The 285,511-nt window shown below is 49.0% G+C and overlaps 3 protein-coding genes across 4 annotated transcripts in view; all 3 read left to right on the forward strand.

The window, feature by feature from the left end:
* The first annotated feature begins 675 nt into the window (after positions 1–675).
* Positions 676–202,271, forward strand: SORBS1 (sorbin and SH3 domain containing 1). The gene is made up of 32 exons (XM_036264595.1): positions 676–748; positions 4,192–4,226; positions 26,435–27,024; positions 32,303–32,391; positions 82,353–82,405; positions 85,934–86,002; positions 90,431–90,559; positions 98,383–98,409; positions 98,523–98,635; positions 108,735–108,879; positions 113,378–113,407; positions 118,481–118,653; positions 120,558–120,621; positions 133,006–133,053; positions 133,175–133,304; positions 134,949–135,063; positions 140,594–140,677; positions 144,451–144,516; positions 145,084–145,185; positions 147,353–147,402; positions 156,663–156,835; positions 157,317–158,783; positions 159,424–159,509; positions 162,592–162,759; positions 166,376–166,422; positions 170,181–170,295; positions 170,434–170,559; positions 172,870–173,064; positions 174,407–175,171; positions 192,452–192,510; positions 195,517–195,629; positions 199,316–202,271. The coding sequence occupies exons 5-32, from the start codon at positions 82,396–82,398 to the stop codon at positions 199,381–199,383; spliced, it is 4,737 nt and encodes a 1,578-aa protein (XP_036120488.1). The 5' UTR covers positions 676–748; positions 4,192–4,226; positions 26,435–27,024; positions 32,303–32,391; positions 82,353–82,395; the 3' UTR covers positions 199,384–202,271.
* Positions 202,272–220,953: 18,682 nt separating this feature from the next.
* On the forward strand, positions 220,954–267,220 carry PDLIM1 (PDZ and LIM domain 1). Its single transcript, XM_036265141.1, has 7 exons — positions 220,954–221,158; positions 239,940–240,091; positions 241,905–241,989; positions 247,077–247,276; positions 256,809–256,960; positions 265,883–266,000; positions 266,702–267,220. Exons 1-7 carry the CDS (start codon positions 221,063–221,065, stop codon positions 266,886–266,888), a joined length of 990 nt encoding a protein of 329 aa, XP_036121034.1. The 5' UTR covers positions 220,954–221,062; the 3' UTR covers positions 266,889–267,220.
* A 14,832-nt stretch (positions 267,221–282,052) lies between these two features.
* LOC118632032 (cytochrome P450 2C21-like) overlaps positions 282,053–285,511 on the forward strand; it is a 15,780-nt gene continuing 12,321 nt past the window's right edge. For both annotated transcript variants that reach the window (XM_036264643.1, XM_036264644.1), the window contains exons 1-3: positions 282,053–282,220; positions 283,401–283,563; positions 283,980–284,129. In XM_036264643.1, coding sequence (XP_036120536.1) covers positions 282,053–282,220; positions 283,401–283,563; positions 283,980–284,129 — 481 coding nt within the window. The remainder of the gene's footprint in view (positions 282,221–283,400; positions 283,564–283,979; positions 284,130–285,511) is intronic.

Raw genomic sequence — 285,511 nt, forward strand, 5'->3', positions numbered from 1 at the left:
CCTGCAGCAGGCACGCCAGGTGATTCCTGGACACCTCAGCGTTTGGGGAGCCAGGGCTACAGGATTTCAGCTTAATCCTTTCACCCCTGACGCCCTCAGCCACAGCTATGTGCACAGGAACTGGAAAGTGAAACGTTCGCTTTCGAGATGATTGGTCCTCGCAATGATGCCTTCAGCAAGCTGCCCCACAGCCGAGGGGCCCGACTCGGCGGCCTGTGCTCGGGCTGTTCCGCAGGCCTTGCCACCGGGCACCTGAATGTGACTGTCAGGATCTGTTTAGGAGCTGAATCATTGCAGCATGCACCCATCTCAGCTGTCCAGCTCTGGCTGAGCCGAGGCTGACTGGCTTCCCTGTCCCGGCCCTTCTCCCTGGACCTCCTGCATTCTGGCGAGGTTATCTGTGTCGCTGAACATGAGGCCGACATTTCACTTTGTCTTTCACAAACAGCATCTCCACTCTGGTCCCCCTCAGGCCACCTTCCTGAGGTTAGTCAGGGAGGCCAGCTATTAAAACACTGTTTTAGTAACTGCTGAATGGGTTCTTATGTTTTTGGTTTTGTGTCTGAAAACCGTTTTTAATGCTCAACGTAAGTAAATAAGGGCTTTCTGTAGCTGCCCGGGAGTGGCTCCAGGTTCTTGTCCTTTCCCTCAGAAATCTCCTCGTAGGCCCAAGACCCCACAGTGTTGGCGACTTGGAGAAGCTGTTGCCCGAGAACCACTCTCGGCTGGACCCCTTCCTGTCCTTCAGGTGTGGATGAAATGGTCCTAGGCGGGTACACTGTTCTTTCCCCTCAAAGGTGAAACCTTGGCACCTAGTATCTGAGATCTTAAAAACTGAGACCATTTCTTTGGATCTTGGTTCACTTCTGGTTTTATTATTCTCTATTACGGTTTTCCTTGTTGAAATCAATCTATAAACACAGAATTCTACACTAGTAAATTTTGATGAACCCTTGGACATTACTGAGGTGGCAGAAATCCAGAACTGTCTTTATTTTTGTAACTTTTATTTTTAAAAAATATGTTTTTATTGATTTGAGAGAGAGAGAGAGGAAGGGAAAGAGAGAGAAACATCGATGTGAGAGAGAAGCATCAGTCAGTTGCCTCCTGTACACACCCCAACCAGAACCAAACCCACAACCTGGCATGTGCTCTGACTGGGAATCGAACCAGCGACCTTTTGGTACATAGGATGACGCTCAACTAACAGCCACACTGGACAGGGCCAGAACGGTCTTAAACGATTAAAGTGGTAGATGTTGTTTTGTATACAGGAAGGCAGGTCAAGATTCTTCCCCGTATTTCCCAGTTCTCTATCCATAGTGGGTGCCCAACACGTGGCCTCTGGAAGCATGAGTTTTTAAAAAATGACAGACCAGCCCTGGCCGGTTTGGCTCAGCGGTTAGAGCGTCAGCCTGCGGTCCAGAGAGACCCGGGTTCGGTTCCCGCTAAGGGCATGTACCTCAGTTGCAGTTTGTCTCCGGCCCTGGTTGGGTCGTGCGGGTGGCAGCCACTCGATGTGTCCCTTTCATGTCGATGTTTTCTCTCTCTCTTCCTCTCTCTCCCTCCCGCTCTATCTGAACAAAAAATGAAAAAATGACAGACCAGCAATTAAACTGGTAAAAGCATGGCATTCAGAAATCTGGTCATTGTGAATTTGAATTTGCCCTTGTTCTTCCTTAAGTTTAATTTCATGGAAATATCAATTAGATGCAGGATTGGGCGCAGTGCAGAATGGCAGGGAGGAGAAAGGACAGACGCTGTGTGCATTTTAAGTACTTTGATACATCTGTTAGTTGTTTATTATTTTGCTAGATAATTCCCAGAGATTGATGAACAAACCCTTTCATTTTGTGTTCAGGGAAACTGAGGTACAGGGGTGAAGTAATGAATCTAAGTATACATAATGAAGCTGTCGGCAGGCCAGTTGACCAACAATCAAGAAGGATTTACAGAGTACCTCCTGTCTGCCGGAATACACACGAATTAAAATGTATCTTTGCAAACACTGTTAGAGGGGATGGAAGTCACCTTGGCGTGCATAGTTGCTTTGTGACATTTCTGTCACTTGGCTGTCACTTGGCTGTTTGGCTTTTGCTGGTGTCTCTCCAAGGACAGGGAGCTCACTATTTACAGAGGCAGTTCATTTAATTTAATTTAATTTAATTAATTAATTTATTTATTTAATCTTCATCTGAGAACATTTTTGCATTTATCTTCAGATAGAGTGGGAGGGAGAGAGGAGGAAGAGAGAGAGAGAGAAACATTAATGTGAGAGAGACACATCGACTGGTTGCCACCCACACAACCCCAACTGGGGCTGGGGACAATCTGCAACCGAGGTATGTGCCCTTAGCGGGAACCAAACCCGGGACTCTCTGGTCGGTGGGCCGAAGCTCTTACCGTTGAGCCAAACCAGCCAGGGCAGTTCATTTTATTTTTGAATGCTTCTAATTATTAGAATTCTTTAATATGAGGTATAATCAACCTGTCTTATACTTTTCTTTTTCAGGACCCATGTCTCACTGTATTTATACATAGGGATTGATTGATTCATTCAGGCATGTGTTGAGTACCAACTATGTTTTAATTTAGGATGAATAAGAGAAAACAAGCCCTGGCCGGTTTGGCTCAGCGGTTAGAGCGTCCGCCTGCGGTCCGTAAAGACCCGGGTTCGGTTCCCGCTAAGGGCGCGTACCTCGGTTGCAGTTTGTCCCCGGCCCTGGTTGGTCGTGCGGGTGGCAGCCACTCGATGTGTCCCTTTCACATCGATGTTTCTCTCTCTCTCTTCCTCTTTCTCCCTCCTACTCTGTCTGTACAAAAAATGGAAAAATGTCCTCGGATGAGGATTAAAAAAAAAAAAAAGAGAAAACAAGATAGACAAGGTTCCTGCCTCCTGGAACGTAGACCCTGGTGTTAGTATAGTGGAAAGAACATTGAACTAGATGTCAGAAAACCTGAGTACAAGCTAAAGACATTTATTTAAAAAGAAAGGAAGAAAGAAAAAGGAAATGAAGCCCTGGCCGGTTTGGCACAGCGGTTAGAGCGTCGGCCTGCGGTCCTGAGAGACCCGGGTTCGGTTCCCGCTAAGGGCATGTACCTCGGTTGCAGTTTGTCCCCGGCCCTGGTCGGTTGTGCGGGTGGCAGCCACTCGATGTGTCCCTTTCGCATCGATGTTTCTCTCTCTCTCTCTGCCCCCCCCCCCCCACTCTACCTGAACAAAAAATGGAAAAATGTCCTCGGGTGAGGATAAAAAAAAAAATTAATTAAAAAAAAAAAGGAAATGAAGATTTTTGTACTATTTGCAAACTGTATGAACTTGGCTAAGACACTTGAGTATCTGTTTTCACTTCATTTTATAGAGAACATTATCTCATTGGACCTTCTCATTGGGGTGATGTACCTTGTAAAATGTTAATTGCTGTATATTTCTAAGAGTAGTACTAGCTCTTGCTTCCAGAGCGGAGTTCTCAGAGTGCGGTCCTCAGGTCAGCAGCATCACCTGGGGACTTGGTAGAAAAGCACATTCCTCAGCACCACCCCAGCAGTGCTGACTCGGGAACTCGGGGCTGAGGCCTGGAAATTGTTTGCCCAGGGCTCCAGGTGACTGCTGCCTTCCCTGGTTGGAGAAAGCCTGCTGTGGGTAGACTCGAGCAATAGTTCCCAGTCTTGGCTGCACATTGGAGTCACCTGAGGGGGGCTTTTCAACCTGTGCCTGTTGTGCCCTGACAAGTCAGCTCAGAATCTGAGGGCGGGGCTGTGCAGAAGCCTCCCAGCAATTCTGAGGGCTGGAGGGACCCGGAGGTGCGATAGACAGGAGCTCAGATGGCGGAGTTACCCAGTTTGGTTTGAGTCCTGACTCTGTCCCTACCAGCTCTGTGGAATTTGGCAAGAGTACTCTGGCCTCAGTCTTTATCTGCATAATGGGGATAAAAACGCCCCCCCTCAGGGCTGTCACAGCAGTCAAGTGGGATGATGCAGGTCAGTCTGAGGATGTGTCTGGTGCGGGGTAAGTGAAGGAGGACTGAACTGATTGGTGGTAGCGGAGGGTATTTGAATCTGATGGTGCTCATCTCTCTTCCCAACCCCCTGTTTTGGGAAACTTCATGACTCTCTTTGAAAGGCAGAGTCCCATTTGACAATATCCATCAAAACTACAAATGCATCTGTTTTCTTTCCTTGTAATTTCAGTTCTTGGAATTGGTCCTGCAGCTATGCCTACACAGGTGAGAAATGATGTAGGTTCATTCCTTACACCTGCTGGCGGTCGCAGAGGGCGGGCGCAGAGGGCGGGCGCAGAGGGCGGGCGCAGAGGGCGGGCGCAGAGGGCGGGCGCAGAGGGCGGCCCAGCCTCGGTGTGCAGCAGTCAGCAGCTCCACGCCGCGGGCCTGCGGCTGCGGAACAGTGGCTGCTCCTTGAGAACTGGTGTGGCCTCTGCCAGATCCATTTCTTTTCTTCTTCTTTTTAATCCTCACTCAAGGATACTTTTCCATTTATTTTCAGACAGTGAAGGGAGAGATATAGAGAGAAACATCGATGTGAGAGAGACACATCGATTGGTTGCCTCCCGCATGACCCCAACCAGGGCTGGGGACCGAACTGCAACCGAGGTACGTGCCCTTGACTGGAATCGAACCTGTGACTCTTGGGTCTGCGGGTTGACGCTCTGCTGAGCCAAACCAGCCAGGGCAGGATCCATTTCGCACATGGAACAAGCAGAATGTGGACCTGTGTGAATGGTGTGCTACCATCTGTGCAAAAAGCGAGAGGACGCTGTGTGTTTATTTGCCTGTATCTACATCCAGTACCCGTGGAAGGGTACAAAAGAGACAGGTAATGCTGTCTGCCTTTGAGGAGGAGATTAGGTGGAAAAGGAACTTTTCACTATAAACCACTGAGTGCCTTTTAAATCATCTGATTGTAACCCATTTAAGGAATTCATTTAAAAGAGTATGGTGTCCTGAGCTGAATCCTCCACTTGTGGCCCGGCCGCTGTGAGGTACAGCGGGAGTATTACCGTTTTTCTGGGATTTGGACACTGGCCTACTTTTGCTGCCATTTCAGATTGCATTACTCTGGCCTGTGGGCTCTGATGAACCCTGTGGTCAGTGACAGTACCCAGCTCTGTTTGCCTGAATGGCTGCGGGGCAGGCCTCATGGCCTCGAGGAAGCTCAGGATGGCCCGGCCTGCGCTCTCGCACAGCTAGCTCTGTGTTCGCCCAGAATAGGCTGCTTGGAGCATTTGCATCTTGATGCTGTCATCGGGAGTGTCTCCTCTTCCCAGTCTGGTGCCGGCCGGGGTTTGATGAGCCTGCCTCCTGGTCTCTCCGCAGTCAAGTCATTGTTAAGACACTGGGCAGGGCGTGGCGGGCGAAGAGCTGAACTGGGAAGAACTGTCACGCTGTCAGTTACTTTGTCCGGCTTCTCATCAGGCTACGTCCGGGTGCGCCCGCTAGGTGCCAGGCACTGTGCTGGTGCAGAGGGCACACGGAGGAACAGCACAACCTCTGCCTGGGAAAGGGTAATCATCTGGCGTAGAGGTGAGGGGGCTTTTTCTCTAAAGGGTCAGATCGTATTAAATAGCGTTAGCTTTGTGGGTCGTCTCTCTCGTAATACTCATCTCTGCCCTGCTGCTGTGGCTCTTCCAGTGAAATGTACCAAAAACAGGTGGGGGCTCGATTTCGCCTGTGGGCCGTGGTGTCTGGAAGGAAGACAGACTAGAGCGAAGTCAGGTTCAGTAGGTGCTAGGAGAGGGGTATGTGCAAAGTATTCGTGGCCCAAAGGAGGGAGTGATATATATTCTGTGGGGGTAGTTGTTCAGCCACTGACTCCGTGTCACTAACTTATCTGCAAGTGAATCACTTGCTTTGCTTTGCTGAAATCAAGATGCGTTTTCTCGCTCACATTTCACCTGGTCTTTCTACTTGGCAATCACAACCAGAAACAACTGGTACATTTTTGGCATGACTTGGTCGTCCTGTACCCACATTGCCTTTTCCCAGTGTTCCCATTCTTTTCTAAATGCCCCCTCACCATTTGTTTTCTAAATTTGCCAGGAGTCTCTTAATTTGTAGCTTTCAGGGCTTTTTCATTTGTAGACGTCAGGTTTGCCCACTTTCCTGGCTTAAAGTTGGGACGTGTCTCACCCCTTCTCCTTTGTGTGATCTTGGAGTTGGTCACAGGTCTAAGAAACTTTCATGGTCAGTTTAATATGTAGGAAAGAATTGTATGTTGTCTGAAGAAAATCTGGAACCACATCAAAAAGCAGAAGGAATCGAAAACAAGTCAGTGACGGTGCGCCGCTCCGCCGTGGCCCCTTAACATTTGGGTGTCGTTGCTGCCAACTATGTGAAAAATAATCTAAGTTTACAGTCACTGCTTTGGAAGGACTGTGGTCCAACAGGGGAGCCTGATGTTTAGGCTAATTAGTAAAGTTTCAGAGAGCACGACTCAGGTGTGTTCAGAGGGTAGTGGACGCATAGAGGATGAAAGAGGTCCGTTCCACCTGGCGTGGGGGTGGGGGCTGCATAGAACAGGTGGCCCTTGATAACCAAGCAGAGGTAGTAGTTGGAGGAATAAGAAACAGAGTTGTTTATAAGCTACAGTCACAACTGTGTGCTAAACATATATGAAAAGATGTGCAAGGAAATGTCCCCAAATAATACCATGGTGGGAATGTTGGTGAATGTGGTTTTATTTTCTCTGGTTTTCCAAATGGGAGTATAATGCCTCCTGTTAGTATTTTTCTTACCACCACACACCTGTGCCTCGGTTGGTCAGCATGACTCAGGGCTGCAGAGCTTGGCTGCAGGCTTGCTGCAGAGCCAGGAGCTTGGGGCCAGGCTGGCAGTGCCCATGCACCGCTGGCATTGCATCGCCATCCGTGGTACCTGAGGACAAAGTAGAGAAGCTAATAATGCTCTGATAGCCCAGATGCCTGGGAGTCGTATGGTGTTATCTTTGAAATCTGAAAGTTCTAGACACATCTTGGATGTAACTTGAATAAAACAGTACAGATTTCTTCTTTGCAACTCAGCCTGATCAGGCCAGACCTTACTTCTCTGTGCCGCATTCTTACATAGCCAGAGTCACTTTTTTTTCCCTCACCCGAGGACATTTTTCCATTTTTTGTTCAGATAGAGTGGGAGGGAGAGAGGAAGAGAGAGAGAGAGAGAGAGAGAGAAACATCGACATGAAATGGACACATTGAGTGGCTGCCACCCACACGACCAACCAGGGCCGGGGACATACTGCAACCGAGGTACGTGCCCTCAGTGGGAACCGAACCTGGGTCTCTCCGGACCGTAGGCCGATGCTCCAACTGCTGAACCAAGCCGGCCAGGGCCAGAGTCACTTTCAAAATGTTCAAGTGCAGAAGCTTGAGATACTGCTTTGGGAGGAAAGTGACATTATTGGGTGCATAGAGAAAATATTACATGCAGATTTCTCCCAGCCCCTTTCCATCCTTTAAATAATGAAAAACAAGCTGGTGTCACTGCCACCAGTCCCCCGAATTTCTGGCACAGAGGGGAGCCCTGAATTGGGAAGGGTCTGGCCGCATGTGCTGCGGACAGTGAGTCCTGTCTGACTCACCCCCCGGGAGAGAAGAGTTGGACTGTCCTGAGTCCAGACTGGCTTTTCCTCTTACTTGCTGTGTAACTGCAGGTAAGGTCTTTGAGCTCAGCTTCCCCCCTCCATTAAACTGGGGTGCTGAAATTGACCTCACTTGCAAGGAGTGAACCAGTGAATGTACGGAAGCCCCAGCCTAATGCCCGACCCACGAACAGGCGGCTGTCCTTATTGCTGCTAGACCGATAGTGCCAGCCTTCTAGGTTGGCTCGTGTGTCCCACGCATGAGCGTGGATAACGAGCCCTGGTGTTGCATTTATTATCAGTACTTTGCCCCCGTGATTCTGAATATTGACATGCAGTTGGCAGGGTGTGGGTCATTGTTGGGAGTTCTGGTCCAACCACATAAAATAACATTCGGTGAAATTTCATTTCAGAGATTGTTTTTCACAAAAGTCTTCTACAAGATCCTTGAAGGGCAGACTTGGTGAAATGTCAGGTGCTGTGTCCATTCACGGTGTTGATGAAGGCTCTGCTCAACTAGGAAACACGCCTGTGTTGAGTAAGGCCTCAGCACTGTGCCGGCTGACTAGACACACAGAAGGGGACTAATTAGCAACAGGGCAGGAGAGAGGAGGCCCTCGGGGTTGGGTTTGAGACTGGAAAAGCTTTCTCACCTTCCTGTCTCTAACCGGTAAGCACACTGGGCCCTGGCTCAGCTTCAGGAGGGCCTGGGAAACTTGTCTTCTTGCAGTTGTGGCCTGACTTCGTTCCTGTCTCAGGACAGCTCCCGTTTTCACTTTTCCGCTGCTCCAAGGTCCGCCTGCTGGGCTCCAGACCAGCCTTGTGGTGAAACAAGATAAACTCGGGAGAGAGGTTCTGTCCCCCATCAGGAGGGCCCGCAGGGTGGGAAGGCTGGCTCCGCAGTCCCCAGAGAAGGGATGATGAGAGTTAATCGGTCTTCATTTGTCTGCCCCTTAAGATGAGAAAGTCATCTCCAAATTAGGGCTGACAGACGTGTTGCTGTTACGTGGAGCACCGAGCTCTCTGCTGCTCCCTCTGCCCACTGTTGACTGTCAGCTGAATCTGAAGGCATGGGGTGACCGCCGCCCTCTTTCTCCATTCCTTACCTGTCACAGCTGTGTGGGGGCCAGAAAGGTCAGGCGAAGGGGCACCTGAGCTCTGAGGTCTGGCACACAGTAGGTGTTTCACAAACACTCTGTCTCCTTGTCCAGTGGGGGACCCACCTGTGGTAATTACGTCAAATTCCGGGCATGGAAAGAACTGGAACCATCTTTTGTGTGTGTAGCTTTTTAATATCTGAACAATAGGGTAGGTGGTCTTCAGACAACTCGAGTTAATCTACAAAGACCACTTTAAACATCTTTTTGTAGAAATGTCCATTTTAACACATCTTACAGAGCGGAAATCTGTTGGTCTCTGTTTAGCTGCCTAATCTGTAGACCCATAGGTCTGCAACCCGCAGGTTAGCTCGTCTCAGTCTTGCTGCAGTCTCTTGGGCTCCCAGTATTTATTGCAAAATCCTGACAGTTTCCATGCCTTTCATGCAAGCACAGCATATCTGTTATTTATTTATTTTTAAACTTAAAATTTTTATTTGCTAAAGGTATATTTTATCATCTAATTTGAAAGGGTCTGCTTAAGCACCTTCAGGCACTGAGGAGCTTATTTTCGAAACTAGGAATGTCTTCCAACCCGGTGTCTTCCTTGGTGTGGTGGGTGCACTTGACTTTTGCCAGTTTGCTTTCCTTGTTTTGCAGGAGATTGGGTGCTGACGCAGTACAGTTGGCTTGTTAGCGTTGTTATGTCTTTGATGTTTGGGGTGGAATCTCAGACCTCCCTCCTGAACAGCCCTGGTAAGTAGTAGGGCTGTGGGCTGTGGAGGCAGGGTCGGGGGCGGCTTGACCTCAGGCGTCCTTCTCGACACCGTCTTCCTCTCTTGATGTTTCCTTCTCTTTTCTTGCTCTATTTTCCTTGTTTCTTCCCGCGTTCCTGCCCATTCTTGCTAGACTTAGTGCATCTAGGCTTGTGGGAAAGAAGGGGATGTTTCCTTCTCCACCTCCTCTTCTCCTCGTGGTTCAGGCTTTATTTTACCGAACATTTGGCGAACTGTCTTGGCCGTTTCCCCCGTGCCGTACCACGCGTGCGAAAGTCAGGATGGCTTCCCAGAGCAGCGGCTCAGGCGTCAGCACCCTTTCCCGAGGTGGATGACAACTCTTTGTGACCCCCATTTTGGTGCTGTGGTGACTGTGCTCAGCCTTGGCGGGCCTGGCCGGAGGCGGCCACTGTCATGGGCTGGTGGCAGCACAGGCTGGACCCTGCTGAAGCCTGGCCAGCCCGGCTCCTTGGCTCCTGCTGTGCCCCTGCTGACTGTGCGGTTTGGCCAGTGAGTTTTGGCTTCTGAGGCATCCTTTGTATTGGCCATTTAGTCTGGGCCGTTCCGCAGCCTTTTCATCATAGGAATTCTACAACGTGAACGTTTTTGACCTTGTAAGGCTTTGTAGAAGAGGCTGTAAATTCCTGTCTCTGGACAGCAGTGCAGAGGCCGACGCTAGGGAGAAGCTGTTTCTTGGACGGACAGCCTTGGCCTCGCAGGCTGTTCCTGCAGTTGGTCGTGGGTGGATGTTGAACCCATCCCAGAGGGAGCTGGTGCTGCTTGGGAGACTGCTGGTGGGCATGAGCTCAAGGGGAACTTGGGGGTAGACAGCTGCCTTTTCATAGCATATGATCTTTTTTCAGCTTCCTGCCGCAGGAAGGGAGGTTCGGCCTTAATTAAATGTATGGTCAACAGTCTCATTTCTTGTTTCTTATCCTTGGCTCGTTCCAAGCCTGTTTCGGGGGGTCTAGTAGAAAAGTCAGTGGCTCTTTGGTTCCTTTCTTCCCACCGGGTGGCACCTTCCTCTCTGGGTGAGAGAGAGCTGAGCAGAGCCTAGCGGCCCAGGTGAGGGCCAGGCAGGGGGGATCTCGTGATAGGTCTTGACGGGCAGGCAGTTTCATGTGCTCAGCATGTGGGTCCCTTCTGACAGTCATCTGGTGCACTCTTCCACATGGCTGGCGAGGAGCCTTCCCGGCCCAGGGAAGCGACATGACTTACCCTGGATCACATCGTAGTGGAAAAACCGGGGCTAGAATCCGGTCACCACTGCATTGGCTCATTGAGGCCTGTGCGTCCTTCACCGTCTGGAGAAACTTACACCCTCTGGGAAGAGGTGGTTGAATACAGCCAAGAGCGACACACACTGCAGTCTGACTAATTTGGGCTCCAGTTCTGGCCCTGCTTATGAGCTGTGTAATCATCAGTGTGCTCCTCATTTCCTGAGTCTTTGTGTTCTCGTCTGGAGACTAGGAACCATGCCCACCTCCCTGGGTTTTGAGGGTCGCCCAGACTATTCCGATACAGACAGGCGTTCAGGAAAGCGCTACCAGAGGCATCATTTTCCACGCCTTGCTTCAGGCTGGGCCAGGCTGGAGTCTTCCCTCCTCTTAGCCGAGGCTGAGGCGGGGAGCACTGCCCAGCCCCCTGCACCAGCGTCACTTTCTCCCGCACTGTCCCTGTGAGCCGACAGGCTTTGGGGGATGTGCGCCCATTGGAAGAAGATGCCTGTGAATTTAATAACTTGTGTTTAATAATCAGCCTTTATTGGCCAAGTGCCATGGCCAAGGCAGATTGATTTTACTGGGGCAGAAAGAGTTGCATGCTGGTGTAGGCAACCCTGAGTCATAGACCTCCGACTATGAGTTATCTGCACATATACGCAGCCAGCTGCACACACCTCTTCTTCCCATTACTCATCCTGCCCAGCTGCCCTGGGGTGACTCATTCTTCAATTATTGTCATGCCTACTGTGTTCAGGCACACGGTGAACCAGGGAAAGACACTGGTGAGCGGAAGCAGACCTGGGCCTTGCCTCCGTGGAGCTAACGGGGTTGTGGGAACATAGACTTTAAGCATATAAGGGTTAAAGCACAATCATTGTAAGGCTATGAATAGGAAGTACTTGGGGCCATTGGCACATACACCAAAGAGATCTGACCCAGTCTGGGAGGCCAGGAAGGTCCCCAAAGAATTGAGCTGAGAGCTGGAAGGCCAAGGGGAGGGGACGGGTGACCTCGCCTTTTGTGCCACCCCCTGAGCCTGCCGCCCTCCCTCTTTTTTCTTGGTCTTTGAGAAGGTAGTCGATCCTCCTACAGTCAGTCCATCGTAATTTCAAATGTTTGCTTTGGTAAATTGCCTTGTTTTCAGGACAAAAATATAGCGTGATGGCTACTTTAGGATTAAACAGCAGAAACGGCAACCATTTGTTCAACGTCTACTGTGTGGCAGGCACTATATGGACATTGTCATTCAATCCTCCCAGCAACCCTGCGAGGTATTACAGTTTCCCGGCGGGAAAGCGGAGGGCCAGAGAGGCGGAGGGCCAGAGAGGCGGAGGGCCAGAGAGGCGAAGTGGCTGGGCTTTGTCTCGTGCTGGTTAATGATGGGAAGGCTGGGCGCTGACCCTTCTGGTTCACAGCCAAACTGCCCCTGCCCTTGTGCCGCTCCCTCTCAGACGGGCTGGAGGTGGCTTGATCTGGGGACCTGACCACCGGCTCGTGTCGTGTCCGTGGGAAAGCGATCTGCCTTCCACCCTCTGGCTGACAAGGGCACTGCTGGCACGTGGCCCACTTGGCAGTTGAGGGTCGTTGTCTGTCAGGTCAGCACGGGGTCTAAGTGGATCTGTTTGGCAGTGGTTTTAAAATTACTTTTTCGGTTCAAATCCAGAATTATTGAAGGATGGTCTTAGAAATAGTCATCTGAGGTGAGTAACCATGGGCCAGATACAAATGTCCGTTTTTGCTGCCAACAGTGTCCCCTTGGGCCGTGGAGAGAAGAAATTGGTGTGGCTGATAACTTCATTCCTCAGTCTCAGGGACTGTCCCGTGGCTCGTCAGCGAGGGGCTCTGGGTGGGGTAACGTGTGCCAGTCACGTCCTCTCTGAGCCTCAATCTCCTTACCTGCAAAATGAGATGATAATGCTGCTTTATCTGCCTCAGCACAGCTATGAGATTCAAATGAATGGTAGCACCTTAGGATTAGAAGAGGGTAACCCTAGGATAACATTCACAGTGTTTTATAGGCCTATGTAAACAGATACCTCTTTCGTTGAGTTTACCATTACAGTTCGCCGTATTAATAGTGTTAGCACACTGGTTCTCAAACGTGAGCTGCACCAGGCTGACCTGGAGGGCTTGTGGAGCCGCAGATTGCCGGGCCCTCCTACAGACTCTGAGTCAGGAGCTCTAGAGCAGGCCAGAGAATGTGTGTTTCCAACAAGTCCCCAAGCGATGCTGATGCCGTTGGGCTGGTGACCACGCTTTGGGAGCTGGTACACACCACTTAGACCGGGAGCCACCGCCTCGGGCCTAGAGAGTGACAGGTGAACCCGCTGACCCTTGGGGGAGTGTAGATGCCAGTTCAGGGCCGTGCTGTAGCCAGACAGAGCTAATGGGCATTGGCCACACTGGGTTGGTGGCTGTGATGTCCGGAGTGAGCTGGAAGCAGCTTCACCATTTCCTTGGATCCGTTAGGACGTGGGACGGCCTCTGGTCATCACCATTTCTCAGGGCTGTGGCGTGTGGGGAGAAGGTACCGCTTGCAGGGTGCTCTGGGCCGAACTTGGACAGCCCCACCCACATTGGTGAACACCTCCGTTCTTGAGACTGGCCCAGATCCACCAAAGTCAAGCCGTCTTTGATTCCTGAAAAGAAATCACCTTCTTTCTCATGATTTTCTGAGGCTGGAGTGGAGGCAGGTCTCCCTGTGTGGCTGGGTGGCTCATCACCATGTTGTCTCTCTCACCCTAAGAGATTTCCCAGTAATTGCTCCAGCCACGGCCGGTCTCCATTACCTGTGTGGTTTCTACATAATTCTCTCTTTTTTTTAATCCTCACCCGAGGATACTTTTCAATTTATCTTCAGGTAGAGTGGAAGGACGGGAGGGGTTGCCTCCCGCACGACCCCTGCCAGGTCCGGGGACCGAACTGCAACCAAGGCACGTGCCTTTGACCAGAATTGAACCCGCGACTCTTTGGTTCATGAGCTGACATTCTAACCACTGAGCCAAGCGAGCCAGGGCAGTATAATTCTTTCTTCATTGAACACCCAGCCTTTTCTTTAATTACCCCATTTGAGAAGAGGACAGGCTGGAACAAGCTAGCAGCAATTTTTACACGTTTGGGATCATGCTGAGTGGCTTGTTAAGAACACAGATTCCCTGGCCACACCCTCGAAGATTGATTTCTCGGGTCTGGAGAGATTCCAGGGATTCTGATGCAGGGAACCACACTTAGGGAGAAAATTAAAGAGAATTTGACTTGCTTTTCACTCTGCCAACTTGTGGTGGGTACCACTTTTACTCCAACCACCCAGAAGCTCCTGCTTGGACATCTCCCTAGAGCCGCGGTTCTCAACCTTCCTGACGCCGCGACCCTTTAACACAGTTCCTCATGTTGTGGTCACCCCCAGCCATAACATTATTTTCGTTGCTACTTCATAACTGTAATTTTGCTACTGTTATGTCTTAGGCGACCCCTGTGAAAGGGTCGTTCGACCCCCAGGTTGAGAACTGCTGCTCTGGAGTTTCCCCACCTTCAAGCCTGTAATCCATATTGAGAGACACACAGCTGCGGGGCTGGAGAGGAGGGGTTTGTTCATGGTTGCTCTCTTGGTCGGCCAACAGATGACCTGGCCACTGGTTTCTGTTATGGTCACGAAGGACGTCTTTTACCTGGAGTGTCTTCTATTGTATTCTACTTATACAAACTCTCCTCCTGCCCCAAGGCCCAGTGCAAAGTCAGGGTGACCTTTGTAGCCCACACTTAATTCATTCTCATACCTTCTTGGGACTGAAGATGGGTTTTTTATTTTTATTTTTTGCTTTTGTTTTAGACAGCTGTCTGATTAGCTTTCACTGGGCAGATTTTTTTCTCTGAAATTATATTGTGAGCATCACGGAATTTGTGATGACTATATGGCGTGCTGGACATACTATAGAGAGGTAATCAGTACTAGGATAGGTAGATTCACCAGGATGTTTCTGGGCTGGCTACAGCTGGATCCCTGCCCAGATCTCAGAGCCATGACAATGAGGGTCTAGAACTCGTTCTTCACGGTGCCATTTTTAGTACAGACCCTGGAGGATGACTATCATTAAATAGTACTTCTAAGGAGGGAGCCCCGGGCAAGTCTGAGCCCTATCTGAAGCCCAAGTTTTAACCAAAAATAGACCAGCATCATGAAGGGAGCTGGTCAAACAACTATTCCACTGCATCAGTGCTTGGCAGAGGCTGCCGGCCACGGCGGAGTTAGCTGGGCATCTGCCATGGCAGCGGATTACTCATAAGCCTAGTTGAGTATGTGTATGAGGTTGTGTGTGAGAGAGAAAGAGAGAAAAAGTCCTGACTTCAAATAGCATTCTTCCTGTGTCTCACTAAGATATATTTGTCCTTTTAAATGTTTCTTTTTTCTACATAATAATCAATGTTCGAGATGGTGGGAAAAAAAAAGAAATCAGGAAACAATCCAAGAACCCAGTTTTCAAAAGGGCCTGGGCAAACTCTCAGCATTTTATAAAACGGCTCTTTCTAGCCTGGGTCCTTTCTGTAGCGGCCAGATCCCTCTGGCAAGGCGGCTGGCTGTTCTGCCCACTCCTTGTTCCCAATCTAAAGTAACTTCTTAGTTCACTGTAGTCCTTTTAAATTTTTGTGCTTACTGCACTATATTTAAAGCAAGAACATGGAATCAGTTCAGTACAGCCACAGACCCAAGGACGGTTAGAGTTGTGAGAGCCCCTCCTCGGGGACCCTGGCTGGCTTAGGGAAACGGTGCACCTGCTTGGGGCCAGGGTCCGAAACCCGAGTGTCCCGTGTGTAAACGTAACGTTCCTCTCCCTGCCCCTGCCATCGCAGAGATCCTGGTTCCCTTCTCCTCCATCTGTCCAAACTGAGGTGTGGCCAGTGGAGAAAGGGCTTCCAGGACGGAGGTGGATGGAACCATTTAGGCTCAGGGGGACTGACAAGGAGAGGGTGTTGTTCAGATTGCATTTTAAAATGGGTTGGGAAGAACACTGGCCGTGAAAACATTACCAAAAATCTGCAAAATCAACACTCATTCTTCCCGGTAAACACGAGCGCTCAGCAGCTGCACCTCCCTCTGTGCCTGGCCCACTGCTGTGCAGGACACTGTGCCCCTCGGCGGCGTGGGGAGCTGGCTGAGCCAAAACTGGCGTTTCAGCCCTTTGTGGGCGCAACAGTATCAATGATCTTAAAAGCCGCACTGGTTCAGGTTTTTGTTGAACTTAAACCGAAGCATGTACCCATCCCTCTGGGGTATGTGGACCCTTTGATATGGCTCCGTGTCCCTGGTGAGGTTTTGCAGACTCAAGACCCAGTGGAGGCAGAAGAACTGATCTGATTTCCCAAAGGTGATTTGTGGATGATTTCTTTTCCACTGGGATCTTCACCCTCTTAGTCACCCCATAACCTCTGTTATACAAGAGAATTTTGTTTCAGAGAATCAGCCCACACACAGGTTTGAAGCAAGTCCAAAAGGAACATTTGCCACTGTCTAAAACCTTAACTCGGCTGTGCTCTTGGGTGAGAGCTGGTCCATCCCTTCCGCGCCCCTCCACACCACCTCCCCCAGGTGCCGGCCTCACTTGGAGGAAATTGACTGTTGAGGAATTTCCTGGCTTATTTCTCGGAATTGGAGCGATCGCCTGCTTTTCTTGAGGACATACTTGGGGGAAGCAGAACTACCTTGTTTGTACTTCCATGTCTCTCTCTCTTTTCTTTCTTTTTAAATTTCATATATCTTCACAAGGAGATGGCTCGGAAACAGTTACCAAGAAGACTGCAGGAGTAATTAACCGGTATAAGTTCTGGAGTACGAGCCTGTCATTGGATCGTATTCCCTCTTTGACATGGACTCAGGGATGTGCAGTGGATACAGTACCGTGCGTGCTGACCTCGGGCATCTAACGGGCAGAGTCCCCCGGGAGCCTGTGGGAATGGGCAGTGAGAAGTGGGTGACGGGGCTGCAGGTGGATCCCTGCAGGCTGGATTGCCAGCTGGTGTGCCTGCTCCACGCGGGAGGCCTTTCGTGGCAGACCTGGGGTTGTACCTGGTCAGTTCTTTTATCAGACACGGGAGCTGTGGAAGGCAGCCATGTGCTGTGTGCGGACCTCTTAGGGCTGGGAGAGAGCGCTTTCACTTCAAAGAGTAATCAGGGCCCAGAAAGCTCTTTTAAGATATGCCCAGCATCTCGGTTACAGAAAAATCTTGTATGTGTCGGATGGGGGTGACCTGATTTTAAAAGAAGCTCTTGCGGAAAAAGACTGGCATTTTGGGTGATTAGAAAAAGAGGCAGGTCCTCCTTAGAGGCATGGAGGAGTAGGTGGTTCTTCATCTGGGTCCCCTGATAGTTCCAGGTTTGCCTTCTGGACCAACTCACCCCCCCCCCCCCAGAGGTGGTGCTGGGCTGGGTGTCCCAGGAGCAGAGAAGTCGGCGTTGACATTAGTTCTCCCCCCGGCCTCCCCTCCGGGGAGCTACCCCCTTGCCCACTCGAGGCCTCTCCCTTGTCTCCACTGGCTTCCCCGGCAGGAGTCAGAGTTCTTCTCATTTGGAGGGTTTTCTCCTTTAGGTCCCAGACCCTGGAGCTGGAGCTGCGTTTGTTTAAAAAATAAAAAAGGCAACATGGGCTTTAGAAAAGGCATAAATGGAATGCTTTGTATTCCCAGTTTAAACTTAAAGACAGTTGTATTCTGCAAATGCAAAAAGTAATAAACACGACTTGGGCTCTGCGTAGGTTAAAGGTGGCAGGGACAAGGTGTCGGGGCCTGAGGGGGAGTAAAACAAGACGCAGGGTGCAGTGGGGCGGACAGTCAGCGACCGGGGAGGGCCCGGGGAGAGAGAAGCACAGAGAGACTTGCTCAGGAAGAAACAAACTCAGCAGAGTCAGAAAACAACACAGTGTGAGGTGAAACCAACTGGCAGTAAAGCCTCCACCCATGGCTGTAATTTTATGTCTGGTAATTCTGAGAAAATCACAGAATCGCTGTGCACAAAGGGTTTGTTTTTTTCTTGTAAATGTACCATGAAGCCAGACTATGACCTGACATGCCTAGCCCTATAGAACGAAATCTTGATGTTGACAGATGGCATAAGAAGCAAAGGACCAATTTATTTACTACGCCTCATAATAAAATATTCCTTCCCCCTCAAAATAAAACAAAAACCTTATGGTCATTGGATAAGTCCAAAGAATTAAAGAAAATTCTCAGTGTTTTTATTGATATGCATATACGTAAAAAGAAACTACCTCTTAATCATCTAGTGGTTATCTCTGGATGATGATATTTAAAACTATTTTTCCCTTTCCCCCCTTGTTTGGTGGGGGGTTACTTTACAATTTTTTCAAAAAACAGTGCACAGTATTACTTTAATCAGAAAAAGTTACTAAAAAATATACTCTGTTTGAAAAAGATGGGAAAACAATACCCAAAGTATTATTCATTTTTTATATCTTAAGTTGTAAAATCTATGTATCCCATCTATCCTAGCCCATTTTTCTTTTTCTCCTCTTCTTTTTAAAATATGTAGTGTTTATCACAAATATATATGCATATAGTTTCAAGAATAAAATAGTTCCTCCTGCCCCCTCACCTCCACCCCAACTCCCCAGTGGCAGTCATTTAAAAATATTAGCTAATTCTTTTGGTATTTACTTCCACATTTTTCAATAACTCGCATGGTGTGCTGCTTTTGGGCATTATCTGTTGACTCGTCACCATGTAAGGGAAGGATTTGTCTCTTCCTTCTCCTCCCCATGCACCACCTCCCTTAGTCTTTGGAGAAGAAAAGTCCTGTCTTGCTTCTCCAAAAGTCAAGACATACATTGTCCTAGAGGACAAGGCTTCCTTACATGGAGTAACATGCACATCTTTTGGCCTTTTGTGATCATGCCAGTAAGACTTTAAGTGGCCTTTTGTGATCATGCCAGTAAGACTTTAAGGGCTGTCCAGAATTCTACGTGCTAGGTTTGGGTTGGGCCACGTGTTGTTCCTAGCTCCATGGACCAATCAAAACAAGGGCCCATCAGGATGAGGACCAAATCAGGGCATCTCCTGGAGGATGACTTTTGGCGCAAGTATCAATTTACTTTGTTACCCCTTCTTTAGCATAAAAGTAGAGTGCAGAGAAAATAAAACGTCCTGGTTCATTGTGGCCATTTCTGCTGGGCTCGGTTATCTTGGGGTCCCAGAAGGCACCGGACTGGAGCAGCTTCTGCTTACATTTGACTGCTCCTGTCCAGGGGTTTGTGGGGCAGTGGCAGAGATGCCTGAGTCCTGAGGCCCCAGGGGGATTTGTATCAAGTCCTAAAAGTGCCGTCTTTTCCAGAAAAGCTGCTGCAGTTCAGTCTCAAAGTAGGGGATGTGGACCCTGCTCCGAGTCTTGGTTTCCCAGAGCCACCCACGGACACCACTGAATTCTTTGTCCAAATCTAGAGGTTGTTCCTCTGGGTTTCTCTGGTCCCTCCAGGCTCATGAGTGACTCCCACTGCCTGGCTCTGCCGCTATTTATGGCCCTTCTGAGTTCTGATAGAGGCTTCACTGGAACTCACACAAGTGATCTTCCTCTCTTTCTCATCAGTGAGGAATGAGGGAAGGCAACAGGGCAAGGCCCTCGTGACTTCCACTGTAAGAAGTGAAGACTCTGAATCTTCAAGTTGTAAGCCACATGGTTTGTACAACTCTGCTTGCATACCTCCAGCAGCGAGGAGCTCACTCTCCCAAGAAGCTGCCCTTTTCAGTATTGGGTGGCTCTTCTCAGGAAAGTTCCTCCCCGTGGAGCTGACATCCTTGTCTGGGACTTCTCTCCACTGAACAGATGAGGGTAGCCTTGAAGGTACAGTTTGTTGCAATTAGTCAACAAAAATTGCTCTTCCTGTTACTCTGGCATAAGTGGTATTAAAAATGCTTTTAAGAAGCAACCATAGAAGATGCTGGTAGAAAACTATGCACCAAGTGTGCTGCCAGAGAGGTTGTTTTGTTTTTCTTTTTCATTTTGATTTTGATTTATTCGAGTCTGATAGAACCGTATCAGTGACATGAGGAATAATTATAGTATCTTTTGAAATTCTGTCCTGGAACCCCACCAGGAACTGACCCAGATTTGTGCCAAGGAACACATCATAGGTTTGGGTTTTTTTTTAAAATATGTTTTTAAAAATACTTGTTTGAAATGCTAGACTTTTTGATTCTTAAAGAGCATTGTTTTAGTGGGTGGAATTTTTTTTTAGATCCTTTAAGTTTAAACTTTTTAGTTCAAGGGTGACCACAGTGACCATCCTGCCTGGTAAGTTTAAGCGACCTGTCAGAGGCAAGACCTGCGTGTGCATGCGTATGTATGTGTGCGTGTGCGTGTGTGCATGAGTGTGTGTGTACTTGTCTCCCTTTTGTCAACCAGTTTTAAACTTTTCTGGATTCTTACTGCTTTTACTAATTCTTTATATCTGGCATCTTAGGAAAACTGCGTGATGTGATTCTTGCAATCAAAAGGAATTGCCTTAAAAAACAGAGAAGCTGTCAGCACTAAAATGAACATGTTAACATTGGTGGTTGGATTGTTGTGTTTCCTTTGAGACTTCCTTTGCTTTCCCAGCTTTCTATGATTAACATATATTACTTTTTTTTTTTATCCTCACCCGAGGACATTTTTTGATATTTTGTTCAGATAGAATGGGGGGGGGGGGCGAGAGAGAGAGAGAGAAACATCGGCGTGAAAGGAACACATCGAGTAGTTGCCACCCACACGACCCAACCAGGGCCGGGGACAAACTGCAACTGAGGTACATGCCCTTAGCAGGAACCGAACCCGGGTCTCTCTGGACTGCGGGCTGATGCTCTAACCGCTGAGCCAAACTGGCCAGGGCAACATGTATTACTTTTTAAAAAAATTTTATTTTTGTTACAGATGTTTCTCCTTTTTTACCTGATATATATTACTTTTATGTTAGAGAACATTATTTGGAAAAAAGCATGGTTGCTTTCAACCTCATTCCTAGTCTGCCAAGGGGTAAACAAGGTGAGCTCAGGAGGGATAACAGATTGGAACCTGGGGGTGCTGGGAGCCAGGGCTGCCGTGGGAACGGTCATCCCCAGTCTTTTTGCCATCAAAGACGCCTCTCTTTCATTTTTATACTTACTTTCCTCCTGAATGTCCCTTGCTTTGAAAGGTTCATCTAACCCAACATTGTGTTGATTAAGTAGTAATTCCCCCTAGTTGATCACAGGTAGACTAACCACCTGTTAGAGAATCACCGGGTTACTCTGTGGAGTTGATGTCACTCCAGCGAAGAGGAAAGACGTGTGATGTCGAGCTGGCCCTTCTGGGAGGCGCTGGTCTGCTACCTTCATTGCCCCAAGGGGAGCTTCTGAGCTGAGGACCCCAGGGGTTTCTGCAGTCAGAGTTCTTCTGTGTTTTGCACCCAGGACCCTGCATTTTTTCTAGGATGGTATTTCTCCCCTCACATCTCTGCTGACCTTTGCCTCGTCCCTCCTCCTCCTCATAACCCTGTAATGGTGATAATAGTTGGCATCAGCGAGTGAGCACGGAGGGAGTTGCTGCCAGATATGACGTTAAATGTCTACACAGATCTCGACCTCATAACTCCTCTGTAAAGCCAGCACTGTTAATGAGCACCCCATTTTACTGATGGAGCAACTGAGGTTGAGTTTTTTGTTTTGTCCAAGTTCATGAGACCAAAGAGCAACAAAGTTGGGATTTATGTTGTTTTCCATCTTGTACATCTTTCATACCTTTCTCTTTGTCCTGTCCTCCTCGATCAGCTCTTTCCAGACAGGACCTCAGCTTCTGGTCTTTCTCACATTCCAGCACATCTCGTGTGTCTGCAGTGAGCTGACTCTCTTTGCTGAGTTCCTCAGCGGGAGGTCCAGGAACAGTGGCCAGACTCCTGGAATGAAGGCCACAGTGCCAAAAGCTCCTCTGCCGCACCCCGACAGACCGGGGGGGGGGGGTCATTCCCGAGCGTGTGGGGACTGGAGGCGGGCTTGGTCCTCTCTTTCCTAATTCTCCACTTTTAGATGGGGGCTTTCCCAGCCACAGAAGCGACTGCTCCGTGCCTCTAGCACAGGTCATCAGAGTTCTTTTTCTTATGCCCCTGAGAGTTGGAGGCATAGGAAGCCTCAAATCCCTTTCTTCTGGAAAGGTGACGATGCTGGAGGAGGTACTTCCCTTCCCACAGAATGACCTTAGTTCCATTCGGAGCATGTAGAACAGGGGCTCTTGATTTTTATTGGGTCACAGACCCTTTGAGAATCTGATGAAAGCTTTGGACTCTTTCCCAGAAAAGTCATAGTGATCATATCCAACATTTATGTTGTAGGCATTGTGCTAAGCACTTACATGTAGTACCTCTTTTAATCCTGGTCACAGCCCTTTGAGGTGCACGAACTGTTGTTAACCGTCTTTTACAGATGAGGAACCTGAGACATTGAGATGGTAATGACTTCCTTGGGGATACACATTTAGAAAGTGGTGTATGGTCTTTGCATATATTTCACTTGGACCCCAGGATCTAGAGTACCTCAGTTTTAGAGTACAGGCCATCACCTGCATTGCTTAGAAAGGGAAATTGGTACATGTAAGAGGGTAGCAGGTGGACACCACCCCCCAGAGCTGGTGATCAACCTGCTAGTCAAGGCGGTGGGAGGAAGGACAGGCTGCGCTTGGCTCCTCTTTGCAGAATCCTCCCGCGTCCTCTTGGATCAGTTCTGTGCATCTGCGTGGGGTTTCTGAGTGTCCAAGCTTTGCATGGATCCCACACAGTGATTGAATTGGCATTTAACGGTAGGTGGGGAGTCAGACAATCTGGGCTTCTCTCCTGGGTCAGCCTCTCCAAGCTGTGTGACTCGGGGAGTCACTCACTCTCTAGCCTGTCTGCTCGTCTGCAAACCAGGGCGTGTGAACTCCAGCCTTCGTAGGGCGAGGAGGGTCTCACCACTGTGAGGAAGACTCTGCGTGTCTTCAGTGCAGCTCATACGCCAATGGCCTGCTCCAGGCACACTGTGCACAGTGTTCTGCTTTTAAGATTAATGGGCCCAGAAACTTACCTGTGACCACTTACCACTCTGACAACTGCAGCTTTGGAAGGTACAGCGAGTGTATTCCTAGAGCAACAACCAGGGGTCATAATAAATACGATTTTGGAATAGCGTTTACCCTCCTCTGTCTCTGCCTTTCTCTTGCGCACCTGTTTGTCCATGATCCCCACAGCAGGTGCCCTTAATATCACGGAGCCACGTCAGTGCTGGAAAGGACCCTGCTCCCCTAGGAATGGAAACAGGCTCAGAGAGGTGTAGGAACTTGACCAGGACCCCACAGCTAAGCCGGGGCAGAGCCAGAACTTTGGCTGTGCCGCGTGGCTGTCCCTTATCGCTCCTCTCACTGCCCTTCACAGCCAGGTCCGCTCTCCATCACGTGCTGGTCATTCCCCCCACACTCTCCCTCTTCCTCCTCGCGCCTCCCCCGCCGACTCCAGCGTGCTGGGTGAAGGGGCAAAGCCATCCGTACAGGCAGAGCCACCTGAGCAGTTCTTTCTGGGGCTCGGCAGTTCACACAGTCAGGTCATTGTAACTTCTGTAGTCAGAGACCCACCTGGGAAACACCCCTCTCCACATGCTAGTCTCCCCATTCAAGTAGTGGTGGATATACTCAGCCCGTGTGTGACCGGAAGTTTCTGGAAGCCCAGGTGGTACGGTGTATTACTGCCGGGGTTCTCTCTGCAGCAGAGGTCTAACTTGGATGTAAAGAGCATCTTTTCTGGGTCTGGGTCGGGTGTTCAGGGCGGTGACATTTAGCAACACTGAGCATTAGCTTCGTGCTCACTACAGCTTGCCACTCGCCATTGTGAGTGTCCATGGGCTCTCTCTGTCTGCCAGTTTCGTTGCCTGTTCCTCAGCTTTCCCAGTTACCCTACCTTCTAAGGAAATGTTCTCATGGTAACTCAGTTCCTGGGCATTTTTCATACAGTGTCAGGGCAATGAGGAGAGGCCGAGTTGGGGGACCAGGAGTTGGGGTTGGTCAGCACACGTGCGTGCGTGTGTGTGTGTGTGTGTGTGTGTGTGTAAGGAGGGGCTTTCTTTACACCTGAAAAGGCCCAGGACTTGTGAGAGAAGATGGAAGGGTGGTACCGGAAAGGAAAGCGCATTGATGAGCAGGGGGGTGGGGAGTGGGGAGTGGGGAGATGGAGCGGAGAGGAGAGTTTCTAGAACAGCTGCTGTCTGTGGGGGGTATCGGTGGTGGGAAGGAAGAAGGACTTTAAAGACAGTTCCCATGCATTGAGGGTTTAATTCCCTCCCGCTGGTGTTCAACAAGATCTGCTCTCACTTTGAATTGCTTTTTATTATGTGTGGGCTGGATTGTTTGCTTGCGTGACTACCTGGAGACACAGTTATGTTCATGTTACCGTGTATTCTGTCTGGGAGACGGAGGTGGGTGGGGGTGGAGGAATGAGAAGCAGACTCCGAGGGTGGGTGATGTGGGGGAAACTGCGGTGTGGGGTCCAGAGTCAGAGTGTAGGTTGTGTTACTATACTCTGCACACCCCTGGATCATTTTCCTGCATTAAAAATAAAGATGTCCGAGTTTTCAGGTCAGTGCCTAGTCCCTGTGTGCCCTCTCCAAGGAGATCCGAGGCAGCTCATACTTCGGGAGAATGTAGCGATTCGTTCACATTGTATTTTTTCCCAAAGAGAACAAATTTGCCCTAAGAAGCAGGAAAAGGTTGAGTCTCTTGGCCATATTTTACCAAAATATTGCTGGAGAAGGATATTTATATGTTCTCCGAGAAATTGCTCTGTGGTCCTGCTTTGAGAAGGAACAGCTTAGCACCGAGGGGATTTCAACAGGAAAGGAGCGGTGGCTGGTTTAAATAAGGAGAGTGCGTTTTCCTGCCGGTGGGCCTCCTGGGGTTGATCCAGCTGTGTGCTCCGTCAGTCGGCACACACAGTCCGGCACTCCCGGTCAGGGAACGACCTCTTCCAGCGGCCGAAAGCCCCGGAATACACAGGCGCCGGGACTGGCAGGTCTGTGCGTGGAAGTCCCGGCCCCTTTCTGGGCTCCTGGGAGAGCAGGAGAAACCCTTCTGCAGAAGAGCCTGAAGGTTGGCCTGACATCCAAAGAGTTCAGGCCAGAGCTGGTGCTTCTGGGTCCCAGGCAAGGGCAGAAAGTGTACCTGTCCTGTCCTTCTCATATGTTGCTGGTGGGGATGCTACACCGCTCAGCGTTTTAAACCCAGTTGCCAAGCTATTGGGCATCTTGAAATTGTCCATATTTTTAATCCTCTTAAGGGCCTTGTGTGATGGCAGTAGGTGTTTGAACCAATGCTTAGGGCAGACAGTCATTTCCCACCTAAGTTTAAAAGATGTCAGGAGCCTGGCCGGTGTGGCTCAGTGATTGAGCGTTGACCCATGCACCAAGAGGTCGCAGGTTTGCTTCCTGGTCAGGGCACATGCCCAGGTTGTGGGCTTAATTCCCAGTGGGGGCATGCAGGAGGCGGCCAATCGATGTTCTCTCTCGTCGATATTTCTCTCTCTCCCTCTCCCTTCTTCTCTCTCTAAAAAATAATCAATAAAGAAAAAATAAGAATAAAAGATGTCAGGAAAGCAGCCCTCTGCTGGGGGACACCCGGGTCAGTTTCTGGCCTCTCCTTGGACCACACCTGCCTTGTTTCAGGCTGGCCTGTCTGTGGGCTGGGGAAGCCCAGACGCAGCCCTGACAGTTTGGTCACAGTTCCTCAGTGTCTCTCAGAGGGACCCCCAGACCATGAGCATCAGAACGCCCCATGTCTTGAGTAGTGTGCGTACCAGGATCCGCTCCACGTGGACAGAGTCAGAGCAGCGGCAGGGGCGGGGAGCTCAGTGCTCCCAGGTTCCTTTGTGCCCTCTGGATGGAGAGCCACAGTGCCATCTGCAGTTACCGGGCAAACTGGGCGTTGTGCTTAGTATACTAGATGCCAGGAGACCTCGGGTTCAGACTTTGTGGTCTTAAGGACGCCAGGGAAGGACGAAGGCAGAAGGCGCAGGTGTTGAGTACAGCCATAGGAAGACGCGTGCCCAGTGCTTCAGGTTCCTTTTATATGCCTGCCCACCTTTGTTACCATGCTCATGCGCAGGCCAGGAAATGGACACCCGGCGATCGATAACGCGCTCAGGATCCCGCAGGCGGTAGGTGGAGACCAGGCTCGACCAAGTTCTCATTTTTTCCATTACGATTCTAACCCCCATGCTAGAATGTGAGTGTCTCCTCCGGTGCGGCTGTGCAGTAGAAACACGGCGTCAGCCACGTGTGGAATTGAAAATTTTCTAGTAGCCACATTAAAAGGAAAAAGGATGCCCTGGCCGGTTTGGCTCAGCGGTTAGAGCGTCGGCCTGCGGTCCAGAGAGACCCGGGTTCGGTTCCTGCTAAGGGCACGTACCTCGGTTGCAGTTTGTCCCCGGCCCTGGTTGGGTCGTGCGGGTGGCAGCCACTTGATGTGTCCGTTTCACGTCGATGTTTCTCTCTCTCCCTCCCACTGTATCTGAACAACAACAACAAAAAAGGAAAAATGTCCTCAGATGAGGATTAAATAAATAAATAAATAAATAAAAAGTAAAAGGAAACAAGTGAAATGAACTTTAAGTACCTATTTTCTTTAACCCAGTATATCCAAAATATCATTTCAGTGTATAATCAGTAATAGGAACTATCATTGAGAAACTTCACATTCTTTTTTTTTTCACGCCAGTGTGTGTTATCATCACAGTACGTCGGGAGTCACCCTGGCCACATTTCAAGGACTCGGCGGCCACATGTGGCTCGTGGCGACTTGCAGGACAGTACAGCTGCGGTATCTGACTGGAGAGGCACGTCCTGCCTGGCTGCCAAGGGTGCTAGGGGTCACCATTTTTTAAATGAATTGTTCCCAAATGCCATGGGATGAATAGGTCAGTGCTGGGCAGTATGCAGGGTGTCACCTGAGGAGGAGGCTATTAAAATTTCTCCATCAGTCTGGAGCCCAGGTGATTCTTCTGTGTAGCCTGATTGGAAACAACTGCACTAAAAACACTGGCTGGGCAAGTTCCCTGGGTTCTCTGCCTTTGCCCGCCCCCTTTTCTGGGCACTTGCATTCCAAGCACGTTCTGTGGGGGTGGAGGTGGGGTGTGATGGGAAAGGTGGGGGAATGCGCACCCTGGGGGCCTTTTCTCTCTCCTACATCTAGAGCAACAGTTTCAATGGAAAAAAGAAGTCCTGTTTATTTACCTGGATGTGGTCATGCATAAGGGGTGGGACCTTCCTTTTGGTGGCTGCAAGCAGGATCCCACATTCTCAGGAAAGGTGAGACCAAAGAACCAAAATGTTCACGGGGGAATGGGATACTGTGTACTGCAGCTGTTTTCTTTTCCAGTGTTTTTGTTTTAAAGCGTGTTTGCTAACTTAGAGTAAGAAACTTGTTCCTAAAGAGTTATAGTCCAGGGGTCCAAGCCTCAGAGGTCAGGCAGGTAACACGCAATGAAGGGCGGGAGGTCACAAATCAAACCCCCAGGAATGTGTGGCTGTCTCCCCTTCCTTTGGACACACAGGACCCTCTTGGTCTTTCATTTCCCTGCTGTTGATCGAAAACATTTCTCTTCCTGAGGACAAAGCAGGGCGGGCACCATGATAATGGCATGTGACCCTTGACCTTGGCGTTGGGGGAGAGGAGCCTGAGAGCCTTGCCCATCTAGGGGAAGAGCTGCCCAGCTCCACCAGATGCTGTCCTTGAGGCCTGATGTTGCCAAAGCTCGGTATTTTTAAGGAGAAGCCACAAATCCAGAATATTTAAAAGGTAACATCTTTGGTTTTTAAAAAAAAAATAAGTTTTGAAAAATTTAATGTTGGGCTTTGCTGGCAGAAAGCCTAGCAAATGCCAAGGCCCTTGAGGCGAAGGAACCGCTGGCCATCTGCGAGGGGTGCTCAGGGGAGGAGGGAGGGAACCACCAGCTTGGGGAGGAAGAAAGTATGAAGACACCGTGAATCATTTAAAGTAGGCGAGCTTTTTTTTTTAATGGGGAGCTGAAAATCCTTTTCCTATTTTTTAAACTAATTTTATTCTACTTTATGAGCGTTTGTGTCATTTAGAGGACTTGGAAACATTCATTGTCCCTCCTACTGAATCTGCGGAGTGGGTGGGAGAACTTTAAAGAGCTCCTCCAAACCCACTTTCCTCCGCCAAGGGGTGTGCAGGGAGGACAGCTGGACGATGGGACCAGGGTTGAGAGATGCTCGAGCCACCTTGGCATTGAGCATCTTGGAAGCTTCGGTGGTGTTCACGCCCTAAGGATGTGGCCCTGGGCATGGCTCCAGGGGGATTGGCTCTAGGAAATAGGGGCGTGCTCTTCAAGGTCAAAAAAATAGTTTGTTTTGCTTGTATTAGAAAGTTATCTTAAAAAATAATAAATGTAGTGTGATTTAAGAAAAAAACACTGCACAAAAGAAATAAAAAGATAACTCTTTCTGATTTATTTCCTTCCTGAGTTGGTCAGCCTCTCAAGGTCAGTTGTTAATTTTCTCCAATTCTAGACTAGCTTCCTAAGCAGGGTCCTTCTAAGGTCCACTAAACTAGTGGACTAATTAGTGGCCGCTTAGAGTTCAGAGGCCAGTGGCCAGACAAAGTAGTTGGGAAATGGGTTGGCTTGATCATCTTTGGGCTGAGAGACATGAAACTTGAGATATATTCTTGAAACAACCAGGAGGGTTGAAGGCAGTGTATTGGGATCCAGTGAAGCCAGTCAAACAAACAAAAGACCCCTTAAAACGACAAAAAGGCAAGCGTGAGTAAGTGCTTCGTGCCGTGATGGAGACATGCGTGGTGCTGTGAGAATATGTAACCAGAGAGGCTCCCATTGGTTCAGAGCTGGTTGGCTGGTCTGGACTGGTGTTTGGGAGGAATGGAGGTGCCCCGGGTGACTTTCCTAGCATCCTGTATTGCTCTTGATTCTTTGGCGAGGGTAGAGATGACGATACAGCTGAAGGACGCAGGGGCCTGGAGCGACTCCTGTGATTTCTTCTGGAGGGCTGGGTCAGAGAAAGGTCTTGTTTCAGGTGAGGATATGGTGGTACTGTAGGGAATAATGGATCTCCTAAAAACTGAGGACCACCAGAAGAGGCCAGTTCGCATCTTGAGCTTTTCCTAGACCTCCTTCCCACCCATGCTCTTCCAAATTTGCGTTATGACTCACGTGAAGAATCCTCAAGTTGAAGGGGACTCTTGTCCTAGTGAAGGACACTGTGCGTTGCTGTTGGACCTTTGTCAGCCATGAGTTTCTCTAGGCTGGTCCATTTGAGGAACCAGCTTACTTCGCTCTGTCATCGTCGTAGTACACAGCGTTTACTTTGCCATTCTTGGCTTGAGATTGCTCAGGTTGTTACTTGGCCGCGGAGGGGACATGTGGGAAGAGCAGTGCTCAGGTGGCGCGGAGGGCTTCCGGGCTCTGCACTGGTCTGCAGTGTCCTGCTCTCGGGCAGTAAGGACCTGCTCGGAGGGCTGTGTAGCTTGGAGCTATTCCTCGAAGGCCACTGTGATGACTGGATGCTCCCAGACCCTCTGTCCTGCCAGCACGAGTCCACACAGGTGAGCGAGGGCTCATGTCTGCGCTGAGACGCCACAACCCGAGCGGCGTGTCTGGAGGCACTGGCTTTGGGTCATGGTATAAGGGACTGGAGCAAGGAGGGGGCTGCCTTCACTTTCCTAGTTTCTATCCTGGCTGCTGGCATTTATGTATTTTTATTTACTTAAAATAAAAAGGAGTTAAGTGATAGTTGTCATAATGTGATGTAGGGAGTGAGTACATGTACTAAGAATATTTAACTCCCACGCAGCCTGGATCCTTGAATCCTGCCTCAAAGCTGCTGAAAAATGAGCTTCAGGAGCTTGTTTGGGAGCCCCTGAGACCCCTGGGTGAAAGATATCCTTTTCCAAATGGGTACCGGAGTGGGGCATCAGAATCACCTGAGTAATTCTCGGGCCTCCAAATCCAAGATTCTGCTTTGATGGGTCTGGGGCCCAGAAAGTTCTTTTAGAATGAGCAGACCGCCCAGAGAGCGGGGAAGCTGTTCTCGTTTCCTTGGCCTGGCCCTGAGGTCTGAGCCCTGACCACGGCCATAGATTTGGTCTTCACCCTTCTTTACGCCCCTTTCCTAAAGCTTGTCTTGGGGTACGCTGTCTCCACCCCCCACCCCACCCCCAAGCTTTGCCTCAGCCCAGATCAGGAGAACTCCTCCTGGGGATTTGATGGGCAGAGGTACTGGGCCATTTTCTCACAAAATCTCCGGCTTGAGGCTTTGACTTCATAGTAGATCCTGGCCCTGGAGAGCCAGGCCCTGAGGTGGAGACAGGACCGTCTTGTGACTGGCACAGGAGAAAATCTGTTGATTGTCTTCTCAGAGACCTTGTTTCTTCAGCCCTGCAGACACTGGACAGCACTGGTTACCTGGAGGGAGTCATAAGTGGACATTACCAGGGAGCAGGTGGCCCTCTGGGTGAGGGCACCTGGCGAGATAAACTTCCAAGAAGGCACGTGCTGGGCTGCGCATCGAGTCTCAGCAGGTGTTGGGACACTTGGCATAAGGCAGGGGTTAAAGCCCCCCGAGGTGATGGAGACCTGGACTCGGCCTCCCGGGAGGGGCTGTTGGCAGTCCTTGCTGTGCCCGCGGGGTCCCAGCCCTCAGCCTGCTGCCAGCCGGCCCACTCCCATGCCCGCTGCAGGGCTTGCCCAGGCCTCTCCGCGGGGGGCAGCGTCTGTTCACCAGCTGCACCAGGGGCCGCTGCCCAGAGCTCCCACAACCCACACTGCCCAGATCTTCACATTTACCCCTTGTTTTCAAATTCTCCCTGAGAGCCTGCACCTGTCTTCTACCCGGACAGAGCAATGAGGGCAAGGACTGGGGCTTGCTCGTCTCTGTCTCAGTCACCTCGCTCACTGCCTGGCGCAGTAAGGTTCAGCGATGTCCGCTGAGTGAATGAATCAATACATTCTTTCAGGGGCTGGTATAAATAACTCCCACCAAGGTCTTACAGTTGAACATTGTTCATTTATTACGATGCTAGCACCTTGCACATATGCTTATTTATAGCCTTGTAAAGGGAAATTTTTCTAGATAAAGATTATATGTGAGACAGTTTGGGACATTAACTGAACATTTTTGAAGTAGTAGATGCATTTTATTTTTGAGACTTTTTTTTGTATTTAAAGAGCAGAATTATTGAAAAATGTCACATTGGGAAACAAACCGTTAGGGAACCTGATATAATTTACTCTTATATTTGTTGACAAATGAAGGTATGGTGGGGATTTTAGTATAAAGTGGGTTGGATACTTCAACTGTATTTCCTTTTAGTATTATTTTTGAGACATCGCAGATCTCTGCCTCTCTCGTATATGTATGTGTAATATTTATTTTTTGCTTTGTGCTGTAAGACTAGTACACAGTGGGGCATAGTGAAAGCTCGTGGATTGGCAGTCAAGAGACTAGATTCTAGAATTAGCTCTGCCCCTAACTGTGGACGTGGGCAAGTCAGTTTTCTGCTTCCACTTCCATAGAATGGGAGCGTTGCCTTGGCCGGTTTCGCTCTGCAGTGAGAGTGTTGGCCTGTGGACCAGAGGATGCGGATTCACTTCCCGGTCAAGGGCACCTCCCTGAGTTGCAGGTTCCATCCCTGGCCCTGGTCAGGGTCGTGCGGGAGGCAGTCAGTCAATGTGTCTCTCTCACATTGATGTTTCTCTTTCCCTTCCAGTCTATCTAAAAATCAATGGAAAAACATCCCCGGGTGAGGATTAACAATCAATCTATCAATCAGTCAATCAATAAATAAATGGGGAGTGCTGTACTTGTTCAGGGATTGCAAATGTCCACAGGAGCGAGGTTACCAAAGTTCTGTATGTGCTTTACCATTTTTTTTCTTTGAAACTCACAACCCCCTTTTCTTCTGTTTCCCCATTTTTGTTAAAATCATAGGTAGAGGGAAATATTTCTGTACCCCAAGAAAAACAATAATGCAAGGGCAGTGGTAATTACACTTCTTCTCTGTGTTGAGACAGTAGGGAGTGGTGGGGACTGTGGCGTATTGGGTCACCAAGCTTGCCTAGGAAGGGCAGCTACTGCTTAGAAGCAGCTGATCACGTTCAGACCTGAATATGGGCCATTTTGACAGATTCTCTGTTGTTTTTTTAAGAGAAGCCAGAGGTTTTGGTTCCAGAAATCTGGGTTTTATGACATCTGTTTTTTCAGTTTGGCTTACGTTTTCTAAACATATCCTGTAGCTCAGTGTAATACCTCTGCAGGCTAGATGTGACTAACTGGGCTTTTACTTCATGATCCCCATTGTACATGATCTCTAATGCTTCTTTCTGCCCAAGATCCAGTGATTCTAAGTGGGACCATTTCAGCTGGTGAACTGAAGATGCTTGTTCTACCTGGGAAGTCAGAGTGGGAAGGGAGTGGGCTGGAAGGGTGGGGGTGGGGGGGCGCTTTAAGTCCAAACAGGGTGCCTTGCAGTGGGTGTTTGGATGGCCTCCGTGGAGAGAGGCCGCAGGTGCCTGATTCAAACCAGATGTTCTGTATGTTTTCATTGTAGGAACTGGCGTTTGTTGGAAGAGTTTGTGAAACTCCCTCTCTGTCCAGAGCTCCAGGACCAATGCATCTTTCCATCACCTTCAACCACTGGTGAATATATGTGTTTTGTTTTGTTTTTTCCTTTTGCAGTTAAGGGAAATATTTTCAGTTGATAGTAGGATGTGATTTTCAGGGAACCACTCTGACTTTTCTATTATAGAAGGAGAGGAGGGACACCGGGCTGGACCTCGGCATATCTGGGTTCTGGTACCTACTAGGTTCTGCCACTTTTACTATGGGGTGTTAGGTGAATTGTTGGACTTCTCTGGGCCCCAGACAGAAATGCATCCTGCCCTGCTAAAAGAGATTGCTTACGTGAGAATGCTTCAAAGGTAACAGTGCTTGGCGAATATACGGCAACCCTATTTGGCAGGGCAATTCTAAGCTAACAAATAAAATGTGAATGCGTAATGAAAATGAGAATTTTAAATACCTATTTGCTGAGACCTCTAGACCTTGAAAAGATTTGCATTTTCTTTTTCTTTTTTTCTTTCTACCACTACAGCTGCTGGGGTTTTTTTGAAAGATGACTTAATTACATTTCATAGTTACCTTTATTTTTATTTGTGATCGGATAATTTCACAGTTAACAAATGATCTTCCATTTTGGAAAGAAACGTATTTACTCATCACGACAGGTAAACATTTTACCTCCGTGGCAGTTGAAAGAGGCAAAGATATGTCCTTAACAGTCGTGTTTCCAGAAGCGAGCTGAGAACGCGCCGAGGCCTGCCAGCCGGCTGACGCTGAAGGTCTCGTGGGCCCTGGGGGCAGGACCACCATGAGCCAGGGAGGCGGTCTGACCCGTGCACCTGGATTTCAGACACTCTCTTTTGAGAAAAGATGGCTTGTTTGACACAGACTGCCTGGTCAGCTCCCACCACGTGGACCAGGTGCTCCCGTGTCCCTACGGGACAAATCCCAGTGGCGCGGCCGTGTGGGGAACTCGCAGGGTGCTGGGCGCTGGAGCGGGAGGGAAGGGCAGTCAGTCAAGACAGACAGGCCCAGGGCTAGGGACCCGTCTCAGGCTTGAAACGCTGATTGTCCAGATGACTATGTCTGAAGGGACGTGGTGGACATTCTGTGTCCCATAACTGGAGTCCTATCTGGTAGACAGGAAGAGCTCTGTGGTGGGAGTCCCCAGGGAAGGAGATGGCCTCAGCGGGTGGCACGCTTGACCCATTCAGCAAATGTGTACTGATGCCCACTATGTGCCAAGGCAGTCCTCTGGGCACTAGAGGTTCAGTGGTCACCAGACAGATGTGTCCATGTTTCCCCGGAGCTTAGATCTGGTGGGGGTGACCGAGCACCTTGCTCATGATGGGTGCTCACTACATACTGTTTTGTGAATGAAGTAAATAACTAAATAGATAACATAATTTCAGGTAGTCGTAAGTGGTGTAAAAATGAAAACAAAGCGAGGGACTGGATGGGGCTCTACAGAGAGTGATCTGGAAAGGCTCCTGTGGGGTGGGGGCAGGGAGAACGAGGGGGAGATTCTGTGCAGAGATCTGAATGGAGCGAAGGAATCTGGGGAGAAGTGGTTAGGCAGAGGGAACAACGAGCTAAAAGAAGGGCCTTTGATGATGGCGGAGCTTGGCATGATGGAGGGCTAGGAAGGCAGCCAGTTTGGCTGGCCTTGAGCTGGGGTGGTTATGGGGAGGGAGAGCGATATGAAATGAGATCAGTGGTAGGTGGGAGCCAGATCTTGTAGGCATGATAAAGAGCTGGATTCTACTCTAAACATAATTGGATACCACTGGAGAGGTTTGAGGAATATAGTGATGTGATCCTCTTTATGCTTTCAAGTGATTTTTCTCGGTCCTGAGTGGAGAACAGACTTTGGGGGTAAGAATAGAATCAGTATAGCTTCCAAGAGGCCTTTCTCGTGGTCCAGGCATGGCTTAGTTAGTGTGGTGGTTACAGAATGATGTGAAGTGGTGAAGGTCAGGATACAGCAAAGGGAGAGCCTGCTAGGTTGGTGTGGGTGTGAGCAAGAAGAATTGGTGTTTGGGGTTGCTGTTTACTGAGATGGGGAATGAAGAGGGAGGTTTGGGGGGACCCTAAGAGTTTTGTTTGTGATCTGTTACATTTGAGATACCCACCTGATACTCTTGGAGAGATGCAGAGTTGCGTAGGGCTGGAAAATGGTGCCTTTGGGAGTCATCCAAGTGTAGATGGTATTTAAAGTGATGAGACTGGATGAGGGCGTCGGAGAGAAAAGTGGCATAGATAGTTAGGATTTGGACAGAAAAGAAGGAAGGCAAAGCATGGTTTTCTATGTGAAATCCCTACTAAAAAATAAATGAAGACACATGCTAATGAATGTGATACGATTTCCTGTGATATAAATATAAAGTATTTAAATAAGATAATGTGATATAAGAGTAGGAACAGAGCCTCTCCTTATATAAAAATAATGGCAGTACTGTGACCTCCCCAAACAAGAAAATTAGTTTCAGCTCATACATACAGAGAATAGGTTGGTAGTTGCCAGAGGCGGGGGGTGGGGAGTGGGCAAAATGGGTAAAGTGAGTCAAAATGCACAATCTTCCAATCATAAAATAAATAAAGCCTGAGGAAGTAATATACAGCATGGTGCCTATAGTTCATAATATTATATTGGATAGTTGAACATCTCTAAGAGAGTAGATCTTAAAAGTTCTTACCACAAGAAAAAGGATTCTGTAACTGTATGGTGACGGATGTTAACTAGACTGATGGTGGTGATTATTTCACAGTGTTTGTAAATATCAGATCATTATGTTGTACACCTGAAACTAATACAATGTTGAATGTCAGTTACACTTCAGAAATACATAAAGTGAAAGAATATTAGCTTTAGAATTGCATAATTTTAAATCTGGTCAGCTAAGTGAATTACAAACTACATTTATGCAGCTGGCATGTGGCCGTGCCTTTGGCTGGCAAGCAGAAGGAGCCAGCTTCTTTTGCCAATAGCTTGTAAACTGTACTGTTCTTCATATGCACTGGGACTTTACAAGCTATTTGATGACTATTAGGTTTAATTTGCTGCTAGTGTTTCAGATGTTTTTCATCCTATAATCATATCATCCAAAAGTTCATTAAATAAAAGTTCACTAAGTGAAAAAGATGCCTGAAAAATCAGTCCCTTTGCAGTGAGAGTTAGATGTGATAAAATTTTATGAAGATGGTCAAACAGGCACCATGATTTGCCGTACCTCGGTTTAGGAAGTATTTAGGATGTCTTTGAAATTGCAAGAATAAATTCCACAAGATAAGAAGCAAAAAATATACTCGGATGCTTGTAATAGATGCATGTGTTTCCAGTACCCCCACACCCCTCTACTGCCATTGACCAATAGGAGAAAATCTGCTCTGAACCCCACACATTTTCATCCATCTGTGGGCTTCTGGCCTAAAGCTCAGCCGTTATATACTAGTTTTGTCCATTTTCCAGACAAACTGCCCTACCGAGAGCTTCCTACATATACTCACTGGGCTCCTTAGTTTTTCCATTTTAGGTTACCCGGTGAGTTTCTTTAGTCTTGTTATCGCCAGCCCCAACGGACACTGTGGTCCCCTTCCACAGTTACCAGCTCAAGGCCTGCCAGCCTTCTGTCTCTTACCTTGAGACCCCATCTCTCTCTGACTGTCCTGGTGAGGCACCCAGTTTAGCCCTCTCTCCAGGCTTTTTTGAATATCCTCAAGATTTCCTTTGAAAACATTCACTTTCCCCCCAGGCCTGGTCTTTTCGGGACTTGTGTGGGAATGACAGGAGGATGGGGAACCAGTGCGGACTGAGGACAGGTGACGCAGCATTACACTGTGTTCTGGCGAATCGCTCGGGAAGTGGGCGGCCAGTTCTGACTTGCTTTTATGTGCATTTCAAGACCCTTGTATTTCAGTGAAAATATTCTCAATGGGACTTCTTTAGTATCTGATCTCTGAAACGTGAGCATTGATTGTATAGCATTCTGTATCTATAGCCAGAGTTTATGGCAAAGTGAAGATTTCAGTGAAATGGTATTTATGATGATTGACATCAACCCTGCTTTTCATGTGTCTTCGGTTTCCGGAGCGGAACCTACATAAGATAAAAAAGAAATGAAACTTACCGGCAATCGTATTGGGAGGATTTCTTCTCCCTGTTTACCTCTTCAGTAAGTGAGTCTAGGAATAAAAGGATGGTACTTTCTTGTGCCCCTAGAGACTTAGAGTGGTGGGACATTTAAAAAATGATGGTGCCTTCCTCGAGATAAAAGCAGAACAGTGCTGCCCTGGCTGTGTAACACAGTTGGTTAGAGTGTCATCCCAAGATGCCAAGGTTGCAGGTACTATCCCTGGTCAGAGCATATACAAGAAGCAACCAATGAATGCGTAAATAAGTGGAACAACAAGTTAATGTTTCTCCCTCCCTCCCCCTTCCTCTCTCTCTGAAATCAATCAATAATAACTTTTTTAAAAGGCAGAGCAGTGCTTCGGTGCGTGTGTGCATGTAGACCATCTCAGGGTGAGGTGCTGGGGGTGAGGGGTCTTGTGGGGAGGGCAGTGGTATGACAGGGAGACTTACTCTTCCCTGTATACCCATTTGTCCTTCTGATTGTTTTGTATCATGTTTATGTTTTAGCTTTTTTTTTTTAAATCCTCACCCGAGGATATTTACTTCCACTGAATTCTAGAGAGAGAGGAAGGGAAGGAGGTGGGGGGAAGAGGGAGAAAGAGAAAGAAACATCTATGTGAGAGAGACACATCCATCAGCCTTCCGCACACGCCCTGACCAGGGGATGGGACCTGCAACCCAGGCATATGTCCTTGACTGGGAATCGAACCCAAGACCCTTTGCTGCATGGGCCAGCACTCTAACCGCTGAGCCGAACAGGCCAGGGCTCAAGGTGTATTCTGCCTGAGGTCTTTGCCGGCTCACTGTTCACTGCCTTCATGAATTCCAGGCTCCATGTTCATAAGCAACTGGACTAGGCTGCTGCTGCTGCTGCTGCTGCTGCTTCTTTCTTCTTTCTTCTTTCTTCTTTCTTCTTCCTTCTTCCTTCTTCCTTCTTCCTTCTTTCTTCTTCCTTCTTCCTTCTTCCTTCTTTCTTCTTCTGGAGGGAGAGAGAGGAAGAGAGAGAGAGAGAGAAACATCGACGTGAAAGGGACACATCGAGTGGCTGCCACCCGCACGACCAACCAGGGCCGTGGACAAACTGCGACCGAAGTACATGCCCTTAGCGGGAACCGAACCCGGGTCTCTCTGGACCGCAGGCGGACGCTCTAACCGCTGAGCCAAACCGGCCAGGGCTTTTATTTATTTATTTTTATTTATTTATTTTTTTTATCCTCACCCGAGGACATTTTTCCATTTTTTGTTCAGATAGAGTGGGAGGGAGAGAGAGGAACAGAGAGAGAGAGAGAGAGAGAAACATCGACATGAAAGGGACACATCGAGTGGCTGCCACCCGCACGACCAACCAGGGCCAGGGACTAACTGCAACCGAGGCATGCGCCCTTAGCAGGAACCGAACCCGGGTCTCTCTGGACAACAGGCCGACACTCTAACCGCTGAGCCAAATCGGCCAGGGCTGCTTCTTCTTTTTTTAAAATTGATTTTAGAGAGAGAGGAAGGGAGGAAGAGAGAGAGATAGAAACATTGATGAGAGAGAACATCAGTTGTCTGCCTCCTGCATGCCTCCCACTGGGGATCGGGCCCATAACCTGGGCATGTGCCCTGACCAGGAATCAAACCGGTGACCACTTGGTGCATAGGTCGATGCTCAACCAATGAGCCACACTGCTGGACGGGACTAGGCCTCTTAAAAGATGAATTTCAAATGTTTGCACGTTAGGGATATGTCAGGCCAGTTTCTTCCTCTCTTCCCTACTTTCAAAAAGGATTTAAGGCTGTTTCTAGCCAATATTTTCTTCAGCTACTTTAGACAAATAGGGATTAGAAATGAACTGTAACAGCTATGAGCCGAGCCACAGACTGGCCATTCCAACTGCGCAGCTCTCTGCCGCCCTCAGAGCAAAGGCTTATTGTGTTAGGAATCTGTTTTTTTTTTTAATAGTTTCTAACCCCAGAGTCCAGTCAAATTTAATTAAGAATGTCCACTACCATAGGAAAACGCTCAAGATTTGATTAAGTTGTCACCTTCCTGAAAGTGCAGGCTAGGGTTCAGTGTCTGGGACCCATGCTGCCGACCACCCCACTGCTGTGTGGCGTGTGTGCTGTTGGGGCAGCTTCCACAGGGGTCATTGTCTGAAAGGATCTCCCTGGGCGACCATATTGGTTTGTTATTGTGTCCGACAAAGACATGATACCCATTTCATGTAGCAGTGACATGTCTTAGATTTTGGTACTTCTCCAAGAGATCTACATTTGATTTTGTATTTTTTCAACAAACGGGAAAGTTGTATCACATTTATTGGCCATATGTAAAGCCCTGATATTTTCTCCTCTTCCATCTAGTGACTACAAAGAGAGAGTGAAATACATCTTTTGTCTTCCCCTTTTTTCCGCTGGTTTGGGGAGGTAAACATTAGATTGTACTTGGGGTTGTCACTGAAACAAGGAGATCATCCTCATCTCCAGTGATTACTGAATGTCACAGGATGAAATCACTCTGATTGCCCCACTGACAAATTTAGACAAGGCACCATGTGATACCGGCTTCACAGCAATGCCCTCATCCTGTAGTCTCCTTCTCAACACAGAGATGACTCACTGTTTTCCTCACTCAGAGATCTTCTCTGGTCGCTGATTACGGCAGTGATTAAAGTTTAAAAAAATGGTTCCTGAAGAGGTATGTTTGAAAAACTAACTGCATTATTTGCTTGAACTCACACAATTAAACGTTCATTATTATAATCAGATAAGTATTGATTCATCGGTTCTTAAGTTTTTGGGCAGGAGGGGTCAAGAATTCCTCTAAGCACCCAGCCGGTGTGGCTCACTGGCTGAGCACCGACCCATGCACCAAGAGGTTGCCAGTTCGATTCCCAGTCAGGGCACATGGCCAGGTTGTGGGCCCGATCCCCAGTGTGGGGCATGCAGGAGGCAGCCAATCGATGTTCTCTCTCATCGATGTTTCTATCTCTCTCTCCCTCTCCCTTCCTCTCTCTCCCTCTCCCTTCCTCTCTCTTTAAAATCAATAAAGGGGGGGAAAAAAAGGGAAAAGAATCCCTCTGAGGCACATGTGCACATACACAATTTGCATATATAATAGTGTTACATTTTCAGGAGGTAACACTCCCCAGTCAGTTACCAAGCCTCTGACTTAGCCACACAAACCATTAGCACACCATGATAACGGTGGTTGCGTTCGGATAGGTCTTGGATGGCATTTCTACTGGACAGAGAAAGTTTAGGGAAGATAGCTTTGTTCAAAGCAGCCTAGCTTCAGTGAAATTTTCAGCCTTCAGAATTGTCCCAACATGGACTCGGAAGTTGGAAATACTCTTACATGAATTCCTATTGTTTTTATTTTTTAAAAATGAAGGTGAGGCACCTGTACCCTTTTTGCTTTCTAACAGCTTGCATTTTTTTCCTCCAATTCATTCATTCCCCCTTCCCTCCTCCTCTGGCCAAGAGAAAGGTTATTATAGGGGAATATAGATTGTTTTTTGTTTTGTTTTGTTTTTTAGTTTATCTTTGCTGTTGAAAATATTACAGATGTCCTTCCTTTTTTCCCCCCATTGACATCCTCTTCCCTGCTCCTGCCGCCCTCCCTTTTTAAAAAAGTATATAGAGATCAGCCTTCATTTTCCAACAAAATTTGTGTTTCTAGATGTTGCATTTGTTCCCTGAGGTAATCACATTTGTAGCAATCTGTCCTTTGTGGCAGATTACAAACTAGCTGCCCACAGAACGCCAGTGTTTTGAAAGTGTTTGAAGTGACCAGTATTGTAAAGGTCAGGACATTTCACAGAGCTTGATTTCTAGCTACACTTGACAGTGAGACTGTCTAGCAGTATGGGGCTGTATTCTTGCCTGGAACAGCGTGGGCTGGAGTGGAACAGCAGGTGTCTCTGCTCGTGACCCCCAGTCTGCTGCAGTCCCCACACCACCCTTACCTGTTTGACCTTCTCAGGCTTTTGGTTTTATAACCCCTGACTTAACAGTTTCAGTTTAAAATCTTATCTTAAAAACTCAAGGCATCTTGAGTTTCAGCAAACATCATTTTGGTATCCTTTTTTTTTTTTTTTTTTAAATAATAGGAATTAAAGTTAAAATATTAGGGAGAAAAGTAGTTGGAGCAGTAGAGTTGTGAAACCATTGTTTCCTTCCTGAAAGAGATTTGTGCATTTTTAAATAAGAGGGGAAGGAAAGAAAGCAATAATATAATTTTTTGTATTCTTTCAAAATATCAAATCATTATATTAGTTTTGAAACATATCATGTATTCTGTATAATGTGGTTTACTCATAAAATTACCATGTTGGGAACATTTATACAAATCTACTAATTACATTTGCTTTTAAATATTTCCAGGATTTTGTTTTTTTTTTTCTTTCGAATAGAACTGAACTACTGAACTCGAAGGAGCTGACCATTTCGTAGCCCCCCGCCCCTTTTTAAAGTAACCAGACAAAAATATAAAATTGGACAATGGAAGTCACCATTTTAGGGAAGGAGAGTCGTTAGTTTTTTTGGAACCCAGTGCCTTCCAAAGTAGCCAGTAGATTACAGGAAAGAACTTCACATAAACAAGACAAAGTCAACAAACCAAACTAACACTTTAACAATCATGTGAATGGAAGCCCATTTTATGAGCTATTGTGATCAGCAGTTTCTGTTTCTTCTAATAATGCCTTTTCCCTCCTAAAATCATTATTGTAAACTTCTGGAAACTAAATGCTAGCCAGGATGGAGGCAGCACCTTGTTCCTTTTTCATTTTTGGCTTCGTGGTTTTGGGTGAGAGCTCATGATGGACTGTCGGGCTGCTGGGCAGGCGCTGGAGGCTGGAATTTTCACTCTGGCCACCTGCCCGGCCCTGACTTGCCACTTACTCCAGGACAACCTGCGGTAGTTTGGTTCTTATATAAAATGAGATTATGGCTCGGTTTGGCTCAGTGGTTAGAACGTTGGCCCAAGAACCAGTCATGGGTTCAATTCTGGTCAAGGGCATGTACCTCGATCCCCGGCCCTGGTCAGGGTTGTGCAGGAGGCAGCCCGTTGGTGTGTCTCTCTCACAGAGATGTTTCTTTCTCTCTCTCTATCCCTCTCTCCCTCCTCCTTCTCCTCCATCCCCCTCTGTCTGAAAATCAGTGGAAAATATCCTCAGGTGAGGATTAAAAAAATGAGGTTATGTTTGGGTTTCCCTCAAACTTGAACAGGCTGGAATTCTGGGTTCTGCCCCACGCGGCACTCAGTGCTGGGCCTGTGTTCCGGGAAACCAGAGTACTGGCTGCGTCACCGTGTCTATGGGGTTGGAAGAGCAGCCCCCTTGGAGAGGGGTTCCTAATGTCATCACTTGTTCCTCGTGGTTACCTGTAGAAAACACAAAAGAAGAACTAAGTATAACGAGTTTTGTGCTTACAGCACTAGGAGAGACGAACTCTGTTGCTCTGTTTAGTAGACGGTACAGAGATGAACTAGGCAGAGGGTTTTATGTGCCTGGCATTCATTCTAGAGACTATTTCCGAAGACTGTTCCCAGTTTTATAAACTGACCCATGTTCACTGGTTGACTACCCTAACACTTGAATTTCCTAATTCTGGGTGACATTTCTTCTTTATTTTATTTTTTTTTTAAATCCTTGTTTTGACCTATTTTATTAACAGTTATCTTTTTTTTAAATCTTCCAATTACAATCGACAGTCAATATTATATTAGTTTCAGGTGTACGGCAAGCATAGCGGTTAGACATTTATATAATTTATGAAGTGATCTCCCTATTTCTCCTTTATTTATCTTTGGTAGATCTGACACCAGTTGCGTACCATCTCATGACTATTATGAGTCAAAATTGTTGACCAGAACAAAAAACAAATGGCAGGCGAAGGCTTTAGCAAAGTAAACAGTACATGTTGTAGAAGATGCCCAGCGCAGGGTGGTGCCCTGGGGGCTGCTACGGGTGTTTTGCAGCGGGGCTGCGTCAGCAGCTGGCCCAGGTGCAGTGGGCTGCTTTTCATTGGCTGAGAGCCTATATCGGCACTTAGAGACTGGAAAAATAAATATACACACGGTATAATATGTATGCAATATATATTAAACCTACTGAGTCTATATTTTATATTAAATAGATTGTGTTTGTTTTAGAAATTTTATTTCAGAAATAAATGGCACTAAAACGATTTAGTGCTGCTTGGGTTGGCATTAAATGGGCCGCACGGAGAGGAGCAAAGCAGAGCCCAGAGACCGGGCTCCTGAAGGCCCTGCCACTGTGTTACAGGAAGGATCTTCTGGGCAGGATTCTAGTCTGCATTCTTGGTTCACATACCTGAAGACACTGCGTGTTTTCCATCTCTTTACATGGCCTCTTCAACATCCGATTCACTGATTTGTTTCCTCATTTGCTCAGCCAACAGCTATTGAATTGCTAATGATATTGCCTAGTGCCTTTTGGCATGCGGAGTGCACCGGTGCACCTTAGCCCAGCGCCCAGCCAGACACCTGGGCAGCAGCCTGCGCTGGGTGATGCCTGTGTTTTCTGTTTCTCACTCTCTTCTGTACTGTGAGCAGAGCTACTCACAGCTTGGCCTGGGCTGTTTGGGAAGGAACTTGGGACGGGTGGGCAGAGGGCTGCTATGGGAGCTGTGCTTGGACAGTCATGCCCAGGAGTGGAGGAGCAGGGTCATCTCCTGAGCATGAGTGGGGTGGCTGGGATGTGGTTGCAGCTCTGAGGAAGATGGAAACTATTTGGAACAGCTGCGGCGGGTTGGGCCGTAGGGCCGAGCAGGAGCTGAAAGAAGGCTGAGCGCCTGGGAAGCAGCCTCTGTGTACAGCAGGTGTGGCCGGAGGGCCGAGAGGAGAAGCCGGGGCCGGGCTGGGTGGTTGACCTGGTGTTGGCGTACACCAGCCCTGAGAAAGTGTCTGCAGGGAGATGTTGAGCTGGACAAGGGAAAAGGGCGGGGGCAGCGGGTGCTGGGCAATAATAGCTCTTAGCATGGCTTACAAGAAGCTTTATCTCAGAACTGCCCCGCCGTGCATGCCCGCTGGGCTGTGCCTCTGTCTTTTGTACACATTAGTCCTTTTGCCCCTTCCTTTGGCTTAATCACCTCCTACGCCAAGTGCCAGCCTGGTCACCGCGCCTGGGAAGCTGTCCCTGATGGTCCTCCCCTTCACTCTGCTGGGTCAGCTGACCCTTAAACCCGTCCACACGTCTCCCTGGGACTCTAGAAGCTGTTTTCAGGCTGTTGGTGTATGCTGACCAGAGGTCCCTTGAGTGCAAGACTGAGCTGGTTAGTACCCAGCAGAGCACTTGGCACGCAGAGGTGTTCAGCCAGGGCCTGCCGAGGGGAGCCTGCCTGCTTTGCTGCATGTTGGTAGCACCGCAGAATGTTAGAACAGGAGAAAGGATCGGCGTGGCCAACTCCTTTTGGAGTTCACACAGATCTGAGACTCAGAGAGGGTGAGCGCCTGGCCTGCTGTCACACAGCTTGCAGGAGGCAGAGCCAGGGCTCAGATGCACCTCTTCTGATTCCAATGCCATGTTCTTACCACTCTTCCACAGCTGACCCCAGGCGTGTCTGTGGATGACTTCTCAGTGTGTGGAGACGGCAAGCCCTGGCCTCCGCTTCGCCCCTGCTGTGGCCTCTGTCGCGGTTCAAAGTGGTCTGTTATCTCATTTTTCTGGCAGGGAGGAAAACAGTGTCCTGACAAGAGGAGCTCTTCCTCTCCCGGTGCCAGGTTTACAACAGCCCTTACCTCACTGCTTCCCCTTCCCTTTCCGGTTGGTCCCAGTTTATCTCTGGTTGGGGTGAGCATCAGCAACTGTTTCCAAGTAAACAGAGGGATCTCCGACTCCACGTTCGTGGTTCAGACATTTGGTGCTTTGTGCCTCAGCCTGTCCCCTTCTGGCGGCTGTCACTCCCGCCAGCTCCACATTCCCCGGGTTAGCGCGTGTTCGGGGCTGGTGGTGCACGGCGGAGCTTTCCTTCTTGGAGCAAGGGCACCGAAAAGGGACGCCTTCGGGGAGAGAGTGGACATGTGTCTGAACCATTCGTGTCAGTAAAGGAAACAAAGTCATCTGTAGGTCTCCAGACCCGTCCTTGGAGGATGGGATACGCGGCAGAATGTCCAGAAATGCTCGTTTGCGTATTTTCTCTCTCTCTGAAAGTAGTCTTTGAGCCTCTGGACAATATTTGAAGTTGTTCAGAGCATTCTGTTTAGGGTTAAAGTCTCAGTGTGACAGGGCCGGGTGTGGCCAGTTCCCTTAACTGCCTGTTCATGGGTGACGCAGTTTTGTGAGGTTGGTTCCAGTTCACCACGGATCATCTGTACTCTCTCCCCACGCCTCGGTCCAGAGCATCTCACACTCGGTTCCAGGACGGGAAGGTGCACTTGCTGAGCACTGGGGGTGGGGAGACTGGGTCAGACCTTTGGGCTCCTCTGTTAATTAACCAAACAGTACCTGGCGAAAATGCCCATTTTGGAAAAAGTGCTGTGGAGACCTGGGTGTTCTGAATCTTCATTACTCTCTGGAGCTCTGAAACACTGCCGTCCCTTAGCACTTCCATATTCCCCTCCTTTTTTGAAAAATTAAGAACTAGATGATGTCCAATGCCCCCTTTTAGCTCAGAAATCCTGTGACTTGGAACAAGGCCAGTGTCTTTGGTCTTAGGAGTTTCTCTACTTGGTATCTACTCATTTCCTTCAGGGACATCCCCTTCCTTGGAAAAAAATATCTCCAAAGATGCTTGTCTGACTGATGAGCTAAGAAGGCATTCCAACCAGGCGTTTTCCATTCAGAGGTCTTGGCTCGTTACTCACAGGTCACTGGGTGAGAAGGACGTCAGCACATTTAAAGTGTTCCTGGCACCCACTGCTCCCTGACCCATCTCTGCTGGACGTGAGATTTTTGCTGGTTAGTTTTGAGAGTGACGATCTTGAGACAAACAGCAGGTAGTGAGAAGGCGTTTCTTAGGTGTCAGCCATCACACCGCTGGGCTAAGAGATGGCCTTTCTTTAGCTCAACCCCAAGCTCTCCTCCAGGTGTGTAATTTTTCTGGGTGGTGCCATGAATGAGAGCATCCAGGATTGCATCGGGGTCCCCTCCGGAAGTTCTCTGAGGATCATCACAGGGACCCTCCTACAACCAAGACTTGACTGTTCTTTTCAATGTTTTAATTTATTTTTCTTTATTGATTTTAGAGAGAGAGAGGAAAGGAGAGATAGAAACATAGATGAGAGAGAACATCGATTGGCCGCCTCCTGCATGTCCCCACTGGGGATTTGGCCCACTACCTGGGCACGTGCCCTGACTGGAAATTGAACTGGCGACCTCTTGGTGCTAGGTCGACACCCAACCACTGAGCCACACTGTCTGGGCTGGACTGCTCTTCAGTAATCACTTCCAGCTCTTGGTTTATGTGGACCATGTGGTCAGCCAGAGTCCCGCCCCTCCTCAGCTTCCCCCAGAAATATGTAGGTTTCATTTGTACCCAATTTACCTTTAATCTTAATTAGATTTTATACATCTTACATCCTATGAAGAACTTTTTTTGTTTTTAATCCTCACCCGAGGATATTTTTCCATTTTTCTTCAGACTGGGTGGGGTGGGGAGGGGAAGATGGAGAGAGAAACTTCAGTGTGAGAGGGATACATTGATCGACCGCCTCCTGCACAACCTTGACCAAGGCCAGGGACCGACTGCAACCGAGGTACGTGCCCTTGACCAGAATCGAACCCCAGACTCTGGTCTGCGGGCCAACGCTCTTTGCTGAGCTAAGCCGGCCAGGGACTGTGAAGAACTTTTAAAATTCAGCTTTTGTCATCTTATAAATTATATGTATCCCTCATTTGTGTCACCACTAGGCACAGGTTGTTGACCAGAATGTACCAGGACAGGGCTAAATCCACGTGCCTGTGGTCTGATGGTTCAGTCATCTATATATAAATCCGCCTAATTGCTCATGTTTCTTTCGTCATATTCACAAGAATATCATGGGGACTCTTTGTTAAAGCCTGGTTCAAGTGAAGTTACAATGATCTGAACCATTGGTCTAATAAATCTAAGTTTTAAAAAGGAATTGGTTACCTTGGCTGGTGTGGCTCAGTTGGTTGGCGTTGTCCTGTGCACGGAGATGTTGCCAGTTCAGTCCCGGTCATGGCACACGCCTGGGTTGCAAGCTCCATTCCTGGTGGGGACATGCAGAAGTCAGCCCTTCGATGTCTTGCTCTCACATCAATGTTTCTCTCTCTCTCCCTCTCTTTTCCTCTCTCTTTCTCAAAATTAATACAAATATTTTTTTAAAAGGAATTGGTACTTATTCAGGTCTTGGTGATCACCACATTTTCTTTTCTTAGGTATTCAGTAGATTTTTAATACTCCAGGCTAGAATTTCTAAACACTGGACACTGATGCCAAGAATTTCTGGACACTGATGCCAAGCTTCTGGGTGTATACATCTAGAACCTTCCTTCCTTGTCTTTCGACACCGGTCCTTTCTGGAGGATTACTCTCTGGAGGACACTGACTTGCACCTTGGCTCTCTGTGGGTGGATGCATTTGAGCCTGAAAACCTGACTTGCCTTATAGCCGTGGCTCTCCCGGTCCACACCTGCCTCTGCTCCAGTCACCTCTTCCCAGTGCCTCTTCCACTGTGAAGAACATGCTCTCAGATGCAAGAGGCAGAAACAGCACAGCAAGGAGCCGTTTCTCTGTCTCTGCAGCTGTGACACACATGACACTGGCTGCCCCAAGCAGACCTTTTTCTTCTCTGCTTTGCTTTTTGCTCTGATCATAGCTCTAAAAACAAACACCAAAATCCCCTTATCCCAGGGGTTATTCAAACTGCCCATGTTTTAACTCATCCCGGACATTAGCCTTTTGGACTTGCTTCGGACGGGTAGCTTCTACCGGTCTTCGTTCGGCTTTGACGGTTTCCTCCTCCTGTGGCCAGGCCAGGAGCTCTGCAGCCGTGTAAGGACTTGGGGGCTCTCTGGCTCCAGTGCTCACCACCCTTTTGGGGCCACAGGAGTTTTCAACAACGTCGGATACCTCTACTCCCTGTTTGCCCAGATGAGAACTTCACTCTCACCATCATGTTCTCTGATTTTCCATTGTGACTGGCTCTCGGGGCTCCTGGCAGAACCATGCAGGACCGAGTTATAGTGACTCAGGACAAGATTCAGCCCTGCCCACTGCCCATAACTGTTATCCCCCTTCAACTCCCCAGGAGACCATCTTAGAACCCCCACCCAGGGCAGGGCAGGGCTGGGCCACAGTACCTCTGCCAGGGTTGAATTCTCAGCATCTGGGCCTCTCCCTGAGCTGAGGCACCAGACCAAGGCCACCCAGCCCGGGTCAGAGAACCAGAGGAAGGAAACAGGCCAGGGATGGGCCAGCAGAGAGAAGGGGCTGCCTGAGCTGGAAGGTGGACATCTGGGGGACGGAGAGGAGGGAGGTTGGGCAGTCTTGCTTGTGATGACTGTGAGGACTGTGTACGCCAGGGGGACACAGGCAGCGGGTGTTCCACTTTTCCGCAAAAACCCGGTATTGGGAGAGCGCCCTCTCTCAGAGTTGCCCATCCTATTTCGGGATGAGTAAGTCAAGGAGCAGCTCTGTCCTGGCACCGGGGAGTGCCTCTCATTTCTTCATTTTAGTCTTGTCATGCCTATAAACAAAAGCACCTTGACTTCATTGTCACAGATTTAGGAGCATTAGGATCAGGCTGGATTGAAATTTAAATCCTTATCGTCTATGGACAAGGATTTCCTAAGAAAAATCCCAGGGGGAGCTGGCGATTTAGGAGAAGATTTTTAAAGAACCCACGTTAGGAATGTACATTTGCATATGAACAATAAAAGAGCTAATTAAAATGATTCTCACATAGTCAGTTTCAGCAGTGTGGAGACAGCTGCCTGGCAACCCTCGTACAATGGAAGTGAATACTTGGAAATGATCAAGTATCGCTTCTTCCATTCGTCTAACCAACTAAGACAACTGAGCCCCTCTGCAAGGCACTGCGCTGGAACCAGGGGCAGGAGAGGAAGGGCCAGGGGATAAAACCTATACTTCCTTCTGGTGGTTTCCAGGGACATGAGACTCTCAGGGAAGTCCAGGGAGAACTGGGATGATTGGTCACCCTACCTGAGGAGTTGAAAGTTCACTAGGAATGAACGAAGTACCTGGCATGTGCCACCTGTTGAGACAGACCACACCTGTTCACGTTGTTTTAAAAACTGTGTTGGCATTCTGCCCTGTAGGACTTTTCCCCCTTCAAACTGAGCAGTCTAATTCCCGTCTGAAACTGTATCCTGACATTTAAAATATTCTGTCCCCATCATGCTGTTGGCATCAGTTACCCCGGGCACCTGCTGCGAGCAGGGCTCCAGGCGGCCTGGGCGCTGGGCGGGGCTGGCTTGGCCTGGGCGGGAGAGGAAAGTCTTTCGGCTCCTGAGGGGACACCGCCACCTCCTTACCTTTTAAAAAGTAGTGATTGAGAGCACAGTAGGTGCCGAGTAAATATTTGTGGATCGAAGTTTATTAACTTTGTGGTTCAGAGTACAGGGACTGGAGTCACATGGCCTGGGCTTCAAACCCTGGCCCTCCGCCACGTGCTTGTTTTGTGATCTTATCAGGGCTCGTGACGACCTCTGAGCCTCATTCTCCTCCCTTGTGGAACTGGGATTAACACGAGGGTGCTCAGGACAGTAGCAGTTCTGATGCTGATGCTGATGCTGGGCTGCATGGTACACTGTACAGCTGTACGTACTCTGGAGCCAGACTGCCGAAGTTCAAGTCCCACTTCCTAGTTATGTAACCTTGACAAAGTTACTGGGCCTCTCTGGACCCTAGTTTTCTTATCCATGAAACAGAGATAATAATAGTACTTAGAGAGTTAAAAGTAAGAATTGCACAATACCTCATGCCCGGCAGACAGTGTTACATAAATGTTTGCTGAAGTTTAAAAACCAAAAAATCAGTATTAATTATTTTATTCTTATAGAATTCTGGCAAGGTCAGACAGGCAAGCATTACTCCCTGTCCCCTATTATTTGTTCTGACTGCATTTGAGGATAAAGGCGAGATTCTGATGTGTTAAAAGGGTTTGCGGTAGAGCAGCTGGCCAGTACATATTGAGACTGGGACCTGAACCCATGGTTTTTGCTGTAAGAGAAGGTGCAGGTGCACCAGTCACACCTGTCAAGGCCTCCTTGGCTTGAGGGGAAATATTAAGCCTTTGATAGAATAAACCTGGAGGCAAAGAACTCTGGGCCAAGTGAACAGCGGCCCTCCCGCTCCTGCACCCACACACAGATAAGCTGGGGTGCCCTGGCCCAGTGTTAACTGTTCTCTCTGAGCTGCAGCTCTGAGCTTGTACCCTCCCTTGGGGTCTCTGGACCCCCGAGGTTGCCAGTTTAAACCTCTTCCAGATTCTAACTGCTTTAGTTAGTGTCGCCTGCTCTCTGGCTAGACTTCCTTTGGAGACCACAAGATTCTACTGTACTTATATACCTGATTTCAGGACACCTTAAAGGATACAGTTTCACTCTGAGCTATTTAAGCCTAAATTGAAATCCTGCTCTTCCTTGCCTTATATTTGGTGTTGAAATTCTTCATGGCTTGTGAGAAACTTAATTATTAAAGCTGTGTATCAGGGATATGAAAATAACCTAACAACACTTGAGTTTGCCAAACCCTTGTCACTTAGGCAGATCTCTTCAGATGAAAGTGTTTCGTGTTCACAAACATGGGCACTTCTTTAAAATGCTGTGACATAAGGGGTTAAAATGTAAACGTTATCCTATAGGAGCAATGAAAGGTGCTTTAGTACTTAAGTCCTATTTTTGAGCTCTGGAATTCAGTTCCTTCCTGTTGCCAGCTGAACCTGGGGCTGATGTATTACATGAAAATATATTCCTATCTTCAAACGGGGACAACAGGACATTCTGTCCTCCAAATTTCAGTGTTTGATTTGGGTGTTGCAGGAAACTTGGCACCCTCTCTTTCTTTTCAAAATAATAAACAGAGATGATGTCGCCTCGGGTTTCATCTGATAGGGCTTAGGTGCTATTGCCTCATAAAGGCTGATTCATAGACAAATGGGAACTAATTATAGTAACGCAAAAATAATGTCCCCGTTTAAATTTGGCGAGGCAAGATGCCTTGCATGTTTTGTAGGACATGAGCGATTCGTGTCTTTAGTGGCTTGGAGGTGACATACCCATTTCTGTTCTAGCCCCACGGTGGTTGTGCTGGGTCATTACCTGCCGTCGCTGTTTTCTTTTTTAAGGGCTTTCTCACGCTCTCCCGCGTACTCCCGCACAGATGTTGAAACACCTCTTACAGCCCTCTACACGGAATTATTTCCTGCTATCTGTCCACTGCATTTTTAAGAAATAAGAGTGTGGGTTTAAGAAAGTGGGTGGCATTTTGTTTTGTTTTGCTTTTTTTTTTTTTACTCTTTTTTTTGGTTCTAAGCCTTTCAGACTCTCTATTATGAAAAATTGCAGGAAATTACTCACTTCTCTCTAGGGAATGAATAGAGAATTGTCCGCGAGAAACTGTTCCGATCACTTCTGCCCCGCTCACCCTTCCTGCTGTGAGTTCAGGTGGAAAGCAAGTCGTTGGTTCTCCTCAAATAATTGTTGTTTTTTAATTTGTTTGAAAATAAGTAGGGTGATACATGACCATGTTCAGAATTCAAAAACTAGAGAAATGTTTGTAGTGAAAAGTAAGTCTTCCCTCTCTCCCGTGCCTGGGTCTCCCTTCAGAAGTAATTCTGGGCACCGTCTCTGTGCTGTTCTGGGGATTTTCTCCGAGTTTATAAATATGTGTGTGTCTGTGTATTCCTCACACAGATGACATCATACTCTTCACAGTGTTTTACACTTGGCATTTCTTCCTAACCACAATCTTAGAAATCGTTCCATCTCACATTTCAAGCTACCTCATGACCTCTCATAGTTTTATTGTTTTCATTGAGTAGATGTGTCGTAACACACAAACAATTGCCCATGAGTGGCATTTAGGCTGTTCTAATCTTTTGCCACTAAAATCATGGTGTAATGATAATCTTGTACGTCTGCCAGAGGATAGGCGATCCGTCTCACTGGGTATGAGAGGGGCTCTGGAGCCCTCCCCGGTCTTGGCCATTCCTCAATCTCTGTGCCTCAGTATCCTCATTTCTCAGGTAGTGTTTATCTCAGGTAGGATGCGATGATTAAGAACACTGAAGCTGACACCAGGGTCAGGCATGTAGACAGATCTGTATGTATTTACTAGCATTATCATAGCGTGTGATGTGGAAACTCCTGAAGCCTCAGATGTTCTTATCTCTGAATGTTTCTGAACCACTCTCAGTGGCTTTAGAAGCCATAGCACAGTTTTTGAGTCTGTGGGTTCTCTCTCTCCTACGTTACTGAAATGCCAAGTTCTTCCTTCCCTCCCCAACCTCCTTGTTGATTTTGAATAACATGCTGGAGGAGAAAAAGAAAGGTTGTATTTCAGGCCACTACTCACATGTCCAAACCCCTTCAAAGGCATAAAATGCATTGCCCATGGTGATAATTTTTAACAAATGGTCCAGATTTCCCCACCATACTTAACTAATTTAGAACTTTATAGTACTTAAATGTTTTACATTTAGGCAAATATATAGTTCATGTATGTATGTATGACTCAAATTTGTTTAATGATTTCTCCATGATTTAAACTGTAAAGTAAATCTTTGGAAAAGACTAGAGAGTGTACTTACCCTGATTTAGTTCACTTTGATGGTGGAAGTTTACAGGGTCTCACGTCACCTATAAGTCTTCCAGCATCAAAGACCACTGCTTTCGGGTTCAGACAAAGCAGAGCTGAAATCCCCACGCTGGCGTCGCTACTAGCTGTTTGACTTCGGACGTCACTTATGCTTCCAGGGTGCTGGTTCCTCATCTGTAAATGGAGACAGTGATGTACCTCGTTAGATTTTGAGGATGACGAGAGAGTAGATGAAGGACCCAACAGTGTGTGGCACAGAGCAGGTGCCCACGAACCAGCAGTTCTTCTGACTGACCCTCTCCTGCGCCCCACTTCCTCCCGCCATACACAGTGCCCTGGAAGTAACCCCTGCACCCTCTTCTGTTGGCCTTACGATGTCACCCGCGTGCCTTCTCTGCCTTAACTGGGAGGGCGTTTGTGTCTCAGTTGTCGCTCGCCTCCTACCTCGTTCAACCCGATGTCAAATGGTCGGTGAAGGCCAGCAATTGAGTGAGTGAGAGGCAGGCTGGCCGTTTCCCTACCCCAGGGAGGTCACTGCTATTTCTTTGAAAAGCGGGAGCTAGCAACAGCATGGCGAGATTGGAATCAGGAGTTACGATGGCCCCTGAAGTGATCACAGAGAACAGGGTTTTCATTCTTGGTTAGTCCTTTGAGGAAATTTGCTCTAGCCAACTCATGAAAATTATTTTCCCAGATATCTTTTTGAGGCATAAAATGATTGCCCATGGTGGGTGGGGTGGAAGGAATGTCCAGAAACTTGACCATTTTACCCCCACTTCCCCAGAGAAGCATGAGCCAGTTGGCCTGTGGACTTAGTGGCCAGCATTGCTTAGCCTTTGGTTTATGTCTTGGAGGTGGGCTGCTGGGCACCCAAGCGGAGAGGCGAGCGGGGGAAAGTCAAATACAGCTCCAAAGGGAGCAGGAAGACTTCTGCTAGATCCTCCAAGTCACTTGTTTGGAGAGGAGCTCCTCTATTTTGCATTAAGTGTTTTGCTGTGAATTTTTGAAATAGCAGTCACACCCCTATTCCAATGTAGGAAGCAGAGTGTTCTCCAAGACCTGCAGGCCAGGCCCCATCCAGCTACAAAAGGCTGGGATTCCGCAAACAAATATTTGGATAATAAGATCCATTGTTATCACTTGGAATGTTCTTCCCAATTCTTTTGAGTTTTTGTTTGTTTTTTAAGATCCAGCTCAAGTCCCACTGTCTAGTTTCTTAGTTCATTGACTGTGGGCCATTTGACTGGCTGTTAACCTTGTATGTTGAACCGTTAGTTACTAACCCTGTTGTTATTTAGACGTTTTCCTGTGTTTATACCTTGGCTTCCCCACTAGGTCTTGACTCCTTAGGCCGAGGCACTGCCCAGCCCCAGTGCCATTCCAGATCCGTGTGGTACAGTGGGTCTCAGATGTGCTCCCCGCCGCAGCTCACCTGCGTGGAAATGCACACCTAGCGCATTGAGTTAGAAAGTCGGGCTGGGACTCAGCAGCTTAACAAGCACTCCTGGTGGCTCTGCTGCAAGGTGCAGTTTGGACAACCTCTGGAGTAGTGAAAGACAGGGGCTTGGGGTCTGGGAGGTTTGGTTTAAAACCAGCTCTGCCATTTGCTGACTTTGACTGTAGGCAAGTGAATTTTTCTTTCTTCTCTCCCCTTCCGCGGCCTTTTATAATTTGTAGAACTCTGTTCTGCAGGATGTTAATGGGTGCCCTAAAGGTAGGGATGGGTAAATGGTTCTGTGGCCAGAAAGTTAGTGAATTTAGCGAATTTCGACCAATTCTTTATGGCAAGACTTCTCAGATACCCCAATGTGTCGTGGAGGGTACCTGAGAGTTGCCATGGAAGATGTTGCAAACTTGTTAGCTTCTAGAACCTTCTCTGCCACATACCTGCTGATTTTCGTGACAGCCGTGTTTTGTGGAGCACACTTTGGGAGATGCTGGCCCAGGTGAGCGGGTGCTTTGAGCCTTGGGATTTTATGGCCTGTACACTTGAGGAATGCAGAGACCTCAAGGACAGAGTGAGCCAGACTCGATGCCAGGATCTGTCATCTGGGTGAACAGGACTTACAGACCAACTTGAACCCTGAGGTGACATGGAAGTGAAGAATCAAGTGCTATATTTTTCTTAAGTAGAAAGTTTCTCTTAGGTAGAAAACCGTTTATTACAGGAGAGGCAAGTTTAGGAAAATGTCACTTAACTGAGAGTATTGGAATCCTGGCAGGAAACAAATGGCATATTCAAATCAGGTAATTTCAGAGATTTAAATAAAGGAACTATTTATAAAAGGTGTAGGCAGAGTTTGGGAGAAGCAACAATGGTTGATGCAGGACTTAAATTCCTCTGTGTTCACAAGATTTTACATGTGTCCCGTTCATTCCTCCTAACAACCCCAAAGGTAGGTGCTGTGAATCCATACTTGCAGAAGAGGAAGGTGAGGCCCAAAGGGCACACCAAGGCACCCTTCGAGGGGAGCTGGGAATCGGAGGCAGCATTCCCCGCTCACGCTGTGCAGTCCCTACACGCTTCTTCAGGAGGACCGTCCCGTCTTCCTCCGTCTTTCTCCACGCGCCCAGGCTCGAAACACTGCTCTCTACACACTCGTGTTCTGAGCTGGACATGCTGCTCGGAGCAATCAGGAGAAAAGAGCACATTAGGCAAATATATACCTCAGCAAGAAAAGGATGCAGATTACATGTTGTGGGGAAGAGACGGAATGGTAAACATGCAGTTCCCACGTCTGGATGAGCTGGGGCTGTGGATTCCTCTCACTCTAGGAAATCGTTTTGGTGGATGTGGGAGCCATTTGAAGGGCATGAATGAGGCGGCTCAGCCTGTGGGGCTGGGGGAGGGGGAGGGGCGTTGTTCAGACATAGGGCACGACTTGGGAAGGCTTGGCTGTGGGGGTGGAATGAAAGGGGGCGCTATTCCTAGGTGCCAGAGCCCAGTGGAAAGGGGGCTGGCAGTGGGGGGGCAGCAGTGGGAGGAGAGAGTTCCTGAAGGGCCTGCACCCCTGACTCCGGTTTTATCCTGGGACCCCACTGGTCCAGTGAAGTCTTTCGCCTTACATTTTTGTTAGACGGTGGCAAAGGTTGACTTTTCTAAGAACTGATTTTACTTTCTTCAGGAAGTTTCAGAGTACATGAAGACTTAATCTCTCTTCTGCCCCAAGAAAATTAAAAGTCACCTTTCTGAGGAGGTTACTCTCTGCCGTGTCATCTTGAATTTGGGTTGGCTTTTCGTGCTCAGTTAGAATGTATCTCAGGGTTCAGTCCTCCTCACGCCAGAAGACAGAAACACCTCTCAAATACTTGGAATACATCTGGTAAGAATAACAAGTCGCTCGGAAAGCTGTGAGTCTCAGCTGCGACCCCTGCCTCTCTGTTAGCGGGGAGTCGCTGGAGTAAACCCGTTTCCTGTTGCTTGCACACAGCGGTCCTTGACGGAAATATTTGGAATGTTTCTCTAGGCAGCGGGGAACCTTGAAGGGCAAGCCGAGTGCTGCGGCCCCAGAGAGGGGCAGAGATGCCTTCTCTGCCCAGCAGGCCCCAGGGTGCGTGGAGAGCCTGGGCCTCTGAGCTCTGAAGCTGCGCCAGGTCCCTGCCCCAAACGGCTAAAAACAACCCTGCACCAGGCTCGAGCGCGGCCCTGACCTGCCACACCTCCGGCTCTTCTTACAGCGAGGTCTTTTAAAATAGTCTGAAATGTCAGACGTGTGTGTGTTGTTTTTTTTTTTCACAACATGCCTCAGACATCTCGTAAATTATTCTGCCATAAGACTTTAATAGGAATGCTCAGAAAATGAAGAGTTCTAGTCAAGGGAGTTTTGGTAACTTAGACAGCTGTTCACCCCAAACTCTCCTGCTTTGACATCCCCCCCCCCCCCAAAAAAAACACACTGAAGAAAATCGCTGTGAAATAGAAGCTGATTTCCCTGAACTCATGTTTGTCTTCATTATGACCAGGCTCTTATGTCCTTCAGGATGCTGTGTGTTAGTTTGAATAATGTGACATTTCTTTTTTTTTAATCCTCACCTGAGGACATTTTTCCATTTTTTGTTCAGATAGAGCGGGAGGGAGAGAGAGGAAGAGAGAAAGAGAGAAACATCGATGTGAAGGGACACATCGAATGGCTGCCACCCGCACGACCAACCAGGGCCGGGGACAAACTGCAACCAAGGTACATGCCCTTAGCGGGAACCGAACCCGGGTCTCTCTGTACCTCAGGCCGACACTCCAACCACTGAGCCAAACCGGCCAGGGCGTGACATTTCAATATTGGACTATTTTGGACTTTAAAAAGGCCATTTGATATGGTTCAACCTGATAATAATATGGAAAGTATAGGAATCTGAGTTCAATGTTTTCTGACTTCAAAATAAATCTGAAAAAAATGTTTTAACGAAATCTGTGATAATCCGCTTTTTTTGCCGTTGGCTTCCTTCTCGTGAAAATGGGTGAAGATCCTGGGCATGGAATTCCCGTGGCTGCTCGAGCTGTGTCTGCTGCCACGTCGGCTCCACGTGAGGGTCACGTGCGGGCAGACACACTGGGCTCCGGGCAAGCCTGCGAGCCTTCCCTGTGTGGGGAAGATCTGTCGTGTCTTTTGTTTATTTATACTTATAATGCTGCTGACTTAATTTATTCAGTTACTGATTCATGAAAAACTGGCACTTGGGAAGAACTTCAAGTTATTTATTGGTGCAAAGAGAAGAATTGCATCTGGGGCTGTCCTGGAGTCCGGGGTGTGTGGCACAACGGACTCCGGGCCATTGGTGCCCCAAGCGACGTTCTCTGGACGCCTTTTGGCCAACGCAAGATAAGCCACGTTAGGGACGCTAGTCTATTTCATTTCATCATGTTTCTCTTTCTTTAAAAGTTGGATATTTTTAGTTAAGCAGTGTCTTAGTCTTACAGATTGCTATAACAAAATACCTCACACTGGGTGCGTGGCTTATAACCGGTGGAAATTGATTCCTCACAGTTCTGGAGACTAGGGTGCTCAAAGTGAAGGTACCAGCGTGATGGTGTTGAGGGGGTCTCTCTGGGGCCTCTTTTCTAAAGGTACTAATCCCATCTGTGAGGGCTCTGCCCTCATGACCTAATCACCCCCCAAAGGCCCCCAACTTTAAGACCACCACCTTGGGTGCAGTGTTTTCAGCATATGAATTGGGGGGCGGGGCATAAACATTCAGACCATAGCAACCGGTATATTTCATTGTCTACAACATTTCATTATTCATATATGGAAAGTTAGAATCTAGAAGAATTTTTCCTACTGCAGGTATTTTTCTTAGTATCGTACTTTTTATATAAAGTCAAATCAACAAAGTATTTATTGCTTATTTACTACATCCAAGGCACCATCTGAAAATTCAGAAAGAATGTTTGCAGCAAATAAAGAATTTTGCTCCCCTTGAAATATGACATTAGCATTTGGTCCCTAGAAAGGTGCAGACGGTGAGCTGTCTGGACTCGAAGCAGCATCCGTGGGGAAACAGCACTGGGGGTTCAGTCTGTTTCATCCCGTCCAGATCACAAGCTCACTCTGATTTTTTTTAATCTCACCCAAGGACATTTTTGCATGTTATCTTCAGATAGAGTGGGAAGGAGAGAGAAAGGAAGAGAGAGAGAGAGAAACATCAATGTGAGAGAGACACACCGAGTTGCTGCTACCCACACGACCCCAACCGGGGCTGGGGACAAACTGCAACCGAGGTTCGTGCCCTTAGTGGGAACCAAACCCAGGACTCTCTGGTACACAGGCTGACGCTCTAACTGCTGAGCCAAACTGGCTAGGGCTCACTCTGATTTTTTGTGAAGATTTTGCCTTTCCCTCCTGGACTGTTTTCTCATCTAGACCGTTAGGTGTCAAACTAGATTATTTCTAAGGTCTTCATAACAAAATAAAACTGACAATGATTTTTATTGAATGTTTTTCACTATGTAAGGTATTGTGATAGTTCCAAGTAAGTGGAAGGGAGTCTTTTACTTCTGGAAGTTTCTAAAGACCCCTCATAGCTACAAAAACCAACCAACCAACCAACAGAAGCACTTACTGACCATTCTGCAAGAGCAGATCACTGCCAAGAGCAGAGAGCATGTCACAGTGAGCGGAGTGCGCGTCGCCCCATAGAGCGTTATCCCTGGTTTACAGAAGAGTGAATGACATGGGAGCTGTCACATCAGTGGGACAAAGAGGACTAGACAGCGAGTGCCTAAGTCCTGAGCAACAGCTGTCGTTTATGAAGCACTGCACCATGCCTGGCTTTGTGCCAGGTGCTTCTGGGTGCTTTACCTGTATCATCCCAACAAGCCTTGTAGCAGCCACATGAGAGGAATGCTGTGATTGCCCCATTTTACAGATGAGGAAACTTGCCCAAAGTCACATAGCTGGTAAGTGGTGGCACTGATAGTTGATATGGAGCCTGTGTTCTCAATCACCCAGCCTCTGAAGGAGGGGTGAGGGCATGGTAGAGAGAGGCAGTAGACCTGTCATTAGAGGGAGAAGGGACATTCGTGACCATGAACCATCTACACTGACCCATTTTCTATGGTTCTCTTGAGTACCTGTCACTGCCTTGCCTGGACCCTGGGGAATACTGCCTCTCTCTAAGACTGAGGCAAAGCTTCCCTCCAGCTCCCCTCCAGCGCTCCTACCAGTGCTAAAAAGGGCCATGTGTTTACTGGAACTTGGGAGACCTTTGCTACTTGAGTTGGCAAGAGTCACGTCAAGGGAGTAAACAGCTGGACTCAATTACTTGGGATTGGAGGGTGACCCCAATAGCATAACTATGTAAAGTTTTAAAATTATTTTTTCAAATTTTCCAAAACGTGATTTTACTTCAAATGAATACTTCCCTTTTAATGTCTCCACTTGCAGAACCAAAAAATTCTGGATTTGGAATTTGCTGTGAAAGGCTCCAAGTGAACAACAATGACATCTTAACTAGCTCTCAGTTCATTTCACAGACCACAGCGGCCACTGTGTCTGCTCAGGCCTCCGGCCAAGCTCCTGTTCGTTGTCACTCTCAGCTGCCAACGGTGGACATTGTCCAGGCATCACGGGGCATTCAAACAAAACAAAAACAAAAACCCATTATCTTGCTTTTAAGCAGCCTCCAGGGCTTGAATTGTAAGTCCCTCAAAGGCAATGACAGTGTTCATCTTGAGCTAGCACTGAGCACAGTCGGTGGCACTAAGCAGACACTTCATCAAGGCTGGGTAAATAAGGGGAATGATCTGTGGAGTATATTCTCTCTCTCTCTCTCTCTCTCTCTCTCTCTCTCTCTCTCTCTCTCTCTCTCCCCCTTATTTATTTTTCTTTTTAAACTTATCTTTATTGTTGAATGTATTACAGATGTACCCCCCTTTTCCTCCACTGACGCCCTCTTCCCTGCTCCCAGCCCCCCTCCTGCCTTTCCCATACTATTGTCTGTATTCATTGGTTATTCATATATGCATATAAGTTCTTTGGTTTATCTCTTCCAACCCTCCCTCCCCCCTTCCCAATCTAACAACCAATTTGTACTTCTTTTTTCAATTTGTACTGAATTCCTTTTTCACCCAGCCCTGCAGCCCCCTCCCATCTGGCAACCAACAAAAAGTTCTCTGTATCTATGTATCTATGAGTCTGTTTCTGTTCTGCTTGCTCATTTTGTTTGTAGATTCAATTGTTGATAGATATGTATTTATTGCCATTTTATTGCTCATATTTTTGTTCTTATTCTTCAAGAAGACCTGTCAACATTTCATATAATACCAGTTTGGTGGTAATGAACTCCTTTAGCTTTTTCTTTTCTGGGAAAGTCTTGATATGTCCATCAATTCTAAATGACAGCTTTGCAGGATAGAGTAATCTTGGTTGTAGGTTGTTGCTTTTCATCACTTTGATTATCTCTTGCCACTTCTTTCTGGCCTGCAAAGTTTCTTTTGAGAAATCAGCTGACAGTCTTATGGGAGCTCCCTTGTAGGTAACCTAATTGCTTTTCTCTTGCTGCTTTTAAGATTTTCTTTTTGTCTTTAACCTTTTGCATTTAGATAATGATATGTCTTGGTGTGGCCCTCTTTGGGTTCATCTTGTTTGAGACTCTCTGTACTTCCTGGACTTGTATGTCTGTTTCCTTCACCAAGTTAGGGAAGTTTTTTGTCATTATTTTCTCAAATAGGTTTTCAATTTCTTGCTCTCTCACTCTCTTCTCCTTCTGGCACCCCTATAATGAGAATGGTGGCACGCTTAACATTGTCCCAGAGGCTCCTTACATTGTCCTCATTTTTTTTTTTTTTTTTATTCTTTGTTCGGACTGGGTGTTTTTTACTTCCTTATATTCCAAATTGATGATTTGCTTCTTAGCTTCACCTACTCTACTATTGATTCCCTATAATTTAGTCTTTATTTCAATTAGTGCATCCTTCATTTCTGACTGGTCCTTTTTTATTATATTCTTGAGGTTCTCACTGAGTTTCTTGAAATTTTCAATAAGTTTCCTGAGCGTTCTTATAATCAGTGTTTGGACTCTGCATCTGTTAGATTGCTTATCTCCGTTTCATTTAGTTCTTTTTCTAGAGTTTTGTTCTGTTTTTTCATTTGGGGTGTGTTTCTTTGTCTCCTCATTTTGGCTGCCTCCCTGTGTTTGTTTCTATGAATTAGGTAGAGTTGCAATGGCTTCATAGGGTGGCCTATTGTAGTAAGTGTCCTGTAGGGTCCAGTGGCACAGCCTCCCAGGTCACCCCAGCTGGGCCCTTGAGGTTCATCCCTCATGTGGACTGTCCACCCTTCTGTTGTAATTGAGTCTTGATCAATGGGAGGGATTTACTCATGCTGATCAGCTGCAAGGACTGACTGTGCCCACTGATCACTGACCTCCGAATACCTTGGAGGATCAGCTGTGCAGGGGCCCACCACACAGAGCAAGACTTAACTTCAACAGGGTTCTGGTACCCACTGAATTCACTCCTTGAGTGTGTCGCTTGTGGAGGTGGTTGGCTGGTGGTGCTTCAGTGTGGTCTGAAGTTGTCCACTGGGTGTGCTGGCTCTGGGGCAAGGTCAGCCACTGCCTGTGTTCTACCTGGGACCACCAGGCATGAGCTACAAAGCAATCTACAAATGGCTGCTTTTTGCACTGGTCTTGGAGGTGCCCATTCAAAGCCAAGTTGTGAACCAAGGCTGGCTGCTTCCTTTGCCAGGCCTGGGGCCACTTAGCAAGAGGAATGGGGCTCGCTGAGGCCAAATGCTGCTTGTTTGAGGAAATTTAGGAAAATCTGAAGCAGGAGCCAAGACAGGCCAATCCTATGATAAAGCCACTGGAAACAGCTTGGATGGGCCTGAAAGTTGGGTGGGGCAGGGCCTCAGGGAATCACCAGGGTGGGGCAAACAGTGAGCCAGGTTGCTGGAGTCCCAGACACAGTGGGGTCTGCTGACCCTGAGGAAGGGCTCACCAAAGGAACAGTGTCCTCTACCAGCACGCCTGTCCGTCTGTCTGGGAGAAAGCTGCCTCTCCAGCTCTTGCCCCAAAGCTAAACAACTTAGTTCTTCCTCGTTTGTCTCTGGTGCCTTTCAAACTTCCTCCCCCGTGCTGGATCCTGGAGGGAGCAGGTCCGAGTAAGTCCATGCACAGGACCTTTAAGAGGAGCTGCCTGGGACTCCAGAAGCCTCAGCCTCCTTCAGCTCAGTTCCTGCTGGATTTTACAGCCAGAAGTTATGGGGACTTCTCTTCCTGGCACTGAAATTCTGCACTGGGGGGCCTGATGTGGATGGGGACCCCTCACTCCTCTGGGAGGACCTTCCCAGCAGAGGTATCCCTCTTGATTTTTATCCGCCACACGTGGGTATTGTTCTGTAGTTCAGTTGTAATTTTGACGTGCTTGTGGGAGGAGGCGAGTACCCCGTTTACCTACACCTGAGCATATTTTCTTAGTAACCATAAAAATGAGTGCAGTGGAAAGGTGTTTTAAAAATGAGTGGGTGAAAGGCAAAGGAATGCAGTGTAAGACACATCTTGGTAGTAGAGTAGTTCAGAGCCTGGGATTTAAGGTCAGATCAAGTTTTATGTCACAATTCTGCCACATGCTGGTCATGTGACCCTGGAGAAGACATGGAACCATTGCCTCCTTTCTAAATTGGTAGCAACAGTACATGCATCATATGCTTACTGTGAGTAAATGAAATATTATCGATAACATGCTAGGCATAGTGCCTGGGGAGCTCTTGATAATGATAATAGTTGTATTTTATTTATTGCTAGGGTTGGAAATCAGATTTGGCTATCTTTCAAAAATAAACGGGTGGGGGAACTTGAGAATGTGTTCCCCAGCCCCAAATTTAAAAAGCTTACATGATGAAGAGTGATAGAGTCAGAATACTTTGTAGTTACCTGGATCAGATACTAGCTCACAAGGGTACAAGATCTGTTTGTGGAAGTCTGGTCCCACAGATAAAGAGATTGTTAGGGTGGTGATATCGTGGGTCTCTTTCTTTAATTTTCAGGTGTTTAGTTCTGTGCTTATGTTCTTTTGTACTTTAAAACATGGTTTAAAAAATAAAACCTGTTATATCTAAAAGCTACACTTTTGAAATATGATGTAAGAGGGATTCTTTAAAAAGGAGCTTAATGCTTGAACAGCGACCACTTTGAATTTGGGGGGGGTTAATTGCCTTTCCAATTGCTTTGTACAAGAAAGTATTTTCTTTTTCTGAATAATTAATGAGACTCTGTTTAGTGGAAATACCTTGAGAATTTGATAAAAAAATAAAAACTCTCCCCTTACAATAATATGGTGGGGTAAGGTACTAATGGACTAATGGCCTGTGTAATTAAAAAGTAAATATTTGTTTAGATGACATCAACAAAAGAGACAAAATATATTCCTTTTTTAAGGGTATAGTCACCGTGGATTGTGATATGAAATAGTCCTTGTTTTAAGGTACGGGGCATTCTCTGCTTTCTCAGATGCCCACTTGTGAAATGTTTGTGCTCATGGCTGAGTGCGCCCAGCGAGTCTGGCAGCCCTGTGCCAGTGTGTGCAGATGGGCAGCAGTTGTGTCTGGCAGGCCCTGCAAGTGCAGTTACACTTGCACATTGTTTTAGTCACTGTGAACATTTTGCAGAGAAAAAAGAGAAAACTGTCTCCCTGCTTACATGAAATTCTGACACTATCAGTGCAAAATTAGAAATTATATTTAAAGCAATGCAAGAAATTCATGGTCATTTCTAGCTTTGTGTAAAGGGTCGTGCTACAGCCTTGGCCTGTGTGGCTCAGTTGGTTGGTCGTCCAATACACCAAAAGGTTGTGGGTTAGATTTCTGGTCAGGGCACGTACTCAGGTTGCCGGTTCCATCCCCGGTCTGGGCGCTTGCGGGAGGCAACTAACTGATCAATGTTTCTTTCTCACATTGAAGTTTTTTCTGTTTTGTTTTTTCCTCCCTGCTGTCTTTCTCTCTCTAAGATCAGTAAAGAAAAAAGCAGATGAAAGCGCTGTGCTGCAGTAACTTGGCCATATCGGGCAGCGTTTCTCCAAGTGGGGCCTTAACCCATCTCCGCCAGAAGCCCAGATTCTGGGGCCCCCTTGGACCTGCTGTCAGCATATCTGGGAGCAGAAGCTGTCAAAAATTTAGCTGTTACCTGAACTGAAAATCTTTTTTAAATCCAGAGAATTCAGACCTATACTGAAAATTGAAGTCCAAGTTAAAAATGTAGTTGCGGCCCTGGCCGGTTTGGTTCAGCGGTTAGAGCGTCGGCCTGCAGTCCTGAGAGACCCGGGTTCGGTTCCCGCTAAGGGCACGTACCTCGGTTGCAGTTTGTCCCCGGCCCAGTTCGGTCATGTGGGTGGCAACCACTCGATGTGTTCCTTTCACATTGATGTTTCTCTCTCTCTCTCTGTTCCTCTCTCTCCCTCCCACTCTACCTGAACAAAAAAAGGAAAAATGTCCTTGGGTGAGGATAAAAAAAAAAAAAATGTAGTTGCGGAGCACGGGTGGGAATAAGCCCTAAAATACACGCGCTCTTCCGAATTCTCCAGCTCACCAGCGTTGACTAGGAACAGCGTCACAGGTGCTACTTTAAGATACTTTCTCAATATCCACAAGAAGAAAGCTTACCTTTGAGAAAACCATTGATTGTTAAGTCATTTGTGAATTTATAAAACAGAAATTGGGAAGAAACTACTGAATTTGGAGGGAAACAGATGAAGAGATGCTAACCTCATGAGGTCAAATGTTAAAACCAATATTTAAATCAACAAATATAATTTATTTGGAGATAAAAGTAAGGACTATAGCCGGTACTCCACAATAAGACAATGATAGTTTTATTAGGAAGTTTAATTAGGATCTTTTGGCCACATAATAACATGAAGCAACATTTTTGGCTTTTAATGAAATTAAAGCCAAAGAGGGCTCAGTCTGTGTCTCGCCAGTCTCTGGATCACAGATCTCTCTGTAAGGAAAAACTCAGGACATTAGAGAAACAAGCACTTTGATTATCTCAAAATTCTTTGACTCTAAAAATGATTTCACATTTAAATATAATTTCATCATGTCATTTGTGTAGATTTCAGGGACAGAAGAAATGAATGGACTAAGACCTAAAGAGAACTTTTTAACCTCTGTTCAGTGAAGAATTTTATGTTTCTATCAGTATACTTTTTTTTTTTTTTTTATCCTCACTCGAGGATATTTTTCCATTTTTTGTACAGATAGAGTGGGAGGGAGAGAGAGGAAGGGAGAGAGAGAGAAACATCGATGTGAAGGGACACATCGAGTGGCTGCCACCCGCACGACCAACCAGGGCCGGGGACAAACTGCAACCGAGGTACGTGCCCTTAGCGGGAACCGAACCCGGGTCTCTCCAGACCACAGGCCGACGCTCTAACCGCTGAGCCAAACTGGCCAGGGCTCTATCAGTATACTTTTAATAATTCTTGTAAGGAGTTACTCCACACCCCTACCCCATTGAAATATTGTTTGGCTTGGAAAACATTGGTCTGTTCTTCACCCACTCGGTTTTAATGGTCATTGGGGACTCCCTGCCTGCCTTCCTCCATCTGCTCCCTCCCTGAGGGCGGAGGGGCCCAGGGGACTGGAATGTGGACCCAACACGTCCTATAGAGAAACCACAGTTTGTTTATCTCCAGCCAGGAGCAGAGCAGCACTCTGCGGATGGTTTCTGTATCATCCTACAGTTAATTGCCTGAAGTCTCCCTGCTACCACTGTGATCTATGAGCTCCGGTGACCCAGGCACTCCATTTATTTTCTTTGCTAGGAATTTCCAGAGCCATGGTGGGTCACCCTCTGCCTTTCCCGGCAGCTGGTTTCACTCTGAATTTAATGAGGGAGCTGAACTAGTGGCCCCCGGAAGGGTTTCCCCGTCTGGCACCCCACTGGAAGGACTTGTCCATGTTCGATGTGCAAATGCCGACTGCTGGGCAACTCCAAGAAAGGGCCTTTCCAGCCCGTTCTCCTCTGGTCAGCGTCCAGGGCCCATTCCCCAGCTGCCGGCCCCTCCCTCCCTTCTCTTTGGACTTTGATGTGACCAGCAGTAAAGTAGGATCGTGAGTATTTTAAATCACATATGTATGTAACAGAGTCACTGGGGTTTTCTGTCCTCGTTCACTGGTGGACTTGACAATGCAGCAGACTGTTGGCGAACTTTGCATGGTCATTCTGGAGTCATGCTGCCCGAGGCCCCACGGCACCCGATTCGCTGCATGTCAGTTTGCCAGTTGGTTTTCAGGGCAGTGGTAGTAGCAGGTGGGACTCGAAACGTTTCATCACCATGCTGAGAGTTCAGGTATTTTTCCTTTCTGTTTTGAGATTGTTAAGCTCATATTTTAGTGTTTTCTCCCTTATAATCTAGTGTATTTACTTGGACTTTACATTTTTTACAGAAGAAAAACTTATTTATTTTTGTACCTTTATTATTAAACAGATAGGAAGAAAGTCTATAATTATGTGCCTCTTAAATGGCATGTCCTCCAGAAATGTAATATATTCACCAAACTCCATGAACACCAAAGCTTCTTTTAAGAAGGTTGGGAACCCACCTGAGTTCTAAAGTTACATTTTTACGAAGGGTTTTAGTGGGACGCTTACAGGACAGGGGAGGTTGTGTGGGACCTTTATTCTTTCCCCCGTCTCTGCAGTCTTATGCTCTGTTAGAATTTTTGATGACTTGATTTCTAGATATATGAGACATACTGTAAATTTAAATAGTGAGAAGACCCACTATTCAATGCCTCATGTTGAGTGAACTTTTACTGAATGAATTAATGAGTTCAGAAGCACCAAAGGGCATAAATGACGGTGGACTTGCCTTAAATCAATTACTTATTTTTTAAAAAGGAGAAAGCCATTTATTCCCCAACTTAGTATTTGTATTCGATTTTAGATGTTAGTTTTAGAGACATTTGGACTTACTGTAAATGTTATGAGACCTCAGATTTTAATTTTCTACTGCTGTTTTTTTTTGTTTTGTTTTACTAGAAGAGACCGTCACAACAAAAATTTTAAAAGCAATATAGAATAATATGATTGCCCTTGTGACTTACACACTCATACAGTCACAAACACCTGTCTTCGGGGAGCTTAGCTTCTAGGACACACCGCAGACCCCAGGGGTAGTAGTTGTGACATCTTCGGCCGACCTCACTTGCCCCCCTTGTCCTGTCAGAGGGCTTGGCAGGGGTGGGGGTTCTTTCTGTTTCAGGGAGGATGTATGCCTGGATGTTGCATTTTCTCATCTCATGGTCAGGACCTGAAGGCTTATAGCATTTGGAAATTGTGGTCTTTTCCAGCCCTAAAATTCTATGATGCTGAGTCCTTTGGTCACATGAAACGTTCTTCAAGACATGCCACATTGCATTTGTTTTGTTTTCCTTTCTTTCTTTCTGTCTCCTTGTCTCTTTCTCTGTGTCCCTCTGTCTCTTTCCTTCCAGCCAAGGGTACTGCTGTTCTGTAACCTGCAGAGTTCTGTACAAATGCAGGTGCTGGGTGGGGCCACCACCCATTTTGTGTTCTCTGCCCAAGGCCGGAAGCCTTCATTCCTGGCAGTGCCCTGCCTCCTCCAACCTAATCCCAGTACACTGTTGTTACAGTAAAACAGTGACTAATTAGAGCCTCTTATTAACCAGGGTTTCCACCCGCCTCCAACTCGCCTCATTTTTGGAATTAGAACCAGACAAATGGGAAATAAACCAATTGTGCCAGCATGTGACTGTTCACTGAGCTCTCCTGTGTGCCAGGCACTGTGCTGCCTGGGTGAATGCCCAGCCCAGCGGGGGGTCCGTGCTGTCTCAGCCCCGGTCCTGCACGAGGGGGTCACAGCGGCAGAGCCGCTGCCCAAGCACCTAGAACCCTTTGCCGACAGAGTTGGACGTGAGAGATTTAATCATCTCCTAATCGGGCTCTCAGTGTCATTGTCCTATCCCCTATCCTGCAGTGACTTTAATTGAATACATAGTTCTTTTCTTCCAATGTCTTATGCTATATTTATATAAATTGCGAATTCTGAAGACAAGGTCATTTTGTGTAGAGACCTGTTCTCTTTAACATCAGTTTGAAGATGATCTTAAATATTCCTGACTCTGTCATCTTTTATTCTATTTTAGTGGTGGCTATTGTAGCGTCTCTAGTTAGTACGCTGCTTTGAGTTCTAAGGGATTTTTGACACCTTCTATTTTCTGATAATTTTACGTTGTCAGCCACCAAGGCAATTGGGCAGAAAAAAAGATTCGCTCTGGGCTAAAGTGGCAGAACAAGATTTCAGCAGTAAGCTCAGAAAATCAAATTCTCTCTGAGCGGCAATTTTTGCTTCAGATAAGCAAGACAAGACAAATGTAGAAATTGTCACCTGTGGTTATTATAATCAAGGCCTCTGGAGCTTTTCACAGCCAAATAGACAAAACCAGTTTGCTGGGAGCTTCTTTCCCGGACAGAGAAAGGTATAAATGGTTGAGGGAAATTTTTTTGGCAGGTGAGGCCAGGGGGCTGATAAAAATCACTAGACAGCGATGCCCTCTCTGTTGGCCTGGCCTCAACTCACGTACTCTACCTGCCCCAGGGTCTCCCACCCCTGTAGTTCATCCTGCTGCCTCAGCCAGATTCATCTTGAATCAGGAAACTTCTGAAGACCTCACCTTGGGTTTTATGGTGGACAGAGGCCAGCACAGTGCCCCAGCCTGTGTTGAAGGCCGCCGTGTGGCCCGCACACGCGATCTCGCCAACGTTACTTCCATATACTCCGATACAGATCCTCTCCACCAATTGAACCGGACTCAGGTCTCCTATTTTCTGTGTACCAAGCACTACCTGTGTGGAAACCACTTGGGAACTCCAGGTGAACAGCTCATCAATAGCCAAAGACAAGGAAGGCAGTAAGTTCTAGATGTAAATCAGGTGGCCCCTGGCGGGTACCACCCATGAGTGTTAACTGTTCGGAGAGAGCAGGCTGACTGCTTTGCTTCTTATGGGAAGTTGAGTTATAGACGGGATTGTGCTGCTGAGGAGACAGACCAGGCAGCTGCAGGAGAGAGGACGTAGGAGATAAGCTCTTGAAAGGAGAGCCAGGCTGCTCTTTAATCAGCTGAGAAGAGTAGCCTCTCTGTAGTTGAAAAGAACATCTGCAGCCACTCAGAGGAGCCAGCTGAGGATGGGATGGTTTTGAGCCTCACCCTCAGATGCCGTGCTGAAAGCAGCTACGGTTCGTTGAGCGCTAACACTGGTGGGCGCTGGGTGTGCTTGACCTGGTTTACTGCCCACCGTAACGCTGACGCGGTGGCTGTTATTCCCATCTCGTCCACAGGGAAACAGGGTTGGCAAGATTGACTGACCAACTTCAGGTCATGCATCTAATGAGTGGCAGAGAAGCAGCTGAAATCCGAGTTGTATTTATGCTAGAATTTCTCTACACTTTTTTTTTTGGTTATTCCTCACCTGAGGATATTTTTCCATTGGTTTTTTAGATAGCGTGGGAGGTAGGGGGAGAGAAATATCAATGTGAGAGAGACCAAGTCGATTGGTTGTTTCCTACATGACTCTGACTGGGGCTACGGATCAAACCTGCAAACCCAGGTATGTGCCCTTGGTCAGGAATTGAACCTGAGACCTTTGGTCCTTGGGCTAATGCTCTAATCGCTGAGTCAAGCCATCCAAGGCCCTCTACATATTTTATCTCTCCTTTCTTTTTATTTTAATCCTCACCTGAGGGTATTTTTCTATTTATCTTCAGATGGAGGTGGGGGGGAGGCGTGGACATCGACTGGTTGCCTCCCACAAGACCCAGCCAGGGCAGAGGATGAACCGCAACTGAGGTACATGCCCTTGGCCGGAATCAAACTCACGACTCATTGGTCCGAGGGCTGCAGGGATATTTTAAGCATTCAGATAAAGGTGCTTTTGTCAGCATGTCCCCAGTCTTTTGCAGGTAGGTCCTAGTTGACATTCTCCTAGTTGGCACACCTGCAGTGGAGGGCAGTCTGTAGATACTCTTCCATGCTGTCGTTAGTGACTCATCAAGGTTTTGGGGCTGCATCTTCTCTCCTCAACTAGAATGTAAGTTTCTGAGGGCAGGCAGCATGTCTTACGTTGTTTGATGAATTAGATTATCTTATTACCATAGCTGGATACAAATGCCCCCTAAAATTATCCATGTCTCTTTTTGGGCCTGTCTGTTCTCTGACCAACCTTCATATAAGGGCCTCTTGCTTCAGGCGGGGACTGTTTTGTACCCCGGTGGGTGAGGCCGCGTGGCGGAGTGGGAAGAGCCTAAGGCTTTGGGAGCCAGCGCTGGGGTGTGCCTTCCAGCTTCCCTGCTCACTTCTGCAAGACTCCTCGGTGAGCCTTTTAACTTGGATTGAGGCTCAGTTTCTCCATTTGCAGAACGGTATGAAGACCTAATATGGAGTTGTACAGATTAGACGCTGTGTAAAGTGGCTGGTTCACAGTCAGCATTGGGAGATGAAGAGATGGTTCATCGTCTCTGCGGCTTGAGCGCGGGGCTTGCACAGTCTGCATCACCGTCTGCGGGTTTCGCTAGGCGTGATGTGCTTCCTTGAGACCTGACCTTAAAGAGATGGCAACTCTGAAGTTTTTCTTTTTTTTAACTTATTTTTTTCATTTTTTATTGTGGTAAAGCACACACATAACATAAAATTTAACATCTTAACTATTTTTTCGGCACACAGTTCAGCGGTATGAAGTACACTCACATTGTTGTGCAACCACCGCCACCATCCATCTCCGTAACTCTTCTTAGCTTGCAAAACAGAAACTCTATATCCATTCAACAATTCTCCCCCTGCCCCAGCTCCTGGCAGCCATTCTCCTTTCTGTCTCTGAGTGTGACTGCCCTAGCTACCTCATGTAAGAGGAATCATACACTCTTTAGCTTATTTCCCTGAACATAATGGGTCACCCCTGATGCCTTTATCCAGAGTGCCCTTCATTGCCGGAGTTTGCCTCGGAAGGCAGAGTCAGAGATGGATGTCTTGGTTCTTAGGTGCTACTTCAGTTAGGAAAGCCTGGGTTTTGTACAGCTAAGTGTTGGTAATGTCAACCTCACAGTAAGAAACAGTGATATATTCATCTGTCTATGAAAGCAATAAACAAAGGATAATAGAACTAGATCAATCCCTTCTTAGCTAGAATACCTTCCATTTATAATACAATTTACAAAGTTTCATATATATTTTTAAATCTCAGAAACACCTTATTCGTTTAGGTATTATTAATTTCTTTTTATAGGTGAGTGAACTCTGAGGCTGAGGAATTATGGGATTTTCCAGTTTGCACAGCCCGGGCGAAAATGAAACTTTGTGTGTCCAGAGTCATACATATAAGAGTTGGAGAAGGAGCTCAGGGCTCTGGCAGAGCTTGGGTTCAAACCCAGTTATTCTGACCCTGTTTGGGTTTTTTCCTTTTTTTTTTTTTTTTTTTTTACAGAGACATAGAAACATCAATGAGAGAGAACATCGATTGGCCGCCTCCTGCATGCCCTGCACTGGGGACTGGGCCCACAACCTGGGTATGTGCCCTGACCAGGAATCAAACCAGCGACCTCTTAGTGCAAGGGTCGACACTCAACCATTGAGCCACACCAGCTGGGCATTTGTTTGTTTTTTTCAAAGCCAGTGAGCACATACACCAACTATTAGCATGATATAGTTTTCTTCATCCATTTATTTTTCGTCTATGTGTTTCTTTATAGTTAAAGTGGGTTTCTTTTTTTTTATCCTCACCCAAGGACATTTTTCCATTCAGATAGAGTGAGAAGGAGTGAGAGAGAGAGGAAGGGAGAGAGAGAAAGAGAGAAACATCAATGTGAAAGGGACACATCAAGTGGCTGCCACCCACACGACCCATCCAGGGCTGGGGACAAACTGCAACCGAGGTACGTGCCCTTAGCGGACACCGAACCCAGGTCTCTCTGGACCGCAGGCTGACACTCTAACTGCTGAGCCAAACTGGCCAGGGCTAAAGTGGGTTTCTTATAGATAACCTACAGTTAGGTCTTGTTTTTTATCCACTCCGGCAATATCTTTTAGTTGGTACATTTAGACCACTGATGTTCAACATGGTTATCGACATAGATGGATACACATAGAGCGTGTGTGTGTGTATACATAGGCATATGTAAACTTTTTTATTTATTAGTATATAAATGTATCATAGATGCCAACCTATTTCCAGGTAGTCTGGTCTGAGAGACAACAAACAAACCATTTTTAATGAATGTTTTCTATGAGCTTGGCGCTATATTGAACATTTCAGTGGTTTTCAGCTTACTTTGAAGAAAACTATTTCAGAAATTTACACTGTATTCTCAAATCTTGGATGCAGCTTTTTAAACCTGATATATTTGTAAAGTTGCCTAAAATCAGTGCAAGATCAAAGGAAGAGAATAGAGGAAAGTGGGCTAGTGTAACAGAACCCATGGTGTGGTGGAAGTCGGGGTCCTGTCTTTATTAGGCAGGCACCGTGCCCCCTGTGGGCCTCGGCACGGGCCCGAGTTCAGGGATTATTGATTCTGGGCCTGTGTGTGTTCCACCCCAGTTATTAAATAAATGCCAGCAAAAAGAGAGGTTTCCTTAGAAAAGATAGTGTTTTCAGTGTTTCATGTTGACTTTCTGCTAGGTTAGTACACTTTCAGTAAAACTGCAAAACATCTTAAAGAAAACAAGCAACTCCTGAATAAGCGGTATTATGAATCGAGGTATTTAAGTCCTTTTACTGAATGGAACTTCTGTTCCCGCACTCCGAGCGTGGCATGGCCTGCACTGCAGATGTCTGCGTGACGTACGATGTGGGAAATGCAGAGCCTCGGGAGCTTTGCGGGTAAAGGAGGGTTGAACTGTGGGTTGTCTGTGAACATGGGCGCCTCTCCTGCTGTATCCAACCCACCTGCTTTCCCGCTCTCCGGCTCCAACAGACCCCTTTTCAGGTTTTTTCAGCCACAGTTTCCTTTACCTGTGTTGCAGTCTGTTTTGACTCTCCTGAGAACTGAGAATGCTTTCACTCATGCTTCCTCGACAGGTAGACCTTGTGTGCTGGCCGCTTCAGAAGCAAGGCCTCCTCTGTTAGCAGGGCTTGCCTCTATGAGTTGGAGGTTATGTGTTTACGATTTAAACAGAGCTGCGAGGGCTTGCTTTTATCTAATGAACTTGGGAACCTGCCCTTGTTCGAGTCATCCAGATTGTCTAGAGAGGGCTCCAATGCACTGGATGCTGCGATCGGACAGCTTTGTGTTGGCTCTGCAACATAGCCATATTTGGGAAACACAAATGGGCCAGTTTTTGTATTTACGACTTGTCTTGGTTGACAGTGCATGTCTAGGAAACGTGTGTGCCCAGAGCTGTACATATAAAGAGTGAGACGGCGCCCTGGGCCCTGGAATGCCGTGAGGCTCGCGGGAGCAGGGGACTGGCAGGAGCGGCTCCGGAGCAATCGGGCCTGTGCGGGGTGTCACCTGGCAGCCTCTGCTGACTATTTTAAGTACAATTGCTGCTTTAGGAAATCTGGCTGAACATTCTAGTTGTTTTATTGCCCCCTGTCCTCATAAGACACTGCATGGGAGTCGTTTGGCTTCAGTTTGGCTTCATTAAACAAAAGCAGTCACTGGCGACTTGTGCTGGAATTCCACGGCTGGGGCATTTGCCATTCGTTCCGTGGAAGACTGCATCGCGGGGCTGCCACGTTCTCACGGACAAGCTTGTTCGTGGCATTTCTTCAGCTTGTCTCCTAGACTTTTCTCTTAGAAGGTCTAAAGATTATACAGTTGCGTGTCAAACGCCAAGTATGAGCTAAAAAAAAAATGCCTTTCATTATAAAAGAAATATAACTACCTTATAAAACAGTTTGGAAAATATGAATGAAATAAAGTTAGCAGTAATTCCTCATTACCATCTTATTTCTTGAATTTGGGCATATTTCCTTTCAAATACATGCATGTGTTTTGTTTTTTGCATAATTATAATCACAGATGTCGCATAGACCTACACCCTGCTTCATTCACCTAATCTTATGAAAAGAACGAAGTCTTTTTCCATGCTGTGTGGCCTGTGTAACCATTATTTTCATACCTACTCCATAGTCCGCACCGAGGGGTGTGGCCACGTCATGGGTCTGGTGCGCTATCACTAAATACTGGTGTGTTACTGGGTTTTCGCTGTTATTAATACAGTCGTGGGAAACTTCTTCGTCTGCCTAGCTTTGTCACTGGGGTCCTTTCTTCAGGTTGGACTCCCCTGGGGTGCAAAGGGTGAGCGGGGCATCGCTCCTGGTGCAGGGGCTGAAAATGCAACAGTGCCCAGCGTCACTGCCCCAACAGGACGATGCCAGCAGCTTCGCATTTGTCCACATTGAGTATTAATGTTTTAAAATTTGCGGACTAATTTAAGAAGTGGAAAAATGGTTAGTCATTATGTGAATCTTTTTTCTTTTCAACATCAGGTTAAGTGAACATTTTCTCATAGCTCTATTTATTGTTTGCATTTTTCTCTTGGAATTATTTCGTGCCTTTAAATTTTCTTCTTGGCAATAAGTGTGAGTACACTATGAAATAAGGATATTAACCTCCTGTTTGCTGCAAACTGTGCATTTTAATATGTAAGTAAAATAAATGATTACAGGTTGTCTCCTAAATTCTATTGTCTGAAGTGCAAATAAAACTGCATTCATTGACTTAAAGTACGTTGGGGCTGTATTTTGGTCACTGGCAATTTTCTTGGCGGAATTAGCTTCGTACATTGGTTTAAAGGCTCCACTTAGGTATAAAAGGCGAAAAGGCCTGCAGATTTATTGGTAGTTAACTTTCCAACTCTGAGCCGCCTCTTGTTCCGCATGGACCTGGGATGAGAGTGTGACGGTTTTCGTGGACTTGGGCATGGGATTGCTGAGTCCTGTGATTATAAGTAGGTCTTATTAAAACACGTTTCTTATCATCATGAATTTTAATGGGGATTAAAAACTAAACTAGCCCTGGCTGGTTTGGCTCAGCAGTTAGAGTGTCGGCCTACGGTCCAGAGAGACCCGGGTTCGGTTCCCACTAAGGGCATGTACCTCGGTTGCAGTTTGTCCCCGGCCCTGGTTAGTTGTGTGGGTGGCAGCCACTCGATGTGTCCCTTTCACGTTGATGTTTCTCTCTCTCTCTCTCCCTCCCACTCTATCTGAACAAAAAATGGAAAAATGTCCTCAGGTGAGGATAAAAAAAAAAACTAAACCAAACCGAAGTATAAACCTGTAGTTTATGTGGGGCAAGTGGATCTGGCTACTGGGACTGGCCTTCAAGTTTGGGGAGGTGAGAGGAGAGGCATTAGTGGGAAGAAACAAAAACAAAAACAAAAAACACTCAGAAATGGAAAATCTTGTCAGGGTTCAGTAGGAGTGACAGATGTGGTACACATGGAGTTTAGGGTTCATTGGGGATGTGGGGGAAAAGAGACTGGAAATATAATTGGAACCTCATCTCATAGGGTTTTGTGGTACAATAAAGAATTTGAACTTGATGTTTTAGACTATTGTTTCCCAAAGTGTGGCATTTGAGGTGATTTTAGAAGGTATGTCATTGAACATTTGAACATTTTAGTGTTAACTCATTCCTTGATTCTCTTTCCCATGCAGAATTCATTTCTTTATTTCTGTGCCCTTGTAACACTTAGGTCAGGTTGCTAGCAGAAGGGTCGCCCATTGTGCTAGGTTTCAGTGGGATAAGTATGTCACCCGAGACCTCTGTGATAGCCCCAAGGCAGCAGCTGTGTCTGATTCATGTTGGTGTCCTCTGGGCTGAGCACTGTCCTGGGCCGTAGTAGGTTAAACAAAAGCTGTTGAGCCCAGCCGGTGTGGCTCAGTGGTTGAGCATCGACCCATGCACCAGGAGGTCGCCAGTTCGATTCCTGGTCAGGGCACATGCCCAGGTTGTGGGCTGGATCCCCAGTAGGGGGGCATGCAGGAGGCAGCCAGTCAATGTTCTCTCTCATCGATGTTTCTATCTCTCCCTCTCCCTTCTTTTCTCTCTAAAAATCAATAAAGAAAAAAAATTTTTTTTAAAAAAAGAAAAGCTGTTGAATGGGATCATCGGATCTGTGTTTTAGATCCATTCTTCCTTCTGCGGAGCTTCACCACCTTTTTCCCTTTTGCCCTGTGTTCATGGCCTGTGGATGTTTCTCCGCATTGAAGTCTGACCCAGGAACTCTTGCGCTGCTGAAGTCAGAATGTGGCAGGACAGGGACTGTAAAGGCGATTCCGAGCCTTGTGAAGCTACTGCAATGGTCCAGGAATGAGGTGATGGGCTAGGACGTTGAGTGTGCGGACGGGAAGGCAGAGGTGGCTGGGGCACCTGAGTCAGGAAGACGGAAGAGGTGACAAGACCAGGCAGCTGACCAGCTGTGGGCGGAGGGCGTGGCAACGAAAGAGGAGAAAGCAGTGCGCTCAGACCTGCGCGAGGGGCAGGTGGTCTCTCCACCAGTATTGACTGGGTGCCTACTCTGCTGGGCGCCTTACTAAACGTTAGGATCGAGATGAACAACACCCTGCCTGCCTGAAGGTGCTCACTGTCTGGTGGGCCTCATGTAGGAGGCCTAAATGGAGGAGCAGAGGCTGGGAGGGAGGGTGGGGAGAGGTGAGTGATGGGCTCGGCCTGCATTGTTCAGTGAGTTATGGGGCAACGTCGCAAGGCCCCAGAGAGGAAACTGGCACTGGGCAGTCCACTGGCCGTGGAGGGCGGAGTCTCCCTGGAATGCACATCTGTGGCCGAGCGGCCAGAGGTGCCCTGAGGAGCTAGAAGAGGGCGAGGAAAGGGGCTTAATAGAAGGGAAAGAGCAACTTCTTCTGAATCTGTTTTTGTACCCAAATAATAAGGGGAAGAAGAGATTTCTGGTTTTACACACCTGTTTTATTTTTGGAGCACAGAACCCATGTATCCAAGGAAAGCTCAGGAAGTCTAAAGGAATGAACCGGTAAAAGGACAGCTGCCCTGGGGGAAGTGAGAGGTGGGGACTGGCTGGGCGGTGCCTGCTCTGGGGCCCGAGGAGGCTCCTGGAACCTCCTTCAGCACACGTGGAAAACCGTGAAAATGGGCCATGCACCCCGCATGGATCCTCTGGTTCTACTGCTCCGGCTGAAATCCTCATGAGTGAGTGTGTCGCTGGAAAGGAATGAACCCAGCTCAGGGCCCACCAGCACTTAAACTCCTAGGAGGACCCCAGAGGCTGGTTCCTAGAGGCAGGATACTCACGGCCCAGGGTAAACTGGTCCACAGTGACACTTACAAATCAGGACCAGAAAGCGTTTGTGGGAGGAGGAAGGAGTTAACTGTCTTGAATTCAGTGGAAAGGTCAGAGGTCCTGATCAGTTTAGAACTCATCGGGCTTGGCCTCGTGGGTGCGCTGGAAACCTTTCTGAAGGCCATTTCAGATAATTGGTTAGAACGGAAACTGTTGGAGGGACTCCAGGAGGAAATGGGAGGACGTAGGGGTGGCCTTTCTGATGTGTTTTCCTATTGCTCCCTCTCTGAACGCATCGATCTTACACAGAAAGCTTGTGTACGTCGTGCTCTGAGCCCCCTGCCGCGTTATGGGGTTCCAGACTGAAGTTAATGTCAGGGTGGAGTTTATCCTAACTTCCTCCCCTTGCAAGGAAGTGGTAGTGATTCAGTGTTTTATCCTTTCTGGTTTTCCGAGGAGCCTCTGCACCCTCTGCATTAACGCAGAGTGCATTGGAAGAGAAATGACATTAATGGAGGTTGAGAAGAGGATGAGCTGTCGAAATACTGGAGAAGCATGGAGTTTAAAGCAGTGGGGCCCTGTGGGCTGTCCCTATTCCTTCCCAGCCGTTGGAAGTTGCTGCAAACATGTCAAGTCCCAGATTGGATTTCAAAGCCAGAGCATAACCAGGGTCTGGTCAGAGTGGGGAGCTAGCTTCCTCTTGAGCAGCTGCAGTAGAGTTAGGGAAGGTCTGGTTATCTCGAAGATAAGACTCCAAAGTTAGGTTCTGAAGGCTAAATAGAGACAAGGGCAAAGTTCATGCTCGAGCGCCAGCTGTATGCTTGGTCCTGAGGACACAGTGTGTCTGCTCCCGAAACTTACACAGGGCCCAGGAGAAGCCCAGCTGAGAGGTCAACCAAAGGCTCCTTCTCTTCCAAGATCTTTTGCTGGACTTTGAACTCACTTTTACAGGCAAACTCAATTCCTCCCTAGTCACATATCCCTGAGCCACCCATATAAGGACCGTCTTTCCTTCCCCAACCAAAAAACCCATATTTAGTTATTGGATCCTATTTCAGCTGGAAGCAGGAGTATAACTTTTGCTTTTCAGTAATGATTCACTCTGTGTCCTCTCAGAATTATAGGGTCATGAAGTTAGGGAGGGACCATACAGAACTGTTAATTATCCAGATGCATTCTTAACAAGTCTGGCTACTTCACATCTTGTTCTTCTGGTGGAATGTCTGTGTTGATGTTGATGCTTCGGCGCTCTGACCAAGTACGGTAGGTCCCACAGCCCAAGGGGTGGAATGGTGGCTGGACCCTCGCTGGCCCACCCAAGCTGTGGCACTGTGTGGTTCTGGCAACCCGTTGGGGAAATAGCTGTCCAGTTTTGCCACTAGATGGCACTGTTCATTTTTTGGCTTTTACCCAAAGTTGCCTACCTCCTTTGGAGGGGACATGTGGGAGAAATTCCAAAGAGGTGCCATCATGTTCTCAACCAAATCAAGCTCTTTACAGCTTAGTTTTAAAATAAATATTAAGTGTCACAGGTTTTTATGTAAAATAAACTCTCACATTCTACATGTGATTGTAATAGCTTGTACGGTGTCCAAATAAACAGCAGAGACTGGGTTACGACTTTCAAAACGCTTTTGGCGGTCTTCTGGTCGGGCTGTTTGTGCGGCCTCCGGGATGCGTCCTCGCTGACCAGACCATTTGCTGAGCCATGTGGGGTTTGGATCTGGCTAGTCATACTGCAGGAGAGAGGGGTGAAGATCCTCCTCTCCCAGGGAAACCTCAGGGACGCCCTCCTCCCCCTCATCCTTGCTGGTCAAGGTTCTTGGGTTGCAAATGACCAGAAACCACTCCTGGTCAACTGACTCTGAAAGGAGGTTTATTGGCAAGATCGCAGGTGGTTCTGAGTGTATGGGAGGCGGGAGAACGGCACTCAGAACAGGGGCAGGGATTCAAGGAGGCTGAGTTGGCTGGAATCAGAGCCAAAATCAGGCCCTGGAATAGTCTGGAGAGGGTGTCACTGCTGTTGCCGCTGTTGGCGAGGACTGGACCCTGGGCGCCATCCTTGGCACAGCTGCCACTGCCATTCTTGCCGCAGGGTTTATTTTAAACGGTCCACTGCGTCTCTGTGTCACTGGCTGCAGATTCAGTCAGTCACCAAGTGACAGCATGCAGCAGAACCTACTCCCCAAAAAGTCTTTGTGTGCAGAGCTGGTACTCACCTACACATTGTCATTGTCGCCCACGACTGTCATACTAGTTCTTAAAATATCAAACTGGTGCCCTACCACCCCAAGCCCGTCTGCTTCCAGCTTCTTACAGTCAGTCCAGCCACCACATGGTTAACACCTGGCACAGGGAGGGTCCTCGCAGAGACGGCTTCCGCTGGCACCTACTGGTAGACAGTTGTGGCAAAGTTATGGATAGTATTTTGGAGATTATCCCTGACCATGTGTACATCAGATTAGTTTGTAAGTAAGAGGGGGCTGGCACTTAGAAGTCACTAGTATGTATGCTGAGAAATATAAAAGGTGCGAAAGGCTACCCACATTTGATAGTGATGACTCATCAGTGTGAGACAGGCATCCTTTGTGTCTGGTTCAGAGGACATGTCCATTCATCTCTTCCCCTGCCTAAGAATGCCCTTGTGCTAGGGACTTGTACAATTAAGATGAATTTAACTAAACCATACTGAGGAAATTGGTAAATGAATTATAGAGTGGTAATACTATGAAATATTATACAGCCATTAAAATGATGGATATAATGGCTGTCCAAGTCCAGGAAATGTTAATGAAACATTTAATAAGAGTTAGAACACAAAACTGTTGGCTCAGCGGTTGGAGCATCAGTGTGCGGACCAGAGAGTCCCGGATTCCGTTCCTGCTAGGGGCACGTATCGAAAAAAAAAGAACGCAAAACTGTCTAGATGTTATGGTTACAACTATATAAACGCTATTTATGCAAATAGATAAAGGTGGAAAGACTAGTAAAGGAATAAAAGTACTTTCTGTGAAGAGCTCCATGGTTGAATCAATACCATTTCTTCAATAGTGCTTTAAAAGTTGAATAGATAAAACCTTAACATAATAAAGTTGATCACTAAAATTATTTTCATGAAAAAGTTTGGATGCTGTCACCACAGCCCTTGTGGTCCCGGATGCGAGCTGATGTATCATCCAGCCAGGGCTGGAGGCTGCCGGGGCGTTCAGGACAGGAAGGTGTGCTCCTCCGCTGGGAGAACGGCTGTCTCCACCCTTAGAGGAGGATCCGAGGGGGCGGTTGAAGGTCACGGACAGTCCCAGGTGGATTGACAGTGACAGAGGCAGTTACTGCTGATTTGGGCGCCTAGGACTTGGAATGATTTCCTCGTCGCCCTGAGCTCTCTCCTCGGGCGGTTCCAAGGATGCTGAGCAAGGCAGCCACCCGGAAAGGGAACACGTGCCGTGTTCAAAGGAAACCAAAGCATGTCTCCTGTGCAGACCCTCAGACCACACTGACCTTCTTATTGCAGGGTTTACGAACCTGAGAGCTGATTTCCTCTACATCACTGCTTTTCACACTTTAAAGTGCATAGGGACCAGCTAGGGATCTTTTTAAAACGTAGATTCTGAGGGGGGGAAAGGAGGGACATCTCTAATTTTTTAAAATATTAATAAACTAAGTATTAAAAACTAAAAAATTATTTATATCAAAAAATAAATTGCAGATTCTGTTTCCTCCTCACCTCCTCACCTCCTCTCCATCCACCTCTGTCCTCCCAACCCTTCCTGTCCCTGTCCTTTCTCCCAGCTCCTCTCCCCTTCCTCTCGCTCTCCCCCTTCATACACTTCTCTTTTCCCTTTTTCCCTCCAGAAACTGAAGGCGCATCTCCAGGTCTTTAAGCCTCATTATGTTTCCCAAACTGACTCCCTAGGAGCTTCGTAGCCTGTTTCAGCGCATGCATTTCTTTTGGAAAAAATCTTTTAAAAATTAATTAATAAATAAAAATAAAATGCAGATTCTAAGGGGGGGGGAGGAGAGCCATCTGTAATTTTTAAAATATTGATAAATTAAGTATCAAAAAATAAAGTATTTCTATCAAAAATAAAATAAAGTGCCGATTCTAGCTCAGTTGGTGTAGTCGGAGTCTCTGCGTTTTTAATGAGCTCCCAGCTGATGCCAGTGCTGCTGTCTGTGGACCACAGAACAGCAGGGCTCCAGGTGTCCTGCAGACTCCTTTTCAGATTGCCCTCCTGACGTGCTACACCTTGCTGTCCGGACCACGTGCAAGACCTGTGCTTTGAGCACAAACACTGCCGAGAGCACTTGAAGAAGACCTGCGTAAAGGGAGACATTGTTATTCTCATGAATTGGAAAATTCAACATTGTTAAAATGTTCATTTTCCCCAGATTAATCTATAGATTCAACATGATCACAATAAAAATTCCAGCAGTCTTTTGTTTTGGGTAGAAGTTGACAAGATGATGATTCTAAATTTTATATGAAAATGCAGAGGACCTAGAAGAGCCAAAATGATTTTGAGAAAGAGCGAAGTTGGAAGAAGACTCACTCTACCTGATTTCAAGACTTACTATAAAATTATATAATCAAGACAATGAGTTATTGGATAAAGACAGATCAATGGAACAGAACAAAGTCTAGATATAGACCTACACATATGTGGCCAAATGCTAAATTGTATTATGCTAAGGGAGAGAAGCCAGGTACAGAAGGTTACATGCACTATGATACTATTTATATAAAATTCTAGAAAAGAAGGAACTGTAGTGGCAGGAAGCAGATCAGATTGCTCGGGACTGGGGACAAGACCGTATTAACTGACAGGTTATCCATTTGAGTGGCGGGGGTAAACGCAGTGCCTAAGAGCCCGGCTTCCCGTAGCAACTCTGCCACCTTGGCAGGCAAGCTACTCACCTCTCTGTGCCTTGGTTTCCTCATGTTTATGAACTAATACAGTGTTAGTGCTTACCTAGTAGGGTTGTTGTGAGGATCAAGTGAATCAATATGTTTAAAACATCTAGAACATTTCCCTGTGCCTAATAAGCTATATGTATTAATGCTGCTGCTGCTGTTGTTATTATTGTTATTGACCTCTGATTATATTGTGATTTTACCTTTCTTCTAAAATTTGGTTCTTTCTTTCACCCTTTCCTTGACCCATGTGCACTCTTGTAACTTGAGGGTTTCACTCGAATGTTAGAGCTAGAAGAGATCGCGGACAGTATTAAAACTAAGTATGGGTGACAGCTGAGGCCAAGGAGGTTGAGTGATGTCAAGGTCATGTAGTACGTAGCAGACCAAGAACCAGAAGCCTGGCCACATCAACGCCTGGTTCAGCTCTGCTTTATCAAGGCGATAGGTGTTGTTTTCATTTTTAATGTGAACCACGGGGATTTATCGGGAACCTGCCATTCATGGTTCCATTGTGTGGTTTGTTTTTCTGCAGAGCAGTTCGGAGCCCCAGCTGCAGAAGACGCCCTGTCACCACCATGAGCTCTGGTAAGTCATTAAACCCTTTCCTCTGGACAGATCTACAAAACTGGGCAGTTTACCCAGACTTCCTACGTACTCTGAAGGTTCTAACCACGTTTCTTTTTATTTGAGACCTGGGTAAGTGCCAAAGCTTTGGCAGAAGTCGTGTCACTATCATCACATCCACTCTAAAGGGATTATTACCTGCCATGTGACAGGAACTATGCCACACACGGTACCTGACACTCCCAATCTTTGTAATAGCTTCCTTTCTCTCTATTTTTAACAACTTTATTGAGATATAATTGGCATACAATAAACTGTGGATATTTTAGGTATACAGTTTGATAAACTTTAACATGTATACACCTCAGTGGCATTTCTTAATCCCAGGGACCACAGCAAAAGTAAACAGATTTGCCTATGGTAGTAAAAATCAAGACCTAAACAAATGAGCCGTTTTGAGTATGTTGAATCTAGAGCGGGGTGGAAAGCACAGGCTGGCGAGACGGAGAAGGGACAGATCCCTGCCCCTGCAGCCAAGAGCTGCCAGCCCGCCAGCCCAGAGCGTGAGCAGAGAGGTTTCCATCTGGAAGCTACGGCCTTGCCGGCCTCCGCTCCGGAGCCTGCCGGGGCCCCTGGCGACCTGTGGCCGTGGGGCGAGGGTGACCCGGGGGACAGCTCCCTCAGGGTATCCTGATCCTGCGTTATTTCCCGAGTGTTCCAGAGACCCCTGTGGGTGAACACTCTTTCCATTTGTTGACACACAGTGTCCTTTTAGCCAGGTTCTAAACTGGGCAGGACAATGTGTGCTTAGGACCGAGGGGGCTCTGGGTGGAATAGCTCAGGGCCACAACTTAGCTTGTGTGACCTTGGGCCTGTGGTGGACCCTTCTCCTCTAAAACAGGACGTCCTCAAGGCACCAGCTCACTGGGGTGTGGGGCAGCGCTGCCTGCACACGGAGGCCTGTGCCCAAGGCTCGGCCAGTGTGCCCAGGGCTGCCAGCTCTCATGTCCTCCCTGAGCAGAGGGGCTGGTCCCTGCTGCCCTCGGGGCTTCTGCTGTGCTCAGAGGCCGCCCCCCCCCGCCCCCCCCGGGGCTCAGGCACTGCTGGCAGCCCCCGCTTCGTCTCATTATTTGGTTTTATTTAACTTTTTGTTTTTTTTAAACCTTTGCTCTGCAGCCTAAAGTGTTTTGTTCTTCTGAGATCAGAATCAGCCTAGCCGGGCATCGCTACTTACTGCTGGCGAGTAAGGGCAGAGGAAGTAGGAAGGGAGGGGCGGGGAGGCCGGGCTGTGGGGTGCCTGCGGGGCTTCTCCCAGCTTCGCCCTCTGCTGGGCTGCCAGGAGGCTTTTCGTACGGAGTCCAACGCGTCCGGACCCTCTGGCCTGATAACCCCACTCCCGGGAATTTCTATCTCAGTTCAAGGAAACGAAAACGTCTCCCATGAAGGTGGGAATCGGGAGGTGCGCTGTATTCACTTGATGGAATACCATGCCACTGTTCACATGGTCATTAGGGAGCAAGCAGCTGTGTGGAAAATACTTGTTTTAACCTCGGAGACAGAGCAGCATGAAAACGATGCATTCTCTTTATTCCAAGTCGGGACTGGGCTGCCAGTTGCCGAGAGAGGCGCTTCCCTGCATTCCCTCATTTCGTTCTTCCGGCAAAGCCGCAAAGGTGGGCATGGTCCACCTCCCCCATCCTGGAGATGGGGAAACTGAGGCCCGGAGGGCTAGCCATGGGCATCACCGGTTAGTGTGCAGTGGAGCTAGGCCAAAGCAGACTGTTGGACACTAGCACACTGTGCTGCGGAGTTTGAGTTAAGGGGATGGAATTCTTTTTCAAAATTTCTTCAACTTAGCTGTGTTTAATTGAAAGAAGGAAAGAGGAAAGGGAAGACACGGGGCTGGAGCTGGTGGAAGCTCAGCGGCGGCCCATGCGGGCCTGGGGGGATCCGGAACACAGTCTACCAAGTCTGCGGTCCTAGAAAGGAGACGGCCAGGAGGAATCAGGGCAGCCGTGTGGCCAGGATGGTCAAAGGGCGGAGGGGGAGTAGGACCTGTGATGTTTATTTCACTTGGATTTCTGGCCTTACTGCCAACACCCTCCTTTCCTGCGTCCAGCAATGGAGGCGCGAGGGAGCCTTGGCATCCGGGAGAGCTGGCCTCCACCGCCGGTGGACTGGAGGTGGGAAACAGGACGGAGCCCGCGGGGCCATGTCGGGCGGTCCAGGCTGCCAGAGGGAGGGGCCGTGGCCCTGCTCCTATCTGCCTCCCGGAGCATCCAGGCTGGCCTGACAGGGAGGCTGAGTGTTAAGGGACTAGGTAGGGCGGCCTTGTCTCAGCCAAATGAGCTACTGGGTTTGGGGACAGGGCCTCAGTGTCCGCAGCTGAGCAGGACTCAGACAGATCTGGCTGACCCAGAGAAGGTGACGTTGCCTCAAGGAGCATAGGATTTCCTCAGGTAAGAAAAGGAGGAGGCAGTCTCAGGCCCAGGCTCGAGGGTGGTGAGAGGAGGTGGACGTGGCAGGCAGGCGAGGAGGAAAGAGCAGCCGGAAGCGGGCTGGGACCTGGGTGAAGAGCCTCCAGCCCGGCTGAGGTGCCCGGGCTTTGTCCCGTGGGTAGCTGCTGGCCATCGGGGCTTGTGTGTTTGCTTAGATTATCAAGATCGGTTCATTAATTTAAATACAATCAGGTATGTCAAGATACAGGTCATCCCTCCTAAAAAACTATATTCTAAACAATCATTGGTACATTCTGGGGAAGTTGCAATATATTTCCCCATGGAAATAATGTAAATAAGTGGTTAAATTCCCAAACTAAACCCCAGTAGTTTTACTTTTAAAGCAGAGTGAAATCCAGTAGCGGGAGTTTAGACAATCGTATTGCATTGCACCGTTTAGTGTTCATCTGTCCCGCACCTGGGGCCTTTACCAGGCGGTGGTCAGGTCAGGGCTGGAAGGTGCTTTCCGATGCGGACTGAGGATTGGGGCAGAGAAGGGGCAGAATGGAGGCAGGGAGGGCAGTCAGGAAGTCATGTCATCTCTGGGCAATAACACAGGAGCCTCAGCGGAGGGCCGTGGGCTGGTGAGGAGCGGGCAGTGTCTGGGGAGGGACAGCATGGTCTGGTGGCCGCAGGGCACAGGCTGGGGGAAGGGAAGTATCAAAGGGCTGCCGTTTCAGTTGTCTGGCGGCTCCCTGGATGCACAGGGACGCCTGTGAGCTGGCCTTTGAATGGGTAGATAAGCCTTCGTCAGGCAGGAGATGCCATTTCGAGGGAATTAAGCGGATTTTTTAAAATGTCAGAAATGAAGCCATAGCAAGAAGGCAGGCGAAGTTACATCACCCACCATGTATTTCCATCCCAAACAACTTTTGCCTTCTCCCCTGGTTCGGGCTGCTCACAGTTCTCAGAATTCTCCCACGATGCCTGAGGGGGCCGTCCCCAGGCCTGAGACCACCTGCCTGTCCCCAGCACCTCCCATCCGGTGGGACTCATCAGCATTGGGGAGACCTTGTTCATAGCCTCATGCTTTTCTCTCTCATTCCTTCAGAATGTGATGTTGGCGCTTCAAAAGCTGTGGTGAACGGGTTGGCACCAGGCAGCAATGGGCAGGACAAAGGTAAGGCCCGGACAGGGAAGCCCGGCTCGGTACTGGGAAGCCTTTCCCGAGGAGCAGAGGATGCCAGGCCTGTCCACCTGCCTGGTGGGAATAGTCCCTGGTCCAGTCAGGCTGTGAACCGAGACCTGTTTCCCACACTGACTCTCTGAGACTGTGAGCGTGATCCTGCGCTCAGGAGTCAGGCTGCTGTTTCCCACTGTGAGGCGACTCACTGAAACTGTCCCTGGCTCCCAGGATGTGCCAAACAGCAGAGCAAACACAGACGGAGGTGCGCCTCCCGCCTGGTGCACGTGGCGCTATCCGGCCTGCGGTGCCCTGACCTCGCGTTTCACCCTGGCGGTCCTGGCCCTGAGGCAAGCGCCCGAATGGCTGAGACAAATTATGTATTTCAGTGGCGTTCATGTCGTGCACATCCTCTCATATTTTCAGTTTTTAAAAATTTTAGGGCCAAAAATTTAAGTGTGAAATGAGTGATGGATAAGATGACCCTTGAGGTCCCATCCGCCCTGTCGTTTCTCATCCTGAATGTCTCGACGTGGCTGCTGAGCAGCTTCCTGTATCCCGTCCGCAGTGCGGTGTGGGGTGGGGGATAAGATACAGGTTCAAGTCCCAGTCCTGCCGCTCAGACATCCCAGGGGTCCTTTGTCCTTATGGGTATGAACGCATCTCTAGAAAACACAGGAATTGCACAATCTGAGTATTTATTCCTGCTTCCGGTACCGGGTGCCCATGATTCTGCCTGTGCTCGTCCCACTGAATTTTATGGTACCAAAGAGGGAGGGCAAAAGGCCTGTCATTGGGCATAAGTGATTTCAGAGTTTGACAGGTTTGGCCTTTGTAATTTTCACCTGGTTTGGCCAAGTATTCCTTCTGAGACAAGGCCAAATGTAAAGTCAGAAGGAAGAGCCAGAGGGGGGAGGCATGGAGAGCTGGAAGGATGGGGGGTGGGGACGGGTTCCGCTGGCAGCAGGTGTCCTGCTGCTGGCCTGACCTCCCGGCCTCCCTGCCTGGCCGCCCTTCTCTGCTCATGGTGCGGGGCTGTGTTCTTAGGGGCTGTTGAAGGCGGTGCCTGTGGCGTGGCTCCAGGGGAGGGTTGAATCATCCAGCGAGGAGCATGGGAGAGGCTGGGACTCTGATGCTTTTAAAACCTGTGGGGCCATTGACACCATCCCTGTGAACTCACTGGGAGAAGAGACTTCAGGGGTTTCTTCCTGGGAGGAGGGTGTCAGTGGAGGTGGATTCCCCTCGCTCTTCTGTAAGACTCAGCTTTGGTTGGCAAGAGGAGACAGGTGCAGCCTGCAGGTCGCTGTGGTGGCCTGAGACAGCCGAGCTCTAGTCCCGGCCTTTCCCCTTGAGAGCTGGATGCTCTGAGCAGCTCTCTGAGCCTCTTGCTGCTGCTTCTGAAAAAGGTAAGAGAACGAAAGCCTCCCACCCAGCAGCCTCCCCGCCGGACTACTGCTGTGAAAGCATGTTGTATCTTCACGCCTGCAGCCCTTCCACGACCCGGCTCTCCTGAAGCTCCGCTGGGTGTCAGGGTCCGGGGCTGTGCACTCGGGTGCTGCCCATAGTCTTGAACACGCACTCGTACCCTTGGCAACCTCTTGCCCAGGAAAGGGTGACTTTAAGCAAGACCATCTGCTGCCCGACAGATGGGGCTTCTGATTTGCTTGGGGACAGAAGGCTGTGATTGTCAGCAGACACGGACCCCAGAAGTCACAATTCTGGGGAAGCAGCTGTGATGGCTGAAAGAACCAGGCAACTCACAAACTCATTCCTTCCCTTCCTCCACTCACCTGGGGCCTGAGCTGTAGCTCTCCTTGGAGCCCTCCTCCCAACACAGACATCCGACATTCTCGGGGGCCCCTTGGGCCCCGATTGCTCTCCCCTTCCTCTATTTGCCAGGCCATCTGCATCTCTAAATCTTGGCAAGTTCCTGGTGTGGCAGGAGGTACAGAGTCACTGACCAACTGCATGCGGGTGACGGTTGGAGGGAGGGTTCTGCCATCTGGGCACAGAACTCAAACAGGAGAAAGCAGGTTATTTCAAATGACTCCATCTACCGCTCTTTCTAGTGTTTTTTTCATGTGGCCGGCTTCCTCCTATTGTCCCTGCCCAGTTCCTCAACTGCCTGAGTATTTCCCAGTGTTCTTCCTGGAGGCACCATGTACCCTTTTGTGTTCGCAGCAGCTGCCGACCCCTTACGTGCACGCTCTGTTTCTGCTGTTAAAATAATTCCTGTGAAGACAGTGAAAAGCTCTTCAGGCCTAGTACTCCCTCCAGGTACCTCTCCTTGGGTTGGCTTCTTTTCTGTAATTGTCAGCAGATCATGCATGGTGTTCCTTTCCTCCTTCATTCTAACAAAGGCTTGGAGGCTTAATCTTTGCATGTGTAGGAGCCATTCCCACTCACTTTCTCGGCTGGTTTCCTCTCTTCCTCGGTGTGTGTGTGTGTGTTTCTGTGAGCCAGCCAGTCTGGAGACAAACGGGCAGATTAGGAGAAGGGTCATCCAGGGGCTAAACATTTCCTGTGCAGGTCTGAGGTGCATGGACTTCTCAGGTTCTCCCTAGAGGTCTCCAGTTCCCAGGACTTTATTTGGAACTTCAGTCTCCTCGAGAATTCATGTGGTTGCACGAGGAACCTCTGAACTGGGCTGAACTTGAGCAGCTACCCTGGATGCCACACCTGGATGCCCCTCTGGTGCTTGCTGGGTCACCTCCCGAGCGCTCCCTCCCCAACCCCAGCTGCACCTGCAGTCACTCTCTGCCTCCTCTCTCCAAGAAGGGGTCCAGTTCAGTGCCAGCTCCTACTCACAGCTCCTCTGAGGAAGCAGGACCAGCGAGGCCCAGGTGGCGCTCATCCCGGGCGCTTTCGGGAGGTGGGCACATTTGGCTGTGCGTCCAGGAACCCACGGGTGGGCTGGATTTGTCAGTTTACCCCTCATGCTTTTGGTTTTTGTTTTTTAGTTTTTTTCCTTTATTGATTTTAGAGAGAGAGGAAGAGAGAGGGAGAAAGATGGGAACATCGATGAGAGAGAACATCGATTGGCCGCCTCCTGCATGCCCCCCACTGGAGATCAGGCCCACAACCTGGGCATGTGCCCTGACCAGGAATCAAACTGGCGACCCCTTGGTGCAGGGGTCGATGCTCAACCACTGAGCCACACCGGCTGGACTGCACCTCGTCCTTTTGAAAAGACAGAGAATCAGTCTCCCACTGGTTCTGTGACATCAGCGCCTTATCCTCTGGATGGAGTTGGATAAGTCAGATGCTCCCCGAGGCCCCGGCCCGCCGTGCTATCCATTGTGTCTTTGTGCATTGCTTTCAGGGCAAGAGGTGCTGATGGGGCAGATCCGTCCTCTCCTGCTACGCTAGTGACCACTCTGCCTGAGCTGGCAGACAGGGCTGCTGGAGTGGACACGTAGACAAAGGCTTTGCTTTTCTCCGCCTGGCACAGGGGATGAGGTGGACGTCTGCGCCCACATCCTGTCCAATGCCCACCTTAAACTAGACCCTATACTCCCAGGCTAGACAGTTTTCGGTCAGAGATCCCAGCTGTGTGGTGAGCAGTTTGGAAAATGAACTGTGGGATTCAGCGCAGCTCCGCTGCACCGAGGGAAGCACCGAGCACGTGCCTGTGAGGACTGCGGGCGGCCGCAGGGCCGCGTTCCCGGAGGGCGGGCTTCCAGCTCTTTTGAAGCCTATTTCGAAATGGCTCTCAGTGGGATTCTGAGAGATGACCTGGGCCTGTCATTAGGCCATTGTCAACTGCAGGAGAGGTCGGGACCCCGTGACGGCTCAGCCGGGGCTGCGGCGCACACTGTTCATGAAAGGATTTAGCGTTTCTGGCTCCTCCTTTGGTGTGAATTTTCTTCATTAAGTTTGGAATGTGAGGCTCTCTCACCCATGGTCTTTCTCCCCAGGCAGCAGATCCTGTCTCATCTTTTCAGGGGTCCTGACTTGCTGATACAGATTTCTTTTCCTTTTTCCATTGGAGAGAGATTCTCTGCAGAAAACCACCTAATTCCTGATGTTGCTAGCTGGAGCTTTTATAAGACGGATGGTCTGGAAGCTTGAGAAATCTTTCACAAACTCTTTCTTGAACTGTGCCTTACTAATTGGTCCGATGTCTGCTCACCAACCTAAACTTCATTTAATAAAAGAAATAAACCTGCTTTCATTTTGAAATGACTTCAGCTGATACTGTAACTCATCCATTGACTCCATTTCTCCCTAACTGCATAGTGAGTGGTAAACCTCTGAAAATGTGACTTGTTCCTCTTCACCACCCACAGATTAATTTTCATAGACCATATGACTGCTACAGCCAGGTTCATCTCATTCCCCAGCTCTAACAAGTTTCGAGCTGACTATTCTTAATCCTTTCGGAGCCTCGGATTCAGTCCTCTCTTTGGGGTTTTTCCTTTTCAGACATGGATCCTACAAAAGTCTGCACTGGGAAGGGAGCCGTGACTCTCCGGGCCTCATCCTCCTACAGGGACACCCCAAGCAGTAGCCCTGTGAGCCCTCAGGAAACCCCGAAGCACGAAAGCAAATCAGGTGAGCCACCCCTGTGACTAGGGGCAGGTGTGTAAGCCACATGGAAGGGCATGGATTCATCCGCTGCTTCCTGATTCTCTCAGCGGCCCATGGGGCAGTCAGCTCCTTGTCCCACCTGTGGTGGGTGGTGATCAATGCCCTGAACTGACAGGTACTCATTTGCCTCTGACAAAGGCACAGTGGCAACCACCAGTTTATTTTAGCTTTTGACTGAACAGATGAGCAGAAACCCTGCGACGGAGCTGGTGGTTTTGCAGGCTGCACTGCTGCGGACATGGGGAGGGAGTAGTGAGAGGGGCCAGCGGTTGGGTCTCTGAGGACTTGGCTGTGACTGGGGCTCGGAGGAAGCCAGGGGCACCGAGAAGTGCAAGCAGCTGACCGAAGTGGCTCCCAGGAAAGCAGGGATGGGCAGGGCTCAGGCCTGGGGGGAGCCGAGGGAGCAGAATCAAAAGAGCAGTTCTGAGGCCAGTGCAAACAAGGAGCAAAGGGAGACAGAAGAAGCTTGTCTGGAGCCCCACCCACCCCGACCTGTCACTCGGGAAGCCTGGGTGTCTAGAGCATGCTGTTGAGGTTTAGACCTGGGACTTTGGAACCTGGTGGATCTGTGTTCAAGTCCTTCACCACCTGTTGGCTATGCAACCTTGGACATGATATTTAGTCTCTCCGCCTGGCAGTCTCATCTGTAGAATGGGGTTGATCGCTGCAGCTGCCTCACAGCATGGTCGTGAGGGTGCAATACGGGAAATGTTCTGCACCACACCTGGTGGCAGAGGGTGACCTGCATCTGCTGCAACAGGAGGGGGGGGGGCACTACCTTGGGGAGCGCTTTCTGGCCTTGGGTAAGTCACGCCTCTGAAACACATGAAATCTGGGGCACTTAGGCAAATGGCTTCCAAGCCATTCTAGTTCCAAAATGCTCTGTAACCTTGGGAAGATGGGGTTATTTCGGCCTCTCTGGAGAGGGCTGTTCACAGCCAAGTGCCCGGGAGCTGGGAAACGCTGACTTGGAGGTTCCATGGGCGCTGTTGGTAGAGGCTGGGACAGCCTCTCTCCACTGTAGGGCGGTGAGTGGTTCTCACCGGAGCTGCATCAGAACCGCCTCGAGTAAAACAGTTCCTGGGCCCCCAGGCCAGAGGTTTAGAGGGCAGGATCCCAGCTGGAAGGTCCGGGGTAGGGTTTGAGGTGTTGCATTTCTGACAGGTTCCCAGGTCATGCTGATGCTGCTGGTCCTAGGACCACGTCTGAGAGCTGCTGCTATGGGGAATGGGAGTTTTTCCTTGAAGTGAGGAAATAAAGGGGGAAAAGGAATTGGGTTGACATCTATTCCCTTGGGAATGAAGAGGAGGGGGAGAGGGGCATGAGAACTCCGGCTCAGTGGGGAGCAGCATGTTATGATAAGTCGGAATCAGATAGGGTGGAAATGGTCAGTGCCTGGCGTCCTGGGAACTGACTTTCTTTCGGTACTTCCTCCTCCCCTCCCCCCTTCTCCACCCGCCTGCCCCCGGTATCAGGTGCCGAGGCAGATAGATGTCCAAGGATGAGACCAGGCTGGGGTTCGAGCTTCTTTCTGCCTTGGCACTAGAACCTGAAGGCAGCTTCTTGGCCCTAGCTTCCTGAGCCTACACCTGACTCTTGCCCTGCTGGGTTTGCCACTCATCTCCAGAAAAGGTGGGGCCAGGAAGTGAAGGCAAAATAATTTTGTCCTAAAATAAATCTAATCAGCCTCTTCAGGCCTAATTGGGAATATGCAGCTTCCAGGCTGGAGGAAGAGAGAATCCCAAGGGATGATTAAAGAGGGGAAAAACCATCCTTCAGCTCAATGGCTGAATAAAATGACCCATCAACCACCTGGCCCTTTCTCTGGTGGTGTATGGCAGGAGAGGGAGCTTTGAGCTCCCCCTGGTGGTTATAGAGCGGCACTGTCAGAATGCAAATGCTACTCCTTTTCTTTCCATTTTATTGATTTGAGAGAGAGGGAAAGGGTGTGAAGAGAGGGAGAAAAACGTTGATTTGTTGTTCCACCTATTTATGTAGTCATTGGTTGGTTCTTGTAATTGCCCGACCAGATATCGAACCCACAATCTTGGCTGTTGGGATGACACTCTAACCAACTGAGCTACCCAGCCAGGGCTGCAAATGCTACTCTGTATCACTGTCCCTAGGCTTTCTTGCTACAGTACTGGGTAGCTATTTGAGGCACTTTAGGACATGCTCTCTAATCTTCAAATAATTATACATCTTACAAATTTCTAACAGCTAATTTGGGTGATAAAAGATTATGTTTTAAAACGCAAGTAACTCTGAAGAATTGGGGGATGCTATCAGTCATTCACACCTTACAGTTTGGGAACTGACCTGACACAGACTGAATTCCATTCACTGGGGACAGACCCAGGATTAGGCACTAGAGCAGTTCGGGTGGAAAGGAACAAGCTTGATTTGAGTGGAGGGGAAGATGCCCCGTACTGGTTAGGAGTACACAACAGGCTGGAAGGAGTTAACATGGGGTGAGGTTAAAAGGAGGTAACTCTAGAGATAGGACCTGCAGGACTGGGGATCTTGTCCTTGTACCCTGCTGCTCATTGACCAGCATCCTGCCGGCTCTTGACTGGCTCCCTAGTCCTCCCCTCCTCCCTGCCTACTCCCTCCATCTGGGCCTCTGGACAACAGCTTGCTGGCCCACACCAGTCTCCAGTTCTGTCCTGGCCCTGGGACCCTGGGCCAGACCTGCCTCACAGTTTTCAGGAATCTCTGCAGGTCGCATGCCCAGGCTGCCTGGGAGCCCACGCGTGAGGCCATGAGCGCTCTTGCCAAGGATTGGGCATGCTTTCTGCTCCCAGTGTCTTCACAGATAGTCAATGTCAGATGGCATCCAGTCCCCCCTTACCACCAGGCCCAGCCTCTGTCCCCCAGCTGCTCTCTCCTGCCGCCCCCGCCTTTATTCCCTGCCTTTGCCACCTTCTTCCATCCCTACAGGTTTCCAAGTTGTGGATCATTGGCCTGGACCGGAAGTTCCAGCTCTACCTGTGTCCTGGATTCCTTCCTTAAATGGCTCTTTGACACCCACATTTAGAGACACGCCCTGCTTCTAGTCCTCGGTCCAGCTCTGTCATCCTGGGGAGAGGGGCTCATCCTTGCGACAGTCCTCCATCGAGGCTCGGCTCTGCCACGTCGCCATCCTTGTGACGTGGGCAAATTACCCAACCTGAGAGAGCTTCCGTTTCCTCATTTATAAATAAGAATGATCTTAATAGAGCTGTTGGGATTCAGTGAGTTCTTTATGTCAAGACTTCACACAGAGCCAGACACAAGCAGGTGCTGTCTAATGGCAGCCGTCCTAATTCCTCAGGCCGGGAGGCCCTCACGGACCTTCAGGCATTGCAGTCAGAGGCCTTGAGGCCTGGGCCCAGCGTGGTGGCAGGAGAGATGAAGAGCAGGGCCAGGGCACGTGGGTCCGAGGAGTGGCGTGGCACTCCCGCAGTGTGTTCAGGAGCACGGGGTGCAGAGCCCCGCTGACCCGGACACAGCTGTAGCCTCATGGAGGTGGTGGGTTCATGAAGAAATAGGAATTTCTTTTTCCGCTGTGTTGAGTTTTTTGGCAAGGAGAGGACTTCTAGGAGTACGTTTCTAATAGGCGTTGGGAATGTGGAGTCCAGGCATGGATTTGGAAGCCATCTGCATCCAGATAGATGCACATGGGAGGATGGAGATGCTCTCTGAGGTTCAGGGAGAGGTGGAGCCCTTGGAGTGGCCTGATTTAAACCCACAGTCCTGACTCCTGCTCTCAAGGTGTAGCTTGACTCTGGCTCCCTAACCTTGGCTTCCTGACCACCCTCCTAATCTCTGAATGTGGACGTTGGTGTTTGGATCAGACCATCTGGGACAAACTGCAGTCATGTAGTGGGGAAGCATTCATTACCTTATCCCTGCTTCCTGACACCACTGCCTGGCCAGTCTCCTTGGCCCGCTGGTTCGGCGTGACTCCACCCACATCCCCAGTCAGGGTGTTTTCACTCCAGAGGAGACAGGGAGCCTGAACTGGTGGTGGGTGTGATACCCAGTTTCCTGTCTGGTGTAGCCTGAGGACCATCAATCCTTGTATTTTGGCTCACAGCCAAAGTCCAATTCAAATCTTATATTCTGTTCATTCTGTGCCATTGGCTCCACTCCTCCTGCCGGGTTCTTGAGGACCAAGTAGGCTTTGGACATAAAGATTCTTGGGCTGCAATCAACTCATTTCCCCTAGTTTGATTCTCACATTTGCTCTCCAGAAATGACAGGAGCAAAAAGGCGTCGTGAGAAGATTAACTCAGAAGCAGCGAGAGACCCTTCCTGCCCCCGTTAACTCAGAGCTCTTTTCATGAGCACATGTGTGAGAATCGGGGCTAACTGAGAGGTGGGGGGGACAGCACCCCAAGAGGACACCCTTACTTCTGACACCAACTCCAAGTTCAGGGGATCCCCCAAACCATCCTCAGATTTGATCATTTGCTAGGAGGACTCAAAGAACTCATTGAAAGCTATTGTCCGCGTGGTTATGGTTTCTTGCAGATTAAAATCAGCCGTGAGAAGCAGCCCAGAGTCCCCAGTGTCTCTCCTGTGGAGTCAGGACGTGGAGGCCTGGCACCGAGGTGTCACAGTATGCTCAGGTGTTCCAGCCAGGAAGTGCACCTGAGCCGCTGTGTCCAGAGTTCTTATTGAGGCTCCGTTACGTAGGCACTACCCACTGCCCACGTGGCCGATTCCCTAAATGACACTACTGGTGTGGCACAGAGACCCTCCTTTCAGGAGGATATTCCAGCGGTTTAGAGAATAACTCCCAGAAGCCAGGGGGCAAAGCCAGACATGTCAGGTAAGGTTAGGTTCTTTACTGTATAGCACGAGTAAAAAATAAACAAGTAATTTAAAACGCTCCTTGAGCCATTTTTAACACCTCTCATCTGTTGGACACTAGCAGGACACATCAAATCTCTCACAGAAAGTTATCCTCAGATTCCAAGAACTGATCAGCAGAACAGTTTGGAACAGCCCAGAATGAAATTGGCACAGAATGAGATATAAGACAGTACCAGGAGACCGTGCCACGGGCCAGAAAGGTTGTACGTAAAGGACAGTGGAGGAGAAGATGAGGCAAAATCCGTTCTCCTTCTCGTGGGAAGGCTCAGGTCTCTTCAGGACTGCAGAACCTACCTCGGGTCCAACTTCCCAACGTCTGCTGAAGGAAGCGTTTCGATCATTGACGGTTCTGTATAGAAAATGTCGCCTGCTGTGCGCAGGCAGCCGTGGTCCTAGCTGCTGCCACCTGCAGGTTCGGAAGACTGGGTCACAGCTGGAGGGTCTGATGCTGGCGTGAGTCCCTTTATGGTGCCTAGACCTTTGAAGGGACAGAGTCCTCTCAGTTTCCCATGACATATCTGCCAATGTCACCTGAGCAGAATCAACGCAACTGAGAACCAAAGAGGGGGCAAAATAAGGCGCCCCAAATCCATGATATTTTAGTGCATTTGTAAACCTAATAAATTTGACAGGATAATTTCACAAAGGTGGGCTAGAAATAACTTAGAAAGGAAGATGGGACAGTGAATGTGATGGGTACAGGGGAGGAAGGGGAGCCGTTGTCACAGTGTCACCTGGTGTTTCAGGCCCGTTAGGTGTGAGGCAGGTTCTGGGCCAGGTGCTGGTGGATGCGACAGAGAGTGTTGAAAATGGTCACGTTGAGGCTGCTTCTCATTCCTCATCTCTGGAGCTTCAGCGACATGGAGTGAGGGTTACGTTTCATAGACAATGAGAGTGAGGTTTAGAGTGATGGACAGCTTGCCCTTCGTCACACAAGCTAACCCATTGCAGTAATGTGAGTAAAATTCAGGTCCTGTCCATTTCCCAGCTCGTGGGGTTGGGACGAGAAGACAAATGCCTGTGAGGGAGGGGCAGAACTGTGACAGGCAACCTGCTAAAGAAATATACAACTGAACCATGTAAAAACTCTGACTAGGTAGGGGAGGGTAAGCAAAAATGGATACAGTTAGTTTTCCAGAATAAGGATGTTTTTAAGTAATCCTTCTATCACTGGTTCTCAGAGTGTGGGCTGTGGATCAGCAGCTTTAGCATCCCCTGAGAACATGTTAGAGATGCGAATTTTCAGACCTAACCTCCCATCCCTGGGTCAGCAACTTGCGGTGAGGCCCAGCAAATGTCTGTACAAGCCTTCCCTGGATTCTGGCTCCCACCACCTCCCTGAAAGGGGGCTCTACTTTGCGGCCGATGGTGGGGCTGCTGGCTATGGATGGTGGACAGAGAGCACTGTAATTCATTCTGGAGACCTGTGTGGTTTCCTGGCTGAGTGGCTTTGGGCAATTCAGTTGGCCTTTCTGTTCCTCATCCAAGAAGTCATATGATCACCTACGTCATAGATCGTGTGCACTAAATCAAATACTAAATCAGAGCAAAAGTGACTAACAGTGTCTGGCACTTAGGTGCTCAGTAAATGATGATCTCAGCTTGACATCTGGACAAGAGTAGGCGTCCAGGGAGGAGAAGGAAGTGAAGGAATTGGCTAGATCAGGGGTTGAAGAACTGACCCATGGGCCAGATGTGGCTGTGCCTATTTTTGTACAGCCCATGAACTACGAATGATTTTTATATTTTTAAACGGTTGAAAGAAAATCAAAGCAATATTATATGCCACATGAAAATTATATGAAATTCGCATCTGTGTCCACAAATGGAGGCGTATTGAAGTGGATCCACACTCATCCATCTGCTGACCACCTGTCTCTGCTGTCGCAGCAGAAGAGCCCAGCAGTCGCCACGAACCCACAGGGCCCGCAGAGCCTGCAGTGTTTGCCAGGTGGCTTGTCGTAGAAGCTCACCGAGTACTGGGCTTGAGGGACGACAGAGAAGAGAGATGAGAGATGATGCAGATGCTGATAAGAGCGGTCACTGAGCTCTTACAAACACAGGCCAAGCATTTCTCATGCATTGTATCGTTTCTTATAATACTTATGAAGCAGGCATATCATTCCCATTCTAAGGATGGGGAAACAGGCTTATAACTTGCTCCAGGACACAGAGCCCGTAGGCGTCAGGATTTGCATCGAGGTCCAGCTGCCTTCCCAGCCGAGCTCATGCCCACTGTGCTCTGTTGCCTCATGACGCGAAGTGGGTCAAGCTAGGAGAGGTTTAGTGTCTCTGAGATGCATCGGGCAGGGCTGGGAGGGCAGAGTGCTAGCCAGCTGAAGGGAGACAGGGTGCCTTGTAGTGGGACGAAAACTCAGAAAGGGCGATTAGATTTTAAATGTTTATGTGGCTCATTTAACGGAAAGAGGAAAAGCAGCCGGGACAAGAGAAAGTCCTGACCACAGCAGACACCTCTGGGCTTACATCACGTTGCCTCCCTAGCCCGGCACCAACAGCCACGGGAAAAGTGCTGATCTGCTTCTCCCTCTCTGGTCTGTTCATCAGTCCAGCCTGCTCTGAGGAGGGGCCCTTCTGGGCCCACATCAGCGTGAAGAAGGGAAGGAGAGTCAGCGAGTAGGGACTGGACAGTGCTGTTGCCTTTCAGTCTGTAAAATAAGAATGTCAAGGAACAATTGTTTCTTCATTGCTGTGAATGTGCGCCTTGTGTTTCCAAAGGTCAGCGCCTGTGAGCGCATCGTGGTGTAGAGTGGGTTCCTATGGTAATCAGGCCATCGTGACTGAGGGCGTTCTGTGTGGACAGCGGGCGCTGGGTTTTCGCCTTTCTGAGCGGTGCCTGCTTGTTTCCTGCAAGTGTAACCATTTCTGCCCCCCCCCCCTTTTGTTTTCATCCTTCTGCGCACACACAGTTCTGGAGTCAGAGAATTCCTCCGCAGGTACGGTTTGCATTCGTTCTATCCTTGCCTTTCACCAGGACCCTCCAAAGGGAGGGGAACCAGGGAGTGTTCCTTGTGAGTGAGGGTTTTCTATGTTCTGTTTTCCATCTCAGATGAGTGGAGGCTTTCTTCCAATGCTGATGCCAATGGAAACGCCCAGCCCTCCTCACTCGCTGCCAAGGGCTACAGAAGTGTGCATCCCAACCTTCCTTCCGACAAGCCCCAGGTAGGCATGTGCCCAGGGCGGGGTGGGCACTGGTGGTTGGTGCCTGTTCTGAAGTCTTTTAGCCTTAGTTTGTACTTACAGCGTGCTCAGCTGGATAATAGGCTGGGTTCAGAGCTGTGTTGTTGGCCAACTCTGGAAAAACTGCAGGGACCAGGGCTGGGGAGAAGTTGGGGGTGAGGGAAGCAGAGACGAGATGAGGTTGGTCTGAACCAGGGTGTTGGAAATACAGGCCTGATGTTTTAGAGTTTTGAAGTGTGTTTAGGGATTTTCTGAAACAGGGAATCCATTTGGCCTTGAATAGTGGGGAACAGTTCTGAGCCTATTTGTTAAAAACTCTTTAGAGCATAATATTCAAGAGTGCACGCTTGTGTTTATTCTGTTAACCGGCTGCAGGTGGGGCTGTAAGCGTTCTAGCAACTCTGTCTTTTCAGATGAAGATCTGGTAACTGTGGCCAGACCCTCATCCCCTGGCCCAGGAGCGGGCAGCTGGAAGTCAGAACACCAGTACCGCGGGGTTTAAACCGCCTAGCCCTACCCTACAAAAGAAGACCCCAAGGTGTAAACTTAGAGTAGGGATCATTTTGCTTAAGCCTTTCTCCCTGGATTGTTTTCTTGATCTTTCTTCCCTCCCAACCCTGTGGCTGCTTCGCCAATTCGACGAAAGGAATAGATCCTGCTTTGACTCAGGCAGTCTGTGAGGAGTGTTTTTACATAGAGGGGCCGCATGCATGGAACTGAGCGGTCCTTCCTTTTAAAGGATGCTGTGCTGCCCAAAACACGTTGCAGACATGTGTTCCTCGTGTGGTCCTCTCCCCTGTGCCTGCCTCCTGCCAGGGTGCTCCCAGAACTCACCAGGAGCCCAGGAACTGTGCGTTTTCTCCCTGGCTCCCACACTCCTTCTCCAGTGAGCCTCTGGCTTCTGTTCTGAGGACATGAAATTGCACTGGCCCCTGAAATGAAACCGAGTCAGAGATAGCGCACCCCCGGGCCTCAAGCTGGTCGCGTACTTGTCTACCGTGTGTGCTGAACAGCGTCGCCAAGTCTTTGCGCTCCCCCCCCCCCCCCGCGCTTGCCTCCCAGGGCCACTGGTGAGAACCAGGAGTTCGAATGCCCCTCCTGAAGTCTTCATAGACGCGGGCACGTGGGAGGGCAGCTGTCCAGCAGCTGACGTGCCTGGTTTTCCTCTCCAAGACCTTCCCGGTGCACAGAGCACCTGTGCGGACCGGCTCCCTTCTCAGCTCTCAGGAACGGAGGCAGCTGGCTCAGCGCAGGCTGGGGCACTGCCGGCCCCTTCGGGCGCACGCGGAGCCCGCCCTCTTCCACTCTGGGGCTCAGTCAAGGACCGCACGCTGCTTCCTTCCGGCTTCTTAAACAACTCTTTGAGAGAGGATTTTTAAAAGCATGTGAAGTAAACAAAAATTACTTCAAATGCATTCTTTTCCTGCAGCTTCATTGGGTGCTTCTGTCCAGATCACTGTGTTGAGCGTCGCCCTCGGGGAGTGTGTAAGCCTTATAACAAGTGTGCGCATCCTGCAACACCGCCTACGCATAGCGTATTTTCTCATCTGTCACTATCCCAAACTTTTCTCTTGATGGAGTATCTTAAAGGGAGCCTGGCAGGTTGCTGCCAGAGAGTTTAATTCTGTATATTCAGTGTAAAGTTGCCCATCCAAATTCCGAGAACCTTTAGGTCATGTGTTACCTTTTGAACTTGTCTGCTGAAGGTAGAAATGGCTTCTTGTCTGCGGAACCATTGCCGAGCTGCAGTACACTCTGGCTCAGGGAGAGCCGAGGGGCCGGGCTGGGAGCTGCCCTGGCTTGGTCTCAGCGGAGGGAAGCTCTCGGATCCCTGCAGACCTGGCCTCTCCGCAGAAGTACTGAATTGGGGTCCAGGAGCCTAAGGGCAGGGAAGGGGGAACCTGCCCTGGAGGCCCCCACAGGCTGTTTTCCCTCCTGCCAGCCTGGGCCCGTGCCTGCTGTCCTCGCCCCCAGCTGCAGGGAGCCGGGGCTGCCCGCTCTCTGGCAGCATCATGCCGGTGTCCCCGTGGCGGCGGGAGCTGGCAGTTTCTGGAACGGTATAAACCAGGAACATGCAAGATGCTTCCCAGCAGCCCATCTTTTCACTGCCTCCCCTTCTAATACGAGAAAAGAAATGTCATTAGCAGCCTGCTGGGGAGGATGCAAACTGCCTGTGTGGTTCCTACAATTGTGCAGCGAAACAGGAAGCAGTTCCTTCCACGCGCAGGGCTGTGCCCATCCCCTCCTTCTGTAGGTCCTGTAGGGCTGAAGGGAGCCCAGGAAGGAAGGCCTTGGCTCTGAGTGCATTGTCAACACTGGGAGCATCCTCTCTGCAGGGTCAAAGCCCTGGGAAGGCTCGTGCCGGCTGGAATGCAGCATGGCACCATATATGGCCACCGCCCAATTAGGTTAAAAACTCATTGCAGTAGATTTCTATCTTTGGACAAGAAGGAATCACATGGGGGACACTCGAGCTCAAAGCAGAAGTACATCTGAGCCTAATTCACAATTGTCTTTTACTTACTTCCCTGACGACCATTATCAACTTACCCCACAGTCCCTTTGCTGTTAATTGAAGCGTTCGTTTCTTGAGAGCATCGTTTAGTCTGTGAACGTGCCCGACCTCCAGCTTGCGTTCACTGAAACCAGGAGAGCACATCTGGAAGGCTGTGCCCCTGGCGCCTACCGAAGAGAGGCCGCCCGCTTTGTCTTTTATGGCTGATGTGTACGGCCCATAAGGCCGCATTCCACAGGCACCCTCCTGGGCACCCCGTGGGAAGGATGGGCATCTAGTTACCTCAGGGACCCAAACAGTCTCTTCTCCATCCAGATTATTTGAAAACTGGGTTTGTTAAGGGATAGGTTGTTTACTGTTTCTGAGTTGATATTCTATCCCAGACTCAAAACTTTTTTATTTTCACCTGCTCACCCTTGCTAACATCCTTACCCCTTTCTGCCTACACACCACAAAAAATAAAAATAAAATAAAAAACCACCTCAAATAACCCCTATCCTTGCACCCTCATAGGTTTTGGTCACAACGCATTTACCAGATAGTGACAAACGCTAATACAGCTCACCTGTGCCGTTTGGCGGACGGTTATCTTTAAAGATAGGGGCCAGGGAAGAATGCCTGGGTGTCTCAGCTTGGGCGACTGTAACAAAACACCGCAGTTGGGTGGCTTAAACAACAGACATTTCTTCCTCACAGTTCTGGAGGCTGGGAGGACCAAATCAAGGTGCTGCCTGTTTGGTTCCTGGTTTGGGCTCTCTTCCCCCTCGTAGGTGGCTGACTCCTCACCGAGACCTCACATGGTGGAAACAGAGAGAGAGAGCTCTGGTCACTTCCTTTCCCTATGAAGACACTAATCCACATCATGGGGACCCACCCTCTTGACCTTATGTAACCCTAAGTGCCTCCCAAAGGCCCTCCTTTAAAAATCATTACTTGGGCCCTGGCCAGTTTGGCTCAGCAGTTAGAGCGTTGGCCCGCGGACCAATGAGTCACGGGTTTGATTCCAGCCAAGGGCATGTACCTTGGTTGCAGTTAGTCCCTGGCCCTGGTCAGGGTCATGCAGGGTCACCTGTCGATGTGTCCCTCTCACGTCGATGTTTTTCTCTCCCCCCCTTCCCCCTTCTCCCCACTCTATCTCAAGATAAATAGGGAAATATCCTCTGGTGAGGATTATTTTTTTTAAAACTATTACTTGGGGTTAGGGACTCAGCATGTGAATTTTGGGGGACACAGACATTCAGCCATAACACTAGGAAAATAAACTTTGCTCCTCTTATGTTCTCATTCCTGGCTGAGCCACAGGCTGATGGATGGCTCTCAGTCAGGAGACTCACCCCATTTCCTGGCTCTCTGTTCTGTCGAGACCCAGGGAAGAGCCATGCTGAGGGAGAGAGAAGGAGATGTGATCTATAGCTTTCTAGCTCTGCGTCTGGAACTGAGCTTTGGGCGGAAGCCAGGAGCCGGGGGCTGATCACTTCCTCCAGCGTCCTCTGCCTCCTAGGGGCGGGGTGGGAATGGGGAGAGGGCTGGAGTTTGGTGAACCAGGTGCAGTCCAATCTGTCAGCGAATCCAGTGCTTCATTGTTGACCCTTGTTCTGTGCACATCAAAACTTGGAGACTGCAGGCTTTTTAGTGTCGTGCCTGTCTCCCTCCTGACAATGAGCTCCATCGAGCTGCTTCCTCCGAGAAGGAGCACGTGTGGATTCTCAGTCCTTAGTCTTGGCGAGCGGTGATGTGTTATGCTTATGGCACTGAGTGCTGAATCGCAGGGATTCGATGAAGACATCTGTCTCCTATGAGCACAAATAAGGATGACTCTTCCGGTTCCCCAGTTCCTAAGGGAAAAGAATGAAAGACGCTTGAGAGTTTCAGTGAACTTAAGCTTTCAGAGCCAAAGGCATAAAGAGAAGGATCTTTGAGGAAAGGAGGGGTAGAAAATTGGGGGCTTGGGGCTTCTTCCACTGGCTTTTAGCCCTCGGGCACCCTTCTTCAGTCAGGAGGTCTACAAGGGAGCGGGTCCGCCAACGGCCGGTGTCCGCGCTGTCTCACGCGTGGCCTCCCTGGGCTGAGCTCAGCCTCCCTGGGAGGTAAGGGGGGAGCGTGCCTGCCTCTCCAGGTGAGTATGATTCAGTCTTTGACTTGACCCAGAAGAGAAATGTATAAGTTGAGGGTTTGCTTAAAAACGTGTCTAGAATTGTTTGGTCTGCAGATCGTGTTATGCTGTCAGTCTAATGGTCATCCTTCTTTCCATTCCCCTCCTCTCTCTTTTCCCTGTCTTGATATTGTTTGAAAATAATATTAAAGGTTCTCTCTCCCCCACGCCCTCCTCTCCCCAGAGAGGGCTGCTTTGCATGGCAGCCCCCTGCTCCCCACGGCACCTACAAGGACTCGCTGTACCGGAGCTCACCAAAGCCTTACATCCCACCCGGCACCCCCAGCCAGCAGAGCCCCTTGCCACCCCAGCCTGTCTCTGTCCCCCTGGCAGCCAGATCAGCTCCCAGAGGTGTGGCGTGTCCTGGGCCCCCGCTTCCGGGTGCCACATCCCCCAGTGCTTCACCCCAACCCCAGCGTCACTGTGCAGTCGCCAGGACAGTTTACAGTGGGAATGTGAGCTCTAACCCACGTCGTGAGGCAGCTGGGAATAAAAAGGTCAGCAGCTTATATGTACCTTGTTTATCCAATAACGTTGGCCCGGTGGCATCGGGAAGCCTCTCGCGCGTTGCACGTGACCCAGCCCAGGGCACTCGAGCACCAGCTCCCAGCACTGTCCCCTGCACAGCCGGCACGGGAAAGCCACCCTCCGCCACTCCTCACCCTCCCCAGCTACCCTCCGACCCCCACAAAGATGCCGGTAACCGTGGCGAGAGTCCTTCCCGGGGGCCTCGGCCTTCGTTCCCAGACGCAGTAGGACCACCTGTGCTAGGCCCCCAGGTTACCTCTGATCCCGAAAACCGAAGGAGAAAAGAACCTTACCTTTTGCAGCCGTGTTATCCAGCCAAGGCAAGGAATTAGGAATGTTTGTGTGTCTACTCCGTCTCTTTTGAAACTCATGTGAGAGCTCGTTTACTTTCTGGGCTTCCTTCCCGCCCCTTCCTCGTAATACTGCTGCAGCTTGAGCCCCGAATTCTCTCTGAACACCTCGGCACAGTCCTCTCTGCCCCCTCCCCCCTTCCTATAAATATGTGCGTGTGCCAGAGCTTGGAATACCCAGAGACTAATAATACGGTGAGAGCAGTGTTCATGTTTTATAACAAGGTGCCAAAGAGACTGTATGTCCTCCCAAGCTTTCAGGCTCCGCAAGCGGCTTGGGGGTTAATCACGGCCTGCCTGCCTGTTCTCTCTCTCTCTCTCTCCTAAAGTGTTAAAAGGATTCAAAAATAGATGGATGGAAAGCGAACTTGGACGGGGTTCCCTCTGTGTCATAGCGTGTCAGGAGGCCAGCTGGCCAGCACCGCCTGTCTCATGCACCCTGAGGAAAGGGCACCGATTAAATAGTTGTCAGAGTACATCATTGCATGTCCACGCTCAACTGTTTAAATATGGAATTCCTTCTTCCCTGCTGCCGTACCCCTTTACGTAACGACCCCCTTATTTCCTACAGGATGCCACTTCCTCCGGCCCAGCCCAGCCTGAGGTCATAGTTGTCCCTCTCTACCTGGTTAATACTGACAGAGGGCAAGAAGGCGCTGCCAGACCTCCAGCACCTCCGGGGCCACTGGGCCCCCCAGTCCCGGGGACCGCCCCTGCCGGCTCACCTCTGACCTTCCCGACTCTAGATGATTTCATTCCCCCTCATCTGCAGAGGCGGCCCCACCACAGCCCGCCAGCCAGCGCTCCGGGCCCCCACCCCCCCGTTAGCCAGACACCACCATCCTCACCACCACCTCCGCTGGTCCCCCCGGTCCCGGAGGGCCTGCACGGAGTCTCGGAGCCTGACCTCACAGGAGCTGTTTCAAGTACCGTAAGCTTGCTGGGGTCCCTTCCTCACGGCTTTCCTGAATGTCTGCTCCCAGAGTAGAAGCCCTTTCTCCTGAGTGCTAAGTTCCGAGGGCGTGTTGGCTGCCGCTGTGCTTGCGTGGTGACCGGAGCTGGCTCTGCTGTCCCGGGTGCATGCCTCCGTGTGTCCCGGGCTCTCACGCCTGTCACGGTCTCCAGTCCCTCCTCCTCGCTGTCCTGTCCGGAATGCACATCTTCCTGAAAGAACTTGGTTTCCCTGCAGAGAAAATGACCTCTGTGGCCTTGCCTCTGGCCAGTCATTCGCGCCCCAGGCTAGGCAGCTGTGGTGTTGAGAGCTGAGGAAAGTGAAGAACAACGCGGAAAAGCCAACAGCGGTTTCTCCACCAGGGAGCAGGGGAGGAATGGATTCACTCTTGGGTTGTTTTAGCAAGTAAACAAACTCTGATATACAGCCGTGGCAGAGACTAGGTTGAAAAAGAGTTGAGTATGATTGAGCAAATGGGTAAAAAAAAAAGCCTTGTGCGAATGTTAGGACTGTGTCCTCAAAAGGCTGATAATTGCTGGGGCCCCTGAGTACTGGCTCCCAGGGTCTTTGTGCAGCACCTCCTTGGCCATGAAGTTAAAGGGCTCTGAAACCAGGTCCCATCCTGGGAGGGACAGGTGCTTTGGAGAAAGGCTGAATCATAGTACTTGGTCTCCTCTTCTCAGGAGCCCTGGGGATGGGAGTACATGGACCTGCGCACAGGGCTGTGGGGCACAGTGGGCCTGAGTATGTAAGTTTCAGTCATGGTGTGTGGCACCGAGAGAGCACCCAATGAACATTAGCTACGTTGCTGAGGACTTGCCCTAGCAAAGGGGAGCCGGAGTCCCTCAAAATTAAGTAACTGGCTAATTAACAATCATTGAGTCCTCACCATGTTCTGGGCATTCTTCTAGCTTCTCTGAGTACAACCACAAACAAGGCCCAGCCCCTGCTCTCAGGATCCGCCTGAGTTCTCCAGCTCAGGTACATGGGTCCTCTGAGCGACAGGGATACGCATCGAAGTTGTCCACTCTGGGTCATACTCCTAGGGCTTCTGATTGAGTGGGTCTGGGGAGGTACCCAGGACTCGGACCACTTGGTAATGTGCATCCTGGAGGACTCTGATGCTGAGGGTCTGTGGACCACATTTTTGAGACATAGGGTCATGCCACTGGCTGATAGGATTATTTTCACTGGCATCTCTTTGCCTAAAGAGGTATGCCTACAAAACAGGCTCCAGTGGCTCATTACACTGAAGTGAGTCATGCACAAAGCAGGAGGGAACCTTTTTTTTTCAGCTTTTAAGAGCAATGACAGTGAGAGATCAGACACAAAGCTGGGAACAGCTACATCCTAGGCTGGGACCTCTTCTCAAAACTCTAGGTGCAGCACAAGGCATTAGGTCAGGACCCTGCCAAACATGGCCCAGGGGCTTGGATGTCCTAGCTTTGAGCTTTACAACTCCGGCCTCGTGGAGGAAAATGCTAGATTATTCCCTGATGCACTCACCTCACCCTAGTTCAACTCCTGGGCGAATTTAGAAGCTGCGCTTGTTTTGGAGAATACGGGTATTCTTCCCTTTGGCCCAGAATGTTTCTCTAGAGCAGCATGCAAAGCAAGTCTTGTTCTTAGGGTGCCAGTATACATCGTGAGCAGTTCCGCTGTGTACCCACACTTCATCACTTGTATAGATCTAGGTGTTTATATTGAGTTAGTTTCAGGCGGACCAGGACAGATTAGTTGGGACAGTGTCCTCAGTTTCTCAAACCCAACTGATCAACCTGGTATGGACTTCCCAGGAAGTGTATTTCACTTCTCTCCTGCGGCCCAGGAGACTTCAGTTGGCCTGATAAGTTCTAGTTTGGCCCCAGGTAACAAAGTAAGAGGTGAACAAGGAAACTGCTTGGGTTCCTCCACTTAATGAGAATTGTCAAGAAGGGCAGATGCCCAGTGGATGTGGCCTCGCCACAAGTTGATATCTGCTCTACCTGCAGCTATTTCATAGAGAGGGAAGAAGAAAATGCATGGTCATTGGTACAGGTTCTTTTTTGGTCAATGACCATCTTTATAAAGTTCCAGAAATAAGACATGCCACAGAGTAACATTTATAAAATGCTTAATGCTCACGCAGTCCCTCCAGGCATCACAGGCGGTATGTATACTTGAAGAAGCCGTGTGCTTGGCTCTCTTTGTTTCTTGGCTGCGTTATTGCAGTTTTCACTGATATTTATCTGTGTTGCATCACTTTGGATGTAAACTAGGACAGTGTAATTGTTTTCCACTTTACAAATGAAAAGTTGAGATGAGACACTTTTGCACAAGATCATATTGTGCCTCTCAAGCCTTGAGGGAAAGTTTTATTCAGTAAACTGAGCTGCTGCTGTGACTTCAGGGCACTTTATGAGAAGAGTTGGACTGACCAAGCCAGTGTTTTTAGGAGTTGCCCCTACTGTGTGTCAGGAGCTGTCCTGGGTCCTGACACATCCTCTCTTTTGGTGGGCACGTGTTCTCCTGAACGTTTTGTTCTTTTGAACAGAAGTTATTCAGAAACACCTTTACTGGTCGGTGGCTCCTGCCCTTCATGTGGCATTTTACTGCTGAGCACCTGCTGCCGGCAGGGTGCTGTGCTCGGGCTGGGGCGGAGGCAGGGAGGTCAGTGCAGGTACTTACAGAGCGATGATCTCTGACGGAGCACACAGATTGCTTTTATGCCATCCTTATCCGGAGAGGAACAAAGTCTTTCTTTCAACCCTTTAGGAATAATATTCTGGCTTTGGGGTCTGTAAATTCTAAAATAGAAGCATCACAAAATTTGTAGGTGTGATAGAGGAAACTGTCTACATAGCCTCACTACATTTCGAGGTCTTGTTTCCTGTCTTTAAAAAGACTGCTATTATTCCCATCATGCAGATTATAATGCTAGTAGTAATAATTTTATTGGTATTTCTGACCCAGACCCTCAGGTTTTTTAAAGACAGGATTTTCACAAGTCTTTACGTCAGAGATCTTTGTCACTCGATATTGGAGTGAAAACACATCACAGTAGGACAGGATAATATCCGAACCTTGGAAGCAAGAGCTAGTGAGGTTGTTCAGTGATGTGGATGATGAGAATAGTTTTCCAAAAGTGCCAGAACTTAACTCTTTCTATTCTTACACCTATGGCTTCTTGTCCTCACACCATCTCACGTTTCTGTAAACAGTGTACTAAACTTTCCTGATTTTTCCCAATTAAACCAGCTCGCGTTCTCAGATCGCATTTGGAATTGCATGCGTTTTGCATGTTTTTTCTACTTTGATTTGAATTTGCCTTTTCAGTAACTGGATTGATCCACAGTTATTACCAGGTGAAAATAATGAATAATGTTGCTGAGACTCCTAGTAACATTATCTTCCCTCTCTCCCTCGACTAATACCAGCACAGAGAATAAGCATTCCAGATTAAGCTTCTAACTGGAATTAATGACGTCTCATTGGTTGCGTTTCTTTTTATAATTAAGGTTCTTGTAAAGCCTTAATTTTCTTTTAAAAAAGCACTAACTCTAGGTTTTGTGTATTGACAGTCACAATGTTTGTTTGTTTTTCAGGATTCAAGTCCTCTGCTAAATGAAGTTTCTTCATCTCGTGTTAGAACTGATTCGCAGACCTTTGCCCCAGTTAGCAAGCCGTCATCTGCCTACCCCTCCACCACAATTGTCAACCCCACGATTGTGCTCTTGCAACACAACCGAGGTACGGGGGCTTCACCGCACGCCTCTCCCTCCAACCACTGTTCCGTGACCCCTGGGACAGACATTTTCACAGATCTCCTTCCCCGAGCCATCTGCTCCAGTTTAGCCCACACCCACCAAGTAGATCATCCCTGGTTCTGGATGATGTCAGGTGTTGGAGTAAGTAAGCTGGTGTAGTGCCTGTTCCACACCTTGGGTGTTCACAGTGTCTTCTGATGGCAGCACCGAAAAGAAAGAAAAGACAGGGCAAGGAAATCTGTGCCCTTAATTCCTTATCGCGAGAATTCCCATCGGAGCTCTGCTTGGAAACTCTAGGTTCAGTAGTAACCCTTTTCAGGAGAGCCCTGCATCATTTAGATCTTTGACATCAGGCGTTTTCTAGAAAGCAAAATTGTGAGTTCCAGAATTCCAAAAAGAAAACGGAGTGGATGGAATCGTGTCTGAAATGTCAGACATGTTTTGTACCTTCAAGGCAGAGGCCACTGAGCCTTTTCCTCGGGACTCCCCAGCCTTCGCTCTCGCCAGCAGCTGTCACACTGGGCACGAGTGGCCGTCTGCCCCTTTCACTGCGCCCCGACAGCTCTCCGAGGGGTTCGGGTGTGCTTTCCCCAGCTCCTCCGACTGCTGGACGGTCTCCCCTTCCCTGCAGGGGCGTCTCGGAGAAACTGCCTATGTTGACGCCTCCGCTTTAAAATCCCACAAGATGATTCTAAATCCCAATGTTTTGTTTCGGGAATTCAATAGAGGAATAAACGTTCCCTTCCCCAAAGGTCTGTGCAGTGTGACATGTAAAGTCTTCAAGCTTTCTGAGTGTTTCTGAGTATAGGAAGGGCTATTCCATCTGAACTTCAGAAAACAGTGCAGGTTTAATTATTTTGTTCAGGGCTCGGAGCTCTGTACCAAATCGTCCTTCGTCCTTCCCTTAGCTTCCTGCCTCCCCTGCTCCTAGCCCACTCCCCTCCCCTGCTCCTAGCCCCCTCCCCTCCCCTGCTCCTAGCACCCTCCCCTCCCCTGCTCCTAGCACCCTCCCCTCCCCTACTCCTAGCCCCCTCCCCTCCCCTGCTCCTAGCCCCCTCCCCTCCCCTGCTCCTAGCCCCTCCCCTCCCCTGCTCCTAGCCCCCTCCCCTCCCCAGCTCCTAGCCCCCTCCCCTCCCCTGTTCCTAGCCCCTCCCCTCCCCTGCTCCTAGCCCCTCCCCTCCCCTGCTCCTAGCCCCCTCCCCTCCCCTGCTCCTAGCCCCCTCCCCTCCCCTGCTCCTAGCCCCCTCCCCTCCCCTGCTCCTAGCCCCCTCCCCTCCCCTGCTCCTAGCCTCCTCCCCTCCTCTGCTCCTAGCCCCCTCCCCTCCCCTGCTCCCAGCGCCCCTCCCCTCCCCTGCTCCTAGTGCCCCTCCCCTCCGCCTCTGCCTTAACTTGGAGGAGAAAGGAGCTGCAGTCTATTTTTAATTGTTCTCCATGTTAAATGGAGTTTTCTGTTTCCTGCTTCTAACTTAAAAAACAGATGAATGAAACATTTTCTCTCACTTAAAATCATCCCACCCAAGTCTTAGTTATTTTAGAAATGTTGTATTTTTCACTCTGTGTGACTCCCAAACTAATTTTCCCCTTGAATCTATGTTCTTCAAAAAATAAAATATGCTCCCAACCCCCACACTACATTGTGTAAGAGCCCCCTCCCCTGGGCGATGGCTCCTTCTGCCCAGAAAGTCTGTAATGCAGGACAGAGGGAAATTTTGGTTCTCTGTGAACTTCTTTGTGACTCATCTTTTTACAAAATTCAGTCAAACAGAAGCAAGTCAGTTCCCACCAGAAGTAGTTTCTCTAAATCTGGGATTTATTCCCAAGGCAACTTGGGTTTTGGGAAATGCCAAGTGTCGTGTCAGCTGCTGCCGCCAAGCCCCGTGGTGCACCAAGAGAGACGTCTCGGCCCAGAAATGCCCGTTCTTCTTTCCCTTTCTTCCCTGGACAAACGGCTTCTTCTTATTTGCCCAAATGCCGCTGGTTTTACATTTCTCCTTAGTCCACGGCCTGCCCTTGGGTTTAAAGATCAGAATTGGGCAGCCTACATCACACACCCTTCAGAAAAGGATTCGCGAACGTTCGTCTTTTTGGAATTAAAAGTAGCTTCCCATGAAGAGCAAACCATATGTCCCCAAGGAGGCGGGGCAGGAAGCGTGGAGGAGATGGGAGCGCCTCGCGGCCCTGCTCGGTGACCGATCGGCAGTGGGGTGTAGGTCAAGCATTCCTGGCTTTGCTTTGGAATTGACCCAGCCCGGCAGCTCTGCTTTGCCTCGTAGATGATACTCGTAAAAACAGTTTCCTAACTATCGCAAAGTCTCCTGAGAGAGTGATAACTTTACTCCACTTCTGGAATTCTAGTTGAGTCATCCTGAAAAAGGTTCCCTTTGTTCCTGCCTAGGCGGGCCCAGGACACGTGGGACAGTGCCCCGGCTCCCGCCGCCAGCTCCCCTCGGCCTGCACAGCGCAGCCTCGCTCTTCTCCCCTGAGCCTTCCCACGGTGTGCTCTGGGGGCAGCGTGCTTGGGATCAGTCTGGTGGGGCTGGAATCAGAACACTCTCAGGACTGAAAGATGCATGGGTCCCCTCGCTCTAAGCCTCTCCGTCTTTATCTTATTTTATGTGTTTTTCAATTTATCTCTGAGAGAGAGAGATTGATTTGTTCCACTTTTTTATGCATTCAGTGGTTGATTCTTGTATATGTTTTGACTGAGGATAGAACCCACAACTTGGCATATTGGGATGACGCCCTAACAAACTGAGCTACCCGACCAGGGCAGAGCTTCTCAGTCTCTAATGTGCCTGGAATCTAGGGGCTTCTTGACTTGCAGGTTCAGGTTCAGGCAGCCCGAGGCGGGGCTGAGACTCTGCAGTCCACAGGGCCTGTCGGTGCTGCTGGTCCGCGGGCCACACTGGACAGCAAGAGCTCAATGCTCCCCAGACTTCTGGCACATGACACAGTCCGGAGGAGCACCCCAGGGGTGCTAATTTCTAACTTTGCTAAATAACAGCCCTGGAAAACAATTGCCATTATCTACATCACTTTCCAAGAAAGAGGCCATTTCACAACTGAGACACGGGAACAACCTAGTGTTTTTTATATGGAGTAGGTGTGCTTTTGCCTACTGGGGAAGACCTTGCCCCTGGCTTGGAGACCAGAGTTTGGGATCCATGGGTCCAGTGAGCACTTCTGTTTAACAGGTGAAGAAACCGAGGGAGAAACTGAGGAAATTGAGGCGAGGTGATTGGTCGTTGTCATCTGGCGTGTGGCTAGCAGAGCTGAGCCTTGAGCTCTGCTGGGCTCTGTTGTCTGGCCGGTGTGAGTGAGGCTCGTCCACGGCCATAGGTGGACGGGGCTGCTTCCACCGTGCGGGCTCCCCGGCTGCTCTGTGTAGGTCTTACCCACACTGATGCTGGAGGGAGGGTGGGGACACAGCCAAGGGCATGATGATAGCGCCCATGGGCTGGCAAGCGTTCTATTTTTATCTGTGTGGCTGCTTTATATTTAGCAGCTGTGGAAGGTAGCGGTCATTTTTGTCTTTATGCCAAAGCACGTACACACAGAAGTCTCCAGAGAGGTTGGACTCCGTCCTCACGAGTGCCTGGGAGGGTGAGAAACCCATAGACCTCAGTGCTAAGGGATGGGCCTGGTGATTAGAGCTGGAAAGAGCCTGGATTAGAAGATAAGGGGAGCCCTGGCCGGTTTGGCTCAGCGGTTAGAGCGTCGGCCTGCGGTCCAGAGAGACCCGGGTTCGGTTCCCACTAAGGGCATGTACCTCGGTTGCAGTTTGTCTCTGGGTCGTGTGGGTGGCAACCACTTGTTGTGTCCCTTTCACGTCGGTGTTTCTCTCTCTCTCTTTCCCTCCCACTCTATCTGAACAAAATATTGAAAAAGAATGTCCTTGGGTGAGGATTAAAAAAAGAAGAAGATGATAAAGGGATTCCAGGTTTAGACCCAGCTCTGGTTTTCAGTGTCATCTTGGGTAGTTTGTGCCCCTCACTGAGGGTTTCTCAACTACCCTGACCTACCTGCTAGGGTTGTTGCAAAGATTAAAAGTATTAACCTGTGTGAAAGCTCTTAAAACAACGTTTGGAATTTTGCAAGCGCTTAGGAAATGGTAGTTGCCATGGTTATGATTATAATTTCTTTCCCTCAAAAGGTACCAAGACTGGGGTTGTGTAAGGCCCTGTTCCCTTGAAGCAAGTGGAGTCGGGAGGGTCTCCTCCAGTGACCAGGTCATCTTGAGATAAGATATAAACCACCAGGAAACAGGTGTAGCTCTGGGGGCAGAGCGAGGAGGGATCCGCACGCGGAGCGCAGGGGCCGTGTTGACGCGCCCATGCTCACTGGACACGCAGTGTTTCTGCATCTGAGCCCAGAGGACCGTGAGGACACAGATGCTGGGATCCTAACGAGTTATGCCAGGACTGCTCGGTTTTACCGTGTCTGTGTACATCTCACACTGTGTATTTCTTCTTCTCTCACAGAACAGCAGAAACGACTCAGTAGCCTTCCAGGTAGGTGAGAAATATTTATTGACATGTTGACACCTGTTCCTGTGACAGTGGCTTCTGGTCACCACCTGGCCTGGTTGGCCTGGTCTCCCGCGCTCTCCTGGTGTGCGGGGCACTCGGTTGTTGCCGGATGGCAGGGGTGACAGAAACAGGCATGGCTCCTGCCTCCCTGCAGCCCGCAGGCTGGTGGGGCGGCCCAGACAAGTGGCCCAAACGGGTGACCAGATCCTGTGGAACTGACACGTGCCTTGACGGTTAAGAACAGGATATTCGGAAAAAAGAACAAGGCATTATCTTTTAGATAGAGTGTGCTCATGGCAGGCATTGCTGAAGGAGTCGCCTTTCTATTGCTTCTCTCTCTCTCCTAGGATGTGACAGGTTGGGGTTGGGAAATATGGGCAAGTTCTTTCCATTTGGGGCCCGTAGGTGACCCTGGGGTGATGGACCCCGGGAACAACCGCCAGACAGGCAGTGCCTGAAAGTGTGTGACAGCCCAGCTCCTTGAACTTGAACAGGCATCAGAGGCCTGGAGAGCTGGTCTGAGCTAGGCCACGCCCCCCAAGATTCGGATTTGATGGGTGTAGGGAAGACTTGCATGCCTGACCAGCTGCCCTTGTACTGACCACGCTTGAGTAGCAAGTTTATTCAAGAGCCACAGCGGTGGGAAGTGACTACAGTCTAATCGGATATCCAGCTCACCCCTGAGAACAGTGCAGGGTTGGGGTGAGTTGGGTGGGAGAGGGAACAACATGTAGGCCGAAACTGAGGAAACCCAGGAGTGAGATGTTGAGCCATTTCCTAGTGGCTTTCTGGAGCCATCCTGCTTTGAATCCCGGTTTGACCACTTACTGATCATCTAAAGTACATCAGTTTCCTACCTGTCAGGTGTTCTGCTGGGAACAGCTTGGCCCTGAGCGTTGGCACTCGCTGAGTGCGTGATGGGTGCCAGTCACTTTGCAGCAGGTGCCCGTGATGGGCATGTCGTTTGATTGGGTCTCTGTGTCAAGCACGAGCCAGGCTCAGGAGCCGCATCCGGGCCCGGGCTGCCCTTGAGCGGCTCGCGGTGTCGTGGTGTGTAGCCTTGTGGGTCATGGCCCCATTTGGGAACCTAGTGAAGGCAGGAGACATTCTCCAGAAGAAGCCACACGTGTGGAGACACACACAGTGGATTTACAGATACTCCGGAACTCCGGGGCTAAGAGTCCCTGCCTTGGTGGACAAAAGCCACATTTTCTGAGCAGCTGCTCCGTGGTTTCTGTTACTTCATCCCACTGCTGTCCCCGGGATTCGTGGGAAGGCTGAGGGGAAGGCCATGGGCTCTCACACCCTCGCAGCTGCGTCAGACTTGGCTGTGGAACCGGCACAGGCTGTGGCTGAGCACAAGGTGCCCTTCGCTGCCCCTCCGCGGGGGCCACACTCCAGCCCACTCACCCGCGGCCTAGCCGGTTGCTGAGCGCCGGGTGGCGTGGGGAAAGGTAGCTCCCGTGGGCTCCCTCCTGCCTTTGGGAATTTGAAAGTAGCAGTGGAATAGTTTTAAAGGCACCCAAACACAATTAGACCGGAGTTTGGTCCTGGCTCTTCCCTCTTACAGCCGTTGTCTCTGGGTAAGAGACTCCCCTCCTCTGAGCCAGTCTCCTCAAGTGGGAAGTGGGGTGACAGTCCCGGCCCCTGCTCGCAGACGTGTTGTAAGGATCTGTGCAACAAGAGGCTTTGGGGTGTGCTTTGCACGCTGGGAAGTGCTATGTAAATGTCAGGGCTTCTCTGGGGCAGCCGGCCACTCCCCGGCTTTGAAAGAAGCCTCATGCTCCTCTTCCGCCTCTGAGCTCTGAGACAGACCCACTCATGGAGCGTGGTGCAATGGCACATAACTACCCACTAAATACTAGTTTTGTTTAAAAAGAAACACCATTTTGTTCAGCAGGAGGAGAGAGGGCTGGTCCTCTGGCCTGCGCCCTGCAGTGAATGAGGCTCTGCCAGTCACCCGAGCCTCCCTCCTTTCCATGGGTGTTTATCGCGCCTTGGGGGCTCCGTGCTCAGTGAGATTCTGTGCCTCGGGGGCTCCGTGCTCAGTGTGTGGAAAAGAGCCCCACACACAGGGTGTTCAGCTCACGAAGCTCATGGTCACCTTGGGCGGACAGACAGGAAGAAAGAGCTAGGACAGAGGGGATGTGGCCACGCCCCCCTTCCCAGAGGGAGGAACGGGCCCCACCCCCACAGAGGTCCTGTCTCAGGTCGTCAGTGGCCGGTCCAGGACTTGCTTTTGAAAGCACAGTATGAAATGGGAAGGGGCTGGTCCAGGATGCTCAGTAAGGGGTCGGCACTGCCCCGTGAGCCAGCAGCAAGCCCTCACTGCAGCACGGATGTCAGAAGGGTGCCCCGTCAGCTGTGTGGCACAGTCCAGTGTCACTGGGGTTTTCACCCATTAAGAAACCGTTTTAGCCCTGGCCGGTTTGGCTCAGCGGTTAGAGCGTCGGCCTGCGGTACAGAGAGACCCGGGTTCGGTTCCCGCTAAGGGCATGTACCTCGGTTGCAGTTTGTCCCCGGCCCTGGTTGGTCGTGCGGGTGGCAGCCACTCGATGTGTCCCTTCACATCGATGTTTCTCTCTCTCTCTCTCTTCCTCTCTCTCCTTTCCGCTCTATCTGAACAAAAAATGGAAAAATGTCCTCAGGTGAGGATAAAAAAAGAAAAGAAAAAAAAAAAAAGAAACCGTTTTATTCGGGGGTTGCAATTCAGCCCTTAGATTGAAACCAGTCATGAATCGCATGATCACAGCTTCAAAAGTAAGATAAGTCAGGGCTAATTTTCGTAGATCAAAAGGACTCTGGCACCTTAGGGCCAAACCCGTGGCCTGTCAGCCTGGGTTTCACGGTGAAGTGACCACAGGTAGAACCACCCGCCATAGCAATTTCTTTAAAAACTCTCTGGACCCAAACCCATGAGAATGGCATAGCTGTGGTCTTCCTCTTCTCTAAATAAATGTCCGTGAAGAGCAGGAGCACCTCCACACCAGGTGAGACAGAGCTTGAAGCCTTGCTGACGTAGGAAGGCCTTCCCAGAGGCAGGAGGGAGCGCTGCAGAGCGGTTTAAGGGTGGACTGGTCACTCGAATCCCCTGCATGTCCCCGCTTCCTGCCAGATCCTTGCCTCCTGCTGGAATTTCCTGGGGGCGTGAGGACTCGTCCCATGAAGCCAGTCTGTTCTTAACATCCTTTAAAGCTCATGGCGAATGACTGCGGGGTCAGGTTTTCTGAAGGACTCACCTAGCTAGCCTCCCACAGATGGTTAGAAACCGTCCGAGCGCCAGAGTGGGTCCTCATTTCAGAGGTCAGCTTGACATCCTGGCAGCGTGCTCCGCTGAGCAGACCGAGGCTCATAAACCCGAGGGTGCCACGCGTGCCTCCCACTCCCAACCGCCCTCCACACGGCACCGCGGGCCGGCACAGCCGTCGTGGGCCCCGGCTCCTCCTCTTCGCCAGACTGCGGTCCTCCGCCAGTGCTCTGCACCTGCTCCTTTCTCAGATGAGCCCTCCCCTCAGCTAATGGGCAGGGGCCGGTTGAGCATTTGTTTGTCACCAGGGCACATCTCCGCCCCCTCAGTCGCACCTGACGGGCTCCACCGATAGCACGCAGACCTGGCTTGGACCTTTTTGGCCTCTAATCTTGTGACCTCTCTGGTTGACCTATGTCTTCCATGCCCACCTCCCTACTCACGACCCCACTTCCTGCTTATATATTCATTTCTTTCCCTGCATCTGGCATCTACCCCACTGCCCACCCGAAATTGCTCCCTCAGAGCGATCCTGTGACTCTTCTTTTGCCTAATGTAAGGCCTCCCCTCTGCTCCATTTCTGTTGTTGTTTTGTCTTTTTTGTTTGTTTGTTTGTTTTAACCACCCACTTCTTGGAATTGTCTTCTGGTTTCACTGACACCTCACTCTGCCTTTCTGGCTCATCTCCTAACCCTCTGATGACTCCGATGACTCCCGCATCTTTGGGGAGGCTTTTTTTTTTTTTTTTTTTTTTGGCTTTTCAGCCTGTGACTGTGACATTCCTCAGTGCATGATTTCAGCCCTGACTCTGTCTCGTCTTCCCCCTGCACTGAGCTCTTCCATCTCCTGACCTCAGCCGTCACCTTTGTGCTGGTGGCTCCAAAACTGCGCTTTTGCTGGGCCTCTCACCTGGGCTCCACCCCCACATGGCTTCTAGGGGCTTCTAGGGCATTTCTGCTCCACGCCTCACTGTCTCCTCCAGGTGGCTGGGTCCGGATGGAAGAGGCCGTCGCTCTCTGCCTTCCCCAGCCCAGCTCCCTTTCCTCGGCCTGGGAATGCAGAGCACCTGGCAGTGCCTAGTGAATGCCTCCCACAAATAAATGGCAGGGCTTGGAGTAAATGAAGTAACTTTATAATCTAGACTGCACATCGGGTGTTTATCAGCTCTCTGTAACTAACCGTCTTGAATCAAATTTAAAATATTCGAATGCACAGTTACCAATGTACAGCTTTCTGAGCATTTGGGCATACGTTACCTTGTTAGATCCTCTCGTAGCATCTCTGTGAGCTGGCCAGTGGCAGTGTTATCCCCATTTTTTTATGAGAAAACAGAGGCACAGAAAAGTTAAGTGACTTCCCCCAAAATGAAACACGGACTTTCAAGGAATGTTTGGCCACCTCCCTCGGGTTTTATCTGCTCCCTGATGGTCAGAAGCGCTCGGATGTCTGCAGCACAGGTGTATGCCTCTGCAAATGTTTTAAAGGGCCAGATGGTAAATATTCTAGGCTCCGCAGGCCATATGGTTTCTGTCACAGCTACTCAACTTTGCCGGTTTAGCTTGAAAGCAGCCATAAATAATACGTAAATGAATGGGCATGACTGTATGCTAATAAAAGTTTATTTACAAAAACAGGTGGCCGGGCCTAGTTTGCTGTTCCTTGCTCTATGTGACACGCATTCCAGTTGAGAATTAGCAAACACTCCCCCAGCTGCATTGTTTGGGAGGTGTGGTTTTGGTTTTTTGGGGTTTTTTTTTGTTTTTTTGCTTTGGAGCTACCAGAAGGTAATGGTGGTTTTTCACTTCCAGATCCTGTTCCAGAAAGAAGAGTGGGAGGACGGGACTCAGCACCAGCCCAGGAAAAGCCCACCTCTCCCGGCAGGACTCCTGAGAAACGGGCCAAGGATGACAGCAGGCGGGTGGTTAAGAGCGCTCAGGACCTAAGCGATGTGTCCATGGATGAAGTGGGCATCCCACTCCGGGTACGAATCCCCACTGAGAAGTGCTTCTTAGTCCTCCTCTTGAGCCGCTGACAAGTGTACACCCCCGCATGCCCGTGGACCCCACCCATGGGTTGCAAAGGTCCTCACCACGGTCCACTGTCCGAGCCCACCTTGGTCCAGGGCTCCTAGTGCAGCAACTTTCCCCACAGGTGTCGCTAAGTGTCTGAGAAAAAGGGTTTCGTGGTTGAACGAACGTGAAGAAGAACTGGGTGGAGCAAAGGCAGCGAGATTTCCCTGCAGCAGAACTTCTGAGAGGCTTGGGCACGCGCGAGTGCAAGGGGAGAATGTGGTGGGCGATTTCCCAGTCTGCCCATCCATGGATACTTTATTGTTCCATGGAGCAGACTCCAAATTGTTAGTCCAGAGTTAGAGAACCCTGGGAGAGCGAGGCTCAGGGTCCCCGTTCACGGGTCTGGAAGAAGCTCCCCTGGTGAGAGCTAGCCCATCATTCAGAGTGAGAGGGAAACTCTAAGGCAGGCACAGAATGGACTCAGCCTGCCGAGGCATCCAGAACAGAGTGGGTCTCGGGGTAGCCCTGCCCAGCCCTCCCCCTGTGCAGGCATGCCAGCCTCCTGCAGGCCCTAACGGATTCCAGGGAAGCCCAACTTTTGAAACTGGATTAGGGTGAATTCCATCCCTCTCCATGTGCCCAACAGAAACTGGCTGCGATATGTTTCTCTGGTTCCCATTGAGCAAGTGGACAGGTTAACGTGTCCCTTTGGAGAAGGCTGATAGAAACAGCAGTGCGCTAAGCCTCAAAAGAACTGTTGTCTGGCCCTATGTCATAGTAACTATATAATAATAATGATGAGAATTACTGCGGATAGTAATCACAGTACCACTTGCCAAGTGCATTCTCATTGAAACATCATCCTCTCTACAAGGTGGATACTAATGTTATTCTCATTTTATAGATGAGGAAACAGGGACTCCAGCTTTGACTCATTTTTCCTCATCTGTAAAGTGGGGGTAAAAATATCTGGTCTGACCACCTATCTGTCACCTTCCTTGTTTTGTTTTTATCTTAAAGGTAAAAATTAAAAAGAGCCCTTTTGTGTGGTTAGGATGACTGTTCTGACATTGGCTGCTATAATGGGTTACATTTGTTTGTTAATCTTTACCTGAGGATATTTTCCATTGATTTTTAGATAGAATGGAAGGAGAGGGGGTAGAAACATCGATGTGAGAGAGACACATCGATTGGTTGCCTCCCACAAGACCCCAACCAAGGCTGGGGATGAACCTGCAACCCAGGTACATGCCAACCCAGGTACAACCCAGGCATGTACCTGGGTTGTAGGTTCATCCCCTTGCCCAGGAATCAAACACATGACCCTTTGGTTTGCAGGCTGATGTTCTAGCCACTAAGCCATCCAGGCCAGGTCTAATGGTTCCATTTTAACGTGTGCATTCTACATCTGGCCCTGCAAGGTGCCTTAGATGCACTTCTATAGAATAGCCTGAAGTGGGTGGGGAAGGCCTGATAAGCAAATGTTCGTCTCTCATGTTTCTAGGAGGTTTTACTTCAATTTACTCATCTGTATGTGGAAAGAGAGTCTCTCTAAAAATGAAATTTTTAAAAAAATATATAAAAATGGACACATTTTCAAGTGGATCTTGGTCCACTGTATTCAAAATCTGTGTCCTTCTGGCCAAATGTTACTCTGTAGATTCAGGTCTGAATCTCTTGATTTGTCTGTTCTTTCTCTAAACTTTTTCATTTTTTAAAAAAGATTTAAATGTGGGATCACAAGGATATATAGAATTACATGAGTTTGGACTTGAGATGTTGTCACTTTCCATTTTGATTTTGTGATCGTAGAAGTTCTGAAACATATCAAGATTTCCGTTTCATTTTACTCTTTGCTTTTGTTTTTCTCCAGAACACCGAGAGATCAAAAGACTGGTACAAGACCATGTTTAAACAGATCCACAAACTAAACAGAGGTACTGGTTTGCTGTAGTAGAAGCTCTGCTGTGCTCATGTTGACTGTTGTGCGGGCCTAAGCCCACTTCGCTAGGACGCCAGGAGGCTGGCCCTGCTGCTTGACCTCATTAAGCACCAGCCTGCTGAGCCTAGCCAGCCACCTGCTGAGCCACGGCGGGAGGGAGCCCTTGTGTGCCTGCCTCACGTGGGGTCCAGGTCAGCTCAGACGTCCTCCTGCCCGCCCGGGTGGTGTGTGATGCTGCAGGCTGAGCCCGCCCTCTCCCTGCGCCCTGCATCTGCCTGCCTGGGCTTCGAGCAGCCCCATCTCCCACTTGCTTCCAGCTTCAGGTGCACCTCCCTGTGTCAGCCCATGACTGCCTTGTGGGAGAGCGAGTCGAGAAAGCGCTGAACCGGGAGTCAAAAGCTGTTCTCACCTGGACTCAGTCCCCTAGGACTCATGTGGTCTTGAACCAATTACGCACCTCTCTGTGTTTGTCCTTCTTGCCTTCCTCCAGAGGAAGTTGCAGGGTCCCAATGAGAGCAAGTTCTGCCTTGTGAATAGCACGCCTGGTGCACCTGTAAGGTGGTATTAATATGAAAAATACTCTTCCCCAGCTGGGAGCCAGGCTGGTAGCCCTGAGAGTCCATCAAGAGCTGACACTCCAGAGCCCACTCAGGATGGAAGAGAAGCGCTTCCAAGTCGGGCCTGCTGGGTGGGGGCAGGTGGCCCAGCATGGTGGGAGAACCCAGGGCAGTGCTCGGGCAGGTTATGACCCCGCCAGCCAGCTGACAGGCAGGGATGCGCTGCTCAGGGGAAGCGCCACCCCTCTCGCAGGCAGAGCATCCTCCCCTTCCCTGTGGCCGAATCCAGTCCGGCTGCCTGGCATAGGTGACACATGAAGGCAAGGACGAGGCGTTCTGGTCAGTGTTGGCCTAAGTCCCAGATAACCAATCTCATTAGCTACGGATGCCAGCTAACATCACTGTTAATTACGCCTGCAGTGTTCAGAATGAGCCCCACAGTGCCCCGCTTCAAACTCTTTCTAAATAGTAAGATGCTTGTGTGGTGGTTCTGAGCCAAGAGTGAGTCCACTGTAGCTGGGCGGATGAGCTGTCCCAGTGGCGATGCTAAAGGCTGGGTCCCTGATTGGACAGTGTCACTTCCACTGTTACTTCCTGACGCCGGTGTCCATTTCCCCGGCAATCTGTGTCTCACCTGTACACCCCGAGGCCGAGACACAGGTACATATGTGAAAAATATACACTTCTGCCTCACGGGCAGTATTTATCGGTCCTCTGGTGTGTTATTAACTGCCCAGGTTACGGGTTCTACATATTACTGTCCGCCTTAGTCATAGTCAGAGGCATTAAAAAATGAAGACTCCACTTGTTTGCCTTAATTCTAATGTCCACAGGACAAGGTTTGATTCCTCTTACAAAACATTTTATGATAGTGTTTTCATTACATGCTATTTATTAGCATAGTTAATATTTTTTGCCTGTAAGAGGTAAAAACTTGAAGCTTTGTGCTAAATGCTTCTTGCTTCCTGGAACCTATACACCCGTAATTCTTTGTCCAAGAAGAGAAATGCTATTGTCTCTCTAGATGTGTCTCAGTACTTCAGGCAAAAGGACTGGATTTTTCAAAGCAGTCTGGATTTCTTTCATGTCGCTAGTGAAGCTTATGTTCCGGGATTCAGGGAGCCTGAATTGTGTGTGGATTCCTGTTCGTTCATTCTCTCCATTTGTGTCTTCCTCTGTTCTCTCTCCCAAACCTGCTCCTCTGCCTAGACACTCCTGAAGAAAACCCTTATTTCCCTACGTACAAATTCCCCGAACTTCCTGAAATCCAGCAAAGTTCTGAAGGTACCATAAACTTAGAGAGTGTATCTGTTGTCCTAGCCTTCATTAACTCTTACAGTGCCATTATAGGAATAAGATTTGGCTTTTAGATTTCGTTCTTATAGTCATTTTGGCTATGGGACATTTTATCTCACTCATTTGCATGGTGTGCTGTATTAAAATGACTACGCCCTTCCTAATGCATTAACGTATTTCCGAGTGCGGTGCCCGCGCTCTACTAACACTGCAACAGGTGCTCAGGCATTCGGAAGAGCCCGTTGGGGATCTGTCCGTTCCTCCACTCCGCGGTGCGTAGTTTCAGAAATCCACTGCTTTTCTCTGCTGCAGAGGACAGTCCTTACACTCCTACCTACCAGTTTCCTGCGTCTGCTCCTAGTCCTAAATCGGAAGGTAATTCAAGGAAGCTCATGTGCCTCTCTCTGTACCAGGCTGTTGCTTTCTTTCACCCTGGGGTTTTTTTCTGGTGGCTAAGGGCTGCCTCCCAATCACTGTGTGGTTGTGTTTGCTGACTGTACAACCGGAGTCTGTCCTGATGGCGTTTTCATCCTGTTCCCTCGGAGTCTGCATGATTCATGGGGGAGCCAGTGTAGCTCAGGGACGGCGCTGAGAGCGTGTGGGGCTCTGGGGAAAGCTGCCCGTGTCCCGCTACCTGGGGCTTTATGGTTGGGGTGGTCACATAGTATTGGTGGCTGGGCAGTGACTCGGAAGCCGGTGGGCAGGAGGCAGATGTGCCATCAGTCAGCAGCGGGAGAGTCACCCAGTTCCTGTATGTGCCACCGACTCGTCACTGTGCCCCTCTTGTCATGGACCCTCAGGGTGCCTGTCTTTGGTAGGGAATTCCCAAAGACATACCAGGTATGAGATTCAGTCATGGTGGGAAATTGTATTTCTTAAAAATAAGGGCTTTGGCCAAGCTAGAAACTATTTCATGGAAGAGCTGGCTTAGGAATGTGGACCTGCTGGGGAGAGTTGTATGGAAGAGACGTTTCTTTCTAGGGCAAGAAATCTAGCTGTCAAAGAAGGTCCCGATAGGCACGGTGAGGGCGACATGCTGAGAATTAGTCTAGTCCCAGGGATTGCCGGGTCTGTGGAAGGAGGGTGTGCACGGGGTGCGTGGGGACTTTCATCAGACGCTCCTTGCGGATGAGATGTTGGAGGCCCTGAGTTCCGTTCCTTAGGGCGATGTTGAGCACTCGCGTGCGTCAGGCACTGTCCTTGGCACTGAGGCTGAGCGGTGAGCAAGCACGTCCACATCGGGCAGGGTCAGACGTGGTGCTCTGTCCCACGTGGTGGCCGTGTGACAGCCTGTGTCCAGAGGCCACGGAAAGCCCTGCGGGCCCACAGCAGGTCCTCAGTCCATGCTGGAGAACGTGGTGAGTGAGGGCTTGGCCGTGGAGTCAGTGGCTTTCTAGGATGAGCCCAGCACCACCGTCTTGGTGGTTCTCGGCTCGAATTAGGTCAGCAACATCCAGTAGTTCTCCTCGTTACTGGCAAGTTGTCCATTCCGTCATTCACCAAACTTATTGATCACTTAACACATGTGAGATGATACACTGGGGTGTGTTAAATACAGCTCCGGTTAAGATGCATATTCCCTCTTGGTTTCCCTGTTGTTATGGACTAGTCTTTGGTTGCCAACCATGTCATGCCTGCGGCCTATCTTGAATGAAAAGAGAAGTCTACCGTGCAAAAATGGACTTAGGAGTAAAAATGCCAAGATTGCATTTTAATGGGTGACCTCACTGCCAACAAGAGTCTGCTTGGTGTGAGATAACCTAGTCCTTTTATCTTGGGGCGTTGAGTTTAGCCGAAAGCATTGCTTAAGAAACGATCGACTGAGGACAAGGGAGTTTTTTCAGGGTAATTTTGACTAGATGCAGTTTTTGATTTTTGCTTTATTTGGACCTGGGAACCCAACCCACTCAATAAGACAGGGTTCACTTCTATGACAAGTGCACACCATGCCTGAAGGCCTATTAGCCCAAGGACGTGGGCAGAGGGAAGGCACCTGGAGAAGTCCTGTGGAAAAGAACAGCGACTCGGGTTGGACTGGGATGTTGCCGCAGGCCTGTTGTGGGCAGCCTGGCTGTTGATCTGAAGACAGGGTGTCAGGGCTTCACCCCCAGAACTGCCACAGTATCAGCTGCACACCTCGCAACCCTGGCCCATGGTGACGTCAGCCTTCTGGTACAAATCAAGTCAGGCACAAGAAGGAGTTGAGATTATTTTGCCTAAAGGCATAAACAATAAGGGATGACATGATAACTTCACCTATGATTTAGGAAGCAGACCTTTTTCTTTTCAACGGCCAAAAATGAAAAAGTCATCTTAGAGGATAAAAAGGGGAAAAAAAATTAGACTGGATATGAAAAATTCATAATTGCCCAATATGATTAAACTTTAACAGAAGTTTCTAAGAAGTCTTCTTTCCTGGAGATCTTTTAAAAATAGGGTAGATTTCATCTCTTGCCCACGCTGCTGTCTAGATGACAGAGCCTGGCATAGGTCACAGATGATTCAATTAGATGAGGGCTTGATCACTTTAAAGAATTTTTTTTCTTCTTCTTTTTAACTAGTAAGAGATTCTCTGGCTCGTGGCTTTGGTGTCGGGAGCTCCAGCGGCTCCAGGTCTGTGCTTCCCGATAGATGGCCCCGGGCTCCGGATCCCCCTCAACATGGGAAAGATTTATGCCTTCCCAAAAAAGGTTAAAGACAGATTAGCACCTCACTGAGGCTCTACCCGTAGTTTTTAATGAGCAATAAAAAATAGACAGCTTTACAGAGAAATGTGAGCCCTCATTCCAGGGCTTACCCCTGGGGAGGCGGAGTCTGTGTGGCTGCTGGTCTTTGTTTTGTTTGAATTCAGAATTTGAAACTAGAATTACTTGCAATAAACCTATCAAAACCTAGCCTAAAGCTGCTGCCTCTGTGTAAATTCTGGTTGTTTATACAGTATAAAAAAGGCATTCTAAGTGTCTCCAAGCCGCTTCTCCTGAAGAGTAAAGAGGACCGTGTGGACATTTGTTTATGCTGGCTTAGCAACCTTGTTTTCCCCCAGCTACAGTGCAAAAGTAAACTTCTGGCCAGACTTTCAGAAGATAAACAGAATCAGCATGTCTTAACCCATGAAGTTTACAATGTACTTTTAAAGAAACCTGTAAACTCCAACCAGGGGCAGCCCCTTCAAATCACTGGATGGTCTTTGCCAGCACTCTGCCGCTGGGGGGAGCTATATTACGGTTAAAGACTTTGTTTCCTGAGACAGTGGGGAGGAATAGGGGCTAGGAAATTTGGGGAGAGTAGAATGAATTCAGGAGACATATTTCTTGTCATTTTACTGTATACCCTGGTCATTAGGAAGTGTATCAAAAATAAAAATAACTTACCAGCAGTCTTTGGGGAATAACTTTCAAGTAAGGCCAAGCAAAGGAGTTTTACTCCCTTTTTTGTGAAACCTTCCCTTGACCCCTTCCTCCCCATCACTCCTTCCTCTCTGACCCATAGCCACTCCACTTTCTCTCTCAAAAGCAAGTGTCCTGTCTTTGCATCTGAGATGCCACTAAATCAAAAGATTGTGGTGGGGGTGTGGCAGGGGTGTGGATGGAGACCAGCATCGCCCCGCCCTCCGCTGCACCCAGACCGCGGAGGGGCTGCCCGGCGTCTTCAGACATCCTGCCCATGGTTTCCTCCTGCAGCAGGAGCGAGAGGAGCAAGCTGTGGACAAACAGCTCCAGACACACTGGCTCTGCCCTTCCCCTCCCCCTCCCTTCTGCTTTAGGAAATGGTGACCAGCACCCCAGCAGCTCATGGCCATAATCCTATTAATAATAGCGACAGCACAGCCCCCCGAGGTGACGGCCTCACTGCCCTTGGGGGAGCCCTTCCCAAACAGCAGGTGCATGCTGAGTGCATCACAGTTTTCATTTCATTGCCCAGCATCCTCCTACGGTACCCCCTCATTTTGTCAATAAAGGGTGTGAGGCTTAGAAAGGTTAAGTAATCGTGAGAGATCACACAGTAAGTGGCAGAGCCAGAATTCAAACCCAGGGGTCTAGGGCCCCCACACATGGGCTCTTACCTACTCTGTTCTGCTCCTGTCCTGCTCTGCTGTGTTCTGGGTGGGCCTCTTGCTGGGGGCTCTCTGATGCCTCACGCCCGGCGTCCAGCTTGCCCTGCTTCTAAGTCAGTCGTGTTTCCTGGGCTGAGCCGGTGTCTCCCGGGACTGTGTCTGGGGTGCGTTACAGGGAAAGCTCCCCTCACACTCGGCCAGGACTGAGAACCACCCTCCAAAAGAGGAAGATACTCACTGGTATGATTTGGGGGATTTGGATATAGAATTAGAGTGAGGAATACAGATTCAAAGTTCCGTGCATGAAAATGGCGGAGATTTTTCAGCGATGCCGCCAACAGCAGCAAGACCTCATGGTCCATGGCCCGAGGACCTCTTGGCCATGTTGGGCTGAAGAGCCACCATGTCCGCCAGGGTGAAGGCCGAGACCAGCGTCTCCCCTTGCTGTTAGAGGCCGCTGCACCACTGTCCGGCTGCTGGTGGACACTGCCACCTCCTGGTGAAGTGACTTATGACACATCCCTGGCCGTCCCCAGGTTGTAGTGAGGCATCCTGACCTGTTGTTCTGTCTTGGTGAGCTCTCCCCTCATTTCCCATGAGAGTGCACTGTAGCAAGGATTTAGGAGGCGGATTTTCCTAGGCACTTCTATATTTGAGCTAAAATAATCCCCTACTGGCCTTACAGGATTTCTAAGAATAGCCTTATTTTGCTTGAGTTGAAGCAAATCATTCTATTGTGAAGATGCCTGGCCAGGATCTGTGCCTCTCGCCCCAAACTCCAGCTAGCACTGCCCAGAGAAGCGGCCGCACTGCTCACAGCGGTCACCTCTGCTCTCCTAACTGGAGCTGCCCAGGAGGTCTCCGCCTAGCACTGCCCAGAGGAGCGGCCACGCTGCTCACAGTGGTCACCTCTGCTCTCCTAACTGGAGCTGCCCAGGAGGTCTCCGCCTAGCACTGCCCGGAGGAGCGGACACACTGCTCACAGCGGTCACCTCTGCTCTCCTAACTGGAGCTGCCCAGGAGGTCTCCGCCTAGCACTGCCCAGAGGAGCGGCCACACTCTCACAGTGGTCACCTCTGCTCTCCTAACTGGAGCTGCCCAGGAGGTCCCCGCCTAGCACTGCCCGGAGGAGCGGACACACTGCTCACAGCGGTCACCTCTGCTCTCCTAACTGGAGCTGCCCAGGAGGTCTCCGCCTAGCACTGCCCGGAGGAGCGGCCGCGCTGCTCACAGCGGTCACCTCTGCTCTCCTAACTGGAGCTGCCCAGGAGGTCTCTGCCTAGCAAGTGCCAGGTCTTTGAGCAGCCGCGGCCGGACGGCTAGTGGAAACAGCAGCAGCTACTCCCTTTCCCCTTCCAAGGCCGGGAAGGCCACAGGAGATGAGGTCGGTGAGTCTCTCTCCAGCCTTTACCCCCTTCCTGCTCCGCCTTGTTCTCTTCTCCTCCTTCAGATTCCATTTTTCCCAAATGTGTGTTCTGTAGTTACTCTGTACCCTAGATTGATCTTTTTTCCCATCCCTTAAAATTCGGTGGCTTTTAAGCAGAACATAGACAGTTTTAGGAATCTTCCCCCAAGCTCCCTGGACTGTTCCTGAAATCTTGCCCCATTTCCTCTTTCGTGTATTCCTCATCTTCCATCCCACCCAGAGTTTGTCTCCCACCTCTGCAGAGGCCTCTCTTTTTCTCTGCTTGTTTTTGTTTGTGGTGTGTGTCCTCTATCGTGACCCATTTATCCTTTCTCTTCCTAAGCGTGGGAGGTAAAGTAGGAGAAGGAAGAAGATTGATTGTGTTAAAAATGAGCCTTTGATATTGAAAACTAGTTGGAACTTTCAAGGCCTAAGACATGCATAAAATGGAAATGTAATTGGTATAGACAGTGATTATGCAAATACTGCTTTTTGCCCATCATCCCATTTTGGTCAATTACATAGTTTTTATAGAACAGTCATTATCAACCAATGTCTTTCAAGTTGTCATTAATTCTTTCTGAAACATAGTCTTTTTTTAAAAGTTCATTTTTAAAGTCACTGCGGTTGAAAAGGCATTTATGTGCCTCCTGGCAGCTGTGAGGAGCTGCTCCCTGGCGTGTCTCCGGAACAGCTGCCAGCCCAGAGCGGAGTCGGTGTGTGAACATCGGAGCCCGGCGGGTCCTTCGGGCCCTGAGCTGCGCTGCTCACCCCGAGGAAATCCTGCTGACTGGTAGAGCTTCCTGGAAGCCTCTGGTACAGGGAGTTCTGGGCGTTGCTGCCAAGGTTTGACGTTGGCCTCTTTGAGGGGCACAGTCGGCATGTGGCTCCGCCACAGGCAAGAGCCGCACGATCTCGGCTCAGCTGAGCCCACCATGGCGTTGTTTGTGAAAACCCTGGAGAAAGAGTGAAGGCAGGATTTCAGCCACTTACAATGTCTATGTTCATGGACAACTTGAGAAATGTTTTATTCAATGTGTCTTGTCTGTGGTTAACCAGTGTCCACCCCGCCCCTCTCCCCATTTGGTTAACTCTAATGTGTAGAAATACAGCCGGGTGTCCTTACACCCAGTTCTCCCATTCATTGGTATTCCTAACTTCATGCCCACCACCCCAGTGTGGACTTGGCCTGCCCGGAGTGGATAGCAAAAAGCAGCAAGAGGGAGATGTAGCAAGGGCGAGTCTTACCCGTTGTCCCTGGGGACCAGCAGGAGAAAAACTAGAAGTGTGGTGGGGTAACTCAGAAGACTTGCTCAAGCCTCGCCAGGGAGGGCATGGTGCAGAGAAACAGAGCAAAGGCCTCCAGGGTTAGGAGCCAGTCTGGCAGGCACTGCAGCGCGGGGCTTGTTTCAGAACAACGCCCTCTGTCTCCTGCATAATACAAGTTACGATGGAATCGCCACACCCCCCCAGGCCTGGGCAGCTAGGGTGGTGAGCATGGAACAGAGCACCCATCCCCATCAAGGGCCTAGAAGCCGCACAGGGAAGTAGGGCAGAAAGACCTTGACTCCGCTCCTGCTCTGTCTCTTACTTCCAGCATAAGGGCACATTTTCTTAGCCTCCCTGGGCCTTGATTTCCTTGTCTGTAAATGAGATATGTATGGATTTCCTAGAGTTTTTACAGAAAGATGATATTAGTAAATTACCAGCTACTGTTAGGCAGTTAATAACAGGAGCTGCTATTTTTTTATTCGTAAGTGCAGGTAAAATTTTCTCCCATTAGGTCTGCAAGAGAGACACAAATATTAGAAGAATAAATTATAGATACCCTGGACGTTCAGATGAATCCATACAGCGTCAGTTTGCCCTCTTAGAAGTCTGGTGGACGTCAGTCCACCTGTCACTCAGATCCCATGGGCGCCGTGTGAGGAATGAGGGGCGTCTTCGCTCTGAGCCACCCTGCCCCTCTCAGCCTTGCCGGGTGAGGTTCTTTTCCCGCCCACCCACATAAGAAACAGCAGCAAGAAGTCAGGCATTCGTGTTCTCTGTTGCCTTCACCCCCCAATCCTTCCTACTTCTGCGTTTCAACATATGTAAATTGTTTAACTCTCCAAACTATCCTTTTGATCTTATAGGAAATATTTCTCATTTACTTTCAACAAATCTTCTAGCCCTGGTTAGGTGGCTCAGTTACCTGGAGCATCATCCCGTGAACCAAACGGTTGCATACCAAGGTTGCCCCAGTTAGGGTGCGTATGGGAGCAACCAACCCATGTTTCTCTCTCACATTGCGCGTGCTCTCTCTCTCTCTCTCTCTCTCTCTCTCTCTCTCTCTCTCTCTCTCTCTTCCTTTCTCTAAACATATCCTTGGGTGGGGATTAAAATTTCTTTTAAAAATCTGAAAGTCCACATTAGAAAGCTCTAGAGAGAGAATATTTTTGAAGAGCTCAGGCTTTTAAAAAAAATTCACTGAGCCCTGGCCAGTTTGGCTCAGCGGTTAGAGCGTCGGCCTGCGGTCCAGAGTGACCCGGGTTCGGTTCCCGCTAAGGGCGCGTACCTCGGTTGCATTTTTTCCCCGGCCCCGGTTGGGTCGTGTGGGTGGCAGCCACTCGGTGGGTTTCTTTCACGTCGATGTTTCTCTCTCTCTCTCTGTTCCTCTCTCTCCCTCCCACTCTACCTGAACAAAAAATGGAAAAATGTCCTCGGGTGAGGATAAAAAAAAAAAAAATTCATTGAGCCCTGGCCGTTTTGGCTCAGCGGTTAGAGTGTCGACCTGCGGTCCAGAGAGACCCGGGTTCGGTTCCCGCTAAGGGCATGTAACTCGGTTGCAGTTTGTCCCCGGCCCCGGTTGGGTCGTGCAGGTGGCAGCCACTCGATGTGTCTCTTTCACGTCGCTGTTTCTCTCTCTCCCTCCCACTCTATCTGAACAAAATATCGAAAAGTGTCCTTAGGTGAGGATAAAAAAATAATAATAATAATAATTTGAATCTTTAAACCCCTTTTTCTTCCTCGTTTGCCTTTTATCTCAAGAACAGGTAATAGTTTGAAATTAATCTTCACCGACCTGGAGAGTATTATACTAAGGGAAATAAGCCAATAGAAAAAGACAAATACCACATGATCTCACTTATTTGTGGGATATAATGAACAAAATAGACCCAGAGACACAGAAAGGAGTACAGTTCAGACTGGCAAACCGTAGAAGGGGGATGTGGGGGATAAACGAAAGAACTTATATGCATGTAGGCGTAACCAGTGGACACAGACAACAGTGCTGGGGTGGGGGTGAGATCGGGAGGAGGGTGTCTAGGGGAGAAAAAGGAGAAACATCTGTAACAAAAATAAATTAACAAAAACTGCAAAAAAAAAAAAAGAAAGGAAGACATTAACCCTCACCTTACCATCTAGAGATAGACTGTAATTTCTCCATGGTTCAGAGAGATACAGGATTTTGTTTTGTTTTTAATCCTCACCTGGGATATTTTCTCAAATATCTTCAGATAGATTGGGAGGGGGGTAGAGAGAGAGAGAAACATCTATGTGAGAGGGACACATCCATTGGTTGCCTCCCGCACGACCCCAACCAGGGCCGGGAACGAACCACAACCGAAGTACACGCCCTTGGCCGGAATCAAACCCACAACTCTGGTCTGTGAGCCAACGTTCTAACCGCTGAGCCAAACTGGCCAGGGCAAGTTTACAGATTCGGTTTATAGCAGGGAAAGTCTTGGCTGGGTGGGTAAAAGAACCTTAGGTCCTGTTCAGCTTTGATGTGGACTCACCCTATCCTTAAAGCAAAAAGACGGACAGGGAGGGAGGGGAAAAAGAACTTGGTACCTGATGACTTCTTTATTTGGGCTGGGGGAGACCTGGAACAGATAAAATGGGAGAGGCAGGGGTGATAGGCTGCCTGCCTAGCACTTGACTCACAATGTAGCAGTGTGTGCTTTATTGACACTGCACTAAATATTCTGACCTTTACTGCTCTGAAACTAAAAGTGATCCCTGTAGAGACAAGGCCTTGATTAACACTCAGTCGTTAACACATATTGGATTCTTTGACTTGTCTTTTCAGGTTTGGTTTTGTCCAAGTTGCTACAGGTTTTAAGGAAGGTGTTGGGTCTTCAGTCCACACTCATGACTTCTGAATTTGGGTTAGCAGGATCTTAGGAACCGGGAAAGGCCGGCTGTTTCAGCCTAACGCCCCGAGGGGTCTGGCGGGCATGGTGACTGACCAGCCCGCAGTTTTCAGGACGCTGCCGGCTGTGGACTCTGTTCCCGTGGCTGCGCCTGTAGTCTCGGTTTTAGCACATTGCGGCCACTTCCACGAGGGTTAGGTCTCATCTCGGGTCCCCAGTCTCAGAGCCCAGCTCAGCTTCCTCGGGGACGTGTGTCGTGCCCTGGGAGGGCCATCCCACAGGAACCCGTGGGTCTGACTTGCTCGGAGCCGGTGCAGACCCTGCCCAGCGGTCCTTCGCGGAGCCAGCCAATGTCGGCGTCTGCGACAGGTGTGCTGTGTTCCGAGGAAAGAGACACTCAAAGAACCAGGGTGGGGTGGAGTGAAAACATAATGACGGTTTTCTCAAACTGTTTTCTAGCAGCAACCTGTTTGCTAAATGATATTGTGCAGGGAACCTTAGCCTATGAAACAGGTCACAGCTAAGGTGGGGAGCTAGAAAACACACCTCTGCCCCCCACCCCCACCCAGTAGCAGGCCTGGGGGACCCCGAGGAACTCAGGCTAGACCAGAGGCTCAGGGAGCACCCAGGGAGGGATCTCAGCCCTGCTCCCCACACAGCCGGCTGGGGCCCCTGTTCCAGCTCTGCTGGCAGAGTCTCTTGAGGACGATCCTGCTTCTCCGAGTCAGGCAGTGGTCATGTCTGGGCCGGTGTGAATGTACCTCCCGGCCTGCGGGTTCTGTTTGGGGGGTGGGCTCCTCTCGCTTAGCTCCCTCCCCCCGCTGGGCCCCCGTGTGGCTGGATGCCAGGACGGCGGGCGTGAGGGGCACGCGGCTCGTTTCCCTCCCTCAGCCGATTTCTCCTGATTACATTTTGTTTTGTTCAATAGATGATGATTCAGATCTCTACTCTCCTCGCTACTCCTTTTCTGAAGACAGTAAGTGACTTGGAATTTCCTGGTCGTGGGGGAAGAAGGCGGGTGTTGGATAAGAGAAGACATCTCCCCTTTTTCCGTTTTCATCCGTTTTAAGCCTTTTGTACCCACTTTTCTTCTCCAGCCAAATCTCCCCTCTCTGTGCCTCGCTCAAAAAGTGAGATGAGCTACATTGACGGCGAGAAGGTAGTGAAGAGGTCAGCCACGCTTCCCCTCCCGGCCCGCTCCTCCTCGCTGAAATCGAGCCCAGAGAGGTAGGTGCTCCCGCTCCGCAGTCAGCTGGGACTAGAGGCCCACGCAGCCTGGTCCACGCAGTCCGGCCCACGCAGTCCGGCCCACGCTTTCTGCCAATCCGGCGGCAGCTCTGGAAGCCCTCCTCTGTCCTGTACCAGCAGTGACTTCCTCTTTCTGAGTTTCAGTATTCTTGTCTTTAAAAGGGGGGTAAATTTTACATTGGTTAGGGATGTTGCAAGGATAGGAAAGATAATTCATATGACATCTCTAAGTGCCTGGCTCACAGTATGGGCTTCATTAACGTTGACGATAACTACCGTCGCTTTCTACCTTTTCACAAGAGAAATCTTAGCTGTTAGATGTGTCCTGTGTTTTTATACTCTGTGTGTACACCACTGGAGCCCGTGGCAGAGAATACAATGTGAGTATGACGCCACACTTTTTAGTATCAGTTTATTTATGCAACACATATCGTTGAGACGTAAGGCTTGGATTGGTTGTGATGGGGACGTTAGTCATCTCTCACCACCCTCGTGGGTTCTCGCGCCCCGTGGAGCAGCCTCCTCATGCCGTCTGGACGGGGGTCCATGCACCTCCCACCACTTCTCGGCACAGTGAAGGCTCCGACCAAATCGAATTGTTTTTCCCCAAAAGACACGCTCAGTTTCACACCTTCATACCTTTTCCATCTTCACAGACGCACGAATGGCTGTTTTGAAAGTCCCACACATGCATAAGTGGCATCTGCCTGAGGAGTTTGATAATTAATGTGAAAGGAAAGTGGGGTGTACCTATAAATCCTTTACGGGTGCATTCATCAAACCGGGTGCATTCTGTGCGCAGATGGAACCAGATGCTGTGGGGGAAAGTAAGCATATATAAATCATTGTCTCTGCCTCCGAGAGGATTATATCCTTGCAGGAAAAACTAAATATAATCACAGTGCAAATGCAGTAATGTACAGGCATAAACATTTTGCAAACAATTTCCAAGGATCCTTGTGTCCCCTTAAACCCACCACTGGATCAGGTTAAATATCTGTGCCGAAACCTGCGATTTGGGTGATTGATTCCTGGGGCAGACTGGAATAGGCAACAATGTGGTTATAATAGCAGATAATATTTATTGAGTGGTGACTGTGGACCTGGTGATTCACATGCACTGTCTTGTTTAATCCTTGCAACAACCCCATTTTTCGGATGAGAAAACTGAGGTAGCGAGAGGGAAAGTGCTCAACCTGGATCACTACCTAGCAGGCACTGTTGCCGGGATTGGGACCACAGCTGGCTGGCCCTGCCGCTGCGTTCTCTCTCCTGCACTAGCATGAGTGGGAAGTGCAGACATGTTTGGGGAAGGATAAGCTCGGGAGGGCAGAGCAAGGTGAAGGGTGTTCCCAGAGCAAGCGTTGCTGCTGCTGCTTCCCCCCTTCTCTGCTTCTCGCTGCGTCCTGGTACCTGGTCACCTCAGGCCTTTTGTGAAGCAAACACAGAGCCTCAATGGGCTGTTTGGAGAAGGGAACCAGCACAACTAAATGCTTTGCGCCGAGTCTGATTTTATGCTTCGGATATAAAAAAAATCCCTGATTAGACTACCGTCAGCCGAAGTCAGACGTGTCGGGTGCCAGTTTTCATGGAAATAGCTCTAATAGGATTTTCTTTCTACAGAAACGACTGGGAACCCCCAGATAAGAAGGTGGATACAAGGAAATACCGTGCAGAGCCCAAAAGCATTTACGAGTATCAGCCGGGCAAGTCCTCCGTTCTGACCAACGAAAAGATGGTAATGTGCATATTCAAGTCCTTCTGTGTCACCCGCCCGTGTCCGTTAATCCCAGCGCGTTGTGCACTTGGGTTGCATTCTTCTCCCCGTGAGACAGACTTGCTTTGTTTAGAAGACAATAAAAAAAAACGAAGTGTTTTTTACCCTTTTCATTTTTGCAGGTGTTCATAAAATAAGTCCTGAGTGTCTTGCTTTGAAAGAATCTCGTATTGTGGCTTTCTGGTGCTTTTTGTACGTGATTTTAACTAATTTAGAATTGTCTGCTAACATAAAGATTGATTTTGTTGCTGTCTTTTTTAAAAACATCTAACCATTAATTTAGCAGGCTTATAACTAACTGGACTAAATTTGGGTTTTGTTTTGTTTTTAAGTGACTCTTATTTGAACATGCATAAATTTTGTAGAAGCTACTTTTAGTACATCATTAAAAGCTAAATAATTAATATAATGCTGTGATTTGAGGGGGGCAGGGAAGCCCCAGGCTGTTAAAATATGTGTTTCAGGTCTTTGTTTTCTGACAAGTAGTATTGGGGATGCTTTTCCTGTTCGGTCTGGTTTATGGTTCCCTGAAAAGTTCACATGCCCAGGCAGTTATAAGTGGAGAAATGACCTGTAGGGCAGAGCAGACCACCCTGGAAAAGCAGCCTCTTCTGTGAAGGCGGGAAGAATTTTTACAAACCGATTAGTTTCCTGTCTGCCAGTCACACTTCCTTTATCCACCCTGCTTTTGAAAAAGCTGGTTCAGAATTCTGACCGTGGCTCCAGGGATTCTGCACAGCTCGTGGAGGGCGGCCCTCCAGCCGTGTCAGCAGGACGGGGTTGGCACGCTGGGAACTGCATTCTGTTAAAATGCTCTGACCACACTGAGTAGGGCGTAAGTAAGCCTCTGAAAGAGGGGGCAAATTATTCTCCCTCTGCCTCTCTTGCTCTGTGTTGTTGTTTTTTTTTTTAAAGAATCACTGATTTGACTTTGACTAAAATAAAAAGGTGGCATCCTTAAAAGCACAAAGGGATCATGATTTTAACCAGGATCAAGCAGTCTGCAGAAATGCTTCAGAGTTGTCCTTCTTCGGCACTTTCTGTGCCGCGGTTATTTTCTGCCAAGAGTGCAGAGAGGAGCCGGGAATCTGCCCCTGGCTCCACCCTTCGGTGGGTCCTCTCCCTGCTGGAAGATGGTAACCGCAGAAGGCACCTTCCCCCCGGGTGCTCCTGGGAAGAAGGCCGCGTTCCGGGTATATCGCTGTGTCTGGGTCACAAGTCGACACCGCCACGGGTCCGCGCACTTGATCGCTCTCAGAGGCTGCGTGGGCGCTATTACTGGTCATAGACGGCCGTTGCTTTTATCAAAGCCTGGCCCCTTTTCTTAATTTCTTCTTTGTTTTCTCCTCCTTTCCTTGGTTCCTAATAATTTGACCACTATTCAGAACTAGGAAAAAAACAACCTAGTTTTGTTTTTCTCCTTGATACCACCATGGTTCCAATATTTTCCGTACCATGGTCCTCAGGACCATCTCTGTCGTCCTCTCAAACCCGGAGAAGTAACACGAAGGGCCCGTGGGCTCTCTTTGGAGCGCGGTGGTGACAGCCCGGGGACTGCAGCGCCGAGGTGTCAGGGCCCCTCCCAGGAAGCCCTGTGCTGCACCAGGGCCTGGGCAGCCAGGCCAGGGACAGACGCCCACGGGACCATCACACCAACTCAGAGTGCCTGTCCCTCACTCTCCCCCCGAAGAGACGTCTTTGATTTTAGAGAGAAATTTCAGTCACATCCTCACCTTTTCAGTCAGCTCTTCACAGTAGCTGAGTTCATCCTTTATGTTTGATTTATTTTTCTACTGTTCTTAAACAGAAAGGCTGGAGCGCGAGTTTCAGTGTGTGGGTCTTGCCTTTTGCCATTAGTCTCTGGTTTGCCAGAATTTGAGGACTGTCCCCCTCCCCAGTCACCACCACTCATGCACACGCGCGCACACACACACACACACACACACACACACTAACTGTGGATGAGTATACGAACTAGCAACAGACGTAGAATCTAAATTTGCTTTCAGAATTACACAATTCCTTTGCGGGGAGAAAACATGCCCCCCCACACACATACACACACACACTTTGAGGTACTCATGTCTGCTTAAGCCTGGCATAAATTGCGGTCTCGTTGGCATGCCTGCCCGTTGCTTGCAGGAGGGGCTGGATGGCAGACCGTAAGGCTGCCTTGTCCCTGGAGCGAACACAAACCATCCCAGAGATAAAACACTGCATATACCATCTCCCAACATCCCAACAGGGGATTTACGGCTTCGATGACCTGTTCGGCTATCTGACAAAATGCTGTGAAGTTCTTCATACTGACTTGGCCCGTCTGACCACCGTGTGATTCATCTTCTTCTCTTCTGGCCTTGGACATGCTGATCAGTGGTCAGTCCCTGGTCAGTCAGAAATCGCCCTCTTCAGGCTCCGTTCCTTTTACTTTCAGCAAGTCCTTACAGGACTTCGGCCAATTCAGCAAGTGTAGGTAGACTCACTTCCACGTGCCCAGGCCTGAGTTAGACGGTCCCTGCTCCCTTGGGGGGTAGCGGCGAGGACAGACCCAGACGCAGTAATTACATAGTGTATATCTGGAAGTGTAAAATAAGGGATTTACCCAGCTTGGGTTCTTTCCAGTTCACAGTCACTTTGAGTTCCTTGCTGGCTTTTCGAGTCTGTCCCTTGGCCCCATTTAGCTCGGTGTCACCTGCACAGCGAGCGAGTCCACGCCTCCTCTTGGGGAGCAGGGGAGTGCAGGGTGGGGTGAAGAGCACTGGACTCGGGTGACCTGAGTCCTGGGGCAGGTCCTGCAACCTGTCTGAACCTCAGTGTTTTCGTCTGTAAGCCAGAGGTACTCTCAGGCCAGCCGACCTCACTGAGGTCGTGAGTGCGAGGACCGAGCGCAGCCACGTGGGCGAGGAACCCCGAGCAGTAGAAAGCACTGTGCCAGTGAGCGCCCCGCATTCAGGTCACTGTTTGATCCACCTTAGAAGCTGGTCTCTGACTGCTGTTCAAGCAACAACACTGCTTGAGGAGAACCGGGCATTTTCCTGGCAAGGCCCCTGCCCTGCCCGCGGGTTCTGCCCAGCTGGGAAGAGCAGGGTCCCCGACGGCAGAGAGCTGAGCTGCCAGCCCCAGACCTGCTGTGCATCCAGAAGGGCCTCTGCTCTCTCCATCCCACGGCTGGATCTGCAGCTAGTCATAAACGGCAAGATCAAATGCAGATGCTGGCGCTGTGTGGCTGGCTACCTCTTCCACTTTCTCTCTGGGCAGCTTGGGGTACCGAGGCCGGCAGTCCTGAGCCTGAGATGGTCAACACATCTCCTGCTTCAGTTCTTGGCACCGGATTGACCTCAGCTCAGCAGGGGAACACTCTGCAGATAACTTTCGGCAATGAAATGGGTTCATTCTTCCAGGACTGAGTACCAACGCATTCAGGCAGTTTCCTGAACGAATTGGTACTTTTTTTTTTTTTTTTTTAAAGCCTAATCTGTTCCCAGAGAGCAGCTTATAAATAGTCTCGAAAAATAACAAACACGAAGTAGGTTTCATGAAACCCCGTGGTATAAGGGGCTAGGATGTCCCAGTATCTTAACTGTTTTTCCTGAATAGTTGTGTCCTTGTAGGGTATTGGGCCTCATTTCCCTGAGTAAGTCCAGAAGCCATTATTCTACGTGCTTCCAGAATCCACTGAGAAGGGGCTTGGCTTCTCCTTCGAGATTTTTTCACCCTAAGTCCCTGAAGACAGTTGCGGGAGGTTTTAATCTGGACATTTCCCCCTGGTTTCACCTAATTTATATTCAGTAAATTTCAGTTAAAGAGAAGTTCTCTGCTACATCTTCCTCCATTTAAAACAAAACTAGAAATAGTAGTAAAGGGCCCTGGCCTGTTTGGCTCAGCAGGTAGAGCATCAGCCCGCGGACCAGAGCGTCTCGGGTTCGATTCCAGTCAGGGGCACATACTTTGATTGCGGTTCCATCCGGCCCTGGTTGGGGTCGTGCAGGAGGCAACCAATGGATGTGTCTCTCTCACATTGATGTTTCTCTCTCTCTCCCCCTCCCTCCCACTCTGTCTAAAAATAAATGGGGAAATATCCTCAGGTGAGGATTTAAAAAATAAAAAGAAATAACGGTAAAGGTTCTTCTAAGGATGTTAGGAGAGGGGATTGATGAAGGTCACTAAGAAAGTTCACAGCCATGAGGCTGCGAAAGGCCCGTTAGTGAGCACCATGGAAACCGTGTCCGGGAGGAGCTGCGTGGGAGCAGCGCGTGGACATCTCCGTGGGCCTCGCAGCCCCTTCCTCGTGTGCTGGGCCCGAGGGAGGGACGTTTCTTATGTATTGTTTCCAGTCTCAGTGGAAAATATACATTTCCTATTTCATGTTGTTACCAGAAAATCACCGCCTCTCTCTCTCGGAACGATCAAGGTGTTTTAAAAAATATACATACATGAATTTAATTAAGCCATGGGCCTCTAACACTTTGTCTGATGTGAACACATCCAGTTTATTAAGGGGAAACTTGCTTTGCTTTCCAGGCATTCATATTTAACTAATTATTTCCAGAAACACACGTTATTCCACAGAGCAAGGTACCAGAACTTTATAAATATTTAATTAAATGAGCTCCCATGGAATCAATGGCCAGTCTGTGTGAACTCCCTCTCAGAGTTCTGTAACGTGAGAAATCTAACTTATTTTTGTAACATAACCCAGAAGTTTTTCCCTGCCCTGTAGTTCTGTTATCTGTCTTGTTCAGCTTTTCCCTCGCTTTAATTTTTCCCAGTTCTTTAACATCTATTTGTTAGAACATAAAATATATTCTATCTGTGCTCATCCCCCACGGTGCTTGTTTAAAATGTTTCTTCACTTGTGTCCTCTGTGTTTACTTATATCATCTTTCACTTGACTGTGTATGGGACATGGTTTCTCACCTACTCATGTGCCATTAAAGATGCAGTATTAACAAATTGGCTTTTATGAAAGTGTCAATATTTGCATTTACGTCGAAAACCCGCAGGCAGCCTTGCAAATAAGTACTAAAACTGCGCTAGCCCATTAAAGTGTTTGCTCTGCTCACCTGGCGTAAATAGCTAAGTGTTTGATGTGCTCACCAGGTTATGTGCTCATAACCAGTAGTTCTTTGTAGAGAGAGAACAAGGGCCTTCTTTCCCGCACAGGACATCCTGCGACCCCCACAGCCGTATTTGCCGTGGAGAGCAGCAGGGTGGTGCCGACTCCTCCATCCACAGTCCATCTCCTGCCACAGAGCTGCGTGGGCTGCCCACTGCTCCCAGCTCGGCATCCCTGTTCCTATAAACACGTCCTTCCCCACCTGTTTTAGCGTCATGATTTTGCCAGTGTCAGTAAAAAACAGACGATTGCTGCTGTTGAATGCAGTTGCTGTGATATCTGGAAACCACTGCATCTCTACTGGCCTGTTCCTGTGTAATCTCTGCATAATGTTATCCTTCTCTCTCTTCCATTTCCCTGTCACCAACCCTATAGAGTCGGGATATAAGCCCAGAAGAGATAGATTTAAAGAATGAACCTTGGTATAAATTCTTTTCGGAATTGGAGTTTGGGAAACCGGTAAGTTTAATAGCTTCAGTGGTTATAGACATTGTTTTAAAAAATCATGTTGTTGCTGCTAAAGAATCAGATCTGTTTGTAAGGAATTCAGGGAGCGGGGAGCACTGTGTCGGTGGTCGACAGTGGGATTGTCTAGTCTCACTACAGCCTGTAAGCTTTCCATTCCTTTACTTCACCACGAAAGAACAGTGAGCCCTGGCAGTATTTCTTGCCAGAAGACCCCCGAGAGACACGACTAAATCCTTGCTTGTCTTAGGACTTCCCACCACTGGCAACAAATCTCCCGTGTCTGTGGATGGCATTGTATTGGCCCTTGGTTCCGTTCCTCGACCAAAGTCAACGGCATACAGAAGACAAGCAGGAAAATGCATTATACACCAGGCAGACCAGCATTGCTACTGCCTTAGATAGAGTTTTTAAAAGCACACATGCGAGGGAAGTGCCAACGCCAGACAAGAAGGCTCTCTGTGCACATGTGATCCACGAATACAGCCCACTGCAGGTGGCTTAGGGGATGAGCTCCAGGAGTTAGGACAATATTTCCCAGATTTTGAAATGGGAGTTCAGAATTCTAGCAAATTTAGTGTTCGGCCTAATAATATTCTGCAGCCTCCTTCTGATGTGTTTGAGCTGGCTTCAGTACAGATTGATTTGGGGCACTTAAAGGATGATTTTCTTAGCCCTGCACCCAAAGGAATAGCTAACCAAAGGGAGAACTGAGCTCATTTTTCCACTGGAGATGACTGGAAACTGACTTTTAAACTCCAGTTACTTTAAATTATGGCAACTGCAAAAAAAGAATTTACAGGTAGGGGGATTAAGTGTATAAAAATAAAACGTTTTGTTGGATGTTTGTTTAAGCGTTGAATCCACTATTTGAATCACTGTGGTTTGGAATGATAATTTTATCTGCAGACAGGAATTAACTTTATAGTTCAGTAAAATGTTAAATTCCATGTGTGTATTTTTATTAAGATGAAGACAAAGACAAATTAAGCTGGTGCTGTGGGATTGCTGAGTTGATTTTTCAATGCTGAGCTTTGTTTCAAAGTTCCTGCATCTTCTGAGAGGAGCACCTGACTTGGCAAACATCCTACGTGTAGAACAGACACTCCTCCCTCCTTCCACACTGGTACCTAACAGTAGCTCAGTTGTCCTGGGTGAACAGCGCCACCTAGTGACCAGTGGAGAGGGACGCGTCTAACCCAAAGTACCCATCTCCCACCCCTCCCAAAGCTTTGATACACACCTCGCTTCCCCTTCCTCTCCCTTTTTTTCTCTGCTGTCCACCATTCAGTCTACCCCAGGCACTCTTCCACCTGCAAACATTTAACAGTATGCTAACCCTTTTCTTTTTCTTAAAACCTCAATTATCTCAGAAAAACCTTTTGATATGTTTAGTTCCACCCCTCTCTCCCCACAAAGACCAGGATTGGTATATATAATGATACTCTATTTCCATCACGGAAAACAAAGCTATTAGCTTTAAATTGTGTATAAGCAATTGTGGCGTTGACTTTTGAAGTCCCCTTCAGAAGCCACAAATGTCTAGCCATCTCCTCACTGGCCAAATAACTAAATTAGTTTTCTCTTAAATATTAGCATTTAGGAAACGTTATGAAACAGTTTTTTTCCAATTAATTGTGATTGGTTTGTTTTGCTAAACCTGTCATTGCAAATGATTGTGGTTTTTTTCAGCAATAGACAGGATTTCCGTCCCAGCCTACATTAAACAGGCTCTCTGAAGAGCTGCTGAAGTAACACTGTTCCTACTGGAAACTGGTCTGAGCACCCCACAGCCATCCAGGCAAATGTGGGGAACACAGTCCATTCATATTTCGGGACCTTCCTGTAATTTGTATCCCTACCCTATTATTCTAAGTGCCTCTCAATTATTTAAAGAGATGGTTTTCCAAAATGTCATTCTCTCTCAAGCCATGAGTGTTCCCTGCATGGGCCTTAGAGTCCTTAAATGGGTCTTTTAAAATAATAAAAGATAATACTTTTGAAGACTTTCCAAAATAACTGAATCGCTGTCTGTCCTGAAGAACAGAGCTGAGACGGACGGTTCCTACAGTCAGAGGCATTCTCAGGGTGGGCTCATCCCCGGCGGAGCCAAGTGTAGTGACTGGACGTTACTCCCAGCGTTTGGGAAGAAGGTGTACTGGGGAGAAATGCCTTCGCTGCTCCCCTACCCCAGTCACTCTGGGCCATAAAAGGGTCAGAGACAGACATAAAAGTGGCATAAGCCATGAGAGTTGTTTTCTGAGGTTTTCCAGTCATTCAGAAGCAGAATGAAATGAAAGCTCCTACCAATGCGTAGGATCATCATTTCTTTTTACTTGACACCAGCCCAGGGCCCCCAAGCGAGGAAGCCTGCCGAACATTCACACGAGACATTCACGCTGGAAGCCGCCCAGAACACGCTGAAATTTCAGCAAGATCCTGACCGTAATACCTTTTAGCTCTAATAGGTTGCCGTGGAATATTAAATCATTCGAGACTCCAGGGACCATTTTGGGAAGGTTATTTAAAACCAATTTAATGTGTGAGCAGTCTTATTTTTTTGCGGTAAATGAACGAGTAGGGGTATCGTACGTGACTTTAAAAAGTCTGCTTCCCCCTGTGAACAGTCTATGAAGTGTATAAAGTGCTTAAAGAAGAATGATGGTCATTAATAACACTTCCTTGATAAATTGCAGAATATACACCCACAGAGATCACATTACCGACCTGTTGCTCTCAGTGGTGAATGTGTCTTGAAATCAGATGACTTCACTTGCAAATTTATTACAAAGAGCCTGGGTGTCAGCTTCTCCCTCCCCCAATTGCCACAGAAATTGATATGATTTCTATAAGTAAGCTCAAGGCAGAATGTCACAATGTAAACCAATCTTAATGCTGCTTCTGCGGTTGGTTATAATGAAATGTGCATACAATTCCAGGAGCTATGAATGACCGCATCTCCTCAGAGGTCACTGAATGAGAAATCCCATCTGAGTAGGCAGAACAAGATGGTCCCCTTGAGGGGGGAGAGGTTCCAGAGTTAGAAGTGGCTTGTAACTTCTGGATGTCTTACTGCTCGAATCCCTTCCTCACTAGAGCCATTTTCCCGGCAGGTTTCAGGAATGCAACTCCAATTCTATCTTGAAGAGTTAAAAGAGAAAAAAAATAATCTGGCAGTCCGCTGTTTAAATTCAGAGTATAAGCCCTGTTCTCTAAGGGACACGGAGGGTATGGCTCTACCGCTGACCGTGTTAACCAAGTCTAATTAAACAGTGGAAGATTTTAAAATCGTCTAGTACACAGTGCAAAATTTAACACCCGTTTTGTACCTGGGTTTCGTTGCCACAGAAAACACATTTCATTCAATTTACCATTGGCCAGATCTCTCAACTCACATGTTTATTAACAGATCACGCATGTCCCAGTGGAGAAGACTGCTTCAAACATGTAGAATCACGGTGTCAGCCTTAGTCTGGAAAGAATAATGAGGAATTTTAAAGTTTCTATTTGGTTCAAATTGGTGTTAATGCTTTTTTTTTTTTTTTTTTTTTTTTCCTTTGTGTCTTTTAAGTTTTCAATATTTGGACTCCAGCAATGATCTGCCCTTGAGACAGAGGCATAGACATGAACTTCCCTGTTAGTGCCCAGCCCGAGCCTTTAGCTCACCTCTGTGTGATGAGTTCTCCTGTGTGCCCCTCTTTGTTTGAGCCGGTCCCCGTGTTTGTCTTTATGCTCATTTCTCCATTTCCTCCTCTGCTTCCCATCAGCCTCCCAAAAAGATATGGGATTATACTCCTGGAGACTGCTCTATCCTTCCTAGAGAGGATAGAAAGGTAATTCCGTGCAAACTCCGTGGGCTGTGTGTGTGCTCTAGCCTGGTTAGTGTGAGTGTGCTGTGGGGTTTTTCTTTTCTTTTCTTAAATCCCTTTGTTTTAACTTGATAACTTTTTTTTTTTAAATTATTTTTGGCTTGGTGATAAATCTGTTTAACAAAGTCTCTAAGACATATACTGATGTTTAGAGGTGTGTTTTTTTTAAAAACAAGGACTTATTCTTCTGACATAATAATATTTATCACAGTCACCAGACTCTGAAAAGAGAGAAAATAGGTATTTCCTCACAGGTAGGTTTTTGCGGTATTTGTAGTTCTCTTTTGCAAGTAGAATAGAGTTTTGGAGCTCTGATTACTTCAGGGTTTACATTTTCTATGGCTAATGTTGCATTCTCTGTTCTCATGCCTTTAAATATCTCCCAGTGAGCTCTTATGTTTAATCATGCCATCTCTGCCTTACTAAAATATAACACTGAAAAAAGTTTCATTTTTCAAACTTAACCTCCCCCTCTCTCTGCCTGTCCTCTAAACTAAAATACTCTTTTCCGTCTTTTCTTTCTCGAACCAGACTAATCTAGAGAAAGAGCTCAACCTCTGCCAGACAGAGTTAGAGGCAGACTTAGGAACAGCCGAGACGCCCAGTAAGGCAGCCAGTGCCAGCCTGCCGCAGGTACTTCCCGCCCGCGCCTTCCAGCCGCGCGCAGCCAGGTGGTGAATGTCAGCTGGCCGGTTTCGAGCTGCATGGCTTCGTGGCTCCGTTCCTTCCCCCAACGTAGTTTTGGCTTTGATTTCTTTTGAGTTTGGCATCTTCCTTAAAGGGGGTTTCCCAAGTATCCGTGGGGTGGCTGGTGATTTAAACTGCTCCCCGTCTCTGCTGTCAGGGGGCCCGCTCAGCTCCCCGTCCTGCGCCCCGGCGCCTCCTCGGTTCTCAGGGAGCTGTGTTTGGGCAACTGAGGGTTTGCAGCCCCACCCCGGAGGAGCCCACCTCGGAGATCCTTTTCAGAAGCCCAGCGGTGTGACTCGAGCACCCCTCACGTGCCCGGCGTGTTTGTAGTTTGAAAAGTTAGGAAGTTCTCGCTGAAAACATGCCCATCAGAGGCCCGGCCGCCCGGCCCAGGCATTGGCCACAATCCGCACGGGCGTTTTAAAATGGAGCTATGTCAGAATGTGGGTTATTAAAGGCTAGGTCAGCAAGACAGAGGGTTTGGGTCACTGATTTTTGCAGACACTTGGAGGTGGAGACTGGTCTCCTGGGGGAGGCAGGGCCTTACAAGGCAGCCCCAGTCACCCCAGAGATGGTGGAAGCAGATGGAGCCCCCGCCCTGGGGGTGGATGGTTGGAGGGAGGTATATGTTGAGAGGAAGGATGAAAAGATCAACTCCCTCTTGGGACGTTGGCTGGCAGGAATGGGAGAATGAGGGGAGGGTCAGAGGGAACGGTTCCGAGACGCAGGAGGAAAACAAGTGCTGGAGGAGGGGAGAGGTCTGAGCATGACCCGGTGCCCTGGAGAGACCCCGAAACTGACTGGGAGGAAGGCTCCGTGGGTTTGATAACCAAGAGGTTTCTAGACACTGCAGGTTGCGGGTGAGTCGTGGATGGGGCTGGAGTGCTGGTGAGGAGTGGGGATCCCCCAGAGGGGCACACTGACCGAAACCATGATCACGAAGGAAGGCCAGGGGATGTTCCCGGAGGACTCAGCAGCGTCATACGGTGTTTTCCCGAGATGGAGCCCAGGGCATGGTCCGGAGGGGGAAGACCCAGGACGGGGCGGACGCCAAAGGACAGGTTCAAGGAGAGGGCGTGGGCAGGAGAGGCCAGTGTAGGCAAAGGCTGGACGGATGTATGTGGAGGTGAAGGGGTGCCTTCTCTGAGGGGTCATGGGAGGAAGGGGTGCAGTCCTCCTGGCCAGGGGCGCCCTTCGAGACGACAGGACCCAGCAGGCAGAGGGCCGGGTGGCTGAGCCCTCGATGGTCGCCTCCCTCCGGTCATCTTCCACAGTCTCTCCTTTTCTCTGGCCTCTCTCTCCTTTCCTCAGAGAGCTCTCCTCCAGGCCGTGTGCTCCTTCTAGTGGTCAGCATTAGAGCTAGGAGTAGACGCTGACTTTTTCATTTATTTATTCAGCCACGTCATTTTTAAAAGCCAACATGTTGGACCCTTTGCCTTTTTCTCTCCATGATAACAATGGAAACCCTGAACAATACAATTATGTTGCTTTTCCTCTGCATGTAGCTGTCGGTTGTTTTCTGCCTTTGGGACAGTGGCCTGTAACTGTATAAAATGCTCCCCCACTGAGGCGGAGGTGGTCAGTAATAGCTTTTGTAAAACTGCGTTTCTCCCCCACTTCACATCCTAAATCTGCAGGGCAAACAGGTGATCTCAACAGTGGGTCTTTCAAATGCGTTTTGTACCTTCTATACCTAATGTTTTGGGTGACCCTCTCTCTGGATGTGGCATCTGGGGCGCATGAAGGAGTCTGTGGTGGGTTGGCAGGGGGGGTCTAAAGGTTGGGGTACACTGGCGGAGGGTGTGCTGTCCATGTGGCTAATGCATGTTGGCCACATGGTGGGCCAGTCTGCTCGGTGGGCCTGTGACTGAAGGTACATATGAGGTCATCTCCCTGCCCCCCCGCACCCCCCAGCCACTGGGAGGGAAAGACCAGACACAAAAAGAACACCCACTTGCCCAGAAATCTTGCTCCTGAGGGAGGGCTTCCAGCTCCCAGGGCCCCCATCTCGATTAGGAGGGGAAAAGGACTCCTCTCTTTTTCCCTTTGGCTTGAAACAGCTGAGTCAGAATAAATCACATACGCTTGTTTGTTTGTTTTCTGACATTTGCAGAGCTCAGCAGTCAGCCCCACTCCGGACATCTCTGCAGAGCCTCCTGGATAGTAAGTTGCCACTTTGTTTACTCGGTTTAATGTATGAAATGTCAAAACTGGAAAGAAGCTTGTGATTTGGACCTAAGTGTTTATTTGTAGAAGTCCCGTGGCTTTGAATGACGCACAGTGTGGTGGTGATAAGTAGCAATTCAATTCTAGCCTTCAATTTTTTTTCTTCTGTTTTCTCCTCCTCTTCCAAATTAATTTTGTGATGATTCATGTTAACTTTGATAAGCTTTCCCTATGTTGTCATCTTTACCTTTAGAACTTGAGTGTATTAGTCTGAGTTTAGGATCAAAGTTCACCTCATTTGCTGATTCTTGTTGGGGGGTGTGGAGTTCGGGTCCTTGGGCTGGGCCAGAAAGATGGGGCGGAGACGGGGCTCACTTGTTTGATTCTCAGAGATGTGGCTTTATTTCCCCATACCAATTCTTAGGGTTCTCCTGGATGATGTGTGCACACCTCACTCACTGCTTCATGGGGCATTCTTCCCAAACCTCCCGCATCCTCTCCTACAAACCATCCCCCACACTCCCGCATCCTCTCCTACAAACCATCCCCCAAACCTCCCGCATCCTCTCCTACAAACCATCCCCCAAACCTCCCGCATCCTCTCCTCCAAACCATCCCCCAAACCTCCCGCATCCTCTCCTCCAAACCATCCCCCAAACCTCCCGCATCCTCTCCTCCAAACCATCCCCAAAACCTCCCGCATCCTCTCCTCCAAACCATCCCCAAAACCTCCCGCATCCTCTCCTACAAACCATCCCCCAAACCTCCCGCATCCTCTCCTACAAACCATCCCCAAAACCTCCCGCATCCTCTCCTCCAAACCATCCCCAAAACCTCCCGCATCCTCTCCTACAAACCATCCCCAAAACCTCCCGCATCCTCTCCTACAAACCATCCCCAAAACCTCCCACATTATCTCCTCCAAACCATTTGTTAGTACTTCTCATGACCCTGACTGCTGCTGTGTACCTGAATAATGTTACCGTATTTTTAAATAACTAATAAATTACAAGCTCCTTGAGAGCTTCTCCATCGAGCCTGGTGCACCCCATAGATCTGGGAGTTTGTTGTGGTGGGAGCAGCTCCATCTCACCACCTCCCTATCCATCCCTGGTGACCTATCTGTACCTTATCCTTCGGAGTAGGACCATGAGAGGCACAACTGTTACCTGTTCCATTTGAGTTGGGCAAATTCACAATGAGCAGAGTTCACCTGTTCAGACAGGAGCCTGGCTTGGCCTGAATGCTGAGTTTATGGATATTTGTGGCAAACATTATGGCCACTTGGGCATTTTGGAAGAGTCGTTTCATTTACAAGTCAGTTGGGATTGGAGTATTTCAATGGGAAGGTAGAAAAAAACCTTAGTCCTTTTAGGGTAGTGACCAAATCTCTAGCCAGATCTATTCTGTTAGTATTTCTTCTATGAATGTGTATATTAACGGTTATGGTTAACCATAAGAGCATAAGAAGAAATTGAGACAATGTATTAGGACCGTAGTCAGGGGGGGAAGTTTCCTGTCTTAAAGGACAGTTCTGTCTTGGAGAAGGTCGATGTAAGGTCTCTTGCACTCACCGTGGGGTTGCTGATCAGGCCACCGTCACGTCAGAGAGGAGTCAGGGTTCAGCTATATCGTTGGGACTGCCCCGCCCCACGTTGGGCTCTGAGGCTCACCCTTTCAAGGAGCTGGTTGGACTATGCCTTCAGCTCCAAGGGGGACGAGTCATAGGTCCTCTAGGTCCCAGCGATGAGCTTTCTAAGTTGAAGTCTGCCAGAGGACTCTAGGCTAACTGCAGATAAAGGATTTCCTCTGGGCCACAGCTCCCAGCAAACCCCCCGATCCCTGAAGTCACCTGTTTGCCAGTCCTGACTGCCCAGTGCCTGATTGCAGCTCCCTCCCTGCCCCTGCTGATTCCGGGACTGCATAGTGTTGCCCGGCTGCCTGGTCTCCCCCCTCTGCCCCTCACCCATCTCCCTGAAATACAAAGACAAAAAGGGCTGTCTCGGGTGGCCCGCTGAGTGAGTTCCTTAGCTCTGCCGGATCTAAGGCACTATGCTGCGTATTATCATAGGAATGTAACAAATAGTCTCTGAATAGTTTTGGGGGTAAAACACACACACAAATGTCAGTACATAAGAAGGCAAATTGGCAAGTGATTGAAGTGGACTGTAAGGGTTAAAAGTGTTCAGAAAAGAGGCAGTGCCCAGGGACTGTCAGAGTTGGGCCCACAGGTCTGGAATGAAGTGACTTGAACAATTCTTTTCAGCGTTTACTGTGTGCCAGACCCTATGCTTAGCATCTTATGTAGTTCACCTCAGTCCTGTGAACAGTCCAGGGTCAAACATTATTTTTAATCCTCATTTTATAGGTGAGGGAACAGGCAGTGTAATGTCCAAGGCTCCGCAGCTGGTATGTGTCCGAGCTGGTCCTCCTTAGACCAGCAACAGTGAAGTTCTAGGCCAGGGGGCTGGTGTCCACAGTAAGCTCTCATCTGCACCACACTGATTCAAAATCGAGTAATAAATGAACAGAAAGCATGCTATAATTTACTGTCTTTTGAGTGATTGAAGAACAATTTAAGTGACTACTTATAACATTGTATTAGCAGGATTGAAGGGGAGTAATGCAGACTGCTTAAAAGCAAATTGCCACCCTGGCCGGTTTGGCTCAGCGGTTAGAGCGTCGGCCTGCGGTCCAGAGAGACCCGGGTTCAGTTCCCGCTAAGGGCATGTACCTTGGTTGCAGTTTGTCCCTGGCCCTGGTTGGTCGTACAGGTGGCAGCCACTCGATGTGTCCCTTTCACGTCAATGTTTCTCTCTCTCTCTGTTCCTCTCTCTCCTTCCCACTCTACCTGAACAAAAAAATGGAAAAATGTCCTTGGGTGAGGATTTAAAAAAAAAAAAAAGGCAAATTGTCATCAGAGTCTGAGTGCTTGTGTGCATAAAGACACCCGATGTGTTCATTTACCAAGCGCTCTCATTGATAGCATCGAATTAGGTCTCCAAAGACCTTGGTTTTCTCAGCCGGAGCCTAGCTCATATGAAATACTTGGCAGGAATAGCTGAGTTTTTTCCCTGTGCTCCTGTACCGTTTGGGAATTTATCAGTAATTCAGGCTCAGTTTTCTCCCAGGTTGTTCAAACGAGTAAGGGTTTTCTGTGTGCCTGACACCCAGCAAGTGCACAGTAAGTGTTTGTGGGAAGGGAATGCAGCGATACGTCTCAGTGACTGGAATCCAACTTGCTCAGCACCCAGGTGGGCAGCCTGTGCACTGAATCGGGCCCCTTCACTCGATGGACAGGAATAGCCTTGGCAAGACTTCGCTTCACCCGAGGACTGAAGGAGGAGGAGTCACAGGTGGCCCAGGTTCAAAAATGCTGTGGTCAGTGAGGTGAAGGTGTCTTAAATCCACGTTCATATCTCGGACAGACTGCAGTTTAGAATTTTATTAGTTAACTTGATTACATATCACAACATTAAAAGAACCTGGGAACAGTGAGGAAGAAATTTAACCATGGTCCCAGTATTCAGTCCTTCCTCTGAAGATATGCATTTTTATAGTTGCTGTCACAGTGTATGTCCAATTTTGTATTTTATTTCTGTAGAATTTCCAGATCTACACATCCACAGCGCAGCCTGCTCTCGCTCGTCATTGCTTGGCATTTCAGCAGTGATGAACACGAAGACATCCTTTGCCTAACCAAAGAGCTTTGCTGTATTTGGCCAGAAGGTGGCACTCGAGCTGCTGTTTTCCTAAGTGGTGCCGGCCCACGAGAAAAGAACACTTACCCCTTAATCTAATTTAAGATCAAAGCACCAATCATTACCTGGAGAACTTGATGAAATATTAGAAACTCCCAGGGCTGTAAAATGTGTCATAAATCGGTGTGCACGTAGGTGTTTAAATTTATGAAATCACGTATTCCACTAATACTTACTGAACAGCAGTGCTAGGCACCAGCCATGCAAAGATTAATCAGATAAACTGCCTGCCCTCAAGGGGAAAATCCGAGTGTGATGGGGAGACAGACTTGTAAATAACATTCAGAATCCAGTGCGGTACAGGGCAGTGATGGCACCCGGGAGGGAATGAGCACTTCTGTTCTGTGGAGGAGGAAAGGTAGGCTTCCCCAGGAGCAGCAAATAAAAACGAATACCAATAACATAAATAGAAAAGTAACCTTTTTCCATATAGTACAAAAGGCTGGAAGATGAGACTGCCCTCTCCAGACTGTCTGGATGCCTCCCCCACAGCCACAGTTGACAAGTGTTCCTTTCTTGTTTCTTCCTGAAAACACCAAATGGTTTTGAGCAGTGAATTCCATGAGGCCGGCACGTGTCTGTTTTGTTCCTTGTTGAATCTCCACCTAGGAGAGTGATTAACATGTAGTAGATGCTCAGTAAATACTTGTGGAATGAACTTGAGTGAATAAAATGAGCCATAGTGAGATCTTTTTTAGAAATATTACTGGCAGTGGCTTGCAGAAATGATTGGAGACGGGGCTGGAGACCAGGGGAAAGATCCCTGCTGCAGAGGTGTGGGTGAGCGGTGGTGAGTGGGGACCAGAGGCAGAGAGAAGGCATTAGTGTGGGCGTGTGAAGGACAGGGAGCAAGCAGGACCTGGTGACTCGTCGAGTGTGGGGGGAGCCAGCACAAGAGAAGCAGTTGATTCTCTGTGCTTTCTCGCTTGGGTGATGGAGGTGGAGGAATGAGCTGTGTTTGGTCTGGGACGTGTTGGATTTAAGATGCCTGATGAACATCTAGAAGGCAGTTGAATGTATGTGTCTGGAGCTCAAAAGAAAGGTCTAGATACTAGATTTCAAGGTGAACTTTTTGGACAGTCTCACCACACCGGGTAGTGTTGCAAATGAAGGAACTCAAGGCTGAGAGAAACAGACTATTTCCAAGTTTTTTGTGTTTTTTTTAATCCTCACTTGAGGACATTTTTCCATTTTTTGTTCAGATAGGGTGGGAGGGAGAGAGAGGAAGAGAGAGAGAGAAACATCAATGGGAAAGGGACACATCCAGTGGCTGCCACCCGTGCGACCGCAACTGAGGCACGTGCCCTTAGTGGGAACCGAACCCAGGTCTCTCTGGACCACAGGCCGATGCTCTAACCGCTGAGCCGAACCGGCCAGGGCTATTCTCAAGTGTTTTAAATCAGCGGGTTTGCCTCAGCTGGTCCATATTTCTTGTCAGAGTCGACCGGGGTCCCAGCTGCCAGGACCCTGTGCCTCTTCCAGAGCCCGCCAGTGAGCACAGTTGGGAACATTTGGCCCTGAAATGATTGCTCTGTTCTCTCGTTTTATTCTTTGAGTGAGTGTGTTTTTGTTGAATCCCCTTGAAACTCAGCAGCCAGCTCTGCATCTTGGCCAGAGGAGAAGTTCCCTTCACTGTCTCCTGCTGGCTTCCTCTCGCCCGAAAATGAGCTCAACCCAAGCTGCCGAGAGCTGAGCTTCCAGACTGGATTTGCTGTGTGAAGCTACTGGTGGCTTGGGTCTCATCAGCCGGAGGGCACTTTCCTCTTCCTCTCTGATCTATTTGATGCAGCAGAGACCCAAAAACTCTGTGACCTGTGACAGAGCCTTCACCACGCTGGCCCTCCTTCCCCCCCTTGGTACAATGGACAAATGATGTCCATCTTTCCAATGAGGAAATCCAATGATGCATTTAGAAACACTGCACCAGAACTTTTAGTTATTGTTTTTAAACGAGTTGCAGAGTGTCACACATCTGGAAAAAGCACGTGGGCTTTGGTATCAGAAAGAAAACAATTGGCCATAGCAAGTTCATCCTGAGAGGTTTCCTGAGCACTGCTGGCTTGCCATTCCGGTGGGAAGCAGGAGAAAATGGTGATAATGGTGGAATAAAGCCAGAAAGTGGGGTGGCTGGAGGGGGTGTGGGGTGTGAGTTCTGACAGCGGGTGAGGTAGAGGAGGCGAGGTCAGGCGGCCGGTGTCCCTCCGAGAAGTCAGGAGGAACTAGGGGAGAGGGGTCGGTGTTCGGACCGAGGCAGAGGCAGTTTAAGGGACAGCAGCGTAGAAGCCGCTGTGACGTCGCTCAGTGCTGATGGAGGTCCGGTCCCCAGAGCAGGGCTTTAGAGACTCAGCCCTCACAGAAGCAGCCTCCGTCACCCAGCTGTTGCGTGGCGAGCCTGAAGGACATCTGTACATGCATCTTCTTGCAGCTGGGAGGTACAACAAGGAGAAAGATAAGGTTGGGCTGAAGGACAAAATCAGAAACTGCAACCAGGAAGAAGAGGGTAGACTGTGAAAGGGAGATTTAGAAAAGAGGCAGATTTTTGTAAATTAGGAAATTCAAAGTGAAAGCCGGTTTAGAGGAGCGCACGCTGATTTAACTCAGCACAGAGTGCCGCGACCTTGCAAGTCACCTCCAGCTGGGTTTGCTGGCTTCTGTCCGTCAGAACTGGGGACAGCAGCGAATGCCCCCTGCAGGCAGAAGCAGGAGAGCCCAGAGCTGCATGGGTGGCCACCCGGGTCCCTTGGCCTGACCCCCAGGCCTGGGAAAGCCAGGTCTTTTTGTCTCCAGGATGGGAGAGGGCCCTCCAGGCAGGGCCCCGGGCCCCGGCAGGACAGCCAGCGTAAGGCTGGGCACCTCTTCCTGCAGAGTTACTCTTCCACCATTCTGATCACTCCGTGGTCACTAGTGTCAGGAGCTCGAAGTCCTACGGAAATGTGATATAATTCTTATACTTGTGGGAAAATTCCTAAATACATCATTTCACAAATACACAAATCAGAACATATTCTTAATCAGAGCAATGTGTGCCAGTGTTGCCTTCAGAAAATGTCACCTTTTATTCATTCAACGGACACTGACTGAGGGTATTCATTGACCCTGTAGTCAAGTGGGCTATGAAAAATGAGGGCCCACTGGCCGGTTTGGCTCAGCAGTTAGAGCGTCGGCCTGCAGTCCAGCGAGACCCCGGTTCGATTCCCGCTAAGGGCACGTACCTCGCTTGCAGTTTGTCCCCGGCCCTGGTTGGGGTCGTGTGGGTGGCAGCCACTCGATGTGTCCCTCTCACATCGATGTTTCTCTCTTCCTTTCTCTCTCCCTCCCTCTCTATCTTAAGATAAATGTAAAGATGTCCTTGGGAAAAGGGGGAAAAAAACACAGGGCCCAGCCTGAGGAGAGAGGCTGCCCTGTCCTACGTCCTGGAGGTTCCCCGTAGACACGTACCCGGAGGCTGCCCTGTAGACTCCCCTCACCCACCGGTGTTTCTGTTCTCAGCTCGGAGGGTTGATTCTCTTTTCCCTCCGATTCCCAGGGATGCTCCTCTGTCTTGGCTGAGGAAAGGGAAAAGCATCTGATCCCGATGTGGGCCTGGGAGAAGGAGGAGGGAGTTGGGGGAAGCCTGGCCCCCAGGCAGTCCCCTGAAGCGGAGCGTGGAGAGGTGGCTCCCGCCAGGGGTGTTGCTCAGGGGAACTTAGCCACCCTGAGGGAGACGGGGCCTCTTGACGGCAGACTCCCCTCTTAGCTGTTGCGGAGCTGCCTGTCCCAGGAGCACGTTCGTGACAGGCGACAGATGACGGTTCTGGTGTACGCGGAGCTTGAGTGGCCTTAGGCCCCCGTTTCCCGAGGTGTGCGAGCCTGGGCTCTGGGAGGACGCTGCCTCCACAGTCGTAGGGGAATGTTCTAGAAACAGTGGCTGAGAACACAGGGTGCTGCACGCCGGGGCTCAGGCTCCAGCCCGCCCGTCCCCGGACCCATCAGTCCGGCTGTCATCTGAACATGGGAAAAGGGAGACTGTAGGAGGAGACCGGCAGGAGGGCGACCTCTGGGCTCTGGCACGGTGCCTCCCACGCAGGTCTCACCAGTGGTGTGACCACGGCGCCCCCGAGCCGCGTGAAATGTAAAAATGATTCCATCGTGACGCCTGGACGAAGGGAGGGAGATGGACAGATGTGTGATAAAGCTGATGCAGCCGTGGCCCCTGCAGAAGGGTATGTGGGTGTTCACCACTGTAACTCCTTCAGCATTTCTATACCCCCGATATACTCATAGTAGAATATTGGGAAGAGGAATCCACCAAGCTGTTGACATCTTTAGAGCTGAGAAATCCACATCGATACCAGCAAACTGAATTCAGTAGGACTGAGGAGCAGCCTCGCAGAAGCCTGAGCACTTGTGTGGGAAAGGAGTCCGTCCCTTCCCTGCGTGAGTGTGGGGCCCACGCGCCCGTGGCGAGGGCACCGGACACAGACCCAGGAAGGGAGCGGGCCAGTGAACAAGTGCTCGTCATTCTTTCTGGGCCCCGCCTCCTTCCAGAAAGGGTTTGTGGTGACTTGCAAAAATACCCAGAATTTCAACAAGATAAAAATGAACGAAGGCAGCATCATTGACGAGGGCGTGTCACCAGTGGAGGCTCACAATGCCTGTCATCAGGATCTGGATACGCATTTTGGAAGAGCTGGGTGCGGGGTGTGGCTGACTTTTATAAAAGAGCGCAGAGACCCAGGTCCCACTTTCACTTGCTGGCTGATGTTCCTGGAGACCCAGGACGGGGGCCTCTTCTTTTCACGGTTGATTTTTTTTTTTAAAGGAAGAGTTTAATTTTTGTTTTCTTTATTGATTTTAGAGAGAGAGGAAGGGAGAGGGAGAGATAGAAACATCGATGAGAGAGAACATCGATTGGCCGCCTCCTGCATGCCCCCCACTGGGGTTCGGGCCCACAACCTGGGCATGTGCCCTGACCATGAATCAAACCGGCGACCTCTTGATGCGTGGGTCGACGCTCAACCACTGAGCCACACCGGCCAGGCTTCATGGTTGATTTTAGTGCTCCATCAGCCAGTGAAAAATAACCCAGGACAATTATCCAAGTGGTGGACTTGAAGTCACCAACACTGGCTGGCGCTGTGTCGGAGGCTCCGCTTTGGTCCTTGACGGCCCCACCTTGTGTGCAGCCCCTGGGGGCGGAGCACCCCTCCTGCCCTCCCTCCCCCAGCAGAGTTCCTCCGCTACTCCGCCGGTAGAGCACAAACGCGGTCATCTTCGCTGCTTGGACGTGATTCCTGAGCAGCCACGGGCACCCAGGGGCCCGCCTGGTGTGTCGCGCTCTGTGTCTACATAAGGATGCCCTTAGGAAGGACGCTACTTCACTAGGAAGCCAGAAAGTGTGTTTCTTATCCTCGGCTGGAAATGTACTGTTTAGAAAAATGTTAAATATACTAACTTCAATTCTTTTTTTTCCCTCTTCTCTCTCTCTTTTTTTTTTTTAAATTACATTGTTCTTAGTATATATTCTTCCAACTTCCACGCAGTGAAGAGGGAATCAGATGGGGCTCCCGGGGATCTCGGTAGCTTGGAGAATGAGAGGCAGATTTATAAAAGCGTCTTGGAAGGTGGAGACATCCCTCTCCAGGGCCTCAGTGGGCTCAAGCGCCCATCCAGCTCGGCCTCCACGAAAGGTAACGGTGAAGCCTGCAGGCCCCTCGCCTGTCTGCCGTTGTTGGGGTGTTGGCAGTGGGTGAGCCTCCAGCTCCTGGGGTAACTTTTGCCTCGTTCAGATCCACTTCCAGGCCTTTGAGCCTTCTTCCCCTAGTTCCTCACCGGCCATTTTTCTTTCTGGTATTAATAGTTCTCCTGCCTTTCAACCCCAACCTTGCTCTCCCTGAAGCATCTCTCTCTGTTTTTTTTTTGTTGTTGTTCTGATTCCCTTTTCTTAGAAGTTAGCTGAGCTCTAACCTCTCCTGACCCTAGCAAGGTGGCCATATTTTCGTTGCATCTCTGCACCTGCTTTGCAGCACAGATTATTTTGCTTCGGGACATCGACTGGAAATTTTAAAAGAACACCTATGACCAATGAGCATGTTACCTCTCCTTTTTGTTTTTAGCAGCTTTCAGCTTTAACCTAATGGGTCTGTTTATTTTATTCTGCATGCTTTCCAGTGGATCGTAAAGGTGGGAATGCTCACATGGTTCCTTCATCTTCAGTTCCTAGCCGAACGGTTAACACTAGCCATGCGTTAGGCCCCGGGTGTAAGCACAAGAAACCCCTGTCCGCCGCCAAGGCCTGCATTGCGGAGATCCTTCCCTCCAAGTTCAAACCCAGGCTCTCTGCTCCCAGCGCCCTTCTGCAGGAACAGAAGAGTGTGCTGTTGCCGTCAGAAAAGGCTCAGAGCTGTGAGAACCTTTGCGTGTCAGTTTCTTTGAATGATTCCAAGAGAGGGCTCCCCCTCCAGGTGGGGGGGAGCATCGAGAACCTGCTCATGCGCTCCCGGCGGGATTACGACAGCAAGTCGAGCAGCACCATGAGCCTGCAGGAGTACGGCACCAGGAGGCCCTGCCCCCTCAGAAAGGCTGGCATGCAGTTCACCATGCTTTACCGGGACATGCACCAGATCAACCGAGCCGGCCTGTTCCTAGGATCCGCCGCCTCCTCCAGTGTGCGGGATCTTGCCTCCCACTTTGAGAGGAGCGGCCTGGCCTTGGCCAGGGGCGAGCTGGGCCCCAGCCAGGAGGGCTCGGAGCACATCCCCAAGCACACCGTCTCCTCCCGCATTACAGCTTTTGAGCAGCTGATTCAGCGGTCAAGGTCCATGCCATCCCTGGACCTGTCTGGCAGGCTGAGCAAGTCCCCCACACCTGTGCTGTGCCGGAGCAGCCTGATCTCAGCCCGCTCTGCGGAGTCCCTCCTGGAGTCAACCAAGCTGCAGCCCAGGGAGGTGGACGGCATGAACCCTGGGGGGGTCTACGCCTCCCCGATGTGCAGCACTATGGTGGACTCCCCCTTGGGCTTCAGGGGCCTGGCGCCTTCCGAGCCCCTCTCCACCTGCTCTGACGAGCTCGACCACTGCTCCAGCATCTCCAGTGACAGCAGGGAGGGCAGCAGCGGCAGTGTTCACGGGGACTTCCCCAAGCACCGCCTCAACAAGTGCAAGGGCACCTGCCCGGCCTCGTACACCCGCTTCACCACCATCCGCAAGCACGAGCAGCAGCAGACCTCCAGACAGCCTGGCTGGCGCCCGGACTCCCGAGGGGACAGGAGCGCGCTCCTCAGGAACATCTACCTGATGAGCCCCCTCCCCTTTCGGTTGAAAAGGCCCCTCCAGCACCACCCCAGACAGCCTGCCCCTGGTGACTTCTCGGGCCCCCCGGTGGGCCGGAAGCCTGACCTCCCCAGTCAACCCCATCAGGACGAGCCCCACTCCAGGGAGAAGCCCTCAGTTCCCAAACGCCTGTCTTCCCGACACGCCATGGCCAGGCTGAGCCGGATCTCAGAGCCCCCTCAGGAGAGACCCGTGGTCCCAGAGGGCTGCCTGGGGGCCTTTAGTAATGGGAACTCTGTGCCGTACTCAGACCACGGCCTGGACAGAAACAACAACCCACAGAGTGAACTGGGACCGGCCCTCGGAGGTGGCATTTTGTGTGTGTGCCCAGTCTCACCTCCCCTGTCTCCACTTTGCTTGCTCTGTCCCTTCGGTGTGCCTTTGGTGCTCATTTTCTGTCCGTCCTTTGTTTTCCGTTTGTTTTGCTTGGCAATTAATCATGGCTCGTAGCGGCTGCACTTCTTTAAAAACAAAGTCCCATGTCATTGAGACTAACCACCAAACTCTGTTTCGAAAGAAAAATTGGCCGTTTAGCTCATCTGAGAAATTTGTTCATTTGAACCCTTGAACCCCATAAAGTCTGCACCAGCCCCGACTCACCCTTGGTTTTTTGAGAGGCAGCCTCTCCCGGTGGCCCTGTGTGTGTGAGTGTACAGTGTGTTCCCGTGAGACCCTGCACGCCTCCTAGCAGGGACACTTTCCAGAGAAGGTCCTCTCTCTCTGCTCACCTTTTGCCTTCTAATGAGTTTGTATTACAGAAGTTCACACGTAAATCCAAACGGGGAGGGGGTTATTTTTTTGTTTTCCTTCAGAATTTGGTTATTGATCACTGGTCTCAACAGCTGTAAAAAATCTGACATTTAGAATGGATGAAAGGTGAAATCTTTTCCCAGTCTGGTTTCCCACTAAATCTTTGCTTGTTTTAATTCTACTTTGTTGTTTTGAAGATTCGGAATCACCAAGACATTTCATACCAGCTGATTACTTGGAATCCACAGAAGAATTCATCCGAAGACGTCATGATGACAAAGAGGTAGGTGCCATCTCTGCCCTCTCTCAGCTGCTGCACAGGTGCAGACACGACCTCTGCCAGAGGGGTGACGTGGCCTAGCCACGGGGAGCAAAGACTGGCGCTGTCAGACCTTCTGTGGGACATCGGCTCAGTCACTCCTCTTTGGGTCACTTTCCCAAAAAGAAGCGGGTTGTCCCAAGCGCTCAGTGCTGAATGCCACGTTGAGCCAGCCTAACGGGAGGTCCAGAAAAAGGTTGCCACCCTGTACTGCTAACGGGAGGTCCAGAAAAAGGTTGCCCACCCTGTACTGCTCTTTCATCCCTCCTCCGACCCCCGCCTGGTTCTCCGGGGAAGCCCACACCCCGCCTTCTCCAGTACTGCCCGTCCCTCTGTTGGCACGCTCATGTTGGGCAGGACGCAGTCGGAGAGAGAGGAAACTGGAAACTAATAATGTCCATGATACAAGCAATGGGCACTAAAAGGCAACAGTGAGAAGCTGCCGTTTGACTCAGAAGAAGGGAGATGCCCCAGGAAACGCGGGTAACCGCACCGAGAGCCTCAGGACGCGGCCCCTTCCTGGCAGCTGCTGACGGGCCTGAAGAAAGGCCGCGTCCTGCGGGTTTGAGGAGGGCAGTCCACCTGCCTGCCCCGTGGGCCAGGTCACCGGCTCCTGCTGCAGTCAAGTGCTGGGGTGCGGCATGCTTTCTAGGCTGCGCTCCCAGGAGAGGGGCCTGTAGAGAGCAGGCTGCCCCTTCCGGCCGCGGACTGAGGTGAAGACCACCCAGCTGCTGGCCGGAGGCGGAGGGCGTGCATGTCACACACTCTTCCGTCCCTGTCGAGCCTGCTGCCCTGTGTTCTGTTCCGCTGAGTGGTTTCAGGGTTGAGGTGGATCTCCCTTAAGGATTTAGGGTGAGGCCCCCTTTGAGGAGGCCAGAGGGTTGTCTTCACTGCCAGATGGTAAGACAGAAGGCATGGCTCTCCCCCTCCAGGCAGAAAGCAGACAGTATTCACGTCCGTGGAAGGAAAAAAGAGCAGGACTTGCTGTAAAGACTTGTTTGTAACGCCGAGGTGGAACCTCATATACAATGAGTGTTCATGGGGCCACAGAACAGATTCACCTGCAGTCACCACCACTGAGATTCTAGGGGCCCACCCGTCGGCCCCGACTGCGGCAGGGACGAGGACATTCCAACTTGCTAGTGTGAGCTCAGAACCCGGCGCAGAGGTTCTGGGTAGAGTCTGCCTGCCGCCCAGGAGGCACATCTGACTTAGCTGGTTTGGCCAGTGATACATTAAGAGGTTCATTCAGAAGGCGAGCAGCCTGTTTCCCAAATGACACTACTCGAAGACCCTGAAAGACGTCGTGTCTCATGGAGGGTTTGGCCTATGTGGTTACTGAGGTGGCTTCGAGCACGGGTTGGGGAGCTTTGCCCCATCCCCTGCCCACCTGCACTGATTCATGTAACCTTGGCCGCAGGCAGCACCGAGGTCCGGCCTCAAGCGCTAGTCCGTTCCCGCTGCTCCAGGAAAGCACCTCCAGCTCGTGGAGCGTCAGCCCTGGCACGTTCCCGTGCAGACGCTGTCCTCTTCACAGTGCTGGAGATGCGCTGCCGGGCGTGGCAGTGTCCGCCCTGGAAGGGACGTCAGTGGTCATCCAGTCAGTCCCCTTGTTCATCCAGGAAAGGACTGCCCGGGGCCACACACCACGCTCACTTGTACCAGAGGCGGGCTGGGAACCAGGGCCCCACCGTGCTTTGCAAAGCACTTCCGTGTCTTTTCTTACTTAATCTTTACAACAGCTTCCCTGAGCACTGGAAATGCTGTGCCACTTGATGAGCCGTTACTTTATTACTTGTGGTAAATGGGAGACTCGGGCCCGCCATCATGTGGGGCTAGGTGTCACCTGAGGCATTTAATTGCCACTCGAAAAAGACTAATGTTTTGCTAAGAACATAAGACTTATCAGTTATAATTAATGCTTTTCCTACAAAAATATTAATCCCAAGAATGTGTATTTGGTCTGGAATAAGAAAACACATTAAAATTCTATTCTGTAGCCCTGCCTGGTTTGGCTCAGCGGTTGGAGCATTGGCCTGTGGACCAGAGAGTCCTGGGTTCAGTTCCCGCTAAGAGCACGTACCAAAAAAACCCCCAAAAAACAAAAATAAAATTCTATTCCGTGTCATTTCAATAGGCAATGAGAAAGTGCAACATTTGGTCAAATGTAACATTGTTTAATTATTTTTAAAGAATTTAAAACATAGAAATAGATGACTATTTCCTTAATTTAGGAGAGAATATTTCTTTCTGATCCCAACTATCATTATTCTTAGTTTATCTTCTGTATTGATATTCTACACCATTCCCTTAAACTCAGCTTAATTTCACCTAATGAAGAAATAGATAAGTTTAAAAGTGTCGCAACAAAGTAACTGATGTTCTCTGTCAGTCACAGACATAGCTAAGGCCTCCGAAAAACTGCCCAGAGGGGAGGTTGCTGGCCTAGGGGCAGGGGCCCTTGTTTTCCGAAATGGGCAGCCCCACAAGCGCATTTAGAGTAGCAAACACGGGAGGTAAACAATGACCTGGTTGCCACGGGCCCCCCAGAGTCAAGGCCCGTCGCAGGTTTAGTGGGCCTGCTGTGGGCAGAGGATCAGCCAGCCCTGGCCCCGCCAAGGGAACGCACTGTGGGAACTCGTCGCTGCCTACTCGAGGTAAGGACAGTGCTCCCAGCCTCCTGCCGCCAGCCCGGACACTGCGCACTCGGGACCTGCCCCTGGCCTTGCCGTCTGTGCAGAAGGAGGCAGGGGGCTCTGGGCTGAGCGGGGTGGTTTGCAGACAGTGGCCGAGTGGACTTCATCCTTTGCTGTGGCCCATTCTCCCAGGTTGCTCCCGTGCAGGGCTGCCTGCTTCCTCTGAAGGGGGTGCCAGGGGTGATTCTAGCGGAACACAGTAGTGTGGCCATAAAGCCCCTCCAACCTCTAACCCTTACACTTTCCTCCCTGTTGACCCAGCACCTTTTTCCTTAGTTGTTTTTGTTGGCGGTTTTCCATTGCCTGGGACCAGATGATTCACTGCCCATTTTTATGCAATTTCATGGCAGAAACTTTTAGCGGACCAGAGACGGCTTAAGCGCGAGCAAGAAGAGGCCGATATTGCAGCTCGGCGCCACACGGGTGTCATTCCGACGCACCATCAGTTTATCACTAATGAGCGCTTTGGGGACCTCCTCAATATAGACGATACGGCCAAAAGGAAATCTGGGTCAGAGGTCTGTTTTGGTCGCCTCGATCTGCTGCTTGACCCAAAGCCATATTTGCCTCCCCTCAGCATCGCCCTCTGTAGGCCAAATTAGTTCTCCAAACAGCATCTGTCACCCTGGCTTCCCTAGGCTTGCTTTGGCTCTGGCTGGTCCGAGGGCATGAGTCCCATCGTGTCCTGCGCTCTGTATGTCTGAGCATGCTGGCTGTGGACCGGGATCCGCTGGCGCACCCTATGCATGCCTTAGACTCGGCTGCCTTCATGCGCCCAGTCCTCGCATCCGCGTTTCATCGTGATACTGTGTTGCCTGTGCATTCTGCTTAGAAACCTTATCCTTAGCCCCTGTGCATTGGTAGCTGTGGTGTGGACAAGGACAAGATTCTCTGAAGAGATGGTTGAGTGAAACAGGTTACGAGAGTCAGCTAGCGGTGCATCATTTACATGGACCTCAACACTTAGTGCCATTAACATTGAACTATCGGAGAATAGTACTGCCTCTCAGTATTTACAGTGAATTAAATAAAATAGTCAATAGTGCGGAAGCCTTGCTGGCGAATTTTGAAACCCAAAGAGTGTTGCAGTTGGAAAAGCTAATGGAGGGTGAGAGGCACTTCATTTGTTCCTTTAATTTTGACATATCTCAGCTGAGATTATAAAACAAACGAAGAAGCACAGACCTTTGGAGTGGTTTTGTTCAGGCCTCGGCCTCTGACCTGAGGTCGACGAGTTGAGACCCTTTGCAGGCCGAACGCTGCATCTTGCGTTGGTTTGTTTTGCCACGTGACCCTTCGTGGCTCCTTTTCTGGACGTGTGTGTGTCTGGGGTTTGGGGGGTATAGAAATTCATTTTTCTATCTTGTGAGTGACAGAAGTGACACTGGCCAGTGGCCCAGTTGTAGTCTGGGAAGAAGAGGTAGAGAAAAGGAAGGAGCCAGACCACAAGGAAAGCTAGAGAGGGGATGGAGCTCTACCGTGATGGACAAAAAGAAAGTGTCCTAAGGAAGGGGCAGAAGTTCGCAGGTGTTGATCAGTCGCCAGGACAGCCCCGGCCCTCACTGTACCAGCTCCTCAGGAGCACCCTGTTCTGAAGGCCGAGGGGTGGGCGGGCCTCATCCCCAGGTCTGCTTGCTTGCCAGTGATGGAGAAGATGGGCACACACAGGCACCCTGGGCCTGCGTGCTCCCTTAGAGACCATGTCCGGGCACGAAAATGCAGCTGGGGTAGAAGAACCAGGGACAGGGGCAGGCAAACTGCCTCCCTTCTAGAGCGGTGATTCTCAAGCTCGGGCCCATCACATCCCCTAGAGGCTTGTTAAAATGCAGATTACTGGGCTCGCTCCACAAAGTGTGATTCTGGGGTGGGACCTGAGAGTGCATTTCTAACCTGTTCCCAGGTGACGTTGGTGAGTGGGTTTAGGGACCACACTTTGGGAATCACTGCCCTAGATGTGGGCTGACAGATACAAGAAAACAGACACCAACAAGTCGCAGGGACACTGTGCTGTGTAGACACACTTCAGACCCATCAGGGAGACTGTGGGTCACCCTGTGGGGAGGCGGAGGCAAGGCTCAGATTGTGCCTTGGGAGCCAGTAGTCCAGTGGAAGAGGCGCCCTCCAAGCAGCCCTCCCCGCTGTGGGAACGGCTATCTCTGTGTGGTAGGGCATTCATGCTGTGGGAGCCCAGGGGATTCGGCCTCAGGGAGATGTAGACAGATGAGAGAGAGGCTTTGTATAAGCAATGACTCAGGTGGTGTCTCGGGAGACCAGTGGTCAGCATTCCTCCACTTTGAGTAATGTATAGGTTCCCTTTAATGAAAAAATTTTACCCACCCCCAGCATTGACCTAAGCCAATGCACAAATTAAACAGTAAACTACACACCTCTACAGCTTTATTAATTGAATTGCTAGGTCGTGTCATTGTGCCTGATACAAATGTTTAACGTTCACACAGCTCTATAGCCAGCTGTCATGGGGTGGCCACCCCCTTTTATTGCGATCACTATGCAGTGTTTGCCCTTACAGTCTGGTCATTTGGCCTTCTCCTGTGAACTTGTCATTTGTCGTCCACCCCACATCTGTTATTTGCCACATCTGTCCAGTTATGCTCCTTGGTCACAGACAGACAGTGCCGGCCTTGAAACTGTCGCGTTGGCTTAAGTTTGTTGTTCAATTGACCTCTAACGTGTATGTGTGTAGATAGAGGTCTGGAAACATCAGCATGAAGATGCAGAAGTAAAAACTCCTGCGGAAAACCATGGCCCGTCAGAAGATCCCTGCAGGACCCCGGCTTGCAGAGCCTGGACACAGGGGGCGTCTCGCTGAGCTGTTAGGATCTAAACCTGAGCTTGATGAAGCTTCTCAATACCGTTCTTTTCTCACCGAGAGTCTCCCATGTTTCCCTTCTACTTTGGCCATACCCTCTCCTTTTGAAGAGGACGGGTGTAATTTAATTCTCATCACACTGTTGGCCGAGACCAGAAGGTCCTGGGGTTGGAGTTACGTTGGCAGCCGTCACCAGCTTGCTTGCGTGATTTCTCTCCCCTACCTTTCTTTTTAAAAAAAAGTTAAAATAACTACGTTTAATGGTGGAATGCTGGAAGAAAGATATGCCAATATATGTGGGCAATATATTTGTTGCTCTTTTTGCCGGAATTGGAGATGAAGAAATTCCAGGCAGAGAAGGGGGTTAGCCAAGGTGTAGCCACCAGACAAGCCTGGCGGGAAGGGTGTAATGAGAGATAAAGGCCATGGGGACGAGTGGGGAGAAATTGCCCGAAGGCTTAACAACACTTCAGGAATTGAGACTTGATCTGGGGGCAGTTGAGAGCCTCAGCCAACTTCAAAGCAAGGAAGTGACTCGATGGAAGTATTTGAGGAATGTTATTTGTCTCCTGAGTGACAGTAGATTACAGCAAAGAGAAGTGGAGTCAAAGGAAGCTTTGTGCTTGTGAACCAGTGGCCTGACCCGAGCCGGGTGTGGAGGGAGAGGGAGGGTTGGCGAGACTTCATGACAGGCGTGATGAAGAAGGGAGACGGGCTGAGGGTGCCGTCTAGGCCTGAAGTTCTGGAAGGAGTGGGCTACCCACTGGGCAGGGAAGCCTTGGAGAAGGAGAGAGCTCAGGGCCCCCTTGATCTGGCTTTTTGGATGATCTCACAGACGGCGAGAAATGTATGGAGTTGACGATGATGAGAGAGGTGGATCAGGGTTCTGTCCACTTGCAGATTGTAATTTAAGTCAGGCAAGCAGAAAACGTAAGAGCAAAACAGTCATCATTCCCAAACAGTAAGACTTCTGGCTAACTCCATTTTTGTTTTTGTTTTTTTGTTTTGTTTTTAATAACCATGGTCAGTTTGGGGGACCTTGCACTTCAGCGCTGGGACTTGGTCACCATCTCCCCCCCAAATCTGGCCCTCCTTAGGGAGAGTCCCATGCATGACCTAGTTGACCAAACATCCATCTCATGTTCTGCTCAGGTCAGACAAGTGGAATTTGCCCAGATGTGCACACCAGAATGCACTGGTTAGACTGAGATTTTCTGCTTTGCTTTCCGGAAACTCGTGAGAATGTGTCCTTTCCATTGTATGTGAATTGTGATTTTTAACTTGACATTGTTTCTTGTGTTTAGATGAGACCCGCCAGAGCCAGATTTGATTTCAAAGCTCAGACACTGAAGTAAGTGCCACCAGTCCTATTTATTTGTCATTTTGACTGCCTTTTTGAAACATTGACGTTCACTTATAGAGAAGAGTTGGAGAAGGAACAGTGACAAAAACTAGTGGCTTATGGAGTTTACTGGGTGCCGAGCGCTGTCCAAGTACTGTGCGCCGTATTACGGTGTTGCATGGGTCACACTGTGGTCCTGTGAGGTCGGTGCTATTACCCCTTTGTCTAAATGGGGAAACTGAGGGACTACAAGGCCAAGGAACTTGCCCAAGCTGGTGGGTGTGGAGTCGGGATTCAGGCCCAGGCCGCTTGGTGCCAGAGCCTGGGCTCTTTCTACTCTCCACCTGCCGCCCCTGCGCAGGGATTCGGTCTGCTTGAGTGAGTGGCGGCTGTCTGGCCCCCCTTCCTGTGCAGGAGCCGGAACCAGTCTCTAGGAGGGTCATTCGACCAGTTTTCCTGCACTGCCCCGAGAGGTTCGAGGCTGTGGGAACGCACAGTACGTCAGCCTTTCTCGAAGCGTGTTTCTCGGAGTGCTAACTCTACAGTATGTCTCAGAGCGCTCCATCGTAGAAGTGAGTCTGGGACCACTGCATACCGGGTCTGTCCTTCCCGCCCGCCCTCGGAGAGATACTCTGCTGTTGGTGCTGGCTCTAGGAGGCTTTTCATGAAGAGAGAAACCTGTTAGCTTATTTAACCCAGTGGAACCTAAATTTAGGTGACCAGGAAACCTTTGTTTTCCATGGCATGAAATTTGGGGAATGCCACCCAAGGCAGGGTTCCAAAGGAGCCTGTTCACTCGCTACCTAATTATAGACTAAAATGGACCGTGAGTTTTTGTTGGCAGCAGTGACCAGCAGCCATCCTGCTGTCCTGCCGGTGGGAGGCCCCGTCTGGTGATGAGGGGGAGCGTCCCCCCCGCCCCCAGACACTGGAAACTACTGTGTGGAGGCTGCTGAGCCGTGAACTCCTCTAACACAGAACCTAGCACAAGTCTGGTGCCCTGGGTACGTGTGCGGTTGCTCCGGTCCTTTGACTCCTCAGCTAACAGGAGGTGGTGGCATCATGTGCCAGACGGAGTTTGGGCTTTAGAGTCCTGGCTCTGCCACTTACTGGCTCTGCGGCCATGGGCAGGTCACCGGCCTCTCCCACCTCAAATGTTCTCGTCTGTAAAACGGGCATAAAAATGCCTGTCTTGCAGGGAAGCCAAGGTACGATACTTATAAAACATTTTGCACAATGTAGCAAGTACCCCCTTTTTAAACCAGAGGGTAGCAAAGATTTGTAAATGTTTAGTTTAATCAAGTAGATACCTTCTCCCTTTCTTTTTAAACTATATTTTATTGACTTTTTTTTGAAGAGGAAGGGAGAAGGAGAGAGAAACATTGACGAGAGGGAAGCGTGCCTTCTGCACACCCCTTTCTGGGGGTCGAGTTGGAAACCTGGGCTGTGCCCTGACTGAGAGGTGAACCAGTGGCCTCCTGGTGAGGGAGACGATGCTCAGGACAGGGTTTTCCGTGGAGCACCCCTGTCCAGGAGCGCTGCGAGGGCGCTGGGGTGACGGGACCTGTCGCCACCTCCTGCGGTGCCAGCGCGGGGGAGCGGGCTCCTTCCTCTTGGCGCGGCGCCTTCGTCGTACCACGCTGCCGCCAAAACAAGTCAGCGCAGCGTTTTTTAAAGAGTAAATGGCAGCCCTGGCCAGTTTGGCTCGGCGCTTGAGCGTCAGCCTGCGGACCAGAGTCCCGGGTTCAGTTCCCGCCAGGAGCACATACCACAAAAAAAAAAAAAAAAAAGAGTAAATGGCAGACCTGTAGGCTTGAGTCTGTTTTTTTTAATCCTCACCCAAGGACGTTTTTGCATTTATCTTTAGATAGAGCAGGAGGGAGAGAGGGAGGAAGAGAGAGAGAGAGGAACATCGATGTGAGAGAGACACATCGACTGGTTGCCACCCACACGACCCCAATCAGGGTCGGGGACAAACTGCAACCGAGGTATGTGCCCTTAGCAGGAACCGAACCCGGGCCTCTTCGGTCTGCGGGCCGACACTCTGACCGCTGAGACAACCTGGCCAGGGCGGCTTGAGTCTTTCAAACATGTTCAGTCACGGGCTCTATTTCTCCCCCATAGCCTGTTACTCAGAAAAGATCTTAACCGTGGGCCCTTAGGCTCCCACCTGCCTGCGCAGCTGCAAGTCGGTGCTGCGGCGCTGGAGCCTGCAGACCTCCCGCCGTGGGGCAGGAGGAGCGTCTCGCTCACCACGTGTCCGTGGCTGGGTGCGAGTGGAGGGGAGATTTCAGAACACTGTCAAGGAGGACTACGGCAAAAGTTTGGCAAAGACATTCCTTCTTCCTGAGACAAATGCCCTGCGTGTCTTCACAGGCCTCCGTAGGACTAGAGCCCTGTCTACCAGTGTGCGACCCACAAAGGCCGCGTTGCTCTCCGTTCACAGTGCTGACCTGTGTGAGGTTCCCAGATGCGGCCCCTTGTCTAGGCGGCATCGCTCACACCGTGGGACCTCCCGGCACGCTGCACAGCAGGCTGCCCTCCAGGCTGCCGTCGGGCCTTTCTTTCAGGCTGTTGGTCTGACACCAATGGAAAAGATCTAAGTTTTTTTTGTTTTGTTTTTTTCCTTTATTGATTTTAGAGAGAGAGGAAGGGAGAGGGGGAGAGAGATAGAAACACTGAGAGAGAACATAGATTGGACGCCTCCTGCATGCCCCACACTGGGGATCGGGCCCACAACCTGGGCTCGTGCCCTGATCAGGAATCGAACTGGCGACCTCTTGGTGCGTAGGTCGATGCTCAACCACTGAGCCACACTGGCGGGACATGTTTTTATTTATTATTATTATTCAAGAAAATTTCAAGTTATAATTTTTGCTCTCCTTTTAAGTTCACATTTTGTTGATGTTATTTTGTCTCTCTCTTTTTTTTTTTTTTTTTTTTAACGGAGTCCTCATGAGAGGTTAAGGTCATCATTATTGAGGCAAACAGAGGGATGGATATGGAAAGGTTGGGAAAAGGGCATGAAGAACATGTGAAAATCTACTTTTCTTTCCCAGATCCCTCTATGTTGAAAGGGAAGCGAATCCACATTTGCTGAGTGCCAACTCTAAGTCGGGCGCCGTGCTGGGTGCTCTCCTTAGAGTCTGTTGCTGAATTCTCCAACAGCTCTGAGCCGGCTCCTAGTTGGATAAAGTATCTCAGAGTTGCCCAAGGTTCCAGGGCTCGTACAGGGCATAACTGGCTTTTGAACCCAGATCTGCCTAATTGTAGAGCCTTTCTACTGCATGGTGATGGGTGGATGGTGAGCTGGGCGGAATGAGTGAGGAGATCCGTGTAGTTTGGTGGGATTTACAGCAGTGAAGGCCTTGACGGGCCGACAAGCGGGTGGCGAAGGCAGGACTAAGTCGTCCTTCGCCATTCAGTGGGCGTCGTTGAGACCACTGAGCGCATTGCCGTGTGCTGTAAACATTCTGAGCTCGGCATTCACAAAAATACATGGAGAAACCACAACAGGCTTTTCCATGCTGGCCAGTTAGAAGTTAACATCCATCCCACGGAAGACTGGAAAAATGCCTGATGTGATGTAATTCCCCGCCTCGTAGGGTTCTCACTTCCAAACCCAGAGCCCCTGCTTGCGTAATGTGGTCCTTTTGACCTCGCTCAACGTCTCCTTTTGTAAAAAAAAAAAAACAAACAAAAAACGACACGTCTTCATCTTACACATACTGAAACATCTGCTAAAGTGCATGACCCTCTGTTCACAGGGAGCTTCCTCTGCAGAAGGGAGACATTGTTTACATTTATAAGCAGATTGACCAGAACTGGTACGAAGGAGAGCACCACGGCCGGGTGGGCATCTTCCCGCGCACCTACGTCCAGGTACCGCGGCTGCTCCTTTCTGGAGGGGAGAGCCGGGCGGGCCCAGAGCACCCTTTACTCCCCGAGAACTTGCCTTTTGTTTCCTCCTTTCCTCTCACATTCCCATTTTCTTCTTGTCGATTTCTTTTCCTGCCTCAGCTTCTTCCTCCTGCGGAGAAGGCTCAGCCCAAGAAGTTGGCACCAGTGCAGGTTTTGGAATACGGAGAAGCTATTGCCAAGTTCAACTTCAACGGTGATACGCAAGTAGAAATGTCCTTCAGAAAGGTAAGCCGTGCTCCGGGCCCTGTGGGGTGGCGCTGCTCTGGTGGCCGGGCGGCATCACAGTATACCTTAAAGACGTGTCCAATCAAGGGTGCGTGAAGGGCATTGGACAGTTTTGAGGTATTTTAAATATAAGCCCTAGGCTAGTGTCAGGGTTTAACTACGTGAGCTCACCGATCAAAGGCAGTACTTCTGGAGCCTTAGACGCCTGTTAGAGACTATTCAGAAGCATGTCTGATGTGGTAAGCACTGTAGGGGGCTAGGTCTTCCGTCACAGGATGTGGCTAGTGGGGAAAAGCAAGTCTGTTGACACCAGAAGTTTGAAAAACTCTGAAGCCAAAGTCATCGGCGAGCAGCTTCGGGGAGTTAAATAACTTTTCCAAGCCATGTGAAGTGAAGGTGAGGGGCTCTCAGAGAGCCGTTGTAAGAGGATCGAATGAGACAGCCTCTGTGAAGCCCGCCGCGTGACTGTGCTGCTAGTCGGTGCTCAGCCAGCAGGAGGCGCCAGTGTTCTTGCCACGTGTTGCCTTAGGGGAGCTCAGCCTCATTTTTTAAAAATAAAATATCCATGGATCGGCTGCCTCCTGCATGCCCCCTGCTGGGGATCGAGCCTGCAGCCCATGCACACGCCTGACCAGGGATCAAGCCGGCACCCTTCTGGCTCATGGACGCCACCCAGCCCACTGAGCCGCACCGGCTGGGGCTCAGCTTGCTATTTAAACACAGTCAAGCTGTGCCGACACTGTTCTTCCCAGGAATTCACTCTTCCTGTCAAAATTCTCTGGTTGCTAAAGTTACTCATTTTATTGAGGATGGAGGGAGGTGAGCACATGCCTTGGAGATGAGCCCTTAGAGGAAAGAGGAGCACGGAAACAGCCCAGCCGCCAGCGTCAGGGCACCAGCCACTAAATCAGTGTTGCTGGTGCCACAGAACGTCCCGCAGTGGTCCATTCGCTGTGCAACACTGTTAAAATGTAGAGCTGCATTTCCTGAGAAAGAATGAGGCTCACGATGTGTTAATATAAAAATGTCAGTTGGGACAGGGAAATACAGTCTGTACTCAATTTTTAAAAGAAAAAAAATATGTGCAAGTCTAATTCACGTGTATAGAATTCAGTCTGGGAAGTACATATATTAAAGTATTAACAGTAGTCACAGGTTCTTGAGGTGCCTTTCCCCTCTTCTTCCCCACCTTCCCCCCTTCCTTTCCCCCCTCCTTTCCTCCCCTTCTTCCCCCCTTCTCCCCTTCTCCCTCCTCCCCCCTCCTCTCCCCCTTACCCCCTCCTCCCCCTTTCTACCCCCTCCTTCCCCCTCCTTCCCTCCCCTCTTCCCCCCTCCTCCCCCCTCCTTTCCTCCCCTTTTCCTCCCTCCTCCTCTTCCTCCCCCCTCTCCTTTCCCCCTCCTCCCCTCCCCTTCTTCCCCCCTCCTCCCCCCTCCTTTCCTCCCCTCCTACCCCCTCCAACCCCCTCCTTCCTCCCTCCTTTCCCTCCACTTTTCCCCTCCTTCCCCTGCCTCATTTCCACAGGCACATTACAAAAAACAATAACAGCCCTGGCTGGTTTGGCTCAGCGGTTAGAGCATCTGCCTGTGGTCCAGAGAGACCCGGATTCAGTTCCCGCTAAGGGCATGTACCTCGGTTGCAGTTTGTCCCCGGCCCTGGTTGGGTCATGTGGGTGGCAACCACTCGATGTGTCCCTTTCACATCGATGTTTCTCTCTCTCTCTCTCTCTCTCTCTCTCCCACTCTATCTGAACAAAAAATGAAAAAGTGTCCTCGGGTGAGGATAAAAAACAAAACAAAAAAAAATGTTTCCATCTCTCTCTCCCTCTCCCTTCCGCTCTCCCTAAAAGCAATAAAGGAAAAAAAAAAAACACACACACACACAATAACAGTGGTTACCCGAGTGACAATATTATGGGTAATGATTATTTCTACTTTACATTTACTTGTGTTTTAATTTTTCTATAATGATACAGGAAAAAAATAAAGTTATAAAAAGGAAGAAAGAGAGAGAAGTTTGCATATCTGTCTGTTCTGCATTCAGTGAGTCAGAAACACTACATGTGCCTGCTAGCTTGGGGGAATGAACCTGACCTCCTTCACGGAAACATTTACAGACCAAGCTTAACTTCCCGGCATCCACGTAGCTCCACTGCGGTCAGCGTCTCTGTCCCGGTGCCGTTAATTCTTTCCCGGTCTAGAAGGAAGGTTTTGTGAGCAAGGACTGCGGCAAACGGCAGGACAGCGCAGGCGCAGGCAGGCTGCAGGCGTGCCGAGGCCTGGGGAGACGGACCACGCCTTGCTGTCTTACAGGGTGAGAGGGTCACGCTGCTTCGCCAGGTGGACGAGAACTGGTACGAGGGGAGGATCCCAGGGACGTCCCGCCAAGGCATCTTCCCCATCACCTACGTGGATGTGATCAAAAGGCCGCTGGTGAAAAACCCGGTGGATTACATCGACCTGCCTTTCTCCTCCTCCCCAAGTCGTAGTGCCACCACGAGCCCACAGGTACCTCCGCTTCTCGTCACTGGTTTTCACAGTCAGCACAACAGACCCCTGTGCTGCTGGCGCATGGCCCCTCTGGGGGGCTCTCAGCGCTGTGATTAGGAACCGGCCCGAGCAGTGGGGAGTAGACACCCTGGGGTCTGTTTTCATGCATTTCCCACACACTTGGTTGGAGAAATATTATCTCAAGGGGAAAGGGAATGCTTAAGGTGGTTGCTCGGGGGATAAGACGACGAGGAGATGTAAGAGCCAGTATCAGCTGGTCCAAAACTCTGTACTGGAGTATCCGGTGAAGCGGGCGGGGTACCGCCACGGTACATATGGACCACGGCCCAGTACGCTTCTCTCAGTCATCTTGTTGGTCAAGGTTGGCTGCAGAGGGCACAGACCCAGAGTATTCTTTGCAAGCAGAACCCGGGTTGAAAAAGTAACTTATAGCATCTCTGTCCATTCTGGACCAAAGGAAGTAAGTGGATCATAAAATGTTTGCTTTCCTGAACATTAATTATGAGCAAACTGGTTTTAAAATATAAATTATTCCAAACCCATCCCCACTAAGCCAAGGAGAAATGCAGACCCTGTGCTCAGGAGACGCCTGCCGGCGACTTCCTGTCAGAGACCGGCCGCTGTCATTGTAGGGAGGGCGGCCGGAGGGGGAGTGGGCCAGGACCCAGGACGACAGTGGGTGGTGCCCTCTTCTCTCCTCTAATCAGTTTCTCCTCTTCCACCGCCTGTTGCCGCCCCGGAGATGGTTATTGGCGGGCCCCGTGTCCTGTGATCTGACAGGGACAGGGTGTGAGGTTGGTGTTGGGTATTCTACTTTGTAACATGGGGACCTCGACTAGATTTTTGGCCTGACCATAGCCAAGGGAGACTACACACAGACTACACTGCTCACGCTCCGCTCTAGAAGGCTCTTTCCTGGGCCCCTGGAGAGAAGACAAGCCCACGGCCAGACCAGGGCAGTAGCAGGCCACAGTTTTTCCCTCCCGGTTCTGGGTCAGGGCTTGGGTTGCAGAGGTGGTTGGATGCGGTGGGGCGGGGAGCTCCCAGTGTGTCCCTTTGAAAGGGACTCTGCAGACTGGGCCAGCACCAGGTGTACGTGCCTGGCGGGACCCCCTCTCCCATCCCCCTGCACTCACTTCCATCCCCCCACCAGCACACGATCACGCACACACCTCCTAGTTCTCTCCAGCCTGAGCAGCGGACTCCTTCCTGGACGCCAGAGTGTCCCACGTGTCTCCATTTCACCCCTCTCCGCGTATCCCTGTGACTACCCCTTCTTTTTCCTTATGCTGACTCTACCTTGTGCTTCTTTGTTTCCCTCTCTCCTTTTCTTTTTAAGTTTCCCGGTCACAGCAAGCTCATCATGCCAGCCCCTTCATCTCTTCCTCACCCCCACCGAGCCCTGTCCCCTGAGATGCAGGCTGTCACCTCTGAGTGGATCTCGCTGACTGTGGGGGTCCCAGGCAGGCGTCCTCTGGCCCTGACCCCACCTCTGCCTCCTCTGCCAGAGGTGTCTGTCTACTACTCTGACCACCTTGCCTTCTTGGCCAGGCCCAGCCCCTCCCTGTCCTTCAGCCTCCCCCATGCGAGTTGGCCGGATCGGTCCACCCCTCGCTCGAGGGCTTCCCCGCTGGCCCTCCCTCCCCCACACAAAGCCTGCTCGCTGGCTCCCGGTGCCCGGGCCTCCCTTCACATCAACGGAGACAGTGGTGTCCACAGGCCACCTCCGGGTTTCCCGCAGGACAGCTTCTCCCAGCCGCCGCTCGGGCGCTCTGATAGGGTCATCTCGGAGCTCAGCAATGCCTTTAGCAGCCAGGGTAAGAGGCAGCCATGGCGAGAAGAAAGCAGACAGTACGAGAGGAAAGCCGAGAGGGAGGCAGGTGAGCGATGCCCTGGTGGACCCACGATCTCCAAGAAGAGCTGCTTGAGACCGTCAGACGTGGTCAGGTGCCTGAGCACTGAACAGAGACTCTCAGACCTCCACACCCCAGAGGAGAGCCGGCCCAGCACGCCCTGGGGTGGCCCCTTTCCGGGAAGGGAGGCTGAGCAGACAGAGCTGCATAGAGGTGGCGAGCAGGCTGAGAGGAGGAGAGCGGTGAGCCAGGTAGGCCGGCAGCGTGGCCTGTGTGCTCGGCCCCGCGGCAGGGGGGGCCAGCCGTCTCCGCCGTCTGCCTGCTGAGGCCACGGGATGCCAGTGAGGCCCACTTGCTTGCTTGGGAGCAAAAAGATCACCAGGAGGGAACAGAGGGCCCTTGATGAAGGGCTGGGGACAGTCAGGGGCAAAAGACAGGCTGTGTTCTGGCCTCTTGAGGTGATTCGAAAGGTACCCCCACTTAGGATACCCCCTGGCCTGCTGCACAAGCCCTGAGAAGGACAGAGGCCTCCCTCACACCCATTCATGCTCTGGAGATCATCTCAGTGTGCTCGGACTAACAGCTGAGAACGCCCGGCTTCGGTTTGGCTGCGTGTGGTTTGATGTTGTGTGAGGCACTGTTCCATGGCCCATGGTGCTCTGCCCGTGCTCGGCTCCCTCAGGTCTTCGTCCTGTGTGTGTCTGTGGGTGCACAGGCCTTTGTTCACTGACGAACAAAGCCTGTGGTTCCGGGGGAGCATGCAGGCCCAGCACCGGGCCCTCAGGACTCGGGGCCTCTGAATGGGCATTCCCTCTTCTCTCTGGGTCAGCTACAGATTTCGGTTTGGACCTAGGTGGCTGGAGGGTATGTTGAGAGCTGAAAAATTGGGGGTTTGGGGAAGAGAGAAACTTGGCGATTAGATCGTGATCTAATTTTGCTATGCTGTTTAATCCCCCAACAGTCGAGACTTGGGGTCACTTGTCCAAAGGAGCCGGTTTGATGCCTGCTTACCTCCTGAGGTCTAGTGACTCTGAGCCTGTTTGCTCATTGGGGGAGAGGGTTCCGCGAAGTGACCTGTGAGGAGTGCTGGCAGGGGCTGGGAGCGGAGCACGGTCAGATTTTGTAAGTGGATCCACCTTGGGCGATCTAGAGCCGCTTCTGGAGCTGAGAACATTCTGGAATGTCTTTAGAGCCAGAGGGAGCTCTCGAAGATGCCTCTGCAAACCATGTGTTGTCTGCCGTGTACAGTGCCCACAGCAGACGATGCTTGGTCTCAGACCTACGATCCGTTTCCCTTTAAAGCTTCATTTATTCACTCAACAAATATTTCCTAAGACCTGTAGACACCAGCCTCTGGGCAGGTACGGGCGTCACCGCATGGCTTCCCGAGTCCCAGTGAGACTGGCGGGCACCGCAGCGCCAAGACTGCAGTAGCAGGTGCGCTCGGAGCCCACGCGGCCCAGACACGGGTGAGGCCAGACCTCCCGCTGCTGGGAGTGGGGACCGTTGCTGCGGGGAAGGACAGTGTGGCACGGTGGTAGCTACTCAGGCCGTCTCTCCACAGCCAGCTGCTTACCCTCCCCAGCGAGGTTCCTCCTGTGAGAGCAGCGCTCCCTCAGGGTGGTGGTAAGGGTCACAGGAGGCGCGGTGCCTGGCCTGGGGGAGGCGCGGGCTGCGGGAAGCAGCAGTACCTGGGGAGGCTCCGCCTGGCGGGCGCTCCTGGCGGGTGTGCTCAGTGAGGAAGAAAGGGAGTGTCTGGTTAAGGACAGAACAGTCGCTGGGGAGACTGGAGAAGTGGCTAATGGAGCAGGATCAGGTGTCTCTGACCCAGGAATAGTTCTGTAAACAGGCCAAGTCAGACTGTGGTGCCTGGAGACCTTGCTATTGTCCTCAGTGAGTCACAGCGACCTGATCCTGGGCCCAGTGTGTACGGGAAGTGTGCGTGGTGCCGGAGCCCCAGGGAGGGTTGGGGTGCGCACGTCTCACTTCCTGAGGGGGGTAGGAGAGGAGGAGCTGGCAACACGGATGCCAGGCGTGTGGGAAACTGATTTTCCTTTCTTGGTGGCCTTCAGTGTACACGTCCGGCCCCTCCTTTCTCCCGCTCCCCCGGGGGTGCGCCCAGGCTGTGCACCGTGCTCCCCATGGAGAGCTAGAGGGTTCTGTGGAAGGGGTCCTGCCCACACCTCTCCCCCCAACCCCCTGCAGCTCCCTGCCGTGCCTGGGAACAGGAGCTGGTAACTCGGGAAATGGGGTCCTTCAGAAGGAGCTTCCTGCCTCTTGAGGCCCTTGGTGACAGAGCTGACGACGGAAAGGACTTAAGTGACCGCCATTCTTTGGTGGCCCGCCAGGATGATGTGACCTCAGGAGAGTCACTCAGGCACAGTCCAGACCGGTTTGTGTTGTCAGGAAGCTAGGCTGAGTACCTGACCAGTAAATAGAGGGCATTTTGCCTGAGAGCCTTAAAGTAGCAGACGCTCTGAGAGGCTACGATCACCGACTCTGCATTCAAGCGTGGGGATGCTGAGGCACCGTGCTGGGAGAGAGAAGGGAGCGGTGGGGACAGAGGCGGCGAGAGAGCATGGTCGGCCCTTCCTCCTGCTGCTCTCAGGACCGGCTCTGCGCCTTCCCGGCTCCGCGGAGCCGTGACAAAGTCAGTGAGAGACCAGGACACCTGATCAATGGAAGGCGCTCAGTGAATCTTTGTTGCGTGAAAGAAAACATAAACAAGTGACTGACCCCAACTAAAGCAGTGTGTGATCTCCACTGGGGAAATGACTGTTCCCAAGTGATTACAAGGCAGAGGACAGTCCCAACAGCTCACCCTGAAAGCTCAGGAGGGGGGGAAATCATAAGCAACAGGACGGGGAGGGGGGCCATCTGGAAAGACCTTGTGAGAAAATGGTGTTTGACCTGGAGCCAGAGAACAGAGTTTTATGACGGGACAGTGAGAGGGTGGCATCCAAAGCAAGCAGAGACCAGCCGCTGCCCAGAGGCGGGGCAGTGAGGGGGAGGGGATGGTGAGCTGGTGGGGTGGGCCGGAGGGTGTCTGCAGGGGGGAGAAGGGTGGTTGGAGAAGAGGCTGGAGCAGAGCGTGGAGGGCTCCTCGGTGCCGGTGCCGGTGCCGAGTGACGGTGCCGAGTGACGTGTGTAGTCAGCTTCCTCGGGTCACGTGACCCTTGTGCCTGGTCGTCAAGCTTCTATTTGTGGTGCTGAGTCCCGGCTTTGCTGCTTTCCTTCCCCTTAGTCACCTGTCCAGCCCGCCCCCCCACCCACCCAACTCCGCAGATGTGCGAACACTTCCCTGTGAAAGGATTTGACTTTCCAGGCCCTGTAGCCTCCCACGCTGACACCACCTGGGCTGGTGTGTGTTGAGGTGTGTATCCTCCACAGCAGGAGTGAGTCAAGGTGAGGGTGCCTAGGGAGAGCGGCCGGGGCAGGAGCGCTGTGTAGGCCGAGTCTGGTTCCGGCTGCAGGCGAAACATTCAGAGAGGAACCAGGGTTCCAGCTCGGGTACCCGATGAGCTGAAGATCCTGTGCGAATTTCACTTAAAAGGAAAAACAAGAACAAATGCAAAGTATGGTGTTTGCTATAGACCTTCAGACCTTCTCAGTTGAAAAGTGAGTTTTTCCTTTTGTTCTTTGAAGGGTAGCTTAGCTAATTGGACAAAAACGTACATACGAAATACCCAAGAGTTAAGAGTCATCAGCCAAGTTCTTAGATTTGGGGGCATGATTTTGGTCCAGCAGGTTTAGAACCACCCATCAAGAAAGGGAAGGGAAAGGTCATCTTGGAAATCCTCATCCGTATCAAATACTGACTGAGCTTCCCCAACACAGAAGCACTGTTTGCTGACGACATCCAGCCTTGGTTTTTGAGTTCCTACAATTGGTGAGAGAGCCTCATAGAATTTCTGAATTGAAAAGAATCTTTAAAGATCATCTGCTGCACCCGGCCGGTGTGGCTCAGTGGTTGAGTGTCCACCCATGCACCAAGAGGTCGCCAGTTCGATTCCTGGTCAGGGCACGTGCCCAGGTTGTGGGCCAAATCCCCAGTGTGTGTGTGGGGGGGAGCATGCAGGAGGCGGCTGATCGATGTTTCTCTCTCTCTCTTCCTCTCTCTCTAAAATCAATAAAGAAAACAAATAAAATAAAGATAATTTGCTGCCGTGACTCGGAGCGCCTGGATCACAGAATCTTTGAGATTGGAGGTTGGCGGGGCTCTCGGCCAGCGCCTACCATCTGCAGGAGGTTTCCGGAGAGTCCCCTTGAGTCCCAATCTCTTTGCAATCTCTTTGACTTTCAGGATGAGATGAGACAGCTGAGGCCCGAGGAAAGGGAGGACACTTTAGTGATGTCAGTTTGGTTCCTAGAAGGAAGGAAGCCAGTCAGACAGTAAAATCTGAAGGCATGACGTTTACAAGTAAAAATATTCAGGAAAGCTGTGTCCTCAAAGCATCTGTCTGAGAAATGCAAGAACAGACGGCTCTCCGTCTAGAGGAAGGAGAGGAAGGGAAGCTGCTGCGCTGACGGCAGAAGGTGGGCTCTGATGGCTTGGCGGGGACACCCCTTTCCACGGGGAACCCGGGGGGCTCCAGCAAGGCCGCAACAAAGGCAGGGCCTGCTCTCAGCATGGAGATCAGCGCTGGAAGGGGAAGTTTGTGATGCAACGACCAAATGGAAATTAAAAGTGTTAAGATACCCAACTAAGAAGGGGAAACCTTTGCCTTTGGCTCACTCAGAAGGGGTGAATACCATTTGCCATTACTCCTCCGCTTGTTGTAGGAAGGAAACAGAAGTCTACATTCCAGACTGAGGAGGTGGCTGAGCATGCGAGTGTTATAATCAGGTTTTTTGGGTGGTGTTTTTTTTCTCATGGATGCCTAGATTCCCTTTTTTTTTTTTTAATTTATTGGGGTGACATTGGTTAATATGATCATATAGGTTTCAGGCGTGGGCTTCTATGTTACAAGATCTTTATACTGCACTGTGTGCCCACCACCCAAAGTCAATTCATCTTCTGTCACCATATATTAGGCCCCCTTCCCTCTAGCAGTCACCACATTGCTGCTTGTGTCCACAAGTTTCGGTTTTATTTCCCACATGTAAGTGAAATCATATGGTTCTTTGCTTTTCTGCCTGACATAATATTTTCAAGGTCCATCCATGTTGCAAATGGCAGTATTTCAGCTTATCTTATGGCTGAGTCATATTCCATTTATATATGGACCACTTCTTCATCCAGTCCTCTGTCACAGGACACTTTGGTTGTCTCCGTGTCGTGGCCACCGTGAATAATGCTGCAGTGGACATAGGGGTATATATATCTTTGTGAATACACATTTTTGAGTCTTTCAGGTATATACCCAGGAAAGGGATTTCTGGGTCATATGGTAGCTTTATTCTTAATTTTTTGAAGAGTTGTCATACTGTTTTCCATAGTGGCTATACCAGTCTACATTCCCACCAGCAGTGAATAAGGGTTCCCTTTTCTCCACAACCTCTCCAACACTTGTTACTACTTGTCTTGTTAATGATAGCCATTCTAACAGGTGTGAGGTGGCATCTCATTGTAGTTTTGATTGGCATTTCCCTAACTGCTGGTGAGGTTGAACATCATTTCATATATCTATTGTCTGTTTGTATGTCTTCTTAGGAGAGGTATCTGTTCAGGTTCTCTGCCCAGTTTTTGATTTGGTTGTTTGTTTGGTGTTGAGTTTTATGAGTTCTTTATGTATTTTGAATATTAAACCTTTGTCAGAGCTATTGTTTGCAAATACCATCTCCCATTTGATCGGCTGCCCTCTTTGTTTTGTTATCGGTTTCTTCTGATGTACAGAAGCTTTTTTAATATAGTTTGATTTATTTTTGTATTTACTTCCCTTGCCTTTGGGGTCAAATTCATAAAATATTCTCTATAGCCAAGGTCCATATGTTTGGTATATATGTTTTCTTCTATGTAATTTATTATTTCAGGTTTTATGGGTTTTTGATCCATTTTGAATTTACTTTTGTACATGGGGACAAACTGTAATCCACTTTCATTCTTTTGCATGTGGCTTTCCAATTTTCCCAGCACCATTTATTGAAGAGGCTGTCTTTACTCCAGTGTGTGCTTCTGGCTCCTTTGTCAAAAATTATCTGCCCATATACATGTGGTTTTATATCTGGGTTGTCAATTCTGTTCCACTGATCCATGTGTTTTTCTCTGTCAATACCATGCTGTTTTGATGATCCTAGCTCTATGGTCTGATTTGAAGTCAGGTAGCATGATACATACCTCCAGCTTTGTTCTTTTTTCTCAGGATTGCCTTGGCTATTCGGGGTTTTTGTGGATTTCATACAAATCTGATATATATTTTTTGTTCTATTTCTTTAAAAAGGACATTGATATTTTGATGGGAATTGCATTAAATCTGTATATTGCCTTGGGTAATATGGCCATTTTAACTATGTTGATTCTTCTAATCCATGAACATGGATATTTTTTCATTTTGTTGTGTCTTTTTCAATCTCTTTTAATAATGGTTTGTAGTTTTCAGTATATACGTCTTTTGCACTTTTTGTTGTTTATTCCTAGGTATTTTATTCTTTTAATTGCAATTGCAAATGGAACGTTTTGTTTTCATTTCTTTTTCTGAAGTTTTGTTGTTAGTATACTGGAAGGCAATAGATTTTTGTATGTTGATTTTATATCCTGCAACTTTACTGTATTTGTTTATGGTTTTTAATAGTTTTTTGGTGGAGTCTTTAGGGTTTTCTATATACAGAATCATGTCATCCGCAAGAAGTGACAGTTTAACTTCTTCCTTTCCTATTTGGATGCCTTTTATTTCTTTTTTGTTTGTTTGTTTTTAATCTTCTGCCCTGACCAGTTTAGCTCAGTGGTTAGAGTGTCAGCCCTCAGACCAAAGAGTCACGGGATCAATTCCAGCCAAGGAACGCTCCTTGGTTGCTGATCAGTCCCCAGCCTGGTCAGAGTCATGTGGGAGGCAACAAGTCGATGTGTCTCCCTCACATCAATGTTTCTCTCTCTTTCTCTCTCCTTCTTTCCCTTCCTCCCTCCTATCCACTCTATCTGAAGATAAATGGAAAAATATCCGTGGGTGAGGATTTAAAAAAAAGAATTAAAATAAAAATAATCCTCACCAAGGATGTTTTTTCATTGATTATTTATAGAGAGGATGGGAGGGGGAGAGAGAGAAACATTTGGTAAATGTTCTAATCATTGAGCAACACTGGCCAAGGCAACATACCTTTTATTTCTTTCTCTTGCCTTATTGCTTTGGCTAGGACTTCCAGAACTATATTGAATAAGAATAGTGAGAGTGGACATCCTTGTCTTGTTCCTGATCTTAGAGTAAAAGCTTTCAGTTTGTCACCACTGAGTATATTCGCTGAGGGTTCATCATATATGGCCTTTATTATGTTGAGGTACTTTCTTTCTAGTATTCCTATTTTATTGAGTGTTTTAATCATAAATGGATGTTGTATCTTATCAAGTCTTTTTCTGCATTTACTGATAAGATCATATGATTTTTATCCTTTCTTTTGTTAATATGGTGTATTACATTAATTGATTTGCATGTTGAACCATCCTTGTGCCCCTGGAATGAACACCACTTGATTGTGATGTATTATTTTTTTGATGTATTGTTGTATTCGAATTGCTAGTCTTTTGTTTAGGATTTTTGCATCTGTATTCATCAGAGATATTGGTCTGTAGTTTGGGGCGGGGGGAGGGGGGGGGTTGTTGTTGTTATCCTTGCCAGGTTTTGATATCAGGGTTATGTTGGCCTCATAAAATGTATTGGAAGTATTGCCTCTTCTTCAGTTTTTTGGAAGAGTTTGAGAAGGATAAGTTTTAAATTTTCTTTAAATGTTTGGTAGAATTCACTAGTAAAGCCATCTGGCCCTGGACTTTTATTTCTGGGGAGGTTTTTGATGGTTGTTTCAATTTCCTCACTGCTGATCGGTCTTTCGATTTTTCATTTCTTCATCATTTAGTCTAGGAAGGTTATGTGTTTCTAGAAACTTATCCATTTCCTCTAGGTTATTGAATTTGGTGGCATATGGTCTTACATAGTATTCTAGTATGATCCTTTGTATATCTGTGATGTCTGTGGTGACTTCTCTTTCATTTCTGATTTTGTTTACATGGGTCTTTTATCTTTTTTCTTTAGTGAGTCTAGCCAGGAGTTTGTCAATTTTATTAATCTTTTCAAAGAACCAGGTCTTTGTTTTATTTCTTTTTTTGTATAGTCTTTTGTTCTCTATTTCAGTCAATTCTGCTCTAGTTTTTATCTTCTGCTGACTTTGGGCTGCTTTTGTTCTTTTTCTAGTACTTTAAGATGTAATGTTAGGTTGTTTGCTTGGGATTTCTCTTATTTCTTGAGATAGGCCTGTAATGATATAAACTTCCCTCTTATCACTGCTTTTGCTGCATCCCAGAAGTTTTGATGTGTTTGTGTTTTATTGTCATTCTCATTTGTGCCTATATAGCTTTTGATCAGAAATATTTTATTTCTTTTTTGACCCAGTCATTTTTTAGTAGTATATTGTTTAATCTTCAAGCATTTGTGGGTTTTTTACTTCCTTTTTGCAGTTGATTTCTAATTTCAAGGCATCATGGTCAGAGAATATGCTTGGTATAATTTTAATCTGATTGAATTTGTTGATGCGAGTTTTGTGAACCAAATTATGGTCTATCCTTGAGATTGTTCCATGTACACTGGATAAGAATGTATAACCTGATTTCTGGGATGAAAGGCTCTATAAATATCAATTATGTCCATTTGGTCTAGAGTGTCATTTAAGGCCGACATTTCTTTATTGATTTTCTGTTTGGATGATCCATCTAGAGCTGTCAATGGAGTATTAAGGTCCCCAATTATGATTGTAAGTTGATCTGTTTCTCCCTTTGGTTCTGTGAGTAGTTGCTAGATCTATATCGATGCTCCCTGGTTGGGAGCATATATATTAAGAAGTGTTATGTTTTCTGGATGTAGTATCCCCTTTATCATTTTAAAATATCTATCTTTGTCTCTTGTTATCTTTAAATCTATTTTGTATGGCTACTCCTGCATTTCTGTGGATGTTATTTGCTTGGAGAATCATTTTCCACCCTTTTATTTTGGATCTACCTTTGTCTGCAGCTTAGATGTGTCTCTTGTACGCAGCATGTGCTGGGGTTTTGTTTTTTGATCCACTCTGCTACTTTGTGCCTCTTTATTGGTAAATTCAGTGCATTTACATTTAGGGTAATTGCTGGTGTAGGATGATTTCCTGTAGCCATTTTATCTTTTGTTTTCTGACAGTTCTATGCCTCCATTGGTTCTTTGCCGTTGTGGTTCAGCCTGTTGTTTTTGTTTGGTGGTATTCCATACTTCTTTCTTCTGTTTCCTCTTTTTTTCCTAAGCTATTCCATACTTTTTTCCTCTATTTTTCTTTTTTAAGCTTTGTGTTTTATGTGTGGTTATCATTAAGCTGATAAAAAATAAATAAAGTTGCACCCTTGCCAGTTTGTCTCAGCGGTTAGAGCGTTGGCCTGTGGTCCAGAGAGACCTGGGTTCAGTTCCCGCGTATCTCGGTTGCAGTTTGTCCCCAGCCCTGGTTGGGTTGTGTGGGCGGCAGCCACTTGATGTGTCCCTTTCACATTGATGTTTTTCTCTCTCTCTTCCTCTCTCTCCCTCCCACTCTTTATGAACAAAATAAATAAATAAATAATAAATAAAGTTGCTTATATAGAGTAGTTGTTTTCCTTTGTCAATTCAGACCTTTATCCCCTCCCCTTTTATGTTTTGTTGTCACAAATTATCCCTGTTTATGCTGTAAGTTTGTTGGTGATCTTACTCATAGTGTTTTGACCTTATGTTCTTTGTTTCAGGTAGAATAACTCCCTAGAGTATTTCCTGCAGTGGAGGTTTTTTGGTGATAAAAATCCCTCAGCTTCTGTATGTCTGGGACAGTCTTTATTTCTCCTTCATATTAAAGGATAATTTTGCTGGATACATTATTTGTGCCTGGTAATTTCTCTCTTTCAGACATTTAAATATTTTGTTCCACTCTCTTCTGGCTTGTAGAGTTTCTGCTGAGAAGTCAGATGATATTCTGATGGGTTTTCCTTTATAGGTCACTTCCTTCTTTTACTGGCTGCTTTGAGAATTTTTTCTTTGTCATTAATTTTTGACAGTTTTAATACAATATGCCTTGAAGAGGACCTCTTTGGATTGAAATAACTAGGTGTTCTGTTTGCTTCTTGGATTCAAGGATCTAGTTCTTTCCATAGATTTGGAAAGTTCTCATCCACTATTTGTTTGGCTAGACTCTTTTTTCCTTTCTCACGCTCTCCTTTTTCTAGTGTGCCTATTAGTCTTATATTGCTCTTTCTAATGGAGCCATATAGTTCTTGTCGAGCTCTTTCCTTTTTCTTTATACTCAGGGCTCTCTCTTCTTCCTTCTGTGTGATTTCTAGGCTCCTATCTATGATATTACTAATGCTTTCCTCCATCTGTTTGGTTCTGTTTCCTATGCTCAGTAGTTCACTAAATTCCTTAATTACATGCTTCATTTCCAGGATTTCTGATGGGTTCTTTATTACAGTCTCAGATTCTTTGATAAAGTACTCATTTTGTTCATTAATTTGTTTTCTGAGTACATTGAACTGCCTATCTGCATTTTCTTGCATCTCACTGAGTATTTTCAGAACTACAATCTTGAAATCTCTGTCATTTATGTCACATTTTTCCATGTGTTCCAGCTTGCTTTCTGGAGATTTTTTGTTTTTCTTTCTGAGTTTCCTCGTTGCTGTGGTTATTCGTGGTATTTGCCGGTCTAGGCATCTATATATGTATTGGCCCTTCTCTAGCAGCTTTCTCTGAAGAGGTCTTTCTACTATTTTCCAGAGGATGGTTCTGAGTCACAAGATATTTACCTCTGTGATCTCCCAGACTTGACCTCCATGTCTTCCGTAAGGCAGTACAGCCCTGTTCCTTGGGGGTGGGGTTTGTTTCGCCCTCATCCAGACTAATGGGTAATGGCACCCCAGACTTCCATGGGGTCTCCCCCAAGCACCCCACCTGGGGATCAATCACAGAGGGAACAGTGGTTCCACTGCAGCAGCTCCTGGTTTACAGATAATGTGCTCTTCAACCTGACACCAAGGGCAGCAGGAAGTGGGAGGCGAGTTCTAGGAATCCAAGGGTCGTCAGGGCTGTGTCGTTCTGTTTTTTCATGTGAAACACCACCACCTGACAGGCAGAACCCCTGTGCTCTGTCAGCCGTCTCTGCTGGCTCAGTCACTGTTCACTCCACTTGCCCTGCTGGACTGCCCACTGCACCTCTCTGTACCTCCCAATGGAAGGACGCACCCCCTACCACCGCTTCTTCCCCTCTCTGGGCCAAGCCCTAGCTCCTGGGGCAAGGCTGTGTCTGTGGCCACCAGAGTTTTCCTCCACTCTCACCTCCCTGTTTATTCCAGTTGCCCATCTTTAGATGCTGCAGGGCACCGGTCTCTCAGGCGTGCCTCACATTGAGTAGGAAATTCTGTATTAGGTTATATAGTTAGTTAACTTGTTGAAATTTCATGGGGAGAGACTAAGGGGATCTCTCCCGCCACCATTCCTCTGATGTCACCTGTAATCAGGTTTAAGGTACAGCAGAGCTGATATATAATCTGTGGAGAAATCTGCACAGAGGTTAAGTCTAGGTGGTAGGCAGTTGAACTAATTGGTTGTCATTGGTTTTATGTTTAAGCTGGGATCTTTTTCTCAGTAAACTCAATAAAACTTAGTGGGGTCAGAGACTGGAGGGTCGTGTGCAGGCTTCCCAGAGCCAAAGCCTAGGAGCTCTGGTGATTTATGTCTTCCTCCTCCTCTGGCAGAGTTTGCCCATCGTGTTCCAGGAGCTGCAAACCTGTCACCATCTGGGGCAACCCCCACCTCCCACCCTGCCAGACTCCCCTCTGCATCCAGAGGCCACTGTCAGAAGCCCTCTGCCCAGGCTCAGTTCTCAGTTCGTGGGGGGCTCACACTCCAATCATGGAACTTTAGAGCCAAAAGGACATTTATGTAAATCTTGTCCAGGCTTCTTTCACTGAGAACCTGAAGTCCAAAGAAGTGAAGCATTTTGCTCAAAAGACAAATTAGCATCAGACCCTGATCTGGAAGCCAGATTTTCTCACCCCCAGTTTAGTGTCCCCCCAAGAGGCCAGTGTGGGTCACCTGAAAAGTGGGGTGGTGTCTAAGGAGACGGGAAGATGGGGGCACGAGATGAGTAGAAGAATGCCGTATCTGAGGGACACTGGCAGGTTCGGAGAGCAGATATTCCTAGGAGGGTTCGCAGCCACGTTGAGGTTGAGTCTCTTTATCCTGTCCCCATCTCCAGGACTTCCTGCTGTTCTTTAGCCTGTGGACAATTATTTTGGGCTTCAAGGCTTTGGCACACACCCAAAGCTGGAAGAGGTGCTTAGTAACACCAGGTGTTTTGTAGATCTAGAGGGATTAGCAGTCCCAGGGAGGCAAAGGTCAGATTTCCGGGGTGCCTCTGTGAACTGGAGACAGAAGGGCACGGCAGCAGGGCAAGGACACATGCAGGATTGCGAGGAACGCAACAGGCGCCCCAGGCCAAGAGAGGCCGCTTGTTTGCAAATATGGGAGCAAAGCAGTTTCTGAATCAGCAAGTATCACCTGTTTACTGTTGATGGGGGAGGGGAAGGCAGTGTGCACGTGTGTGTGCACGTGTGTTGGCCAATTGCTGTTTTTCTAAACATTGTGAAAAACATCATTGCACCTCCACAAGTCCAAAACATACTGAGCATGAGATAATACCCTCTTTATTCTTAACCCGGGGTGAGGTCCTGGCGAGAACTTGTATTTACTTTTAGGCTTAAATAAGGGCAGACAATGAGGACTGGGGATCAGTGCAACCCTGTCCAGCAGAAACATAATGTGAGCTACATAAGTAGTCTTTAATTTTCTGGTAGCAAAATGGAACAGGTAACATTCATTTTATTTGTTGCTTGTTAATCCTCACCCGATATTTTTCCATTGATTTTTTTTAGATAGAGTGGAAAGGAGAGAAGGGGGGGGGGGGAGAGAGAAACATTGATGTGAGAGAGACACATGGATTGGCTGCCTCCTACACGACCCTGAGCAGGGCCAGTGATCGAACCTGCAACCCAGGTGTGTGCCCTTGACCTGGAATCAAACCCACTACCCTCTGGTTTGAGGGCTGACACTCTAACCACTGAGCCAAACCGGTCAGGGTGGTAAAATTAATTTTAGTAATATATTTTATTTAACCCAATATCTCAAAGTAGTCTCATTTTAACATATAATCAACATAAGAATTACTGAGATATTTCACATTCTGTACTTGGTACTATATTTATGAAATCCAGTGTATATTTTTACACTTACACATTTTATCCTGGCCACATCTAAAGTGTTCAGTAGATACATATGGCTGCTGGTGGCCATATTGGACATCATAGGTCTGCAGGAAGAGATATAGGAAGCTGTCCACAGTGAGAAAGTAAGACCAGGGAAAGAAAAACGTATGCCTAGAGGAAGAAAAATCTGAGGGTGAGCAACCTCCGCAGCAAAGGGTGAATCTCTGGTGGGCGTTAACGGTTTCCATCTCCACCCACCCCAAAACAACCTGTTATATTTCAGCTATATGGGATGTTGACGTCTAAGGAAAGCATTTCTAAAAGGGAGAAACTGAATCTTAGCTAATAGGGTAAATGTTTATCTTGCCTTCTTTCTGTGTTTTTCCACAAACGTTAAGTAAGGAACCTAGTCGTCCCTACCTCTCAGAGATGAGTTAAGTTTGTCCAGATGTTAAGTTTGGCCGGATGTGAAAGTTATGATGATCACTTTGGTTTAGACAGAACCAGAGACTGAGGAAGCCAGGGCCATCAGTATCCCTCTCAGTACTGAGGACCCCTGAACCCGAGATTGGAGGGTGTCTGTCAGGGTTATCGTGCCTCCCACTTAATGAAAGGCGATCCAGAAGAGAAGCCAGCCCAGCTGGTGTGGCTCAGTGGTTGAGTGTCAGCCCATGCACCAAGAGGCTGCTGGTTCAGTTCCCCATCAGGCCACATGCCCAGGTTGTGGGCCCAATCCCCAGTGGGGGGCGTGCAGGAGGCAGCCAGTCGATGTTCTCTCTCATCGATGTCTATATCTCTCTCCCTCTCTCTAAAATCAATAAAGAAAAATTATTTTTTTTTAAAAAGAGAAGTCACGCTGCCTGTTTTCAGCAGAGGCAGAAGCTGGCTGTTGCTTTCATGGGGACACCAGCTCTCCTGTCATGACTGAAGCGGGGAGGGGGGTGATCGGACACTGAGAGGCTCAGCACTCAGTGGCTTTGCCGCCCTGTGCACATGTTCAGACTCCCCTGAGCCTTAATGTTTCATCCTCTACTATGCCCAAGTCAGCGGGTTAGTGCAAGAGTCAGAAGAGGAAATGGACTTCTATATGCTTTGAAAGCTACTTTTTTTTTTTTTTAAGTGCTTTATAAAAGAAAGGGATAGTAAATATCAGTCTTTCTGTATCTGATTCACCAAATCTCTTATGTGCCAAATGCATGCTAGAGGCTCGATTCCGGTCACCAGTTGGGGTTCAGTTGATTGGAAGATGCTGGGGGACTTCTGTAAGCTGTGGAGATTCTGTCAGCAGATTGGCCGTGTTCTCGCTTTACCCGAGGTCATCAGGCCACCAGCTGGAGTTTGGGAATATGTTTATTCATGTGAGAACTTTCATCTTTATGAGGTGTGATCCATAGCAGTCCTGGCCCACAGAATCTCAGTGTCAGATCATTGAGATGGTCTGCAGCCGGGACCCCGCAGCGGTCACCAGGCGGTCACGCACCATCCCGCACGCCCCCGGCACGTCCTGCAGGGGCCTGCATCCGAGCAGGGTCCCGGGGAACGAGCGTACACTGAAGTGTGAGAACGCCCTACTATCCCAGCTAGCGACAGCCAGCGCAGCCTCGGCTTGGACAGCTGCTGGGACCGGCTCTCACTTCCTCTTGAGGCCGCCCTCCTGTCGCTGACGGCTCTTACTTTCAGTAAGTGTCCCGTTCTCTCCAGTTAACATCTGCCTGGAGATACCACCCACTGAGGGAGTACGGAATAAGTTCCATTCTTCTGCCACGTGGCAGGTGCTTGGAAATGGCATTACTTTCCTTTGTTACCAAAAGCCTTGACCCAGAGGCTGGATAGGTGGTGAATGGGGCTATCCCGGGTCAGCTTCTGGTCACCCAAAAAGGCCTGCAGGTCCTGAGACGACGTAGAAGGAGCTTGAAATGGCCTCTTCCAGTTCTGTCTCTTCCTTCGCTCTTCAGAGTCCAGGGGGCTGGTTTAGTGATTGCAGTTTGGAAGGGGGTTGGAGAACTCGAAGAGGTTTCTCAAAAGGACAAGAGTGTGGAAGTGGTGTCTGGGGTGGGCATGGAACCTGCAGGGCACGCATGCTAAGGGGCGACGTCATTTACAGGGGTGACGGACAGGAGGGGATGGTGTGGTGGCCTGGAAAGGGTGGCCTCGCAGCCTTACCTCTCCCTAGCTGTGTGACATTGGCGAATGCACAGAACCCTCTGAGCATCAGCCTTCTGGGTGAACCCTGTCCGGCCTGTCTCCGGGGTTTCTGTGGGACTCTGAAGATAAGGCCAGTGAGCACACTTGATAATGTGGGAAAGGGTCCAAGGATGAAAGGGACGGTGCAGTGGGACAGTAGATGAAACCAGGAACCAAGGGTACCACTAAGTGTACCGCTGTGCGACTTCAGGGGCGGCCCTCACCCTCTCTGGGCCCCTCGGTGAAGCAGGTGAATTATGCACAGACCTCCGAGTGCCTTCTAGACGGCCTGGAGGTGCTGAGGCTCGTTGCTGTGACTGTGGGTCACCTGGAGCATTTCTCCAAGCGTGCCTCTTCCACTGTCCATCTAGGGAGACTTCCTAGAGTTTGGAATTGAATCTTTTTGAGGGAAATGATTTCAAACACCCTTCCAGTGCAGGCCTGGCCTCTACTGTGGGAGGCCCACTTAACGGATGGTGCTTGGCCGTGATCACACCGTGTTTCCTTGTCAGCATGAGGTCCCTGAGCTGATGAGCGATGGCTTCCTTTCCACAGAGTGTCGGGACACTCTTGCCTCTGGAAGCAAACTCTGCTCTGTGAGACATCGGAATCCTCTCCTGCCTAGCTGGAGTGTGTCACATGCAGATTTTACCAGAACAGTCTTGTTCGAGACTTTGAATATTACCAAGGAGCTTTTCAAAAGCATTACTCTCCTCCGAAATACGGCATGCCTGGTAGTTCTCTGAGCCTGCTTTGCCAGCGGAGGCTCCCAGCCAACCAGATCACTGAAACCGGCCTCTGGTCCAGCAGCCCATCCGTAGATGCTGGGCAGCGGAGAGCACGGGGACCTAGCCTATGGTGACAGAGGGACAGTTCCTTCAGACGGCCCTTCCGTGTCTCTCTCCTGCCACTCTGGGGACCCTGTGCTGTTCCTCTCACCTCACCGCAGCCATGTCTCCAGCCTCCCATTTCATTGCCTGGATGCTTGCTTCTAACTCTGAACGTTGCATTTTCTCCTGTGCACCCACCGTGTTGTCGTGGAAACTCAGTGGCTGTAGGCCCGAGTATCCGGTGTCATCGAGTGTGATGGTGTGGTACGTGTATTTGCTCACGCTTTTATTTTGAATTCTTTCCAATGTGACATCTGCTAAAATGTCTCCCTTATAATTTGCTTGGTGATCACAGCCTTCTCATCATTCATTGAGAGCAGGACCTGATCTCACAGAATCTGAAAAGAGCTATGTGGTAAGATGCCTGTTGCATAAGACTGTAGCTTTTCTAAAGAGAATCCTTACTGACTTCCAGGGTCTAGACTGAAGCAATGCCCGGTTAACTTCAGAGCCACTGTTTACGAGAACCATGTGGCTACTGCAGCAGAGAGAGATGTTAGACCACCCCTTTCCTTCTCAAAAAAGCAGGGGAACTTAGGGGTGCTATTTCTACTCTGCCTACATGTGGGATACAGTTAATATATTAGTGCATGACTGGGGATACAGACTTGCATTTCTATCCTGAAATTATTCTGTTTGTAACAGTTACTCACTAATTACAGGCTTTTATGCTGCTGTCTTTTTTTTTATTTTTTTTTAATATTCATACTAAATTCCAAATTCTGTATCTTACCTGTTTTTCCATGCTTACGCCTGGACCCCTCCTGCACTCCACTACTGGAATACCTCTATTTAACCTGGATCTTCAACTCTGTCGTTTCCCTGGACTATGTGCTTCGTCTGGAATGTCACATCTCTTCCTCTCTTTCTTCTTTTATTTTTGTCCCCACGTTGACTGTTTTATGGGGGTTTCTGGATGTCCCGGGGCCACCTCGCAGGAAGCGGTTTGCAATGAGATCATAAACATTGCCGAAAAGTCTGTCCATTACTGCAGCACTGTTTCCCATCCCTTTGACTTTCATCACAAGGTACCCCCTTCTGACAATGCGTCATCTTTCATCATTTCTCAGCAACCTCAAGCCCAGCAGCGAAGAGTCGCCCCAGACAGGAGTCAGGCCTCACAAGATTTGTAAGTACACTTGGCAGACTTCGGTTCTCACGTTTCAGTGGGCTCTCAGGCTTGGAAAGGGGGTCATTGACGGGCGGGGGGCAGCCATGAGGGAGAAGAAATGAATCACTCCCGGCTTGCCTGAGAAGTCCACGTTTCCCGTCAGCCAGGGTGGGAACAGGTGGCGGGTAAACAAAGGAGGTCACGGGCTGCTGGGGCAGAGACAGGTAGAGGATGAACTGCTCTCTGAGGGCTAATGAGAGCTGTGCTGACTGGTTTCACTCCTAGTGTGGGAACAGAGGAAGGAATGGCTAATTCTGACTAGTGCTCAGTGAATAGGACTGATCCATTCATTAAACAAAAAGATGGGCTATCTCCTGTGTGTTAAGTACAGAGGAGTAAACGCCATTCACAGAGGAAGGGAATATGGAATAACCCTGAAAGACGAATTGGACTTGAGAGCTAGGACAGGGGTCTTCTGGAAGCACGTGTGCAGAGGTGGGGCATTTGGGCAACTCCAGAGATGCCCGTGTGGCCACAGGGCACAGTTCACAGAGGAGGCAGAGACAGCTCAAGAAGGAGGTTGGGACCAGACTGTAGAATGCGTGATGCGATTGAAGTAAGTTTAGATTTTGTTCTGCAGGCACTCAGGAGCCTCCAGAGATTTTTTAAATGAGTGCATTGGTTATATTTTGTTTTCGGGAGCTAACTGTGATAACGGAGTAGAAGGTGGATTTTGGAGACTAGGGACAAAGATACTGGTTGGGAGATACTAATCCAGGCAAGAAGTGACGAGCGCCTTAGCTAGGACAGAGTGGGTGCTTCGTGACCTTGGACACATGCAAGAGTACCCAAGGAGACTCAGGGTAAAGAGAGAAGGGAAACGAAGGTAGATCCTTGGAGAACAGCTTTGAAGGCAACAGAGAAGTAGCAGCAGAGGAGACAGGAGCCGCAGGAGCCCCGGGAGAGGGTCTGGGAGCCTCACTGTGCAGAGCCCAACCCCGTGTTCGGGCAGTGGCGCCTCCTGCTGCCCAGGAGGGCAGGAAATGAGAAATACCCTCCAGGTATCCTGTTCGGCAACTGGGACAGCAGAGTGAGAGGTGGAGGCAGGTGCCGCCCTGGGAAGGGCTGATGAGTCAGTGATGGGGTGAAAGGGCTCCAGACTAAGCCAGTAGCAGACACAGATGTGCTGAGATAAACCAAGAACTTCCAGGTGCGGAAAGGGGTTGGAGTCCACATGGAAGGTGTAATTCGATGCAGAACTTGGCAGAGGAGCAGTACAGCTGTGGCAGAGGAATTGCAGCCTCACCTTCCGGTGCTGGAAATAGGGTGCAGAGGCTCACGTGCGTTTGCAGCAGTGGGGGAGGGGTGACAGTCAAACGATGTGAGAGAAGAGGGACGTTAAGGCCGTAGCCCAGCGAAGGGAGTTCAGCATGGCCAGAGGAACCCTTCCTCACACTTAGGAACGGAGGCGGGAGGAGGGCTGTAGAGACTTACACCTGAATGGGGCAGAGTGAGGAGCCCGGAGAGGCAAAGGAGGTGGGGCAGACTCGATGGACCAGTGTCCTGAGCATCATGGGGCCCACCCAAAATCAGAGCTGCCTGGGCGACCCAAGCAGCAAGGTTGCGAGACTTTTTCCAGCCAATCTCCATAGCCAGAGAGTGAGAACAGAGAAGCAGAAATCCGGGGTTACTTTCCAGAACTGAGGCTAGCAGAGCAGCCAAGTGGGTCAGGCGTCCGAGGAGTCCACGCTGTTTGGGAGGCAGCAGGCAAATACAGAAACATCAGGCTGTGTTCATTTACCAACTGGAAATCTGTCCTCTCTTAATTCCTCTATGGAGATCTTTCTTTGGCAGACAGATCCATCTACCAAAATATCGACGCGTTTGAATAAATATATGAAATTAAATTGCCTCTTTGGCTTTAACAGTGGAGAATGAACCTCTTGTTTCTGGGAACTGGCTCCGCTTACTTGTGTCTAGCCTGTCTAGCCCACCGCGAGATCACTGGCATCCACTGGAAATGGTACATGTTTGGCTCATTTGCAGAGTTTTGCCTGCTACTGTTGTGTTTCAAAATACCGAGTAAACAGAATTGTGAACTGGTGCACAGTGGATGCTGCTCAAGTCTTTTTCAACGGAATAAGTGAAAACAAAGCTTTGCATTGTTGCCAAAGCAGATGCCAGATGTCACCACGTGCTCCTCCGCTGTCTCCAGTGGCTGTTGTTAGAACAAGCGGAATAGCACACACCCAGTTGCCTTAGGCCAACAACCAAGTCAGTAAAAATCTTAACCCCCAGATCACTGGGATAGAAACAAAGCTTTCAAGAGTTTCAGAAAACTGACATCCATTATTTAAAAGCAATGAATGAAATGTCTGTTGATGTATTAAGAAACTCAAGGTAGTTTTGCTACACAGTCCATTGGCATATATTTATGTTTTTATATAAATATGACAATTTTATAATATATGACAATTGTCTTGGGCTCTCCAATGTAAATGACCAGACTATGACATCTGTCTCTGGACCTAAGTGACCTCTGACAATTCTCAGTAATCAACATCAATTATCCCATGTTAAGAAAAAGCCTCGGTTAACGTCAAAGGGAGTGGGGGGACATCTAGACAAAACCCTTGGTTGTGGTGAGCACATGAAACTAAGTGAAAGGACTGATTATGACGTGCTTGTCCGAAGTTCTCTGTCCCTGCCAGACTCACTCTATCACCAGGTGTTGAGTGGCTCTCCCCCAGTGCTAGGTCATTAGGGAAATAGCCAATAAAAAACTTTTACCGCCCTGGCCAGTTTGGTTCAGCGGTTGAGCATCGGCCTGCGGACCAGAGAGTCTCAGGTTCAGTTCCCGCTAGGGGCACATACCACAAAAAAAAAAAAAAAAAAAAAAAAAACAACTTTTACCTCCACTGATGAGGAGGAAACACTACCTAAATGTTGATTTAACTGAAATGGCTTTCAAAATCCCTCATTTAATCCTATCAATCACTTAATATTCCTTTTTCCCGTTTATAGATTTAGCTACCAAGCACTATATAGCTATATACCACAGAATGACGATGAGTTGGAACTCCGAGATGGAGATATTGTTGATGTCATGGAAAAGTGTGACGACGGATGGTTTGTTGGTAAGTGGTCTCCTCCTACTTTTCGTACTAGTTGTGTTGTGAAGGGAGGGCTGGGAGGGACGGGCCACGCGCAGAGCGGTGTGCTCCGCGCTGGGAGGGACGGGCCACGCGCAGTTCCTGAGCCATCGCAGGACTGCGGGCCACTCTGTTTCTGTTTGTTCTCGGGACTGTGGATGGCAGTGATGTCGGGCCTGACGACCGAATATGCCACATCAGATGCACAGGAGGGCACTTGTCAAGTCATTAACTCAGTTCTGTTTGTGTTTCTATTGTGCATGTATCTGCTCTGCATTTGGAAATTTTATTTTTTTGAACTCTTATGAAACAACACAAGGAAATGTGACTGAACCTAGTTCTCTACCATGAAACGCAAACACATGTGTAGACATTCTAAAGATCTTATTTACTCTAGCCTTCCAATCACTTTAATCAAAGCAGCCTGCTTAATTAAAACAAAGGATTTGCCTTTATAAAATTGGGGAGAGTCCTGGCTGGTGTGGCTCTGTTGGTTGAGTGTCCCCCCTGTGAACCAAAAGGTTGCTGGTTCGATTCCCAGTCAGGGCACATGCTTGGGTTGTGAGCTCGATCCCTCGTAGGGGACCTACAGGAGGCAGCAGCCAATCGATGTTACACTCCCACATAGATGTTTCTCTCTCTCTCCTCTCCCTTCCTCTCTCTCAAAAAAAAAAAAAATCAATAAAAATATTTTAAAAAATAAGTAACATGAGGGAGAGAAAGATCAACGTTATTGACATTCTGTTACAAAGCAGACGCTTGATATACTTTCCTATTGACATTCTTTCAACAAACAGCCCAGAAAGCAAGAATTATCCTCATTTCACAGATTCAAAGACTGAGGCCCAAAAAGATTAAGTAACTCGCCCAAGGTCACCCAGGTAGCAGTGGGGCCAATATTTGAACCTAGGCCTATCTCTCCCAAGTCTCTGTTCTTTCTGCTCAGGTATGAAGATGATATTGGGAGTCACTGACTCACTCTGCACCTCAAGTTCCCCTGTGCAGATGGCTTTATCTTCTCTCCAAAGGCTAGCTCTTGGCTGGTCTCTCTGGTAAAGCAAATTAAAGTCAGGGCTGGAGTAATGAGAACAGCAAGGTCTGGGCATAAATGGGAAGCCAGAGAGATTTGCCGTGGCCTCTCCATCCTCCTGGAAAGCTGCCTCGGCCCTGGCCGGTTTGGGTCAGCGGTTAGAGCGTCGGCCCGCGGACCAGGAGCCCTCGCTGCTTTAGGTTGATGTGTTCAGAGGGAAACCAGATCTGAGAAGTCAGCAGTGCTCAGTGCAGCGATTTTTGACCGTGCGCCACAAGAATTTTTAAAACGTGCCGTACCTGACTACTTAGTCAGGATCACTGACCTCATTTCCCCTAGACTGACAAATGAAAAAAAAAAAATGAGAGCCAACACAACAATAGCCATCAGTGTGAATGATTCAAAATTATACCTCTTGCCCTGGCCGGTTTGGCTCAGCGGTTAGAGTGTCAGCCTGCGGTCCAGAGAGACCCGGGTTCGGTTCCCACTAAGGGCATGTACCTCGGTTGCTGTTTGTCCCCAGCCCTGTTTGGTCATGCGGGTGGCAGCCACTCAAGGTGTTCCTTTCACATCGATGTTTCTCTCTCTCTCTCTCTCTCTCTCTCTGTTCCTCTCTGTCCCTCCCACTCTACCTGAACAAAAAATGGAAAAATGTCCTTGGGTGAGGATAAAAAAAAAATTATACTTCTTGCGCTGGCTGGTTTAGCTTAGTGGTTAGAGTGTCGGCCTGTGGACCAGAGAGTCCCGGGTTCGGTTTCCACTAAGGGCACATACCTTGGTTGCAGTTTGTCCCCAGCCCTGGTTGGTCGTGTGGGTGGCAGCCACTCGATGTGTCTCTCTGACACTGATGTTTCTCTCTCTCTCTTCCCCCCTCTCTCCCTCCCGCTCTATCTGAAGATAAATGCAAAAATGTCCTCGGGTGAGGATTAAAAAAAAATTTTACCTTTATTTTGGTCAGATCAGCAAAAAATATAACATTTTTTGGTGTGCCACAGAATTGTGTAATTTGTTTGTGTGCCATGAAGTGGGGAAAGTCGGAAGCCGCTGCCCTCGTGTGCTGCAGTCCAATGGAAACTCAACACAAGCCATGTTGAAAACAGCGAAATGAATTTTAATACATTTCATTAAACCCAGTGCATTCAAAATATTCTCATTTGAACATGTAATTGGTGTGGAAAAAACTGAGATATTTTACATCCTTCTTTTCGAACTGCGTCTTAAAAACCCGGTGGGTTCCCAGGTGCCGCCACCCAGGTCAGAGAGCCGAGTGGCAGGCGCTGGGTGGACGCGTGTGGCTGTCAACCAGAGAGCAGCTCTGGTGTCTGTTCACTGGTAGCCTCTTCCAGAAGCATTTGCAGTTGTTACGAGAACTTGGGGTGGGGCGAGGGGCCCCAAATCTGTAATGGAGCATCCCAGCAGCTTGGTAAAGGAAATCTTTCAGGTTCCTCCATTCCTCAAACACTTCAGAAGGTAACCTAATATCAGACCACGGATGAAGTAACCCAGTGGAGCTCATTCTTCTGTCCACAAGGAAAGGGCTCGCCAGCTTCTGAGCGCACTCGGGCCTTCCAGGCTCAGCTCTCTGTGCCCTCCTTGACCATCCCCCTAGGGGTTCACATAGTCTGTCTGATGCATTCTTTTTTTATCTTCACCCGAGGATATTTTTTCATTGATTTTTAGATAGAGTGGAAGGGAGGGAGGGAGGGGTTGAGAGGGAGAAGCATAGATAATGAGAGGGACTCCCACCCGAGCCAGGGGATCGAACCTGCAACCCAGGTATGTGCCCTTGGCCTGAATGGAATCCTTAACCCTTCCGTCTGAGGGCAGACGCTCTAACCGCTGAGCCAAACTGGCCAGAGCAACACATTCTTTGATCTGGGAAGTTTCACTTTGGGAAACAGCTCCAACCCACTGGTAGTGGCAGCTTGAGATGTTGTGTTCAACAGGATTCTGAAGCCGTGTCCAAGCCAACTGGGGAAAGGAAGCCGTGGTCAACCTGTGATGTCTATTAATGAGAGGGTAGTGATGACCAGCATCACACACACACACACACGCACACAGCGAGGGCACGAACCGGATTAGGGGTCCAGCAGATCGGACCTGGAGAAGCCCAGGAAGGGCTTTGTTCCCAAGTAGCTTCATGTTCTTGGCTCAACAGGAACCCTCATAAGGTTGGTAGCAAAGACAGAGTCAAGTTGGGGCTTAGGCAGGCTTAGAAGAATTTCCTTTTGATGTGTGGTCATATCCAGTGGACTTTCAGAAGTCTGCAGTTGAGGAATTCTAAACCCCTGGTACCTTGTTCTGTTGGATCATGTGCTCATTCTTCTAAAACGGAGACGTACTGGGAAGAACAGTGGGCTGGGCGTCAGAACACCTGGGTGCAGAGTCGGCCTCTGGAGCTGTGGGGCCTCAGCGGTGTCACTCAGGTTCTCTGAAAAAAGCTCATTTGGACGAAAAGCAGGAGTATTAAACACAACTGCCTGGCTTACCACCCAGCATTACTTTGAGCCTGAATGAGACCAGGAAAAGTGCTTCGGAAGCCATACACTGTCCTACAGGCTGCAGGGGTGTTACCACGGGCTGTCTTTGGACTCGTGTGGGCAGGTCTTCTCATTGTGCCTATGTGTGTGTTTTTTTATAGGTACTTCAAGAAGGACAAGGCAGTTTGGTACTTTTCCAGGCAACTATGTAAAGCCTTTGTATCTATAAGAAGACTGAAAACCACAGAGATGATTTTTCTTGGATGATGAAGCATAATTCATGAACTGGTCTCTTTATTTAAAAGTTGAGTCAGTAGGAACAGTAACACAGTGGATAAAGTACAAAGCAAAAGAGAGGGACAGAGAAGTGTGTTGTGTTTAAAACCCCGCCTGTCTAAGCTTACTGCGTATCAGACAGGCCTGAACCATGCGCTGAGCAGAAAGGAATGAGGCAAATCTGTATTTACTTAGCTGCTTCTGGGAGCCACTACCCCCTTCCCCTGGTTTAGGTAATCTGACCTGTAGCCCAGAACAGGAGCTGTTAGGCCAGAAACGCCTCCTGCTGCTACACCCTTGACCAGCTCCAGCTCAAAGAAATCTCGGTGTTTAGCCTGAAGCAGCCCTCAGAGTGCCAGGCAGATCCCCAATCACACAGACCCCCAGCACCCCCAGAGCCTGCTGACCCCCCAACACTGCTGGACATCAGTCTGGGCTGCCGTGGCCATCCCTAGACAGCGGTGGAGGCCCCCAAACTACCCAAGACCAAGCCCCTCACTGGACCTACTGAGGTTTGTGGGGAAGTGGAGGCAAAATGTAGGCGCCCCGTGCGCCCCGAGCGCATGCGTCCAGCCTGTGCGTGGCCATGACGCCCTGCTGTTCAGACAGACGAGCACAGAGGTTTGCCTGGAGAGCTGGTGGCCAGGCAGATGTTAAATCGGTGTGTCTGATGCTCCTGAGGTCACATGCTGTGTCCTTTCCCATGTCACTAGCTTCCACAGACGTTCCCTTTCGGGGCAGCACAGTTTCATGGACCGGAACGCCATTGCTGATCTTTCTTTTCTGGGTTGATAGTTTGGGATTGGTAGGCCTGTTCTCGGAGAGAACCAAGGATGGTGGCGTTCCGTGTTCATTTAACACAGGCTGTTGTACACTGGATGCCGGAACCACGCTGAGCAGAGACGCACCGTGTCTTCATTTTTACTCCCCTCAGGAGGCCAAAGGCCACTAAGAAAGTAGTCCCTCAGGGTTGTGAACCCGGGTGCACCCTGGCAGGGCTTCTCTTCTGAGCAGAGGTACAGATGCAGTGGCCCCGAGGTGTGAGGAGGCGGATCTGCCACCCCCAAGAGGCCAGGTCCAAGGGGGGAGGCCCCGCGACACCTGGGTGTTCTGTCCAATTCGAACTGTTTACCGGCCTCTGTTAGACCCCTTGGAGAATGAAAGTTAGAAATGACCCATGCCCTGCCTGCCGGGAACTCAGAGGTGACTGGGGAAACAGACACACACACAAACAATCGAGAGAGACTGTGATATGTGCTAAGAAGGGTGTGAGAGAGGAAGAGATTCATTTTCCCTGGAGGGATCCTAGAAAGCATTGTCCTGTTTGTCTCCTTTGGCTCACTGTTGAATAGCTAGGATGTGGAAGAACCTTTGCCCAAGGCTACTTTATGGCTGAAAATACTTGGAAGTGTATCCAGGGTCTTCAGACTGTCACCCTCCCCACAAACACACATCTAAGGTCACAAATAAGAGTAGCAGTTCTAAGTGCAAAGGTGTGTACAGGAACCCTGGCTTTCTGCACATAGCTCAGAAGTGCCCAGGACCTTTTCCCAAAGTCCGAGTCTTTACGAGTAGGCGAAGTTTGTCCCCCGAGTCTCTGCCACAGCTTCTGCCTCCACTACTTATCTTAGGATCCTATCCGCTGCCCACCCCCATCAGACAGCCACAGTGCCCGCACTTCTCTCCCTGTCCTCTTTTCAAGTCTTGATCACTGACTTATTCACACTAACATGTAAATGACTGATACAAGGAATGTGTTACCTCTTCCCAGACACATTTGTTTTTAACGAGGGCAGAGCCTTGATCCCAAGAGAAAAGATTGTGAAACTAATGGTGGAAGTGCAGGTGGGGTGGAGGAGTTTCGGGTTTGAAATTACTTAAATAAGACTCCTGGCTGTGGGAGGCCCACTCCGCCGTCCCGGGGCACTGTGGTCTCGACTCCGAGGGAATACAGTAGGAGCGTTATGTGCACGTGCATTTACACAGCAGCATTTCACCCATTTTGAAATGTAATTCTTGTATTGGCTAATGTGTTTCCTAGTCTTTCTTAGATGCAAACCATTACTATCATGATCTAATCTAATAGTTTTTTGAGGGGTGCTTCTTGATTAAGTAGGTAATTTTGAACACCTCTTTAAATACAGCTAGAAAATAAAACCAATTTGTAAAGCCACATTTGCATATGATGCCAGCCTCACGCATTTGTATATCTTCGGAAACCCACATACGCCTCACCAATTTGCCCGTCTTGAATAAAAGCATATGTTCAAATCTGCATCCAATTTCAGCTTCCTATGTATGACAAAACCAGGAACACAGGTTTCCAATGGCTCTTTTGTCTTCAGACATTTAGTAGTATAAAATACCTATTTTTATGCGGAGATGTTTATACAGGTTGATTAATAGCAGTGCAGCTGGCTGGCAGCATGCCTTGCAAAGTTTGGATGTATTGGCCGTGCTTCTGGGTAAAGGCAAGCCCCAAACTACTTCTCTTTTGCAGTCTCTCTGGGATCAGTAAAAGAAAAACATCATATGCTTAAGTGGGACTGTAAATATGTATATTTAACTTTGTATAGCCCATGTACCTACTTTGTATAGAAAAATAATTTTAAAAATTTGAACTGAAGGGTGGTAAAATAAGGAAGACATGAAGTTTTTTGCATTTTTATTTAAATGAAGGAATTCCAAATAACTCACCGGCAGATTTTTAGCACAAATATAGCCATTGTAAAGTGTTAAAATTTTAAATAAATAATCATTATTTCTGGGAGAGAAGATAACTGTGATCTCAGTTACAGTTGTTTTTTTGTTTTGTTTTTGGGTTGGTTTATTTTGTTTGGTTTTGGGGTTTTTTTTGTTTTGTTTTGTTTTTTTGCAGTTTTATTTATCTGAAGTAGTATTAAGTCCTATTGCTAGAATAGGTTACTACAAAAAAAGATTATATTCTGACAGAAAAATAACTGACATTATACATAACCAATTAATTTAAAGTGTTGCCATTTAAATTACACACCAAGAGCATGTACTGTGCAGACACAGGTTCTTCTGTTCATTTATTTTTCTTTATTGCAGTGGGTTGATTTGATAAATAGAGGTGTTGAATTACTACATTTGCTGTACATATTATTTAATAAACTTTATTCAGAATCATGTGGCATCCATTTGTTCTTATCATTCATTGTTTCCTCCTTTGCCAAGCTTCCCAAAGGAGACTCATATTGGCTTATATTTCTCTTATTCTCCTCTCCTTTTTCATTCTTTAAAAATATATATATATTTTTTTTATTTTTAGAGGAGAGAAAGAAACATTGATGTGAGAGCAAAACATTGATCAGCTGCCTCCTGCACGCCCCCTACTGGGGATCGAGCCTACAACCCCGGGCATGTGCCTGATGTGAAATTGAACCGGGACCTCTCAGTCCATGAGAGGATGCTCAATCCACTGAACCACACTGGCCAGACTCCTTTTTCATTCTTAATCACTTGCCGTTTGGCCTCTACCCCATTCCTTGAAGATACCCCTTCTTACCCAATTCTTTTCTCAATAAACTGACTCCATGACCCTCTTTAAATTATTGTTGACCATTTCACTATTCTTTCTATATGTTTTTATTCTGATTACAAAAATAATGCATATATCTTTAAAAGCAAAACATTATGAAATATGTATAATGGGTCTTGACTTGCTCTACCAGACAAGGGTACAGGAAGTGACACCACACTGGGTTTCTGTAAATCAAATTACATCTGGCTGCATCCTCCCTTGCTACAGTGCTCAGAAATGCCCTCTGCCCCCCCCCCCCCCCCGCAACCCAACTGTGTCAGGGCCATGGCACTAAACATCCAGCCTCCCCTGGCATCCCAGGGCTAGGATCACCTCATCACCGTTTGGGATGAGGCCTGCTGCACACGGGCCATGGTTCCCTTAACAGAAAACCCAAAACCTCCACCCTCTCCCCTGGTTCTGTCTCGCCTCCTCCTTCAACTCAAAGCACGTCTGCCCTGCTGTCTCTTTGGGGGACTCGGTGGGAACCTCCTCAGTGGGCTTAGGCCTCAACCAGTCCTGGGAGAAGGTTGTTTTCCAGAGGTCTGAGCCCCAATGCTGGGCCCTGAGTCAGGGCTATGTCTCTCATGCCCCCCGTCTCGTTCCACAAATCCATTAGCTGTAACCCTCAAAGTACATACGGAACCCACCCACCCTACCACCACAGCCCAAGCCGTTTTCCCTCACACGGATCATCGGATCATCGTTTTCTTTTTTTTTTTTTTTTTTTTTTTTTTTATCCTCATCCGAGGACATTTTTCGATATTTTGTTCAGATAGAGTGAGAGGGAGAGAGAGAGAGAGAAACATCGACATGAAAGCGACACATCGAGTGGTTGCCACCCACACGACCCAACCAGGGCCAGGGACAAACTGCAACCAAGGTACATGCCCTTAGCGGGAACCGAACCCGGGTCTCTCCGGACCGCAGTCCGACGCTCTAACCGCTGAGCCAAACCGGCCAGGGCCGGATCATCGTTTTCTACCTGGTCTCCCTGCTTTCAGTCGTGCCCCCTCCCGTTTGGTCTTCACAGAGCAGCCAGAGCGCCCCTTTTAAAGTTGGTCCACAACCCTGCAGCGGTCTGGTGGCCTCAACGCCACGGGCACACAGCCCCGCCCATCCCCCTTACCTTGGCTTCGTCCTCATTGCTCTCTCCAGCCACGCGGCCCTATGAACCTGAACTCCCAGCGGGCTTCAGCTCTGGAACCTTACACGTGCTCTCCCCCGGGAAGGTCATTTCCCCCAGAGCTGTGTGGCTCTCGTCCTTCAGGTCTTGGTGGCCTTCTCTAACCACTTTATACACACAGGACCCTGCTGTCCCCGCCCCAGCATCCTAGTCTCCTCTGCGCGTCTCTGTCCCTTAACACATCCATATAAACTCCCGCATTGCTATTACATGCCAAGGTCTGTAGTGTCTAACATGGTTGGTGCTCAGTCACTTCATCCTTTATTGATCAGATAAAAGAGTGAATAAAAAAATGAATGAACCCATGGGGTCAGAGATTCTAGAACTCAGAATACAATGGTGAAAGAAGGGAAACATTATCTTGCCACTTTCCTACGACAGCAGAAATAGAGCAGAGCTTAATTTCTCAAATCATTCTGGGCTCATACAAACCTAGAAAGTGAAAATTCTCAGTGATGACAGTCATCCCCACAGAGATCACCAGGGCCAACTATCCAGTGCACGGTCCTCCGAGCTTTCTTTGCACAGGTGACATACCCACATGTATAAACATGCTTTGCATAGTCTTTTATTCCCTTAACAATAGAACGGGGACGTATCTCCATATGTACTTAACCAACCCCCTTTTGATGATGCAAATGTTCGAAATTATTGCCAGCTTTCTCCCACAACAAACACTGCTGCACTGAACACAACGATTGGCTCAAAGAGCAGGAACATTTCAAATCTTGAGAAACTGCCAAATTGCCTTCCCAAAAAAATAAATAAAAGGCAATGTATTCTCCCGCCAAGCCCACAGGAGTGTCTGTTTCCCCACCACCCAATCTCAACAAGCTCATTATCAGCTTCCATGAAATGTGGTTCCTTGCTTCCCCTGCCTTCTCTCTGGCCAGCCCCTCTGTCCTCTTTTTCTCTTTGCTGAGTTCTCCGCCCTGTTATTTTCTCTCGACATCTCCTTCAAGACGCAGCTCTCTCACCACATAATCTGAGGCCGAAGAGTCAGTGGTGTGCGGTGCTTTTCAGTGAGGAGTGTTGGAAGCCCAGCGCTCCTGGCCATCCTGAGCCATCACTGCAAAGGGAGCTGCCTCGGCCTCAGGCAGGACAGACCAGAGATGCACTTTCTGCCGTGTCCGTCTTCCTGCGGCTGCCGTCCTGTTGGCTGCGTGTTCACCGACTGAAAGCAACGGGTCACACGGCCCCCGTTGGCTCTCTGACTCCAGACTAGGCCAAAGGGCCTTCCTGTTTGGCTTCCCTGATGACAATCCCAGGGCCTGGCAGGCCCAGCGTGGATATTTACCCTTCGTTGGCCTGGTCATGTTGGCCCAAGGGGGTGGAATATAATTGCACCCACCAGAATCGGGGGGTGGGGGAGTGGAACAGGCGAGGCGAGGGGTGACTGCTGTAGAAAGGCAAGAAGGCAGCTGCATGGGCACCTCAATGGCCTGCTGTGCAGACTGGACCTTGAGTGTCTTGAGACAGACTCTGGAGTTGGAACTCTATTGCCCTGGCGGAGCACAGACTTCGGTGCAGCTGAGGGCGGGCTGTGTCCTGAAGCTCTGCTGGCCAAGGTCTGGAGAAGGACACGGCGGAGGAGGGGCTGATGTCAGGAAGAGGGGCAGAGCTCAGCTGTATTAGGACTCTTCTGAGAAGGAACAAAGACTAGTGTTTCAAAGTCACGAGCACCTGGATGAGTTGTTCATGGGTGTGTTTGTCAAGTCTGAGAATGTAGAAATCAAGCCTGTCTCGGGGACACTTGCTGAGGCTTTTTAGGAAAAATGAAAGAAGTTCCTACTTGAGCCCTAGCCCAGTGGGTTAGAGCATTGTCTGGATACACCAAGGTTGCCGGTTTGATCTTGGGTCAGGACACATACAAGAAGCAACCAATTAATGCATAAATAAGTGGAACAACAAATCAGTGTTTCCGTCTCTCTCTCTATCAATCCATCTCTCTCTCCTCCCCCTCCCTTCTCACTCTAAAAATTAAGAAATTAAAGAAAAAATTATTTAAAGTTCCTACTTGATACAGGTAATTTATTGAATGGATTAGCCAAGAGGTGGTTCAGATTGAAAATATTTGAGATGAACCCATAAAGTCACAAGGCCTTGATGGGATTATGAGTGGCCATGTGACCCTTTAGGAAGTGTGTCCTGGAAGATGGCTGCTCTGCTCTGCAACACCCTCACTCGGCCATCAGCAGAAGCAAAATGCTGCGTGGATGAAGAGCCTCTCTGGAAAACTTGTTTTTCAAGTGAGATCTGACCAACGGAGATGGATCTGCAAAAGAGGTAGCTCTGAGAATCATTTCATAGCAGCATAAACCATGTAGATGGATGAGCGCTAAAAGCATCAAGGTCGGTGAGATCTCAGAGTCCTCGGGCCCTTTCAGAAGATCTGTAACGTCAACACTGTTTTCACAAAAATGTCGAGATGCGTGTGGTGGCCAGCTTCCAAGCAAGCCTCAGGACTCGCAGCCTGGTCCCCTCTGCATCCTGTCAGGGTTGGCCTGCATGACCGAACATGAATCCAGACGACGACAGAAGAGGGTATGTCACTTCTGAGTCTAGGTCCCAGAAGCCGTGTGACTTCTGTCTCTTGCTCTTGGGGAGAAACAGGCTATAATTTCGAACTTCTGAGTGCCAGGTACCTTATTATGTTGGAGAAATGTGCTCGTTCCTCCCCAAACGAGAGGTATGAGAAAGAACAGTGGGCCAGGAGTCTGACGACCCGGGTTCAGAAGACCTGCTGCCTCTGATCCTTGTTCGGCTCTGAGGCCTCAGACGTGCCACTTAGCTCTCTGGGCCCAGGTCCCTCATCTGGGAGGAGGAGCTGCCTGGGCCAAAGTGGATTTCTGCTAGGGAGGAGCAAGAAGAAGTGTTTGGAAGGCAACCTGCAAAGCCCAGCACAGGTATTCCAGGGCCTGTGGTACACCAGCACTGTCCAGGCCTCCTCTCATTTCTCACGCCAATCCTGGAGGTAGGTATTCTTTTTTTTTCCTATATTGATTTCAGATAGAGAGGAAGGGAGAGGGAGAGAGAGATAGAAGCACTGATGAGAGAGAACATTGATTGGCCACCTCCTGCATGCCCCCCACTGGGGATCTGGTCTACAGCCTGGGCATGTGCCCCGACCGAGAATCGAACTGGCGACCTCCTGGTGCCTGGGTGGACGCTCAACCACTGAGCCACCCCGGCCAGGGGCCGTAGGTATTCTTGTCTCCATGTATAGGTAGGAACCTGGGACTGCGAGGAATGCAGCCTGAGGGCAGAGAGCAAGTCAGTGGATGCAGCCTGACTCCAAAGCCAGTGTCCTTTCCCTTGATCACACTCCACTGCCTGCCGGGGACTGACAGCTGGGACAAGTCTGCAGACCAGAATACCTCCGGAAAGTCTACAGCTCCCCAAAGAAGTCACACTGAAAATTCCCTCCTCAGTCTTCCGCCAGAGCCAAGCCAGCGGCAGCGGCATAGAAGAAATCTTCACGTATGCCTGCCGATTCCACGTCACCCTATTATTTGCCACTCGCAAGCCTCTCTGACCCGTGGTCCAGCCACGCTGCCTGTGCTTCCTCGACACCACACTGACCTCAGCCCGCCCCGTGGCTCCCATCTGCGGGGTCACAGATCGCAGGCTCTGAGGCCACCGTGAACTTTGCACTCTGTACTTCCTGTAACATTCAGCATAACTTCTACTGCCAGAGCAGGTGGCCAACAAGTGACAGCTTATGTGACAGGTATGTCTCGTATTTCACAGAAAAGAAGATTACAAGCTGGCCACGACCATGGCAGCTCCAAGCATGTCATCCTCACAACCGCTTTGAAGGCAGGAAGCACGAAGTAACACAGGACAGGATTTTCTCTCCGCACGCTTCCCTCATTGGGGAAGAAAAACATTTTCCTACGCGCCTAGTAGCCGTCTTCCCAACTCTCATTGGCTGGAGCCCACTGCAGGGCTGCTCCTACCTGTAAAGAAATTGCCAGAAGGGGGTGCGGATGGCTTTGGGGAAGCCAACAAGCAGTGAATGTCACCAGCAAAGCCCTTCCCAGCTCTCTCCTTGGCTCCCACGCGCTGTGGCTGCCTTTCTGCTCGCTGTTCTTCGAATTCCTTCCCAGCTCACTCCCTCTTCTCCCTCCAGTACGAATGTTCCCCGACCTCCTCTCTATAATCTGTTGCCTGGGCCATCTATTCTCCTAACTTGCACTATTACACCATTTTTGTACAAGCTATTTTTTTTCTACTTTTTAAAATGAAACAATAGAAAGTTACCGAAGCAAATCAGAACTCACAGAATTATTACCGCTGAGATACACCCTCCTTAGGAGCTCCACACATACGCACTGTGTACGTTTCACTGCCACGAGCCCTTCCTTGACGCCCGGAGGCGTCTCTAACCCTCGCTGAAGGAGTCCTGCTGTCCCGGTGTGAAGGCTCCGTGGGGTACCTTGCAGCCCTCTCTCGTCGACAGTTAGGATGTTTCCAGTATTAGTGATGATGGACACTTCTCTGATGGACGACCTTGCACATACTCTCTGAGCACCGCCAGTCAGGGGAAGCAGCCTGGGCAGAGGGCTGTGCCAGGGCAGTTGTGTGCAGTCAGAGGGCACGTCTGGAAGACGACAGGAGGCGCAGGCCCGTGGGCTGGGGAAGGGGGACTCCAGCAGGAGGCCCAGAGCTCTCAGGAGGAGCTGCCTAGAGAAACATGACCGAGAGCAAGTTCGACTTCAGGCCGGGGGCCTTTGGGGAGCTCACCGGAGTCGGCAGGGCCAGGATAAGAGGAACAACAGTGTCCCGTTTTCCTAGAAACAATGAAGTCCCTTACATGCAGCAACCTCTCCATGACCCTGCAAAGAAGGCCTAGTCCCGGCTTTCCAGGTGAGGGAAACCTCTCAGCCCTGTGCCTCCTCCGGCTCCTGCCTGTTTCTCTCCTTCCCTTTACAGCAAAAGGCCTCAGACGAGCTGGGTGGGGGGGCTGGTGGAGGCGGGCAAAGGGGGAACATGGGGACCGCTGTAATAGTGTCAACAATAAAAGCAAGGAAAAAAGAGAGCTGTCTGTTCTTTCTGTCTCCATTCCTCTCCTCTTACTCCCTCTTGAGCCCACTGGCTTCGGGATTTTGCTCCCACACCCTAACAAAGCCCTTCTCATCAGGACCTTAACGACCTCCCCACCACTAAATCATGCTAGGTCTCAGTTCTCAACGCCCCGGGCTTGCGGCCGCTTTGACACACCTGCTCCCTCTCCCTCCCAGGAACCGTTTCTTCCCTTGGCTGCCAGGGCGCCACCTCTCCTGCTTCTCCTGCATCGCTGGCTGCTCCTTCTCAGGCACCTTCGGTGGTCCCTCCCCCTTTCCCAGGCCAACATCTTACAGTTGGTGTCCCCAGGCCCAATCCTGGGTCCTTCCCTGTTTTCCTAGTCCCCTGTATCCTCATCCACTCTCGTGTCTTAAAAATCCATTATTATATGCTCCTCTCTGGCCAGGGCCTCTCCTGTGGACTCCAGACCCCACACACAACTGCCTGTTCCATAGCCCCACTGAAACTTAAATATGCCCAGAACTAAATTCCTTAGCGTACCCCCAAGGCGGCTTCTCCCACAGGCTACCCCATCTTCATCAATGGCAGTTCCATCCTTGTAGCTGCTGTTCAGGCCAAAACACTGAGTCATCCTGGACACCCCTCCGGTACCTCCCTTCTTATCCATCAGCAATGCTCGACAATACAGGCGGAATCCCGCGCTGCTCCCAGACTCCTCCCGTCTCCACCCTGGGTCCCAGCCAGTAATCATCCCTGGCCTGGATTATGACAACAACCCACTGACTGCTCCCTGCCCTGCTCCTGCCTCCTCCTCCATCTGTTTCAACACAGCAAGCAGAGTGCTGAAAACAAAAGGCAGAGCCTGCTGATCCTCTGCGTAAAGCCCTGGTCCTCCCCTCCGACTCCTAGTGATTCTCCAATGCCCAGCCAGGCTCTCTGTTATTTCTCTGACCTCATCTCCTACTCCTCCCTCACTTGGGGCACGCCCATGGACATGCCAGGACTTCCCATCTTGGAGCTTACTATTTCCTCTGCACGGAATGCTTTCCCCAAAGACAGCTCCATGGGGTGCTCACTCACCTGGCTCAGGTCTCAACTCAAATCACTTTCCCAGAGAAGTCTTCCCTCATCACTTTTATTTTTGACATCTGCAACCTGCTTCATTCTTCTCCGTAGAATATATGGTCTATCGTGCCATATATTTTCCTTTTAACACATTTTAGCCCTGGCCAGTTTGGCTCAGTGGTTGGAGCGTCAGCCTGAGGACCAGAGAGTCCCAGGTTCAGTTCCCACTAGGGGCACATACAAAAAAAAAATTATTGCCCTGGCTGGTTTGACTCAGGGGTTAGAGGGTTGGCCCTCGGACCAAAGAGTCGCTTGTTCAATTCCAGCCAAGGGCATGATTCCAGCCAAGGGCGCACATACCTTGGTTGTGGTTCGTCCCCAACCCTGGTCAGGGTTGTGTGGGAGGCAACCAGTCAATGTGTCTCTCTCACATCGATGTTTCTCTCTCTCCGCCCATCTGAAGCTATTTGAAAAAATATTCTTAGTGAGGATTAAGAAAAAAATTTTTTTTAATATTTTATTTGGAAATAAGTTTAAGATCACAGAAAAGTTCCAAGAGTAAGGACAGTAAAAAGAACATCATATATTCCTTAGCAGATTCACCTATTGTTAACATCTTATCCCATGTGCTTCGCATGTGCGAGCGAGCGAGCGAGCTCTCTCCACACACACACACACACACACTCACATACACATACACGCCTTTGTTCTGAATCGTTTGAGACTTGGTTACATGCAGCCCTTTATTTCTAAATAGTCCAGCACGCATTTCCTAAAGACAGGGTCATTCTCTTAACAGCCACCATCTAGTTATCAACCAGTTTATTTGACATTGATACACTTTAACCTCCCATCTGTATCCATTTATTCCCTCCAGTGCAGGGGCGGGGCTACCATCAGATATACTGCATTGGGACTACCTGACTCTTTACTCTCCTTTAATCGGAAACATTTCCACAAACTTTCTTCATCTTTAATGACATTGCCCTTTTTGAAGAAACGTCCTGCTCCCCCACCCCCTTTAATTTATTTGGGGGTTATCTGCTGTTTCCCTGTGGTTATTTTCAGGTTATGCTTTCTGGCTGGACTGTTACATAGCAATGCTGTGTCCTCGGAATGTCATGTTTGAGTCACACATTGTTCTCTTGCCCCTCACTGCTGATGTTAATGTTGATCTGGCAAGGTGGTGTTGCATTTTGCCATGTATTGTACCGCCCCCCCATAAGCAATCTGTAGGTTGTACAAACGTCCTGCTCGTCAAACTCTCACCCTACATTCTGTACTCAATGATGATTCTTTAAAAAAATTTTTTTTTCTTTATTGATTTTATTTTATTTTTTTTAGAAGAAACGAGAACAAACCATCGTTTTATTGTCAGTCTCTGCCACCTTTGAAGTTCAGCTCATGCCCTACCCAAGCAGTCCTCTTCTGGTGACTTTAGACGATACCGCCTCAGGCTGCTGTTTTATGCAGACCAAACAGTCCCCACTGAGAAGCCTCCTGTGCCAGGAAGGAGCAGCTGAGCTGCTGAGGTGCTGAGATGTTGGTTGTCCTGGGGAGGCCTGGAGAGAGCAGCTGGTGTTCACAAGGAGCAGCACCGGCGTGAGTGCTGAGATGGGAAGGAGGTCGGAAAACACCGATGTGACTACCAGCCTTTCTGGGGAGAGATTGTCACGCCACTGACCAAAAGAGGGTAGAGGACGGAGACGAAATGTCCCCTACCCGGTTCCTAGGATTCTGTATGGTTTGTATGTCCTGACTTGGATTCCATTCAGAAGGCCCAAGCTGGAGTTTGCGTATTTTCAACCACATCCATTAAGGGAATCTTTGTGAGGTGAATTAAGTAGATCTTCTAAATCTTACATTCTGGGGTTTTGGGTTGATTTTTCTCCTTTTTACCTTTACTTTGTACTTAGATTTGCTACCAAATCAATTTGTCCCCACCAGTCTCCATGTGGCTGCTTCTTTAATTCCGTAGTTGTAGGATTTCCATTCAGCTTGATTTCAGGAGGTTCTGAAAGATGGTTGTTCTGTAGTTTAGTTGTAACTGTGATGTGGTTGTGGGAGGACGCGATACCGTGTTTACCTACGCCGCCATCTTGACCGGAAGTCTTCTTTATTGATTTTAGAGAGAGAGGAAGGGAGAGGGGGAGAGAGAGAGAGATATTGATGAGAGAGAACATGGATTGGCAGCCTCCTGCATGCCCCCCACTGGGGATTGGGCCCACAACCTGGGCGTGTGCCCTGACCAGAAATAGAACCGGTGACCTCTTGGTGCATGGGTCAATGCTCAACCACTGAGTCACACCAGCTGGGACCAACGATGATTCTTGTTTGAATTAATCTTTACTATGATAATTGCCAAATGATGGTTTTCAAATTCTTATACTCCCTCCACACTTCCTAGCTGGCACTCAGAATTCCACTTGGATTCCATTCAATATAAGGGGGACCCCTCTTTCTTTCTCCCTCCCTCCTCTCTCCCTTCCTTCCTTCAGTAATCCCTCCATCCATCCATGTGAACTTATTGATCCTTGTTTTTTTCTGATAGACTAGAATTCCTCATTATTTTAATGCTTAAGTTTTCCAGATTGGACAGGGGGAGCACCTTTAAGCAGGCCTCTGTGCCCTTGTAACACACGCCCCCCACTTTTTCAAGCACTTCCTTGCTTCCTACCTAACCAGCTCCTCGGGGCTCATTGGGTACCTGTCCTGCCGCAGCCCTAGAATTTCCTTGAGAAGCGCTGGTACCTTTCCTGGCATTTAGAAACCAAGATCAGGATACCAGGTGAACTCAGAGCTCTGGAGCATCATTGCTTCCAGGCCCCTTTGGCAGGAAAACATGCATGCAAATACACATATACATACACATACTTATTTAAACACACACACCTGCATAACCATACAGACACAAAATATACCACATTGTTTACTTATTTATTTTAGTGTTTGTCCATTACACTAAAATGCAAGTTCCATGAAGAAGGACACTATTGTCTGTTTTGTTTGCTGTTGATTTTCTAATGAGTAGCAAATAGAATGTGTTCACTAAATAGTTGCTGACTAAAAGAGAAAAAAAAAAAACTGTCCCATTTGGCTAAATGACTGGCCAAATCCTCGCAGCTGACAAATGGCAGGACTCTCTTTTTACCTTGCTTCAAAGACCCAAAATAGGAGCTAACATCTGGCTACGATAGCAGACGTCTGCCTGGTCATTCTTCCACTTCATTTTTTTCTGATCTCTTTAACCTCCAGACTCTGTAGTTTGTAACCTCTCTTCCTATGCTCTGGGATTCATAATTTCAGGCGGACAGAGGGTGGAGCCCGAAGGCAGAAGCTAGGTGGCTGGGCCTGGGGGTAGGAGAAGACCCCAGGCCCACAGCACTCAGTGGTGACGGCTGAAACCTCTCCTCAGCCGAGAATGTGGCCTAATGAGGGAGGGTCAAGGGGAACAGGTAGTGACACCTGGGAGTTAGCATTGTCATTTCCAGCTGGTTTCCTGCTCTGGTCCTACCCAGCAGCAGCCCTGATGCTACCCAACGAATGACGGACCACATGGAAACAGAGTGCTAGACGTAATAGGAGAGAAGATGAACCCAGAGGGGGTGGGTGGGGACCCAGCAGAGAGGAAGCCACCCTCTAGGAGCCCTGGCGTCATGGAAACTGGCCCTGCCACTCCATCTGTCCCCAACTGCTATAAATAGCCAGTTTCAGTATCAGCCATAGCCAGACCAGGCCAGAAGCTCAGGCAAAGCCCCAGAGGAAATGGACCGGGGGGGAATGTCACAGGGAGAGTGCATGGGTGGAATGGGTGGAATGAGGCTGGAGGGAAGCCTTTGCCTGTCTCCACTGCACACCACCTCTGATCACTGGCATTCAGAGCCCTCCCCACAGAATTTTCCAGCCTGCCTATTGTCCGGTGATGTTATTCCAGCCGACCCTGTCTCGCCCCTCCTACTACCTTGTTCTGTTTCTACTGCCTGTTGTGGCCTTTCTGCCTTCCTATTTGCTGATACTTTTAAAGCTTATCTCAAATTCCACCTCCTTCAAAAAGGAGTTCAGAAAGCCATCTACTAAGGAATTTGGTCTAGTTGACTGGCTGACACTTGGGTTGTGGGTGTCCCCCAGTGGAGCAGGGAGATCTGGCCCTGGGACCTCCATGAATTGTGGACCTGAGTCCTCTGGGATCCTAGGAAACTCTGAATAACCTCCTGCCTGCCTCTCCCTCCTCTGTTTCAGAGCCCTCCAGACCCCACAGATCTTCCTTTGCCTCCCCAGCCCAGACTTTGCCTTGTTACTTGGTTACTGAGTGATTTTAGAGAAACTTGTTAACCTCTCTGGGCCTGTTGGAGGCTGGGTTCCCTGCTCCCAGAGAAGAGTATAGCATGCAAGTTGTTCATTAAGGAGGGCCCTTGGGCTCAATGCCTGTGGAGGGGCACGAAGAGGAAGCTGAATTGGACAGAGGGCAAAGTTAAGCTGCCACGCAGGCCTGGTAGCCTCAACCGTTCCACAGGGAGCTCTAGAGCCAGAACGACCCATCAGAGTCGTCCCATGGTGGGCCAAAGTGGCCAGTCCTTTAGCCCCAGCTAGATCAGCCTGGGCAGCAAAAACGGGCCCTCAGCCCTGGCCGGTTTGGTTCAGCGGTTAGAGCATCGGCCTGCGGTCCAGAGAGACCCCGGTTCAGTTCCCGCGAAGGGCACGTGCCTCTGTTGCAGTTGGTCCCCGGCCCTGGTTGGTCGTGTGGGTGGCAGCCACTCGATGTGTCCCTTTCACGTCGATGTTTCTCTCTCTCTTCCTCTCTCTCCCTCCCACTCTATCTAAACAAAAAATGGAAAAATGTCCTCAGGTGAAGATTTAAAAAAAAACAGGCCCTCAAAGGGCTGAAAGTCTACCTCCCAGCAGCTGGGACAAGTCCTTCCCTAAAGAGGGATCTGGGCTGTGCTTCGGTGCTTCAGGGTTTAGGACACTTCATTGACTCTTGTTCCAATGCAACGTAAAAAAATACGTCAGGTTCCTCTTGCACACGGACTCACAGTCACTGTTTAGCAATGAGGACAGTGTTTATCGTCTGAGTACTGGGCTGAGGTCTGCTGCGCAGCCCTGACCCCAAGCCACCTTTCTCCTCTTGGGGAGGCGGCCAAGGGGTGACTCCATGAGAGCTAGGCTCAACTTTAGACTTATTTTTTAATCCTCACCTGAGGACATTTTTCCATTTTTTTGTTCAGATTAAGTGGGAGGGAGAGAGAGGAAGAGAGAGAGAGAGAAACATCGACCCGAAAGGGACATATCGAGTGGCCGCCACCCACAAGACCCAGCCAGGGCCGGGAACAAACTGCAACCGAGGTACGTGCCCTTATAGGGAACTGAACCTGGATCTCTCGGGACCGCAGGCCGACGCTCTAACCACTGAGCAAAACGCTCAACTTTAGACTTTTAAAGTTTCTCTAGATGAAGTTACATATACAGCCACAGAAATACAGTAACAAAAATGAGATATGTTCACCACACAAATTTAAAAGAGGCCCCATCAGCAGATTAATAACATTTTTATTAATTTATTAATTATCGTGTGAACAAATTATATTACGTTTTGTGTTTTTGTCTTAACTTCTCCAGTATAAATGTTTACTATAAGCCACTTCATCTATGATCCTGTTTAGGAATTTCTTCTCGATATTCAGGCATGCTTGTGGAATGGTAGTGTCCTGGCTCTCTCTGCGTTTGAGGACTCAGGTACCACCTGCCCAGTGGGGCCAGGAGGTATGTGGGTAACGCAGCCTCAACTCTGGGGCTGGCCTCAGTTTCTTGTCTACCAGGGACATGGCCTTGGACTCAACAGCTCATCCGTCCACAGCTTGACCAGCCCCCAGGGAACCCCAGCCAGGTCAGGTGCACAGGCGTCCTTGTGGTCCTAGCGCCAAGCTGCATGCTCTGTGCCGCCTGGAACCTGAGAGGCGCCCAATCCCCAGTGGCCACTTCAGGATTTCCTCTGGGCTGGAGCCGGAAGCTGGAGAAAAGCAAAAATTGGGAGCCTATTCCTGCCCGGTCCCTGGCACAGCCGAGCAGTCCCTCCGCCGGCGCTGAGCGCGCCGCCGCGTGGGGTCCCTGTAAGGGACGCGCTGCCCCTGGGAGCAGGGTTGAGGATCGGATGGGACTGGACCGGTGGGATGGGGTGGGGGTGGGGAGGTGTTTTTGTTCTGCGAGCCTCTGAGCTCAGGTTTCATTCTTTTTACAGAAAAAAAGCATGTCACTCGGCGGTCATTTGACCAGGGCGCCCCGGGCAGTTTCACCGTTTTGGGGACGTGGGAGTCGCTGTGCACCCGGCCAGCGACTATGGCGGTCTTCTGCCGCTGGGCAGAGCCGGCCTCAAATCCCAGCGTAGACTTTGCGTCTGGGAGTAACCTACGCTCCCACCTGGGCCAGGGCCAGAACCGCTCAGCCTCAGAGGAGGGGCCCTGGTGGCGATCTTCAGGGATGGGAGCTCTGCAGCATCTAGGCCAGTCCAGGACCCGGGGATTAAATAAAACCATATGTAAAGCCTAGCACAGTCCTGCGCTCTGTCTCCATCCACATAGTGGCCCTGGGGGGTCCTGGCAACAGCACCCTGGGGCGGGGGGGTTGCCAGCTCTGCAGAAGCCAGACTGGGGGAATCTGGGCATTTGTAAAACTGGACTGAGAGCTGTAAAGACCCACCGTCCCCCCTGACTTCCTGGACCACTCCTCTGTTCTTCTCCTGCCCTCCTCGCTGCCATTTCTCCAGCATTCTCCTGCTTCCCCACTAGCCCCTTCCCCCATATCCAGATATTTAGTGGAGACTGTTTAGGTCAACAAAATTTTATGGAATGCTCTATAATAAAAACAAGGCAACTGAAGTCCAGAGAGGTTGCTTAAGGCCTCCGCAGGAGTCAAGTGTCTGAGGAAACTGGAGAGTAGGGGTAATCAGTATTGGTGTTTAAAATAAGACTGGGTTGCTGTGTTCTGGGGTCTGAGCTGTCAATGGGTCTAGGTATTTCTGAGTACATGCTGTGTGGCCAGCTCGGAGCTAGCTGTTAGAGGAGATTAAAAAGATTGAAGATTTCCTACCCACAGAAAGACTCCTTTAGTCACCAATCCAAGAAGCTGAAGCCATTTTATTCTATTTATTTATTTTGAAAATGTTACATGATCATTAGAGGAAATTCTTTTTAAAATTCCCCAATTCCATCTCCCAATACAATGTTAGTTTTTGTGCTTTCTCCAAATTTTTAGCATTAAGAATACATAGTTTTCACTTTTAACAATATGTTTTTATTGATTTCTTTAGACAGAGAGGAAGGGAGAGAGAAACATCAATCAGCTGCCTCCTGAATGCCCCCCACCACATATGGAGCCCCAAACTCAGGCATGTGCCCCGCCCAATCAGGAATCCAACCAGAGACCTCCTGGTGCATGGGATGAAGCTCAACCACTGAGCTACACTGGCAGGGCCATTTTTAACATAAATTTTACAAATAATAATATTTGGTTTACAAATAATCTTATTCAACTTATTTGTACATATTCTGAAAACACATTTCCCCCGTCTCCTCTTAGTCCTTCTGGTCATTGTTTTCATGCTGCATACTATTCCCTCATATGGCCATACCATATTTAGCCACTTTTCTGTTACTGGTTGATTTTTTTTGGTCATTATAAATAATGTGGCTATAAATATCTTTGTACATATAGCTTTTTTTCTTCGTTTAAATTATGTCCTTGGAATCACTGCCCAGAAAGGGGATGACTGAGATAAAGGGTTGACTGTTTTATAGCTTTTGCTGTATAGATCCAAACTGCAACTGAGAACATTTAACAATGAAATGAAGCAACTGAGAGCTCACAGCCTTCGCAAGCACACTAGTACCCATGTCTGTAAAGAAGGTGGTGTAGAATAAGCACTGTTGGCACCTGTGCATAGCAGGCCCATGCTAGCAGAACACAGGAGGATGCACGAGAGGCAGGCCCCCTCCTCAGGGAGCGAAGAAACGGTGGCTTTTCAGCCTTTTTCTCCTTCTGGGACACAAAATATTCAAAACTGCTACACATCTAAGGGCAGACTCAAAGTTTGGCGATTCCCTCCAAATTCTGCAGGGACTTGAAACACTAGCATGTTTTCTAATCAGCAAGATCTTAATCAAAGTGGGTGGATTTGGGGCTTCAACGAAGCAGGAGGCTGGTTTCTGGCTGTAACTCTAATCCTTTTTCTCAGACTCACGAAATGCTAGGGGGTGGGAGGGATATATAGATAACATAAATCCACTTTGATTTCTAAATATAAGCAAACCATTCCTAAAAATAGGTATTTGTGCTGTGATACAATCAGACATGTAAGATGATTCTTTATGTGTAATCTATGCATAGGGCTCCCTGGTAGGTAGTCCAGGATCACAGGGAGGCAGAGCCCCACTTCTAACAAATAGATTGAATTAGGTTCCTGGACCTAAATGGAATGTGGGGTGGACTCCCCTACCCCCAACAAGCAATCTTAGACACCAGCAGGGTGTCCAAGTAGTCAACTCAATTTTGACACTATCTACAAGACTGCCCGCCTCCACACACACACATTTCAGAAGCCATCCTCAAGCCCAGGCTCAAACCTGACCAACTGGCTTCTGACCAACTGGCTGTAGAGCGGAGGTTCCAACGACCCCCTCCAACTCAGAATGCCAATCAATCACAAGTCCAAGTTATCTGTACTTCTGACCGACTGGCTATAAATCAGGGGTTCCCACAACCTCCCCTCCTTGGGTTTGATTAATTTGCTAGAACGGCTCACAGAACTCGCAGAAATCTGTTACTTGCTACATCACTGGTTTATTGTAAAAGGATATGACTTAGGAACAGCCAGATGGAAGAGATGCATAGGGTAAGGCTTGTGAGGCGGTGTGCAGAGATTCCAAGCCATTTCCAAGTGCACCACTTTCCCCGCATCGCCATGTGTTTACCAACCTGGCAGCTCTCAAAAGCAAATTCACCAAACCCAAGAGGTTTTGAGAACCTCTGAGTTATAGTCAGTCGATTTTTTTGGAGGCTTCTTAATGCATGGCTGATTAAATCACTGGCCAATGGCGACTGGTTTCATCTCCAGCCCCTCCCCACTCCCGAGGTGGGGGTGGGGAGTGTGGGACTGAAAATTCTAAACCTCTAAACACTGTGGTTGATTCTCCAGGCAACCAGCCCCTATCCATAGGTGCTTTCTAAAGTCACTTCATTCGCATAACAAAAGACACCTTTATCTTTCCTACACTTGGGAATTTTGTGGGTTTCGGGAGTTATGAGCCAGGAACTGTGGACGAAGACTAAATATTTCTGAGAAATATACTTTGGCCATCTGAATGACCAAATATATATGTTTCATAAATCACTATATCACATACATTGAGCATGTGTTCCCTGCCAAGCACTGAGCAGGGCCCTGATGCCTCAATGAATGCGCTCCAAGAAAACTATGAAAAACCTGGACCCCAGAGAAGGTAAGTGGTCCTAAGAACGGCCAATGTTAAATACTCTGTGCCATGCACTATTCTCCACACTGGGATACAGCCTTAATCAAAACTGATAAACACCCTACCCCCATGGAACTAATGCTTAAGGGTGGGGGCGGGACAAATACTAAGTAAAATACGGAGCATGTCAGAGGGTGATAAATACAATGGAGAAAAATCAAGCTGAGGGAAGGTGACTGTTTCAGAGAGGAGGTTTTAGGAGGGCGCTCAGAGATGATGACATCCAAACAAAGAGAGAGCCACGGGTGAGCATTCCAGAGGCCCTAAGGCCAAAGTAGAGAAGCCCGGAGAAGGGTGGGGGGCAGCTGGAGGAGATGAGGTCAGAGAGGGTGTTGGCCTCATTGTGGGTGGCCCTATAAGCATTTTTAAGGATTTCGGCTTTACTCGGAGTGAAGCAGGGACCCAGTGGCCAGCGTGAGGCATGGTGTGGTCTGGCACGGAGAAAGCACTCAAGGATGAGGGTGCCAGGAGGCCAGAGGGAGGCTAGTGGCAGGCTGGGAACCCAGGTCTTCCCACTTGACCCAGTGCCCTTTCCTCGTATTAGCCCTTGGCCAGCCCCAGACTTGAGGTCTGAGCTGTTCCGGTCAGAACCTACAGCGAACTCTCCCCTGGAGGAAAGGTTTCTAGGAAGGTTTTGAATTCCAATTACTGTACAACAACGTGCCGTGGTCTCATTAGCATTATAAAAGCACCCGTGAGGGCTTCCTTAGCTCCGGGAGCCGCGAGCTGTGTATCCTCGGGCGCCTTTTAACCTCAGGCCGACCCTGTTACATCAGCTGTAAAATGGGGCTAGATGCCTAGTCCGCTCTACAGCATCAAATGAGATCATTCGAAAGCACCTTTTGCACATCATCACCAACTACAAAAAAGCAACTGTGCAGATGGAGCTGCTCTCAGAGGGTTGACTTTGCACAGCTCTTCTAAACTCGTTCTAAAAAGCGCCAAGCGCGAGTCCGTCGGAACCTGCTGGCTTCTCCCCTAGCGCCCTCGGCGGTGCTGGGGTCCGGGCGGAGCTGGAGAACCAGGCCCCCACCAGACTCGAGACTCTCTCGGGTGGGTCCCTAACCCTCGGCGGGACACTGGGCGGGGAGGCCGGGCGGGGCGGGAGGCCGCACCACCGCCTGGGCGGAGCCGCCCCCGCCCTCGCTCCCGCCCGCCCCAGGCTCCCCGGCCCGAGGCGCGCGCACTCGCTCGGGTGGCTGCCGAGGAAGCCCAGCGCCGCGCCGCGTCCTCCCCCGCGTGTCCCCGTGTGCGCCCGTGGGTCGCCGCTCACCATCGCCGTGCCATGACCACCCAGCAAATAGTCCTCCAGGGCCCGGGGCCATGGGGCTTCCGTCTCGTGGGGGGCAAGGACTTCGAGCAGCCTCTCGCCATTTCCCGGGTAAGAGCAGCCAGGGACGTGCGGGGAGCGGGGTGTCCCCGGGCTGGGGCGCGGGGTGGCTCAGAGGAAACTCGGGGAGGCCGGGGCCCCGCGGGCGCTGTCCGAGACGGCAGTTTCGGGATCCGGGGACGGAGCTGGGGCCGCCGGGCGCATCCAGGTGCGCCGGGAGCACCGTGCGCTGAGCCTTCCGCGCGCCTCGGGCCCGCCGCCCCCGCCGCCCCCGCCGCCCCTTCCCGGGCTCGGCGCGGCGGGGCGAGCCTGGGGGCCGGCTGTTACCGAGTCGGCGAGAAAGAAGGGGGCACTTTTCGTTCCTTCGCCCCGGAAGCGCGGCCCGGCGTGTGGACGCGCTTTGTCGAGCGGCGAGGGAAAGAGGGTCCCCACGGACCCCGCACACGGGTGCATAACACCTTTCGGTTCTCCGCAAGTCTCAGGGTGGCGAAGGTGGTTTGGAAACACCCGGACCACCTGTAAAGTGAGGTGGAGCGGGTGGAAAGTTGACTGGGAGCGAGTGAGATTAACTTGAAACACAACCGAAAGGGCTTGTCTCTTACTCTTTGGACCTGAACCATGGGCGGGTCTCACCTCCCTAACGCTTTTTGGGAAAGGCGGAATTTTGGAAACAAACAAACAAACAAACAAAAAACCCGAATAAATTTTTCTGGACTTTCTCTCCCCAACCCCCACCCCCACCCCCCTCTCTGGGAGAATGGCCATGGCCATATTTCTTCCTGGCATTCCCAGACTATCAACCGCTCAGAACTTTTCGAAACCCCGGGAATCCTTGAATCAAAGGAATAATTAAATTCTTCGAAGGGCCTCATCTCTTTGGAAGGGCCCAGGTTCAGTCGGAGACCACCAGACCCATCACTCCCAAATACAGCCGAAACCGAGGGGAGACCCAGACTCTGGGGGCCCAGGCTGTGATCATGTAGTCTGGGCTAAAGGCAAGCTCGATGACCCACTGAGAGTCGTCACATTCACTGCCTCTTACTTACAAAGGCAGCCAATAAGTATTTTTTGACTGAATGAAAAGAGGGAGCAAAACGCACTGCCAAGTGTCCACACCTTGCCTTAAGGTCTCACATTCCTTTCTTGGGCCCATCTACTTGCTAAATCTGACCCTAAACTTGCCTCTCCAGCCATCTGAATATCTTTTTTTTTTTTGGAGGGAGGTGAGGGTGGAGAGGGAAGGGGAAGATCCCTGTAGGTCCTTTTGACTTAAATCCCTGCCACCAGCAGCTGAAGGAGTAGGTGGGAGGTGCAGGAGGAAAAGAATTGGGGGCCTCCTCTTGACTTGTCTGCCCACATTTCCTTCCATGTGGGCCTCACAGGACTGAGGAGGTTTTCTCTGACCATTCCATGCCCCCAACAAAGCAGGTGTCACAGTTCTTAGGCCCTGTCTTCCACCTGCTGCCCTGAGGGGACCTCTTCAATGATTGTTGCAAGTACAGGCTGTCTTCCGCAGAATTTCTCAAGTGCAGAAACTGCCTTCCTCCTATCTGGACCACCGCCCCCAAGCCTGACACAGAGCTGAACCTAGCCATGCCCAGTAAATCTTTGCAGGCTTATTAATAAATGCTAGTCCAGGGAAGGCACATTTAGACTCGCTTACCTCATAGTCCATTTGTCCTCACTCTTTGTGTCTATAATTAACCTGTCAGCCCTCTCCACTTCTGAATTTATATATGACATGCAACCTTTCTTTAAGAAGTGGAAATATATTGGCAATCTGTTAAAAGGGCAGTTACCACCTGGCATTTTAACTGCTTTAAAAAGTCTTAATGCAAATGGCACTGTGTGGGAATGACAATATGGGGTGGAAAACAACACTGTAAACTCATTAGTTTGTACCTTCTGTGTATTCATGAATTAATTTATTTACTTATTAGCACATGTTTAATGAGCACATTCCAGAAACTGTGAAGCCCTGGGGTCTCAGAAATGAGAGGACACAACTCCATTCTTCTCAAGGTGTTTATGTTCTAGTGAGGGAAGCGAATTTTCACCTTGGTAGGTGCTTTAATTGAAAAGTGAAAGTGACTCAGAGGAGGTGTAGTCTCATGTGGACAGTAATTGACTTGTTTCTTCATCTCATATTTCTACGTGGAACAATTGGGGCCTCCTCCTGGGAATGGGAAAGTGGCCATCTGAGATCTGGGGCTGGTCTGGTTTCTGCTGCCTACTTGAGCTGAACTTGGGTGAGCCTTCTATTGTGGAGGCTGCCTTCTTTAATTACAGTGGAGATAACCCCAGCCACTGGCCTGACTTATGGTATGCGAGCGAGAGTGCCCTGTAAACAGTGAACAATAAATAGTAAGGAGGCGTGAGCACTGATGTAGTGTTGTTGTCCACACCTTCTGGTTGGTAGGTGTGCTACATTTATCATCCTAGGCAGATGGAGTTTGCTAGTATGGATTTGTATAGGTAGACTTTGAGTCTCCACACCAAAGCAAACCATAAAATTAGGCTGGGAGAGGAGTGCCTTGTATTTAAACAGCTATGTTTGCTTTCTCTTGCATGAATTATTCTGGTGTTGGCTCTAGTCCTTTGTTAAAAACTGCTAAAGCCCGAAATTGATTTTTGTTTCTTTTTTTTTTTTTTTTTTCATCCTCACCCGAGGACATTTTTCCATTTTTTGTTCAGGTAGAGTGGGGGGGGGGGGGAGAGGAACAGAGAGAGAGAGAAACATCGATGTGAAAGGGACACATTGAGTGGCTGCCACCTGCACGACCAACCAGGGCCGGGGACAAACTGCAACCGAGGTACGTGCCCTTAGCGGGAACCAAACCCAGGTCTCTCCGGACCGCAGGCCGACGCTCTAACCGCTGAGCCAAACCGGCCAGGGCGATTTTTGTTTCTTTTTTAGCTTATTTTTTATTGTGAAATTAAAAAGTCACAAAATATAAATGCATAGCAAACTGTTATAAAGTCAATACTTGTGTAATCACCACCACCCAGGTCAAGGAATAGAACATTGCCAGCACCCCAGAGGCTTACACATAACCCTGTCACGATTTTTTTTTTTTTTTTGGAGAGAGGAGGAGAGAAGCATTGATGTGATAGAGAACCGATCAGCTGCCTCCTGCATGCCCCCTGCTGGGGATCGAGCTGGAAGCCCTGCCCAGGAATCAAACCAGGGCCTCTCAGTCCATGGGATGAAGCTCAAACCACTGAGCCACACTGGCCAGGCACCCTGTCATGATTTATGGTAATCACCTTGCTTTTCTTTATAGTTTTACCACTCAGATATGCCTGCTGAACACCATAGCTTAATTTTACCTGTTTCTGAGCAGAATCATATAGAACACCTTGTGTGTATTTGTGTGTAGCTACTTTTGCTCCTCAGTGTTTTCATCTGTTACTGTGATTTAAAATTTCAGTCCAGATTTTCAACTTTATTTTATTTTTATTTACGTATTCAAAAAAATTTATTTTCCTTTATTGATTTTAGAGAGAAGGGAAAGGAGAGGGAGAGAGAGAAATATCCATGAGAGAGAACATCGATTAGCTGTCTCCTGCAGGCCCCCATTGGGGATTGGGCCCACAACCTGGGCATGTGCCCTGATTGGGAATCAAACCGGTGGCCTCTTGGTGCATGGGTCGACCCTCAACTGCTGAGCCACACCAGCTGGGCTTTATTTTTATTTTTAAAACTGATTTATTAGAGAGGAAGGGAGAGGGAGAGAAACATCCATATGAGAGTGAGACATGGATCTCTGCCTCCTGCACACCCCCTACCAGCTGGAAAGCCAGGCCTTTATCCTGACCGATCACCAGCAACCTTCCAGTGCCTGGAGCTACGCCCAACCAATTGAGCCACCAACCAATTGAGCCACGTGGACCAGGGCCAGATTTTCAACTTTAAGTTGAACATAAATTAGCTCTCTTCCTTTTCCCAGCTTCTCAATTAAGGCTTTTGTGGACTCCCTGATGATCCACACATTGGCCACTGTTCCCAGAGATTTTTTCTGTCAGCTCCCACTCCAAATCTCCAGTTGTCTATCTCCTTGAGGTTTTTATTTTGTTATGTTTCTGTGTCAATTTCTTATTTCCTCTAGTTGCTTTCAAGGGAAACCTTCAGAGAATCCACACCCAGGCAAAATTGCTACTTATGCATGTTGACTTTCTCTCTCAGCAACTGACAAAGGACAGGAAGGGGTGGGGCCAGTGATAAGGGATGGTTTTGTGGGGAGGAGCTGCTCATTTGCCTCTTGAGTCTTGGGGAAGCCTTTGCTAAGAGCTTGTGGTTTTGCGGTGGAATTGCTCATTATCCTAAGGGGTGCTTAGTAATGGATACACTGGAGTCAGAGGGTCTCTTCTGATTTTTTTTTTAAGTTTTTTTTTTTCTTTATTGATTTTAGAGAGAGAGGAAGTGAGGAGAGAGAGAGAAACATCAGTGAGAGAGATCATCGATGGGCCGCCTCCTGCATGCTCCCCACTGGGGATCTGGCCCATAACCTGGGCATGTGTCCTGACTGGGAATCAAACCGGTGACCTCTTGGTGCATGGGTCGACGCTCAACCACTGAGCCACACCAGCCAGACTCTCTTCTGATTTTTAAAGAGTGTTATTTGGCTCAGCGGTTAGAGCGTCGGCCTGCTGTCCAGAGAGACCCGGGTTCGGTTCCCACTAAGGGCATGTTACCTGGGTTGCAGTTTGTCTCCGGCCCTGGTTGGGTTGTGTGGGTGGCAACCACTTGATGTGTCCCTTTCATGTCGATGTTTCTTTCTCACTCCCTCCCACTCTATCTGAACAAAATATGGAAAAATGTCCTCGGGTGAGGATTAAAAAAAAAAAGTGTTATATCCTACTCAAGTAGGTTTACATCATGTCCTGAAGGTCAAAAGAGCAGGGCTCATCTGTGTCCACGAAGGCTCATTAGGCATTAATGGCCCTTGCTCTGCACTCTCACATTCTGTGAAATCCATCATCTGAGAAGTATTCACTAGTCCAGCTGCTCACAGCTGATCTAAGGAGAGAGGAGGAGAAGGATGAATCAAAGGGAATAGCATGTAAGTGAATGAATGCTTGAGCCTCCTGGCCTGAAATTCACCAGGCCATGTTATGACTGGGTAACCAGAGACCCTCCCCTTCCCCCACCTCCTGGATGCCTAGGGGCTGGTTTGACTTTGAGGAGAGAGGGGAGAAGAAGGGCCTTAAGGTATTGCAGTGTAGCAGGTGACTGGGCTGAGAGTATCATCACCACTGAGGTCACACTGTCCTGCTGATCAGGACTGGGAAAAGCACCAAGGAATTGTTCCTGTGCTGGGACTGGGCTGGTGCTGGCTTGGCCGAGCTCCTTCCCTAGGCCGCCCTCCTTCCCTAGGCCTCCCTCCTTCCCTAGACCAGCTCCTTCCCTAGGCCGCCCTCCTTCCCTAGGCCTCCCTCCTTCCCTAGGCCAGCTCCTTCCCCAGGCCGCCCTCCTTCCCTAGGCCGCCCTCCTTCCCTAGGCCGCCCTCCTCCCTAGGCCGCCCTCCTCCCTAGGCCGCCCTCCTTCCCTAGGCCGCCCTCCTTCCCTAGGCCGCCCTCCTTCCCTAGGCCGCCCTCCTTCCCTAGGCCAGCTCCTTCCCTAGGCCGCCCTCCTTCCCTAGGCCGCCCTCCTTCCCTAGGCCGCCCTCCTTCCCTAGGCCGCCCTCCTCCCTAGGCCGCCCTCCTTCCCTAGGCCGCCCTCCTCCCTAGGCCGCCCTCCTCCCTAGGCCGCCCTCCTTCCCTAGGCCGCCCTCCTCCCTAGGCCGCCCTCCTCCCCTAGGCCGCCCTCCTTCCCTAGGCCAGCTCCTTCCCTAGGCCGCCCTCCTTCCCCAGGCCGCCCTCCTTCCCTAGGCCGCCCTCCTTCCCTAGGCCGCCCTCCTCCCTAGGCCGCCCTCCTTCCCTAGGCCGCCCTCCTTCCCTAGGCCGCCCTCCTTCCCTAGGCCAGCTCCTTCCCTAGGCCAGCTCCTTCCCCAGGCCGCCCTCCTTCCCTAGGCCGCCGTCCTTCCCTAGGCCGCCCTCCTCCCTAGGCCGCCCTCCTTCCCTAGGCCGCCCTCCTTCCCTAGGCCGCCCTCCTTCCCTAGGCCGCCCTCCTTCCCTAGGCCGCCCTCCTTCCCTAGGCCAGCTCCTTCCCTAGGCCGCCCTCCTTCCCTAGGCCGCCCTCCTTCCCTAGGCCAGCTCCTTCCCTAGGCCGCCCTCCTTCCCTAGGCCGCCCTCCTTCCCTAGGCCAGCTCCTTCCCTAGGCCTCCCTCCTTCCCTAGGCCAGCTCCTTCCCTAGGCCAGCTCCTTCCCTAGGCCGCCCTCCTTCCCCAGGCCGCCCTCCTTCCCTAGGCCAGCCTCCTTCCCTAGGCCAGCTCCGTCCTAGCCCCTCCTTCCCTAGGCCTCCCTCCTTCCCTAGGCCGCCCTCCTTCCCTAGGCCTCCCTCCTTCCCTAGGCCAGCTCCTTCCCTAGGCCAGCTCCTTCCCTAGGCCAGCTCCTTCCCTAGGCCGCCCTCCTTCCCTAGGCCTCCCTCCTTCCCTAGGCCAGCTCCTTCCCTAGGCCGCCCTCCTTCCCTAGGCCGCCCTCCTTCCCTAGGCCAGCTCCTTCCCTAGGCCAGCTCCTTCCCTAGGCCGCCCTCCTTCCCTAGGCCGCCCTCCTTCCCTAGGCCAGCTCCTTCCCTAGGCCGCCCTCCTTCCCTAGGCCGCCCTCCTTCCCTAGGCCGCCCTCCTTCCCTAGGCCAGCTCCTTCCCTAGGCCAGCTCCTTCCCTAGGCCAGCTCCTTCCCTAGGCCAGCTCCTTCCCTAGGCCGCCCTCCTTCCCTAGGCCGCCCTCCTTCCCTAGGCCTCCCTCCTTCCCTAGGCCAGCTCCTTCCCTAGGCCGCCCTCCTTCCCTAGGCTGCCCTCCTTCCCTAGGCCGCCCTCCTTCCCTAGGCCGCCCTCCTTCCCTAGGCCGCCCTCACTGCCCAGGCCATGCTCAGCTCACTGCCCAGGCCTGACCTTCCCACAGGGGAGAGGAAAGCTGGTCATTGCCTTTTACAAAGAGGAAGGTCAGGTCCCCACAGATGAGGTAATTTGCTTGAATTTACATAATTCCTTTCATTGACCCAGCTGCTTCTTAACCTTCTTGTAAAGGAAAGAGTGGAGATTGGTTTAAAACAAGCAAAATGGCCGTGTCAGATAATTCCTTTTTAAAGGAGGATTTGACTTCCAGTGTCTTGGGGGGAAGCCCCTGGAAGCGGCCAGAACTTCTGCCTGGGTCAGGTAAAGTGTCCAGGCCAGCGGTTCCAGCTGAGCACCTCACTGGGTGACCCTGGGCAAGTCACACACCTTCTCTAGGGTTCAGATCTCAGAGCGGCCCAGAGGGCAGTGCCTTCCCACCCTGTTCCTCCTGAAGAGCCAGAAGCCTGGTCCAGCAGGGAGAATTGGCTGTCTGGCTGTAGGATCCCCTGCCCTTGTGGGTGGTGGAGAACAGAAGAGCAGAGGAGAGGAAGGACTAGCCAGAGAAAAGCCTGCCTGGGAGGCTGGTTGGGAACTTGGGGGCAGTTTTTGTGGCAAACGAAGACGGTCAGGGAGTGGACAGATCCACCTTGCCCAGCCAATGATGGGCCTGGAAAGTGGTAGCCAAGCCAAGTCCAAAATGAAATACAGCCCTGGCCAGCGTGGCTCAGTTGGTTGAGTGTTGACCCTTTGATTCCCGGTCGGGACACAAGTCCAGGTTTTATGCTCTACCCCAGTGGTGGTGGGGGGCATGCAGGAGGCAGCCAGATCAGTGCTTCTCATCGATGTTTCTCTCTCCCTCTTCCTTCCTCTCTCTCTCTAAAAATCAATAAAAATATATTTATAAAAACAAAACACAAACAGACAAAAAAATGAAATATACCCATGGAGACCTGAAGAAAAAAAGGTAATTTCTGTATGTTGCTCAGCACGCTGTGTGGTTGTTGCTCGTCACCGGCCTCCACATGGGTGAGCTGGCGTCCTGGCCTGTCACCGGGCCCTGTGGTGGACTTGCCCGCGTACTGTACCCTGTCTTCTCGGCGAACGTGTTTTCCCGAAGAACATTCTGGTCTTGTAGGGGGCCAAGTTCTTGACCAAGGAGTCAGGGCCAAATTTTTATAGACATGACTGCTCATGTCAAAGCAGATAATGAGGACATAGGTGTGACATTTATAAGGTAAAGATGACTAAAGTGCATACAGACAGATCAAATTCAGATAATGCAGCAACAACTTACCTCCATCTCCTTAGCATATTATAAAGCATGCTCGCCCTTCTAAAGCTGAGTGTACCCATAGCCTGTGGCCTACCCATAACTGGACAGTTCCAGTTAAAGGCTCAGTGGAAGTGTGTCCACGTGGGCACCAAAGCCACGTGAAGAATGTTCAGAGCGGCACTGTCCACAATAGCTCCAAACTCAGAACAACTCAAATGTCCCACAACAGCAAAACAGACAAGTAAACAGCAGCGTGTTACGTGGTATCAAACGCCACAGCACTGAGATTGGAGGAGTTACAGCTGGGCGCGCCCGTATGGATGGGGCACACGAGCACACACGTGAAGGAAAGAAGCCAGACATAAAAAAAGGGTAACCATGTGTACTTATATATTAATATATGTATTATATTTTATATATATAAAATACAAAATCAGGCAGAGTTAATCGGTGGTGTTGGAAGTCAGGACCTGGAAGGAGGCACTTCGGAAGTTCAGCGATGTCACCAGCTCCAATAAACTGCTGGTTCCACGGGGGTGCTCTCCGCGTGCGAATCCATCCAGTTGTATATCTAGGCTTTGTGTACTCTTCTGTATGGGTGTAAACGTCAATAAAAAGTTTGCTTGTTAAGAGATCCAACGACATGAAAATGTGGAAAGTGTAAGGTGGAAGCTGCCTCGCACCCTTCCCCAGTCCTCCTCCCCAGAGGCAGGCACTGTGGCAGTGTGCTGCGACCCTCCCCGGCTGTCTGCCATTCACATGGCAGTTTAAAAGTCAGTGTATCATATCCGGGTGAACTGTTTGCTTTGCACTTGCTGTCTTATTTACACATATATATTCCCTTTTATTGATTTTATAGAGAGAGGAAGGGAGAGGGAGAGATAGAAACATGGATGAGAGAGAACATCGACTGGCCGCCTCCTGCATGCCCCCCCACTAGGGATTGGGCCCACAACCTGGGCATGTGTTCTGACCAGGAATCGAACTGGCGACCTCTTGGTGCATGGGTTGATGCTCAACCACTGAGCCACACCGGCCAGACTGCTGTCTTATTTTTTATGGTAGCCAGTCAAGAATTAGAGGCATCTACCCTGGCTGGTTTGGCTCAGTGGTGAGAGCATTGGCCCGTGGACCCAAGGGTCGCTGGTTCGACTCCCAGTCAAGGGCATGTACCTGGGTTGCAGGTTCAATCCACTGCCCTGATTGGGGTCATTTGGGAGGCAACCACTCAATGTGTCTCTCTCACCTCCATCTCTCTCTCCTTCCCTTCCACTCTATCTAAAAAGACAATGGAAAAATATCCTCAGGTGAGGATTAACAAAAACAAAAGAATTCAAGGCATCTTGATGCGGGAAATTGCAGTCTGGGCATCAGCCTGATCTGGGTTCAAACCCTGTCCTGTCCATCTATTAGCTGTGTGTCCTTGGGCAAGGTGAGCCCCCAAAGCCTCAGTGCCCCCCTTCGTAAAGTGGGAATAGAAGTATTTGTCTTCAGAGGCTGTGGTGGGGATGAAGAGGAGGTGTAGAGAGAGCCTAGCACTACGGCTTGCAGAAGCATCGGCAGACGGCGGTACTATTAACACAATATTAATGGTAACTTCTGTACGTTAATATAGTGCTTATCATGTGCTAGTCTTCTCACTCAACACGTGCAGTCTCACGTTTCCTTCCAACACCCTAACGAAGGTGGTGCTTTATGCTTTGCTTGATAAATGAAGAAACTTAGGCGTAGATAACTTGCCCAATGTTACAGGTTTAGTGAATGGTTAGGATTTGGGGGGTGGTGATCGCCCATGGGGTTCCTGGGGGCTTGTTTGGAAACTTTTGAGAGACTCAGTGACTTGATAAATTAAGGCGCTCTGTTTGCTATCTGCTTTTTAATTATATTCCTACCTGAGAAATGATGGCTGTTCTTTCAGACTGGGAGCAGTAAGTCTCTTTGAACGGTCACCCTTGGTGTTCATGGCTTCCTTTTGCACTGACAGTGAAGTGAGGCTGGATTAAGGCACAAGTCCTCTACAAGTACCTGAACCCCACTTTACTGCCACATTTCCTTGAGTAAATGGTTATAGAGTAACCAAGAACATTTTGAAACAGTCTTGGGGTTTTCTGGCCAACCTGCCTAAACTTATACAGTTTCACTTCGACACAGCCCAACGGAGGTTGTCCCTGCAGGCCCACGGCACTGAGGTTGAGCTTGTTCCTTATTCCAGTCTTGTTTTATGTAAGACCGAATTATAACTGTCTTCATTTATGCTCTCACCTACTTGTAAACGTGATTTATAACACCAAACCTATTCATAATATTTAAAACATAAGCACACACATAGTAAGATTTATGGAACACGGAACAAGAGAAAGATGCGCCAGTACTTTTAAATCAGGTGGTTTATGAAACTGTACTATGTTTAGTTGTGAGTTTTCTGGCCACGGCAAAACGGAACCAGGTTGAGTTACTGGCACATCTGGAATGAAGTTGCTTCTCTAATACTCCATTTGCAAAGAACTTCAAGGATCTTGACCAACATTACAGGACCTGTATTATTATTTTTTTTTTATCCTCACCCGAGGACATTTTTCTATTTTTTGTACAGATAGAGTGGGAGGGAGAGAGAGAGAGAGAGAAACATCGATGTGAAAGGGACACATCGAGTGGCTGCCACCCGCACGACCAACCAGGGCCGGGGACAAACTGCAACCGAGGTACATGCCCTTAGCGGGAACCGAACCCGGGTCTCTCCGGACCGCAGGCCGACGCTCTAACCGCTGAGCCAAACCGGCCAGGGCTATTATTTTTTTTTTAAACTCTTTTTGGTGAGAGAGAAATACTATTCTAATAGACATTTCCTTCGGGGCCTTCTGTGCACTTTCATAGGAGTGTGAGCCCTTCCAGTTGTTTCTGGAGGAGCAGAGATTTATATCCAAGTACTTTTTGTTTATCTGACGAGTTAACATTCAGAGAGAGAACTTCGGTGGAAAGGACAGTCAGCGTTCCCCTTGATGTTTCCAAACCTGGTAAGCATCAGAATTTTCTGGGAAGCTTTAAAAAATTGTAGATTTCGCCCTGGCCGGTTTGGCTCAGCGGTTAGAGCGTCGACCTGCGGTCCGGAGAGACCCGGGTTCGGTTCCCGCTAAGGGCACGTATCTCGGTTGCAGTTTGTCCCCGGCCCTGGTTGGTCGTGCGGGTGGCAGCCACTCGATGTGTCCCTTTCACATCGATGTTTCTCTCTCTCTCTCTGTTCCTCTCTCTCCCTCCCACTCTACCTGAACAAAAAATGGAAAAATGTCCTCGGGTAAGGATAAAAAAAAATAATAAAAAATTGTAGATTTCTGGATCTCACTGTGTAGGCCTTCTTCAGTAAATCCAAGGTGGGGTGTGGAGAACTATTTATATTTTATAACCCCCAGGGCTTCTGATGACTAACTTGTTTGGGATCCATTGCCTCATCTTTGCAAATATCAGTTTTCCTGAGTTATTGGTGAGCTGGGTCAATTTCTGACCTACGATTTGGATGCTGGTTCTGAGGGGCAAGATTAACAATGTCTGTGCACATTCGTGAAATCGGCCTGTCTTCTGTCCACACACAGAGGTGAAAGAGAACCTTCCGAATAGAGATGCTTTCTCCCTGTGGGGTGGCGGTGTGGGTCCTCTCCATCAGAACTGTGTAAACTGTTTGACAGATATCTGGCTAAAATCCCCATTTCAATCAAAAGGAAGGCAGTACAATTGTCATCCTGACCGGGGGACACCGTTGAGAGAGAAAGGCAGGTGCTTTTGATAATTAAGATAGAAAAAGTTTGCTGTTCTGTGCACATCAGGGTGTCTCATAATCCTGGTCATAGAATGTTCCTACATACAATTTTGCTTTACATAACTTTTTTTTCCAATCCTCTCCTGAGGATATGTTTTTATTGATTTGAGAGAGAGAGAGAGAAAGACATCAATGTGAGAGAGAAACATCGATCAGTTGCCTCCTGCGTGCGCACTGACCGGGGATCGAACCTGCAACCTAGTTATGTACCCTGACCAAGAATCGAACCCACAGTTTTTTGGTGCATAGGACAGCACTCCAACTAACTGAGCCACCTGGGCAGGGCAGCTTTACATAACTTTTTACCTAAGCCAGCGGTTGGTTACAGACACATGTCCATGAAGGGTTCCCGAGTCTTGAGTTGAGGGTGAGGTAGTAAGAAAATGAAATCAAATGGCGTGGCGGGGGCTGTGGCTGGATGGGCAGCACGGGCCGCCGCCTGAGGGGACGGGCTCTGCAACTGGTGCTGGTTCTTGCCATGTGGGAATGTGGGTCCAGAATCGCTGGGTTTTCTGATTTTTCACAAGAAGCTGAGAGGGTTTTGTATGAAATTTACTAACATGTAAATATTGGCAAGTAATTGACGTTGAAAAACAACAAGAAAACTGGAGGCTGAATTCATTTCATGGTCTGCCAGCTTCCAGTGTTGAGCCGGGGGAGTTAAAGGAGCCCCGTCCAGCTGTGAACTGAACGTGTTACTTTAATGGAAGTGACTTCTGGAAGGTCCACTGGGGAAGCCAGCCTCCCCGTGGCTGGCCTGGAGGCTGACTGCGTGACCTTGAGTGGGTCTGTTTCTTTGAACGGCCATCATGGGAGTATTGTCATTCAGTCACCTTAATCTCAGCAGAACTAAGGCTCCATGGTTGTTTCTTGGCAGCAATTGGGCAGTTGAGTCAGATGCTGTGTTTAGATTTCTTTGTCGTTCCCCATTGTTTTCCAGATAAAGTACAGTCTTCTTGGAAGAAAAACAGCAGGGTTCTTGCAGCCTGATCTCCACATCTCTAGTCTCATCCTCTTCCTCTCCCTCAGGTCCTGCGTTTCCTCCATGCCCGGCCACGTGCTGTTCCTGTAACTTGGGATGCTGTTTCCCACCTCTTGTCGTGCCTTTGCAGTTTTAAGCAACACCTCCTCCAGGGAGTCTTCCCTGATTCTATCCTTAGGTTCGCACTGCTTCTTTGTTTGCTTCTAGCACAGCACTCATCAGCTGTTGTACATGCCTGTCTCCCCTAGGAGTTTGTGAGCTCCTTGTTGGCAGGCACCGTCCTTTTCCATCTGTATATTAGTGCCTAGTGTGACCCTGGCCGGTTTGGCTCGGTGGTTAGAGTGTCAGCCTGTGAACTGAGGGGTTGCAGGTTTATCCTCGGCCCTGGTGGGGATTGTGCAGGAGGATGGGAAGATGTGACTCTCTCACACATGTTTCTCTCTCTCTCTCTCTCACTCTTTTTCTCCCTCCCTTCCACTCTTACCTAAAAATGGAAAAGTATGGTCCGGTGAGGTATATATATACACCTCAGTGCCTTGTGTGGGTCCCGGAATCAACAAAGAACAACTCATTTTTAGAGCTCCACAGTGTGCTCTGCCTGAGTCATCTCATGTGATCCTTACAGCAGCCTTCTGACGTCAGGACTGTTCTCACCCCATTTCATAGATGAGAAGAGTGAGGTGCATAAAGGTCAAGTCCTGTCTCTGCCACTTACAAGCCCAAGGACAGGTGGCTTATAAGTGGCAGAGACAGGACTTGAACCCTGGCCATCTGACTTCAGGAGCCACATCTTAATCAACTAGCTACACTTTTTCAGAATGTACTTAAGGAATGGCCGTCTGATGAGTGAGTGAATGAATAAGGGAGAGAGGAGGGATATAGTAGAAACTCGCCATTACCACGGAGGAAGGTTACCTCTCCACTTGTCATGGCCGGTGTGGGTATGCATCCAGTTCTGTGTAACAGCAGTATTTGGTTATTTAGATGTAAATTGGAGAAAGCAGGGGAGCTATATCATAGTTCTATTCTGCACCATCCAGAAGTAAAACTAAACTCTTCAAAACCTTCTGTGTGCTCAGGCGTCTGTCAGCAGTGCATAGGCCTTAAAGGTGCAGTTAGGACCGTGCAGTGTGTGTGTGTGTGGGGGGGTGTGGGGGGTACAGGCTGCCTCTGAGCAGTGTCTGCCTGGCAGGGAGGAGGGGCAGGGGTGAGGAAGATGAGTGGATTCTGCAGAAAGCGGCAGGTTGTTCATTAGTGGAAATTGTTGTGCCTAAACCCATTCTTAGGCAGCAAGAGTTGTGTGATGGAGGTGTGTGGTCTCCATGGAGGAAAGCTGGAAAAAGGTTTTTGAGGATATCCATTGAACTGCTGGGTCTGTTCCTTTGGTGGGGAGTATAGGATTTCCATTTCGTTGAAGCCGACTCCATCATGAGCTGGTTCTGATGGAATCTGATGGTCAGGAGGAAATTAGAAAGGACAGTGTGGTCTTCTGGGTTAAGCGGATGGACTCTGGAGCCCACAGCCTGCCACTCACCAGCTAATAACCTCAGGCAAACCACTTAACCCCTGGAAGTGGTTTCCTCCTCTGTAATGGTGCAGTGATATTCCCACCTGAGAGCATCACACGAGAATTGGTAAGTTAACCCTTGCCAAATACTTAAATTCTGCTGGGTGCATAAAAGCGCTCATTAACTGATGATTACAGTGAGTAGTTAGTATAGTAACTAACCTATGTTACAGACTCAGGTCTCTCCTGAGGCCCTCTTCAGTCCGTGTTCTGATTTGTGTGTTTTATAAGGGAGGAGGTTACTGGGCCCCAGCTCAGTACAGAGCAAGAGATGCTTGTCCTATGGGGGGAGGCACCCAGGCAGCGGCAGGAGTCTGTGACATTCCAGTACCTTTTGTTGAATGCCATGCAGGTGATTCCTGTTTTTCTCCTTATTGATTTTTTTTTTTAGAGAGAGAGGAAAGGAGAGAGAGAGAAACATCGATTGGCTACCTCCCGAATGTCCCCCACTGGGGACTGGGCCCACAATCTTGGCATGTGCCCTGACCGGAAATCAAGCTGACAACCTCTTGGTGCGTGGGTCAACGCCACTGAGCCACACCGGCCGGGCATGATTCTTTCTAATTCTGGATTTTCCTTTGGCCGTGGCACTTGGCTCGGAGCATCTGCTTGTGGCGTTGTGGAAGGGAACGGAGGAAGGGGATGTGGTATCAGATTCAGGCTCAAGCCATTAGCTGTGTGAACCTGAGTCAGTCACAGCTTCTGGGAGTCAGTTTCCTCATCCGTCAAGTTATATGCTGGTGGTGAGGTCATCATTATTAAACTCACGTAGGAGATTGGATGTGAAAGCCCTTTGTAGACGTCAAATCTATAACTTGTTTAAATCCATTTAAAAAAACAAAATGGCTCATAAAAGAATGTGAATTTAGTCCTGGCTGGTTTGGCTCAGCGGTTAGAGCATCAGCCTGAGGACCAAATGGTCACGGGTTTAATTCCTAGTCAAGGGCACATACCTGGGTTGTGGCTTCAATCCCCAGGCCTGGTTGGGATTGTGCAGGAGGCAGCCAGTTGATGCGTCTCTCTCACGTCGATGTTTCTCTCTTTCTCTCCCCCTCCTTTCCACTCTATCTAAAAAAATCAATGGAGCCCTGGCCAGTCAGCGGTTAGAGCATCGGCCTGTGGTCCAGTGAGACCCGGGTTCGGTTCCTGCTAAGGGCACGTACCTTGGTTGCATTTGTCCCCAGCCCTGGTTGGGTTGTGCTGGTGGCAACCACTCAATGTGTCCCTTTCACGTCAATGTTTCTCTCTCTTTCTTCCTCCCACTCTATCTGAACAAAAAATGGAAAAATGTCTCGGATGAGGATAAAAAAAAAAAAAAAAATCAATGGAAAAATATTCTCAGGTGAGGATTAACAACAACAAAAGTGTGGAATTCATCTGTATATGTGTGTGATTCCATCCAAGTTCCATCTGATGATGATGTCTTATAACACTCTCTCTGGCTTCCCATCAGTTTGGTGTTAAAAAAAAAAAAAAAGTAAGACTGAAACATAGGTTGGCCAGGCCTTGATTACTCAGGCTCGGGGCTCTTGAGACTGGTTCTAGCTTGTCCGGGACCGTTGGGATGTACTTAGCAGCAAAGCCTCTCCCACAAGACGGTTTGAACCAAATGCTGGAAATTCCAGAGCTCTTAGCAGCTGAGCACATACAATGAAAAGCTTCTATTTTCATTTCTTCAAACCTTTCCCCTCGCTCCCCCTTGTTTTAGCTTTATGGGTGGTCACGTTCCAGGATAGCGGTGTTGAGGGAAATGACTGTTTGATCCCTTTTAAAATAGTCATTTTTTTAAGAATAAAATTAAGTAGCATGATTAAATATTTAATAACATTAGATATTCTAGAGTCAATCACTCACTGGGCAAATACTTGAGTACTTCCTGTGTGCTAGTCGTCGTACTGGGCACTGAAGATACCACAGTGCCAGAGGCAGACAAAATCTGCCCTCACACACCTTACTGTTTAGTAGGTCCTCGGACATTAAATAAATAAACCCACAAAATAAATGTACAAACCTAATGTGACAAGTGCCACGACTGGAGGTCAGGGAAAGCCTCTTGGAGCAGAGCCATTGAAGCCGAGACCTGAAGGATGAGAAGAAGTTAAGTAGGCAAAGATTATAGCAGGTGCCAAGGTCCTGTACTGGGAAAGAAACAAGAAAGACTTCTGGAGCTGCTTAGATGGGGACTCTCTTTAACACGATTCGGTTTGATCATGATAAATGAGTTTGATCAGCCTGCTTTCTTTGGAGGTAGAGTTTGCCAGTCCAGAAGCATTGCCAATTCCAAATAAAGTGATGCTTAGGGCCATTTGTTAAACAAGGGGTGGATTGTTCTTTAGAGAAAGCAAAATATACATGAAGTCACCTCAGATCAGTCTTCTCAGGAAGACAGCAGAAAAGGAGAGGAATTTGTTTTCACTGCGTGTCCTGGTGACTCAGAGACTGGCCCCACCGTGCTGACGAGGAGAGCGGCCCACGCTTGCCTGTGTAGATGTCTTTTCCCAGTGGCTGCAAGAGAAGAGGTCTGACCTTGGCTCTCTGGTAGATGGGTGATGGGAAAGCCAGAAAGGAAGGTGAGGAGGTCAGGGTCTCTGCACTGGTTTCCACATCCTGCTACATTCCAGGGGAGTTTTGCCTGATAGAGTCACAGCATGTCAACGCCAGAGAGACCTCAAGGATCGAGGCATCTACCCTTCATTTTATGGCGTTGGGTGTGGATGAGGAGATGGACTGTGATAGCCACCAGCCACCACGCGAGGCGGGCCTGTTCAGTGTGGTGCGGTTGGAAACCGCATTGGAGATGGAGGCTTAGGGCTTACGCCTTGCATCTTGCTTTGAAGGGCCTCTGGCCTCTGGTTCCACTTGACAGACGCTCACATGGCACAAGGTCTTCCTCAGCTGGCTCCCAGGTGTCAAGGGCCCTCTCCAAGGGGAGGCCTGAACCCTGTGGGCACTGGGATCTGAGTGTGTTACCACCAGTCTGCTCCGGGGGGACTTGGAATTCCCATTAAGGAAAGTCTTTTATGTCAAAAGTCACGGGCTGACACTGGCGTGGTAGTAATGTGCTCGGTATACCTTGGTCTAGAACAGTGGTTCTCAACCTTTCTAATGCAGCGACCCTTTAATACAGCTCCTCATGTTGTATGTGGGCGTATCTGCACGTGGGTGGACCCGCCTGGAGACGATAGAGGAGCCGTGTCTCGGTTCCTAAGACCGTGGGGAATATGTGTTTTCCGGTGGTCATAGATGACCCCTGTGAAAGGGTCATTCGACCCCTAAGGGGTCGTGACCGACAGGTTGAGAACCGCTGGTCTAGGAGATGCCTAATAGCAAAAATTACTCCGAGTTTAGAACTACTTCAAAACGAGTTGGTATTTTGTTCATCACAATAGCATCTGTATTTACTCAGAAAATAGTTGTGCATCAATGTGTGAGACATGCTGTTTATTCAGTTCACATGTACTAGTCAGTAGGCGGAGGGGTTTCGATGACCCACTGCAGTAAGTGATTTGCTCTCTCAAGCATTGCGGGCCCATAATCTGGAAAAATTAGTTCAGAAGCATAGACCCTCCGTAAACCAGCGCCTCCAAGGGATGACCCTCACCGTAGTCCACTTCTCGGGTGGGAGGGGACAAACCATGTGAATCCTACACCCACACTGCAGATTTCAAAATATTCTCATTGCCTTTTTTTTTTTTTTTTTTTTATCCTCACCCGAGGACATTTTTCCATTTTTTTTTGTTCAGGTAGAGTGGGAGGGAGAGAGAGGAACAGAGAGAGAGAGAAACATCGATGCGAAAGGAACACATCGAGTGGCTGCCACCCGCACAACCCAACCAGGGCCGGGGACAAACTGCAACCGAGGTACGTGCCCTTAGCGGGAACCGAACCCGGGTCTCTCAGGACCGCAGGCCGACGCTCTAACCGCTGAGCCAAACCGGCCAGGGCTCTCATTGCCTTTTTTAATTACAGAAGTAATTCAAGCTCATTATAAAAACCAGAAACATCCCAGAAATGTATAACAACAATTTGGTGTCCAGTATTCCAATTTGTTTTCTGTGCATGAAAGATTTTTATATAGACACAGATGTTACTGTACATAATGGGGTGTGTGTGTGTGTGTGTGTGTGTGTGTGTTTAATGGCTTGGGTCGTTTATTTGAAGGAAACGAGGTTCGGTGGGAAGAACACCGGGTCTTGGTGCAGGGTTGGAGTCCTCCCTCTATAATGAACTAGTTGGCTACTACTCTGCTTTTTTTCTTTCTCCAGGTCACTCCTGGGAGCAAGGCGGCTATAGCTAATTTATGTAGTGGAGATGTAATCACAGCCATCGATGGGGAAAATACCAGCAGCATGACGCACTTGGAAGCTCAGAACAAGATCAAGAGCTGCATAGACAACATGACTCTCACTGTAGCCAGGTAAGGCTCATGGACACACCCCTTCATTTCCCGTGACTGGAAGCTGCTGGTGGGCAGGGACCGCCCCGCCCACCTCAGAATCCCTCCCTCCCCCAGCTCAGCGCCATGTAAGCTAGAGGCAGGTGAAGAGGGCCGTGGAATTGGAATTTCGGGTTGCTTATCTCCTCTCAAGTTGTCATAGTGCTTCTTATATTGTGGGTGTCTCTCTGCATTTTTACTTGATCCAATACAACTAGCCAAAATTGCAAGGACATATGATCAGTTAACCATCGTCAGGTGTAACGAAATGAAAATGTCTTCTTGACACCACTGAGAATCCGCTCAGGGTGTGGCTCCTGCCTCACCACGCTGAGCAGTGAGTCTGCGTCAGGAGATGACAATGACAGAGAAAAATGACGACACACCAGGCTGAGTGCTGAGTGTAAGTTCAGGTACACAGCAAGAAAGGGAGCTGGCTGTTCTCAGCAGGCTGACACGTGGGGAGGGCGCACCAGGCGTGGTGGCTGGGGTAGGAGTGTCATCCTCTCTTCGCTGGGTGTTGGAAGGCACTCTGCAGGAGCCTGATTTCAGAGCGTGATTTCAGAAGCGATTTGGTACCATCGACCTTGATGGCTCTGTAGTTCCTGTTGTGTGAAGTTCACACTTTTCATTCTGAGCACCTATTATGTTAACCTGCTCTTTTTTTTTATCCTCACTTGAGGATATTTTACCATTGATTTCCAGATAGAGTAGGGAGGCAGAAGGGAGAGGGAGAGAGAGAGAGAAACATTGATTGGCTGCCTCCCGCATGACCCTGCCCAGGGCTGGGGATCGAACTGCAACTAAGGCATGTGCCCTTGACCGGAATCAAACCCAAGACTCTTTGGTTCTCGGGCTGATGCTCTAACTGCTGAGCCAAACTGGCCAGGGTTTAACCTGTTCATTAATATCCTATTAACCTTAGCTTCTGCAGCTCTTCATCATGAACCCGTTGCTCAGGTTCTCATCTGTGAAGTAGGTTTTTGGCTTTCTTCTCCTGGCGCCACCGGACTGGTGGGAGGACCAAGTAGGGGGCAGGATGTCCAAAACTGCACGCCCCAGTGCCCTGACCACAGGAGGTGCACCATTTATGAATACCCCCTCAGAAGCTAGTGTCCCTTTCCACCTTAATCCAAATCTTCTCCTTCAGGCCTTCGTTTAAGACATTCATTCACTTATTCATAGGTGAATTGGTTTTTGATTCATTTACCAACACATCGAACAGGTTTAGTTTATGCATGTCTGGCACTGTGCCAGGCAGTCTCCCCACAAGAGAGGGAAACCCACACTCATCAAAACAGACCAGTCCGAGACTGTTGTGTGATTGGTACAGAGAAATCCTTTGCAAGCTCAAAAAAAAAGGAGGCATCACTTTTATTGGGTCCAGACAGGCGTCACGAATAAGTTGGGTGTCTGGTTGGATCAAGACCCTGGGGGAGGTGGAGAAGACGCTGGTTCTGTTCTGAGCAGAGGTGGGCAGTGTGAGGCATGTCTAGGAGCAAGGAGGAGGCCAGTGTGGCGGGGGTCAGCGACACAGACTAGGGAGGACCAGGCTCAAGAAGTCCCAGCAGCTGGAGAAGCCCCTCAAGGCTGAGCGTGGGCAGCCTTGGGACAGGCCATAAGCAGATTGGTGCTTTTGGAAGATCACCCTGGTGGCAAATGGAGGAGAAGGCGGGTGGCAGAGAGTTGGGTCAGAGGCTAGGAGTCAGGCAAGAGAGAGCATTTTCCCATCTGTTTTGAGTGTATATTATTTATTTAGCATGCATGAAACAACAGCGGTGTCACTCTCTTGCAGATCTGAACATAAAGTCTGGTCTCCTCTAGTGACAGAGGAAGGGAAACGTCATCCGTACAAGATGAATTTAGCCTCTGAGCCACAAGTAAGTACTCGCACGCTTACTACCCAGCCTCTTCCCTGCTTTGGACACGCCTCGGCACACTCCCGTTTCTGCCTGCCCTGGTGGCCCGGAGGTCAGGCAGCAGGGAGAGCCCTTGGTGCTGGGTCCTGGCGCTTGTTCAGCTCTTCCCGTAAGGGAACTGCGGGAGGAAAGGGCTGGAAAACCCCCAGGCTGTGACACCGGGGGCTGGGCTGGAAGCTGGGGGTGGGAAGGCAATCCGGGAAGCCGGCAGAAGCCTTCCTGTGCGGAATGGGGTGGTGGGACCATGTAAAATAAAGGAGCTGACTGGCTCAGCTCATGCAGACTTCAGAGAAAAATCAGTTGTACCAGGGATGAAATAAGTTCGAGTCTCCGGGCCTGGAAGCTAGAGGCACTAAGGGGAAGTTTAATAGTAAACGCTGCTTCTCTTCCTGGTTTCCCACCGTCTGGTTTCCTTGGTCCTTAGGGTGGAAGTCTCAATTTTTGTTATAGTGAGACTTTGAGATGACCAAAATGAAGTGGTAATTCACTTTGAAAAATGTGGTAGGGAGTCAATGCTCAATCTCAATTTCTTGGGAGAGTAGACTGTCCCAGGATCCCATATTTGTACATAAGTCTCTCAGTACTTAGAGTATAGGTGATTTTCTTTCTTTCTTTCTTAATTGCATCTTCTAAATAATCTACATTGAATGGGCATTCTTTTGTAAGTAAAGGGGAAAAACTTCAAGAAGAAAGTTTAGACATCTTTGGAAAATTCCATACACCAGACATACTACTTTTTACAAAGTTTGTGTCTATTGGATAAGTTAATTATTAATGATAAGTTCATAAGTAAATTGACACTGGCTTTTAAAAGCTTCTTTCAGATTAGTTTATAGTTGTTACCGATTTAATCCCAATTGAAGATTTTAGCTTTAATTTTTTTCCAAATTTGGGACACTGGTTTTTATGGTGAATTGAGATATAATCTAAAGATAACATACCTAGCCATCTTTATACATAAAACAGGAAGTTGTATGAACTTGAACTCACTGGGTGCATTGGCATGGGTACATTGAGTGGTTGTATGTAAGCGATATTTTCTCAAAAGGCTTCCATTAAAATGTCAGAAATCTAAGTTACAAAATTATTTTCCATTAATATAATAAAAATCATACTGAAGAATCCTCAGAGTCACATTAAGGATCACTTTACATCTAACATTTCAAAACGGACACGAACCTGTTACCCTATGCGGCCCCTGTTATGAAAGTTCCTAAGACGGGGCTCAGGCTATGAGCTGGGCGTCGGCAGACGGCGCAGCTCGCCCCGGGCGCTCCAGCCACTGTAAACCTCCTGTAAATGTTATGTTTTAATGTGTTACATTCTCATCTATTTTATAATACATAAGGAGTGGTTTTATTTTAATTTGATCTATCTAAAATCCTAGTTTTCACTTAAGGTAATACTTAGATTTTAGTTATATTTTTATATGTACTATACTTGAATTTTCATCTTAAACTTATAATCTGGTTACCTGCATTACATTTTTTTTTTTTGGTTAATCCTCACCTGAAAATATTTCTCCATTGATTTTTAGAGAGAGTGGAATGGAGGAAGGGAGGGGGAGAGAGAGAAAGAGAGGGACTTAGACATTAATGCGAGAGAGACACATTGATTGGTTGCCTCCCACACAACCCCGACAAGGGCTGGTGATCGAACCTGCAACCCAGGTACATGCCCTTAGCCGGGAATCAAACCCATGACCCTTTGGTCCATGGGCTGATGCTCTAACTGCTGAGCTTAACTGGCCAGGGCTGTATTACTTTTTCTTTTTTAATTTTTTATTTATAGATTTTGGAGAGAGAGAGAGAGACATCGATTTGTTGTCTCACCCGTCCATGCACTCATTGGTTGCTGCTTATGTGTTCCCTGACTGGGGATCCATCCCACAGCCTTGGGGTATCGGGATGATGCTCTAACCAACTGATCTAACTGGTAAGGGCTCTATTAACATTTTGAAGGTAGTTCTCATCAGATTTTAAAAGTTCTCAAATACTGTAGGTTTTAACTTGAGTACATTTTTCTTTTGATTCCGGTAATTCTTTGTTCATGTGAAAAATGTCCTGCCTCTCGTTTTTTTCAGCCTCCACTTCCAGTCATTCTAAGATAGAGGAGTGAGTAGGAGCAGAGCGGGGTTGTAATTAAAAGATCTGCCAGCTCATGAAACGCCAGCCAACACCCCAGCTTATCTGAGGTCAGAGCAGTCACACACCTAGTTTATATTTCCTCATTATTGTGTTTCCTAGGCGACTGATAAATACAAAGTGCAAACAATTACATCATCCCTTCCCAAAGGCAGGCCCTGAATTGACCGCCTGATTTCAGTATTCACATGGGGTTGCAGATATTTCTTTTATGTGCAAAACAGAATTTCCAACCTGAATTTTCTACCGACATCCATTCTTTTTTCTTTTTTCCTATATGTTTTTGTTGATTTGAGAGAGAGGGGAAGAAAGAGGAAGAGAGAGAAACATCAGTGTGAGAGAGAAAGATCCATCGGTTGCCTCCTGTATGCACCCAGACCGGCGATCAAACACACAATCCCAGGCGTGTGTCCTGACCAGGAATCAAACTGGCAACCTTTTGGTGCACAGGACAACACTCAGCCAACTGAGCCACACCAGCGAGGGCTTGACTTCCGTTCTAATGGAAAATGTATTTCTGTGGAGGGAGAAGGGGACAGACAGTGGTTGAATGTCTCTGTGTGCCAGGCACTGTGCTTGGCACACTAATATTTTACACCGAGTCCTTGTGAAAGCCTTTATTTATTTCATTTTAAAGATGAGAAATGGGCCCTGGCCGGTTTGGCTCAGCGGTTAGAGCGTCGGCCTGCGGTCCAGGGAGACGTGGGTTCTGTTCCCGCTAGGGGCACGAACCTCAGTTGCAGTTTGTCCCTGGCCCTGGTTGGGCCCTGCGGGAGGCGGCCACTCGATATGTCCCTTTCACATTGATGTTTCTCTCTCTTTCTTTCTCTCTCTCCTTCCCACTGTATCTGAACAAAAAATGGAAAAATGTCCTCGGGTGAGGATAAAAAAAAAAAGACGAGAAATGGGCTAAGAGAGAGGTATAACTTGCCCACAGCTGAACAGGAAGCGACAGGGGAAAATGAGCCAAGATAGAAAATTAAGGGCTGAGCCTGGTGCCGAGCATCCCGAGCTGCTGTGGGAGCTGCTGTGGGGAAGGAGAGGAGGGAGGCGCTGCACCCCGGCTGCAGCTGAGTGCGGCACGCACGCCGGCCAGGGCCCAGGCCGCCATCTGCTAGTCTGCTGCTGTTAATGACTACGTAGTATTTCTTGGATTAGTAGTGCCATAAAATTTACTTAACCATTCTTTGATTAGTGCTAATGTTATTTTCTTAACTAATTATACGTACTTCCCCTTTTGTGAACCATCTGTGTGTACTTAGCTTTGGTCTACTGTGGACGAAATCAGCTCAAGGTTATGTATACAGTACGGCCTCACTGACTCTGACTTGTGGAAAAGAATGCCCATCTGAATAGTGGAAAAGAATATTTCCGTGTTGTCTTTTATTTTAAGTCAGTACCCAGTAAGTTCTAAGAAAGTGTGACAGACTTAGCCAACAGAGGGGAAAAAGAAAAAGGAAGAGCAACAGAAGACAGAAACTCTTTGGGGGGTAGTTGCTCTCGGCCTGGGTGTTAAGAAAGAGACCAGGGTTCAGGAAGATTTCTGGGGAACCCAGAAAATATGGCACAGGTTGAGGTTAGTCATCTGTAAGGAGGGTTCTGTTGCCTGGGAACCAGCATGACCCAGACCTGGGTAGAAAGCCCCTTACTAATTGAGTCATCAGAAAAGCCATGATTTTTTTTTTCCTTATCACTCAAGGATATTTTTCCTTTGATTTTTAGATAGAGTGGAAGGGAGGGAAGGAGAGGCAGAGAGAAACATTGATATGAGAGAAACACATCGATTGGTTGTTCCCGCATAAGGGCTGGGGAATGAACTGCAACTGAGGTACATGCCCTTGACCGGAATTGAACCCGAGACTCTTTGGTCTGGGGGCCAACGCTCTAACCGCTGAGCCAAACCTACCAGGGCAGCTGTGATGATTTTTTTTTTTTTAATGTTGGTTTTGAAAGGTTTGGCTGTGCTCTGGCTGGGTGGCTCAGTTAGTTGGATGTTGTCTCATACACCAAAAGGTTGTGGGTTCTATCCCCACTTGGCAACCAATCGACGTTTCTCTCTCACATCAGTGATTCTCTCTCCCTTCCTCTGTCTCTAAAATCAATAAAAGCATCTCAGCTGAGGATTTAAAAAAAAGAACTTTGAAATGTAAATAAGTAAGTAGATGAATAAGTAAAGGTTTGGCTGTTTGAAAAAGCTCTGAGGTGTTGCAGCTGTCTAGTTATCCACAACTGGCCAGCCCCCGTGGGGGTGGAGGGCGTTCTCACAGGACCGAGGGGGTGAGCACAGAAGGGTCTGGAAGGCCTCTCCTGGGCACCGCCCCTGCAGCAGGTGCCCACTAGCCTTCCTCCGATTAGCCCTGTCCTCCTGCAGGAAACCACAGGTGCTGAAGTCCCCGCCCACTTCTTCCGGAGCACGGCTCTGCCCAATCAGAGCGGCGTCACCCAGTGTCCAGACGGCCCTTTTATCTTGTTTGTCTAACTCGCTCTGTCCTGGGGACTTGATCTCCACCTTTCATCGTCTCTTGCTTTGCCCCGACCACAAAGTGACTGCCTGTTCTTCTCTTCCTGCTACGGTAGCCCCCCCAGAATGTGCCTGAAAAGGTGTTTCAGCTCCAGGGCATCAAGGAAGGGCTTGCCCAGGGCTCCCCAGCAGGAGAGGAGCTTCGCTGGGCCTCAGGGAAGAACCAGAGGCAGAGCTGGCGCGTGGACCTGCACATGTGCCCTGCTCGTGGGAACCCCCACTGCCGTCTGTGTCCAGTGGATACGCCGGAGCCCTCAGTGAAGCTTGGTGTTGTGCCAGGGCCGTTGGAGCTCACTGAACCATCCCTGCACGTGGCCTGCACGGTCCATGGAGAGGGGTATGCTGGACCCCGCCCTCATTTCTCCTCTGATCTCTGCCTACAGGAGGTCCTGCACATAGGAAGCGCCCACAACCGGAGTGCCATGCCCTTCACTGCCTCGCCGGCCTCCGGCTCTGCCCCCAGGGTCATCACAAACCAGTACAACAACCCCTCCGGCCTCTACTCCTCTGAAAACATCTCCAACTTCAACAGCGCCTTGGAGTCCAAGACGGCAGCCAGTGGACCAGAGACAAACGGCAGAGCGTAAGTGCGCTGAAGTGTCCTCTAAGCCAGGTCCAGGCGCGCAGGCAGGAGGGAGAAGCTTGAGCCACCGGCCCAGGGAGGAAAAGGTCTACAGTACTTTCTGCCTTCGTTTTCCTCATCTCTGAAAGGAAGTGATACCACCTGCCTTGTAGGGTTGTCGTAAAAATAAGTAACCTGTGAAATTCCCAGTACTGTGTCGGGCACAGAGTAATCAGTTATTCGGTGAGACCTATGTTATTACTGTCTTGATATTTCTGGTCCACACTCCTTGCTTGACATTCCGATGCTTCCCATGAAACTCTTCAGTATTTACAGTTTGGGGTTTCTGCTGTATTCACCCTCTGAGCCAAGCAAGGGAAAGGGGCTTTGTGATGCGATTTTGGGGATGCTTTTTCCCTGAGTGGCCAGTAGAAATAGTAGAAAGAAGTCCATGAGGATATAAACACGTGTCTCTGCAAACAGGTTCTGACCTGGGACACAGGCAGAGGCAGGTTTGCCCAGGACGGGGGTGGGGCTGCAGCGGGCAGTGTGGAGAAGTCCGAGGGACCGTCTTGCTCAGAACTGGAGAGGTTTCTTCCCTCCTGTCACTGACCGTTTGGCCACAGCTGCCTCTATGTCTTGACTCTGGCCACAGCTGCCTCTATGTCTTGACTCGGCAGAGGAGCCCAGTGTTTGCTCCATCCAAAACTCTTTGAAGATAAATTCAAGCACTAGGAATACCACAGATCGTGCCAAAGAGCTGGGTTTGAGGATGGAGAGTAAGAGATGGGACCAATTTTCTGTGGGCGAAGGGGTGGGGGATGGACTACTCGACCAGTTGCCCTGTCAAATACCCAACGGTGGCAGAGATGCTAAGGGCACGAGGGCAGAGCTCGGAGTGCGGGCAGGGAGCAGGATGGCCCGTGGCAGCTGGCCAGTGCATACCCATCTGGAATGGGGACCACGCCTTGGCTCCAGCCAGACCCCACATGCTGGCCTAGGAGTCCCATTTCTGCTGATTAATTGTGTTGAAACAGAAGTCTGAATGCTTCTTTTTATCTGAAATGTCCTGATCTTTAATGTTGGTGACAGTCCAGTTTGTTGGAAAATACTGTGTGGTCCAAACTTGTCTGATCTCGGAGGAGCGAATGGAATCTGGGTTAGCGCGGAAGCCCATTTTGCTGCTGTTTCTCCCCAGTTCACCTTTAAGAAGAATCTGCCCAGCACTTAGGGTGAAGAAATTGCAAATCCGTTGCTTCCAGGGCAGGGTAGGAGAGGTTAAGGCGTGAGAGGTTCCAGACATAGTTCCCCTTTTCCTAAGAGCCAGCTGTTATTGGCAACCACCGCACGCAGGTCCCTGTGCCCAGCCCTGAAAGGCAGTGTGATTTCTTAGAGTCCAGTAGGGGATGCTTCGCTGTGGGACTTTGGCCATACAAGCCGTTCCTGCATTCGTTGGGGTGACCAAGGCATTAGTAAATGCTTCTCCCCCCAAATTCTGATTCCTGCAGAGCCTTACTGGCTTGAGATGTTGATGTCCTTCAAGGTGACAGAGCATGTGGGGTTCCCGAGACAGCAGATGCTGGGCCACCCAAGCTTTCCACGGGTGCACACTGACCTTCTTTCCAGCAGCTCAGGGCGGAGCTGAGTGGTGGGAACACCATGGGCCATGATCCCTGTTCTCTGCTGCTTTGGTGCTGGGGAGGCTGAGAATGTGACCCTCTGTTACTGTCCCCAAGTGGAATGTTCTGTCCTCTGAATTTAATAACCCAGGAAATGACACATTTGTAATTGAAAGAGCTGCTACGCATTGGGAGAAATATGTGCCTGGGAGGTATTTTTAGTATGGCCTTGGCCGTGAGTCCTTCATTAATGTCTTCTTTCTTCTCTCAGGCTCCCTGCCTGCTCCCTTCCCTTAATCTGAAACAGTTAAATCTGAGACTGTTGGGACACTGTGCAATCCTTTCTTCCAGCCCCTGTCCCCACCTGTCGCAGACTTTTTGGTTAGAGTGGTCTCTGAGTTTTTATCCAAAGTCTCCTTCCAGATTTTCTAAGCAGGGGGACCCAGGTTCTGCTCCATCCCACACTCTGAGGGGGAATCCAGAAACGGTGGGAATATACCAGGAGCCCACGGCCGAGAAGCTGCCTGGAGGGGCCGTGCTGCCTGTGTGGGGGTCTCTGCTTACTGGTCTGTCGCTGGAGTCGCCCCTGTGCACCCTCAGCAAAGGAAGATTCTCCTGCAAACCCAGCAGCCACTCAGTAACCTTACTTTCTCCCTCTGCAGAAGCCCCAGGCGCTAGCTCACCCCCGCTGTTTAGTCTGTGAAATCCCCTGAGGATCCAGAATTGGCTCACTTCATACTTTGCATCTGAGGTCATCACTGATTCCTTGGGGCTGACTCTGAGTTTCTTTGTTCAAAGCTGCCTGGTGTGTGTGTGTGTGTGTGTGTGTGTGTGTGGCGGTCTGTCTTGTAGGACTTCCCTGGGCCATGTCCCCATCGGACAAGAACACAGACAGCATTGTCATCGCCTGATTTAACTGGGAAGGGAGGCGAGAGGGGGTTATCCCTGCCTGGCCGTCCAGCACGCACCCAGCTGAGAGGGGGGCCTGTGGATCCGTTCAGTTTAATGGTCATTTATTGAGTTCCGCCCGTGCACCTGGGTGCAGGAAGTGTCTCTGTTCAGCATTAAGCTTTCACCTGCCCTTTGACCTCTTTCAACTGAGTTTAGGGGCTCTTGGATCATTTCTGGTGATTTGGGGCCTAGATTTCATTATCTGTGGGATGATGCTCGATTTTTTCCTATAGGTACAGGCTTCGTAGACAGCGGGGCCTGAGCTTGAATTCTCACTCTGCCTCTTACCAGGTGTGTGTTGTGGGCAAACCAGAAAACTTCTCTGAGACTCTGTCCTCTTGTCATGAGGTGCAGATAATGCTAATAACCACCTCCCACCAGTTACTGAGAGGACGAGGCGAGATGGTGCCTGGCCCCCGGCAGGTGCTGTTATTACTGATTTCACTGCCCATGAGGAACTCCACACCCATCACTTCTGAGTACCAGGGGCTTCCCCCAGAAGAGCAGAAGCGTGTAGACAGGTGCCATGGGGAGCATTTTGCTGTGACTTACAGTAAAATTCTCGCCCAGCCTTGTAGCTTAAGTTCAGTCAGCCAGTGCCCTTAGTCACCTTCTTGCGGAGCAGTGGCCTCTCCGTGGAGTGACCGCTTGGGCTCCCGTAACCAACACCACCGTCCCAGGATACTAGTTCCACATTGTGTTTTCAAGCAACGCCCCATGTGCTGCGGAGGAGATTTCTAAGCAGGTGCAGTAGGAATAACGAGAAGCATTGTTCTGCTCAAATGATGGGGATTGTGCTAAACCCGGCTCATTCGGGGCTGGATCAGAAAACCTCTGTCACGAGGTGGCTGTTGGCCCTCCAGCTAAACTTGCCCACAGCCACAGAGGACTGGCTCTGGAGTCCGGGTGCTGCTCCTCCCGGTGCCCATAATTCTCCTCTGCTTTCTTATTACAGGCCCAGCAGCGGGCCTTGGGAAACTAAGACGTAGGGAGCGTTCTGGCCAGGCTCCCTTTCTAAACATGGTTATGTAGGGTTACCCAGAATTGCATTTTTTGGTGAACACTGGATAACCAGGCTGGGGCATCTCAGACACGAAGGGTTGGTCTCAGTCACGCACCCCCTCTACCTGCACCTGTGTGAATGTCAGGTACTGAAACCTCTACGTCATTTCCAGTTAGCACGTAACCTCCATCATTTGGGGAAAGGATTCTCAAAATTAATTGAACTTTTTGAGGTATTCGTAGGTTCACATGCAGTTACAGGAAATAGTACAGAGTTCTTCTCTATGCCCTTCACCCAGTTTCCCTCTGCGGTAACATCTTGAAACTACAGCACAACATCAAGTCTAGACTATGGACATGAACATGGTCAAGACACAGAACGTGTCCGCCTCCACGGGTTCCTCGGGTTGCCCTTTTTTTATCCTCACCCAAGGACATTTTTCCATTTTTTGTTCAGATAGAGCGGGAGGGAGAGAGAGGAAGAGAGAGAGAGAGAAACATTGATGTGAAGGGACACATCGAGTGGCTGCCACCCGCACGACCAGGGCCGGGGACAAACCGCACCCGAGGTACATGCCCTTAGCGGGAACCGAACCCGGGTCTCTCTGTACCGCAGCCCGACGCTCCAACCGCTGAGCCAAACTGGCCAGGGCTCGGGTTGCCCTTTTATAGCCACACTCACTTCCCTCCTATCCCTGCACCCCTCCAACCCTGGCAGCCCACTAATCTGCTCCCTGCTTCTATAATTTTGTTATCTCAATAATGTCATATTGATGCAATCATATAATATCTAACTTTCAGGGAATTGGTTTTTTTTTTTTACTCAGCATAATTCACTGGAGATTTATTTGATTTACTGAGATTTCTTTTTAAGTATCTGAATAGTTCCTTTTTTCTGTTCTAAGGATTCACCTTTTTTTTATTGTGGTAAAAACACATAGCATAAAATATATCATCTTAATCATTTAAAAAACATTTTTTTTCTTTTTGTTTTGTTTTTTATCCTCACCTGAGAACATTTTTTTTGGCATTTATCTTCAGATAGAGTGGGAGGGAGAGGACGAGGAAGAGAGAGAGAGAGAAACATCGATGTGAGAGAGACACATCAACCCCACACAACCCCAGCCAGGGCCGGGGACAAACTGCAACTGAGGTACGTGCCCTTAGCGGGAACTGAATCCAGGTCTCTTTGGTCCGTGGGCCGACGCTCTAACTGCTGAACCAAATAGGCCAGGGCTAAAAATAATTTTTTCTTAATTGATTTTGGAGGGAGAGAGAGATAGAAACATCGATGAGAGAGAACATCAATTGACCACCTCCCGCATGCCTCCCACCAGGGATCAGGCCCACAACCTGGGCATGTGCCCTGACCGGGAATCGAACCAGCAACCTCTTGGTGCATGGGTCGATGCTCACCTGCTGAGCCACACACACCGGCTGGGCTCATCTTAATCATTTTTAAGTGTACAGTACAGTGGTGGTAATGATAAGCACATTGCTGTGTGACAGATCTCTGGAACTTTTTCATCTTACAAAACCAGAACTCTCTCTGTACCCATTGAGTAACTCTCCCTTCCCGCCTTCCCCCAGCCCCTGGCAACCACTGTTCTACTTCCTAAGAGTGACTACTTTAGCTCTCACCTCGTATAAGTAGACACTCCAATTGCTGAGCCAAACCGGCCAGGGTTTTAATCCATTTTAACTGCTTTTTATATGTAGTGAGATAAAGGTTTAGTTTCATTCTTTTGCATGCAGATATCCAGTTGTTTCAGCACCATTTGTTGAAGAGATCTTCTGTTTGTGTTCTTTATTCTTGGAACCCTTAATGAATATCATTTGACCAAATATGTCAGGGTTTATTTCTGGGCTGTATATTCTGTTGCATTTGGTCTGTGTGTCTTTATGCGAGAACCATACTGTTTTGATTGCCGTAGCTTTGTAATAGGCATTGACATCAGAGAGTATGATGTCTCCAGTTGTTGTTTTTTTTTTTTTCAAGATTGTTTTGGCTGTGTGGGACCCTTTGAGATTCCATATAAATTTTAGGATTTCTTTTTCTATTTCTGAAAAAAAAAATGTTTTTGGTATTTTGATAGGGATTGCATCGAATCTAGATTTCTTTGGGTAGTATGGACAGTTTAACAGTATTAATTTTTCCAATTCGTGAACATGGATGGATGTCTTTCTGTTTACTTGTTTCTTTGCTGTGCTGATCCAGCTCTCAGACCATGGGTGTGCTGTTCTCTGTCCTCCTTGACATTCTGACCTCCACCCCAGCTGCTCCTTTGGCTGGCACAGGCCTGTGTCACAGCAGGTCGCAGGCTCAAGGGGAGTTTCTTCTTACCGTCTGAAGACCCCCGGCATCCTTAAATGCTTGGCTGTGTCCACCACCTCCACGGGCTGGGAGTGGCCTGTCTGTGCTATCCCCGGGGAGACGGGCCCTGTGTCAGGGCCTAAAAGAGTAGGAGAAAATAGTAAACATTTAGGTAACTGGCGTGCATTCTGCACCAAGTGTGACTCAGGAAGAAACAAGAGCTAGGAACGCAAAGAGTGCAATGTCTAGTCACGCCAAAGGAGTGGACTAGGTCACACTCTTGTGTTCTGTTGCTACAGTGGTGAAGACTGGATTTAGAAGCATGTGGGGACTCTTAGCACGCACCCGCACAAGCTGTCCTGGAGACTCCGTCATGTGTATTATAGTCTTTGAAACCTTATCTATATTTCCTTCATTGCTGTTACTATATATAGAAATGACAGTGGTTTTTTTTTCTTTTTTTGCTCCATTTCTAATGCGTATTTTTATCCTAGAATTAATTTTTAAGATATTGTGGTGTCATTTACTAATATCTTACAGTCTAAGACTTAGACTTTGTGTGTTAGGATATTATTTCTGAATGAGGTGTATGTCAATGCTTTGAATAATGTGATAGATAGATGTTGGAAATGCTTTATAAATTGTCAAACGGTAGAAAGAGAGTACCGTTGTTTGAGGAAAATTGTAAACTGTTTTTCTTTTTTAAATCATGGAAATACTTTGGTGGAAGAATCCTTGAGGACCTTGCGGTTTGGGTTCCGTCATTAGTGTTCCCTTGGTGGCTTCCAGACGTAACAGCAGACACCAGAGAGGGGGGACGGCTCCCTAAGCACATTCCATGGTCTGCTCTGGATTTTAAAATAGTTCTGCGTGTAACAGGAAAAAGATTCATCCAAAATAATGCCGTACATTTATTTTGGGGCAAGCGTCGAACTCAAGACCCAAAGAAAGACGGAGGCATGTAACAAACAACGGGCGGAGTGGTGGGCTGAAGGACTAGGCTCTTGGTTAACACGACTCTCTCCAGGTGGCCATCGCCTGCCAGGGAGGCCCCCACAGTCCCCTGCGTGTGGGAGGGACGGAAGGAGGCAGGGACCAGCGCAGTCAGCACAAGTGACCAGCTGATGAGTCAGTGTTCTTAAATGTTGACCTTCCCTGGCAGCAGTGAAGCAGATGTCACCCCTCAAGGGCTTCTCCTCTGTTGTGAGAACCTGATCGCGGTCAAAGGGAAAACGTGCAGCTCCGATGATGCAAGTAATGCAGCTTCCTGTGGACTTGAGTGTGTCATGTGCCCTAGGAGGGTCACCGGGAGGGAGAGGGAGAGGGAGAGGGACCTCGGGGAGAATTACCCAGGGAAAACATATACCTCAGTTTTCTTTTTAAAATGGAATGTGAAATAACTATGCCGTGGGTGGGAATTGAGGGAGTAAAACACAGTCAGTGTCATTGGTTTGCATGTGTAACTGGTGGGTACGAAGGTACTGCCTGTGTCCTTACGGCCCAGGAGCAGCCTCGTGGGCTGGGTGGCAGGTGGCTTGTCACTCACAAAGAACAGCTTGTTTACACACACGCCTGCCTGTCTGCATGGATAGATTGTACCCCCTTCTGATATTTGCTCTTTGGCTCCCTGGGTACACTGTCCCTCTTTGCTAGGGGGTGATGGCTTCTGAAAAAGCACTTGAGGCTGAGAGGCAGGAGGTGATCTGGGCTCAGGAGCTGAGCTACCCATCTCCCCGGCAGAGCCCTGGGAGGTCGCACTGCCCTAGAGGATCCCCTGTGACCCCGCAGGAGCAGGGAGAGGGCGCAGCAAGGGGGAGAGAGGGACTTGGACCCATGTGGCAGTTTTCACTCACTTCCCTAATTCCTGCTGAGCCCCGACGCTGTGCCAGGCGCTGATCCAGGGCTGGGGACTCAATGGTGAACAGACAGACCGAGGCCCTGGCCTCCTGGGGTTAGTTTCTAGGGGGAGACAGGAGGAATCAGGAGAAAAGTGCAGGAGAGTGAGGGGTAGAGGGACGGGGTGGGGAGGGTCAGGGAGCCCTCTCTGAAGAGGACATCTGAGCAGAGATGAATGACGGGTGGGAGCCGAGGGAGCAGCAGGTGCACAGGCTCTGAGGCTGCTGGGTTGCAGAGCAGTTTGGAGCCGGCTGAGCCAGCGTGGCCGGCGGTGTGTTTACAGAGGAAAACAGCCACGTCTTTTAGGGCCTTTCTCCTTTGTAATGAACATTTCGTCCAAAGGACATGGATTTGATTACATTTGTATTTTGTTATCAACACTGTAAATATTGGTTGTAAGTTGGATGAGGACACTGAGCCACATCTTGACAGCGTGTTTAAAATACCACTGTGGCCTCTGGTCGAACACAAGCCGAGGGACACGTTGCAGAGCGGGTCAGCGGTGCTGCTACGCAGTGGCGTGGCGGTGGCATGGCCATGGCATGGTGGTGTCATGGACCCGCGGTGGGGGCGGGTGCTGTGAAGACCTGGGATTCAGGACAACCGGCAGGTGGGGGACTGGGGGTCTCACCACTCCTTCCCGAGCAGGCCGCAGAGGTCCCTCCCTGCAGAATAGGCTCTGGGGGAAAGAGCCCCAGCTCTGCCTGTCTCACCCGGTCTGGGGAACCCAGAACGACGGGGAAGGTGTGGGAGGCAAGGCCAGGCTTGCTCAGTCACTGGGCCTGAGCCGAGGCCTCTGCCCCTCCCTTGCAGTGGAACAGAACTCTACGGTATTCCAAAGCACTTGCATTTCGTTGTTAATCCTCACCGGAGGGAGGGAAGGAGAGAGAGAAACATGATGTGAGAGAGACACATTGGTGAGCCCTTGGGCCGCTGCTCCCCCTGCTGAGCCAACCCGGCCAGGGCAGCACTTTCCATTCTCCACCACCCCTGTGAACCGGCAGGACTGGCATGGCGTGGCGTGGCGTGGCGGGGCGAGGCGTGGCGGGGCGAGGCGTGGCGAGGCGAGGAGGCCAGAGCTCCTTGCTGAGGGTTATGAGAGTTTACAGAGGCAGCAGGCACTCTGATCGCCTGGGGAATGAAAGGAACACACATGCCTGGACTGAGGGGACCCCGCTGAGCTTTTAGTGGTCAGGTTGTGGTTGACATTTTCCCGTTTCTAAGTTTTCTTTTGGCATAATGTTGTTTGTGTAATTTAGAAAGGAGCAAAGCATTCCCATTCCATGGGATTGGGCCAAAAAGCAATTGAGTGACTAAAACTATTTTGAAAAATTGCTTCTGGCTGCAGTGAAGAAGCAGCCAGCTCGGGCTCCAGGCACCGGGCAGTATTAAGGAGGGCTGTTTCCCTGGCCAATTTGGCTCCGCGGTTAGAGCGGTCGGCCTGCGGACCATTGAGACCCGGGTTCGATTCCGACCAAGGGCATGCACCTCGGTTGCCGTTTGTCCCCGGCCCTGGTCAGGGTCGTGCGGGAGGTAACCAGTCGATGTGTCTCTCTCGGTCTCTCTCTCCCCCTTTCTCCCTCCCTCCTACTCTGTCTAAAGATAAATGAAAAACTGTCCTCAGGTGAGGATAAAAAAAGGAGGGTGGTGTCGTCCACCCCTCGGTTCCAGGTGTCTTCCCTTGGGAGGGGTACCTGCTGAGTGCTTTGTTTTGTTTGGGTTTGTTTTAACTTCTGACCCGTCTTAATGAATTTCCAAACATTCTTTACAGCTTAGAGCACTCTCAGTCTCCAAGTGGACTCGTCATTGACAAAGAATCTGAAGTTTACAAGATGCTTCAGGAGAAGCAGGAGTTAAACGAGCCCCCGAAGCAGTCCACTTCATTCCTGGTTTTGCAGGAAATCCTGGAATCTGAGGAGAAAGGTAATGAGCTCTGTGGTGGGCAGAGGCTCTTGCTTGAGGCCCCGGGTGAGGGCCAGTCATTGTCGAAACAGGTGACCGCAGGGTGCTGGCTGGGAGGGGCACTGCGTGTTTGGGAAGGTGTGGCTTTTAAAACGCTAAAAGCTGGGGGTGGGGGGGATGGATGAATGCATGAATGAGCGAGCTCCCAGCACACTGGCCCAGCTGAGGTCATGTGAGCTTGACTGTTGTGGGATTCTGTTGGGCTGTCCCTTGACCTTTAGTTTGGTTTGCGCCACATGCCACGCTTCTGGGGTGTGAGTGGGTGGAAACCACGGATGATGACCAGCACAGTGAAAGGGAATCAGCACGGTGGCGCCAGGGACTGCGCTTTCACGTCAGGGCCACGGTCTCGCTCTTGGGTGGTCGGCCTCCAGAGAGCCACATCCTCCTCTCGTGGCCTTCGGCATCTCTGAGCCTTTCCAGGCCTGTTTTCTCATCTCTCAATTGGGAATCAAAATCCTTCCCTCTCAGATTGGTTGTGAGGATCCAGTGTTATAAATGGCATCAAACACCCATCACCGTGACCAGCACGTAGTAGGTGCTTCATAACAAGAATGAGGTTTGAAACTTCGTCAGGAGGCTCCAGGCCGGCCTGCACCTGCCCGGTGTGAACTCATGCCCGAGGCACCCAGGGCCACCTGTGTGCCTCTGCAGGTCTTGGGAGATAGTCTTCGATTGTACACATCATCTGCTGTGCATTTATTACGGTGATTTTCAAGTGGTTAGCAGTAAAACTACCTTAATTGAACACCGACCGTATATTGTGAGAAATTGCTAACGATGGGTGTGTGGAGGAAGGGAGGCTTTGTTCCATTCTCACAAAGGCGACCTGTGAGCAGCAGCCCTCAGGCTCACCCACCTCCCAGGCGGTGGCTCCGTAAGTGCCTTTGGGTTCTCAGGATGCGCCTAGCTAGGAATGCCTCTTCTCCAGAGTTGTTGAGCGCCCCTTGCTGATCTCTGGTGCTCAGCCTGCACACACTGCCTTGTCCCTTTCTCTGAGGCACAGGCCCCTCACAGGAGTCCTGCTTTCTACCCCCACTCCTCCTCTCTCCAGGGTGCCTGCCTGTGAAGAGGTTGTCGGTGCTCCTGCTATGACCCCTGCTTCAGCCTGGCTCCAGAGGGGTTGACGTGTTTGCTCAGGCAGCCGGTGAGGGTCAGGGCTGAGTGTCCCCTGGAAGAGTAGCCCGCCTCCTTCTGGGCTGAAAGTTCCCTACTAAACACCCCCAACACCCAGGCTTCCTCCCCGTTTGGGTGGGTTCTTTTGGGAAATGGACAGTTTGCAAGCACAGGAAGTTAGGAGAGCTCCTCTTTTATGCGAAAAGGATATTGTTGTAGTGGTTCCCTCTTGGATTGGAGTACCTGTGCAGCTGGGGAGTCATGCGCCTTCTCAGAATTAAGTTCCCTTATCAAGCCCCCATGACCAGTGACTTGGGGGCCAGCCCTAGAGGGTGACAGTTTTGTCAAAACATGTGAGAAACCACAGCTTACTCTGAGTAAGGGAAGACCCTTCAATTAAGAGAGGAAAAGTCAGTCCATTCCAGTTCAAACTAGGACCTTGACAGATACTGCAGGGCTAGTCGAATGCCCTCATGTCAGGATCACTGGACTCCAAGATCTGGACCCCTTCCATCCCGTGTTCCATCTACCAAGGTGGCTTTTGTTCTCAAGATTATCTCGTGGTCCTAGTTGGCAGCTGGTGCTCCAGCCATTATGCCCACTTCCAGGCACCAGGAAGGAAGAATTGGGGGAAGGGCTAGCTGGGAAGTCCCCCTTCCAGATGAGCCAGCTTTCTCTTTTCTGGAAGTCCCACACTACTATTCCATTTACATTTTGACCAGAATTTGGTCACATGACCATATCTAGTTGCAAAAGAGTCTGAGAAGGATAGTTTTTTTCCCCCCTGGGCTGGATATCTTCTTGCTCCAAAGAAAATAAAAATTTTGCTAAAAAAACAAGAGGGAGATCATGGATCTTATAGTCTCTCTCATATCCCTTAATGCATACTTATATTAATTTTTTTTTTTTTATCCTCACCCGAGGACCCTTTTTCATTTTTTGTTCAGATAGAGCAGGAGGGAGAGAGAGAGAGAGAGAGAAACATCGATGTGAAAGGGACACATCGAGTGGCTGCCACCCGCATGACCAACCAGGGCCGGGGACAAACTGCAACCGAGGTACATGCCCTTAGCGGGAACCGAATCCGGGTCTCTCCGGACCACAGGCTGACGCTCTAACCGCTGAGCCAAACCGGCCAGGGCTGTATTAATTTTTTATGGAGTGAAACAGCGTAAATTCCCATCTAAACGGAACCCCCCACTTGCAGAAGGCACTCGGGGAGCTCAAGTGCCAGGTTTCATTTCAGAGGAAGTAGTCAAGCTAGGGACAGTGTCTTCTATGTCGCAAATGCACAAGGAGGGCTGCTGTCATTTGAGGAGGCATCTGGTTCATCCAGCAGCACTGCATTGCAGAGAGAACCCTGGCACCCAGCATCTGCCCGTCCCTCAGCCCTCGTTTTGCACAGATTTAGTGAGGTTACTAATGGCTGCCTCACAGGTGGTTTAAAGCATTAAGGAAACGGCACATGGGCCAAGTGGCAGGTGCACAGTCAGTGGGGCCTCCGGGTTTGCAGCCAGGTTTGGTGATAACCTCCAAACACTCGATGTGGGTCTTCCCATTCTGGAGGAAACAGTTCAGAGGCATTGAGTACATTCATGTGGTGCTGCAGTCAACCGATTCATCACAGAACTCTTCATCTTGCAAAAGTGAAACTCTGTACCCGTTAAACACTTGAGTCCTCATTGCCCGCTCCCCCAGGCCCTGGACACCACCGTTCTACTGTCTGTTTCCGTGACCGTGACTTCATTCAGGAGCTTCGCCTGAATGGAATCATGTCATTCTGTGACTGGCTTATTTCACAGAATAATGAAATAACGTCTCAAGGTTCATTCATGTTGTAGCATGTGTCAGAAGGTCCTTTCTTTTCTTTCCTTTAAATAGGTTTTTATTTATTTATTTTTTAGAGAGAGAGAGAGAGAGGTAGAAACATTTATGTGAGAGAGAAACATTGATCGGCTCCCACTGGGGATCGAGCCTGCTACCCCAGGCATGTGCCCTGACTGGGAATTGAACCAGGACCTCTTGGTCCATGGGATGATGCTCAATCCACTGAGCCACACTGGCCGGGCAGAAGGTCCTTTCTTTTTAAGGCTGAACAATATGACATGTATATACCACATCTTGTTTATCCACTCATTTGTCCATTGAAGAAGACTTTTTTTTTTTTAATCCTCACCCAAGGATATTTTTCTATTTATCTTCAGACAGAGTGAGAGGGAGGGAGAGAGAGAAAGAAACATTGAGATGAGAGCGACACACCGACTGGTTGCCTCCCACACGACCCCAACCAGGGACAGGGATGAACCACAACCAAAGTGCATGCCCTTGAGTGGAATCACACCCATGACTCTTTGTTCCATGGGCCGATGCTCTAACTGCTGAGCCAAACTGGCCAGGGCTTTTGAAGGAGGCTTTAAACGAGAAGAAACTTGGAAGGAGACATCATGGGCTAAGAACACAGAGGCTCTGGGATGAGAGAGCTGGACTTGCTCATTGTCGAGGCTCATTATGGTTGATGGCAGGGCTCCAGGAGAATCCTTGATGGCCTGGAGTCAGATCGTGGCAGACCACCAGGTGCTAGGTTAAGGACCATGATTCTGTAGACCATGTGGAGCCGTGAAGGTGGTTGAGCAGTGAAGTGGATAGAAAGCTGTGTTTGACTCAACTCATTTTCACTTTTTCTCCAGAAAGCTGTGAGGTACAAGGTTCACTGAAAGAAGAAAAATTTGGAAATTTTTGTAGTTGTCCATTGGTCCTAAGGGAGCTGAGATATATATATATATATGTATATATATATATATATATATATATATATATATATATTTAAAATCTTTATTGTTGAATGTTCCTCATTTTTCCCCCATTGCCCCCCTCCTCCCCACTCTGGTTCCCCTCCCAGCTTTTCCCACACTATTGTCTGTGTCCATTGGTTATGCATATGAGTTCTTTGGTTTATTTCTTACCACCCCCCCAACCCTCTTCCCTTTGAGGTTTGTCAGTCTAGCAATGAATTTGTACTTCTTAATCCCTTCACCCTTTTCACCCATTCCCCCAATGCCCCTCCCAACTGGCAACCAACAAAATGTTCTCTGTATCTATGAGAATGTTTCTACCTGTTCATTTTGTTTGTAGATTCCATTGTCGATAGGTATGTATTCATTGCCATTTTGTTTGTTCATATATTTTATCTTTTTCTTCAAAAAGACCCTTTGTCATTTCATATAATAACAGTTTGGTGGTGATGAACTCCTTTAACTTTTTCTTGTCTGGGAAAGTCTTTATATGGACATCGATTCTAAATGACAGCTTTGTAGGATAGAGTAATGTTGGTTGTAGGTTCTTGCTTTTCATCACTCTGAATATTTCTTGCCACTCCCTTCTGGCCTGCAAAGTTTCTTTTGAGAAATCCTTATGGGAACTCCCATGTAGGTAACTAACTGCTTTTCTCTTGCTGCTTTTAAGAGTCTCTCTTTGTGTTGAACTTTTTGCATTTTGATGATGATGTGTCTTGGTGTGGGCCTCTTGGGGTTCATCTTGTTTGGGACTCTGTGCTTCCTGGACTTGTATGTCTGTTTCCTTCACCAAGTTAGGGAAGTTTTCTGCCATTATTGTTTCAAACAGGTTTTCAATTTCTTGTTCTCTCTCTTCTGTTTCTGGCACCCCCAAGATGTGAATGTTGGCACGCTTGAAGTTGTCCCAGAGGCTCCTTACACTATCCTCATTTTTTTGGGTTCTTTTTTCTTTTTGCTGTTCTGATTGGGCGTTTTTTGCTTCCTTATATTCCAAGTCAATGGTTTGCTTCTTGGATTCATGTACTCTACTATTGAGTCTGTGTAAATTATTCTTTAGTTCAGTTAATGCCTCCTTCATTTCTGACTGTGCATCCATCATTTCTGACTGGTCCTTTTTTATGCTCTTGAGGCCCTCACTAAGTTCACTGAGGTTCTCACTAAGTTCATTGAGCATCCTTATAAGCAGTATTTTGAACTCAGCATCTGTTAGGTTGCTTATCTCCATTTCGCTTAGTTCTTTTCTTGGGGTTTTGTTCTGTTCTTTCATTTGGGACCTGTTTCTTTGTCTCCTCTTTTTGGCTGCCTCCCTGTTTGCTTCTGTGTATTACTTAACGAGAGGTATGGGGCTAGCTGAGACCAGATGCTGCTTGTTTGAAAGACTTTAGGAAAAACCTGAAGCAGGATCCGAGACAGGCCAATCCTATGGTTAAGCAACTGGCAACAGCTTGGGTGGGCCTGAAAGTTGGGTGGGCCTGAAAGTTGGGTGGGGTGGGGCGGGGCCTCAGGGAGTCACCAGGGCGGGGCTACCAGTGTGAGCCAGGTTGCTGGAATCCCAGATATGGCTTCTGTCTGCTGCCCCAGGAAGGGCTCACCAAAGGAACAAAGGCCTCTGACAGCACGTTTGTCCTGAAGAAAGCTCCCTCTCCAGCCCTCGCTCCAATGCCAAACAGTTCAGTTCTTCCCTGTATGTCTCTGGCGCCCCTCGAGCTGCCTCCCCTCCAAGCTTAGAGGGAGTGAGTCCGATAAGTTCGTGCGCGGGCCCTTTAGGGAGCTGCCTGGGGCTCCAGCCGCTTCAGCCTCCCTGAGCCTCAGTTCCCGCTGGTTTCTCCAGCCAGAAGTTATGGGGATTCTCTTCCTGGCACTGGAACCCTGAGCGGGGCATCTGGTGTGGGACGGGGACCCCTCAGTCCTCAGGGAGGACCTTCCCAGCCGCAGGAGCCTCCTGATTTTTATCCGCCACACGTGGGTGTGGGACCAGCCTCTCCGCCTCCGCCCCTCCTACCAGTCTGGATGTGGCTGCTGCTTTAATTCCGTAGTTGTAGGACTTCCATTCAGCTTGATTTCAGGCGGTTTTGAATGATGGTTGTTCTGTAGTTTAGTTGTAACTTTGATGTGGTTGTGGGAGGACGTGATACCGCGTTTACCTACGCCGCCATCTTGACCGGAAGTCGGGAGTTGATATTTTTACTGTAAGTTGGTTGAGTGTGCAGTAAAGTTAAATGAAATTTCTTTGAGTTTGCTGTGTTAACTGAATAAGGGAGAGAAGACATTCGAGCCAGCAGGTGGCGCTGCAGGACCAAACAAGCCCTAGCCAGGATGGCTTTCTCCAACTGTTCCTGCTGTGCCCAATTTGGAGTTTCCTTTATTCCACAAAGGGATGTGGATTCTCCATCTCCTGAGTGAGGCTCCCATGTTCCTCCCTCCTTCTCTCCTACCCTCCTGCACCCCGTGCTGATTGAGAATGAATTATGTGAAAAACAGCCCATCACATACGAGACCACGACCGTATTGAGCTGGTTCCTCAGCATGGTCCGTTTCCTTTGCAAGCTGTCCAGGTGTGCGGAGACGCTGCCCTTTCCGTCTTTCCACAGAGCGTGGGCAGCCAAGGTGGCCCCAGCACCAACAGCAGAACATGAGGGAGCCTCCCTGGGATGTTGGGAGGCATGAAGCTGCACCCCCAGGAAGGGCCAGGATCAGAGTGACATGAGGGGAGGCATCCACCTTGGGTACACTGAAAGTGTATTAATCAAGATATAAATGATATTTTAATGAAATATTTTTTAAATTTCAAATTAATGCACACAAAACATTGTAATAAACACAAGTTGGGACTGTGGTCAAGGAAGGGAGAAAGGTTTGGGAAGGCAGGAAGGGCCTTGGGGTTGGAGATAACCAAAGCACCAAGGTGGTTTCCCATTGCACCTGCCAATGACACAGCATCAAGTCTTCCCCAAGCCTACCTACAGAGTTCACAGCTGAAAACGGTGGCAACCAGAGCCTCCTAATCTCTGCCTCTTCACACGTGTTGCCAGATGGACATCTGTGTCCATTCGTTTCCCCATTGCAGGATGGGAAACCTGAGAGACTGGGCCGTTAAAATCCCAGACTGCTATGAACTGTTCTCTCTTGTTCTCCCAAAGGCAGCCAAGTATCCCCGAGTTGGCTCTCATCGTATGAGTCAGCAGTGGGTTGCAGCAACAAGCATTTCTTGCTCCTGTTATGATGGGCTGTTGGTAAGCAGTGGCTTGGCAGCGCTCTGCCTGGCTCCACGAATGTTCTCATTCCCAACAGGGCCCACGTGTCCAAGCCTGAGGTCCGTGAGATGGACCGTACACTCCACCGAGAGCAGGGCTTCTCTGCCTAAGTGCTGTTGACATCTTGGGCCCTTTTCATCCTTGTGGTGAGGCTGTCCTATGCATTTTAGGACGTTTAGCAGCATTTCTGACCTCTACCACTAAATGCCAGTAGCATTCCCCTCTAGTTGTGACAACCAAAACTGTTCCCTCAAGGACAAAATTACCCCCAGTAGAGAATCACAGACGTACTGGGAAGCATGGCAGGGGTAGGAAGGGTATGAAGAATCGTGGACAAAATATATAATCTGTGCCCAGCCAATGATAAATGTGGCTTATTTGAACACATCTCAATTTGGGGTTCAGGAATACCAGTCAATATACAGGAACTCAGTCTCTAAAAGGAGAGCCAGGGTCCTTATTTGTTCATCCCAGGATTGCCCAGCGTGGCTGCCTCTCCGATGACCGTGCCCACCTCCCTCACCTTACACAGAAAGCCTTTTTTTTTAAAAATCTTATCCAGTGGTTTCCAGGCCCTATTGTAGGCTTGCTGAATCAGAAACGGGGTTGAGTCCAGCCATCTATATTGTAATAAGCCCTCCTGGTGACTCCGGTGCACAGTAGAGTTTGAGAACATTTGCTTTAGTCTAAAGAAGTGGGTTTTGGACAGGGTCTTGTGGGGCCCCTGCACCGGAGGTGCTCATTCAGCAGGCCTGGGGTATAGCCTGGTCTGGGAATTCTATGACATCTCTTCTGGTGCATGGGATGCACGTAGGTGTCTGTTCAGAACATCCATTATAGAGACTTCTCTAGCTTCTTGGGCCAAAGCCTGTTGGACTCAGGTAGGGACCATCATGCATTTGTCATGATACTGCATCATGCATCTCTGGGTATTTGTTGAGCCTCTGTTATTTGCTGATCCCCATGCTAGCCTCTGTGGAATATTGAAAAGCACATAAAGCAGGATTCTGGTGTTCTATTAATTTGCAGTCCAGCGACATCATAGTAAAGAAATAAGTGAGGTGGAAACATAGCCAGCCAAATATATAGCAATAACAGTAAAATTAGAAACTTACCATGATTAGTGGCTGCCATGACCTAGGGCTCTGAAGGCCTGATGAACTGGGCTGTAGTCAGCTCAGCACCCAGCAAGGAGCTCACGGTACACGCACGAAGCGCCTTCAGGAGCGTTACCATAGCAGGTGCTTGTCCTCCGGCTGCCGTTCACAGCTCTGCTGTCGTGATTGTTTGTGGATTGGATTTCTCTCAGCATCTAAACACAGTCTTTCGATGACTAGAGAATGTTTTTATTTATTTATTCATTCATTCATTTATTTTATCTAAGGCATTTTTAAGTTCCCATACCACTGTTTGCATGTATTTAGTCAGGATGTATTGTGTTTTGAGGGCTGACCACGTGCAGTCACTGTGGGAGGGCTTTATGTGCATTTTAAAATCTTTTTGTGCTACTGTGAGGGAAATAAAATGATCTTTTTTAGAGAAAAGGAAACTGGGGACCAGAGAAGTTCAGTAACTCGCCCAGGATCATGCAGCAGAGTGAGGTCCGTTTGACTCCATGGCCCATGGCCTTGCAGGAACGGACATATAAATGTCTGAAAGCACTAAGTGGTATTTATGCAATCCTGCCCTTCTGACCAACCCAAGTGTTTTCCTCATTATAGGGGATCCCAACAAGCCCTCGGGATTCAGAAGCGTGAAGGCTCCGGTCACCAAAGTGGCTGCATCGATTGGAAATGCCCAGAAGCTGCCCATGTGTGACAAGTGTGGCACCGGCATTGTGTGAGTATCAGCCTTCCCCGGGCACTGGGCCTGCAGGCTGTTAACCATGAAAATACGGGGAGTGCTATACGTTGTACGTTTTGGGTTCATGGGCGAACACTCCTACCTGGGAGACGGAGCAGAGACCAGGTCGGTTCTGTGTCCCACGGGGAAGGTTTCCCTTCGCCACAGCACCCCTGGGTTATGAACACGTAAAACCCGAAGAAGCAGGGCTGCTCTGTTGAAGTGGGAGAGACTTCTGGAAGATTTTATTTTATTTTATTTTATTTATTTATTTTTTTATCCTCACCCGAGGACATTTTTCCATTTTTTGTACAGATAGGGTGGGAGGGAGAGAGAGGAAGAGAGAGAGAGAGAGAAACATCGATGTGAAAGGGACACATCGAGTGGCTGCCACCCGCACGACCAACCAGGGCCGGGGACAAACTGCAACCACGGTACATGCCCTTAGCGGGAACTGAACCCGGGTCTCTCCGGACCGCAGGCCAATGCTCTAACCGCTGAGCCAAACTGGCCAGGGCCTTCTGGAAGATTTTAAAGTAATGTCTCTGGACCCCAGGAATGAGAGGCCCCTTTATCAGTGGAGGCCAATGGGGAGGCCCTGGTCTGCCTTTCCATGGGCCTCGTGGGAGGAGCCCCTGGCCCGGGTGCCACCTTCCTGTGCTTGTCCCTGACCGAGCCCTGTCCTCCCTCCTCTGCAGCGGCGTGTTTGTGAAGCTGCGGGACCATCACCGCCACCCTGAGTGTTACGTGTGCACCGACTGCGGCACCAACCTGAAACAGAAGGGCCATTTCTTTGTGGAAGATCAAATCTACTGTGAAAAGCATGCCCGGGAGCGGGTCACCCCACCCGAAGGCTACGACGTGGTCACTGTGTTCCCCAAGTGAACCAGCTGATGCGCACCAGACACTGTTCTCCAACCGGCCCCTGCTGCAACATGTCCTCAGTACCCTTGCCCTCTCCTCTCTCGGAGGTTCTTCCTCCGGTTGATCCCGGCCCCGTCAGTGTCCTGCCCCCGCACTTTGCTAACTGCCGCGCACTGCTGTGATGCCTGGCTCGGCACGGACCGGAAGCCTGTTTGTCCAGTGTCCCCAGGCCGCCTCCCCACGTCTTCCCTTCACCTCGGTGCACCTCTGCTGCGGGTGGCCAGCAGCCGGAGTTGAACCAAACCAAATTTTAATGTCTGCCACTGATTTTGTTTTTACTCAATAAATTTATAGACTCGACGGCCGTGTGGTGTCCTGGATCATTTGACCCTGTGTTCTATTTCCTGTCTCAAGCCAGCTGAGATTTCTGGAACCGCTCCTCTTGCCTTGGGTTCCCCACTTCCCAGATTTGCAGCTTTTCCCTCCGGGTGTGAGAAACTTGGCGTGTGAACAAGCCATGTGCTGATGTTTCTTTGAAGCTTGCCCCAAATTGTCTTTCTAACTTGGTGCTAATAGACTTTGTTGTATTATAATGAAGTGATGTTTTCTTTACATCTGGCCTTTCTGGGGTTTATCTGAGGAAATGAATGCTTTCCAAATAATGGGGAGCTTTACCAGTGGCCTTAAAATATTCCCTAGTAAGTCCCTCTGCAGGCGGGTTGCTGCCAGTTCAACCCCCTCTATGAAGGGACGAGACCCCCTAACAGCCAGCAGCACTGACCCTGCAGATTACTCACGGAAATGGCAAATGTGTCCTCTCAGAAGAGGCCCTGGCTGTTATGGGGTCTCGGGTCAGAGAGCTAAGGTCATCATAGATCATTTCCTGGTGACTAACCCCTAAAAAAGTCTTGCTCAAACAGTGCCGTCCGCAACCCTCCCGAGACAGACTAAGCGATTTGTTAGGAGAGTGGCCAGGGCACTCCATCCAACCTTCCTTCCTCCAAAAGGCCACATCCTTGAGCAGTGGTCACCACCACGGGTAATAGCGTCTGCCCTCTGCTGAAGGGACTAACTTGCAGGGCTTGCTCTAATAACAAGGACCTAGTGAGACAGCAGTGTGAGGATTCCAAGCCTCAGATCTCTGAAACCAGAACATGCCGTACACAGCGTGGACAGGAGCAGTTCTGGTCTACACGACTAGGAACGAAACCTCAGGTAAAGACTTCATGTTAAATTTCTACATTTCTGTTTCTACATTTGTAAAAGGCAAGGTAGCTTAAACTTTGCAGTTTGGGAAATCAATATGAACAGTTTGATTCTTTTATAAGTACAGTAATAACTGATTTGGTTTTATTGATTAGAAGGTAATAGATTCTTAGAACTTTCTTCAATCCCTTTCTTCAGGTAATTGCCAGTCAAATGTCTGACACATCCTTGGTCAGTGACTGTTACCCACGGGCACCGTGCTTCCTGTGGAGGCCAGACCAGGAGTGTCTCCACTGGGGCCCTTGGCCTCGGCCTCCAGGGCGAACTCCTGACCGAATGAAACAGGCTGTCAGCATTACTGCCCCGGGTGCGAGTTGTGTTAACATGGCCCGTGGCTCAGAACACTTCTTCCCCAGCCTTTGGTTTATAAGTTACTTCCTGCCAAGATCAATCCAAGGTTTGGCCTATTTCTTGTGTTTCTTGCCTATCATATTTATCTGATTTAATTTTTTTCTGTGGTGCTTTCTCTAAACTGAAGGCAGAATGGAAGGGGTATACTGGGACAGCTCTGGTCGGACCTGCACTGTTCTTTCTTTATTTTTTCTTTATTTTTAGAGAGAGGAAGGGAGAGGGGGAGAAAGAGAAACATCTATGAGAGAACATCGATTGGCCGCCTCCTGCATGCCCCCCACTGGGGATCAGGCCCACAGCCTGGGGTTGTGCCCCCACCGACCAGGAATCAAACCGGCGATCTCTTGGTGCATGGGCTGATGCTCAACCAGTGAGCCACACTGGCTGGGCTGACCTGCATTGTTCTTTAATTGCTAAGCCTTTGGACAACTAAGGAAAAAGCCAGAGTCACACACTTCGATCAAGCTTTGACTTAGAACACTCTTCTTCCATTTTTTGACTTAGTTAACATCAGTAGCCTTTTTTTTTTTCCATCCTCACCCGAGGACATTTTTTGCATTTATCTTCAGACAGAATGGGAGGGGAGAGAGAGAGAGAGAACCATCAACATGAGAGAGACACATCGACTGGTTGCCACCCACACAACCCCATCCAGGGTCAGGGATGAACTGCAACCGAGGTGCCTGCCCTTATTGGGAACGAAACCCGGGACTCTCCATTCCGCGGGCCAACGCTCTAACCGCTGAGCCAAACCGGCCAGGGCAACATCAGTAGCCTTTCAAGATGAAGCCCCAGCATCCTTCTCCAGACGGGCTCGTCTGATGGCCGCCGTGCCTAGGATGCCGTCTCCCATGCCCTGTATTCAGGGCATGCCTTGGGACGCATCACACAAGACACAAGTCACTCGTCTCCTGAAAGGGTGAAGCCCCTACAAGAGCCAGGCCTCAGTCTTCTCCAGCTTTGTCTATTCAGCGCCGAGCAGAGAGAGAGTGCACAAGTGTTTGTTAGATTAATCCATAAATGAATGCTTCGTCACTGGTAGAATAGGATGCAAGGCCCTGGCTGGTGTGGCTCCGCTGGGGGAGTAAGCTCAAATGTAGCTCGGTGGGTTATTGGCGTTGTAGACTGCTGCCCTAGGTGCTGTGGTGCCCAGTCCACCTGCAGGCAGGACACGGGCTTCTCTGCCTCGCTGCTGGCAGTGCTGCTGGTTGACGGACATCAGTTACCAGTCCTCTTCCTCATTGTCCTAAGTCATTCACTTGTCCCTGGGAGCTCACGTGCAGTGACTGAGCAGTATAGGGCAGTGGTTCTCATGCTGGGGGGTCGCAACCCCTTTGGGGGTCGAATGACCCTTTCGCAGGGATCGCCTAAGACCATCAGAAAACATATTTCCGATGGCGATTCATAACAGTAGCAAAATTACAGTTATGAAGTAGCAACAACAATAATTTTATGGTTGGGGGTCACCACAACATGAGGAACTGTATTAAAGGGTTGTGGCATTAGGAAGGTTGAGAACCACTGATAAGAGGCATAAAGTCCCTCTCCGCGACCTCACATGGCTCTGAAGGCTACCTGTCCTTTGTTGAGACAGCACCGTAGCTCCGCTGCTCTTCTCTGCCCAGTCCTTCCTTCCTTCCTTCCTTCCTTCCTTCCTTCCTTCCTTCCTTCCTTCCTTCCTTCCTTCCTTCCTTCCTTCCTTCCTCCCTCCCTCCCACCCTCCCCCCTCCCTCCCTCCCTCCCTCCTTCCTTCCTTCCTTCCTTTCTTCCTTCCTTCCTTTCTTCCTTCCTTCCTTCCTTCCTTCCTTCGTGTGTGTGTTAATCCTCAGCTGAGAATTTTTTTCATTGTTTTTTTTTTTTTTAGATAGAGTGGAAGGGATGGAAAGGGGGAGAGAGAGAAACATTGATGTGAGCAAGACACATTGATTGGTTGCCTCTCGCATGACCCCGGCCAGAGCCCGAGATCAAACCTGCAACCCAGGTATGTGCCCTTGACCAGAAATCAAACCCCCAACCCTTTGGTCCTTAGGCCAATGCTCTAACTGCTGAGCCAAACCGGCCAGGGCCGGTCATGCTTTCCTTCTCTCCCCCCGGGGTGATGATCCTAAAAAGCCTCCCTAATAAAACTGCTGGTTACTAACCTTTGGCAGTTGGTATCAGGAGTGGCCCCTCAAAGCAGATGCCAAGATGGGATCTGGATGGCTCACCTGTTGCTTGGCTGGCAATGAGGACCCAGTCCATGCTGACCAACACAGCATGACAGCCCTGGCACACAGAGAAAGGCAGTTGAAATGTTCACCGAGGGAGGATGGGGTTGGCTTCCCTGTGGAAGGGAATGCATGAAGCATTGGATGAGTATGGGATTACTGCCAGGCCGGTGGCTCAGTGGTTAGACGTCGACCCATGCATGGAAGGATTGGTTGCAGGTTTGATCCCCAGCCATGGTCAGGGCGCATGCAGGAGGCACCTAATTGATGTGTCTCTGTCACGTCGTCGTTTCTCTCTCTCCCACCCTTCCCTTTTATTCTCTCTAAAAATGAATGCAAAAAATATCCTTGGGTGAGGAGTAACAAAAAAAAAATATGGATTTACATAGTAATGGTAAGAACAGTGAATTGGATGCTTATTGCCAAGCTCGATTGATACTTTGGAAAAAAGTATGAGAAAGGGTGAAAATGATCAATTAAAAGCTAAGCGTGGAGGCCAGAGGTCCATCCTAGTAGAATATAAAGAAAGAGAGCCCAGCTTTAAGCCGAGGAATTAATCATAAGAATAGTAGACTTCTAAAAGGGGTGAAACTCCCAACCTTGACAGGTCTGCTATGCCAAGGCCAGGGCTCGGTTTGGGAGTGTGTGGGATGGGAACATCTGAGCCAATGTCTAAGAAACTCCTTTTTAAAAAAAATTTTTTTCTTTATTGACCTTAGAGAGGAAGGGAGAGGGAGAGAGAGAAACATCGACGGGAGAGAGCATCAATTGGCCACCTCTTGCATGCCCCCCACTGGGGATCAGGCCCACAACCTAGGCATGTGCCCTGACCAGGAATCAAACCAGTGACCCCTTGGTGCATAAGTTGATGCTCAACCACTGAGCCACACTGGCCTGGCTCAGAAACTCTTGACCTCCACAGTTTCCTGAAACATTGCTCCGTGGAGAAGTGCAGGTGGCCAAGCGCTGAGAGCCTCCAGCGGAGGGTTGTGCTGGGCTTCCCTCCTCCCTTCCTCTGAACAGTCTCTTCCCATGATGGTGTTGAATCAGTTTAGAAAGAAAGAAGGCATTTCCGCCCAGTGGGATCAGGCCAAGGAACTGAATTGCTAAAAGCCTTTGGTAGAAGCCACTCATTGCACTGAATCAGCAGCCAGTTCTGATGACAAACATACCTCCAAACCTTGGCAGAACATCTCCTGTTGAACTAAGAGAGGGTTGACTCCACTGTGATTACATGTTTACTTCTGTGGATAATATTTGCTTCTGAAGGGAGGCGGTGTGGTGAATGTTCTCTAACTTCTCACACGAATGTTCTTACGTCTTTAGCTGAAAGCCTTCCCAGCCCCTCAGCAGCCTTGGCATCGGCAAGGAATCCGAGGTTGACTAGATGCTGCGGGAGAAACAGGAGTCAGACTAAAGTAGTCCACGTCATTCCTGCTTTACAGGAAATCCTGGCGTCTGAAGAGAAGGATGACCGGCCCTTCGGGCAGGCGGGGCTCTAGTTCAAGGCCTGGGGTGAGGGTCAGTCAGTCCTGTTACACAGGTGAGCACAGCCTAGAGGTGGTAAGAAAGAGCTTGATTTGGTTTGAGCCCACATATCATCCCTGCAGTGCCTTTGGGTGCAAGTGGGTGAAGGCCAAGGGCAATGGACAGACTGAACCAAAATGAGTACCAGAAGAATGAATCTGGGCTCTGGGCTTCACCTTAAGGTTGAGGAGATGCCTTTTTATCTTTCTGCTTCAATGTGTTTAGCATGTCTGAATCCTGCCCTTACTGCTCCCCCCTCTCCTCCTTGCTGGACCCCCTCTGCTAAGGGAGAGTCATCCCTCCTGAGAGGCATCTGAAAGTTGGTGACAGATGGGGAGAGACCTGCCTCCCCCAGGCTTCCACTCTCCTGGATCCCACTCTGGAAGGGATCGAGCTTGTTTTCAGGACTAGTTTCACTACTTCCTAGTTGCAAGAACTTAGCTAAGTCACTCACCCTTTTGTAGGGAGGAAGACCTTTCTTTCATTCTTTTTTTTTTTTTTATCCTCACCCGAGGACATTTTTCCACTTTTTGTACAGATAGAGTGGGAGGGAGAGAGAGGAAGAGAGAGAGAGAGAGAGAAACATCGATGTGAAAGGGACACATCGAGTGGCTGCCACCCACACGACCAACCAGGGCCGGGGACAAACTGCAACCGAGGCACACGCCCCCAGCGGGAACCGAACCCGGGTCTCTGTGGACCACAGGTGGACGCTCTAACCGCTGAGCCAAACCGACCAGGGCTCTTTCATTCTTGATGTTGGTAATTTGTGCCTTCTCTCCTCTTTTCTTAATGAATCTGTTCTTTAACAAATTTTTGTTTCTATTTATTTGGTTTCTATAATTATCCTTTTTACTTCTTTCTTTTTCTTGCTTTAGATTAATATGCTCTTCTTTCTCTAGTTATTTGAAGATGGATGTTAGATCATTGATTTGAGACTTTTTTTTCTTTTCTAATATAAGCATTACATGCTATACATTTACCTCTAAGCACTCCTTTGGCTGCATGCCACAGATTTGATGTATTGTGTTTTTATTTTTATTATTACTATTATTTTAATATTTTTATTTATTTTTTTTGAGAGACAGAAACATTGATGTGAGAAATCTATCAGCTGCCTCCTGCATGCCCCCCTACTGGGGATTGAGCCCAAAACCTGGGCATATGCCCTGACCAGGAATCAAAGAAGCAGCACTTCAGTGCACAGGATGATTCCCAACAAACTGAGTCACATTGGCCAGGGCTGTGGTTTCATTTTTATTCATTTCAAAATAGTTTCCAACTCGTCCTTACTATTTGGCTTCTTCAAAGAGACAGCCCTTGCGGCTTCCTTTTCTACTAAATAGTGGTCCGAGGATATTTTTTCATCAATTGTCAGACAGAGTGGAAGGGAGAGAGGAAGGACTGAGAGAGAGAGACAGAGGCAGAGACAGAGACAGAGACACAGAAAAATATTGACGTGAGATGAGAGAGACACACCAACCTGCAACCAAGGTACAAACCTTGGAATTGAACCTACGACCCTTTGGTCTGTGGGCCGACGCTCCAACTGCTAAACCAAATTGCCCCAGGTGAAGTTATGGTTGAATTTTAAAACATATACAAACTCACTGTGTTCTGGTCATGGCAATATCCTAAAATTCTACCATATGGCATGCCTTCCCCTATGAAAGTAGAACTTTGGGCCTGAGCAGACAACTTCCCCAGAAATTTTATTTGGTTTTCTTGCTTCATTGACACAAGGAAAGCAGACGTTTTCTTCCTCCTCTTTTCCTTACCTGTTTTTGTAGTTTGAAAATAAAACAAACAAAACATTTTATTTTCATTTTTTTTTAATAAAAATGAGAATAAAAATAAACTTGCTTTTAGTTATTTCTACTAATTTTTCTTCTAGAGCGATATGGACTTTTTCTTTCAGATTGTAATCTTTCAGATATCTGACCTCACCTTTTTTCTCTCTCTTTGCTCTTCTCCTCCTGGGACCTACACTCAGTTATCTCAACTACTCAATATATAAAAGGGTTCCCCCCCCCAGTCTTTCTTAGATCAATGCTTAATTACTTCCAAGCTTTGCAAACAGCTGAGTCTGCAGTGATCGTGGTAATTACTATATATAAGGATTTCGAAGAATAGCCTCTTTTAATATTTTTCTTCTGCCTTGAAGATAGCTTCGGGTACAGAATGGTGTAAAGAAAGGCAGGGCGTGCCCTGGCCAGTTTGGCTCAGCGGTTAGAGCGTCGGCCTGCGGTCCGGAGAGACCCGGGTTCGGTTCCCGCTAAGGGCACGTACTTCGGTTGCAGTTTGTCCCCGGCCCTGGTTGCTCGTGTGGGTGGCAGCCACTCGATGTGTCCCTTTCACGTCGATGTTTCTCTCTCTCTCTCTCTCCCCCTTCCTCTCTCTCCCTCCCACTCTATCTGTACAAAAAAATGGAAAAATATCCTTGGGTGAGGATAAAAAAAAAAAAAAGAAAAAGAAAGGCAGGGCGTGCGAGTGGGCACCTGGGAGACCGTCATTAAATGAGCTAGGATGGCTCTTACCAGACCTTCCTGCTGGCAGCCGTGGGAGTCCAGCTGTGCAGTCTCAGTGGTACACGATCCACCCCGGACACAGGAGGTGCTGCGCCAGGACTGGCGGGAAGTTTTCCAGTTTCTTAAGGCAAAACTCCAGTTGGCATTCCTATCCTAGAGGAATGCTTGACAGATAAACCAGACTGTTGTCTACAAAATAAAATACGAAAAGGGACAGTTGGAAGAAATTCAAAAGAAAAGAACCTACCATGCCGTCAGATTCCAGAGGGCCAATCACTAGCGCATCTCTTGCTGATATAATGGCCCAGAGGAATCGGAATCCTGAAGTTAGGAAGGCTCTCTGAGTACAAGCTCTCAGGGCTGCCAAGGAAGCAAAAGAGGCTAAGCAAGCATCTCAAAGACAGCAATGGCTGCTGCTGAGATTCCCACAAAGGCAGCACCTAAGCAAAAGATTGTGAGCCTGTTAAAGTTTCTGCTCCCCATGATGGTGAAAAATGCTAAGTTGGCAGATCAGATTTTTAAATAAAGACCTGACTGTAAAACAAACAAATAAACAGATAAGCTAGGATGGATTAGTTAATTGAGGTTTGAGGAAAGGCCATAATTTTATACATTTATACTGTTGACTTTTGGTGATACAGCATTCTTTCAGTGGATGTCTCTTTAGAGCTTTTAAAATTAACATAACTTTGAACTGAAAGAGAGAATTACAGTGTATGCCTTGTTCCTTAAAAATATATTTTCCCTCACATCTGCCAGAATAGCTACCATCAATAAATCAACAAATAACAAGTGCTGGCGAGGATGTGGAGAAAAGGGGACTCTAGTTCACTGCTGGTGGGAATGCAGACTGGTGCAGCCACTATGGAAAACAGTATGGAATTTACTCTGAAAATTAACAATGGAACTACCATTTGACCCAGTGATCCCACTTCTAAGAATATATCCTAAGACACCAATAAGAAAGAATATATGCACCCCTATGTTTATAGCAGCATTACTTCAATAGCTAAGATCTGGAAACAGCCCAAGTGTCCATCAGTAGATGAATGCATAAAAAAGCTGTGGTACATTTACACAATGGAATACTATGCAACTGTGAACAAGAAGGTTTCTTACCCTTTACGACAGCATGGATAGACCTGGAGAGTATTATGCTAAATGAAATAAACCAGTCAAAGAAATACAAATATTGCATGATCTCACTTGTAAGAAGAATCTAATAAACATAATAAACTGAAAACAAAAGAGGTCGAGGCATGGAGGCATGGAACAGGCTGACATATCTTGGTGTGGGGGAAGAGACGGGACAAGATTAACCAGAGAACTTATATACATATGTGCATAACCAATGGACACAGATGATAGTGTGGTGAAGGCCTGGGGTGGGGCAAGAGTTGGAAGAAGGGGTGTAAGAAGGAAGGGGAACTGGAGGATATCTGTAATACTGTCAACAATATAAATATATATATATTTTTACCCCACTCTTTAATCCTACTTTTCCCCCTGAATTATGCTGCCTGCAATGTGATGTGCTCCTACATTTCCCAGAGCCATTTTGATGGTAAAGACCAGAATTGTGTTAATTTGATGAAGAAATAAATTGAAAATGTCAGGATTCTGAGCTTACCATGGATCCAAGCAAGGCCAAGTTTCTTTCTTTCTAAGCAATCATTCATGTCTTGTCTTTTCCAGGTCTGAAATTTATCTAGACCTCTCTGTGCTAGGTAGCTCTTCACTGCCCAGATCCCTGAGTCATCTATCTTGGAAAGACTCCGGGGATTCCTTTGTCCTATCCTTTTATTTTATGGACAAAGCAATCAACTCTCAGAAAGATGAAGCAAAATGCGTTAAGGTTTTTTAGAAAACAAGAGTAGGAAATAGGGTTATATATAATCCCAGCCTACTGGCCCCTATCTAAGGGTTTTTCCACTCTGCTCAACACTGGGTCTCTGTAACATATTCTGGGACTTTAAAAGGACTTCCCACATAAGTCAGGAGTGGCCCAAGAACCTTGTTGAAATGGTTCCATTTCCATGAGATTACCCTTTAATCAAAACTTCAGACACCTAACCCTCAAATTATTTAGCTGACCTTATCCAGGGAAGGAGGAAGCACCACCTGGAACTGAGGAAACTTGGGAGGGGTGGGAGTAATACTGCCAGGAACACACTCACTAGGGCTGGGCTTAGGTGCTGTACTATGGACTTTGGCAGCCTTCACGTAGCTGGGTTGGGGACGATCAAATGTGGACTTTCACATTTGATCTATATTGTGAGGTCAAATTCCTTTGGCACCTAGTTGTTTTGAATTTTTATTATAAAAGAGTATTGACTTTTCTGCATCTATTGAGATAATCATGTAATTTTTATTCCTCATTCTGTTAATGTGATGTATCTTATTAACTGATTTGCCAATGTTTAATCATCCTTACATTCCTGGGATAAAGCCCACTTGGTTGTGGTATAGATTCTTTCAAGGTGATATTGAATTCAGTTTGTTTGTAATTTGTTGAAGATTTTTGCATCTATGTTCATCATCGATATTAGCCTGCTTAGATTAACAGAGCAGTTTCTTTTTGGGGTGTAATTAAGGATTTCAGATGAAAAAGCGCTGCTCCCTGACCTCTGATGTCCCTACAATCGAGGGTAAGATAGATTATCACAAACATTCACAATCCTGAAGCTAGCTCATGTTTGTGTAGAGGAACATTACCTTTTATTTATTTATTTATATTGATTTTTTAGAGAAAGAGGAAGGGAGAGAGAGAGAGAGAAAAATATCGATCTGAAAGAGAAACATCGATTGGCTGTCGAGGAGAGTTAAATTTTAAAAGTGTTTTCTACACTCAATATTATGTTTAAATTTCCTTTATATTCAGGTGATTTAAAAAATCTGTTTTTTTGTTTTGTTTTGTTTTGTTTTTTCAAATGGACTCTATGAGTTTATTTCTAACTGACTACAGATTTTTCTTAATTTAAATACACCTTTAGGCCTGGCTGATATGGCTCAGTGGTTGAGTATCGACCCATGCACCAAGAGGTCGCAGGTTTGATTCCTGGTCAGGGCACATGCCAAGTTGTGGGCCAAATCTTCAGTTGGGGCATGCAGGAGGTGGCCAGTCAATGTTCTCTCTCATCAATGTTTCCATCTCTCCCTCTCCCTTCTTCTCTCTCTAAAATCAATAAAGGAAAAAAAATTTTTTTTTTAATACGCATTCAGGTTTTCCTGTCCTGATAACCCCCTTGATATAGCCCAGACCATGGGGACCGGGTGCTTGGTCCTGCGGCAGTGTGTGAAGACCAAGGGTTCAGGAAGTGACGACTCCCAGCATCTGTGCTGCCACCATCAGGGGACAGGCTATGGATCAGAGCTACAAATTCTTTAACATGTTTGTCCTCCATCTTCTATCCAGTCTGTCTTTGTCGCTTTTATTTTATTGTATTTTTTTAAATTTTTATTGTTGAATGTATTACAGATGTTCCTCATTTTTCCCCCATTGATCCCCTCCTCCCCACTTCCGCCTCCCTCCCGCCTTTTCCTACACTGTTGTCTGTATCCATTGGTTATGCATATAAGTTCTTTGGTTTATTTCTTCCCACCCCCTAACCCCTTTCCCTTTGAGGTTTGTCAGTCTAGCAATGAATTTGTACTTCTTAATCCCTTCACCTTTTTCACCCATTCCCCCAACCCCCCTCCCATCTGGCAACCAACAAAATGTTCTCTGTATCTATGAGAATGTTTCTACCTGTTCATTTTGTTTGTAGGTTCCATTGTCGATAGATATGTATTCATTGCCATTTTGTTTGTTCATATATTTTATCTTTTTCTTCAAAAAGGCCCTTCAACCTTTCATATAATAACAGTTTGGTGGTGATGAACTCCTTTAACTTTTTCTTGTCTGGGAAACTCTTTATATGGCCATCGAGTCTAAATGACAGCTTTGCAGGATAGAGTAACCTTGGTTGTAGGTTCTTGGTTTCCATCACTCTGAATATTTCTTGCCACTCCCTTCTGACCTGCAAAGTTTCTTTTGAGAAATCAGCGCACAGCCTTATGGGAACTCCGTTGTAGGTAACTAGCTGCCTTGCTCTTGCTGCTTTTAAGATTCTCTCTGTCTTGAACCTTTTGCATTTTGATGATGATGTGTCTTGGTGTGGGCCTCTTGGGGTTCATCTTGTTTGGGACTCTCTGTGCTTCCTGGACTTGTATGTCTGTTTCCTTCACCAAGTTAGGAAAGTTTTCTGCCATTATTGTTTCAAACAGGTTTTCGATTTCTTGTTCGCGCTTTTCTCCTTCTGGCACCCCCAAGATGCGAATGTTGGCACGCTTGAAGTTGTCTCCTCATTTTTTGGGGTTCTTTTTTCTTTTTGCTGTTCTGATTGGGTGTTTTTTGCTTCCTTATATTCCATATCAATAGTTTGCTTCTTTGAATCTGTGTAAATTATTCTTTATTTCAGTTAATGCCTCCTTCATTTCTGACTATGCATCCATCATTTCTGACTGATCCTTTTTTATACTCTTGAGTCCCTCACTAAGTTCGCTGAGGTTCTCACTGAGTTCATTGAGCATCCTTATAAGCAGTATTTTGAACTCAGCATCTGTTAGGTTGCTTATCTCCATTTCGCTTAGTTCTTTTCTTGGGGTTTTGTTCTGTTCTTTCAGTTGGGACCTGTTTCTTTGTCTCCTCATTTTGGCTGCCTCCCTGTGTTTGTTTCTGTGTATTACTTAACAAGAAGTATGGGGCTATCTGAGATCAGATGCTGCTTGTTTGAAAGAATTTAGGAAAACCTGAAGCAGGATTCAAGATAGGCCAATCCTATGGTTAAGCAACTGGCAACAGCTTGGGTGGGCCTGAAAATTGGGTGGGGCAGGGCCTCAGGGAGTCACCAGGGCAGGGCAAACACTGTGAACCAGGTTGCTGGAGTCCCAGATATGGCGACTGTCTGCCACCCAAAAATCTTATATTCAAGGAAACAAAGACCCTTCAGCTAGCAGATCTAATATAACCCACTATGTGAGTGTATGCAAAGCTCTTTGCCTCTCAGAGCCATTATTATGTGGCTCGTAAAACAAGGAAGTAAAGAATTTCATTAGGTGAGTTCTAAGATCTATTCCAGCTCAATTAGTCTTAAGTTTTCTTCTCTCTATGAAGAGAAAAATGGTCAAGCATTTGAATCCAAAAAAAACGTTGCATAGATGGAGCTCAGACACAAGTTTCTCAGGCCAAGGAATGGCTCTGAGGAGAGACAGTGAGAGAGAAAGAGACTTTTACAAAATATATAAACTGTTTTATTTTATTTTATTTTATTTTATTGTTTTCCTCACCTGAGGACATTTTTCCATTTTTTGCTCAGAGTGGGAGGGAGAGAGAGAGGATGAAAGAGAGAGAGAGAAACATTGACATGAAAGGGACACATCGAGTGGCTGCCACCCGCACGACCAACCAGGGCCGGGGACAAACTGCAACCGAAGTACCTGCCCGTAGCGGGAACCGAACCCAGGTCTCTCTGGACCGCAGGCCGACGCTCTAACCGCTGAGCCAAACCGGCCAGGGCAAAAAAATATATAAACTGTTTTAAAATCTGCTCTTCTTCCAAGAGCAGAAATGTCCCGAGGCAGTGTGTATCAGATGTGGGATTGGACAGCAAATGACTCTATTATTTTTAGATCAAGTTCTTTGAATCTTTGAACCTTGTTTTCTGAAATTCCAAAGATCATAAAGGAACAAACTTTTCTTTTTTATTGATTTATGGGGAAATTATCAACTCAGTTACAGTTTAATTATAAATCAAAATTTTAATGCCAAAGTGAGACTGCAAGATAATAATTACTCAACAGATGTTTGAGAGATCATTAAATTCTGCCCTGGCCAGTTTGGCTCAGCGGTTGAGCGTCAGCCTGCGGACCAGAGTCCCAGAGGGGCACGTACCACAGGGAAAAAAAAAAAAAAAAGCATATTAAAAAAATAAAAATAAATTGAAACTTTTCAATGCAATGTTCACAAGTTATAAAACCAGAGCTGGAGTTCTTACCTGCCTTAGAAGTGGAAATCTGGGTGAATTCCTTCAGTTCTGATTTTATTTCTCCTCATCTGTAAAATGAATAAAAAATATCTATCTCCTAGATTGATGATGAGATTCAAATAATAAGCTATTCATAAAAGCGCTTCATAAACTTCACAGAATTCTACAAATAAAAATAATTATTTTTTAAATTAACAAACGCAATTTATTTTCTTTTGAGTGAGCACGTTAAGATCCTATGAGAATAAGTGGCATCAGAACTGCTGACAAACAGGGAAGGTCCCCGCCAGGGGAGTTGTGCTCTCTCCACTCTAGGCCGAGACCAGCCTCCTGTGCCTTCTCTCTCACCGGCCTCCTTCTCTCTGTCGTCAACTCTGGCCTTCTCTTGCATTTTCTGGGAAAAGCCACTAACAGAGTGCTTCTTTCTTCTGCCCGTTTGGTGATGAATTTTTTTTTTATCCTCACCCGAGGACATTTTTCCATTTTTTGTTCAGGTAGAGTGGGAGGGAGGGAGAGAGAGGAACAGAGAGAGAGAGAGAAACATCGATGGGAAAGGAACACGTCGAGTGGCTGCCACCCGCACAACCGACCAGGGCCAGGGACAAACTGCAACCGAGGTACGTGCTCTTAGCGGGAACCGAACCCGGGTCTCTCAGGACCGCAGGCCGACACGCTAACCGCTGAGCCAAACCGGCCAGGGCGATGATGAATTTTGATATGAGACCTTCCCTTTCATCATTTGTCAAGATTATAAATTTTACCCCTTTGAAAATTTGTTAGCTTTCAATTTCACTATTAAGATGTGGCCATCTCTGAAGAAGCGAGAGTTATTTTTAGTTGGAATTTTCAACTAAAACTCATTTGAAAACTAAGATATTTCTCTTTACTAATTTTTTTAAATTAAATTTATTGGGGTAACATTGGTTAATAACCTTATATAAATGTCAGGTGTACAACTTTAAAATAATACATTTGTGTATTCTATTGTGTGTCCACCACCCAAAGTCTAGTCTCCTTTCGTAACATATATTTGATACCTTTTACCTTTTTAGTCCTGCCCTAACCTTTATACCTCTGGAAATTCTGTTGTTTGTTATCTATGAGTCTGTTTTCTAATTGTTTTGTTTACTCTCCACCCGCAGGTCAAAGTTCACTGAAAATAAAACAATATTTATTCAAAAGTTCAAAGTCTTATCACATGTGGGGAGATCAGTTTGCACTTAGTATTTATAAAATCTTTGGGTTATAAACTTTCAATTGCATTTATGCAAAGCACATCAATGGCTCTCTTCATAGCCCTGGTGATTTGTCTTTCTTGTTTGATTTTCCTTTTTCTGTGGAACAGAAGCTATGCCCAAGGAAAGCTGCCGCCTGGCCCCACGCCTCTCCCGATCATTGGAAATATTCTACAGATCGATACCAAGAACATCAACGAATCCCTACTCAAGGTTAAGTACGATTAATTTCCTTTCAGTTATTTGCAATGAGTAAGTAAGACAGCCTTATATCTAAGTAAAATGCAGTCCCAGACACCATGCTTGAAAGAAGTAGTTTTAAAGGGAAGTGCCCAATGGACACCCAGATATTTTATTTTTTTAAATGTCATTAAATTTATGGGGGTAATATTGATCAATAACATTTTGCAGGCTTCTGGTGTACAATTCTATACGGCAGCATCCGTGTATTGCATTGAGTGCTCGGCACCCGTAGTCTAGTCTCCTCTGGTCCCCATGAATTTCACCCGTTTGTCCTCTTCCTCCTCCCCTCAACCCTCCTTCCCTTCTGGTAACCACCATACTGTCAGTGTCTATGAGTTTGTGTGTTTGTTTTGTTCTGTTGGCTCATTTGTTGCTTTCTGTTTTAGATCCCACATAGGAGTCAAAGCATATGGTCCTTGTCTTTTTCCGTCAGACATGATTTTAAAGGGTGTACTTGTCCATGAGGTGATTGTTGAAGTTGCCAAAAGTAGGAATTTCCTGTGCATATTGTGACCCAAATCCTCTTTCTAGTGATTATTCTTCGATGAGCTCTAATGGCAATGAAATTACTTTCAATTTTAAATTATAGAGTCACAACTCTAAACTTTTCCTAAAAGCACACACTGATGTGAAGTTAAAGAAATAACTAAAAGTTCAGGAACTTTCACGGTTTCTATTATATTTGGTCAAAGAATGAGTGAATAACTGCTCCACTCTTAGCTGTTTATATGGCAATAGCTCTCTAAGTCTCGAAGGGATTACTGAAATTGTCTCCCCCAGCCAGTTAGATACCAGAGCCCTGGCTTGGTTTGGGGCTGTGGATTCAAAGGGATTGGGTCGGCACCCAGAGCTTCCATTTGTTAACTTACAACATTGGACACATTTGAAAAATCTCTCTGAGCTTAATTTCCATTTCTTTAAAAGGTGAATAATAATTATTTTGCACAAGTTATTAGTATAGCATATATTCAGCAAATTAGCGAATGCCTACTTTGTATTAGGCACCCCGTTAGGTCCTAGGGATTCTTTTCAGTATTATTTTGTGTTAGTTTCAGGTGTACTGCAGAATGATCAAAGATATTTCTCTCGCTTCTCTACATTTTTGGTTTTGAAATTCTCACTGTTCTTGCATCTCCCATTGGGTTCCCAGCTGGCGAAAGTCTACGGCCCGGTGTTCACGGTGTACCTGGGCCCGCAGCGCACGGTGGTGCTGCACGGGCACAAGGCGGTGAAGGAAGCCCTGGTGGAGCGGGGTGAGGAGTTTTCCGGCAGAGGCAGTTTCCCGTTGGCGGAGCACATCTCCCAGGGGTCAGGTATGCCTCCTACTGGGGAATGTGTGTGGATTTGCAAGTTGCCAAGATTCCAAATAGGCGAAGGAATTGAGAAGTTTTAAGCATCCAGAGAAATGTATGGAACTATCTATCATAATTCCAACATTTTCTATAAAGGATAACGGATCCGTATTTAAGCTTGTGAAGGTGGCACAATGTCTCCATGAAACAATCGATTCAGTGAAAGCAAACCAGTTAGCCACTGACGTTCTGTTTGTGACCAAGCCACGCTCATTGTGAGTTATGGCCTGGTAAGAAGAAGAAAGAGCCCCGCCAGTGTGGCTCAGTGACATTTACGCTTCTGCCTAGGTGACCTTGTCACTTTCTAATATAAAGACTCTCCGCTAGAATTAATAAAAATGGAAGTTATTCTTTTTATTTATTTTTTGCCCTGCTAGGAGTTGTTTTCAGCAACGGAGAACTATGGAAGCAAACCCGGCGGTTCTCCCTCACGGTTCTGCGGGATATGGGGATGGGAAAGAAGACGGTTGAAGACAGAATTCAAGAGGAAGCCTTGTGTCTGGTGGAGGAATTTAGGAAAACCAATGGTGTGTATTCCTCGCGTAGCTGACGGGAGCAGCTGGGGTAGACTGCTGTCACAGAAAGGCTGCACAGGGCCACGGCGGCGCGAGCAAGGCACAAGTTTGCCTTTTGCTCACCTGCCAGTAGGACGAGACAAGGTTGGCGTTTTCAGGCTCTTCAGGGACCAGGTTGATAGGGGCTTTGATGTCACCACCGTGTGTTTTGAATGAGCCAGGCATGGCGGAGGTGCACAAACTTCCTTCCCATCCAATGGGCTGTACCTTAGTCACAGGGCCACAGCCTCCTCTGGGAAGTGGGAAATGTGGTTCGCTGTGTGCTCAGGAGGAAGAGGAGAACATGGATTTTGGTAATAAGCTGGTAGTTTGGGCCACAATAGCTTGAAAAACTAAGTAACTTCTCTAATAACTTCTGGAGAAACATTGCAAACATTTCACAATATATGTAATCAAGTTGTTATGTTGTGCACCTTTAATGTGTACAGTGCTGAATGTCAATTATATCTCAGTAAAACTGAAAAAACAAAACAAAAAAAGCACCGTGGTTCAGGGGTTGAATTTATGTTAAAACCTTTTCAATGCACAGGGCTGGCATGTAGGTGTCAAGGGAGGGAGCTGCAGTAGCACACACCTGCTCAGTGTGTATATGTGCAGTGTACATGTGTGTGTGTATATGTGCAGTGTATATATGTGTGTATGTACATGTAGGACCTGGAGAGGAGGTAAAGAGAAAGGGATGGGCAGGAGACTTAGTAGAAAACTCGTAAGATCAGGATCATGAGATATATGTGATTTTTAAGCTCAATATTTAAATATTTTTCAACATTAATTTAATAATACTATATTCTATATGGTGAATTGTCATTGTGTTTTTAAACTCTCCAGATGGGTTATTTCTCTTTTGCTGATATTAATATTAAAATGCTATTATTACAAATATTCACATAATTCTGATTTCTTCTTTAGAATACATTTCTGGAAATAGTGGTAGAGTGTCAATGGACATTGTTTGGACTGTTGACACGTATTATCTAGGAATGGGAGGAAGACCTAGCAGAAGGGAAAGAACACGGAGCTTATACTGGGTACATTGTCCTGTAACCTTATGTTTAACTTTAACATACTAAATCAATATTTTTCACATGTTTAATTGTAAATGTTTTTAAAGAATATTATTAATGAAATAGTACACTATTCCATTATTTTGGATGTACCATAGTTTATTTAACTAGTCTTTTATTTTTGGCCAAATACACTGTTTTCAGTTCTTTGTTGCTATTCATATATTTTAAAAATGCAATCCATATTAATCATTGCATATTTCTGACTACTTTGTTAGACTAAAATTTTTGAAATGGAATTAATAAGCCAGTAAATGTTGGGTTTTGGTG

This window comes from Molossus molossus, unplaced genomic scaffold (genome assembly GCF_014108415.1).
Source record: "Molossus molossus isolate mMolMol1 unplaced genomic scaffold, mMolMol1.p scaffold_m16_p_17, whole genome shotgun sequence".
In the NCBI taxonomy this organism is placed as follows: Eukaryota; Metazoa; Chordata; class Mammalia; order Chiroptera; family Molossidae; genus Molossus; species Molossus molossus.

Bases quoted from the DNA above. Each gene is read 5' to 3' on its own strand.
- SORBS1 (XM_036264595.1), top strand. The intron at 90,560-98,382 runs GTGAGCCACCCC...GCGCACACACAG, and splicing joins GAAGCACGAAAGCAAATCAG to TTCTGGAGTCAGAGAATTCC. The intron at 108,880-113,377 runs GTACGGGGGCTT...CTTCTCTCACAG, and splicing joins GCTCTTGCAACACAACCGAG to AACAGCAGAAACGACTCAGT.
- PDLIM1 (XM_036265141.1), top strand. From the start codon at position 221,063: ATGACCACCCAGCAAATAGTCCTCCAGGGCCCGGGGCCATGGGGCTTC. The intron at 240,092-241,904 runs GTAAGGCTCATG...ACTCTCTTGCAG, and splicing joins ATGACTCTCACTGTAGCCAG to ATCTGAACATAAAGTCTGGT. The intron at 241,990-247,076 runs GTAAGTACTCGC...CTCTGCCTACAG, and splicing joins ATTTAGCCTCTGAGCCACAA to GAGGTCCTGCACATAGGAAG.